Genomic DNA, 288,358 nt, shown 5'->3' with positions numbered 1-288,358 from the left:
CAGCCTTCCATCATCATCATCTTTATTATTACCTTCCACAGTATTTATTGCTTGCCTTCTGTGGTCACAGAATGGCCCACATGTTGTTTAAATTAAACTAAGCGCTCCTAGGGTGCAAAACCCTGTAGGAAGCACTGGGAGACACTGATCAGATACAGTCTGTCCTACTAGAGAGTTCATGATTTATAGGAGAGGAAAGGGGTGAAGACCCTCTGAGGGAGAGGGACAATTAAAATGAGGCAGAGCAGGGAAAAATGATAAAGGAGAATGATAAAACACCTCTAACAGCAGGGCTGCAAAATACTTTACTGTTCAGTCCTCAGGCTCCTCACAGCTTTAGGCAAAGAGGTCTGTGAGGAAAATCCTCCAAATATTTCCAATACTCTATTGGACAGGGCTATTCCCAGGAGGTGGGGGGCAGAGGAGGGAAGAAAACAAGGAAGGGAGGGATTCTATCATCAGTTGCCCCTGCCCAGTCTCCAATGTTTCAATGCTGGGAGAGCTCTGTGTCATATATTTGTTTGGAGTAGTGAGCTATCTGTGGCCTGTCCCTTCCAAATCATGTTTATTTGATTATTACAGTCAATATTTTCTTTTTCTTTTTTTACCTTGTTTTCATTGCCTTGCCATGATGTTCCTCTGAAATGAATTATCCCCCTCCCTTCCCAGTTTAGATTCTGAGCCCCTGGTGAGACAGGGATCATATCTAAATTTGATCTTCCGTTACCCAGTTCTTAGTACATGTAATTAATGTTAATAATATTAGTAGTGATATTCAATAGTCCAAAATACAAGATTAGGGGAAAGTAAATGAACACACGTGTATCATTAAATCAATAACAGTGCTTGACAATAACAATAACAAGTCAAATGCCTAAGTGCTGGACCAACTCTATTTTGTATTTTCCCTAATGTTTTGTACAATGTACTAAGTGGTAGTATATCCTCGTGTACAGAGCATGGGCTTGGGAGTCAGAAGGACCTGGATTCTAAACCTTGCTCTGCCAGTTGTCTGCTGGATGACTTTGGGGTAGTCATTTAAAGTCTCTGTGCCTCAATTACCTTATCTCTAAAATGGGAATTAGAACTGTGAACCCCACATGAGACCAAGACTGTCCAATTTGATTAGCTTGTATCTACCCGAAGACTTAGTACAGCTCCTGGCACATAGTAAGCATTTAAATGCCATTAAAAAATGGTCTGTACATGGTAAGCGCTCAAGAAATACCATTGATTGCTGAAATAGCTAGTGGAATGACAGGGCTGAGGAGATAGGATTATTGAATCAATGAATGAAAATTATAGAAGGCTTACTGTGCACAGAGCACTATACTAAACGTTTGGGAGAGTACAACACAACAGAGTCGGTAGACATGTTCCCTGCCCTCATTAATCAGAGAATGCCTCCTGGAAGAGGTGACAGAGGAAGTTTTTGCAGGCAGCAAGTGGCATGGTTTGGCGATGCTGACCGGGGAAGGTGCTTCAGGTGAAAAAAAGGGATGTGCCATGGGCAGGAGGAAAGAGAGTCGAGACTGAGGAATGGTGAGGAGGTGAGCCTGAAAGAAAATAATAATTGAGCTGGAGGGTAGCACCAGGAAACAGCAGATAGTGGAGAGGGGACTGACTGTCAAATGTGCCCTATATTCCTCATTCCCATGCTAGACAATCGCTAGAAAGTTTTTTTTTTAAAAAAATGGTATTTGTTACACACTATGTGTCGGGTACTGTATTAAACTCTGGGGTAGATAAAAACTAATCAGGTTAGACACAGTCCATGTCCCATATGGGGCTTATGGTCTTACTCCACATTTTACTGATGAGGTAACAGGGCACAGAAACATCGAGTGTCTTGCCCAAGGTCACACAGCAGTCAAGTGAGAAGCAGCGTGGCTCAGTGGAAAGAGCACGGGTTTGAATCCCAGCTCCGCCATTTGTCAGCTGTGTGACTTTGGGTGAGTCACAACTTCTCTGTGCCTCAGTTACCTCATCTGTAAAATGGGGATTAAGACTATGAGCCCCACTTGGGACAACCTGATCACCCTGTAACCTCCCCAGCGCTTAGAACAGTGCTTTGCACATAATAAGCGCTTAATAAATGCCATCATTATTATTATTATTACTATTAAGTGGGGCAGAGGTAGTAGTGTTTTGACTGGGATATTTGCCCTGTGGATTCTTTGAAGCTTGGCTATTTCCCATGTTTCTGCCCTTTCCCCTGTGTCATTTTAAGCATAAAAGCCTCTCTGTTTTTGTGTGGTCTTGACAGCTCTTCCTTTGGTGGCAAATGTCTCCCATTTCCAGTCCGTTGTATAAGGTTCCAACCAGGACAGACTCACAGAAGGTCGAGAGCCCCCCAGGGCCTCAGGTTCATTTTTATCCTCGCAAGGAAAGGTTAGAAGGGTCAGAGGAACGATCCATCCTGCAGCACTCAGGGTCCACGGGTTCAAGGTCCTGAACTATTTTTCCAGCATTTGGGACTGCAGCGAACGAGAGCGGGATTTTGATGAGCACATTTCAAGCCCATGAGTATTTCAGTGGAAATTTAATCCATATGTTTCTGATTCATGTTCACTTAACACATTGACATGTTTTCCAGAAGCTGATTGATGTACAAGAGTGTTATGACCTTTTTGCTTGAACCTTGCAAATCCACCTCCCTTCGAGCTGGAAAACTGCCTCTGACTTGGGGAAAGGCTAGGGGAGGGTTTGCGTATCAAGGCTGGGGTTCAGTGGGAGCAGCAAAATGCAGCCTCCAAAGCCCTGAGGTCAGCTCTGGCATTGGTGGAACCTGGAGCTCGCAGATAATAATGGCATTGGGCGAACATCAGAGGAAGCATCACGGGAAGCGAAAACACCATTAGACCCATTTAAGCTGCGTTGCGCCCACCTGCCCCTGTCTGTTTCTTGAGGTTCTTTAAAAGGGTCTCAAACAAAAGAGCTCCCAGTGCCAGTGTCACAAGGGGGTGAAAGCAGCTGACTCTAAAACCCAGCTTTGGTTCTGATCTGCAACATTTCTGTTGGGATTTAGCTACCTAACAGAGCATATGGATGGCCCTTTGTAATCTTACTCCCAAGAACTCTGTGAGAACATCATCTTGAAACAAAAAAGTGAGATTGAGAGGCCTCCATGCTGGAACTCTTGGGGGTTGGAGGGGACATAGAGAATGGATGTGACCCCAGGCCACTGGTTAACTCAAAGAAGGAGGGAATCAGAATACCGTGGCCCAGTGGAAAGAGCACGGGCTTGGGAGTCAGAGGTCACGGGTTCTAATCCTGCCTCCGCCACTTAGCTGTGTGACTTTGAGCAAGTCATTTAACTTCTCTGTGCCTCAGTTACCTCATCTGTAAAATGGGGATTAAGATTGTGAGCCCCACGTGAGACAACCTGATCACCTTGTATCCCCCCAGTGCTTAGAACAGTGCTTTGCATAGAGTAATCAGTTAAATACCATTGTTATTATTATATTAATGTCTGTCTTCCCCTCTAGACTGTAAGCTTGTGAGCAAGGAACGTATATACCAGCTCTGTTGTATTTAACCCTCCCAAGTGCTTAGTACAGTGCTCTGCACACAGAGTAAGCTCTGAATGATGATGACAGGGTCTAGGCACCTTTGGCTGAAACTGTGTTTATGGGCATTTTAATAATCATGGCATTTACTAGGTGGCTACTACCTGCCTAGCACTTGGGTAGATACAAGATAATCAGACTAGACAAAATCCTTGTCCCCCATAACCCCAAGTCTCCAACAGCCTCTTTCTATAGCTACACAGACTGCATTTCCAGGCTTAGGATCCCCGCAGGCTGATAGCCCAAATCTTAGAGGAAATATCAGCACTCTGGTGAACTCTACCTCATCCACTGTGGGAGCCCCAGAAACAACAATCTGAAGAATGTCATTACCTGCCACCGCTGATTTGGGACAGACATTCAAAGCAAGGGTGCCATGTGACCTAAGAGTTCCAAAGGAACCTCAAGTAGAAACTTAATTGATCATGGACAACTCCTCTCCCACCATATTCCAAAGTCCTCACCTCCTGTCACACCTCTGGGTCAGGTCTTTGGGAGGTGAGGTGTTGATGGATGGATGATGATGATGAAGAAGACATTTCTTAAACTCCTATGTGTCAAGTGCTGTTCTAAGTGCTGGGGTAGATACAAGCTAATCAGGCTGGACACATTCCCTGTCCCACATGGGGCTCACATTCTTAGTCCCCATTTTACAGATGAGGTAACTGAGGCACAGAGAACTGAAGTGACTTGCCCAAGGTCACACAGCAGACAACTGGAGGTGCTGGATTTCCAGACAGGCTCCGTGTTTGTCCCTCACTGAATGGGATCAATCATTGATTATAATGAATTTTGGATCTGGCTGGACTCTTCTCCCTGTTTCACCTGAGCCTCTCACTGTAGCATGGTTGGCTAGCGGCATAGCTGAAAGCTAAGAAACGAAGCCCCGTCCACACATTTATGAGGCAGCTCTACTCTGTGATGGAGTAAATATTCTGTTTGGAGGTCAGGATCCTTACATCTCTGATGCACTTAGATCAAGTCTTAGCAAAAGGCCAGATCAATATTGCAACTAACAGCCAAAACGACAACAAAGAAGATGCATAGGTGACTTGGTTCTAATATGCAGTGTTTTCATTAAGTCCGTTTTATTAAGCAGTTATTCCTCTTGGAGATCATCTCTGAGGCTAGTGTTTGGTTACAGGGCAGTTGGTCCCTAAAGCTAATTCCTGGAATAAACACATCCCTGCAGAGGCTCTGCTATAAGACATCATATTCCTCAATAGTAGTAGAGTACACTTTGCGAAGGGAAAGATCAATGGAAAAATTAGAAAACTGTTATATACTTGCTCACTAACAAGGTCCTTGAATCTATAATAATCACATTGGCAGAAAGACAATAGAAATGAAACTTGTCATAATATTATCTTTTTGTGAAAAAAAATAAACAAATGCTAATAACGCAAGCATAAAAACACTGAAACTAAAATTGCTTGGACACATACAGCCTCCAGGTCAGTTTAACTAAATCAAATCAGATGTGAGGTGAAAACACGGGCTTTGAAAAGTTTCATTTCTTCCTCTATTGTATGACAACCTAAAGGAAGAGGTCTTTAATGTTTTAAAAGCTTCTATGGATAAAGATCAAAGAGAAGGCATCACTTTGCCAAAGAGAAAAAAAAAAAAAAGAAAAAGACTGTGGGTAGATGTCTGCTACTTAACATGGAATTTTTCACCCAACTTTGGATAAGGGAAATGAGAAGAACGCTTTTATTAGATCAACAGACAAATGCTAATTCATTTACTTTCAAGTTAAATGCGACCCTCACAGTAGGGTGACCCAAAGTGATATTTAATCAAAGAATTATCAAGCTGGAAGGGTCATGGGTCATCAGATAGATTCCCCCAGTCTCTAGGCAGGCATCCTAGACAGATAAGTATTTATCTTATTTTTAAAACTCTCCAGGGAAGAAAATTCTATAACCCCTATTAATAACCTGTTGCCCATTTGCAGAGTCTCGGGTGCACCTAATCCTTTAAATAGCACCGAGAAAGCCTATCACCAACACACTTTTCTGTTGTCTCCAAACATGAACAAATTAAGCATAATGACCAGGGCTCCTCTCTCTCAAGAGACTTTGGCCTGACCGATCACAACAGAGGAAACCTCAGGGCAAAAAGGGAACTAACTGCTAAAACACCTAACTGCTCTTTGATTTTGAAGAAGATGCTTCTGAGGTGGTAGGTACTGACACACCGTCTTCCTACAGGGTTTTCTGTCCACCCATCCTGGGAATTTTTCAACAAAAAGTGGAAAGATTTTTGTGTTCTCCCCCCTCCTCTATGGTCTAAGAAGATGTAATATCTGACTCGGATAAGGCAGACACAACTTGGCATCCAGCCAATAATCTCGTGCTTGGGTCATCTTGCTTTCACCATGGCATGCAGAAAAGCAGTCCTAAATTCAATTGAAGTACTCCCTGCCCTGTTCGTATGTACAGCCAGCTTTTTTAAGCTTACCAGCAAGGTTTCACTCCACGGAGGCAGTAATAACAGCAGCCCAGACAGTTTCTTAAGGCCTTTCCTGCTCCTTGGTGCCCTCTATTTGATCATCTGCCAAGGTTTGTGAATAGTGCCAAATCAAACAGCACAGCAGCTCTATAAGGATTCTCCAGAGACTGAAGGAATGCAGCAGTTGGAGGGCAATGTAAGATATAAAAGGCACAATTACAGTGGACTTCCAGGAGTTTAGATGCAGAGTATTTTAATCTTAGCGTTTAGGAATTTCTGGTATTGAACTCCCGACAGAGAATAGCCATTTAACTTTCAGTGGTTTACCTGCAGGATATTTTGTAATGTGAAATTTAAGCATCCCAAAGTGATGGGGAAACACAGCTTCCTGAAAACTGTCGTCTGGTTCTGAGGATGTTTCAGTGAGATCATAGCTTCCATTTGATCTGGGGATAATTTAAAATGGATCTCCCCCTTCTCATTCACAGCCTCTAATGTCTGCCTTCCCCTTGCTCTTTATTTCTGCCTCAGCTTCATTGCTAGGAAGAATATATTAGCATGTGAAGTGTGACGCTATTGATTTTTTAATGGCATTTGATACTAGAAACTGTTTGCCCCATATTTGAATTTTCTCTCTAAAGATTCTTCCTTTCCTTGTGACTTAGCTTACTCGTTTACTAATTGGTATTAGTCAATGAGGTAATCTAGTGGTCTACAGTCTTTTACCCTTGGGAAAATTACAAAAGTGTGTTGTTGCAGGGGTAGAATAACCTTGCTCGAAGACCAATACAATACTGTAGGATAAATTATTCAAACTCAAATCCATAGGCACACAACAAAAAATGTGATAAAAAAGTTTCACCTTATTACCCATCAGTATACGATAACTGTACATTTTTACAATCTAGAACATGTGTTTAAACTTTATCTTCCTAGCCAGGCTATTCAAAAATACAGTGAAACAAGAATACTAACAGAAACTCTAAACTCTGATAACTAGGTTCTTAGAACTGTACTTAAGGCATTCACTTTGAAAGGGATATGTCCTTGAGTATCTTCATTTCATTTTTCTCTGGAATGGTGGTATTGGATTCTTTATTATAATTCATTCTAAATGGTTCCAGCAATTCAACATTTTGTTCTAGGTTTCTCCCCTACACAGAGCTGGCATTCCTCAGAGAGAAAGCACCCCCTCAGGTTAAGTGCTTAGTACAGTGCTCTGCACACAGTGAGAGCTCAATAAATATGATTGAATGAGTGACTCAATGACCCTGCAAGGAAGATGGGGAATTCGCTGGGGAGAAGAAGAACAATGGTAAAGGGCTTCATGTTATCCCTAACCTGGCCATCCTGGAACTCGATGTCACACGAATTCAGGGAGATTTCCTCTGAATGTACTCCAAATCTTGAACCAGCTGAACCCTGGGGTATTTAAAAATTGGCCAGTGGAGAAGCTCAAACTATAGATCTTCCTTTCTCTCAAGAAAGGGAGTTGTCAGCAGAGAGCGATCAATTTAAATAACTAACCAGCATGGTCTGGACAGTTCTATAATTACATCTGGCCTGAAAGCCAGCCACAGACTTGTGCTTGGGCGTACCTGCTTCCTAACTGTGCTTCTGAGAAGTGAGGTATGTTTTGATGTAACCTTCTGTTTCCTCCTCTGGATTCCTGTGTCTAGACTCATTTTCATTTTTCTCTTTGGCTGTTTTATGTTTGCCGATGTATTTTCCTTGTGTCTTTCCGGATGAATCCCTTGTGAGGATCTGTCCTTAATAAATTTTGATTACTCTAGAGGTACTCATGTGTTGAACACAAATGAACCAGAGCAGCTTGATTACCTAGACAAAAAATTGAAGAATGGATTCACACACAGCCTGCAGCAGTAGTATGAGGAAAATGGAGTTACTGAAACTGAAACTAGGGGGTGGCCCCCAGGAGTTGACTACCTCAGTGACTGGGCTTCCTGGAAGAAAGGGGAAGGCTGGAGACAATGATCAAGACCCAAGGAAAATAATAATAACAATAATGATAATTATTAAGCAATAAACTGTTAAGCACTTAATATGTGCAAAGCACTGTACTTAAATGCTGCAGTAGATACAAGGTAGTCAGATCAGACACAGTCTAGGAGGGAAGGAAAAAATAAGAAACTCCCCTACTTGTAATTCATTTTATGTCTCTTCCCATCATTAGACTGTAAACCACTTGAGGGCAAATATTGTGTCTACTTATGCTATTGTACTCTCCTGAACACTTAGTACAGTGCTTTGCACACAGAGGGTGCTCAGTAAGTGCTAGTGATGGTGGCAAGGTGAGGATTACAGTAGTCAAAGGCTAACTGGTGACACCCATCAATCAATGCCTGAATTGCGTGAAAACACTGTACTAAGTGCTTGTGAGAGAAAATCTATCCCCAACGTCTCTGTTCCTCAGTATTGAAGTACTGAACATGCTTCCCTCCAGAGACTTCAAGATGTCTTCAACACATTACCTAACTCCAGTATTACCAAAGAGATTTTCAATTGGTTAAAGTTATTATCTCTATGCAGAAGGACAGAAGGGAAGAATGATTGTGGGGAGTTTTCTACTTCTCTCTCTCCTTCTTTCTGAGTATATTCGTATACATTCATAACAATATATCCTTGGTTCCAAAAATAATGTTGGTAGTGACATTAGTGTGAGCCAAAGTGGGAAAGCTCAAAAGGAGAGGGCAGAAAAAAATATTGTACTTAAAAACAATGAGGTAGTGGCATGGTTGTAGATGGCAGGGAGACAGCACCAAGACGGCCCTAGTCTGGTAAACAGGGAGACTTGGAGAACAAATGCTAAGAGAACATTTGGGAGTTAAATTTGCCTCAAAGTTTTCCCAAAGCACACCTATAATTATGTCTTGCTGCGTGTTGTTGCACATCAATTTAAAAAGAAAATAGAATCTTAAAAGGCTCCAAAATATCTGAATAGAGCAGCCCAGTATATATCCTTGTTTGTTTTTTAATCAATCAATGGTGTTTGAGCACTTACCGTGTGCAGTAAGTACTTACATTGTACTAAGTACTGGGAGAGTGTAATAATAATGATGGCATTTATTAAGCGCTTACTATGTGCAAAGCACTGTTGCATGACATGTTCCGTGCCCTCAAGGATCTTATGGTCTAGACTAACTTTGAAGCCATATGAAATCTTCACATAGTATGAAAGGTAAGATGGATAGAGGTATTTGCCAAATAATTTCCTTTATTCAAGGAATCAGATAAAAATGAACTTTTACAACTCTGATGAATTTGGACTTTTCACTCATACATTCTGGCCTATCTCCCCTTCTACTAGAAATGCACACAAGTGTGCGCCTGTGCACACGTGTGTACACACACGCACACACACACACACACACACACACGCACAGTTTCTTGCAGATCTATACAGAATGGGTTTGCATTTGCCAGGCTTACTTCACACTTGGTGTAGGAGCTTGGCTGTATGCAGAAGTCACAAGCTGGAAATTCTGGAGAAGAATCAAATTCTCTTTACCTTTCCTGGTTACTTCTGGGGATGAGTTCAATGCACAACAATTTCCTCCTTTCTCCCCAGAGAGCAAAGTTTCTTAATTGTGGCCACCATAATTTACCTTTTATTTATGATCTCTGAGAGTCCTCTCAGAGCAACAGGGGTCTTACATTTAACTTTATTTTGGAGCTCACTCAGCCAAAATATGTATCATTTTACTGGCTATTTTTTTTAGGTTTATGGCTATTATAAGAGTACCCTAAGTAAATGAATTCTCAAACACACTCATCTCATTTTTTCCAACTTTCTTTGCTTTCAGTATTGGCTAGCGGCTTGAAAGAGCTCATACTTGCCTGAACATGACATCTTGGATTGGATAAAGTTCACCCACTGGTCAGTTACCCAGCTCATCCTGACATGAAAAACCTCAAAGAGAGACTTAAAGAAATTGTCCCTCTAGTCCTAAAAGGGGAGGCAGTGTGAAGTGATCAGTGATATGTGATTGCTTACTTTGTGCAATGCACTGTATTAAGCCCTTGAAGGGAGTTGCAAAGACAGGAGACACAGTGGTGGGAGAACTGGGTATGTTTGTTTTAGATCAACTGCCCCAGCTCCTGATAGTTTTTCAAAATGAGCCAATAATTGCTTTCTGTGCTCCCCTGCTGTTCATAAGTCTTATCTTGTCAACCTCAACAAGAGACCAGGTCCAGAAACTGAAATTCTATTCCTCTTGAATTTTAGCAATCTGCTTCCCATCAAGGGATTTTAAGTATAAGGAAGAGAATACCAAGATCCCAGCTTACTTTTGGCCTTTGGAAGGGGTGGAAGAACAGTAGGGAATTGAGGTTAAGGAAAATATTGAATGACACATTCTCCTGATGGAGTTTCACCAGGCCTTTCCTTAAGCAAGTTGGTGTGGTGGGAAAAGAAAAATATCTTTTCCTCTGTGGAAACTTACCAAAAATGGAAGGTGCTTTGCCAATTTTTAAATAGTTTAAAAACCACACTTCTGCTGGAGAAATCACTATGGTTGTTTCTGGGAGGGCTTATGTCAGCCTGAGAAGTGTAATCTGCTCTACTTTCTCACAGCCAAATGAGGATATTTTAGACTACTACCTAGGAGAATATTTTGCTTTCCCCTTCTGAATATAATGTTTCCAAAAATCAAAAACAAAATGTTCACATTCAAAATTAATTTCTTATGCCAAAGACATTTTAGGCTTCTAATTTTTCCTCTTGGAGTAGGTTAACACAAGCAAATTGCTTACTGTGTGTCAAGAAGAGCCCTAAGTGCTGATACAATAAGCACTTAGTACAGTGCTCTGCACACAGTAAGCACTCAATAAATGTGATTGAATGAATGAAACAGACAACCCTGGTTCTACAAGGGCCTCACAATCCAAGAGGTTAGGAGAGCCGTTATTTTACCTCCATTTTTCAGATGAGTTAACTGAAATATAGAGAAGTTGAATGACTTGTCAACTCATACAGTGGGTCAGTCATACAGTTGGGGTTAAAACCTGGGTCTCTCCCTTCCAGGCATTCCCCAAATATCCAGATATTCCACAGAAATTAACTGGGGATATTTATTGAACATCTATTGAAGGCATAGCACTGTACAAAGTGTTTGGGAGAGTATTACCCCCTGACCATTATCTTTAAGATGCTCTCTCTCTCTCTCCCCTACTTATCCACTCTCTTATCCTATTACACTTCAGTTCATTCTCTTTGTACTCACTGCGTAAGTACAAATTACCTCAGTGTGTCTCATTCTCTGATTTTTCTTGCTGCTGGCCTCTTGGTCAAAGCTTACCCACTACTTGGAACTTCTTCCCACCTTAAATCCAAGAGACCACAGCTCTCCCCATCTTTTAAACCCTTTTGAGATCATATCTTCTCTGGGAAGTCTTCCTGAATTCATCTTCCCATCCTCTTTAGAGTTTCCGCTCCCCCTGCAGTCTTCTCTTCTCATAGCCTCCAGTAGCACTCCTGTATTTATCCTATGTACCCTGTCACTTAAAGACTAACTCATGTATATATCTCCTTTTCCGTCTTCTTCCTATCTGCAATTTTAGTAACTTTCTCCTCTGTTATATTGTAAACTTTATATTTATTTATACATACACACACACACACACACACACACAGGGATTGTCTCTTTATAGCTGTATTTTACTTTCCAAGAACTTAGTACAGTGCTCTCTCTGCACACAGTAAGCACTGAACAACTATGACTGAGTGAATGAATAAATTACTCGAGATCAGGGATCATGTCTACTAATTCTACTGTACTTTCTCAAGAGCTTAATCCAATATTGTGGTCACGGAAGGTGGTCAAGATGGTCAATTGCTACTTAGATCTAATTCAATCTAGACACATGTTAGTGTAGGCTACTTAAAACATTCAACGATGGAATCTGCTTCCAGGAATGACAGACAATTCTGAGATTTTAGGACTAAAACCGGTGTGGAGACATTGCTAATAGCAGTGGTGCCTTATTCATTTCCATTCACATTCTCTCTTCTCCACCAATTCCCACTGGAGCACAGAGTGCAATGAGTGAGTGAGAGGCAGGATTACAGCACACTGTGAAGTGCGCCTAAAGGTGCTTTATGTGCAATAACCAAAAATGGATAAAGGCATATCTCCACTGCAAAACACATCTAATAAGAGTTATCAATAATTTCCTTATCCAAACCTCATATAAGTTATTATTCCTCAGAATATTTAAATCATTCATTCATGCAGTCTTATTTAATGAACACTTACTGTGTGCAGGGCATTGTACTAAGCTCTTGGGACAATACAACAATAATCCGACACAATTCCTGACCACAAGAAGCTTAAATCACTTTAAATAATAATAATAATAATAATAATGTTGGTATTTGTTAAGCACTATGTGCCAAGCACTTCTAAGTGCTGGGGTAGATACAAGGTCATCAGGTTGTCCCACATGGAGCTCACAATCAATCTCCATTTTACAGATGAGGTAACTGAGGTACAGAGAAGTTAAGTGACTTGCCGAAAGACACACAGCTGACAAGTGGTGGAGCTGGGATTAGAACCCATGACCTCTGACTCCCAAGCCCGTGCTCTTTCCACTAAGCCACGCTGCTTCTAGAGAAGCCCAGATTAAGGCCTCGTTTCCCCTCTCCACCCTCCCCTCTTGTGCATTTGACTGTGTACACTTACGTATTTTGATACTTATCCCAGCTCCCCAGCAGTTATGTAAATACCCTTATACTCTATTTCCGCTCTCTGTAGTTCTCCCCCCTAGACTGTAAGCTCCCTGAGGATAGGGATCACATCTACCAGCCTTATTATATTGGATTTTTCCAAACACTTAGTACAGTGCTCTGCACACAGTAAGTGCTCAATAAATACCACTGTATGATATTTTAGAAGATATGAGACACTGAGCACCACCAAATGGCCACATGCAGTGCCATTAGCCCAAGCAGGTCTTTTTAAGGTTTACTACACCTGGACTTCCAAAATCTGGGCAACCAGAGAAGCAATAGTACGGAGGCACATCTGTAGCATGCCTCTGCATCCAGATGCTCATACTGGGTCATTCTGGGGGCAGTCCAGAACCCAGTGGGATTTGAGACACAGAAGTCACCTAAAAGGCCAGCTGCAGCCTCAGCTTTCCTATATGCTAGGTGGGGAGCACAGGTCCTCAAAATGCATTTCAAGTGCAGCCCTGAATGTTTGCTGAGACAGAGGGATTTCCTGGTTTGGCTTGGCGGCAATCACTTTCTTGAAATCCAAACTCCCCGACCTTGCAAATGCAACCTTTTACCCAGGGTGTGTAAGGTGAACCTGTTAAAAGCCAAATTTATGTAACTGAGAGGCATTTTATGCAAATCAAATTCATGTTAACCTATTAAGCATTCAAAGGTTCAACACATATACAGACAGATACTTAACACCTCTGCATCTTGTATTCACCTTAACAATTAACTTGGTTAATGTGATCTGCATCAGTTTTTAAAATTTGGCATCAATTCAGATAACAAGATTAATATAACACAGAGCAGCTTGCAAAGATACCAACTGAACATGGAAAATGGAATCTGGATTTACTATCCTTTACATTTCTGTAGCAGTGTTAAGTTTTTACTGCTGCTAATGGTTGCATTTGCTATCGAATCTATAACATCTTTTTCACCGTCTTAGGGTTGGTCTGCCCCAAATGATTATCTGGGATGTTCAGGCTCCAGTTAAGCAAAAGTTGCTTTGATGACCTGAACTATATACATATGTACAATAATGATGGTATTTGTTAAGCGCTTACTATGTATGAAGCACTGTTCCAAGCACTGGATAATAATGGTATTCGTTAAGCACTTACTATGTACCAAGCACTGTTCTAAGCTCTGGGGAGATACAAGGTAATTAGGTTGTCCCACCTAGGGCTCACAGTCTTCATCCCCATTTTACAGATGAGGTAATTGAGGCACAGAGAAGTTAAGTGACTTGCCCAAAGTCACACAGCTGACAAGTGGCAGAGCCAGGATTAGAACCTACCACCTCTGACTCCCAAGCCTTGGCTCTTTCCACTAAGCCACACTGCTTCTTCTTCATATATGTATACACACACACACACACATACGTACATTTATTATGTGGATGATTGAAGCCAAAGAGTATTTTAAGGCTTGAATTATCTGGAAATTTGCTAAGGTAAACTATCTTTCATTGCAATGTACAATATCAAATCTATACAAGTAATTTTTAAGCATGTTACAAAATTAGTTGGTTTTACATTTTTAAAGTTTTTTTGCTCTCAATATCAGTACTATTCAGTATGGACTAGTAATAATAATAATGATAATAATACACTAATCAAGCCCGTCCTATGGGTAGTTACAAGATAATCAGATCAGATCCAATCCCTGTCCCACATGGGGCTCACAGTTTAAGTAGGAGGGAGAACAGGTATTTAACTCCCATTTTACAGACGAGGAAACAGACACAGAGACGTTAAGTGATTTGCCCAGGGTTACATAGCAGGTAAACGGTAAAATGGTAATTAGAAACCAGGCCATCTGACTTCCAGGCCCAAGCTTTTTCCACTAAGCTCCAATACTACCCGAAAGATTACAAAATATTACATTAAAATGGAGGCAAAACCCCTCCCCACTCCCAAAAGAGATCCCACTTTTGTACGGTTAGAGATTTAATTCTTCATTGAAAAGAAACAAGATTCACGATTTGTTCAGATCCAAATAATCTTAACCCTAAGAGGCCTCCCCTTCCCCGCCATTCGGCACATCCCAGCGTGGCTCAGCGCAAAAAGCCCGGGCTTTGGAGTCCGAGGTCATGGGTTCAAATCCCAGCTCTGCCAAGTGCCCAGCTGTGTGACTTTGGGCAAGTCACTTCACTTCTCTGGGCCTCAGTTCCCTCATCTGGAAAATGGGGATGAAGAGTGTGAGCCCCCCGTGGGACAATCTGATCACCTTGTAACCTCCCCAGCGCTTAGAACAGTGCTTTGCACATAGTAAGCACTTAATAAATGCCATTATTATTATTATTATTATTATTAAACCCTCTCCCTTATGCATCATTTTTGCACTTGGATTTGTACCCTTTATTCACTCCATGCATGTATCCAGAATTCATTTTAATGTCTGTCTATTCCTCTAGACTGTTATCTCCTTATGGGCAGAGATCAGTTCTAACAACTCTGTTATACTGTACTCTCCCAAGTGCTTAGTACACAGTGCTCTGCAAGCTCAGTAAATATGATTAACTTCATAAATCTCCTTAGGATAGGAATCATGTATGAATAAGTTCTGTCTCTTCTTTTGATCCCTTTTCATCAACTGCTAAGTATAATGCTCTGCACTCGGCACTCAATAAATATAATTGACTGAGTAATTGTTCAATGCCAGAACCTTGAACAATAAAAGCAAAATTAGAATCCGTTTATCAGAAGATTTCAGAACCTCCAAATAAGTTCAGTTCCAAAAAGTGGTAGGGGGTGTGTGTGTGTGCGTGTGTGTGTGTGTGTGTGTGTGTGTGTGGCGGGGGGGGAGGTGTAGTAATAATGATGGTATTTGTTAAGCGCTTACTATGTGCCAAGCACTCTCCTAAGCACTGGGGGGATAAAAGGTGATCAGGTTGTCCCACATGGGGCTCACAGTCTTAATCCCCATTTTACAGATGAGGTAATTAAGGTACAGAGAAGTTAAGTGACTTGCCCAAAGTCACACAGCCAGTAAGTGGCAGAACTAAGATTAGAACCCATGACCTCTGACTCCCAAGCCCATGCTCCTTCCACTGAGCCACACTGCTGCTCGAGTAGTAATAATAGTCTTTATGTGTATGGGTGTATGTGTTGGGGTGAAGGATTCTTTTCTTAAGCTTGCTCAAGATCCATATGCAGTACCAAAAGTATCTGTTACCTCCAATTCTCCTTTACTTATAGGGTTCCTGATCAGAAACTTTTTTGGTTGGGTTTCAGGTTCAGAAAGCAATCTTATTAAACCTGGTGGGTATTCAAGTGCAATTTAAAAATCCCATGACGATTTTCAGAGAGAGGAGGAATGAATCCTCAAGTCTTGGCCAATATCAATAAAACAGTTTCTAATTTCTAAAGCTGTGTGTGTGGTACTGCTGAATGCATAATGGTTGCTCCATTAGTGTACCCAGATCCTGCACTGCCAGTGTTTAAGTCATTACCTTGTAAAGCACTTTGAAATATCCAATGTATGGAAAGTGCTGTTTAAAAAGCAATTCTCTTCCAGTCTGTGCCACATCTGAATAACCCAGTGCACCTGAAACAACAGTAATGCATCCTAAACTCAATGCTGTTTTTCTTCCACATTATTTGCCTAAGCAGTTTTATTTTCCATCTTCTTATTCCCAGGAAACTGCACTGAATTATGCTCACAGAGACTGATTAATCCAATATATGAGTTCCTTTGTGGGACAAGCCACATATTAAAGAAAGGTGAAATGGGTCTACATTTCATCCTAGACTGAATAGACATGAGCATGGTCTCTCAGATGAGAAATTCTGTTTTCAGGATTCTAGGGGCCCCTCACAAGTTGTCTGATTTTGCTTAAAAAGAAAAAAAAAACAAAATAAATTAATAAAAAAGCAGTCCTGGCATGGGGTTTTCAAAGTGCAGTGCTTCATAGAGTTAGGACCCTGGTAAAGCCAGGAGCAGATGATCCTTATTGCTGGAAAAATAAATGAGTTTGAGCCAGGAGTCCTCTCTTTTCCTTGCACAAATTCCTTTTAGTGCCAGTTTATAGCACAATTTGTGGAATATAAAAGTTCTGCTCTATTCCAGAGCCTATAACAACCTTGAATTGAAAAAAAATCCTATTCTTCATTTGAATGAGCCAATTGATTCTGTGTTAGGTTAAGTGTTGACTTCATCTTTCACACCCAGATAAGTTGTCTTCCCAAAAGCGCTTATGCATAATACAAACAGAAAATTCAACAGAAATCCAATTATCCAAATGTCGGGTATCTGAACCAATGGGTTCAGCCTTATTCTAAGGCTCTTTATTTCTTTTTTTAAAAAGCAGATAAACAAAAACACCCAATCCCATTTTGTAAAGTTATTTGAATTTTAGAATATCCAAATTGGTTCATTTGGATAGCTGGCTAACAATACCACTTTTATTACGGGCCAGCTGAAATTTTCTTCATTGACAAAAAGTATCAGGGTTTTCTACTGTAGCAGAAGTAGAAAACCACATTTGTCAGAATGCTGTACAGTTCATATAGCCTACCATTCGGGAAATTTTAAAATCACACGCTTCTTTCTGAAGTCTAAGAAAAATTGTGCAAGTCTGCTCCACTTTGAAATGCTGAGTTGAATGTATCTATGGAGAACAGGTATTTCCCCATAGTCAGTAGAACACCTGGGTTATATGTTATTGAATAAGACCTTACCCCGGAAAATACCATTTTACAGCACAAGAAGAAACCCTGGAAGATAATGGCAAAGTGGATAAGAGAGATGGAATTCTCTCCATATTTCTCTAGAGGGGGACTTACTTTTCTACTTTCCTGAGCTCTTTTTATTAAAAATTTGAAAAGAATATTTGACACTGAAATCTTCACTCCATGATGTGAGGAATTTCTTTAGAAATGGTGATTGACCTGGGCCATTGTGGTTGCTATGGTAAATAAGTACCTTTTTCATCAAAAACGACAATAAAATTCCATATAAGCTGCTGAGTTAGGCCAGGATGCAGTTTGGTCCAACATACAGATTTTGTTTTCTTTACCATGGCTCTTCTGAAGGATGTAATGCTATCCTCAGAAATATGAGCCTCCCTGTTTCCAGCATCCCCCTTCCTGGGGTTTGAAAATTAAAAAAATTCAGATTGGAATTGGGGGAAAGAAAAACAAAACTTGATTTGAACAGAGCTTCCTTTCTATTAAAAAAAAAAAAGGGCAATGAAGGCCAGGGACTTTGGGCCAAGGCTCTGCTGAGAGGGGTAGCGAGGACACTCAAAGTCCTATGTAATCTGCGAAGGTATGACTGTGTGAGGTGGCCTGCAATTAATGCAACACCCTTCCACTGTGTTCCGCTGACAAAGTTCTGGACTTAATAATCCAGAACCGCCAAGTATTTAGTTTATCCAACTTCCCCTGTGAGGGCCAATTAATCAAGCAATAGTATTTATTGAGTGCTTCCTGTGTGCAGAGCACAGTATTAAGTGCTTGGGGGAGTACAATACAGTAGTGTTTATACATGCGACACTGCTCACAAAGAGCTTACAGTCTATAGGGGGAGAGAGAAATTAAAACAGATTAAAACAGATAGAGGAAATAGTAGTTAGTATCAAAGTGCTCAAGGGCTGGCCTGGGAGTAGGAGGATCTTGGTTCTCATCCTAGCTCTGCCATTCGCCTGCTGTGTGACCTTGGCCTAGATATTTAACTTCTCTGTGCCTCAGTTTACTTTTCCATAAAATGGGGATGAAGTAGTTAGCTGTTTTCCCTCCTAGACTGTGAGTCCTGTATGGGCAGGAACTGATTATCTCATCTTTATTCCAATGCTTAATACAGTGCTTGACACTTAGTAAGTTGTTAACAAATAGTTGTGCATATATATACACACACACACACACACACACACACACACATACATGTAGAAGCAGCGTGGCTTAGTGGAGAAAGCACGGGCTTGGGAGTCAGAGGTCGTGGGTTCTAATCCTGGCTCCGCCACTTGTCAGCTGTGTGACTTTGGGCAAGTCACTTCACTTCTCTGTGCCTCAGTTACCTCATCTGTAAAATGGGGATTAAGACTGTGAGTCCCACGTGGGACAACCTGATCACCGTGTTTCTATTCCAGTCCTTAGAAGAGTGCTTGGCATATAGTAAGTGCTTAACAAATGCCATCATTATTATGTATACACACTGAATTGCATAAAACTATATATACACACACGTTTGTGTATGTGTATGTGAACTGCATTTAATTATCCCCCACCTCCTGCAAAAAACAGATTCACCCCTTTTCTACTTCATGTCAACCAAAATCAATTAATGATTGATTAATCATGTGTACACTCATGTGACTGTGTGCAGAGCACTATACTAAGCACCTGGGAGAGTGCAACAGAATTGGTACACACGTTCCCTGCCCACAATAAACTTACATTCCAGAGGGGAGACAGACATGAATATATGTTTGCACAGATTCATTACTCTTTTATTACTCATAGGGGTGAATAAAGGGTGAAAAATCCTTTAAACCCTACCAAGCTCCCTTCTACCTTTCCCAATACTTCCTCAGAAACAACAAAGCTGAGGAAACAAAAAAACTGAATAAACAGGGGTTCAATATATTTTTTAAAGTTGATCCTTTTCCAAAAGTATCTAAGCCTCTTCCTGTCTCCTAGAAAAAAATTCCCTTTCTCAATAATCATTTCAACAGTACAGTTTTATGTTATCATATCTCCGGCCTTTCTGCTAACCTATTGGGATTTAAGGATGGTTTATCTTGGGTTCAGCCTTAACGGTGACTTTCAGATTTTTTCTACACAAACAAAATATAAAGAAGAGTTGAGTGATTTTCTGGTGAAGCCGCTCAACACAGAATCTGTGGAGATGAATAATTTAGGTCCCAAATCTGATTTTTTTCCTCAAGAACAGGGTATATTTTGCCAGACTTATCCAAGTAACTGCTGTGAAGACACAGTTTTAGGCACGGGGTTCAGAACTCCACTACTAAGCTACTCTTTTCCCATTCCTGATGGATACTGATGATGATAATAATAATATCTGTTAAGTGCTTACTATGTGTCAAGCACTGTTCCAAGCACTGGGGTAGATACAAGGTAATCAGGTTGTCCCACGTGGGGCTTACAGTCTGAATCCCCATTTTACAGATGAGGTAACTGAGGCACAGAGAAGCTAAGTGGCTTGCCCAATGTCACACAGCAGACAAGTGGAAGAGCCGGGATAAGAACCCACGTCCTCTGACTCCCAAGTTTGTGCTCTTTCCACTAAGCCAAGCTGCTTCTCTAGTACCCAAACAAATGGGGGTATCCCGGCCAAATCTTCTCCCCTCCAAATCTGGGGCGGCAGCTGTAAAGAATGGCTAATACAAATGGGACATTCAACTCTCTCAGAACCAGTACTAAATTTCAAGATGATATACAAGTTATTACAGAAAGCAAAATAACTTCCTTGTCCAACTAGTTCAGGCAATATCGATCAATATCTAATATGTTTCACGGCTGAAAAGTTTAGCGATCCCTAAAGTGTAAAAGATGCTCTATAAAACCACCTTCTCTTTTATGCTGCTGATTTCTATCACAGCACTTTCTCTTAATAGACTTTCACTTTTCAGAGGAAAATGCCTGCTTTCCTCAGAATCTCTGTGTGATAACTGTATTGCTATGCTGTAAGATGTTTGCTTTCTACTTAATCTACAATACTCTCCCAAACAGTACAGTGCTCTGCCCAAGATAAGTGTTCAATAAATACCACTGATTGACTGAACCCAATGAGTGGTGATAGTTCCTTCCAATTATCACAGCAATGTTGGAAGCAGTATGGTCTAGTGGAAAGAGCACAGGCCTAAGAGCTGGATGATCTGGGTTCCAAGCCTGGCTCCACCACCTTTTTGCAGTGTGACCTTGGGCAAGTTATTCTACTTTTCTGTGCCTCAGTTTCCTCAACAGTAAAACTGGGATTCAATACCTTTCTCCCTCCTACTTAGGCTGTAAGCCCCAGGGGGATAGGGACCGTATCCAACCTAATTCACTGTTTTTTTAATCTACCCAGCATTTAGAACGGCTCTTGACACATAGTAAGCATTGAATAAATATCATAATCACCACCAGTACTTTGTACACTCACAGTCACTGTACTTGAGAGCATATCAGTTTACATTATTAAGGACTTATTTTGATATACATCTTTCCATTCTCTGTTCTAAGTATAAATAATTTTGTATTTGCCTGCTGCTGTATTATGAACTCAGATCTGTTCCCCTTAAACACTTGATATTCACCCCACAGCACTTATATCCATGATCTTGCACTCTGACATTTCCCCTAGCTTTATTTTATTTTGCCTGTCTCCTCCAGTAGATTATAAGCTACCTGTGGCCAGGTATCACATCTGCCAACTCTACTGCATTGAACTTTCCCAAACGCTTAATACTATGCTCTGCACATAGTAAATACTCAATAAATAGCATTTATAGATTGAACCTGATTAGTGGTGATATTTCTTCCAAACACCACCAGTACTCAAACTCACAATCACCTATAGCATTTGCAATACTGATTTACAAATTTAAGTATTTATTTGCCTATCCACCTTTTTATTCTCTTTGGCATTAGTGTAAATACATTTGTATTAGTCTCTTCTGCTACGTTGTAAAAGCCTATCCCAATCACTTCAGTTATGCCTTATTGAAGGCATATCTCCTCCAAGAGGCTTTCCCTGACTAAGCCCTCTTTTCTTTTTCTTCAACCCCCTTCTGCATCATCCTAACTTTCTCTTTTTAGTCATCTCCCCTCCCAGCCCCACAGCACTTATGACCCATCTGTAATTTATTTTATTTAATGTCTGTCTGCCCTTCCAGGCTGTAAGTTCATTGTGGGCAGGAAATGTGTCCATTTTTTGGTACTCTCCCAAGCACTTAATACACTGCTCTGCACCCAATAAAGGCTCAATAAATGCAATTGACTTCAGTATTTGGGAGAAGAATTTCATCCCAATCTACACCCCTTAAGCCCTCTGATTACTCATCCCAGTCCTACAGAACTCATCTACATAACCTAACACTTTTCCATTACCCTATCTCTAATGTATTTTATTGTGTTTCTCCACCTCTTGACTTGTGGGCAGAGATTGGGTCTACCGACTCGGTAGAGTGCTCTTCCCACAGTAGTAACAATAATGATATATGGTATTTGTCAAGCTCTTACTATGAGCCAGGCACTGTTATAAGCACTAGAGTAGATATAAGGTAATCCAGTTGGACAAAGTCCCTATTTTACATAGGGCTCACATTCTTAATCCCCATTTTACAAATGAGGGAACTGAGGCCCAGAGATGTGGCGACTTGCCCAAGGTCATAAAGCAGACAGTTGGCTGATCTGGGTTTAGAACCCAGGTCCTTCTGACTCCCAAGCCCTTGCTCTGTCCACGAGGCTTTGCTGCTTAAGTGCTCAATAAATACCATTAAGAAATTGAGGTGTTCGGCACATAAGATATTCTTAACTGGGATACGGTGATTTTGACTCCTGGAAATCCTAGAGAGAGATTTTGGGGGCTTGGGAGGAGATGGGGAAATTTAGTGACTATGGAGATATATTGGAGAAGACCAGGGCCTTTTTTGGTCAGTCAAGTGATATCCCACCTTTCTGAGTTAGAGCTGCATAACTTTTAATTGGAGCCCTTGGAACAGAACGGCTTGGAAAATGGAGCACATACATTTATCTTTCCTGATGCAATATGTGCTTCCACAGTGGTTTTCAAACCCAGTTCACTGACTTCCCAATTGGCAATGTCTCCAGGATTTTTTCCCCCCACTTATCACATGTAAGATTTCACCTAAGTTAAATCTGGAATGTATTTTTTGAGCTCTACAATTCCATCTGTGATGGTCTACTGAAAGCAATAAGATGTGGTCACTGTAGCTAGAAATGATTAGAATTACAATTCTCTGATCTTCCAACTGACCTCAGCATCTTTCTTAGGAATGTAGCCATTCTGTCTCTTCAAATTATTGTACCAGTTTAGTACCTGTCAACACATTGTGGAAACGGGGATAGGTCACATAAGCAAATATTGGGAAGCATTCCACATAGTTTGGAACACTCATCCTGAGTCTAAAAATGGTGACAGTCTTGGCTGCAGATGGTAATTTAGGGTCAGAAGAGTGGAGACACAGCACAGTCTAATAATAATGTTGGTATCTGTTAAGTGCTCACTAGGTGCCAGGCGCTGTTTTAAGCTCTGGGGTAGGTTCAGGTAATCAGGTTGGTCACAGTTCCCTATCACACACGGGGCTCACGGTCTTGCAGATGAGGTAACTGAGACCCAGAGAAGTGAAGTGACTTTCCCAAGGTCACACAGCAGACTACTGGCAGAGCCGAGAATAGAACCCATGACCTTCAGATTCCTAGGCCCATGCTCTATCCACTATGCCATGCTGCCTCTCTAGCAGAAAGAACATGAACCTGGGATCAGAGGACCTGGGGTTCGAATCCCAGCTCTGACACTTATCTGCTTTGTGACATTGAGTAAGTCTTTTCACTTCTTTATGCCTCAGTTACCTCTTCTGCAAAATGGGGATTCAATGCCCATTTTCCCTCCCACTTAGACTGTGAGCCCCCTATGTGACCTGATTATCTTTAATCTGCCCAGTGCTTAGCCCATAGTAATAATAATACTAATAATGGCATTTATTAAGCACTTACTATGTGCAAAGCACTGTTTGAAGCGCTGGGGAGGTTAGAAGGAGATCAGGTTGTCCTACGGGGGGCTCACAGTCTTAATCCCCATTTTAGAGATGTGGGAACTGAGGCACAGAGAAGTTAAGTGACTTGCCCAAAGTCACACAGCTGACAACTGGCAGAGTCAGGATTCAAACCTATGACCCCTGACTCCAAAGCCCGTGCTCTTTCCACTGAGCCACGCTGCTTCTCTAAGTAAGCACTTAACAAATACCACGGTTATTATTATTATTGGTTCTAGGCTCACCCCTAAGTATGATAATTTACTGCAAAAAAGAGGAGCACATACAAACTAGTAACCTCTCAGCAATGGGTTGAGATTTGAAAAATGGGTCACATTCTGAACAATCTGGTCTTCACTGAGGTATGCTTTTCTAATCTGTTTGCCCAGATCTTGTTTCCTTTCAAGCCTGGTGGGTTTGCTTATTCATTAAATAATGTGGCAGTGTGGCATGGAATGTGCAAAAAACAATGGGAGTCCAAGTCTCCCTGTGCCTAAGTAGTAAATTTTGTGCTCTGTGAGACCCTAAAGGGATTGCAGGAGTCTATGCACAATGTGGACATCAAGGAGGCCTCTACTGTTCTGAAAGAGTTAATGCTCCTCCCACAGGGACTAATTACGACAGGGAAGCAAACTGAGAAACTGGGAGAATTGGGCTCATTTTCCAGATTGCTAGTGTAGATCTTACTTTCAGCAATTTTCACATTCTAGCCACTAAAAAACAAAGGCAGCTCAGATATCAACACATAAATTACAGTGAGTGCTGAGACATCCCACTGTGAATAAAACAATTTAACTATTTCTATAAAAAGGGATTTCCCCCCCACCAAATACTAGATAAATTGTTCATATGTACTCACATGACCAAGAAACCTAAGAAGGTGTCTTTTTTCCCCATTGGTTAGTCTCTTAATCCCTCTTCTGGGACCGGATTCCCTTACCATGTGAAATTAGTACTTTCGTTTCTCCATTATTTCCTTTATACTACCAAAGAGGAATCTGCAGGGATAATGAAGCAAATATATTATATGGAAGAGTAACCAAACAGGAAAGAAATACCTTTGATTTTTGCTGAACAATATTGTTCTTTCTAAAGCCCAAAGTTATCACTAGAGAAGGAAAATATCTAGGAGGCCTGTTAACATGTTTGCTACATTCAACCTCATGATACATTTATATAGTTCTAATCTATTTTTTGTTGCAACCCTTTAAAAATTAAGGGTCTTAGATTGCCAAGGAGAACAATAAATACTAATAGTGATCATCAAATCTCACTTAGAATGAAAGCTTCTGTCAGACTGTCTACAGGTTTTTTGTTTAGTTTTAAGGACAAAACAAGACATGACTAAGTTTTTTGGAATTGGGCCTTGTGAAAATACAAAATGCAAAGGTCCAATCACAAAAAACATGCCAACTCTGACAAAGCAGTAAGTCCTAGTTTTCTTGATATCTCAGCAATGCTGCAGTAATAGAAAATGCCCTTCTCCACTGTGGCTTAGTGGAAGGAGCTTGGACCTGGGAATCATCATCAATTGTATTTATTGAGCGCTTACTGTGTGCAGAGCACTGTACTAAGCGCTTGGGAAGTACAAGTTGGGCTTGGGAAGTACAAAGGGACCTGAGTTCTAATCCCAGCTCGGCCACTTGTCTGCAAGTAGCAAGTCATGACTTCCATGTGACTCAGTTACCTCACCTGTAAAATGAGGATTTAATACCTATTCTCCTTCCTAGACTCGTGAACCCTGTGTGAAACAAGGACTGTGTCTGACTTGATTATCTTGTACCTTCCCCAGTGCTTAGAACAGTATTTATCACACCGTAAGTGCTTAATACAATTTATTACTATTATTATTATTAATAATACAATTTATCATCTCAGAGTCTCATCTGCATGACCACCCAGATACTCTTCTTATTGCGGAGACTCTAAAATGCAGGTCTTGTTAAAATGAGAAAAATTCAGAGGAGAGAGCCACCCAGACAGGAAAAGGTGGACTATTTACCCAGTTAATATCTAGACATATGAAGCTCTTCAAAGAGGGTTAGAGAGATAACATTTACTGCAATACAGAAACACACTCTGTTCCTTTTCAACACTGATGGATAGATAAGACATACTAGTGAAACTTTAACATGCTTAAAGCTCCCTCTAGGCTGTAAGCTCATTGAGGACAGAGAACCTGTCTCCCAACTCTGTTCTACTGTACTTTCCCAAGCACTTAATACAGTGCTCATCACACAGTAAGTGCTAAGTGCTCAATAAACATGGTAGATTGATGTGCAATTCCCACTCTTGTCAGCAGTAACAAAAGAAACAAATAGCAAAAAGTAAATCCTCATTAATTCCATAATCCACTCTGCTGTATTAAGTGCAAAATGCTGCTGAGGCTATGTCTACACAATACAGGGAAACTAGTGGAGGAAAGTCATACTCTAGGAATTGAAATGTCATCTCCTGATGCTCTGAAGACCTGGCAGTCGCACAATAAATAGCATTGATTGAACCACTCAAATATCTGCTGCACTGTCAGTATAAGAAAATTTTTATACTGGTTCCTCAAGCTCCAGTAGAGCAGCTGACAGATATCTATCCTGTATATTCTGTTCATTCACAGCTACTTTATGCTTTGTCTCACAAATGTATACTTTATGATGAGACAAAAATCTGTCACACAATGACTGTGCCAGCACAGAGGAAACTAAAAACAGTTTGAAAAATCTCATGGATTCCATTTGTGCCCTATAAGCACACTGAAGACAATTTTAAGGGATGTTTACTGCTAGTACACTGGATGTAAAGGACTTTTTTTTTTTGTCATGAAATAATGTTCTTATCCTTGAGTGAGTTTGTCTGGTTGACAGCCTCTTTCTGAGGACTCCAGGGGCTCTGCTTCTTCCCTAACCCCAATTCAACTAGTCTGCTTGAAGTCCAAGGTGCCAGAGTGGTGGATTGGAGAAAGAACTGGAAGAGATGTGGAAAAGCCTGAAATGTAGACTATCCATGAGTTGAGGTTTATGTTAGAAGTGAGGCACAACTCCATCATGACTTGCTGCTAAACTAGCAGCAACTTCTATTTATTGACCCAAGGAAAGTCCCATCTATCTTTGTCACTAGGGAAATATACAAAGAATACATTTTTACATTAGGGAGTGCACTCCCCCCAGGCACATAGTAAATGCTTAGCAAATACAATAAAATTCACATGGGTGGAGGGAGGACAGGACACAAAACCCATTAACCCAGGGCCAAAGCCCACAAGAAGCAGTTTGGCCTGCTTAAAACACGGGACTAGAAGTCATAAGAACCTGGGGTCTAATCCCGGCTCTGCCACCTGTCTGCTGTGTGACCCTCGGCATGCTTCTTTAACTTCTTTCTGCCTCAGTTACCTCATCTGTAAAATGGGGATTAAGAATGTGAGCCCCATGTGGGCCAGGGACTGTGTCCAACCGGATTACCTTGGTTCTATGCCAGCGTTTACAACAGTGCCTAGCACATAATAAGCACTTATGAAATACCGTTTTAAAAAATACAAAACAATGATGGGGGTTAACGCGAGCCTGCTGGAGGATGAGTTGGTGGAGAACCTTCAAGTTGAATATGAGGAGTTTGTTCTATGAGGCGGGTGACACTGAAAATCAGGGAAGGGTTTTGAGAAAAGGGGAAAGAAGAAATGTAGAGGGAGGGGAGGCTGGAAGTGGGGAGATGAGTATGAAGGCTGATAGTACAATATAATAATAATAATAATAAAGACATTTATTAAGTACTTACTATGTGCAAAGCACTGTTCTAAGCACTGGGGAGGTGATCAGGTTGTCCCACGGGGGGCTCACGGTCTTAATCCCCATTTTACAGATGAGGGAACTGAGGCACAAAGAAGTTAAGTGACTTGCCCAAAGTCACAGCTGACAATTGGCAGAGCTGGGATTTGAACCCATTCATTCAATCATATTTATTGAGCACTTACTGTGTGCAGAGCACTGTACTAAGTACTTGGGAGGTACAAGTTGGCAACATATAGAGACGATCCCTACCCAACAATGGGCTCACAGTCTAGAAGGGGGAGACAGACAACAAAACGAAACATATTAACAAAATAAAATAGAATAGTAAATACGTACACGTAAAATAAATTGAGTAACAAATCTGTACAAACATATATACAGGTGCTGTGGTAAAGGGAAGGAGGTAGGGCGGGGGGATGGAGAGGGGGAGAGGAAGGAGGGGGCTCAGTCTGGGAAGGCCTCCTGGAGGAGGTGAGCTCTCAGTAGGGCTTTGAAGGGGGAAGAGAGCTAGCTTGGCGGATGTGTGGAGGGAGGGCATTACAGGACAGGGGGAGGACGTGGGCCAGGGGTCGATGGCGGGACAGGCCAGAACGAGGCACAATCAGGAGGTTAACGGCAGAGGAGTGGAGGGTGCGGGCTGGGCTGTAGAAGGAAAGAGGGGAGGTGAGGTAGGAGGGGGCGAGGTGATGGAGAGCCTTGAAGCTGAGAGTTAGGAGTTTTTGCCTGATGCGTAGGTTGACTGGTAGCCACTGGAGATTTTTGAGGAGGGGAGTAACATGCCCAGAGCATTTCTGCTCAGAGATGATCTGTACAGCAGCGTGAAGTATAGACTGAAGTGGGGAGAGACAGGAGGATGGGAGATCAAAGAGAAGGCTGATCAATCAATCAATCAATCAATCGTATTTATTGAGCGCTTACTATGTGCAGAGCACTGTACTAAGCGCTTGGGAAGTACAAATTGGCAACACATAGAGACAGTCCCTACCCAACAGTGGGCTCACAGTCTAAAAGGGGGAGACAGAGAACAGAACCAAACATACCAACAAAATAAAATAAATAGGATAGAAATGTACAAGTAAAATAAATAAATAAATAAATAGAGTAATAAATATGTACAACCATATATACATATATACAGGTGCTGTGGGGAAGGGAAGGAGGTAAGATGGGGGGGATGGAGAGGGGAACGAGGGGGAGAGGAAGGAAGGGGCTCAGTCTGGGAAGGCCTCCTGGAGGAGGTGAGCTCTCAGCAGTAATGCTGATGCAGTAATCCAGTCGGGATAGGATGAGAGATTGAACCAGCAGGGTAACAGTTTGGTTGGAAAGGGCAGATCTTGGCGATGTTGTGGAGGTGAGACCGGCAGTTTTTGGTGACGGACTGGATGTGAGGGGTGAACGAGAGAGCAGAGTCGAGGATGACACCAAGGTTGCAGGCTTGTGAGATGGGAAGGATGGTAGTGCCATCTACAATGATGGGAAAGTCAGGGAGAGGGCAGGCTTTGGGACGGAAGTTAAGGACCTCTGACTCCAAAGCCCGTGCTCTTTCCACTGAGCCATGTAGCCATGATATGACTGGAACTCATAACAGGGTGGTTGTAGTTAGGGTGGAGAGCAACAGGAGAACCTGGGGGATAGCTTGAAGGAAGAACTAGCAATATTCAGCTGTAGAATGATTATCAGAATTAAAAGGCAGTCAAGGATACCAGTGAGGAGGATGGTGGTATAAATGGCTGAGTTGGGTAAAATTAAAGGTGGGGAAAATGAGGAGTTCTGTTAGGTAAAATCATTAGAGCAGGAGCTTCAAGATTCATAAAGCCAAGGCAAATGGCACAACAGAAGCAAGCCAGAGTACAAAGAGGGAAGGCAGAGGACCACTGAGTTATTCTAAATGATTTACAGTGATGGCCACTGAAAAAATAAAGCTGCAAGTAAAATCTCATGAATTTTCCAAAGATTATGGAGAAAACGATCAGTTTCCTGCATCCACTTTACTGTATGAGAGAATGAGAGGTGGCTATTTTACTTTACTGGGAAGTTCAATGTCATTTTTAGGAACCTTGTTCTTAGTTCAGCTAAACACCAGGTCTGGGAGAATGGTATAAACTACAACAGTTCCACTTGTTTCTCCCAGCAGAGTCAATCAACTGACTGTTTCTGCACATCTGGAGTTCCCGTTGAAGTCAAATGTTATAAACAGGCTCAGTGGGCTTCCCAAGCGATTACGATATATGAGGGTTATTAAAAAGGTTCATAGCCTGAGCCTTTTTTTTCCTTTCTTTTTTTACAGATATTGGATATTGCATGATGATGGATGTTGTCCATTTCTTGATGGAGAGCTACTCAGTCACTTTACAGATCAAACAAATGAGTGGTCCCCGTTCAAACGTGATGGGTAAAAACCTAAATAATACAACTTACCTCATTGGAAGTTTTCAAAACATTGTTGAATGTAGGACAAAAATGCAAGATGCCTTAAGAGATCCCATACATGTGATGGACAGTGTTGTCATGGGAGACAGAACTTCATCCAGCATTTTCAAGATATTGCCCCTAAGGTCTCTTCCCTAAGGACTTGAACAGAAGAAATCTTTCTGCCTTTTAGCTTTGGATTTCCCAACTGGAAGGAGCAGTTTCCATTTTTAGAAGCACCCTTACAAGACAAATTTCTTTTTTTTTTTGGGTGGGGGGGGGGGATGGCAACTCTATGTTTCTCTTATCAGCCCATACCACTTGAAGGTTAAGCTACCCAAAGTCAACCCAGACATACAAAAAGCTGGACGCATAAAGGTCCAGTAAAGGAAATAGTAATATTTAACTTCAGTTTTTTTTTTTCCCTCACTCCCAGGAAAATAGAATCTCTTGTTTCCAGAGACATCAGCTGTTGGTAGCAAGAAGCCCACACCAAGACAGAAGGTTTACTGGGGAAGAGATCAGCCAGGTGAGCGGCACTAGTAAAGAGGTCAAAGACAAGGATAATAAAAAAAAGGGATGCTGGCCGAGGGGCATAGTAAAGCTTTCATGCAAGTAACCCCACCACAGTTGTGTCAACTTAGCTGGGTCAATTAGCCTCCTATTCCATCTTCCCCCGTTGTTAATAGTGTGCATTATCCTTTCTCTTTAAAGAATGAAAATGAGGGATCTGTGGTTATAGTAAGCTGTCATTAAAAGCACATGAATCCTTAAAAGCCTCTGAAAATAAATTAGTCTTCACATTACTGTCTGCCACCATCTCACCTCAGCCTGTGATCCCATTAGCCCTGGCAAAAACTAAGTGGAGTACATCTTTGTCATTTCCAAGGGAGCCCCCACTGTTACCTAGCTTCAGAAGGTGGTAGCCCTTGTCCTGAGCCATCACCCAACTAAGTCTAGCTGTGACACGTGGAGTACTAGTCAGATTATCCTTCTTCAAATGAGAAAGCCAACAGGTGTGTCCATTGAAGATTCTGCCAGTCATTGAGCATTCATGGGAGCATAAGATTAGTGGTTCTGATCAACTTTCTTCCTACCAAAATGCTTATGAAAATCTAAACATTCCAACTCCCTGTCATTTTCCTTCCTTTCTAACTTTTTTTTTTTAATGGTATTTGTTAAGTGCTTACTAGTTGCCAGGGACTACACTAAGCCCTGGGGGAAATACAAGCTAATCGGGCTGGACACAGTTCACGTCCCACCTGGGGCTCACAGTCTTACTCCTCATTTTACAGATGAGGTAACAGGCACAGAGAAGCGAAGCGACTTGGCCAAGATCGCACAGAGGACGAGTGGCAGAGCCGGGATTAGAACCCAGGTCCTTCTGGCCCCCAGGCCCGTGCTCTAACCACTAAGCAATGCCGCTTCTCTGATTTGCATGGCAGGCATGCAGTAGGCAGGTTCCAGATCAGAGGACCAATCCACTATAGCTAAGGACACAAATTCAAACATGGCAAGATTTCCATCACACCTGTGTCATCACTTGTGGCGTACTATCATGTTGCAAATGTAAATGTTCAAATAATAATAATAATAATGGCATTTATTAAGTGCTTACTATGTGCAAAGCACTGTTCTAAGCGCTGGGGAGGATACAAGGTGATCAGGTTGTCCTTCGGGGGGCTCACAGTCTTAATCCCCATTTTACAGATGAGGTAACTGAAGACCAGGGAAGTTAAGTGACTTGCCCAAAGTCACACAGCTGACAGTTGGCAGAGCAGGGGTTTGAACCCATGACCTCTGACTCCAAAGCCCGGGCTCTTTTCACTGAGCCATGCTGTTTCTCAAATGTAATCTCCTCCTCTCCAATATTCACTAATTTATTGTGCAAGGGCCTGAAACCATGTCAATATCACTTTTGTAGCATTTAAAAAAAATTGAGTGAATACTGCTCTTCTAAAATATTATTTGAAAGGGCCAAGGTAGAGTAAAAAAAAAAAAAGAAAAAAATTCTAAGGTGATGCCAGGCCAGAGTACAATTATTTCTAAATTTATGGGATAGCCATTTCACTCCAAGTTCAGCAAATCTGTGATTTTGATTAGCTACCCTGATATGGTGATTAAAAGGAAAGTCTCGTGTTCAGCAATGTTACTATAATAATGATGGCATTTGTTAAGCGCTTACTATGTGCATAGCACTGTTCTCAGCACTGGGGAGAATACAAGGTGATCAGGTTGTCCCACGTGGGGCTCACAGTCTTAATCCCCTTTTTACAGATGAGGTAACTGAGGCACAGAGGAGTTAAGTGACTTGCCCAAAGTCATACAGCAGACATGTGGCAGAGCTGGGATTAGAACCCATGACTCTGAATCCCAAGCCCGTGCTCTTTCCACCGAGCCATGCTGCTTCTCTGTATCTTTCGTAGTAGCCTTAGTCTACATTAAGATGGAATAAAATAAATTATGGGTTAATTCATATTTTTGAAACCTTTGGTCCAAAACGCCCCAAGAGTGTTTTGAAGATTGTTTAAAATATTCCCAAACTTTTTGGGGTTTTCCACTTCTAAATTAAGAAAATGGTGACTGTCCAAGTATGGCTTTGATGGTGTACACACCTTTGGAATTAAGTAAAGGTTTGGACAGTTGTGGGGAAAAAACTTATTTTCTTCTTCTAAACCAATTTTTCAATTCCACATGAGGAAAATCTAATGGAAATAAAACACGTTATTTTGTTATCAAAACATTTACGGGTGACATGTATGAGAAGGAACAGCAAAGCAAGATTGAATGCTGAATCCTGGAAATCGATGTGCTGGTTGGACATGGGGACGATCAGGTTATTCTTTTATCCTGATAGAATTAAAATCCACAGTTCTATTGAGTTTCTAGGTTGGAAAATTTTAAATTAGGTTGAAGAGCAGTGACTGCCAAGATACAGAGGCAGTTAGAGACCTACATTGAAGTTCTAATAAACTGTGACACAAACCACCTGTGCAGTCTAGAGACGGAGAGGAGGAGGAGGAGGGGTCAGCGAGACTTCAGCTGACTGATGGATTAATGATCAAGGTCAGTTGATTTCAGGGCAGTCACCAGGGTGGGAGTGATCAAAGCTTTGAATGCTCCTAGCCAGAGCCAAAAATGGTTCTTGCATTAATACAGACCTGGACAAGGAGCACAATTGCTCTGGAGCAAAAAAGGGGGTGATGGGAATCAGAGGCCACTCCAAAAAAACCCTCTTGGTTCAGAGGTTCAAACAGATTTCCATATGACATCATTGCCTCACAGTCATACATAGCATAATTTAACAGCCAACAGAAACTCCTTACCATCCGCTCTAAAGCACTCAATCACCTTGCCCCCTCCTACCTCACCTCACTACTCTTATACTGTAACCCAGCCCCAACACTTTGCTCCACTAATAATAATAATTATGATGGTATTTGTTAAGCACTTACTATGTGCCAAGCACAGTTCTAAGCACTGCGGGGGAGCAGGGGGGAGACAAAGTCATCAGGTTGTCCCACGTGGAGCTCACAGTCTTAATCCCCATTTTCAAGAGGTAACTGAGGCACAGAGAAGTTAAGTGACTTGCCCAAAGTCACACAGCTGACAAGTGTGTCAATAAATACGATTGATAAATACGATTGATGAAGTGGCAGAGCCGGGATTAGAACCCATGACCTCTGACTCCTAAACCCATGCTCTGTCCACTGAGCCATGCTGCTTCTCTGAAAATGAATAATAATAATAATAATAATATTGATGGCATTTACTAAGCGCTTACTATGTGCAAAGCACTGTTCTAAACTCTAGGGAGGTTACAAGGTGATCAGGTTGTCCTACGTGGGGCTCACAGTCTTAATCCCCATTTTACAGATGAGGGAACTGAGGCCCAGAGAAGTTAAGTGACTTGCCCAAAGTCACACAGCTGACAATTGGCAGAGCCGGGATTTGAACCCATGACCTCTGACTGCAAAGCCCGGGCTCTTTCCACTGAGCCATGCTACTTCTCTATAATGATAGCATTTATTAGGCGCTTACTACATGCAAAGCACTGTTCTAAGCGCTGGGGAGGTTACAAGGTGATCAGGTTGTCCCACGGGGGGCTCACAGTCTTAATCCCCATTTTACAGAAGAGGTAACTGAGGCCCAGAGAAATTAAGTGACTTGCCCAAAGTCACATAGCTGGCAATTGGCGGAACTGGGATTTGAACCCTTGACCTCTGACTAAGGCCTCAAGGCCCCAGTGAGGATTGAACTCATGACATCTGGTTTACAAGACCAGTGCTCTAACCACTGTTATGCTAAGCTTCTCACTATACCTCACTCACCAACAACCTCTCTCCATGTCCGGCCTCTGGCTTGGAACACCCTCCCTCCTCAAATCCGACAATTAATCTCCACCACTTCAAAGCCTTAATGAAAGCACATCTCCTCCAAAAGGCCTGACTAAGCCCTCTTTTCCTTTTCCTCCACTCCCTTCTGCATCTCCCTGACTTGCTCCCTTCATTCATCCCCCCTCCCAGCCTCCCAGCATTTACGAGCATATCTGTAATTTTATTTGTATTAATGTCTGTCTCCCCATCTAGAGTCTAAGCTTGTTGTTGGCGGGGAATGTGTCTTATTTTGTACTCTCCAATTCGCTTAGTATGGTGCTCAGGCCAAATCCCTGGGCAAGTCACTTAACTTCTTTGTTAACTTTTCTGTAAAATGGGGATTAAGACTGAGAGCCCCATGTGAAACAGGACCTGTGTACAACTCTATGTGTTTGTATTCACCCCAGGGCTCAGAATAGTGCCTGGAGCATAGTAAGCATTTAACAGACACCAATATTGTTACTATTCATTCATTCAATCGTAATTATTGAGCGCTTACCGTGTGCAGAGCACTGTACTAAGCGCTTGGGAAGTACTAGTCAGCAACATATAGAGACAGTCCCTACCCAACAATCAATCAATCGTATTTATTGAGCGCTTACTGTGTGCAGAGCACTGTACTACGCGCTTGGGAAGTACTAGTTGACAACATATAGAGACGGTGCCTACCCAACAATCAATCGTATTTATTGAGCGCTTACTGTGTGCAGAGCACTGTACTAAGCGCTTGGGAAGTGCAAGTTGGCAACATATAGAGACAGTCCCTACCCAATAGTGGGCTCACAGTCTAGAAGGGAGAGTCTAGAAGGGGGAGACAGACAACAAAACAAAACATGTGGACGGGTGTCAAGTTGTCAGAACAAATAGAATTAAAGCTAAATGCACATCATTAACAAAATAAATAGAATAGTAGATCTGTACAAGTAAAATAGAGTAATAAATCTGTACAAACGTATATACAGGTGCTGTGGGGAGGGGAAGGAGGTAGGGTGTTTCTCTTCACACAGTAAGCACTTAATATGATTGACTGACTGATTTGGAACCTGGAATGGATAGGGAGAGTGAATTTTTCCCGACCTTTGGATGGCCAAATGTCTGAAGTTGGCCCTACAAGAGATCTCTGAACCACACACTAGAACAGTAGCTCCCAGGCGGTGCACCTTTGGAAATCCCCAGCACCCGCCTTGAATTTTTCAGTACCAAACCCTCTCGTTCCAGAAGGCATATGGAAGTCAACTTGCACAGTCTCACACATTCAATCGATTCTCAGCAGGTGATGTGTGCTGCACTGGAGACCTCATCAAACATCAGAAGACATCTCTTATGGTTTGAGTTTCTGCCCACCCAGAAGTTGCTCCTGGAGGGGAAGGCTGAGCCAACAGACTTCTAATGTTTTGATAATGCCCCCAAATTCGATAATTTCTTTAAGTTTTCTAAAACTGAGGTGGATTTGAAGAAACAAAATGGTCTCTTTCTAGCACAGACTATATAATAGTATTTATTGAGCACTTTCTGTGTGCAGAGCACAGCACTAAGCACTTGGGCGAATACAACAATGTAACAGACATTCCCTGCCCACAGAGAGTTTATGCAAAAGCTTTCAGATTTTCCAGAAGCTACAATACTTTAACAGAAAGTAAAAACAGTGAAACTTCATTTTTCCCTTCCTTTTTGTGCATAAACCGTATTTATTTTGCATTTGATCCTCAAGAAGTAATTATTGCTGAAAACCCTTATAGTGAGAGGTTACATGGACACCACAAACAATATGGCCTACCTATGGAGAGTTGGGAAAAAGTAGTGGAAGACAGAACCAGCCTGGCATACGGAAATTAGAAAACGAGATGATGCTTGGAGGAGAGGTTTGGAGAAAGTCGCAACACAGGGAAGAACCAAAATGGTGACAACATGGAATTAAGTGCAGCACCGCTATAAGGGACAATCTTTGTGGGTAGGCAATGTTAAAGGGATAGTTAGTCATGCATCGATTGTATCAGTCACCCTCACACCCACAGATAAAAATCTATTTATCATGAGTGCTATCTGCTAATTCTCAGGACAGTTATAAATCGATCCCATCCAGCAGAGCAAAGATTAGTTCACAGTAATTTGAATGTTTTGATGCTATCGATGCCTGTCTTCTTGTTTTGTTGTCTGTCTCCCCCTTTTAGACTGAGTCCATTGTTGGATAGGGATTGTCTCTATCTGTCGCCGAATTTTACTTTCCAAGAGCTTAGTACAGTGCTCTGCATACTTTAAGTGTTCAATAAATACGATTGAATAAATGAATGAATGAATGGATGTCTACTCTTTTTAATGGCAAAAATTTTGCACTTCTCAGATGGGAAACAGTGGCTTAAATTATGACTTTGGAATATTTGATTTTACTAATAAAGGACAGTTAAAATGATAATTTTATTTTTCAGAACTGTTTGATGCATTATATACTCGGCAGGGTACTTTTCTTTTCTTTTCTTTTTTTTTTTTTTTTTTTTTTACCAGTGTGGGGCAAAGAAATACATTCCAATCTCCTGTTGTTCAAAAATTATTGTTCCCATTTCCAGTAAGTGGGGCTGACTAAACACTTCCTGTATGCACAGCACTGTACTCAACACTTGGAAGAGTAAAATACAGAGTTAATAGACATGTTCGCTGACCACAACGAGCTTAAATATAAACCATCCTGAAAACCTACCCCAACAGACTCAACTTGGTCATGGGCTCTGCCTGTGGCATTTAAGATTCTCATCAGAAAACCAGAATGACTACTTAAAGAAGGAAATCTTTTCTCCCTCTAGTAATACTGATTAACACCTCTGAATGTCAGGAGATATATGTGAATTCTTCTTGGGATTCTGCATAAATGGAATCTACAAGATTAATCAATTTTATGTATTGAATGCTTAGTGTATGCAGAGTGTATTCATACTAATAATAATGGCATTTATTAAGCGCTTACTATGTGCAAAGCACTATTCTAAGCGCTGAAGCAGGATGGTACAGCAAAGGCCTATCCCGGATCTGCCACTTGCCTGCTGTGTGACCTCTGCCAAGTCACTTCACTTACCTGTGCCTCAGTTACCACATCTGTGAAATGGGGATTGAGACTGAGCTCCATGTGGGACAGGGAGACAATTTGCTTGTAGCCATGCCACCGCTTAGTACAGTGCCTGGCACACAGTAAGTGCTTATCAAATATGATATTATTATTATAATTATTATTAATTATTATCAACCCTTTTCCAACTGTTGTATACTAGGAGGGACCTCTCTTCACATTTTAAATAATAATAATAATAATGGCATTTGTTAAGTGCTTACTATGTGCAAAGCACTGTTCTATATTTTTGCCACATCATTTTAAGTTTTGCTTCACTGTGACTTGAGAGCACTTTTTGTCTTCACCAATTCTACAACTTCCCCTTTCAACACCACATTCAGCAGTCACTTGGACATCCACCTGTCCTCCTTTCTTCTCACAGGTCATGCCCAGCGAAGATGTAATAATAATAACAACAGTAATAATAATAATAACACTGGTATTTGTTAAGTGCTTGCTATTTGCCAAGCACCACTCTAAGCTAATCAGGTTGGACACAGTCCCTGTTCCACATGGGCCTTACAGTCTAAATCCCCATTTTACAGATGAGGTAACTGAGGCACAGAGATGTTAAATGACTTACTGTGCTCTTTCCACTAGGCCATGCTGCTTCTCCTGGGATGTGATAAGCATTATTTTGAGGCTGGTGGTCTCACCTCTAAGGCTTCGTTGTTATGTATGAACTTGATGCAAAGTATTTCACATGAGAGAAGCAGTGTGGCTCAGTGGAAAGAGCACGGGCTTGGGAGTCAGGGGTCATGGGTTCTAATCCCGGCTCCACCACTTGTTAAACTGTGTGACTTTGGGCAAGTCACTTCACTTCTCTGTGCCTCAGTTACCTCATCTTTAAAATGGGGATTAAAAGTGTGAGCCCCACGTGGGACAACCTGATTACCTTGTACCCCCCAACGCTTAGAACAGTGCTTGGCACATAGTAAGTGCTTAACAAATGTCATTTAAAAAAAAAAAAGAGTGACCATGGTGGAATTGCTTCAGAAGTCACATGGATCCTTAAAGAAGACTGGGCACTATAAATTCTATCCATCTATCATATTTACTAAAGATTTGTCTTGTGCAGAGAACTGTTCCAAGCACTTGGGAGAGTACAGTACCACAGAGTTGGTAGAACTGTTCTCTGCCCAAAAGAAACTCACAGCCTAGAGGGGGAGACAAACATTAAGATAAATTATGGATATGAAATAAGTGCTGTAGAGCAGAGAGGTGGGACAGAACAGTGCTCTGCACATAGTAAGCGCTTAATAAATGCCATTATTATTATTATTATTATTATTATTATTATCAATGAAGGGTACAAATCCAAGTGCGGGGGGAAATGGAAGGGAGATGGAGTAGGGGAAATGAGGACTTGGTTGGGGAAAGGTTGGTTGTGCTTTTAATAAGGCTTTGAAGGTGGGGAGAATCTGCTTTACTCCATTAGGGGGGAAAGGTTCTGGAAAAGGTCCCTCCAATTCTGGCACAGCCGGCCTTATCATCACAGAATGATCTTAGGATGTGGATAACCTTCTCAGTCAAACTTGTTTAGTGGTTTCCAGAACCCAAAGCACAGCCACACGGCAATGTCTGCCTGACTGACGGAGAGCATTTCACATGCTATCTCCTCTCTACCTACCTCTCTCACTCCCCATGTGGGTTGGGGGACCCCAAAATAATTCCCAGAGCCCAGACAGATTGGCAGCAGGGAGAGGCAGAAACATCAGGCCACTAGCTCCTGTGAAAGCAGCAGTCAGTTTAATACACTTCCCGATCAATCAGGACACAATGAGTCCAATCAGGACTCCATTCTGTTGTAATCCTCATGGATCTCTTGGTCTTCCCTACCTCCTTCTATAACACTATCTAAACTTGGTTTCCTGACTATTCTTTCAGGTTCTCCTCTGATATCCCTGGCTGATCCTTCTCAGTCTTTTTTGCTGGCTTTCATTCATTCAATCATATTTATTGAGCACTTACTGTGTGCAGAGCACTGTACTAAGCACTTGGGAAGTACAAGTTGGCAACATATAGACACGGTCCTTACCCAACAGCAGGCTCACAGTCTAGAAGTGTACCTGGCCGCCTCCTGCTCCCTTTCTGTTCTGAGTCCCTTCTCTTCTCAATTTACCATAACTCACTTGAGAGCTCCAACTAGTACCTCTATACGGATGACTACCAAATCTACCTCACCATCCTCTAGACTGTAAGTGCACTGTGGGCAGGGAATGTGTCTGTTTATTGTTGCCTTGTATTCTTCCAAGCACTTGGTACAGTGCTCTGCACACAGTAAGTGCTCAATGAATATGACTAAATGAATCCCTGACCTCTCTTCTCCTTCACATTTCCTCTCCTGCCTCCGGGACATCTCCACACGGATGCCCCATTGGCACTTCAAGTTCAGTATGTCTAAAACTGAACTTATCTTGTCCTCACAAATCTTCTCTACTTCCCCTTCCTTTCACAAGTAAACAGCATCCCCATTCCTCAAGACCACAATCTCAGCATTATTCCTCTTTTTTAAATACCATACCCAATCCAACCCTAAATCCTGTTGGTTCTTCCTCATTAATTCAATCATATTTATTGAGTGCTTACTGTGTTTTTGGCTCCAAAACATTTCCAGAATTTATCCCTTCCTCTATTTCCAAACAGCCATCATGCTGGTCCAGGCATTTGCCATTTCCCAGCTACTGAGTCCTTCTCATTTCCCAAAGGTCCCAGTCTCTCCCCTCTCTAGTTTATATTTCACTTAACTGCCCCCATCTTTTTCCTTAAAAGCCATTCTCCCCATCACCCCATTCCTCCAAAATGCCTAATGGTTGCCCATTCCTCTTTGCCCCAGCTAGAAACATCGGACCATTGAATTCAAAGCATAATAATAATGATGGTATTTGTTAAGCACTTACTATGTGCAAAGCACTGTTCTAAGCACTGGGGAGGCTATAAGGTGATCAGGTTGTCCCACGGTGGGGGCTCACAGTTTTAATCCCCATTTTACAGATGAGGTAACAGACACAGAGAAGTTAAATGCTTTGCCCAAAGTCACATAGCTGACAGTTGGCGGAGCCGGGATTTGAACCCATGACCTCTGACTCCAAGCCCGTGCTCTTTCCACTGAGCCACGCTGCTTCTGATACTGATTCTGATAAGCATTCAATACTTTCCCTCCTACTTACCCATTCTTCTCTCCCACTTCACCCCAGTGTTCAGTTTTCATTCCTGTCATGGAATGTGCCTCGTTCTCACCTCTTCTGCCAGAGCATCTCTCCCTTCCCCCTGCCTGGAAGTGTCTCCCTTTCCCAAGTGACAGACCACAGCTTTCCCCATTTTCAAAGCCCTTCCAAAATGACAACTCTCCTGGGGGCTTTTCCAGAGTAATTTCTAATATCCCCTTCCTCTAGTCCCGATCTGCTGCCTCACACTTGTGTCAACCAAACCCATAAATGATCCTAGCCCCTTCTGCACCTAAGTCACTTATGTTCCTCAGTTTACTCATCTGCAAAATGGAGGTTAAATACATGTGCTCCCTCCTTTTTAGACTGTGAACCCCATATGGAGCTGACCTGATTATCTGGTGTCTACCCCAGCACTTAGTACAGTGGTTGGCAAGTAATCCACACTTAAATACACTCTTTATTCCATTCATGTTGCCTCAACATTTAGTTCAGGGCTTAGCACCGAGTAAGCACTTAAATACCACAGTTATTATATTCATATCATGTAGTCTAATGCTCCCTGCCCACCCCTGCAATGTGAGCACCTGTCTTCCCCACTTGACTGTAAGTTTCTTGAGGTCAGGTATCTCCTCTTCTAGCTCTTTTACTTTCCCAAGTATGTAGTCCACAGCAGCTACTAAATTAAAACTGGGAATAAGGATGAAGAAACAATCCCAGAACAATTTTACCTTATCTACTCTAGCCTCATGTAATCTTTTCCAGACATCTAGAATTACTTTTAACAAAAAGTTGTCATTACCAATCATTCTTTAATTAGCTTGTTAATGAGTCAATCACATTAAAAATGATTATGATTTTTAATGATACTCGTTAAGCACTTACTATGTGCCAGGCAATGTACTAAGTGCTGGGGCAGGCACAGGCTAATTGGGTTGGACACAGTCCCTGTCCCACATAGGGCTCACAATCTTAGCCCTCATTTTATGGCTGAGGTAACTGAGGCATAGAGAAGTGACTTGCCCAAGGCCACACAGCGGGCTTGTGGTGGAACTGGGATTAGAATCTAGGTCTGTCTGATTCCCAGGCCCACGTTCACTAGGTAACACTGCTTATGTGACAAACTCTGTTCTAAGCTCTGGGGTAAATACAAGTTAGTAACAGGTCAGAAAGAGTGCTTTAAATAGTGCTAAAAATTGAATTTTTTTTCACTCTGGTGTCTGATTCTTTGGGGGTGAACATATATTGAAAGGTTCTGGTATCGACCAGAGATTCTTCTTTGATGGCCCTGATCAACAAATAAAACAGGGCTTTAATTTTTAATGTGCTTTCACTACACAATTTGGATATTAACTGCTGGAAGAATTAGGAAACCTTCTTTCCACAATACAAGTCTGGGCTGACACAATCCTCAAATTGGCTCAAGTAGACTTGGCATAGGGTGAAATGGGTGCGAGCATGTGTGTGGCATAAATTGAGGTAGTTCCCAACCTTAGGTTCAGTCTTACTACAGTGTAATATACAGTACTTTGGGTTTATGCAACTTTTCAGTATTTAATACCATACAATAACGAGTCACAAGGGCATAAAGCATTATTCTATTACCTGACATAATAATATAGAAATTTGTATACCAAAATTTAGGCCATAATGGTAGGAATCTGTATGCAAACATGTCTACTGTAGTTGTATCTTCAAATCATATATTCCCTAATTCATTAATTCTACCTGAATCAATAGTTATTTTAATATGATTTCCCATAATAAAAATTACTACAAAGACACAACCCTTACATTGAGAACTCCCCTAATTAGAACAATTCCCAGTTATATTTTACTGTTAGTTTTTGCATATTGAGATGTTCTCTCTTCACAAATGTTTGCATTTGACAAGTGATGTTTTTTAGTTACCTCAAAAAAGAACCAACAAGAACTACAAAATGGGCAAATGCAATTAGAAGAAATATACCATTCAGGAATGAAACAAGGTTGTCATTCAAATGGTGAAAACAAGGCTTGTTTTTGTGTTTTTAACCACTCTGCCTGTTCTACAAGCAATTTGTGTACATCTGCCTATCTATTTTATCTTTATTAAAGGGGCTGACGTGGTCAATGATGCTCCAAAAATGCATTATGGGCTGAATTAAACATAGTTTTCAGCCAGTCGTATGTACTGATTTTGTCTGGCAATTTTTTTTCTGCCTATCAAAGTCCACCACTTTCTTCATTATTATTAAACTCATACTACTGATTGCTTTTTTCACAGCCTGATACCACATCCTGATTAATGGCCTAGTAGCATGGACTACTTTTTAAAATGAGATTTTGCTTAAAGCAGCTGTTTATGTTTCAACAGAACAAATAAAGTCAGGCATATTAAGGAATACTGTGTTTTTGAAACAAAGAAAACAACCAAGATTAGAGGAAAGTTAACAGCTCCCTCGGGAGAAACCCTAGTGGTTAAACTGTTTCATCAGCAACAATACAGAAATTGTTTTAATGGTTTTAACCATCCTGCTCTTGTCAAAAGAAATCTCACCATCAACAAAAACAACAACAAAAATGGCACACCTATCAGTGCAGACAGAACACAAATTTTGAAATCAAGAGATAATATCTACAGCTGGACATTTCTTCAATGAAAACTTTAACTGGAGTTTGCTGAAAAAATGCAAACTATTTGAGGATGGAGGACAGCTAGGTTTTTGCTGGGAACATTAGGCTGGCTGTATTTTTACATTGGATTAATGATGATTAACATTACAGTGACCCATGGTGACATGGAACAATGAGTGTCATTCTACTGCCCAGGAAGTGTGATTTTAAAGCTCATCGCAAAAAAAAAAAAAAAAAAACAAAAGAAAGCATGCAAATGCTCTCTCTACCGCTTCTCCAAACAGCTTCATGCAGTGGCCGGGTCTCCTTATTCAGGTGAAAACTAGGGCTCGCATTTTCAAGTCCCACAAATCAAATGGTAGAGAATGAACCAAAATGCATCTTTCCTAAGAGTTCCTCCCCCCTCGGAAATCTGCTGAACTGAAATCATTTAAACATGATGCCAAGGAAGTAATGCAGCAGCTCAAATCTGTTCTGTCCATCATTCGGTTTTAGCTTAGGGAGACTCATGTTTAGCATCCTAGCGTACGTAGCCTTTGATTTGCCTCTGCAAGATGTCAGAGCGATGCTCTGAGCTCTCCCGGACACACGGCCCAAGATCCACAAACGAAGCCTATTCGTCACGGCCAATATTTTGGGGGGCAGAAGTTCCCTGGTGAAACTTGTCATTTGTGCATTAAAGCAACAACAACAACAACAAAAACATTGCCCGTTGATTTAATTAGAATTTGATCAGAGGAAACAGAGCACTAAGTAAAAAAAAATCTCAGAAAGGTTCGAAAAAGGGAACTGCATTGTTTGCAGAAAGCCTGCTGTTTCCTTTATGTCTCACTGATCTGTGCCAGAAGCCCTCTTGAATTTCTGCAAGAATACAGCTTCAGATCATCTGCATTCAGTGCCAGAGTCATGGCCCTGGAACCGATAATTGCCTCTGACAGGATTTAATTACCTTCTCTAGGACCTTTTCTCTGTTTGATTGGAGACCACCCCCTGCCTCCGATCAAATCAGACAGTAATAACACACTGAAGCACAGCAGCCAATCACAAGTCAAGTCTGAACAGTGACCTTGCTGAGTAGAAGCTGACTGGTGGTGTCAGTCTTGTCAACTGTGTCACTGAACCATCAGACGAGAAAGAGAGGGGGAGAAAGAGGGAGAGATGGAGAGCGCAGAAGATAAGGGAACAACATTTAACGCTAATGGAGTCTGTCAGCATTCAAGGCTTGATGTCGCATTACTGGTATGGCAATGCACAGAAACAAAAATATTATAAAACTAATAACAAGTCTCAAATATTCATAATGCTACCCTTTCAGGTCTCTAGTTTGGGGAATACAGCCAAGGTGTAATTCATATGCAATTCAGAGAAAGCGACAGGTCCGTGGACATGATGGGACAGAATCATTTTCATGAAGAAAAAAGGCCCCACAAAGTCAACAGGGTAAATTTGGCTTTTGCTAAACCACTACTACATTACTATTTTATTGTAGAATGGAGATTGCTCATAGAGCACTTAGTATGCACCGGAACCCTCAGTTTTAATATCACCCTGACGCCAGCAGTCGCTATATTATTTATGGCATTGTAATATGGAATTTAAGTATTCCCATAATTTTAATAAAGAATAATATATTCATTAAGTGGCCACCATTATTTTTGTAAAAAAAAAAAATCTAAAGGAAATAGTAATGTAATTTGTATAATCTTTTAAAAAATTCCTTCAGCGGAGACACAGAAAAACTTGTGGTAACTACTTTTCAGTTTATATGGCGCTTTTCTCTGGCGGGGGAAAAATGCATTAGGAATGAAGAGTTTGCTGGTAATAGCTATGAAATGAAGAAAAGAATTCTGAAGACTCATCCACCAGTCGATAGTATTAATGAGCATCTGCTGTGTGCAGTATTTGGAAGAGTACAGAGTAAGTGACATGGTCCTGCCCTCCAGGCACTTACAGTCTAATGGGAAAATGAGAGGTTTAAGTTATTTATAAATAGCTGAAGCAGTAGGGAACATATCTCTAGTAGGATTAATACACATGCATTAATGTGTCAACAGAATATTAAATATTGGGGGGGGTGCAAATATAAGTATTAAGGACAGTTGTTGGATTGATACAACCCTGGAAGGTGGCATTTAGTTGGTGAATGTTTTCTGGAGAGATAGATGGGTTTTCAGAAGGCTTTAAAAATGGGGAGACATGAGATCAGGAAGATTTGAATGGGAAGGGAGTTACTGGCAAGAGGAAAGTGTCAGCCAGGAGACCCAGATGGGAGAATTGAGATGAAGCACAATCAATCGTATTTATTGAGCCCTTACTATATGCAGAGCCCTACAGTAAGCACTTGGGAGAGTACACTGTAACAGAGTTGGTAGATACATTCACTTCCCATGTTAGTGAATGAAGAGCATGACCTGGAATATAGGGGGAAAAGAAAGAGTGGAAGAAAGAGGTAGACAGATGATGAAGCATCCTGCAGCCAGTCATTCAACTAAGGGCATCCAGTGAGCCCTTACTATGTGCAGAGCATTATACTAAACTCTTGGGAGAGTACAAATCAACAGAATTAGCAGACACCTTCCCTGCCCATAATGAGCTTAGAGTCTAGGGTCAGTAGTTTCTACCTGGTGTGAAGAGAAATGGTTAGCCATTAGAGGTTTTTGAGGAGTGGTGAGGTGCATGATGATAATAATAATGGCATTTATTAAGCACTTACTATGTGCAAAGCACTGTTCTAAGTGCTGGGATGGTTGCAAGGTGATCAGGTTGTCCCATGGGGGGCTCACAGTCAATCCCCATTTTACAGATGAGGTAACTGAGGCACAGAGAAGTTAAGTGACTTGCCCACAGTCACACAGCTGGCAATTGGCAGAGCAGGGATTTGAACCCATCACCACTGACTCCAAAGCCCGTGCTCTTTCCACTGAGCCACGATACTTCTCATGCTGCTTCTTGTGATGAATAGTATCTTGGATGAATTATGAATTGGGGAGGGGAGAGGTTGGAGTTAAGGATACCTGTGAAGAGATAATAATAATAGTAATAATAATAATAATGATAGTATTTGTTAAGCGCTTACTATGTGCCAGGCACTCTACTAAGCGCTGGGGTGCGTACAAGCAAATCGGTTTAGACACAGTCCCTGTCCCACATGGGGCTCAGAGTCTCAATCGCCATTTTACAGATGAGGTAACTGAGGCCCAGAGAAGTGAAGTGACTTGCCCAAGGTCATACAGCAGCCAAGTGTCAGAACCGGAATTAGAACCCATGCCCTTCTGATTTCCAGGCCTGTGCTCTGTCCACTGCACCATACAATAGTCTACTTGGGATATGAGTAGTGCCCAGACCAGGGTTTTTCCTGTTCAACATCTCCTGGATCCACCCCTTCCTCTCGATACAAACCTACTAGCATCCTAGACTTTCATTTTTTTTTTGTTTTTCTCAAGTGACCTATCTGCTCTCTTCATCATTTCCCAACTCGCTGCCTTCACTCCTCCCGAGTCAACCTTCTAGCTGTACCTTACTCCAGACCCACCCGCCTCTCTCCCCTCACTCATTATTTCAATGGTTTGGAACTCAATCAATGATATTTATTGAGCACTTACTACGTGCAGAGCACTGTACTAGGAAAAATACAGAACTACAAAAATTGGTAGACATGATTCCTGCCCACAAGGAGCCTCCCTCTCCACCTCAGATGACCTCCTCTCACCACGTTCAATTCCCTTCAAGATCCCACCTCCTCCAACAGGTTTTCCCTGATTAATTTCCCAGCACACTAAGTCATAGTCCCTTCAGCTAATTCTAACATCTGTGAACTTATTTACACTCTCTTTAGCACTCACGTGTGTATATGTCCACTCAGTTTGAACACTCTAGTAGTAAATATTTTTACTTTTGTCGCTCCCATTAGAGTGTAATCTCCCTGTGAACGGGATGTCACAGTGTTAAGTTGTAGTCCCCAAATGCCTAGTTCTATGCACTACAGTAAGTGGGGGCTCAATAAATGCTCCTCCTACTTCCAACTTTAGTGGGAGAAAGTGGAAGACAAGCATAGACTACCTTAACTTGGGTCTGTGAGGAAAGGGGTACATAGAGCAGATCACATTCATTTGTAAGAGGGGTTTGTTAATAAAAGGGTGTGATCTTTACTATATAGGGCTCTTCTCTCGATCATATTGTGAGGAAGAACTCTGGTGTGGGTTGTGGGGAGGGGTCAGTGGAATGCTTCATTAAAGAGAGGTCCATTGTGAAGTGCCATCACTGTCTGTGGTCTCTTCAGAAATTGTGGCGTGAGACTCTCGCTTCCAAAGGGCAAAATATTTGCATTAGAGGGCGTTCAGTACTAGAAGTACCAGTTTTAGACAATTTTTGAAACAATAAATTTAAAACATGCTACCACAATATCTGCATTTGCTTTAATAATTATTATTATTATGGTATTTGTTAAGTGCTTACTATATGCCAAGCACTGTTCTAAGTGTTGGGATAGATACAAGGTAATCAGGTTTTCCCACATGGAGTTCACAGTCTTTAATCTCCATTTTACAGATGAAGTAACTGAGGCATAGAGAAGTTAAATGCCTTGCCCAAGGTCACACAACAGACAAGTGGCGGAGCTTTTAACCAAGAATCATGGGGCAGGGAAACCACATTTCCCTCAGAGTCTCCCTATTTTCTTGAGTTAAACCAGTGGGAGGACAGGGAGGCAAAAAACCCCAAGCATTACAAAAAAAAAAAGTGGGGGGCCTATGCTAGAATATTATAAATAGCCTTCTCACTGGTCACTCAGTCTCTGGGCAGAGATCAAGTCTACAGACTTTATTATACTCTTCCAAGCTCTTATTACATTACTCTGTACACAAGAAAAATTCAATAAATACACTGATGGGTTGATTTCATCTTTCCTTCCCTCAGCTGATGCTCCACGCTCCTGTCTGGATCAACTCCACTTTCGTAAGGACTGTAAGCTTCCTGTGCACAGAGAACGTGTCTACCATCTCTTTTTTGTGTGAGCTCTCCCAAGTGCTTTATAGTGCTCTGCCCACAGGAAAAGCTCAATAAATAATGATTGATTGATCCTGAAAAACCCCCCATCACTTCCCATTTCCCTCAGCCTCCAACAGAAATTCCTTTAAAGCTCAAAGGCTTCAACTTCAGAGCTTCAAGGCTCTCCAGAAACTTTCTCCATCTTGCATATCAATTCTTTCACCAGCAAAAACTCTTCACTTCTGCCAAGCTTACCTTGCACTTTAACCTCACTCTCCATGCTACCAATTCCAGCCCCCTTTTAACACTGTTCTTTATGGTTGAAACTCTCTCACCCTAAGTTCACCAAGCTGTAACTCCCTATTTTAAAGCACTTTTAAAGCCACACATCTTCCCAAAAGCCTTCCCTGATTTTTCCAGCATCCCAAATGGCATTGCAACAATCTCTCTTAGGACATATATGTATCTCATCCTCACTTATATACATTATATTTATTCAATTATCTTTTTAGTTACCCCATTCAGACATCCTTGTATTACTGACTCTTTTATCTTTGTTTTTCTTCCAGCTTCTTCTCTCTGTATATATCCCCATCAGGCTGTAAGTCTTCTAAAGACAGAGACCAAATCTTCTGCTTTTGGTAAAGTCTTTTGCATGGTTTGCATAATGATTGGCACCTAGTAGGTGTTTAACAAATAATATTCATTTCTCCACAGCCAGTATTATTTCTGATTCACACCCTCTTTTTAAATAAAACTATCCAGGATGATGATTAAGAGACCACGCATTCACAGAAGCTTGCTGTAGAATTCAGTTACCAAATTCAAAGTTTAGTAGGAATGTAATATTTTCATTATGTACATCTCATGGTGATGTAATCTGTATCCATAAAATCTATATTGCAAGACTAGCAAGGGAAGGCCCCTTTCCCAGCCTCTGAGGAAAAAAAAAGAAATGCACTGATGCTATGATATATTGCTTCTTTTAATACTTGTAGGGTTCACATCTGGGACCCCAACACTGCCATTTCAGATGGTCAGTTTCTAGCTCCATTGAGCCATTTTAGCAAAACATCCACCCCAAAAAATATAGACAACAGTGTCGGTTCGAAGTCTGTTCTGCTATCTCTTTTCCGGGGTAGCGGGGGAGTTTACAGTAGATCTCCAGCTTACCTCAATTGGTCAGTGGATTCACATACAGTGACTTTAGTTCAAGGCTCTAATAAATCATATTTTTCCATCCTGACAGTGGTTTAACTAAAAGCTCATTCAGGTGATAAAGTTATTTCATCTTTTAGATGAACTCCCTAACACCTAGCAACCTCCAGGCACCTAGCATTATGACAAAAAGATGGGTCTGTCTGTGTGCATTTTTACTTCTTTGCTGACATAAAGGTCTGAACACCAACAAAAGCACCCAGGAGAGGTCTGCCCGCGGGGGATTTTCCTCTGTAAACAGCTTGCTTCTTCGACCAAAACTGACAAGCCTGACTTTGATGCTACCTATCCTCAGCTCCTCCTCTCCCCCGACCCCCAAATTACCAAATCAGAGGTAACCCTCCTCAGCTAAACCATGTAAGCAATACAGATGAAAATATAGAATGAGGATCTTTTCTCAGTTCTGCTGGGATGAACAAAATGGGCAACTGTCCTTTAAAGGTTCTTGGGAAATTTAATTTGAAAAAACAAAAGAAGATTATGAGAAGGAGCACTTATAGTATGTGGTGGACAATATATCGCTTTAGAAGTGGATACCTTCAAATTCCAAAGTATGGAAGAGAATAGAGGAGTATACATTTTCTTCTATTTCCATTCTAATTATGTTAATTATAAAAATTGGATCCAGCCTAGTAGAAAGGCAACAAATATAGGTATTGCATTTTCTCATTTCTTTATCCACAATGCTTATTTTTGGTCCCTAAGACCGTGGAATATAAATATGTATGTGGCTCTCTCTACCTGATTATGTGTGCATTTGCTCCTCCTAATCTTTCTCAAATATGTTGGGAAAATGTCCACTTTTGAGAAAATGATTTATGCTGATCTCACAAGTTGGTATTTGTAAAGTAGAATCTTTTAGGACTAAAGAGATTTTATCGGGTGAGAGTTTTATAGAGCCCTTCCTTGTCGATCATGTGCTAAGCTTAAATCCACCTAAATAGAAGACACAATTGCTAGCCAAAGACTGGGGCTTTGAGATTCAGACACAACACGGAATAGTCTTGACAGTGGGCACATTCTTGCCAACAGGAGAAGTGCAAAAAAGAGTCCCGGTCTTTTTCAAAAAGGACAAAATAAATTTCATAGTGTAAACTAATCCCATATTATACTTCCATGGCTTTTCAGAAGAATCATTGCATAATCAGTTACACAACAGACTGACTCTAATTATAATTTCCATCACCACTGACACATTTGGTCATGGGTTCCCAGTAAAATATGGCATGCTGTGATTATAAAATAATGCAAAATTCAATATTTTATCACCAAACAATCCATTAACTACATTTTTAATGGAATTGCATTTTGGCTGCTTCAGGACACCAGTTGATGTTTTTCTCATACAGTGTGTAGTTTTGTGACCATGGAGTCGTTAGAAAGAAAGGGCAAATTTAGGAGACCCAGAAATAGCTCCTCTAAAATACCCAAATCTGAAATACTGACTTTTTGTTTGCTTTTCTTGTTTTCTCTGGTTGATAACTTAGTCAGTTAAGTCTAGACTGACTTAAGAAATAGAAAAAAAGGAGATTCTAGCATTCAGAGCCCCTAAATGAACTTGGAAGGATAAGCAAATGGAAACTGAAATTACAGTTGTGAGGACTGGTATGATCTTTAGAGTGGCCTAGTGTAAAAAGCATAGGATTGGGAATCAGTACTGGTTTTACTGCTTATCTGCTGTGTGACTATGGTTAAGTCACTCTACTTCTCAGTACTTTTAAGTTTTTTCCAATCCATAAAACGGGGATAACATAGTTACTCTCCCTGCTTCTTAGACTGTGATCCATAAGAGGGACAGGGACTATGTCTGATCTGATGATCTTCTATCAGCTCAGGACTTAGGACTTGAGAAGCAACATGGCTTAGTGGATACAGCACGAGTCTGGGAGTTAGAAGTTCATGGGTTCTAATCCTGGCTCCACCATTTATCTGCTGTGTGACCTTGGGCAAGTCACTTCACTTCTCTGTGCCTCGATTACCTCATCTGTAAAACGGGGATTGAAACTGTGAGCCCCATGTGGGACAGGGACTGTGTCCAACCCAATTTACTTGTATCTTCTCAAGTGCTTAGTACAGTGCCTCACGTAGTAAGCACTCAAATACCATAATTATTATTATTATTATTATTACTTAGGACAGTGTGTGACCCAATGAATGCTAGATACCATCATTATATCTAATACACAACACCTAACAGTACTATGTTGTAGAACTGGAAAAATGAAAGTGGGGAACTCCAACAGTGGATGGCTTGTAAAAAATGTCCAAAAATTTTCACTGAGGACAGAATACTTGCTCTCAACAGACTAATGATTCAGAGTTCTGCAAATTACTCATGACTTTCCCCTCCATGGGTGATGACTACAAGTCACTTGGTAGCCACTGCCTCAGTTTCCCTTTCTGGAATCTGGTGCTACTAACCTCTTTCTGGATAATGGGGTTTTCACAAGTGGCTTTATCAATTCTGATTTTTTAAAAAAAAAAACCCTCTCATTTTGGTATAACTAATATGTGTGTTTGGTAAAAGGGTCTGAAAGAAACCTTAAAGTAATATTAGTGCATGGATTGTTTATTTAAAAGCCTTCATAAAAAAAAATCCTGTACAGTGAAAGACCTAAAAATGCACCCAAAATAAGAAACTGTTTGCAATTGATTATTCAGCAGGCAAAATGGAAATTTCAAGTTGCATAGACAGCTAATTGTGGCCTGACTATAGGATGACAGGTCTGTAATTTTTAGTTTAGTGTGCATTGAAAGCTAGTCACCTTGACACTCAGCAGTCCATTATCCACTGGCCACCAAACGTATGATGATGTTCAAGAAGTGACAGGCCTTTTCCATTATGGCATGATGAAACACACCAAGTTTTATTGGATAAAGCTGTCTTCCAAGGCAGAACAGATCCACAGACAGCAGTGATACCAGGCCATCTTTGTCTCATGGGAACCCACTCTTTGTGGTGTTTTCTTTTTTTCCCCCCTTTCCTTTCAGCCGTATCTTTTATCAGTCTTCCTAAACTTCTTCTCAGCTGGAGAAGCCCAGATTTCCGTTAAAAAATATGGAAAAAAAATCCACATATTTTCTCCAGGGTTACTTCAAAGAGTCACTCTCCTGGGGATCGCAGACATCCTTATCCTGTTAAGAAAGGCTTATCTTGAAGTCTTCTCCTTTGCTCTCTCTTCTTGTGATTATGCTGTCCTGCTTATGCTGGAACCCAAAGCTGAGCAACGGTCACATCTGTCTCCAAAGTGCAGTATTGTGGAACTAGGCTAACACCTCCACCGCTCCCTGCCCGTCAACTCTCCCCAGAGGGACCCAAGAGAAAAAAAAAAAAAAACAAACCTCTGTTCCTGACGCCCAAGAGATAAACCACGTTTGTCTTCTCCTCACACTTCCTACTTTCTTAACAATGAAAGCACATTATGATCATACCAATGCGATACTGAACCTGGGCATGGAACCAGCCGTAGCTCAAGGGAATCAGTGGAAACATGAAAGCCAGAAACCTCCTGCTGCCATTCCCTGGTGTCACCCCAGGGCTCTACTCCCTACCCGCCTTGCCTGAGCCGGGAGGAGCAGGAATCCAGAAGTTGCAGCGTGGGCTCCACAAATGTTAGCACCTTCATAATAATAATAATTGTGCTATTGAAGTACTTACTAAGTGCCAGGCTACTAAGTGCAGGGATGGATACAAGCAAGTCAAATTGGACAGAGTTCCTGTTACACAGGGGGAGCATAGTCTTAATCCCCATTTTACAGATAAGGTAGCTGAGGCCACAGAGAAATTAAGTGACTTGCCCAAGGTCACCCAGCAGACAGGTTGTGAAGTCAGGGTTAGAACCCAGGTCCTCGGATTCCCAGCCCGTGCTCTTTCTATTGGGAGAGTACATTAAACAAATGGTAGACATGTTCCCTGCCCACAGTGAGCTTGAAAAATCACTTCTTCAACAACAATGTTCCTGAGCTCTGGTTGTTCTTTAATCTTTATGTAGTCAAACTTTACTTGTGCACCTGGTACCAACATTCTAGCCCCACCCTCTAATAATGATAATAATAATAATGGTATTTGTTAAGCGCTTACTGTGTGCAAAGCACTGTTCTAAGTGCTGGGGAGGTTACAAAGTGATCAGGTTGTCCCATGGGGGGCTCACAGTTTTAATCCCCATTTTCCAGATGAGGTAACTGAGGCCCAGAGAAGTTAAGTGACTTGCCCAAAGTCACACAGCTGACAGTTGGCGGAGTCGGAATTTGAACCCATGACCTCTGACTCCAAAGCCCAGGCTCTTTCCCATGAGCCACGCTGCTCTAAATTGTGAGCCCTCAAAGCCAGAGACCACGTCTCATTTTTTTTTTTGTATTCTTCCACAATGCTTAGTTCCTTGTACTTATTTATTACGGTGTTTGTTGAGCACTTATTACATGTCAAGTGCTGTTCTAGGTGCTGGGGTAGTTACAAGTTAATCAGGTTGGACACAATCCCTCTCCCAAATGGGGCTCACAGTTTAAGAAGAATGGGTAGTAGGGGCTCAATAAATACCACTTAATGAAAAAATCAGTGGTGCTTCCAAGGAGACTTTCAGGAGGGACTCTTTAATCACATTTTACTGAAATGTGTGTTGTGTAGAGCACTCCCTCCTCAGTGCCTGTTATTGATGAATAACTTTCAGAATCAATGGCATTTACTGAGCTCTCACTGTGTGCAGAGCACTGAACTAAACACTTGGGAGAATACAATACAACCGAGTTGGCAGGCACATTCCTGGCCCACAGTGAGTTTACAATGTAGTGGGGGACATTTACACTCTTCAATCACCTGTATATTTGTTGGTAAGGAATTCTAGAATTGTTTGTGGTTTGAAAGTACACTAATGCCAGCACGCAGACATTGCAATTTACTCCAATCAATGGTAGTTATTAAGCACTTGTGTGGAAAGCACTATGCCAAGCATAATACAGTAGAGTTGGTAGATGTGATCCCTGTCCCTGAGGAGCTTACATCTAGTGGGGGAGATATTAAATTACAAATAGGTGAGACAACAGAGTATAATAAGTACTGTGGGGGTGGGATAAGTATCAAAGTGGTTAAGGGGGCAGACCCAAGTGCAAAAGTGAGGTAGGAGAGGTATACTCCAAACTACATAGGAGACAGTAGGTGCAGTAACCACTACTTTACTGAAATATAACAACAATGGAACTAATAATAATGGTAATAATAAAATATAGGAACAGAAAAATGATGAAAGTTATGCAGATTTTTGAGATTGGGGGGATATTTTCTATGTCACAAAGCAATATACTAGCTCCTCATGGACAAGGAATGTGTCTCCAGCAGTTGGGAGTACAAGCTGTACTCTCCAAAGTGCTTAGTACAGTGCTCTGTACACAGTAAGCACACAATACAATTAAATGATTATAGCTCAAACACTGATTTCCAGTGCCACAAAGAGAGAATAACAATACCTCCCGGCATTTTCTCTAGAAAGGAAAGAAAAATCTCACTACAATAGGACTATGTCAGATGTTTCAAAGCTTTGGTTCCAACCAGTAGAATGGAAATATCTAAGAAATTTTTGTCTCAGGATATGCTTCGTGATTTTGATGCAAAAACATGCAAGAAAAAAGCCTAATCTTGAAGTATTGCTTAGCAGTTGGATTGCAATTATTGTTACATTCCCAGACAGAGTGGCCTGGTTGTGTAAAGTATCCTCACCAATTTTTTGTCCACAAAGTCTCCACTTGTTCTTGTATCTTGAATCATACCCATAACTTTCTCATTTTGTAACCAACTTGTAACCTTCAGCCCTAGATCATGTTCTTCGGATATTAGGGAGACATGTTCAGCTGTGCCTTGGAAATAGCCTCAGGGCTCTGCTGATTTTTCTCAGTTTTTGGCTCATTAAAATGACTTTCTTCCCGTCTCTCTGTCCAGCTGTGTGCCAAACAGGAATCGGGCCTCACTAAATGGTAAAATTAGATGGCCTTCTTGAAATGAAGATCCATCCAGGAAGCCCAAGCCAACAGATGAATTTTAGGAATTTAAATGGATTTTGACTTGGGTCTGACAAATTCAAATTAGCAATGGTACTTGCTCAGCATGGAAAATATGGCTGTAAAAATGAACTCAGCTAGCCAGTGTACTTGACTAAGAGGTGACACACTGCTGTTATTTTGGTTTGTCATTGTTAGTAACATTAAACCTTCCAGAATACCAGAGAGAAGGCGAGGCACAACTGCAATTGCCTTTTAAATGGGGATCTTAAGTTTTGAGGTTAAAGAACCATGGCTATATTCCCCAGTTGGTCTTGCTGTCAGCATTGTGGCTGTTAATTTCGCCACTGCAGCACAAACTTTTCTCTTTAAAGTGGTAATTTGTTAAGCACTGGGGTACATGCAAGTTTATCAGGTTGGACACAGTCCCTGTCCCACAAGGGCTCACAGTCTAAGTAAGAACAGGTATTGAATCCCCCATTTTATAGATGAGGAAAGTGAGGTACAGACAAGTTAAGTGATTTGCCCAAGTAATGCAACAAGCAATGGCAGAGTTGGGAATGGCACGCTGATCATCTGACTCTAAAGCCTCTGCTCTTTCCTCTAGGCCTAGCTGTTTCTCCAGGATGGTGACCCCATGGTTATGGAACAGTGAAAGAACTGACAGCAAGGGTTCTAGTGACACCCACCTACCCAAAGTCTGAGGCCCCTTGCTGTTGTCACCTCACCCACAATGTGCCCCCACACTCTGCCACTAGACAAATTGCAATAAATTCCTCACCTCTCCAGCCTTTCCCCCACTAGTTTTATGTATATACAGTACTTTTCAAGGACTTACAACGTGCCAAGGCATGATACTGGGGCAGGTACAAGTTAATCAGGTTGGACACAGTCCATGTCCCACAGGAGGCTCACAGTCTTAATCCCTGTTTTACAGATGAGGTAGATAGAAACTAATCAGGTTGGACACAGTCCCTGTTCCACATGAGACTTACATGTCTTAATCCCCATTTTACAGATGAGGGAATGTGGGGAGCAAGAGTGAATAATTTACTCCCCAAATGTGGGCCTGAGATAGCACCATTAAAACTGATAGAACTTGTTCATTAATTGTAAGAAAATTAACACAGAAGCCATTTTATAAGAAACTGCTCTTTGACCCCGTGAATAACAGCATCAAAGGAGGAATGTGAGGAGGAACTGAATTGTCTTGCTGTTGGGCAGAAGAAAGACTGCTGAAGGTTTGCACCATGTAGGCTATCTTGCCCGCAGGGTGGGCCCAGGGGAAAGGGTAGACCTCCCCCACTGGCTTTACCCAATAATGGGCTGGAGACAGCAGGTAATCGAAACAGTGAATCAGGTACCCACTGCCACCCCCTAAACAACTGCCCTGAGTGGATAAAAGAGGGGAAAAGAACTGGATTCTGCAAGCCAGCAAAAGACCACCTAATACCCATGACAAGATGCCTATGTTATGGCCTCCAGAAATCAGCTAAGACTTAAGCTGGGAAGACATGCTCAAACAGTCAATTTCCTTGAAATCCTTGGATGTGGGACTATCTGCACATATTTGGGGAAGTTGGATGGGTAGCTCTATGTGTGTGTGTGTGTGTGTTTGTGTGTGTGTGTGTGTGTGTGTGTGTGTGTGCATGCACACACATGCATGCACAGGTGTGTGCACATATGCATTTATCCCTTCAATTAGACTAAGAATGGAATAAAACTTTACGCTGTATATACAGGTGGTTTGGTTTCACTTGGAACTTATCACAGAGTTCGCGGTCTAGGAAATTCCTGGTCATTATGTTTGATTAGGATCCGTTTCAGACATATCAGACCAGTAAGGATACTCCCGATCAGAGTCAGTTAGGATAGCGACCTTTTCCCAGCTTGGATGGAGGGGCTGGTTTGGAAACCCAGTACAGAGCAGGGCCTGGGGCTTGTGACAAGGAAACAAAGGCACAGAAAAGTTAAGTGACTTGCCCACAGTCACACAATAGACAAGTGGTGGAGCCAGGATTAGAAACCGGGTTCTGACTCACAGGCCCATGCTTTACCCACTAGGCTATGTTACTTCCTCTATATTCCTCTTTACTCTTATATCCCTTTATATCCCTCTTCACTCTTGCACTGCTTCTACCATCTTTTTCCTATAAAACCTATGCCTGGTGCAGTACATTACACACGCCCACCTTAGTCTATTAGAGAGATTATACCAACTAAGCAATTAAAGCATTCTCATCTATTCCTCCATGCTACAATAGCACTAACACAGCGTTTACTCTGCAGGATAGCTTGCATTTGGGAATTGTGTTTCGTCTAATTTTCTTACAATTAATGAACAAGTTCTATCAGTTTTAATGGTGCTATCTCAGGCCCACATTTTGGGAGTGAATTATTTATCCCACTAATTTAACTGCAAACAGTCACCAAGTGGAAGCTTACTGCAGTAATTTCACATACGTATTGGTTATAGGTTAATTATTTAGGTGCCACAACCAGCTTTGCATATAATGAACACTTTCTGGCAGAAATTACACATAAAATATATTTCAGCCCTGAAAGCAGTTCAATATTTCTAGGTTCCCAAAATCCCAGCTCTTGAAATCACTTGAGTTGTACTGCCACCTTAGGAAAACCCAATGGTGAAAATTCTTGCAGCACAAAAGCACACCAGAAGGAACAAGGGAGAAAAAGGCATAATACTTGCAAAAAGGTAACAATCAATCCCAGGATGGCCAAGCATTCCTGAAAAATAGTGATAACTGATCACTTGGATCAAAGAACTACAAGTGGTTGGGAAACAGTTACCACTAAATGGAGACATTTACAATCCATATTTTATTGAAAAGAAGACCTTATACCTAATGCATTCTTGAGACTGGGGAGGCTAAGTATTTATAGTGTTTTTAACTCTCCATTCAATTGACATTCAATGCAATTTCTGTGGGTAAAATAACAAAAAATATTTTCTTAAATAATTGAAAACATTGATATTCATCACAGGAGATGCAAGAAAGAACCCAGTTCTCAGGAGGAAGAAACAGTGAAGGCAAATTCATAGGGCAAAAATGAACTAAAGGGAAAGACTAAAATAAAGGATCCTGAATTAAGGGTGCTGAAAATGCTGGCTGGAAAAAAAAATTATTCTTTTTCATTATCCTTCCTCAAAGAATAAGATCTTGCAGCTTGAAGATGAACGTGGGGATGTGGTATGATGGGGGGGGGGGGGGAAGAGTGATGGCAAAGAGGAATATTGGTGGTATTTTATTTTATTTATTTTATTTTGTTAGTATGTTTGGTTTTGTTCTCTGTCTCCCCCTTTTAGACTGTGAGCCCACTGTTGGGTAGGGACTGTCTCTATATGTTGCCAACTTGTACTTCCCAAGTGCTTAGTACAGTGCTCTGCACACAGTAAGCACTCAATAAATGCGATTGATGATGATGATGGTATAAACAGAACTTAAAATCTAAGAGCAAATGAGTGCAATTTTATTTTTGGGTCAGCTCGTGTACCCAGGATCCAGCTGTGACAGGAGCTAATGAATGCATGTAGAAACTACAGGAATGTTATGCTCTTTGACACCTATCCTCATGATTCAGGATATACCTTTTAGCATCCCTAACTTTTCTTCTAGTAACCCATTATGGATCACTTGTAATCACATTTCTATTCCCTTCTCACAGAAACCACATGATGCATTAGATTAGTGCCACAACACTTCACCTCTGCACATCAGGATTCAAATTAGCAATGTGTGGAACTCAGATTACTCAACAGTCAGGAAAATATGAAGATTATTATGAATCTCTCAAAGTATCCCTAAGGTTTTTGCCACATTTCTGGGGCTGTTAGTGAGACCCAGGAAGAAACCCCAACCCCACTTTGAGATAATTGCTAAAGAACAGAAGGCAGATAAAATTAATCTTGGTCTTAACATTTTCCAGTTGTGTCTCAAACCTAAATGGTTTCCCCCGCCCTTAAACCTAAATGTGTTTTCTCTTCATGCAGTAAACAACATCTTAGATATAAACAAATTCTTCATGCAATATAACAGGATACATATTGACATTTTCTTTTTATAACAAAAAATTTTTTCAAAAGGATGATTCAATTTTGCCTCAAGTTTGCAGTATATTGTTCCTTGATAACAATTGATTTTCCTTCTATTGAAGGGGAAAGGTGGTCCATTTGGCAGTAGGATCTCTTTTTTGTGGCTTTTAATTCACTGTTCCTTAACTGAATCATAACTTTCTAGGTGTTCTTGTTTAGGGTCCTGACTAATATTGTCTGTAACTTTGCAGCGAGATACTGAAATTAGAAGTCACCTGGGCTTGTGAATTTTTTCCACAGGCTCATCTTCATTTCACAAGAGCTTTGTCTCCTCCTACAATATTGCCAAAACATTCTTTTCTAATATGTTTCCCTAAGGCTTGTCATCAGGATCTACTCTTCAGTGCAATACCTTTTCATTTCTTGATTACCTGTTGGGCTGTAAACCAGACTTTGTCAGTTTTTCTTCTTTTTTCCTTGAGAAAATTGTTGGCTTCTTAAATATATTTTTCATTTGTAAATAAAATGTGTGCATACAAACTATATTATATATACATATAACATTTTTCATTTGTAAATAAAATGTGTGCATACAAACTATATAGATATATATTCCTCATGTGAGGATCAAAGGAGCTCTCCCTGATCTAATCTCAGGCTTCTCTAGAATCCCAGGTTTTTCCTATTTTTACTGGGAGAAATGGTGAGATGCAGGGGGGAAAAAAAAAATCAGCATTGCGTGTGTGTGTGTGTGTGTGTTTTTAAAATCACCCGGCAAAACCATTGTGAAACTCCATTCTGGACCCGGGATTTGGTGGTCAAAGGAAAAGGGGAAATAAGGGATAAAGATTTTGAGTGGAAGCTCCTCTATTCCTCGATGAGCCCAATTCCTGGATTCACCAACTGCCAACTGCAGACCCAAAAGCTCTTGCTTGCGGACCTTTCTGCTGCAGCTCTCAAAAATGTTTTAGGATCCAGGACTCAGTATAGAGGGCAAGGCCTCAAGGGAGATGAATGGGTAACCACTGGAGATACTTGAGAAGTGGAGAGACATACAAAGAACATTCAGAAAAATAATTTGCACAGCAGAGAGAACGTGGACTGGAGAGTGCTCCTTTATCTCCAAGTTGGACTTCTTATTTTTATGTTTCACACCAAGAAACCAAACTTCCCACTTTGAGGGGTGGGTGGGTGTGTGTGTGTGTGTGTGTTTGGTGGGGGACTGGTGTTGATGCTCATATCTACCCATTCCTTTTCACTAATAGAAATGAGGCTCTGTTTCACTAACGAAATATGCACTGTCAGAAGACGATGAGATGAAACACTGGTAATCCCTCATGGTTGCTACCATCAGTCAATTCTATTTATTGAGAGGATACTGTGTGCAGAGGACTGTACTATGCACTTGGGAGAGTACACCACAACAGAGTCAATATCATATTATGTCTGTCAGGGACTGGGGATCCAAAACAGCAATAGTGAGAGGCAGGATAGATTAGAGATCAGGGCAGGAAGAGAGCCACATGAAGTGTGTGTTGGGGAGAAAAATGGATTAAGCCTAGGGGGAGCAGTTGGAAAAAATCAAAGGACAGTAAGAAACGTTAGCATCAATCATAATTATTGAGTGCTGTGTGCAGAGCACTGTACTAAGCACTTGGGAGAGTACTCTAAGCAAAAACTCCTCACTTTTGGCTCCAAAGCGCTCCATCACCTTGCCCCTTCTTACCTCACCTCCCTTCTCTCCTTCTACATCCCAGCCCACACACTCTGCTCCTCTGGTACTAACCTTCTCACTCATTCTGGCCTGACACTTGGCCCACATTCTACCTCTGGTCTGGAATGCCCTCCCCTCCTCAAATTCGCCAAACTAGCACACTTCCCCCCTTCAAAGCCCTACTGTTAGCTCCCCTCCACAAGGAAGCCTTCCCAAACTAAGCCCCCACTTTCCTCTGGTCCCCCTCCCCATTGCCCCAACTTGCTCCCTTTGCTCTATCCCTTCCCCGCCCCACAGTACTTGTATATATGTACATATTTATAATAATTCTATTTATTTTTATTGATATGCATATATCTATAATTCTATTTGTTTATAATGATGCTACTGATGCCTGATTACTTGTTTTGGTGACTGTCTCCCCCCTTTTAGACTGTGAGCCCGTTGTGGGCAGGGACTGTATTTGTTGCTGAATTGTACTTCCCAAGGACTTAGTACAGTGCTCTGCACATAGTAGGCCCTCAATAAATAATTGAATAAAATGAATGAAGGAATAGGCATTCCCTGCCCACAATGACTTACAGTCTAATGGGGAGACAGACATTAATATAAAGAAATAAATTATGGATACACACATAAGTGCTCTGGGGCTGAAAGAAGGGAGAATAGAGTGTTCAAATCTTAGTTTAAAGGCAGCAGAGAAGACAGTGGGAGAAGAGGAAATGAGGGCTTAGTTGGGGAAGATCTCTTGAAAGAGATGAGTTTTTAGTGAGGCTTTAAAGGTGGGGTGAGTGAATACCCATTGGATATGAAGTGGGAGTGAGTTCCAGGGCAGATATGGGAGAGGGGTCAGTGGTGAAATAGATGAGATCAAGGTACAGTGAGTAAGTTGGCACTAGAGGTAGGTTGCCAACTTGTACTTCCCAAGTGCTTAGTACAGTGCTCTGCACACAGTAAGTGCTCAATAAATATGATTGAATGAATGGATTAGAGGAATGAAATGTGTGGCCTGGGTAGGATATCAGGGAGCTAAGGAAGGAGGGGTCAAGGTGACTGAGTGCTTTAAGGCCTATGGATAAAGGACTCCTATTTGATGCAGAAATAAACGGGGAACCACTGAAGGTTCTTGAGGAGTAGGGAAATGTGGACTGAATGGTTTTGTAGAAAAATGATCTGGAAAGCAGAGAGAAGTATGGACTGAAGTGGGGAGAGACAGAAGGCAGGGAGGTCAGCAAGGAGGCAGATGCAGCTACTATACAATAATAATAATAAAAACAACAATAATAACAATTGTGGCATTTGCTAAGTACTTATGTTCTGAGCACTGTATTAAGCACTGGGGCAGATACAAGATAATCAGGGCCCACTGATTTGAATACTCATTTTCCAGATGAGAGAACTGAGGTACAAAGAAATTAAGTAACTTGCCCAAAATCACATTACAGTTAAGTGGCAGGGCTGGGTTTAGAATCCCAGTCTTCTGACTCCCAGGCTTGTGTTCTGACTCCCACAGGAATGTGGCCTAATGGATAGAGCATGAGCTTGGTCATGGGTTCTAATCCCAGCTCTGCCACTTATCAGCTGTGTGACTTTGAGCAAATTACTTAACTTCTCTGTGCTTCAGTTACCTCATCTGGAAAATGGGGATTAAGACTGTGAGCCCCATGTGGGACAACCTGATTACCTGGTATCTCCCCCAGCACTTAGAACAGTGCTTGGCATACAGTAAGCGCTTAACAAATACCAAAATTATTAAAATTAATTTGAACACAAGAGTCAGAAGGACCTAGATTCTAATCCCTACTTTGCCACTTGTGTGCTGTGTGACCTTGAGCAAGTCACTTCACTTCTCTGTGCATCATTTATCTCATCTGTAAAATGGGGATTAAGACTGTGAGCCCCATTTGGGACAAGAACTGTGTCCAATCTAATTCACTTTTATCTACCTCAGTGCTTAAAACAGTGCTTGATGCACAGTAAGCACTTAAATGCCATCATTATTGTGTCTGTTTGTTATACTGTACTCTCCCAAGTGCTTAGTACAGTGCTTTGAACACAGTAAGTGCTCAATAAATGATTGAATGAATTATTATTATTCTTTCCACTAGGCCATGCTGCTTCTAAAGTAATCAGGGTGGGTGTTTGGTTTAACATGGTAGCCATTTTGAATGGAGAGGAAAAGACAGACTTTAGTGATATTGTCATGGTTGAACTGATAGGGTTTGGTGACAGATTGAATATGTGAGTTGAATGAGAGAGATGAATCAAGGATAATGCCAAGTTTACGGGCCTGTGAGACAGAGAGGATGTTGGTGCTGTTTAAAGTGATGAGAAAGTCAAGGGACGGTCAGGGTTTGTGTGGGAATATAAGGAGTTGTCCTTGGACATGTTAAATTTGAGATGTCAAGTAAAGCTATCCTGAAGGCAGGAGGAAATACAAGACTGCAGTGAAGGAGAGAACAGAGCTGGAGATGTAGATTTGGGAATCCTCTGCAAAGAGATGGTATTTGAAGCCATGAGTTCTCCAAGGGAGTGAGTGCAGATGGAGAATAGAAGGGGACCCAGAACTGAGCCTTGAGGGATTCCCAGCGTTAAGATGTGGGTGGAAGAGGAAGAGCCCATGAAAGAGACTGATAATGAGCAGCCAAAGAAGGATGGGAGGAGAACCAACACGAAACAAAAACTCAGGGTGAACAGTTGCTTCCTCCCCTATGCCTAACACAAGCCCTCTCAAAATACCAGATGGAGTGGATAGGTTTGGGGAAAACTGAGGAGCCAACAGTAGAACAACAAATGAACACACATATGAAGAAACAACAGCCAGGAACACATGAAAACAAGCACAAGAAGATAACCAACACAGAAAGATACCCAGCAAAGAAAGAGAGGTTTGGAGGTCAAAAAAAAAAACAAACCACAGGAAACATATGCTGTGGGAATGTCTAGGAAAAGAGGTCATGGAGACAGAGGTCATGGTAAAAGAAGGGTAGAAAGAGATTGAAGAATCACGGGAAAGGAAAGGGTATGTTTAAGAAGGAAAGGGAAAGGCATGAAGGTGATGGGTAGAGAAACAAATAAAAAATTGTGGGAACAATTTATGGATCTCAGCTAGAATATATTCAGGCATATGAAGGCCATTTTATTTAAACGATTGTCCCCCCAGGATATTTCACTGCTTTCATGTTCCCTATGCACTTAAACATTGTTTTATTGGATTTAATAATCTGTTTTCACATTGGTTTTATCATAGGTTACATGCTATTGGTGGCAGGGAAACGGTCAAAAAGCCACATCCTTTGCTAGTTTCCATTTTTAATGCTTGGCACATAGAACATCATACTTTCCTCTGGGGCCTTTATCGTTCCACCCCCAACTGTAAATCTCCCAAAATAAAGTGAATAAAAAAGGTTTCCTACATGGCCTGGTGTGACCAACATGAGGCTGGCACGGAAGTCACCTACATGATCACATAGAAACTGAGGTATGGTGCTGGTGATTTCAATTTCTATGAGATTCTTGGAGGTGCTTTCGTTTAACTGGAACAAATTCATAGAAATCCACCAGGAGATAGCCAGAAGCACCCGATCACTGAACAGTTCATTAGGCAAGTACCCTGAGGTGATGAGCCCAAAGACTGATTCTGTCAACCAGCATTTTTCTGACTCTAGAAACTAAAAATCAAAGAAATGGATGATGAGCCACAGTTGTTGAGTCTATAGAGTTTATACAAGACATGAGGTCTTCCACAGAAAAAATGTATACCATAATATCGAAAACCTTTACCATGTGATCAGTTTGAAAGCTGAGAGGCATTGGGACAACTCAACTGTAGAAAAAAAAAAGGTTTCATCCCCATCCTAATTTTGGCTACCTCTGACCCCATGTCAATCAGTGAATCATATTTATTGAGTGCAGAGGCTGTACTAAGCATTTGGGAGAGTACAGTATAAATTAACAGACACCCTGCCCATAACGAGCTTATAGCCTAGAACACACCCTTTCCCCTGGAAGTACTAACTCAACCTTGGTTTCTCAGACACAGTTCTATTACTACTTCTCCAACTGCTACTCCTCAGTCTCTTCCCCTGCATTTTCAAGACTCTATTCTGGATCCCCTTCTATTTCTTAATCTACATTCACTCTTCGGGTAGCATTATGCCTTCAACTACAATTTGAATGAGTTCCACTAGCCCTGACCTCTCTCCTTCTCTGCAATCTCAGGTGTCTTCCTGCCTCCAAGATCTCTCTCTTCATGGATGTCCCAGTGGCACATCTAATTCTATATCTCCCCAACTAAACTCCTCACTATCCTTCCCAAATCCTCTCCTCTCCACAAGACTAGCATCCCTCTGCCTCTCAAATTCACAACTTTGCTTTTTCTTGGCCTCGCTCTCTATTCCAACCCCCATGTTCAGCCCATCACAAAATCCTGTCAGCTTTTCCTTCAAAACTTCCCCAGAAGAGGCCCATTCCTCTCCATCTTTACCAACACTCTGGTCCCAGCACTTGTCATATACAGATTCAACTACTGCAACACCCTGTTCACAGACCTCCCTACGCCCAGTCCATACTTCACTCGGATTTTTTCTAAAACTTTTTTGCACAAAAACCCCCTCCAATGGTTGTCCATTTTTGTCCTTTTTTGTCAAGCAGAAGCACCTAACTTTAAGGCACCCAATCAGCTTTCTCCTCCCTACTTATCCCAGCAGTTTTTCTCCCATCCCACCCCAGCTCACACGTTTCATTCCTCTCAAGTACTCACTGTACCTTGTTCTCATCTGTCCCACTGCTGACATCCTGCTCATTCTCTCCCTTCTGCCTGGAAATCCCACCCCTCTTTCCATCTTCAAAGACCTTCTGAAATCACATCTCCTCAGGAGGTAGGAGGCCGAGGAAGAGCGGCAAGAAAGAATGAGAATGAGGTACTAGAGGTGTAAGGGGAGAATCAAGGGTGAACCGTACTGTACAACCAAGATTAAAAATGTTTCCAGTCGAAGGGAGTGGTCCAGTATCAAAGGCAGCCAAAAAGTTAAGATGGATTATGGTGGACCCCTTAAGATTTGGAAAAAAGGGGAAAGGGGGAATGCAGAGTGGTCTAGCAGATAAAGCACAGCCCTTGGGAGTCAGAGGACATGGAGTCTAATCTAGGCTCCAACACTTGCTGCTGTGTGACCTTGGCCAAGTCACTTGACTTTGTGTCTCAGTTTCCTCAACTGCAAAATGGAGATGCAATACCTGTTTTCCCTCCGACTTGAGTGTGAGCCTCAGGTGGGACAGGGACTGTATCCAGCCCGACTAACTCATTCAGTCAATAGCATTTACTGAGCACTTACTATGTGCAGAGCACTGTATTAAGCATTTTGGAGAATACAATATAACAATAAATGGACACATTCCCTGCCCACAAGGAGCTTACAGTCTAGTGGGGGAACTTTAATCTACCCCAATGCTTGACACACAGTAAGTGCTTAAATACAATTTAAAAACAAACACACACATACAAAAACAAAAAACAAAAAACAAAAAAAACAACCACACTGGAGGACATAACTGGAGTCTTTGAAAAAGAGGTGTCATTGGAGGCAAGGGAGCAGAAACCAGATAGTGTACTACTATTTTAGGTGGATTGACACCTTTATAACTATAGTTTATGCATCCCAATAGTTTTAGTATTGTACCTTGGTAGATGTTAGGGCAAAGATATATAGATATCTTGAAAATGGGGAAGATAGAGATACCAAAACTGGCACCACAAGACTAATAAGGTAAACAGTTCTGGAAAGAAAATAAGTGATTGAGGGTTTTTATACAGTGGCATATGCTCCTATTTCTTTTCTTTCCTTTTGGGCCTGACATTTAAAATAATCAATGACAATTTCTCTCACCCTCTGACCCAGGTGCTATTTTGAATCCTTTCAAATACAAGACACAGAAAATACATCCAATTTTACAATGCATATATACAATGCTAGGAACTCGAGGGACCTATTCTGTAGTTATATTTCTCCAGAAACTAATTCCTAAGAAGTAGCCTCTGAATGAAAAGCATATGCACAATGGAACCCACTGTATTTATGCAAAACCAAATGCATGAAAGGATGGAGAATTCCACAGGGCTAGCAAAAAATGCAAGTCAGGGGGTAGCCAACTCATTCAGAGCCACGAAGAGCTTTGAAACAAAATACAAGAGTGCAAGTGTATGAAGTGCAGAACCAGCCCAATAGAGCTCGGAAAGCACGTCCCTAAATGAACGGACCTTTCTAAACTTTAATACAACCTCATCCTGCCCAGCTTAATACCAATTTAGATAAAAATGAACAGAAACATACTTTTGTGCAAGTCCTCCAACAGGCTAGTTGACGTTTTCAAATTCATTCTAAATACTTCTGTCTTATTGCTAAGAAATTGGTTGTAGTGCTGTATCAAATCAGCATCTCCTCCCATTTTTTCTGAATTAGAACCCCTGTTCCCAACTCTCTCGACTTTTCTCATTATGCTCTTAACTAGGCAGCCAGAGCGCAAATGATCTGGGCCAGATTTGAGCATATAAAGCTGGCTGTGCTTGACTTGGTTGGGTGTTTGTACTTTGGACTCTGATCAAATAGTTTATTGAGCATGTAGAGCATGAAATAAAGTGCTTGGGATAGTACATTAATAACTGTGCTATTTGTTAAATCCTTACTGTGTGTCAAACACTGTACTAAGTGCTGGGCTCGCTATAGAATCATCAAGTCCCATGTGGGGCTCACAGTCTAAGTAGGAGGGAGAACAGGTATTGAATCCCCATTTTGCGGATGAGGGAACTGAGGCACAGAGAAGTTAAGTGACTTGCCCAAGGACACACAGCAGGTAAATGGCAGAGCCAGGATTAAAAACCAGGTCTTCTGACTCCCAGAACGGGGCTTTTTCTGTTGGGCCATGCTGCTTCTCTAGAAAGAGAAGACTCTAACATTAGAAAGAAAAAAAATTCAGTCCTTGCTCTCAAAGAGCTTGAAATCCAATGGGGAGTTCACACATTTAATGAGCATATAACTAGGACCATTTTTTTTCCTGTTACTTTAATCCTATGCATTTCTAAAATGATTTGAAGGGAGTTTGCGGAATACGACGAACTGGGTAGGGACCATCTCTATATGTTGCTGATTTTGTACTTCCCAAGCGCTTAGTACAGTGCTCTGCAGCCAGTAAGTGCTCAAGAAATATGATTGAATGAATGAACCAAAGAAGAAGGGGAAAGCTGTTTTATTAGAACATTTCTTCAAATGGAAGAGAATCCTTCAGCACCTTCCTTGGATTTTACCAGGCAATAGGGAGACCATTCATTTTCAAACCTGAGATCTTTCTTTAGGATGAACTGTTAAGCTATCATTAAGTCTTCTTGTGTTTAGGAGGAAAAAAAGTCTCAGTCCCTTGGCTACCCATGAATTAAGTCTTACCTGACTGGATTTTTACCCATGCCTGTTAAATCATGGTGGCATGTTTTGTTTTCCAACCTTTCCTCAAGTCTTCCTAGAAGATATTTTATTTGCAAGGACCCTTTTGTAGGGTATCTGAATGTTCTGGAGAACACATTTGTGCAGACTCTCTTTAAACCATGATTTCTCATGAATGATGAAATAAATTCCTCTCTAAATCACTGGGCTGGGACACATGCAAATCCATGTATAATTGCATGAATAGTATCATCCAATCTTTTGTACAATTAGTATCTAGCTCATTATTATTTTGGTCTGCCACCTCTGGTGTGGAAATATCAGAAGAGCTACAAATTAAGGCTAGCTTTTTTATGCATACTTTACCTCTGTGACCTATGAGTTTCTTGAAACCATTTGAACTCATTTTAAGTGGACCTCCTGGTTGTTGGTGGCGATGCCTGTCATGTTTTTGTCAGCTGGATGGAAATCTTGCAGTAGAGGATGAAAGCTCCTGGAGCTGTATTAATCTACTGGGAAACCTACATCTATTGCTTTCATTTTTCCTGAATTAGAGCTTCTGATGACCTCTCACGGGTAAAACAACAATCCACAGAGTTCTCTGACTTTCCAGTTTCAAAAAAGTAGATATTTAAAATTTAGCATGCATCACCCTTGAGTACCAAATCTAGAACATACCACATGGTGCTATACAGCATAGATTATCCTAACTACTTTGGTAAATGTGATTTTAAAATTGGTCTTCTGAATAATTCATAGTCTGGGCTGCTTACTATGGAAAAAATCTTTTTTTTGGGGATGCAACAAAACTATAATAGTCTTTCCCCAGAGAAGCTATTCCCAGGTGATTTGTCCTTGCCACCCACTTTACAGACATGGTACTGTGTCATAATCTTCCAACCACACAGAGCTCCACAGTGGAGGCTCTTGGACCAGTTGTTCCAGAAACCAGAATTCCTTTTCCAGGCAAATCAACTCATGGGCTCCACGTGTCTCTAGGACAGATTCAGCAATTTTGTCCTTGCCTTTGACAATTAAATCAATTGCCTGGAGTTCTAAGAACAGGACTTGAAAAGTACATTGATGAAATAGGGTTTCAGCTGTCATTTCCTTCTTTATTTCCCGAAATTTACAGAGCACTGTTCTTCACTGGCACTGAGCAACGAATGTTCTTCAAAGGACAGATATTACAAATATTTCCTTATTGTCTTGATTAGGTTGTAATTGTTAAAAAGATTCAATGGGAGGAGGCGAGCAGAGGATGTGCGGAGTAGCAAGGATAGAGTAGAGGCAGACACTGGAAGGACAAAAAGAGAAACATGGGAGAGAGAAGCATAGAAGAAAGCAGAATGGAAGAAATAAATAATTGTGGTATTAAGCATTTACGATGTTCCAGGCACTGTACTAATCAGCTTGGACACAGTCCCTGTCCCACATGGGGCTCACAGTCTCAATCCCCATTTTGCAGATGAGATAACTGAGGCACAGAGAAGTGAAGCAACTCACCCAACATCACACAGCAGGCAAGTGGTGGAGTCTGGATGAAAACTCATGACCTTCCGACTCCCAGGGTCATGCTCTATTCACTATTCCATGCTGCTTCTAAAGGAGTCCTTAAGATCCAGATGCGTTATTCGATATATATCAGTGTGCTTAGTCTAAGAGCAACTGTGTCACTGCAGAAGCAGCATGGCCTAGAGGCAAGCTCACAGGCTTGGGAGCCAGAGGGCATGGATTCTAGTTCTGGCTCCACCACTTGTCTGCTGTGTGACCTTGAGCAAGTCACTTCACTTCTCTGTGCTTCAGTTTCCATTCTGTAAAATGGGGATTAAGACTGTGAGCCTCTCATGGGACAGGGACTGTGTCAACCTGATTACCTAGTATCTAACCCAGCGCTTAGAACAGCACTGGCACAGAGAAAATGCTTAGCAAATACCACAATTATTAGATTACCAGTCCCTATGGAATAGGAGAGGGTTGCTGGCTGTGGGATAGTTAGGCCAATAGGCCTGAGGAGACAATCAGTGGTATCAGGAGACAATCAGAGAAGCAGTGTGGCTTAGTGGAAAGAGCCCAGGCTTTGGAGTCAGACATCATGAGTTCAAATCCTGGCTCCACCAATTGTCAGCTGTGTGACTTTGGGTAAGTCATTTAACTTCTCTGTGCCTCAGTTCCCTCATCTGTACAATGGGGATTAAGACTGTGAGCCCCACGTGGGACAACCTGATCACCTTGTATCCCCCCAGCGATTAGAACAGTGCTTTGCACATAGTAAGCACTTAAAAACCATCGTTATTATTATTATTATTATTAAAGTGCAAACCATGTGCAGAGCAATACACTAAGCACAGTACACTTGCTAGACAGGGTTGCTCCCCTCCAGGAGCTTACAGTCCAAAGGGAGAGACATATATAACATTAATTCATTTTAATGTCTAAATGCTGTGGCCCTGAGGTTGGGGTGAATAGCAAGAGCTTAAAGGGTACCGATCCTAGTACATAAGTGATGCAGAAGGGAGGGTGGCTAGGGAAAATGAGGGCTGGGTCAGGGAAGGCCTCTTGGAGGAGATGTGATTTTAGTAGGGCTTGAAAGATGGGGTCTGTCGTATCAAGGGAGAAGGTGGATATGGGCAAGGGACGGTGGCGAGATAGAAGAGATCAAGGTACAGGAACTCACACAAAACTACTCCTTTAACTAAAACCACTCAGAATTGGAAAGGAGCACTGTTGTTTTGACAGGTAACTTTGAAGGTTTAGGTGAATAGTGACTAATAACCAAATGGAAGCTACAACATGTGAGAGGTTACCGACGTAATTATTTTGCTGAGGCAGTGAAAGGAATGATTCCTGCAGTTAAGTCAGAATATTCAACACAGAGCTAATCTTTCTCCTTCTCTGTAGTCTCTCCTTTCCTCCTGCTCTCAGGACATTTCTCCTTGGATAGCCCACCGACACCTCAGAGTTATAATGTTCAAATGAGAACTCGTATTCCCACCCAAACCCTGTCCTCCCCATCACTGTAGACACCACCACCAACCTCCCAGTCTCACAAGCCCTTAACCTTGGTATTATCCTCTACTCATCTCTATCAGTCAGCATCACCAAATCCTATCAGTTCTACCTTCACAACCTCACTAAAATCCATCCTTTCCTTACCATTTATATTACCACATTAATCCAAACACTTATCTATTCCCAAATTGATTACTCTCTCAGCCTCCCTGCTGACCTCCCTGCCTCTCTCCACTTCAGTCCATACTTCACTCTGCTGCCTGGATCACTTTTTCTAAAAGTAATAACAAAAAAGTGCTCAGTCTATTTTTCCCCATTCTAAAGAACCAACAGGGGTTGCCCATTCACCTATGCATCAAAAAGGAACTCCTTACTATAGGCTTTAAAGCACACAATCACCTTGGCCCCCTCCTACCTGACCTTTCTGATTTCCTACCATCACCTAGGCTGCACACTAAGCTCCCCCCAATGCCAAACTGCTTGCTGTACCCTGATCTCATCTATCTGGCCACCAGCTCTAGCCCACAACCTGTCTCTGGCCTAAAACTCCCTCCCCCTTAATAATCCAACTGACAATCACACTCCTAACCTTTAAAGCCTTAATGAAGGCATATCCCCTCCAAGAGGCTTTCTCCAACTAGGCCCTCATTTCCTCTTCTCCCACTTCCTTCTGCGTCACCCTTGCACTTGGATTTGCACCCTTTATTTACCCTTCCCTCAGCCCCACAAGAAGCTGACAGAGTAATCAAACCTTTTTATAGACTCAAAACAGAGGTGCCCGTCATTCCAAATGACCATACTGTGGAAAATCCATTGCACGAAATTGATGAGGTAGCTCCCAAACCCCACCTGACATTACTGTTCAGAGCACAGTACTGCGCGCTTGAGAGTACAATATAACAATAAACACATTCCCTGCCCTATTATTACTACTTTCTCCTCCTCTTTTCAATCCAGCACAGTGTATCCCGACTCCTGCCAAAAACTTTCAGCTGGATCAAGTGTGCTTTCTCCAGCCCTGGGTCCACTATAGTGCAGGTCCCCTCTCACTGTGACTACACCCGGCATGGCGCTCCTCACCATTTCCTCCTTGTAGACCTATCTACCCTTAGCAGCAGTGAGAAAAAAAGACAGAAACAGACTGGGGAAGACGAGCAATTGCGGTGGGTAATATGCTGCCAGGGCCATTGTGTTGCCTTCCCCTTCCCCTTCCTGGCTGGGGCAGCAGAGAAGGGGATGAATTTGGGGTGCAGGGGGCCAGAAAAGCACCTAGAACAGGGGACAAGAGGGAGGTGGGAGAGATTTAAAATATAGTTTTTATATGCCTGCAGTGTCTGACCGCCATGTCAGGGCTGATTCTAAAATAGGATGATAACAATTCCTCCACTTTGCTATAAATTGCTACTGCATCAGCCTCCTCACAGATTTCCTGGCCTCCCATCTCTCCTCTCTCTAGTCCATACTTAATTCTGTTCCTTGGATCCTTTTTCAAAAGCTTCATTCTGTTCACAGCTCCTAACTCTTTGAAAATCTCCAAAGATTGCCCAATCTTCTCTGCATCAAACAGAAACTCTTGGCCATTGATTTTAAGTCAACAAATTGCCTGGAAGCATTGTAGCCTAATGGAAAGAGCACAGGACCAAGAGTCAGGAGACCTGGCTTCTAATCATAGCTCCTCCACTTGCCTTTAGTGACACCTTGGTCAAGTCATTTAACTCCTCAGAAACTCAGTTTCCTCACCTGAAAAATGGGACGAAATTACCTATTCTCCTTACCTTAGATTGTGAGCCCCATATGGGACAGTGACTGTGTCTGATGTGATTGTATTGCTAAGTAAAATGTTTGGCACATAATGTGTTCTTAAATACTACAATTATTATTAATAAAATCTTTCCCATCTTCTCCAACTATATCCCCGTTTGCATTCTTCAATCTGCACTAAGCTATTCACTGTGCCTTGTCCTTGCCTCTTCCACACCTGACGTCTTGTTAATGTTTTCCTTCCTGGAATTCCATCACCCTTTATAGCTGATAAATCACTTCTCTCCCCACCTTTACAAAAAAAAAAAAACATCTCCTCCAGAAGGCCCTCCTCCATTGATTTTTTTTATCTCCCACCTTTAATCCTGCAATTACTATTTCAGCACTCCTGTGCTCCCAACCACTTAAGTATGCACAACTCCCCTCAGCACTTATGACTCTGCCTTTATACACTATTTCTTCCATGAAACTATCTGTAGTTTACTTCAGTATCTGCCAGTCCCACTACATTTTAAAACTCCTTGAGAGCAGGCATCATGTCTACTAATTCTACTGAATACTCCCAAATGTTTAGTACAGTACTCTTCCCACAGACATGCAATAAAAATTATTGATTGAATGAATGAATGTTAGCTTATAGAAAAAACATGCCCCATGACAAAACCATTCTGTCTTTGAGGAATACATCACAGATGCATCTTAGGACAGATCTTCATTACTTTTCCAGTTCTATACTTGGTTTATGCCTTTTTCCCCATTAACTATATTCTGTTTATATTTTGGGTTTAGTATTTTATCTCTCGAGACATACTTCTAGACTGCAAATTCGTTGCAGTCAGGGGAATGTGTCTACCAACTCTGTTGTACTTTATCAAGCACTTAGTACAGTGCTCTGCACACAGTAAGCGCTCAATAAATACGATTGATTGATTAATATGAATACTACAATTTCATGTAAAAAATGAGACCTATCCAAGACATGTTTCTTTGGCCACTTATGTGTTGAATCTATAAAATGCCAACCTACTCACTGTACCTTGATCTCATCTATCTCACCACTGATCTCTTGCCCATATTCTGCCTCCGGTCTGGAATGCTCTCCCTCTTCATATCTGATGGACACTTACTCTTCCCTCTTTCAAAGCCTCACTGAAGGCACATCCCTTCCAAGAGGGCTTCCCTAACTAAACTCTCCTTTCCTCTCCTCCTCTCCTCCCACTCCCACATGGTCGAGAAGTTAGTGGTGAGATAGATGAGATTGAGGCAGAGTGATCAGGCTGGCACTAGAGGAGTGTAGTGTGCAGGCTGGGCTGTAGTAGGATGTTGTTAAAATCCACCCTTCCTTCTCCAAACTACTACCACATTAAATCAAATAATTTATCCTATTCTGCCTTGGTTACTGTATCGGCCTCCTTGCTGAACCTCCCAGCCTCCCGTCTCTCCCTACTCCAGCCCATATTTCACTCTGCTGCTCAGATCATCTTTCTACAAAAACACAGACGTGTTTCCCCACTCCTCAAGAAATTCCAGTTGTTACCCATCCACCTCCACATTAAAAAAAAACCCTCCTCAACATTGGCTTTAAAGCACTCACTCAATCACCTTGTCCCTCCTACTCCTCCTTGCTACTCTCCTACTACAACCCTCCTAGACTGTGAGCCCATTGTTGGGTAGGGACCTTCTCTATATGTTACTGATTTGTACTTCCCAAGTGCTTAGTGCAGTGCTCTCCACACAGTAAGCATTCAATAACTATGATTGAGTGAATAAATGAATGAATGAACCCAGCCCCCACACTTCACTCCTCTAATGCTATCCTTCTCACTGTTACTCAGTTTCATCCACCTCTCCACCAACCTCTCTCCCAGTTCTGGCTTCTGGCCCGTAACACACACCCCCTCCTCACATCCAACAAACTCTCCCCCACTTCAAAGCCTTACTGAAGGCACATATCCTCCAAGAAGCCTTCCCTAAGCCCTCCTTTCCTCTTCTCCCAATCCCTTCTGCATTGCCCGACTTGCTCACTTTATTCATCTCCCCCTCCCAGCCCCACAGAACTCATTAAAATAAATTATAGCTATGTACACGTCTATCTCCCACTCTAGACTTAAGCTTATTATGGGCAAAGAATGTGTCTATTATTATATTGTACTCTCTCAAGTGCTTTAAACAGTGCTCTGCACACAGTAAGCTTTCAATAAATATGACTGAATGAGAGGAAAGCAGTGAGGTAAGGTAGGAGGGGGCAAGGTGACTGACTGTTCTAACAATATGTTAATTTTCTTAGATCTAGAGCTTCTCCACCGAGTACACTAGCCCAAATCCTGTTTCAGCTTGTAAAAGATGTATATAAATATCCAGAAATGAAGGTTGCTTCTTATCCATATTTCTTCATTTAGCTCAGGCTATGAGCACAATTGGGAGTGAGAATGATTCACTCACATAAATTCTCAATTAACTCTGGGCAAACTCCTTCATAAAGGGTTTCTCCACCATCTTCAAAGTACTCCTACCACTGGAGACAGGGAGTAATTTGTTCCACAAACTCCCCCTACATTTTCCTGCCCATGCTAATCTCCCTGCCTTCCAGGAACCCCCTCCTCAAAACACCCATCCTATTCAAAAACATATCCAAGTGCCAAAGCAGGAAATAAGATGCCTGGAGATTGCCCATACTGTTTGAACAAATCACTTTGGGACCTACAAACAACCGGCAGCCCCATTCACCTAGAAGTCAAGTAGGATCTGATGAAAATAGATACAGTTCAACTGTTTTGACAATTTAAAGCCCTCCTTTCCCCTTCTGTCATCTGTGCTTTCGGATCTGTACCCTTTGGGCACTTAGTATTCAACCCACCCTCAGCCCCACATCACTTATGTACATATTCATAATTTATTTTTTATTAATGTTTGTCTCCCCATCTAGACCATAAGCTTGTTGTGGGCAGGGGACATGTCTGCCAACTGTTATAGTGTACACTCCCAAATGCTTAGCATGGTGCTCTGCACACAGCAATAGCTCAGTAAATATCATTTATTGATTGGTTGGTGAGGAACTTCACAACAGGTACAGAAATCCACCTCACTTTCTTCAGGCACTGTGGGGATTTAGGAATGGAGAGTGGTTCTTCGGATGATCCGACATGGTCAATTATTCATGCAAAGATTTTACATTAAGCAAAAACTCTTTTCTTATTATCCATTGGCTATCCATCAGTTTTCCCCAGTTTGTGTATCAGTTCTGTTTCCCCCCTCCTTTCCAGCTCTCATGGTCTCAACATAATACAAAGGTACATCACAAATACCAGTAGTTGACTGATAACATCGCCAAGATCCGCCCTTTCTTCTCCATCCACACTGCTATCACATTAGTACAATCACTCATCATAACCCGACTGGATTACTGCATCACCATCCTTTCTGATGTCCCAATCTCCTGTCTCTCCCTGCTTCAATACATACTTTGCTCTGCTGCCCGGATAATCTTTCTACAGAAATGTTCTGGGCATGTCACCACCCCCTCCTCAAAAATCTCCAGTGGTTGCCTATCAACCTCTATTTCAAGCAAAAACTCCTCACTATTGGCTTCAAAACTCTCCATCACCTTGCCCCTTTTTACCTCACCTCCCTTCTCTCCTTTTACATCCCAGCCTGCACACTCCCCTCCTCTGGTTCTAACCTTCTCACAGTGCCTCCTTCTCACCTGTCCCGCTGTGCCCTCCCTCCTCAAATGCGTCAAACTAGCACACTTCCCCACTTCAAAGCCCTACTGAAAGCTCACCTCCTCCAGGAGGCCTTCCCAGACTAAGCCCCCCTTTTCCTCTGCTCCCTCTTCCCTCCCCATCACCCCAACTCACTCCCTTTGCTCTACCTCCCTCCCTACTCCAAAGCACTAGTGTAAATATGTACATATTTAATTATAATTCTATTTATTTTTGTGATATGAATATACCTATAATTTTATTTATTTATAATGATGCTACTGATGCCTATTTACTAGTTTTGATGTCTGTCCCCCCGTTTCTAGACTGCGAGCCCATTGTGGGTAGGGGTTGTCTCTATCGGTTGCTGAATTGCACTTCCCAAGCACTTAGTACAATGCTCTGCACACAGTGAGTGTTCAATAAATACGATTGAATGAATGAATGATAAAGGTAACATTTCTCCCAGGAGGCCAATTAAGACTTTATGTTTTAGGCCTAGGCACTTTTGTCCTACAGATTTAATTTGGCCAAATCTGTAGGGCAAAAAAAGTTTGAATAAATCCTAAACAATTTAAGTCTGTAAAACTTGTTTGCTTCTCTGATTCATATTTTGGGATACAGCAGGCATTTGTTCCAGAGTATGGAAGCTGAGCATTAATGCCCCCTATTGAACAGTTAAGACTCACAAAACCTACTTAGGTTGATGATGCTAGAAGATTTATTTTCAGCCTAGTTTTCATTCAGTTGTATTTATTGAGCACTTTCTGTGTGCAAAGCACTATACTAAGCACTTGGGAGAGTACAATATAACAATAAACAGTCACATTTCCTGCTCACAACAAGTTTACTGTCTGGAGGAGTTAACTCATGAAAGACTGAGCTTTGAGAAATGTGTCCTTGAGGATGGTAGTCATCCAAGTCCCTGCACTAGAATTAAAACAGGAACTGAGGTTTGATAGGTTGGTACTGATTCCTACTTTAAAAAAAAAAATAATGAAGAGGAGCACATTCTCCATCAGAAAATTTGCCCTGATGTTAAGACTTTCAATGTTTCGGTTGAAACAATAATAGCCTTTTAAAAGTTTTTAGTTTATAACTATGTACGCTGAAAATACAGAAAATTGTTTTAGGAGTGGAAAGAAATAATGTTTGCCACAGTGCTCTAATCAATTAAACTTCCAATAGTTGCCCATCCACCTCTGCATCAAATAAAAAATCCTTATCAGCTTTAAAGGCACTCGATCAGCTAGTCTCTTTCTACTTTACTAGTCTCCTACTACATCCCAGTCCAAACACTTCCCTTCTCCAACGCCTACTACTCATTGTATCTCACCAACCCTTCGCCCACATCCTCCCTCTGGCTTGGAACTACCTCCCCATTTGAGGAGCAGCATGACCTAGTGGAAAGATCATGGGTGTGTGAGTCAAAGGGCCTGGGATCTAATCAATAAACTGTATTTATTGAGCGCATACTGTGTGCAGAGCACTGTACTAAGTGCTTACTGCACTAATCCTGACTCTTCCAGGGGCTGCTGTATGACCTCGCACAAGTAACTTAATTTATTTGTGCCTTAGTTACCGCATCTGTAAAATGGGGATTCAATACCTGTTCCCCACTCCTACTTAGATTGTGAGCCCTGTGTGGGACAGAGACTGTATCTGACCTGATTATCTCACATCTTCCCCATCTTTTAGAATAGTGCTTAAATTGTTAAAAACATCACAATTATTATTCATATCTGTCAGACCACCACTTTCCCCATCTGCAGTTGGATTCGTAACCTTGGGGCAATCAATATTTGCTCCGCCCTCAACCCCACAGCATTTAGTATATATTATTAAATTATTTAAATTAATGTCTTTCTCCTCCTCACTGTAAACTCCTTGTGGGCAGGGAATGTGTCTGCTAACTCTGTTGTACTGCACCCTCCCAAAAGCTTAATACATTGCTCTGCACATAGTAAGCACTCAAATACCACTGATCGAAGGATTCAAAGCCCTAGTCATATCTTCAGGAGGGCTTTCCCAATTAAGCCTTCATTTTTCCAACTTGCCCTACCTCCTGCATCACCTATGTACTTAGACCTATTTCCCTTAAGTACTTCATATTCACCCCTCCTCCAGCAATTATGCACATATCCTTATATTCTCCATTTTCCCTATCTGTAATAAATCATATTTGAGCGCTTACTGTGTGCAGATCACTGTTCTAAGTGCTTGAGAGAGTACAATATAACAGAGTCGGTAGACATGTTCCTTGCCCACAATGCACTTACAGTACAGAAGGGGAAATCTTGTTTTTTTATAGCACTTTAATTCCCAAGGCACTCTTACATTAATTCGTTCATTTCAGCCCTCACAACAGTCTTATGAGGTAGGGAGAGAAGGCAGACAGTATTATCCCCATTTTACAGATGAGGAAACTGAGGTACAGAGAAGTTAAGGGACTCATTCACAGTCACACGGCAACTTAGCGGCACATCTGGGATTGGAACCTGGGTCCTCCAGCTCCTAGACTGGCATTATGCCACTTGGCCACATCTCTGTATGTATATGTTTGTACATATTTATTACTCTATTTATTTTACTTGTACATATCTACTCTATTTTATTTTGTTAGTATGTTTGGTTTTGTCTCCCCCTTTTAGACTGTGAGCCCACTGTTGGGTAGGGACTGTCTCTATATGTTGCAAATTTGTACTTCCCAAGTGCTTAGTACAGTGCTCTGCACACAGTAAGCGCTCAATAAATACGACTGATGATGATGATCTCTTCCCCTACTGAATCCATAAAGGATTTTCCTGTCTGTCTTCCTCTCTAGACTGTAAGCTCTTTGAAGAATTGTGTCTACCAATTCTATTGTAATTGTATTCTCCCAAACCCACGGCACAATGATCTACACAAGGTAAACACTCCACAAATACCACTGATTGATAAGTGCTTTACAAGAACCACAGTAGTGATAGTATTAAAACGCAAAATGTTTTGGTCTTCATGCTTTTGAAATATCCACTCTACCATCACAGAAATATAGTTTTTAGTAACAGAAACACTTGGGCCTGTTATCTGAAGTCATGGGTGAGGAGGTATGAGCCCCCTTGAATAGCTCTCACTACTCTCATCCCTCTCCTCTTCAGGAGCACTCCCCAGTAGTCTTTCTCCTGTTATTCCCATGCCTCAGTCCCTACATCAAACAAGACCCTGAGAGTCATTTGATTAATAGTAGAAGGATCAAACCACCTGCTAATGTCAGAATTATGGTTTACAAAAGTATGGTAAAACTTGAAAGTGCCTTAAATGGAAGAGCAAAGTGGATGTTACTTCATAATGATAACTGAGGCAGAAAAAAGGTTATTTGGCTTGTCTTATAGGACACAATGGGTTGGTGGTGATTCCAGGAATATACCTATAACTATTAATTCCCAGGGCCATGTTGTAACTATTAAATCACCCAGAATGACTAGGAAGAGATAAAATACATATGAATTAATGATAGTCAAAGCTAGTGTGCTCAGGTGAAGCCCTCAGGGACCATTAGCCATGTTGAAAAATCAACAGTGAGTATAAGCAGAGTAAGCCAGGACAAAGGCCTAGCTACATATTAGCCTACGATTTTATCTTAACTAATGTTGTGTTTGGAGTATTTACTTATTCACTGTTTTTTTAAGCCACAATTGCTTAAAAGCCTCTGGGCACTGGAACACAATTTAAATAAAAATGCACATTTAAATACATTCCAGCAGTCAATAATCAACATGCTCCATTAAAAAAAAATAGTAATGTATCCAAGAGGTTCCTATAAAATAAAAATTTAAACAAAAAAAAGGACAGGTTGGAAATATGCCCACCAGTTTTGTAAGAAGGTGAAAATATCAACAGAATGTTTGCTAAAAATACATGGTCAAGGAAACAAAGGAAAAACTGGAATTAAAGAGCTATTCATTGTGCTTCCTAGAAAACCCTAACACCCCCACTCTCTTCCCTCAAAATCTCATCTACTGATTTTTATTAGAGGGCAGATGCAGTGGTCAAAGTCACATGAAACTGTTTGGAAAAAAAATACTACAGAAATTAAACTTTCTTAATGCTGAAAACATTTACAGCCTTGTGTCGCGAACAAAAGGAGGATTTTTGGTGCAAGTCATCAAGGAATGGTTGAAATGCTAGCACTAGTTCCTAGAGATTTTTTTTTTTCTGTGCAATTCCATTCTCAAATGTGACTACTGATTGGCCTAGTCATCTCCTCGGTTGACAGACGCTGTCTGGAGTTGCCAAACCATCTACCAATCAGTGGAATTTATTGAACACTTACTGTGTTTAGAGCACTGTATTAAGCACAATACAACTGGTAAGCATGATTCCTGTCCACAAGAGCCTTCCAATCTAGGGCCAGGGGAGATAAACATAATATAAATTACAGATAAGGGAAGCAACAGAGCATAAGTACATAAGTTCTCTGGGGGTGGGTAGTATCAAAGCGTTTGGGAACTTGAATACAAGTGCATAGGTGACAGGAGGAAGAACAGGTTGGAGGAGTGAGTGGTTAGTCAGAGAAAGCTTCCTGGAGGAGATACGATTGTAGTAGGTCATTGAAGATGGGGAAAATGGAGGTCTGTTGAATATGAAGTGGGGAGGGAGTTCCAGAAAGGAGAGAGGGAGTGAGTAGGGGGTCAATGGTGAGAGAGAAATGAGATTTAGATATAATTAAGTAGGTGGCATTAAAGAATTGAAGTGCAAGGGCTGGGCTGAAGTGAGAAAGAGAGAGAGAGAGAGAGAGAGAGAGAGAGAGAGAGAGAGAAAGAGAGAGAGAGAGAGAGAGAGATAAGGAAAGGTAGAAGGAAGAGAGCTGATTGAGAAGTTTCTGTTTGATGTGGATTGGTGTTTTAATAATAATAATAATAATAATAATTGTGGTATTTGTTAAGCACTTACTATGTTCCAGACACTGTACTAACCGCTGGGGTAGATACAAAGTAACTGGGTCAGACACAGTCCCTGTCCCACACTGGGCTCACAGTCTTAATCCCCATTTTACCGATGAGGGAACTGAGGCCCAGAGAAGTGAAGTGACTTGCCCAGGGTGACACAATAGACAAGTGGTGGATCCAGGATTAGAACCCAGGTCCTTCTGACTCCAAGCCCGTGCTCTATCCACTAGGCCACGCTGCTTCTCTAGACTTTTGGTCTCTGTAATAGCCTCCTCTTGATAACAACTGAAACCTTTGCTTTGTTAAAACAGCCCTTGCCAGGAGAAGGATCAAAATAGTAGCTTCAGCTGTAGACACCTTTCCCATTTTGCCTAATCAAATTTTAGTTAGGCAGCTAGGCACAAAGGTCTCCTCCATCCTCAATTGTCCTCCAGGCCCCAGGCCCAACAAAGTCTGAAATGCAGCCTGTCGGTGAGATGGGCACTTGTGGGACTGATACTATTATGATTCAGTATCGGAGATGGTTTTGGTAGGAATCAACTCAGAGTCAGAGTTTGAAAACAGCATCTTTCAATGCCACCCCCTCCTGGGATGGCTCCAACATGCCAGGGAGATTCTGCCTGTGAAGAGAACCCTGTTCTCTAGTTAGTTTTTGGCTTATACTCTCTACCTGCTCAAATGCGGCAGTCCCCTGTCTCAGTTCCATCCCTTCATCCCCTCAGGATTCTCCCTGCTTTTCTACCCATTATTCCGCAGTATTTATTAAGCCCTTGATGTGTGTAAGGGACTGTACTAAGTGCTGGGAAAAAATAAACAGGTGGCAATTTGATACGATCCCTGTCCCTCGAGGGGCTCAAATCTACAAAAGGGGCTCACGATCTCTGCTCAGTCTTGCAAGAGCTATTAATTATTGATAGCGGGATAATAATTAGTTTTTGCCCCATCAATATGGTCAGAGCTGTAGTGTCCATGGTTACAGCAATTACTAGTATGTGGCTGTAACAATGCGTCTTCTGCCTTCAGGAAGAAAATCTGCGCTAATCTTGTTTCGTTCCAAGTTCACAGTGGTCAATCCTAATCTCTGGTTTCAAGACAAAACAAATTTTTCCAAATAAAAATCTTTTTTCAAGAGCGCTTTTGCCCCACACAGACATGACCACTGGAGCTCTGTAGGCTACATCCTGCAAAGGTGACCCTTTCTACACAATAAGCCCTTTTTGGCTGTAAGAGTTGAAATCAATTGTATTGAGCGCTTACTGTGTGCAGAACACTGTGCTAAGCCCTCCGGAGAGTACAATATAACATAGTTGGTAAACACGTTTCCTGACCACAACGAGTTGAAAGAGTATTCCATCAAAACATGATAGGACGTTGATTCTGGGGCCACTGGTATTCCTTCGGAAATGGATTTCCCTCTAATTTTTGAATAACTCCACTTTTTATTCTCCCTGCTGCTCTGCTCCATAGGGTAGGTTATAGCCTTTACAAACCACTAGGTTATAGCCTTTACAAACCACTATTGCCAATGATAGGCATCTCTAAGGACACTTCAGTGTGATACTATGATGTTCTGGTCACGCTCTTCCCGCCATCACTGTCAATTGCCATGGCACGTAAGTCTCAAAACAGAATGAACGTCAACAGTGGCTTACTAAAGCTGCAATCTTCATTACCTATGCTCGTGTCCATTACCCATAAGAGCTAAAATACCTGATTCCAGGTTAGGTTTGAAAATTCCTCAAAATTATATTGACTACAAGCTCCTTGTGTGCAGGTATATCATGTCTGCCAACTCTATTGTAGTGTACTCTCCCCCTTGCTTAGAACAGCGCTGCTTAGTACAGTACTATGTACACAGTAAGCACTCAGTAAATATCATTGACTGAAAGGCATCTGAATGGAGACTGACCTGAGCAATCAAACTACGGCAAAAAAATGCTATCACCAACGTCACTTATAGCCTCTGATTGGAATAAAATTAATATCGAGATGCTAAAAAAATAAGTACCAATGTCTATGTAAAAACTTGATGGGGTGAAATGCTTTCCAATTAATCATCTAGGAGGTTATTTACAGAAATTCACTATGTTTTCTAGTACTTTATTTATTTGTATATTTTCAAAACCCCATAAATAATGGACTTGTTTAGGGTACTGATGTATTAGTCGTTAATCTGCTTCAGCAAGTTTTCTTTATGGTTCATATTATGCTGTTATTTTCTAAATCCTTTCCATTCAAGTTCCGACTGCTGCTGAACTGAATAGCATACATAACTCACAATCTATCATCCACATTCCCTTTGCATTAGGTGTAACGCTGGCATGAAAATCAGAGCCCCAGCTCCAATTTTTCCAGCTGTCTCTGTCTCCCTGTGATCTTTTGGTACGAATTTTCAAGCATGTCTTTGAAAATGCAGGCTTACACCCCTTCCCTGATTGTGCTTAGGTCTGCTGCCAGCTCAAGACATGAATTAATCCAAACAGGATCACAGACTTTTCTGAACATAAGTCATTTAAGTGTGTTTAGTGGCATATAGGCGCATTAAGAAGGCAGAACGCCATGCCTGCTTTGTGTACCGTTTAGATCGGTTTTGATTTTACTCAGAGTCAAGAACAAAGCAAAGCAACCTTCTCAAATGCAGCCTGTATGGAGCAACTTTTAACGACTTCACAGGCTGCTAACGTCCTGATGATCTGATCATTCTTCTTCAGCCTTCTCTTCTGCGATGCTTTATGTTTATACCTAGTAGTAAATGTTCTATTTCGGTTCCTTTATGTTGTCCTCAGTCCTTGAGTTCTGGACAGGGATTGACTTTGGTTGCTGCAAAGTGTGTTGGAGTTATATGTAGATAGGTTTTTTAAATATGCCAACAACAAGACATGGCATTCACTGTGCCAATTCCAGCCCTTAAGTCGGAATACTTTTGAGGAGACATGATGTCATTGTCTACTTAGAGATAAACGGAGAAAAGTATGATGGTAGAAGAACCAGGAGTAGTTTCAGAAGTTTAACCACATACATTGTGTTCTCAACATTTTTTTTTTGCTCCCTCTCATGCATATAGCTTGTATTTCTGTTTCATTATTTTCAAGCACTGTTTGATAACAGATTTAACAGTTTCTCCTATAGTTCACTGCTTCAGCTTTCATCAGATTATCTTTCTAGTTACACTAGACACTTTCATCATCAATTTCCATATGCCTCCAAGACATGCAGGAGCCAGTTTGCCAACACTGCTCCAGAAGCTAGATAACTAAGTAGAATGGTTCTAACCTGGGAAGCTCAGAACACACCAGACTAGCTCTTCCCCTGTCTTCCCTGCCCTCAACCTACACACAGTTTATTCTGTTAAATTCTATCCTGTCTCTGTGCTAAATGCAGATAATTGCCAAAGAATATTCATTTTAATGTTCAGTATAACTTTTAAGTTTTAACCCAAGATTTGAACAGCAGCCAAGTATTGTACCAGGCTCTCTAACCCAGATGGTAAGGAAAGCAAGATATCCAGGTTTTCAGGATGTAATTTTAAACACACACACACATTTTCAGATTCTACAAATTAAAATGTCCACTTGGCTTTCCCAGATATCCCACACCTGAACTCTTTTGCCACAGATTTGGTGCTGTGAAAACAGCTGCGCTGTGTTTTCTGGATAATACTGAAGCATGAAAATGTGCAATGCACCGAATACAGTGACAGGATTATATTTTTTCTCTTGATAACTGAGTTTAAATGTCAATTAGTCACACACTGCACATCAACTTCCAACTCAGTCATTTTATTGATGAAGTTTAGCAACATCGATGGCCAAAACTGAATTTTCTTTCCATTATCATTTAGAACCTTGCCCTGGGATAAAATGAGGACTGAAGCCAGTGCTATAACTGACTGTTTTGAAAGCCAGAATTTAAGATCTTCAGTTATGAAATCTAATCGTTTTTAGCATTAAATCCAAAAACATTCCCTCAAAAAAGTCAAAGTCCTTTATATTTGTTTAGAAAGCCAGAATTTAAGATCTTCAATTATGAAATCTAATCGTTTTTAGCATTAAATCCAAAAACATTCCCTCACAAAAGTCAGTCCTTTATATTTGTTCAAATATTCTAGAATCAACGGCAGAATATTGTTGAATATTCCAAATTTATTTTCAGATTCGCTTTGAATGGAAGTTCTTTCTATGAAGCCTGAAAACTTGATAGAATTTTTTTTGTAGAACAGAGTTGATTTTATAGGTTTTGTACATTTTATTTTCATTTGCTACCCATAACAACGTGCTATTTATTCATGGCCTGGAATTCTTTGACACTTTTTTATAGAGAGTGGCCACTGGGGAGAAACTCCCCAAAATCCAGAGCAAGTGATGGCATCTGTGAAATATTAAAGTATAAAACATATTTTGGAATATATAATTTCTACTGTGAGAGATAAAACAAAAAGCTTCTCCAGCATTCCCAGACTGCTTGTTTCTAAAACATTGAGATGATTTTGTTTTTCCTTGATATGTGCTGAGGAATCCAAGGACTGGGGCCTATTCCCTATTTTGGGGGTTTGACTTTTACTCATTTGAAAAGGGGGGTTCTTAAGGCAAAGGAGGATACGACTCCAAAGGGCAGGTTCCCTTTACACTTCTGTCGGCCAGGTCTTGTGAGATGCCATTTCCTTTTTGCTCTATGACAGATTCTTTCTCCCTCTATTTGCACCCTTCCAGCTAATGCTTTCCTCTAAAGTCTCTGTGTGCCATCTTTTAAAGTATTAAACATTAGAATTACCATAAAAGTAGATTTGAAATTCCCTTCATTCCCATTCAAATTGCAACTTTCCTTGTACTTCAAAACTGATTTCTTGTCATTTAGAATTGAATCTTTGACATGTATTCTATAAATCCATTACACCTTGCTATTTTGCCAATTGTGTCATGAGGCCAGAAGAAACTAGAAGTCTAAATGTGACTTTGGCAGTTCAGGAAAATCCCTAATGACCCTACTCAGTTTGAGAAAGTGGATTACTTTGGTTTTTGTCACAAAGGAAAAGTTCTCCTTGATCATGACTAAGGACACCCACCTGCTGCATAGTGTCATTTCTTGACACAAAACCATGGTTCCCAACACTTTACTGTACTAAGGGCTAGGGTAGGTCCAACCTCTTCAGGTTGGACATGGTGCATGTCCCATGTGGGGCTCACAATACTAATCCCCATTTTACAGATGAGGTAACAAGCACAGAGAAGTTAAGTGATTTGCCCAAAGGCACACAGCAGATGAGTGGCAGCGCTGAGATTAGGACCTAGGTCCTCTGATTCTCAAGCCCATGATTTTTGCATTGGGCCATAATTCTTCTCTTTGACTATACAGTTATTTATTTAGGATGATGCCATCAAATAAGAATGTTAATGAAAATTGAAAATGCACCACTCTGGGCATCTTTAAGTAAATCCATCCTGTTCACTGACTGGATTGCTATTGCATGGGTGATTATGAGAAAGCTTGGGAAAATGTTTTTGTAACTGATGGCAGAACTGGATTTAAACTCAAGGGTTCTGAGATAATGCCTGAGGCTATAACACAAAGTTTCAAGCTTTTCTTAGTGTTTCTTTAAAAAAAAAAAGTACTTCTTGGTTCAAAAGCAATAGTAGTGATAGTATTTTATTAGGCACTTAGTGCATGCACAGCAGTGTACTAAGTGGTGGTGGATAATACACAGATGAGAATTTGATAGGGTTCCTGTAAATATTTTAATTACACAATGTTGTTTTAGTCATGTACTAAGTTAGGCATTAGTTAAACCTATTTCTGAATTTCTAGGTATCTTTAAGAAAAAGGGATTTTTCAAATCATTTAATGTCACACAAGTTTCTTCCTAGGACTTAGTTTTTTCCCCTATAAAGACTCACAGGGATGGAACGAGGCAGCATGGCCTAAAGAATAGAGCACAGGCCTAGAAGTCAAAAGGACCTGAGTTCTAAATCCTGGCTCCGCCACTTGTCTGCTGTATGACCTTGGGCAGTCACTTTCCTTCTCTGTGCCTCAGTTACCTCATTTGTAAATTGGGGATTAACAATGTGAGCCCTAAGTGGGACAGGGACTATGTCCAACCACGGTAACTTGTGTCTACTCCAGTGGCACACAGTAAGCATTTAATACAAAAAAAAAAATTATCCTCACTTCTGTTTATTAATGCTGAATAAATGTTTCTCACATCAGGTGACCCAACACCTAATCTAGGGAAAAATAAGTAGGAGGGTTTTGTCATTTTTTTATAATGAGCTACTCTGCTACCAACAATGCTGTTTTCAGTCTATCAGCTCCAGTTTCTGAGTCAAGCATTACTGTAATGTTCTCCCTGCAGTCTCACAAATACACTCAAACCTGTACAACAGCTCAGACATCCTTATTTTTTGGGGTGGGAGGATTGGATCAGTAAGCTAACCCTTCATATTTTTAAAAATGATTCATTTTTGTATAATTGGGGTGGCTGCCTATTTTTAATTTTTTTTCCAGATGTGATTGGAAGATTTTTAAAAAAGAGGATTTCCTCTAAAGAGCTAAAATAAAAACCTTTCTACTCCTTAGCTTATGCAAACAATACTTTTCTCCATTACCATTTGTCAAGAGCAACAAAGGAAACTTTAAAATTAGACAATGTTACAGAGAGGGAATAGTTAGCTGTTATCCTGTGACAGTATTCTTCTACCTCTGGAACACAATAATACAAAAGATCTAAAGCATTTTTGCTCTAGGAGCTTATTTGGCTATATTTTTATATCATTACTTTGCATCCTTTCCCAATTTGGGCCCCTGATTGTGTTGCATATAACCCTTAATTTATTAATATTCGAAGGAGGAACCAAGAAAGAGACAGAAAGCAGTCTGTGGTTAGAGTTCAATTCTGCAGGTATGGTCATTTCAGTGGAAACTTTGCCCCAATAAGAACGGCAGACCTGGCCCAATTCTGAACAGACGTATGCTACAGTAGAACACAGAAAACTCATTTTGGGGAAAAAAAACTAAAAGGACAAAATATGTGATAAAGAACTTGACAGAAAACATCCTTGATGTCTCACACTTCCATTGCTCTGGCACAAAATTTGATTGTCATGAGAAAACTTAAGGATTCAATTATGTTCTTCCTCCATTGAATTTATTAGTGAAGGTGGTTTTGCTATCATTCTCCAGAAGATGAAGTCAGAGTGAGATAACCAGTCTACTTTTTTCTTTTCATAAATTACACTTGCTACTGAAACACTTGGCTTCACCTCAAAAAATCGCACTTGTAGCATTTAGAACAAATGTATTTTTCATATTTAATAATGAAATCAAGTCAATCCAGAAAAAAATTGCAACAAACTTACCCCTTACGACAGACACAATTAAACTGGAAACTAGACAATAGGATCTTAACTTATCCACTGTAATGTATATTTCAATTATATAAAAATGGGGGAAATCTCTCACTCTATGCATGATTGTCTAGTGTCTCAAAGTGTCACTTAACTGCTTAAAGTATTTTAGGACATTTAGAAGAAATTACCCTTGCCATATTTCTAATTATGCTTATACCTCCAGAGATACTTGTAAAAACTCATCCCCACAGAGAAAAATAAACACTGTAGCACTCCAAAACTTTATCTTATAGTTTACCTTAACTAGGAAAAGTTTGCCAGAGGAAAATAAAATAACAGTATCTTACCTAGTTCTACTGCCATCCTGACTCGTGCCAGCCGAGGAAATCAGCACCTTCTAACCTAAAAGCAAAAAGTTGAAGATTCAGAGACTCTGACCTTCTACTTCAGATAAAATTTTCAGGTCCTTATGTTCAGGGGCACGGAGCAATACAGTACCTGAACTACGGCTAGTTAGTGCTCACTTTAGCACAGGTGTACTTTAGCACAGGTGTAAGAGATTCTTATCGTTAAGGTAGGAGGGCTGGAAGGACTCTTGTTATAAATACTTTTCAACTAATACAGGGCAGGTCAGCTCATTTTAGCAAGTGTCCACCATGGATACAAAATTCTCAAAAACCCACCCTAATTTCCTTAAGAGAACGTGCTGATCTGCAAATAAATTAACTCTGGTCAGCTGTGAGAAAAGCAGCCACACCCCAGTCTCACCACTCAGATTATCCCCTCCTCCATGAACCCAGGTAACAAAGTTTTAGTGGCTGGCTTGGTTTTCTCTGCTGTCTCCCAGGTTATCAGGATTTGTTTTTCATTAATCAGAAACCCGCAAGCCTGCCAGCGCTTAGAACAATGCTTGGCACATAGTAAGCGCTTAACAAATACCATTGTTATTATTATTATTTCTCACCTCAAAGTTATAGAACTAGCAGCTCTAACATTAGTATTAAGCCATTGTAAATAGGGATAAGGCAGATAATGGGGGTGATCTTAGTTTCTCATTACCTCCTATGTAATGAACCTTCACGAGGGTATTCGGCCTAGAGGTTTGGGGGCTTAGGGGGGCAGGAGAAGACAGTTTTCCACCAGCCAGATGGGGTAATAATAATACTGGCATTTGTTAAGCGCTTACTATGTGCAAAGCACTGGGGGGATACAATGTGATGATGATGCTGATGATGGCATTTATTAAGCGCTTACTATGTGCAAAGCACTGTTCTAAGTGCTGGGGAGGTTATAAGGCGATCAAGCTGTCCCACGTGGGGCTCACAGCTTTAATCCCCACTTTTACAGATGAGGCAACTGAGGCTCTGGGAAGTTAAGTGGCTTGCCCAAGAACACGTGACGGAGTCGGGATTCGAACCCAGCCCTCCGCCTCCAAAACCCGTGCTCTTTCCCCTGAGCCACGCTGCTTCCCCGCAGCACGGGCACAAGCGACCCGCCACAGGGTCGCTTTTTTCAGGACCAGGACTGCAGCCCCTGACAGCTCCAGGCAGGAGATCCTTTCCCTTCGGGAAAAACCTCTAGCTGGGGGAACTCTGATTTTTTTTTTTTATTTTTTGGTGCCCTTTTCTGCCAGCACTCCAAAGACGTCTACTGACCTGGCGGCCCAGCTTGCCTCCTGGTTGACCCCGGCTTCTCCCAGATGGCGGATCCCGGGGGGATCCTCCCCTTTTTCATCTCCCACGTTTGCCCTGGGCCTGGGAGGGAAGGGAGAGGAGTGTGAATGGGAGTGTGCGTGCATGATGGCCCGCCCTGTTTCCTGGTGTTCTGCTCCCTGACCCCAGTGGCTGAACCCGTCACTGCATACTCCTCTCTCTTTTCAGCCTAGCTCTGTCTCTCTCTCCTCTCTCTTCTCCTCCCCTCTTTCTCCCTCTTTCTCCCCAGATCGAGGCTGCTCTCCCTCCCTTCCTCCCTCCCTCCCCTTGGCTCCCATTTTCCCCCCAAGCCAGCCAGGGGGGGGACCTTCAGGGTCGAAGGTTCTGCCCTGCTTTGGCCCCCCCAAACCCACCTCTGTGCCCCCCTGGAGCTCGCCACCCACCCGGACACTGAAGGCATTTCCCCCGGACCCCCATCCCAGCCGGAGAAAGGTAATCTGCCCCGGGGAGGGGAAGGAGGAGGAGGGCGACCATCAGATGGGGAAGGAGGAAGGGGGAGGGAAAAAAAAAAGAATAATAATAAAATAAAGAAAGCCGCACAAAGCCTCGGGTTAGAGGTGCCTTGTCATAATCAAAGGGATCCAACTGGAGCAGAGGCGGCGGCAATAGCGGCGTCTGCTCCTGGCTGCCCTTTAAAATAATAACAATAAAGCGACTTTCATGCGTTGGTCTTGGAAGGCGCATTTTGGAGAGGTTTTGTTTTTCAGGGGGAAAGCGACTGATTTTTTTTTTTAAAGGTGCCCCCCACCCTTCATTTCTCCCCCTTTGGGGGGTTGAAGGGAAGTGATTTGGCAGCGGGGAGGGGGCGATGAAGCCGAGGGCTGTTTACTAGAAAGTCTCCGGGGTTATAATGTTAGAGCAGGACCGGGCTAGGCCAGGGTGCATTGTGTGCCGGAGACCAAGGCGACAGCAGCAGGGAGAGAGGATCAAGGGGGCGAAAGGCGAAGTGCAGTTACGAGGAAGCCGCAAATGTTGGAAGCGTTGCAGGGAAGGGGGATTGGGGGCTGTGCGAAGCCCTGTGTGTGTCTGTGCGCCCCCCTTTTCCTCCCCCCATCCCAACCTCTCTCCCTCCTTGGGCAGATGCAGCGAGGACTGAGAAAGAGAAGGTGGGGGGGAAAAGTAGCGATTGCAAATCCTTTCCTTTTATTGGGAATCCCGAGATATTCCTCGGCACCGAATTGCATTTGAAAGAAAAGCCTTGGAACCCCAGTACTTCGAGGCCTAAGCAGTGGAGGAAGGTTTTATTATTACCTTTTTTTTTTGGGGGGGGGGGGAAGAAGGAAGGGATGTAGGGAGAGATCCCCCAAGCGTCAATGGGGGAAGCAAGTGAGGATTTTTATTTATTTTTTTTTGGGGGGGGTGGCAATTTCTTAGAGCACCCCCCCCCCAAGTGAGTACACATTTTGACGAAGGAAAGCGTGCAGTGATTGAAAAGAGCAGCACCAAAATGTAAAGAGGAAGAGAAACTTTAGGCGGAAAAAAACCCAACCAAACCCACGCAAGCCCCAAACCTAAACAAATTGAGGCCCTTTCCCTCCCCCAGGACCTGCGAGGCCCGAGAAAAAGCGCATTTGGTCCCAGGGATGCGGCCGGGACCGCTCGGAATGCGTGACGCGTGGGAGCGGGGAGGGATTCATTCATTCCATCGTATTTATTGAGCGCTTACTGTGTGCAGGGCACTGGACTAAGCGCTTGGGAAATACAAATCGGCAACAGAGACGGCCCCTACCCAACAACGGGCTCCCGGTCTAAAAGAATAGTATTTGTTGAGCGCTTACTATGTGCCAAACACTGTTCTAAGCGCTGGGGAAGATGCAAGGTCATCAGGTTGCCCCGCGTGGGGCTCACAATCTTCATCCCCATTTTGCAGATGAGGACACTGAGGCACAGATAAGTTTAGACTGTGAGCCCACTGTTGGGTAGGGACTGTCTCTATATGTTGTACTTCCCAAGCGCTTAGTACAGTGCTCTGCACACAGTAAGCGCTCAATAAATACGATTGATTGATTAAATCATTTGCTCCGTTGTTGGGTAGGGACCGTCTCTGTATGTTGCCGACTTGTACTTCCCAAGCGCTTAGTACAGTGCCCTGCACACAGTAAGCGCTCAATAAATACGATTGAATGAATGAAGGAATTTGCCCAAAGTCACACAGCTGATAAGTGGCGAAGACGGGATCCCCTTGTTGGGTAGGGACAGTCTCTGTATGTTGCCGATTTGTACTTCCCAAGCGCCCAGTCCAGTGCTCTGCACACAGTAGGCGTTCAATAAATAGGATTGAATGGATGATTAGAACCCACGACCTTTGACTCCCACGGCATCCTTGGAGGCAGAATAGCCTGCCTCCACCCTCCGAGCCATCAATCTCGGATGGAGGGGTGGGGAAAGGGGGGAGGAGGGGGGAGAGGGAGAGAAAAGCAAGGGCAGCCCCCAGAGGAGCTCAGTGAGCAGAAGGGGCTGCGGCCTTGCCAGAAGAGGAGCCCGACCTTCCAGTGGGCAAGGGGGAGGTGTAGACGGGAGGAGCCGGACATGCCCTGCAGGATAAGGTTTGCTGGGATGTGGGGGTGTGAGTGTGAGTCTGCCCATGGGCAATTCCACCTCCGCACCCTTCAGTTGGAGAGCGGGTTCCCTCTGTTTGGGCAGTGCCTCAGTTCCCTCAGCTGTAAAATGGGGATTAAGACCCTGAGCCCCACGTGGGACAACCTGCTTACCTTGTAGTGACTGTGAGCCCACTGTTGGGTAGGGACTGTCTCTATATGTTGTCAGCTTGTACTTCCCCAGCGCTTAGTACAGTGCTCTGCACACAGTAAGCGCTCAATAAATACGATTGATTGTAGTAGTAGTAGTAGTACTAACCCCTTCCTAGTACTAGTACCAGACTGAGCCCCTTCCTTCCTCTTCCCTTCGTCCCCCCTCCATCCCCCCATCTTACCTCCTTCCCTTCCCCACGGCACCTGTATATATGTATATATGTTTGTACATATTTATTACTCTATTTTACTTGTACATATCTATTCTATTTTATTTTGTTCTATGTTTGGTTTTGTTCTGTCTCCCCCTTTTAGACTGTGAGCCCACTGTTGGGTAGGGACTGTCTCTATGTGTTGCCAACTTGTACTTCCCAAGCGCTTAGTCCAGTGCTCTGCACACAGTAAGCGCTCAATAAATACGATTGATTGACAGTAATAATAATAATGATGGCATTTGTTAAACGCTTGCTATGTGCCAAGCACTGTTGTAAGCGCCGGGGAAGATACAAGGTGATCAGATTGTCCCACGTGGGGCTCACCTCCCCATTTTACAGATGAGGTAACTGCGGCACAGAGAAGTTAAGTGGCTGGCCCAAAGTCACACAGCGGACAGTTGGCGGAGCTGGGATTTGAACCCATGGCCTCTGACTCCAAAGCCCGGGCTCTTTCCATTGAGCCACAATGCTTCTCTGTTTACCCCAGTGCTTGGCACATAGTAAGCGCTTGACAAATGCCAATATTATTATTATTATTATTGTTCAAAGGGAGTTGTGCCCTGCGGGGGGCATGGATAGGGACCAATCTGGGGAAAAAAAAGGACTGGCAGAGCCCAGTGTCTAGCCGTGTCTCTAGCTTGTCTGCACATTTAGGGGGAAGGGGACGGAGCAGACATATAACTTTTTTTTTTTTTTGGTCCCCCAAATCTGGAGGCCGCTGCGGGGTGTGTCTATTTGCCACCGCCCCCTCAATCATTCATTCAGTCGTATTTATTGAGCGCTTACTGTGGGCAGAGCACTGGACTAAGCGCTTAGCATACGCGTCCCCGAATCTGGAATAGCTGGGGGGGAAAAAAGATCTTTAACGTGGCTGGGCTTGCATCCTTCGACAAGCTTTTTTCAAATGTAACATTGGCAGCAGAAAGGGAAGAGACCGCCCGGTTTCTCACTGGCCGAGAGGGGTTGAGAACAGGTACTGTACTTCAGATTTGCCGCTTTTTAAACGTAGGAACGGTCAGTCTATAGGCAGGCTTCTCTGTAAAATGCGAAACCGCGGTGCTAACACCTATTTTCGCCTCATTACTGCTAGGCGTTCAGATCTTTTTTTAACGGGACATCGGGGAAGTGGGTGCTTTTGGCAGCAAGAAGCGACTGCCCGAAAAATGTTAGCTGATTTGGGGGGCGGCGGGAAATGGGGAGGGAGGGGAATTCCAAGCCTCAGGTTGAGTGTTTCAATGATGTTGGACACATGTAGGGTTTTTCACTCACCTTTCCAACTTGCAGTGAAGTTTTCATTGTGTGACGGAACAGATGGGGTTTATAGTGCAAAAAAAGAATGTTACAATCTTTGAACAAGAAGAAACATTAAATGGGAATGCATTTGATAGGAGGAAGCCTAATCATTCTCCTTAAGGACGCTGTGCCACATGAACATATTGTGTGCGGGATGATGATTTTGATTCTAGTATTACCTCAGATCAAGTGTGAGGAAAAGGCAACCCCAGAAACCTGTTCTAAAGCTCTGTTGCTGCCAGGTCACCTAAGATCACAAATTCAGCTTTAAGGAGACTGAGTAGGTTAGTAGTGATGACTCCTGTCTACCCGATTGCCCTTGACAGCTAAGGGAAAACATGCAGCTCTTTTTTTTCCTTTTGGGAGCTCATTACCTCTGGGTTTAATCTTCTCAGGGAACATTGATTGTGAGTGTGCAAAACTGGAGTTTTGGAAGAATCTTTATTTCTTTATTTTCTTGCCTTCCTGATGAGGAAGGGATGCTTGTGAAAGCTCCCTGCCATCGTTCTCTTCAAAGGGCACCTCATTATAGAACTGTCAGAGACCTCAGGCATAGTGTACAGCTAAACAACACATTATGAAAGGATCCAGGAAAGCAAAACTTAGGTCTTGGAGTCCCTATTTCTGGTCAGATGGCTTTGTCTTTTGTGTTCTTCTAGTTCCACGTCTTACGTGAGAGCAACAGTACCGTCAAGTACAACTGCTCATGTTCTGGGAAGCGATCGCTGTAATGACTTGTTTGAAAATATCCCTGAAACCCGAAGTGTGTGAGTGCAAATGATTTCCACCGAGGTTACGGTTAAGCCTTTCAGATGCTGAAATCCTAACCAAAGTAGTGAGAGCTATTCCAGGTGGCATCCTAAATATCGGACTGAGCCATGTTCAATTCACTTTAATTAGTGAATTACCTCCAGGGCAAATGTATGAAACATTTCGACTCTCTCTTGGACTTGGCTAATGAAGCTGCCATTACACAGGAGGTGTCTCTTAATGTTCCCTTTATGTTCTGGGTTTGACACAATGGATTTGTTGGCAAGAAATAAGAAAATTGTCATGTAATTTTCACACCACACTCATTTATGCAAACACTGAGTTCTTGCAGTATAAAAATGTATAGTTTTTCCCCTTTGAGCTTTGATGGCTAGCGTGCTTTTTAATGACAGTCATTTCTGTAACATGAAGATCTCTTCATTTGTATTTACTTTTTTCAGTGCAGTGCAATTATGCAGTTTTGCGCCGCATAGTGTCTTCATAGTTTGTATCTCAAAAGAGAATTACAGTACTTAGGACAGGACTGCAATTTGAAGCAGGTGTTGTGTTTTACTGTTATGCAAAATAACAGTAAAATACAATTGTGATGGAAATTGAGAAACAGCTGCAAACTTGGTATGAAGACTGTTATATTACAATTTGTAAGCCATCCTGTACACCTTCTAGTACATCACTCTTAGAGAGAAAAAAATGATTTAGTGAGTCCTCCTGATTCTAGCTTTTTATTACTGCCCCTTAAAAAGACTCATTACTCCCGCTAAGTCAGAAAACCAAATAGAGATCCAAAATGGCACCTCCTCAAACGTGGTAAATCACAAGTGGCTCATCTCTCGGTGGGGATGGTGCAGTTTACGCCTTTCCATTTAGCCAATGTAAAAGGTATGAAAAAGGTAAATGTCTGGAGTAGAATGCTGTGGAATTTCCTACCCATATAACATATGGAGGGATACACGGGCCTGAGGTTGTAAAATAATAAAATAAATGGCCTATGGCAGACCATCTGCCTTCTGCAGGGAATTTGGGGGGTGACGGGGGGTTCATGCCAAATTTAAATATAATTTTAGCATTTTAAATATTCATTTTAAAAAGCATCCAAGACTGCAGGAGTTTAAGGTGGGGGTACAAGGCTTTCATACCTTAATTTGGGGTGCCGGGTCAGGGAAAGCGAGACTCTTGCAAGGGACATGCTTCTCTTGCCTACTGCTCTGATCAGTCCCCCTCTTTGATCACTCTTGGGCAGGCAGCATGAAAATATCCTTCTTTGTTACCAAGGCTGGAATGAAGATGCCCCTGGAGCATACTCTGGTCAGGTCTTTAATGAAAAAAGTGAGAGAGTTTTGAAGAAAAGAAAGTACAAACCAAGTTATTTAGAGTGGTATAGTGGCAATAGACGAAACTGTGTAACAAAGCCGGGAGCATGTATGCGGAAGGAACTGTGTGAGTGTTTAAGTAGTGTTTGCTACTCGGAAGCCAACTTTGTTCTGAAAAATATGAATGACCTGAAGCTAGATGTTTAACTTGACAATTTATATCGTGTTGAAGCTGAGCTGTTTTTGGGTTCAGCCGTCAAAAGCTCTGTCGAAGTGTAAAATGAATCCGACTTGGTAAGGACAAAGTATTCAGTTAGCACTGAGCACTTACCATATGATTTTGTACAGTTGGCTAACTGCAGTTGTGTCCATTTTCATCTCTGTGATGAGTACAAGGAGTGTATTATGGGAAATATTAATGCCCCAGGATTTATCTGGGGCTCTATGTTGACGTAATGTTATTGTGGTCAGCAGGATCGTATTTAAGAGAGCATCATTTCTCAAACAAGGAAATGCTTTTTCTGTAGAATTGCTGCAGATTTCCGTGGATGCTTTCCCTCTGGTCATTAGAACTGCAGTGAAGAGCTTTGGAATTCTGTCTTTTCACTGACATGTCTGTGTTTCATTTTCTTCCTGCTATAGAAACCCACCTTGTTGATGAGCTGTTGGTCCCGAGGCTCAGAAGTTTGCAGAAACACAATGCCTGCTCCTATTCTTGGCTCCGGAAAGTGGTAGATTGCTCATGTCTATAAGGAGGAAGGATGGCACATGGGATTCCTTCTCAAGGCAAAGTTACCATAACAGTGGATGAATACAGCTCAAATCCCACCCAGGCATTTACTCACTACAACATTAACCAAAGCAGATTCCAGCCTCCACATGTACATATGTAAGTATTCTTGTGTATTAAAGTAGAACAAAAAAAAAATGGAAACTCCAAGTACTCTTGAATTCTCAAAAGTTCCCATGGCGAATCAATGCTATATCTTCCCAGGTGTTTAGCCTAGCTAGGTAAATTTATCCATCAGTAGTACTTATTGAACACTTACTGGGTGCAGAGCACTGTACTAAGCACTTGGGAGTGCACAATATAGTACAGTATAACAGAGTTGGTAGATGTGTTCCCTGTCCACAATACGCTTACGGTCCCCCTCTCCCCCTCGTCCCCCTCTCCATCCTCCCGTCTTACCTCCTTCCCTTCCCCACAGCACCTGTATATATGTATATATGGTTGTACATATTTATTACTCTATTTATCTATTTATTTATTTATTTTACTTGTACATTTCTATCCTACTTATTTTATTTTGTTGGTATGTTTGGTTCTGTTCTCTGTCTCCCCCTTTTAGACTGTGAGCCCACTGTTGGGTAGGGACTGTCTCTATGTGATGCCAATTTGTACTTCCCAAGCGCTTAGTACAGTGCTCTGCACATAGTAAGCGCTCAATAAATACGATTGATTGATTGATTGATTGATTAGAGGGGTAGAATGGTGTCCTATACCACTCCTTGTGCAAACATGGTGTGACGTTAAGAAGCTGGCATGCATTTGGGAAAGTCAAGGTAAACTTGACCCCAGTGACATATTCCTTTAAAATTTTAGTCTTTCTCCCCACCCCATGCCCTTCTACCTCTTTATATTCAGCTGCGAAATCTGCCTAATTGGGACTAATTGTCTATCAGTGAATCCTTTGTTCTGGTGGTTGTATGTGGCTTGCAGCATTCCACTTACAATAAAAAAGACAAAGGACAGAGAGATTGGGGATCACTCAGTACTGAGAAATATCATACCTTCCTCCCCAAACAGGAGAAAATGCCCAATCAAAAATCAGCATCTCCTGAAAGTAAAATTGAAGATCTGACCCTAAACTAAGAACGGCATGGGGCATTTCTATAGAGGAACGTTTCACTTACCTTGGTGTTTCCTGCCAATTGATCAAAATCCCTTTTTGTCATCCATCGCAAAGTTTAGGTGTTGGTTCTGAATGGGAACCCACATGTGAAGCATAGGCAGAGAATGTCTAGAGTATTTAAGTGGAAAGGGGCTTAAGAAATCAGTGACATTGTTATGATGTTACTTGTGAGTGAAGTTTCTGGGACCTCTTTCTTTTTCCGTTTACCTCAGACTATGGGAATTAAATGAGACAAGTCATGGAAGAACCTGGGCCAGATTCCTACTAGGAAAAATAGCCTAATTCAAGTTACTTTGAGTTAGTTACCCTTTTTTTCTGTATTTCTGTAATATAATCCACTGACAGGATACAAAAAGGAATTTTGATCAATTGGCAGGAAACACTGTGGTAAGTGAACACTAGTCCCTAGGAGTCTACACAGCCAGAGAATTATAAATTAATTGTAAGAAAGCCCAGTATCCTGTAACCTTTTTGTATCCATTCCCACCTTCCTCCAAGGCAGCCAGTTGACTGTCTAACCTGAAAGTTTAAAAGAGGTCCAGACTTCTTTGAAAATTAATTTTGCGGATGCAAAGTAGGGTAGAATCTCTGGCCTGTTTTCGCCATCTCCCTGTGGAAGCCCAAAGTTATTTCTTTAATAATTGTTTAATTTTAACAAACAGTACCACAGAGGAAACTAAAATATCCCAAAATAAAAGCAAGTCCAAGAAAGGGTCTTTTTTTGACTTCATGTGAGTCACTGCAAACCAGTCCTCACGGTCACCCTTGACATCAGGTAGGATGGCAGCAAAGTTAGGGCACTAAAGAAGCATGACCTTGCAAATAATTATACTGACACGTTAATCCGCATTCTCTTAGTATGTTCATTTCAAGATATTTTTACAAGATTATGAGTGCTGTTCTAGGGAATGTGATCCCCTCAATACATTAAAGCAAGCAATACATGAATCTCCTTAAAAATACATTTTGCCTAATTTCACTTTTCAAAATGGATTCATTTTACCTCTTCAATGGAAAATTAATTTTTAATCCACAGCATTGCGTGAGTAGCTGTGACTCCACTTCACATGTAAAGGCATCTTTTAAGAAAAAATTTTTTTGTTAAAACCAAAGGGTGAACCTCAGTTTTGAGGCCATGACACAGGGATGTGGGATGGAACAGCTGGTCCGTTTGCATAGAAAACAGGCTGGGCCCCTAAATCAGAACCTGGGCCCAGGATCCTTCTCATTTGCTGCAACCACTAGACTGTGCTGGTGATCTGCTGAAGCAAGAAAAGTGTATTCAGACATGCACAAGAGCCAGAAATTGCAGAGTTTGCTTAGTTGCTGCTTAATGTAAATTTCAATGCCAGAGTTATAAACTGCTTTAAAAACAGGGAGTATAATAGTGACATTAACAGTCGCTTAACTATTATCATGTGACTTTGATTTTAAGAGTTGAGGAAAAAAAGATGTCAGGGAGATTTTCATTCTAAATGATGTGTTTTCCATGGCCTTTAGTAGATATATTTCTTGTGGTGTTTTTTTTTAATCACAAGTGCACTCTGTTATTGGGCAATGTTTCATTTTTTCCCTTTTGAATATACTTTCATTCTGTGCCTCCTGTCAGTTCCTTAGTTTCATACTTGTAAATTACTGAGATGAAAAATACTCAAAATCCCCCCCCCCAAAATTAATAATGAAATCCTAATAATAGTCCATCCTAAGCACTTTTCCCATTTACCTTTTTACTTTGAGAATGATTGTTGCCATACCATCCAAAGGCACCTGAGAATGCAAATTGGTTAGTTATAATATTTATTAAGCACTTTATGTGGAGTACTGTACTAAACACTGAGAGAGAATTCACGGGAGGGAATTCAGTTTGGTTCCTGATCCTTGGGTACTCACTGTCTAAGAGTATAATTGGGGAGAGAGAACTGGAGACAGATTCATCAGGAATGATGAAAACTATAGACACAACATAGACAAATAGTCAAGTTAAAAACAAAATCAGTTGGGAACTGTGGCTAGAAGAGCAGGGTTTCTGGCTCTTTGGGGCTCAGAATTAAAGGCACCCTCATGGCCATCAGTTTTCCTGGGTTTTTGCAAAGGGGCAGACAGCTTCTGGGATCAGTGTATGGGGCTGGGTCTTAAGGGGCCTGGCTCTACAGATGATCAACTGCTCAGTTGATCAATCAATGAGTGGTATTTGAGTGTTTACTATATGCAGAGGACTGTACCAAGTGCTTGCCACTCACTGGGGAACTCTATCCTCTTGGAGCCTCTGCTCTCGGAGTTTTAAAATGCGAATGAAGATTCTTGGCCCTTTCCTTCCCAGGACGATGTGAAGCATAGGCGGAGAATGTCTAGAGTATTTAAGAGGAAAGGGGTTTAAGAAATCAGTGACATTGTTATGATGTTACTTTTGAGTGAAGTTTCTGGGACCTCTTTCTTTTTCCGTTTACCTCAGACTATGGGAATTAAATGAGGCAAGTCATGGAAGAACCTGGGCCAGATTCCTACTAGGAAAAATAGCCTAATTCAAGTTACTTTGTTACCCTTTTTTTCTGTATTTCTGTAATATAATCCACTGACAGGATACTGGGCTTTCTTACAATTAATGTATAATTCTCTGGCTGTGTAGACTCCTAGGGACTAGAGTGTTCGGCCCCCTCTCCTGAACAGAGATAACTTCACAGAGATAACTTTAGTATCTTTGGCTGCCCTTGCTTACACCTTTCAGTAGTGTTGTAAAGAAAGCTGGGCCTGAATTTAGGAATGGGAGCAGTTGGGAAAAAAATGTCCCCAACTGGAGGAGGAAAATTTGAAAGGTAGCAAAGAAGAAACTTCTAAAGAGTGTGTGTGTGTGTTCACACATACTGCCTTCACTCACCCTGTTATGTGAGCCCTTCAATCTCTCAACTTTAAGCAAGTTGACTTTTTTTCAGGGCTTGTGTCCTCCTACAGCGTAATGTTCCTTATAAAAATGATTTGAGGAGGTCTGCTTATTGATGGAAAAAGGCACAATGCAGACTAAGTAGGAATTACATCAGTGATTTTTTTCAACGACATTGAAAATCATTTTCCATCAGCTGTGGCAAGACTTGATCTATTTATAAAGTTTTGTGGTGTCCTAAAAGACTCTTTAAAGATTAGCCTATAGATAGTATCCCCAAAATAATTTACATGTTCTTTCCCTCTTCTCCTCTCTCTCTCCCCTGCTCGTTTCCTTTCCTTCTCTCCTCCTCTATTTCTCCCCATTACCACCTCCATTGTCCTCCCATATGCATCTTCTTTCTTCCCCTCTCCCCACTCCCGTGTTTCTCTCTTCTTACTCCCACTCCTTGTTTCTTCTCTCTCCTCACTCCCATGACTTTGACTTTCTCCCCCTACCCCCACCCATGTCTCCTCCCTCTCTTCCTTTGGCTCCCCTCAGTCTCCCACTCTGCCCCCTTCTTCCCACCTCTTCGTGTCTCTCCTGCTCTCTCTCCTTCTCATTGGGTGTTCTGATTGGATAAGGTGAACAGGTTGTTTTTGAGTGTCCAGTTTTTGATTTCCCAAGCTTGGAGATCTTTCCTTGTGAAAATAGTGGAGAACTGAAGCAGTAGCATGAAAGGCTTGCCAGAACTCAGAGCCTCATTAGTGATGTGAGAGTTGATTTCCTCCTATATTTTTCCTTATCCTAAAAAGCATGGAAACACCGTCCATCTCGCCTTGCCTTTCCATCCCCCAACTGTCATCTTTCCTCTCCTTTTGCCTCCCAGAAGACCTTTTGTTTTGTATTATGCCCAGGCTGGAGAAGTGACAGAGTCATCTTGGTGGGAGGGGGAGAGGGGAGGAGGGAGTCCCTGTGCTGAGCAGAGAAGAATGAAGGAAGCAGTGACCCATATTCAGTGCAGGTTGGAAGAGTAATATCAGCAGGCCGTTCTTGGGAGTATCCGGTAGCCTTGATCTACTGTCTATAGCTCTGGGAAATTACATTTTACTAACAAACTGGAAATTCATCCTTTCATATGTGGTTCCAGGCTGCATTGCTCCTTTCAAAGAGTTCTATGTCCACCTGTCTGCAGTTGGTAAGCAACTGCAATAGGCTTTTATCATTAGAAATTTATCACCATACTGCGCATTAGTGGGGCCATAATTAAAAAAAAATGTTTTCAATCTACTTTGGGAGACACTGTGTGTCCCTGTTCATTTGTATTCTTACATAAACACTGAATGTTTTTCTTCTTTTATTCATTTCTTCTTTTAGATAAGTTTTTTTTCAGCATGCTCCCTGAGGGCACTGTCTTGTGGTATGTGACAATGAGACCCTATCTCAGTGCTGACTTTGTACTTACACTGTAGATTTCTTTGTTTGTACTCAGGCATCATAAAGTCAAACTAAAATTAGATTTTTTTTTTATGGGCTCTTCAGATTTATTCTTGAAATCCTGGTTGTGTTATATAACTGGGCTGCACTTATATTCTTATTTATTGCTTGGCTGTCTGAAAAATGTCAGGATTGTGATGAATTTGAATAGATTTTTGTATTTTACAGTTGAATTTGAGACAGGGTTTTGACTCCTGAGTCCCCATGAGTTTTCAGGTTATAGTAAGGTGGCTCATGACTGAAGTAGTTTGGGGATGACGGTAGAGGTGGCGTGCCAAGATGTGTTCTGGTTACATTGCGGAATTCAGCAGGACTCATCCAGTATCTTCCTCTAGATAGCTTTCAGTGTTCTTCTGATCAAAATTTTTAAAAAGCATTTCAGCTAACATTTAAAAACAGAAATAAAAACTCTAGGCTAATTAGACAAGCTTTAAAATGAAAAGATAATTTCAAGGTGCTCTACATCTTATATGTGCCTCTTTTGGACACAGGGCTGCAGGACTGGGCAGAGAGGGAGTTGTCACGTTCCCTTCCAATTTGGGGATAGGGGGGCGAAGAGGGTGGAAGAGGAAGATCCAAAATAAAATTCCCACAGGATCTGCTTGTGGGTGTGTGACACAGAGTTCTAGTTAAAGAATCTTGCACTCTTTCCGTGAAAGTAGAAAATTCTACTGAGTCTCCTAAGATCAAATATTTCTCACCTGAAATAGCTTCCTTCCCTCACCGCCTCCTCCAGTTTCCTTGGCAAATTTCAAATGAGATTTATCTACCATTTCATGGATGTGGTGCAGCACATTATTTTCAGTACCAGAAAAACAACCTGCGACTCTTATAAAGAAAGCACATTTGCCAGTGTTTGTAAATAATATGGTAGCCTGTGCCAGTATGGAACCAGTGAGTCTGAGGGAAGAACAGCTGTATTTACTAGCCTTTTCAGAAGTGGCTGGGTAGGTTTGTTTGGAGAAAAATCCACTTTTTTGTTTTTGAAGTTTTCTATTCATGTTTGTTCTGTTAGAGCAGAAAAATGCTGGTTATTTGCAGTCTACTTTTTTTAAAGTTAAACATCGTACAACAAGAAAGACCCCTCTTTCTGGTATTTTCTTGTTGAGTTTTGAACTAGAGAAAATAGAGCAAAGTGGTTTTTTGTGGGTTTTTTTCCCATCCTGGGGTTTGCAGTGTCAGTTTTCACATCATTGAGTGGAAGAAAATGTATTTAGATTATCCACAGACAAGAACAAATTTTCAGCTCTGTTTTTATTTCATGACTAGAAAATACATTTAAAAAGCAGCCACCGCAAGCAACCTCTGGAATGATTTCTAGTTTCCCTAAAGATTAAATTGAACCTTTTTATTATTACACTGAAGCATTTCATGAGATTGGGTTTTGTCCTAGATTTTGGATTCTTTTCCCACGGGTTGATTTTTAAGCTACTTAACATTATGGTTCCAGAGACACTCGTAGGTACCGATGTGATGAGACCGCCCTGCAAGCCTTTTGCAAAACAAAACCACTTCTTGTGATTCTGGGTGTACTCTTATATCCCACACATTCAGGTTAAAAAGGGGAAAAAAACCTGACTTCTAGATTTCTCTGCCTTCCCAGAGGGAGCAGTTTTAGTTTAGGTACTGGAGACAGGGAGAGAGGGACAGAAATAGGGAGAGACGGGGAGAGCTAGGCACCTTATCAATTTGTATTTGGGAGCTAGAAACTTGTTATTTCCTACAGTGTCTGTGACACTGGAATTGGCTGTAGTGATGGAGAGCAGTAAGGTCAGTAGATTACTCCTAAGTATGTTTAGACACTATATCAATTTGAAAGAAGGGGAAATGCCTTGTAACTCTCTGTTCCTTCCTCCTACTAGTTTTAAGGGACTACCAAATCAAATAGTCCAGTTTTTAAAAAGATTATGCTATCTTTCTTTTACATTCACGTTCACCTTTGAGCTATAGACGGAAGTCCCTTTACTCACCTCAGAAAAGCTCCCTTCAGCGATTCTCTAAGTGCAGATTTTTCATCCAGTAAATTGTGAAGCACTGTCTAGTTTGTGGGATGAGATAAGTGGGTTTGAAGTTTTGATTTCCCAGAGTTTACCATCTGTAAATAGGAACAAATTGAACCATATGTTTCACTTGAAATCCTGGCCTTTTTAGGTTCTCACCTTCATTTCCACTTTTTCAGTTTTTACATTTTAGGAAGTGTCAGGCTTTAAAATGGAAACTTTCTAAATTTGTATTTTATTCAGAGTTCTGTGAAAAAAGTGCTTCAAAAATAAAATTTCAGAAAAAAATGAGAGAGATTAAGTCGTGTCATTTAGATATCCTAAAATTTCTACTATTTTGTCCGATAAAAGTGGTGCCATTCTAATGAGGCGGCACACCTGAGAAATAAGAAAGAAAATTGGTTCACTTCAGGAAGTTATTCTCTTCTGCCATCACCTTTGGTGCTGTTTTGCTAGCCTGCTTTCCTTCTGTCTCACTCTCTCGCTCTCCCTCTCAACACTGTCACAGTGTTAATCGAAGTCGGCACACTCTTTTGTTTACCTCAGAATTTGATACCATCATGTTGGCAACAAAACCGGGACCTTTATGGCAAAGAGTGTTTGTCATTTGTGGTTAATTATCTGTTACCATAAATTCTGCCTATTGAGAAAAAGGGATGTTTTGAAATTTTCCCTCACTGGTAAGTAGAACATTCATTTTCTGGGGACAAAGGGGAAAAGGGAATCATCGTATTGTAAATGCATTTCAGGAAAATGTCTCCTGGTTTTCCAGTTTCTTATTCAGTTTGACCATTAATTCAGAAGGTGGTCTTTTTTTGGGTTTGTTTATTTTTTTTTTTTTTAACCAAGAAAGCCTTCCCAATTCAGGCCGTCTGCAATTAACAAGATGCATCCCATTTTAAGGAAAAAATTAACTTTCCAGAAGCGGTGCTCTCATGATGATTTCTTCATGCCATAATTATGTATTGCGTGAGCAAGAGCTGTTCCTTTTAGCCACCCTTTCTTTTAAAAGGGTTGTTAAGACAACATAGTGCAGAATGGAAAGTAGCTTTCGCTACCTGCCTTTATGAGGTGTTTATTTTGTCAAGTGTAGAATTAAAATGAGGTTTCTAGCTATTGGTGGATTTTACTCAAGCTCCTACACTCTGCAGGGAAGATTTTTTACCTTATGCCACAGTATAAACAAACACAGTTTTGTTAGGGGCAGTATAAAGGGCAGCAGAAACAACTGCATAGGTTTCTTAATAAAGCTCAGAAGAATTGCATTAAAAGGGAGTGAAGTGGATGTGTTGAAAACTGAGAAGCAATTGAAAGTAACCAAAAATTTACTGAGTGGAGGCATGATTAATTGAGGTTTTTTTCTTCCTTCCCCCTTACTGCACTAATGTATACTGTTATAGATTTGTTCTAGGGGATATAATTCTTTTCTATTCAGGTCACGAGAGAGTGTAAATGCAGTTCTAGTTTGCAATGAGGTTTTAGTACCTTCCTGTAATGTACTGTCAATGAAGCTTTGTTTTTCAAATATTCTGGTAAATTTGATGTGGGTGTGTGAGTCTCTCCTCCCGGAAACTTGTCCCTTAATGTGTTGAGCTCTCATTTAAGGAAATCAAATCCCACAGTTCTGGATTATGCCTGAATTTACTGAGGGTTAACAGCACATAATTTTAAATACCTCTGTGTCATACCTTGCATCTTAAATGGTGTCTACACTTAACCTTTCAGTAATTCAACATTTCCCTTGACCTATTGAAAGTGTTTCAGTAGGTGTCTTCATTTTCAGTGTCTCATTTTCATTTCCTTTCGAGACGTGCCTTTGGGGAAGATGACACTGCAATGGTGGAATTTTGTTTGGTCAAATGTATTTTATCTATCCAACCTTTTTGACTCCTATCAGGAATTTTCTCTCTCTCTTTTATTTTTGTCACTTAGGACTAGTGTTTAGGGCCAGGTTAGGGTATTAAAGAGTGTTTGGGGTGTACTGAATTGATCTTTTGGGTGATCAGTGAGCTGTCGGGGCAGAAAAGGGTCTGAATGTCAGCCATAGCTCAGAGAGGAGGAAGAAATCTAACCCCTATTTTGTTCTGAAACCTCCTAGATGGCAGTGGTACCTGATTAACCCAGTAAGTCAAATAGCAACAGCATTGTGGTTCCCTCACCTCTTCCTTTGCCTCAACAGCCCTTTGAGACTCTCAATAATTATTCAATCAATCATACTTTTTGAGCACTTACTGTGCGGAGAGCACTATAGTAAGCACATGGGAGAGTACAGTATAACAGACACATTCCCTGCCCACAACATCCTTACAGTCTGGAGGGGAGCTCATATCCTAGAAGTGTTTAGACTGTATGGTCTACTGTTCAAACACTTCTTTAGGGGAGCTGGCGAGCAACGCCATTCCAATGACCAACTTATTCTTGGCCAAGGATGCCAGTGGAGAGATCAGTCTCCCATAATACATTACATTAATACAAGCACTTATCCTATCCCACCTTGATTGTTGTATCAGCCTCCTTGCTGACCTCCCTGCCTCTTGTCTCTCCCCACTCCAGTTCGTACTCCACTCTGCTGCCCGGATCAGTTTCCTTCAAAAACGTTCAGACCATGTTTCCCCACCCCTCAGTTCCAGTGGTATCCGACCCCCTCCATAGCAAACAAAACTCCTCACTGTTGGCTTTAAAGCGCTCAGTCACTTCACCCTCTCCGGTCTCACCTCATCACTCTCCTACTACAACCCAGCCCAAACACTTCATTCCTCTAATGCTAGCCTTTTCACTGTACCTCGGTCTCATCCATCTCAGTGCCAGTCTCTCACCCACAGCCTGCCTCTGGCCTGAAATGCTTTCCCTCTTCATATCAGACAGATAATTGTTCTCCCCCATTTCAGGCACATCTCATCCAAGAAGCCTTCCCGGACTAAGCCCTCCTCTCCTCTTCTACATCCTTCTGCACCGCCCTGACTTGCTCCCTTTATTCATCTTCCCTCCCAGCCCCACAGCACATATGTATATAGCTGTAATTTGTTTATTTATGAATATCAATGTCTCCCCCCCACCCCCGGCCAAGATCGTGAGCTCACTTTGGGCAGGGAATGTGCTGGTTATTTGTATTCTCCCAAGTGCTTAGTACAGTGCTTTGCACACAGTAAGTGCTCAATAAATACAATTGAATTGAATTAAGTGTATTTTTTTAATTTGTACTGTGTGCAGGAGACTATACTAAGTATTTGGGAGAGTACAATATAAGAAAGTTGGTAGATATGCTCCCTGTCCAAAAGGAACTTACAGTATAGAGGAGACAAACATTAAAATAAATTTTGGATATGTCAGTCATTTGTATTGAGTGCTGACTGGGTGCAGGGCACTGTACAAAGCACTTGGGAGAGGACACTATAATAGTAAACAGACACATTCCCTGCTCACAGTGAGCTTACAGTCTAAAGAAGCAGCATGGCTTAGTGGCAAGAGCACAGGCTTGGGAGTCAGAGGTCATGGGTTCTGACTGCGCCATTTGTCTGCTGTGAGTTTGGGCAAGTCACTTAAATGATCTGTGACTCAGTTACCTCATCTGGAAATGGGGATTAAGACTGTGAGCCCCACGTGGGACAACCTGATTAGCTTGTATCTACCCCAGTGCTTAGAACAATGTTTGGCATATAGTAAGTGCATAACAAATACCATCATTATTATTATTATTAGAGGACTGTACACAAGTACTGCATACATACACGTAGGTGGTGAAATTAGCATTGCTTGGGTTAAGGTACCTTTCATTCATTCATTCAATTGTATTTATTGAGCACTGATTGTGTGCAGAGCACTGTACTAAGCGCTTGAGGCAGTCCCTGCTTACAGTAAAAATTCTTGAGACTTTAACCTGGGGACAAATAGAGGAGAACGCCAAAGATCTTAGGGACTGGATTGCTAATGGTGGTATTGATTAAGCACTTCCTATGTGGCACGCACTAGGCTAAATCCTGGGATAGATTACCAGCTATTTATTACAGCATATGCTTCTCTTTAAGAGAGGCTGCAGTACTGCAAGTAATGCAGCTAAATCTCCCATGATGGACTATTCCAGAAAGGAACTGAAGTAAGGATCCAGACACTCCCCCAAACTATCACAGTCAGGAAGCAGAATATCTCTTGTGTGGAACCAAGTTACGGCCCACAGGACATTGGCTCTGGTACACCTCAGACCCAGTTTATCATTGCCTAAAGTAGCCACAACCCTATATTCCGTTTGCAGGGTGAGGTTTTTGAACAGCACAACAAGGGCATTGTGCTTAAATTGTTGCCAACTTGTACTTCCCAAGCGCTTAGTACAGTGTTCTGCACACAGTAAGCGCTCAATAAATATGATTGATTGAATTCCCCTCCATCTGTGGCTGTGAAAGTATTTAGCTTTAAACCAATTTCTTATTTTTCCTCTTGAAATCTGGTTCGGTTCTTTGGTCTTGGCTAATGAAATTGAAAATGTTGATGGCAGAGTGAGTTTAACTGCATGTGGGTTTTAACTCACTTAATACGGTTGGAGGTTGCTTTCAGCTGCTCTCTGCAATTGAGAGAACATGGAGTGACCCATTCCATGCTGTGTTGGGAGTAATGTACCCTTTGTTTAAGGATGGCTCATCTATCCAATGATCCTGTTCAGTGAACAATTGGCTTGCTTTTACAAATCTTCAGTACTGTCTAAAGTCATCCTATATGATTTGGGTTAATTACTTCATTGGCCATTTCCCATTTGGGGCCAGTTTCTAGGCAGGTAAGAAAAACCTGGCATTACTGGATAATAGGCAAACATGAACTTTTAATGTAGCTGAGTAAAATAAACCACTGTGAGACCCAATGATGAAAACAAGGCTCATGAGTCTATCTATACTGAAGACAGGGCCTTAGTGAAGAGTTAGCGTATGAGTGCGTATGTGGTGGAAAAAGCTAATTTGAGATTGTTCCATAGTCCCGGCAGTGTTATGCAATATTGTTGAGGTGTTACATTTAATATTTTCATTATCTAGCAGTGTTTTCTTCTTTGGCCTCCTTGTCTTGTTTCTTTCGATGTTTTTCTTCGAAAAGAGCCATTCCTTTCTTGATAGCAGTACTCCGTGCTGATCTGTCCTCTGCAGTCGACTCCCAGTTTTTGGCTAGGATGCAGCATTTTCCCAGGCTTTGTTTTCTGTGTCCTTAAAACGCTTCCTTTCCTTTCCTTGCTTTCATACCTTCAGGCACTAGAAGTTGCCATAATTAGACCTTGAGTCAGAGACTATGTGATCCGATTGACAGAGTATCTGATGGGTATATCTGTGAATCAAAGGACCTTTCCCCTATGCATACAATGGCTAATTCTGGTAGTGTTCTGGTTTTAAACTCCATGTAGGCCCCCAGTCAGGGTTCCACATTTATATAGTTCCCTCCTTAAAACAGGGTAGACACAAATCCACATGTGCAGTTTAAATGAGTCCGTATCGTGCATTATAAATATGCGCTGGACGCAAGGAGAAAACCGGAACACTCTCTCAGGATGCTGTTAGGGCCAAGCAGAATCTCATTAGGGACAACTTCAAAGATCAGTTCCTCATGTCCATAAAAACAAGTGTAAATTATCTTGTGTGTGCCTGCTGTTAGCAGTTGCGGTGTTACATTATGCATGATTCTAGACTGCACATAGTATGAACAAGCCACACTGTATTCCAATGTGTGGAGTGTTTTCTTTTTTTAATTCCCTTCCTGTTCTTATGCTGAGCCCAGCATTTCAGAATATTACTGGGGAGATTTCAGGAAACATAAGGTCTCCCTCAGATTCTACTCCTGCATTTTCCTTCAGGGGAGGATGCTATGTTAAGAGAGAGGCAATGTGGTTTTGCATTAGGTACATCCATAAGAAACCAATTTCCAGATTTACCAGGGAATTCGACTGCAAACTCCTCCACAGATGGTAAGTTCCTTGCGGGTAGAGATCTGTGTCTACCAACATGTTCTATTGTACTCCCTCAAATGCTTAATACAGTGCTCTGTACACAGTAAATGTTCAGTACCATGGATTAACTGATTGAATAGATACCCTTAAAGTATTTAAACTTCACCTTTTGGGTTTGTCCTGGGAAAATTGAACAGGATTAGCCACCAGAGTGACTTTAGTCCAAGGGATGCTGTCAACTAGTCCGAGTAGGAGATGAGAAATAGGAAGGAGAGCTTCTCTAACCCTTCTAAGTCATCTCTCACCAGTTAGAGAAGCAGCATGGTCTAGTGGAATGAGCACTTTCCTGGGATTCAGACCTGGGTTCCAATTCCATTTCTACCAAGTGCTTGCTGTGTGATCTTGGTCAAGTCACTTAATTTCTCTCTGCTTCAGGTCCCTCAGCTGCACAATGGGGATTCAGTACCTGTTCTCCCTCTTACTTTGACTGTGAGCCCCATGGGAGACATCTTTTTTTTATGGTATTTAAGTGCTTACTATAGGCTGGGCAGTGTTCTAAGCTCTGGGATAGATACAAAGTAATCAGGTTAGACACAGCCCACCTAGGGCTCATAGCCTTACTCCCCATTTTGCAGATGAGGTAACTGAAACATAGAGAAGTTGAGTGACTTGCCCAAGGTCACACAGAAGACAGGTGGCAGAGCCAGGATTAGAACCCAGGTCCTCTGACTCTTAGGCCTGTGCTCCATTCACTAGGCATGTTGCTTCTCTATTATCTTTGTATCTATACCTATTCTCTATTATCTCGTATCTACCTTTTGATGATCTTGTATCTACCCCAGCATGTTGTGAAGCTCTTGTCACATAGAAAGTGCTTAATGAATACACAATTATTATTGTAATTTGTTTTTCAGCTGAGTTTCAGCCTTCCAGAGAGTAGATGATCTTGATCTTTGTATGATTCTTGGGGAAAGGAGTAACAAGAAGGAGTATAACCATACCATCAATTCTGCTGTAACACATGTTTTCATGACAAATTGGAAAGACTACAGTGAGAGAATTAGATAACGTTCTTACCATAAAATGTCAGTTCTAGTTATAACATGATCCACTGGTAGATTTGGTGTAGGACGAAATGCTCGTGTGCATCCATGTGATATTGGTCAAGGAATGATGCTGCTACACTTCTCAGGCTTAACCAAAGTCCTTCCACACAGTATTTGGTTTTTCTTTGTGTTTTTGTAACTTTAGGATCTTTAGTATAGTAAAATAACATTAGGTTGCCAAGGTTTAAAGCATTCTACCTAAGGATGAATATTAAAATCTTGATGAATTTGTATTGAAAATTGTCAGTCCAATCTTTAAAACCTCCCCACCTTAACCCATGAATTCCCTCTGAATCAATGGCTACCATATTAGTTTTCCCATAACATGAAGTTCTTAAAGAACAAGCCTACCATGTTATAGCAGAAATGATTGTAATTCTTTCCTTGCCATATTGGAGTCAAGTCACATCTGCTGGCTTCCAATCCAAATCCAGGTCTGAAACTATTTGTTTTTTCTGCAAAAAAAAAAAAAAAGGTGGGTAAGTAAATCTCTAGATGTAAAGTGACCTATTATTCATAGTGGCAGGTAGTATGGTTATTTAGTCTGTGTTTGGGACTGGAAGCTGAATATGCTGGGATTAGAAAGATATGGTTTTGTTTGGAGTTGCGGGTGTGGGAAAGACGCAGGGAAATATTCAGTAGGGTGGAAGGAGAAGAGTCTGGAAACTATAGGAAATTGTAGCAAGCAGGGTGAGGATTTTAGAGGCAAGAATGGACTTCACAAATGTAAGGAAGGAATGATAGAATTAGTGGCAGTTTTCATGTTGGGGGAAGAGAGAGAGAGCAGAAATTAAATGAAAAGAAAGTTGTTTGGGAGGTGCCTGGGGAAGAAAAATATTGGAGTCAATTTTAAGTTAACTTTGCATTGGAAATGAGATTTTGATCTGGAGAGGAAAATGAGAAACTCGGAAAAACACGATTGCTTCCTCTCTGTAGATTTACCCAGGAGTAGATTTCCATCCTCCAAACAGAGAAATTTTGCATTCCTGTTTTTAACGGTGCCCTGTGCTCTTTCATAGCTCGAGCCCTGGCTAATCAATCAATCGTATTTATTGAGTGCTTACTATATGTAGAACACTGTACTAAGCACTTGGGAGAGTATAACGGAGTTGTTTAGAAACATTCCCTGCCCACGAGAAGCTAGTGTAGAGTCTGGAGGGGGAGACTGATGATAATATAAATTGGGGATATTTAAATTAGAGCTTTGGGACTGAGGGAAGGATGAATAAAGGGTGCAAATCCAAGTGCAAAGGGAGTGGGAGAAGAGGAAATGAGGGCTTAGCTGGGGAAAGCCTCTGGGAGGAGATGTGCTTTTTATAAGGTTTTGAGGGTGGGGAGAGCGATTGTCTAGGTAAATTTCACAAAAACCCCACTAATTTCCCCCCCTTCTGTTTTTTCTTTGCCAATAAACCCTACTGAGAGCTCACCTCCTCCAGGAGGCCTTCCCAGACTGAGCCCCCTCTTTCCTTTCCCCACAGCACCTGTATATATATGTATACTCTATTTTACTTGTACATATTTACTATTCTGTTTATTTTATTTCATTAATGCTGTGCATCTAGCTTTACTTCTATTTATTCTGATGACTTGACACCTGTTCACATGTTTTGTTTGGTTGTCTGTCTCCCCCTTCTAGACTAGACCCGTTGTTGGGTAGGTACCATCTTTATATGTTGCCAACTTGTACTTCCCAAGCACTTAGTACAGTGCTCTGCACACAGTAAGTGCTCAATAAATACGATTGAATGAATGAATGAATACTTTAGTACTCACTATATACCGAGTACTCAGGTGGGTACATTAAAATCAATCAATCATATTTATTGAGTGCTTACTCTGTGCAGAGCACTGTACCAAGTGCTTGGGAGAGTACAGTATAACAGAGTTGGTAGACACATTCCCTGTCCACAGTGAGGTTACAGTCTAGTATAATTCATTCAATCGTATTTATTGAGCACTTACTGTGTGCAGAGCATTGTATTAAGCACTTAGTATAAGCAGATTAGACTCAGTCAGTCTGGACATGGGGCTCCTAGTTGAGAGAGTGAACAGTTTTTTGTCCCCATTTTGCAGATGAGGCAGTAGAGGCACAGAAAAGTTCAGTGACTTGCCCAGTGTCACACAACAGGCAAGGGGCTTAATCGGTATTGGAACCTAGATGCTCCTTGTGGGCGGGTAATGTGTCTGTTTATTGTTGTATTGTACTTTCTCAAGTGCTTAGTACAGTGCTCTGCACACAGTAAGCGCTCAAATACAATTGAATGAATTCAGTCAATCGTATTGAGCGCTTACAGTGTGCAGAGCACTGTACTAAGCACTTGGGAAGTACAAGTCGGCAACATAGAGACGGTCCCTACCCAACAACGAGCTCACAGTCTAGAAGGGGGAGACAGACAACAAAACAAAACATGAGGGGATCTCGGACTCTCTCCACTAGGCATTCGGCTTCTCCCTTGTTCTGCTGTATTTATGCAATACTTTCATGACTTCCTCTACTTCCCACCTCCAGATATTCTGGCAACCCATAACATTTATGTAGCACTCACAGTGCCCTGAGCCCTGGAATTATCTCTGGTGCGGGTTGGCAAAGGAGAATAAAATCATAGTTCTGGGTATCGGAGAGTTCCCACTCTTCAAAGTATATTATCAATCCCTTCCATGTATCTGAATCTGATTCCTCTTTAAGCTGCTAGCATCTCATGGTCCTGAGGATTCCTTTATTGACCCAGTGCAATTTGCTATTCAAAGACCATCCGCATTTGGACTATAATTGCATTTTTACTCTGCGTTGTAGTTGAGAAGTGTGGGGACACTTGCCATGAACTTGGATGTTAGTTTCCTGAGAGTGAGTTGCTTTCTGGCTTGCTGGTCAGAATGCACTCTGGAAATGAACAAACCTCGGTTCTTTCAGGTCATCTTTTCTGAAGGGGATAGGGGAGATGGGAGTCAACACAATCAATCTCTTTGGGTTATAGAAAATCTAGATTGCAAGTGCACATGCATAACCTGGCTGGGCTGGGGTATCAGAGATCAACAGAGACTTCAAAGGCATCTCCATTTCTGAGAAGTTCACCGAGGTCGCCAATTGGTAATGATGTCTGGGGCCCAAAAGAAGCCATCTGTACTGCACAGAAAATTGCTTCTGTTATTCAGAATTTGGTATTGCAAGCAGTGCAGGAAATTATCAAAGGATGTATTCTTCATGAGCTCCCAGAAACTCTGCCAAGTTGCCCCATCAGGAGCATTTCTAGTCATGTGTGAAATCCTTCTTGGACTGTGCTCACTAGCAGGTGTTCAACATAATAATAATAATAATAATAATAATAATGACATTTATTAAGCGCTTACTATGTGCAAAGCACTGGTCTAAGCTCTGGGGAAATTACAAGGTGATCAGGTTGTCCCACGTGGGGCTCACAGTCTTAATCCCCATTTTACAGATGAGGTAACTGAGGCCCAGAGAAGTGAAGTGACTTGCCCAAAGTCACACGGCTGACAAGTGGCAGAGCCGGGATTTGAACCCATGACCTCTGACTCCAAACCCGTGCTCTTTTCCACTGAGCCACGCTGCTTCTCTGTGGGGAAATGGCGAAGGAGAAAGTGGCTTCAGGTTTGTTCCCTGTTCCGTAGTGGGTGAGAGATTGATTCCAGGGTCACTGTTGCACATTGCTGGAGCCGATTGTAATAGCACCATAAGGTTTGCAAGGTGAGCAGTATCTAATAAAAATAGTTATCATTGTAGTATTTAAGTGCTTCCTATATGCCAGGCACTGTGCTAAGCACTGGGGTTCGTACATGATAGAACAAATACAGTCCCTGCCCCATATGGGACTCACACATCAAGCACCCAAGGAAGTGAGGGGTTCTACCTAGTACGGTGGGCAGTCTTGCCCAGTGATCAGCATTGATCCTTTATCAACAAAACCCTTCATTCCTTCCTTCATTCAATCTTATTTATTGAGCACTCACTGTGTGCGCAGCACTGTACTAAGTGCTTGGGAAGTACAAGTCGGTAACATATAGAGACGGTCCCTACCCAACAACGGGCTCAAGTTCAGTCCATGTCTCCCTCAGGAACCTCCAGTGGCTGCCCATCAATCAAGCAGTGGTATTTATTGAGCATTTACTATGTGCAGAGCACTGGACTAAGCCCTCGGGGGAATACAATACATCCACTTCCACATCAAACAGAAGCTTCTTACAATTGGCTTTAAAGCACTCGATCAGCTTGCCCCTCCTACCTCAGGATACTGATCTCCTACCACAGCCCAGCCCGCATACTCCTCTCTTGTAGTGCCAGCTTATCATCAATCGTATTTATTGAGTGCTTACTGTGTGCAGAGCACTGTACTAAGCGCTTGTACTAAGCTTACTCACTGTGCCCTGATGTTGTCTATTTTGCTGCCGAGCCCTTTCCCACATCCTCATCCCCCTAGCCTGGATTTCCCTCCCTTTCCATGTACGCCAGACCACCACTCTCTCTACCTTCCAGGCAATGTTAAGGTTACATCTCCTCCAAGCTTGCTGTGGGCAGGGAATGTGTTTGTTATATTATTATGTTGTACTCTCCCTAGCACTTAGTACTGCGTTCAGCACCCAGCAAGAGCTCAATAAATATGATTGATTGATTGATGAGGCCTTCCCTGATTAAGCCCCCTTTTCCCCAGCTCACTCTCCCTTAGGCATCATCTGTGATCTTGGATCTGTGACCTTTGGACATTTGATATTTACCCCATCCCCAACCCTGCACTCTTACGTACATATATTTATATATTTTAAATTGTTTATTCATGTTAATGTCCATCACCCCCTCAAGATGGTAAGGTTTGTTATGAGCAGGGATCGTATCTGCTAATTCTGTTGTACTCCCCCAAGTGCTGAGTACAGTACTCTGCTCAGTGAATACCACTGATTGATTGATTGAATACTTTGTTTTGCCAAGTGCATGGTTTTGGATGCCGGGGACTAGCATTTGACACCAGATTTGCAGTTCGCGTTAAGTTCTTGGTTTGACCTGATCATGTCAGCGTAATGTAATTGAAGCCATTGCTCATGACAGAGAAGCAGCCTAGCCTAGTGAAAAGAGCCGAGGCTTGGGAGTCCAAGGTCGTGAGTTCTAATCCCAGCTCTGTCACATATCTGCTGTGTGACCTTGGGGAAGTCACTTAACTTCTCTGTGCCTCAGTTCCCTCATCTGTGAAATGGGGATTGAGACGATGAGCTCCATGTGGGACAGGGACTGTGTTCAACCTGATTACCTTGTATCTACCCAGCTCTTGGCACATAGTAAGTGGTTAACAAATGCCATAATTATTATTATGATAACTATTGAAATTAGCACAGGGATACCCGACTCCGCCTTTGCATCGAGATTAATATAGTATTCATTATTCCATCCATTCTTGAGGAGGGAGGCTATGTTAGTTGCTATCCTGGTCTTACAAAAGCATGATACCTCCTGAAACAGGTTTAGAATTAATAATAAATGGATGAAAATGTGGGATAATCTTATTAATGTCTACAAAAAGAGGGGAAAAAAAACCCAAAGATCACAGAAAATGTTTGCGTGAGGATTCCCCACGAGACGGCTGCTATTACTCACACAGTTGACCACGTTGCATGTTCAGGTTTCGAAGTGTGTCGCATTTTTAAGCATATTGGGTCAAGCTTGGGTTTGCGCTAACATTTTTCTTTCTGTGAAGACGAAAAGGTCTTCAGCCAGATTGTTTTCTTTTTTCTTGCTGTGGATAGAGGGTGTCTTGATTTTTGCATGTCTATGGCTCTGCTCTATAAATAAGCAGATTCAGTCTTTTGTTTTAAAATGTAATCAGTGAGATTTCATTTGCATTGCTGGTAAGTGAATCACATAAGTGAAATTACATTGCCTGCATCTCATTTCGTATCATAAAATGTTATGGGATCCAGGCTGTTTTCCTCCTCCTAAAGCTTCGTCTGTCGATACTGGGTTTCTTTTTATTTTCTCCTCTTTTTCTTGGCCAAATTTATTTCACACTTCAAAGCTAGGAACTGTGCACTTTGTTTTAATAGGTGGAAAAAAAGTTTTTTCTCCATTGCTTGAAAACATCTGCTAAACAGCAAAGATTTGGGTTCAGCAAAGGAGTGTGAATTTGGATAGCAGACGGGTGTCGGCATTGAGACTGCCTTACGTTGTAGAACAAGTGATCATGTTCTGCCATTAGTGGCAACTTCTGCTTACCAAGTAGAAATGCCTATCAGTGTTGGGATAGAGAAACACATAAAGTAATTATAAGAGGCTTTTCTGGGCATTTGGCTATAGAAGCAGTTTATGTAATAAAACTAGAAACATTAATCTACCACAGTAGGGTTTTTTGTTGTTCCTAGGATGAAATGCACTTTTAAATTGGCTTTTCTAAAAGTATCCTTAAGGCAGATTTTTATCTTAACTATAATTCATGTTGGGATATTTTTCCCATTTGGTTCCTTGAAAATAAATGATTTAACACAGCAATGGTAATTGTCGACTTCAGAAGTCGGTAGCATTTGTGATAAATGTGAATGTCCCTGTTTCTCCCACTGAGGCTTTCTTAATTCATTAATTTTTAAGATGGACATATAAGCAAAAGTAAATGTTCTGAGAAACCTATAACTGAGTGTGGTTGCCCACAAAACCTCTGTCTATTAACTACATTATTGATAAAACCTCGTGTTGCAGTGAAAAGCAGTGTTGATGATTATCTTGTTTGCCCAAATGTGACGCTGGATGAAATAAATGCTAACACTCAATTACAATAATGAAGCATCAGAATGGGGATTTGAAATGATTGGAATTTTTTTTTGTCTGGTAATGGTGGGGGGGCTTTATAGAAAAAAATTAAAGATAAAAAGCTACAGATTATGTGAAGCCCGCATAGATATCTAGACTGTGGGTATACTCAGCAAATCGGTCTTTCCACTGGGAGAGGCTTAAAAAATAAATTTATCAAAAAACGGTAACTGTAGTATTCTAGATATTCTAATGTTTTTGAAGAGGATGTGTAGTCTGAAGGCTTCAATTCAAAAGAAAACTGTTTGAAAAACAAATTGATCAGCAGAGACTAATTTTGCAGAGCTTGGAAAAAAGAAATATGAAATGGAGATGATGAAAAATAAAATTGGTAGCTTTTCTAGCCTGGAAAGTAAGTGTAAAAAGTCCACATCTATGAGAATTTAAATATATTGCATTTTGTTTTAATCTAGGGCTTGCAGGAAAAGAGGGTTAAGAATAACTAGCTTATTTTGATTTTATATACTTTTAAAAATAAGGGAGTATGTGTTTAGGAAAACATTGCTGTTCAGCTCAGTGCCCTAGCAGGACTCTCTCTAAAGTCTATGTATTGCACAGTTTTAACACTGTAGAAAGGCTTATTGCTTTAGTTTCAAAAAAAGAATCTTTGAGGAACTCTTCATTTTCAGTCACTTGAAGATTTCTGAAAAATGCCCTTGAGGGCTGAGTCTCTCTGGTTAATCTTTCCTGAAAGAAGACTATTTTTTTTCTAAAGAAAACTGGAAATTATTATATTTTTCTGGTTCACTCATTACCGTTTTCTCATTGCGACTTAGCAGACTTTTCCACATGGAAACCTCACCCGCAACTCACAATTTCACATTTCAGGAGACAAAAAGCATTGCCCATGGATAGTACTAGCTTTGCCAAATTTCTGAAAATGAAGTAATAATTTGGAATTGAATAGATTTATTAATGTTTTTGAAGGCAGTTGTGAATGTATCCAGCCAAAACTAAGACAATTTTTGAGTCTTGGGTGATTAGGCTATTGGACAGACTTAATAATTGTACTTTAAGTGATTTGTTTTAGAAATGCCCTCAGCCTCCCTTCTAATTTAAAAAAAAAAAAGAAACGTGTTTTTTTTTAAATAAACAGAATTTATGTATTTGTAAAAACAGTGACGTGATCATTTTATGTGGTAAAGAATACATTTCTGAAAAGTGAAAAATTAAAATCGATTGCCATAAAACTAGAAAAATTAGTAAAGAAGGATGGATGGTTAAAGGCTGTAGTCAGGTCTGCCATTTTACGAAGTGAAAGTTCTCACACTATAGGTTTAAATACTCGGACTAAAGGAAAGTTAACAGTTATCTACAAAATCCCCATGCTTCCATACTAGTAATAACTCACACTTCGCTGCCATTAGGAGGATTTTTGAAGTTATTCTGCACAGTCGGACTCAGAGGTTACTGAGTTCCTGTGGTCCCTCTGATTAGCTCCAGGAATCCGCCTAATTGACAGTAGCCGAGTGGGCATGCTGGAATCATTTCTGCCCCTGCTCCCCACAACTTCCCGGGGCCAAGCTGTCTGCCTTCTGGGGACTCCCTTGAGGGGAAGTTGGGGGATGGAGAGGGAAAAGATAATTAGAAAACCCCAAAATGTCATCTGTCCGTTAGCTTGGCATACTAGAGCCAGGGAAACTTGGGTTGGCTGGGAGTTGAGAGCAGTTCTCTAGCAGAAAAAAATAATTCATTTTATTTCTTCTTGGTGTAGTTCCCCTCTAACAGTGCCTTGTTGTCTAGCATTAAGCTACTCCATGTAGATTTGGTCAAAAACCAGAATTTTCACATAGAAAATTCCTTCCCCAAAGCTCACCTGCTTCCGTAGAGTCAGTAAATGTTGTATTCGGGAATTTTACTAGAGCCCTAGAATGAATATATCCCATTGACATACAGTGGGAGCATAAAATTCAGTCAACTCTTGGGTTGGTATTCTCTGACTTGAACACCGAGGCTTTTGTGTTGAAGCCGCACTTTATTGCAACACCTTTGCCACCCTTATCCTCTTTCGCTGGAAGAGAATAAAATAAAACCAGGAATACTATCTTAAACATAGATTTTTATGGAGTGGTTGATAGTAGATTGTGTTTAGTGGTGATGGAACAGTGATTTCTTGAAGTAAGCTATGGAGGTTGGGGGAGTTTGAAAAGAAAACAAATGTCTGGTGTGCCCTTTGATTTGAACGCTTGTTTACCAGGTGAGAGGTTCTGCCATGAAGGGCAGAAGTCCTTGGGCTTTACTGTGACTGTTATCATTCCTTTTCTTTTAAAGGAGTTACTGTAATAGCCCACATTAGTGACACTTTTATATCTACAACTATGCCATACTCAGAGCCTTCTGTGGCTATACAGAAGATCAGAGGCACTGACCTATTTGGGGTCTTCCATTGTTCATGTAAAGTGAATGGCTTCATATGCCTCTCTATTAATGGGGCCATGAGGACTTCATCAACACTTCAGATCTCTGGATTTGGAGGTTATGCCATAGGCCAGAGTGATGTAGGGACTTTAGGGGATGCAGCCCAGGGCCATGGGGGGAAGAGAGAGCCCCATTTAAAAAAAAAATCCATGACTATGTACATATATATAGTTATATGTGTGTGTGGATGTTCATTCATTCATTCAATCGTATTTATTGAGCGCTTACTGTGTGCAGAGCACTGGACTAAGCGCTTGGGAAGTACATGTAGGGACGGTCCCTACCCAACAACGGGCTCACAGTCTAGAAGGGGGAGACAGACGACAAAACAAAACATGTAGACAGGTGTCAAGTCATCAGAACAAATAGAATTAAAGCTATATGCACATCATAAGCACTGTACTGAGCACTTGGGAGAGTACAATATAACAGACACATTCCCTGCTCACAACGAACTTACAGTCTAGAGGGAGAGACAGACATTAATATAAATAAAATTACAGCTATGTATAAGTGCCACATATATAGATGTATAATTATGGATTTACTTTTATTTCTATATAATGATGTATAGCTTTGGGGGATATATAACAGCTGTGGTGAGAAGTACAGATTTTTTTGTTTGTACAGATTTATTACCCTATTTATTTTACTTGTACATATTTACTATTCTATTTATTTTATTTTGTTAATATATTTTATTTTGTTGTCTGTCTCCCCCTTCTAGACTGTGAGCCCGTTGTTGGGTAGGGACCGTCTCTATATGTTGCCAACTTGTACTTCCCAAGCGCTTAGTACAGTGCTTTGCACACAGTAAGCGCTCAATAAATACGATTGAATGAATGAATGAAAGTAGGCCAATTTGAATTAAAACTATATTCTACATATTTTAAGATGGACGTGTAACCAGTGGATAGGTTTATGTTAATTAACAGGGAAAAGCAACATGACGTAGTGGATACAGCATGGGGCTGGGAGTGAGAAGGAGTGGGTTCTAATCCTGCCTTGCCACTTATCTGATACGTGATGTTGGGCAAGTCTCTTAACTTCTCCGTGCCTCAGTTACCTCATCTGTAAAATGGGGATTGATTGAGAGCCCCATATGGGACATAGAATGATCCAAGCTGATCAGCTTTAGAAATTTTAGTTCAGTGTTGAGATCAGAATGGTAATTTGGTTTAATATTAGGAAAAAGACTTGTACTGGGGCCTCACAAAATTTATCAGCCTTGATCCCAAAAGAGTGTTACTGTGGCCCTGACCCTTCCAAAGTCTGCAGCTGATGGAGGATGGAGTTTGTGGGCAGAGGAGTTGTGTACATGACTCAGTCCACTGCCTTCCCAGTATATACAAGATTTTTGAAAGCTGGGAAGTCACCCATCTTCATATGGTTCTTATTACTGGTCCAGAGGGGACCACTACTCTTATCAGCACACTGAAATATATTTTTAACACTTTTACCTGATGTCAGTATACAAAAATTAATTTTTCTAATACTATGAGATGACTGTTTGGGCTCTCACATTGGCCATCTTGGTTCTTTTCTAAATTAAACAGAAACTCATATACTTTAATTTGGACTGGACAGGCTGCCTTTTTGAGCATCTCCATTACAATATGTAACTACAAAGCACATGCTACATTTTTGCCACACAAAAGACAATACAGTGTTGGCTCAGAGAAATATCATGGTGAACTTGTCCGAAATTGAGCATTTAACCTGGTAAAATTCATTCATTCAATTGTATTTATTGTGCACTTAACTGTGTGCAGAGCACTATACTAAGCACTTGGGAAGTACAAGTCGGCAACATATAGAGATGGTCCCTACCCAACAACGGACTCGCAGTCTAGAAGGGGGAGACAGACAACAAAACAAAACAAGTAGACAGGTGTCAAAACTGTCAGAATAAATAGAAAATCAAATCAAATAAATATATAAAATAATAAAATAAAATCAAAGCAAATCAAAATAAAATCAAAGCAATCCACAGAAATTGATGGGAAAATAGAGCTTCCGCCAAATGCATAGGGATAAAATTGTGGGAAGGAGCCTGAATGATCAATTCCGTTGCTGTGTCTAAGCTACCGTGCTTAACATTTTGTAGTCTGAATCTTTGAAATGTTAGAATATAGGGGGAAGTATTGCATTCCCTCAGCCATTACAGCAAGATGTTATATGCTCTGTGACTAGGATAAAGGATTTTTTTTTATAACTTTGTTATAGCTTTAATTGAGGAAGATTGAATCTACTAGAAAAACTGCAACTGCTTTATAAGTGAAAGTACGTTCAGAAACTCTCAACTTAGGGAAATTGTCTTGTAGTAGCCATTTTAACCATTATTCATTCATTCATTGTCGTATTTATTGAGTGCTTACTGTGTGCAGAGCACTGTACTAAGCGCTTGGGAAGTACAAATTGGCAGCATACAGAGATGGTTCCTACCCAACAATGGGCTCACAGTCTAGAAGGGGGAGACAGACAACAAAACAAAACAAAAGGGGAAAGGCAATTGAAGATAACAAGGTGGGAAGAAGGGGAAGGGGCAAACATTATGATAAGGTGAGAAGGAATGGGGTTGGATACACAGGTGGAGGGGATGGATTTTGAGACAAAGGGGGCATTGCCTTAATGGAACTCTCCAGAGGGGTGCCACATACCCAAATTCCCAGGAAACTCACAATGCTGGGCTCCTGTTTGTCAGTGTGAGTTGTGTCAGCGTAGTGATTTTATTCAGCCAAAGTGATGATGTGGGACTTTCCCAACATGACACAGGTTTGCTTTGAACAAGTTTACTGGGATAGTCACTATCTCCTTTGAAAAGGTAGGTTAAGATAAGGCTTTACAGAACTTATTCCTATGATTAGACTGTGAGCCCACTATTGGGTAGGGACTGTCTCTATATGTTGCCAACTTGTAATTTCCAAGCGCTTAGTACAGTGCACACAGTAAGCGCTCAATAAATACGATTGATGATGACGATTGATGATTAGCATTCTCTATTCAGGAGCAGGCCGGCCTCTGGCTTGACCAGAGATCGAATTGCATCTTATTCCAAGAGAGGGTGATGCTGTCTGGGCAAGAGAGTAGCATGCAGCGTGCCTCAGTGGAAAGAGCACAGGCTTTGGAGTCAGAGGTCATGGGTTCAAATCCCAACTCTGCCAATTGTCAGCTTTGTGACTTTGGGCAAGGCTCTTACCTCATTTGTAAAATGGGGATTAAGACTGTGAGCCCCCCGTGGGACAACCTGATCACCTTGTAACCTCCTCAGTGCTTAGGACAGTGCTTTGCATATAGTAAGTGCTTAATAAATGCCATCAAAAGAAAAAGAGCACTGAAAAGATATCCTGAGGTTTACTTTCACTGTGGGCTGAGCTTGTGAAGTAGTAAAGTAGTAAATCCTTACTATTCCTTCACAATGAGAGTGATCTTGCAGTTTTGTCTGGAATTACTATTGTAAATTCTGCTTTTTAAATTGTAAGCTTCTTGAAGGCTGGAATCTTGTCTACCAACTGTACTGTATTGCATTCTTCCCAAAACTTAGTACAGTGCTTTGCTCAATCAAGGGTGTTTATTAAGCACTTTATAGATTGAGTGATAGAGATCACAATGTTTGCCTTTTACAGTCTCACTGACCAGAAACTAGGTTCATGAATTGTTGGCCTAATTGCATATTTAACAAGTCAATTAACAGATCAAAATTGATTGAAAAATGAGCAAAGAATATAATTTTAAAGTCTGTTTCTGATTTTAAGTGAAGAAAAACCACAAGATCTACTTCATAAAAGTCAGTGGCCCATTTCAGAGTTCATTTGAAGGACCAAAGCTTTGGTAAAAGCTAAAAGTAAGGAATCTACAACTGCATTTACAATTAAAGACAGTGGGACTCCACAAAAATATTTAGAATGTAAAAAGTACAGTGTTGACCACATAGTAAGTGCTAAACAAATACTATTACTAATAATTTCATCATCATCATTGTTATTAGGTCAATTTTGGGACCCCATGATCTTCTATTTGGTTAGTCATTCACCACACTCTCAGCTAAAATTGTCCAAAACTATGCTCAATATTTATACAGAAGACACAATGTAGTCCAATCACTTCAATAATATATACTTGTGTTATAACCACAGTAAGCAATACATCTCCACGTAACATCTACAGGCAAATATCTCATCACAGTATGGGATATAATGGAGACAGGATAGGTTATCTAAACATTCTTCAATATTAAGTGCCTATGTCTGCTGAGCACTTTATTAACTGCTTTGGAGCATTCAATGCAAAGAGACAACATGATTCCTGCCTTTGAGGCAATAACAATCCAATAGGGTGGTGATTACTTCTTAGGTGATGTCTTTGACAGTGTTTTTACTGCTTCTCCATCTTTGTCTCTATCTTTGAGAATTTTTAAGTACTGATCTTTTATCATATTCAGGTGCTTAGGTAATTCATCTGACAATTATTAGTTCATACAAATTAGACTTACAGGAGATACCTGGGTGGCCCAGATAAGTCCTTGCGTGGGCCCAGGCTGGAACTGGCTAAGGCAGAGGCGTTAGATTGTCTTCCAGCCAATCAAACAATTATAATTATTGAGCACTTTCTGAGTGCAGAGCACTGAATTAAGCACATGGGTGAGTACAATGCCACAGAGTTGATAGACTCATTCCCTACTCCCACAGAGCTTACAGTGTAGGCAGGGAGACAAGTCATGGGTAGGGAACATGTATATTAACTCTATAATATTCTACTTTTCCAAGAGCCTAGTACTGTGCTCAGTACACTGTAAGTGCTCAAAAACCATTGATTGATGGATTGCCGAACCAAGAAGCTGATCTGAAGTGGAAATGTCAGAACTCTGTCCCACAGAGTGCTACAGCACATATGAGATCCTGGAACCTGAAATCTTTAGGGCAGCTTTGAAAGTGAGCTCAGTTCACTTTTGATGGAACTGCTTTATTGTCCTCTACTTAAAGTGGGGGCTGTGAGGAGCCAGAGGCACCCAAATCTGACCAGTCTTATCCCTAGGAGTATGTTTCTCTCCTGGCCTTTGAGCTTTCCCATGCAAAGCTCTCTCCTTTGGTACCATAATCACTCCTTGCCAATAAACCCAATGTGATGCCAGTACAATCTTTTCTGTCCTGTATAATTACACATGTGTAATGGGAGAGTCTTGTACTGATAACAGTTTGCACATTAAATCAGACTGGTCTCCATTCCCAGGGCATGTCTCATACACTTGAGTCCTCTAATGATTTTCTCAGATTGCCTCTTGTCCTCTGATAAATGGATATATTGGTCAACCAATCAATAAAATTTCTTGATTATGTACTAGGTGCTGAACACTATACTAAGCAGTTGAAAGCTGAGTGAGTAGAAGACATGATCCTTTTATGTATCTGCAACTGTCTGTGTGCTTAGAGAAGATGGCTTCTAAATCCCTGTAGAAACTGGAACACTGCTTCAGCATCTGTTCATCAAAGTGGTTTATTTAAAAACTTCACTTAGTTCTTCAATAATGTGTGTTTTCACTATGTATTTGGGTTAGAATTATGTTTGAGCAATAGGGATAATTCTGACATTGTCTATCTGTATAGAACCTGTTCATTCAATCGTATTTATGGAGTGCTTGTTGCGGTGCTAAGAGCCGCAGATGTGCACATGTGTGTGTGTGTGTGTGTGTGTGTGTGTAGTCAACAGATCAAGGCTGATGTACACTATAGTACGTGATGAATCCCTCATTAAGAAAAATGCACATGTAACCGATGCATTATAGGGGAACTCAGTGTACTAGCAAAATATAGAGAATAACAACTTCTTGCTAGAGAGAACGTATGGAGAGAGGAATTCTGGGATTATTAATTGAGGCAAGGTGACTTTCTTTAGCAGATTATTCAGAAAAATATACTAATTAAATAGTTAATAAGTCCCAGACAGAATTCTTGGCTCAAAACAGAATGTTCTTTCATTTTGAGGGCTTGAAAAAATGTTTATTTTTCCCAACACCTGAAGAGCTACATGTAAAACTTTAGTGTATCCTCTAAAATGGAGTTGTTTTCCTATTCATCAAGCCTGAAGGTCTAATACTGAGGTGAGGTAGACCGTATGACTGATCGATTCTCAGAGTAATTTGTAAATGCAGCCACCATTATCTTACACGTTGCACTTACTCCAGGAGAGCACTAACCATCTTCAAGATGTGCTCTATGCACTAATAAGGTTGGTGTGGTGGATTATTAGATCTGCCGTTTGAGAAGGACTCCTTGGTTGTGGTAGTATGGAACTCCTGCCTTAACCTATTCTATCCCTCTGCTGTGCTTCCACCCCCGTGCACAAAGATAATGCAAAAGTAATTTCCCTAATACAAACAAAAGTCATTTTTCCAATAAATGTACAAAAGTAGTTCCCTCTACTATTCTGCTGTCGGGCAGAAGATATAGCAATTACCTTTTACCCTGGGAGAATTATTGCTTTAAGGAGCCACATATCAGCATTTCAGTGGAGGGAGAAATAGACAAAATCAGATCATCTTTTATTTCCACCTATTTCATGTTTGGCTGCAGAAATCATAAACATTGTCCTAAAAAGTTCATATGTATTCATATTACTTTAATAAATACGCGAACAAGTGTATTTTGGTGTTGGGTTTTTTTTTTTGTTTTTTTAGTATAACATGGTTTGGCCTTGCAATTTAGGGTTTTGCTAAACCCTGAATCGTTATATAGCTGCAATGGTGACTGCTGTTCAAAATATACTAGCTCGCTTTATTGCCAATGTGCTTTTAATATGTTTATAGGCAGTGATGACCTTTTCATACCTTGAATGGATGATGGTGGCCAGCACATCCGGATTAAGAATTAGATCACTGTTTGTCTGCATTGCACTTTGTAGTCCAAAAGACGGAAAGAAGACGGAGTGCAGTTAGCCTAGTCAGATAGAGTTAGCTGATAATAGAACAGTGTTGGTACAGCTGGTCAGCAGTGAAAAGACTCAGTGTTTTCAGGACGTTTGTTGGTATAATAGTGTGGGGGGGAAACACCCACATTATATACTTTGTGAAGGTCACCCATGTTAAAATTTCAGAATTTCCTATATGTTTAAACCAAACTTTACTACTAACTCAGATAAGTAAAGGAACAGGATAAAAATCAGCCCTGGATAGGTGAAGAGTTCATTTTTGCAGAGACACGGGATTGGATGTAAAATCTTTTTCAATTTTTTTTAAGGTATTTGTTAAAGCACTTACTATGTGCCAAGCACTGAACTGCGTGCTGAGACAGAGAATAATAATAATAATGGCATTTATTAAGCGCTTACTATGTGCAAAGCACTGTTCTAAGCTCTGGGGAGGCTACAAGGTGATCAGGTTGTCCCACATGGGGCTCACAGTCTTCATCCCCATTTTACAGATGAGGCCCAGAGAAGTGAAGTGACTTGCCCAAAGTCACACAGCTGACAATTGGCAGAGCTGGGATTTGAACCCATGACCTCTGACTCCCAAGCCCCTGCTCGTTCCACTGAGCCACGCTGCTTCTCTGGCATGCTGCTTATCTTGCAGATGCAAGATAATTAGACTGTACACAATCCCTGTCTCACATAGGACTGACGGTCTGTCAGAGAGAGGAGGTTTTAATCTCCATTTTCCAGATGAGGTAACTGAGGCACAGAGAAGTTACATGATTTGCCCAAGGTCACACAGCAGACAAATGGCAAAGCCAATATTAGAACCCAAGTTCTCTGGCGCCCAGGCTTTTTTCTCTAGGCAACATTACCTTCTAGTTTTTTAATGTCCCACAACCTTCCTCTCCAAAACCCATTGGAGTCCTCTCATCCATAGATTTATCTGACCCTCCAAAACCTTTCAATATTTTCTACGTCCTCAACAAATGTTTATTGATTATCCATGTGTTGCACTATATCAGGGACTTGGCATCCATATTAAGAGGAAAAAGGGTACAAATAAATTAATTGATCAGTCATTCATTCATTCAATCTTATTTACTGAGCACTTACTGTGTGCAGAGCACTTGGGAAGTTCAAGTTGGCAACATATAGAGACGGTCCCTACCCAACAGTGGGCTCACAGTCTAGAAGGGGGAGACATAGAACAAAACAAAACATATTAATAAAATAGAATAAATATGTACAAATAAAACAGAGTAATAAATGTGTACAAACATATACATGTATACAGGTGCTGTAGGGAGGGGAAGGAGGTAAGGCGGGGGGATGGGGAGAGGGAGGAGGGGGAGAGGAAGGAGGGGGCTCAATCAATGGTACTGAGCATGTACTTTGTGCAGAGTACTGTACTAAGCACTCGAGTCCCTCGAGAAGCTTACAACTTAATAGGAAGAGGCAAATTAGAAAAGGCAAAGTTGGCATGACAATTACAAGAATGAGTTGAGAGGAGTTTCTGGGTCATGGAGTGTGCTGGCAGGCTGAGGAAGGAGGGGGCTCAATCAGTGGGACTGAGCGCGTACTTTGTGCAGAGTACTGTACTAAACACTCGAGTCCCTTGAGAAGCTTACAATTTAATGAGACAAATTAGAAAAGGCACAGTTGGCTTGACAGTTACAAGAATAAGTTAAGAGGATGTTCTGGGTCATGGAGTGTGCTGGCCGGCTGGAGAATGGGAGTGGGTAATCAGGGAAAGTTTCCTGGAGGAGGTGAGGGTTAAGCCATGAAAGAGAGGAGAGGCTAAAGTGGCTTCTTAGGCAAAACTTTGGTGACAAAAGATGAGGACCGACAGGTGTTCAGGTACGCTTGGCTGAAATGGGAAGTTTTGATCCAGGCAAATCATAATTCTACTTAGAGAAGAATTCGACTTTCACAGTTCTTGACAGTCCTTCTAGTATTGCTAACTTGTCCCTGTTCAAATATAGAGTATTTTTGATGGTTGCTGTTCTAAATATAATAATAAAAATGATGATGATGATGACATTAATTAAGTGCTATGTGCAAAGCACTGTTCTAAGCACTGGGGAGGTTACAAGGTGATCAGGTTGTCCCATGGGGGGCTCTCAGCCTTAATCCCCATTTTCCAGATGAGGTAACTGAGGCACAGAGAAGTTAAGTGACTTGCCCAAAGTCACACAGCTGACAATTGGCAGAGCGGGGATTTGAACCCATGACCTCGGAGTCCAAAGCCCATGCTCTTTCCACTGAGCCACGCTGCTTCTCTAAATATGCTTTTATGGCACCATCTGTGCAGTTTAGAGATGTTAAAATTGCTGGAAGAATCTGCTCCTTATGGTCAGAAAACATTTTCTACCTCCCAAATGTTTAGTACAATGCATTGTACCCAGTGGATGCTCAATATTATTACTGCTACAATTACTAGGGCTCAACATTAAAGATTGTTCTGACAGGTTTTCGCAGGTTTGACACTTTAAAGGTGCAATTCTCTCTTTCTAGAGCATTCTGTTTTGACCTGTCCAAATTCTCTGTTGCAAAAATAACAGAGAGTTTAGACAGATTCATTAAATCATATTTATTGAGCGCTTACTGTGTGCAGAGCACTGTACTAAGTTCTTGGAAAGTACAGTCACAATGGAATGCTCAAGAATTATATTATACTATATATTATATACAGAGCAATTCATAATGTGAGCAGTGATACTATCTTTGCCAAGTCCAAGATAGAAAAGATGTCAGAATCAAGTATATTATAATTAAATCATTAAATTAATATATCTTTTAAAATTAAATTAAGTGCCCAGTTAGTTATTCCTTCAAACTTCTTGAATAAGAGGCACATTTAGTAGAAAGTGTGGTTTTAAAGGGAAGGTTGAGAAGGCGTATATGACAGGAAATCTCATGATCACATCGTTTTATCTCCCTTTGGTCATATTTTTTAACAATTCATTAATGAAACTGCCTACATAACCTCCTTTTTCTGGCATGCCAAAAGTGTTTTAGCCAAATTTGTCTATAAAACAATTCTGAGAAATATGATGTTGCTAGACACTTGAAATTACACTAGTCAAGTTGTTAGTTTTTTTAAAAAAATCCTTTGTGCAGAGTTTAGCTGTTCCCAAAACTGGACTTTAGAAATATTAAATCACCCTGGAAATGAGCAATTTGGGCAGGGCACCGAGGAGCATTTGTTTAGGAATGAGAAAAACGTTGTGGTATGAAATGGTCACCTGTGAGCAGAGCCGGTGGATTTGGTTGCACAGAACATTGCACCCAGATTTACTTTTCTCATGGGCCTAGGATACCTGTGGTTGTGACCCCAGACCTTCCTCAAGCAGCAACTTGCAGCTGCACCCTATTCAACACCTATGGGGCCCTTCTGGCTCCTTAAGGCTATTTGGGCATCTTCAAAGGATGAGGGGTAGCATTCTTCCAGCAGCATAGCAGTAAAGGGGAGGGAGACAACCCTCTCTTGGCTTAGAACAGCCCATGCTCCCTCTCTCTTGGGAACAGAATTGGTTCACCATATCTTGTGTACCCCAAGGATTTAAGAACAATTTTTCCAGTCCTTTTCCTTCCATTAATGAAAAAAAACAAAAACTGTGGATTGAGTTCCTGCTGAAGCTGTCTGATATCAAACCAGCACTTAGAACGGTGCTTTGCACATAGTAAGCGCTTAATAAATGCCATTATTATTATAAAGACCTGCATTGTTTTCCATTTAGTGGAAAACAGTAGCCTACTTTCTATCTATTATTGTTTGTGCTTTATCATGGCTGGTATTCACTCCAAAACTTTCGTTAGTTTTACGGTGCTTTGTCAAGTTTTTTCTAGGACTGTGCAGTCATGCTTGACTAGAACAGATCGCTTCCCTCCAACCATGATGTTATAGTCCCGTAGAATCTGGACTGGTTCATGCCGGCTGGGACCCAGGGGGAATAGGCTGGGCTTGAATCAGTCAATCAGTCATTTATTGAGCATCTACTGTGTGCAGAGCACTGTACTAAGAGTTTGGGAGTGCACAATGTAAAGGAGTTGGTAGATATTTTCGCTTTCCAAAAGGAGATTATAATCTAGAGGACTGAACAATGGGAAGCAGCATGGTGTAGTGGATAGAGCAAGGGCCAAGGAATCAGAAGATCATGGGTTTCAATCCTGGCTTCACCACTTGTCTGCTTTGTGGCTTTTGGCAAGTCACTTCACTTCTCTTTGCCTCTGTTACTTCATCTGTAAAATGGGGATAAAGACTGTGAGCCCATGTGGGACAGGGACTGCTTCCAACCCAATTTGCTTGTATCCACCCAGCATTTAGTACAGCACCTGCCACAGACTAAGCACTTTACAAGTACCATAATTATTACTATTATTACATCTTTGAAAAACTTTCTTTTCCGTCATTTAGCACTCTTTTATCATCCTCTGCCCCCACCCCACCCCCCCCATCTCCCTCTTACAGATAGAACTATGGAGAAGGAGGAAAATGGTGGTGGTGAGGATGGGAGGGCCACTGAGGGCACGGGGGCTAGAGACAGCAGCTGAGGTGCTAGTGAATTGACTCCCCATGTCTCGGAAGTCAGTAAGAATAATTTCATGTTAATTTCTCTGTCTCTCCTTAACCCTGCTAAAATGGAAGTCTGGGCCCTTTATTGTCCTCATTAGGATCTGGGCAAGCCTGGGAAACTATAGCCCTGTGGCCTCCATGATGTTGGGCTGGGTTCAGTGTCTTAGGCCTGGGTAGGCCTGTCCCTTGTAAAGCTGCTCCAATCAATCAATCAATCAATTGTATTTATTGAGTGCTTACGGTGTGCAGAGCACTTTCTGACATCCAATCTGACATCCTGTGTCCTCTGGCTCTACTGAACCTCATCTCTTCCTCTCTAAATGATTGGCAGGTACCCCTTGCTCCTCTAGACTGAAAACTCATTGTGGGTGAGGAATGTGTTTGTTGCATTGCTATACTGTTCTATCCCAAGCACTTAGTGATGCTGATGATGGTATTTGTTAAGCGCTTACTATGTGCGAAGCACTGATCTAAGCGCTGGGGGGGGGAATACAAGGTGATCAGGTTGTTCCATGTGGGGCTTACAGTCTTAATCCCCATTTTACAGATGAGGTAACTGAGGCCCAGGGAAGTTAAGTGACTTGCCCAAAGTCACACAGCTGACAAGTGGCAGAGACAGGATTAGAACCCATGATCTCTGGCTCCCAAGCCCGTGCTTTTTCCACTGAGCCACACTGTGTAACTTAGTGCTTACTGGAGTACTGTGCACACAGTAGGCACTCAATAAACATGATTGACTGACTGACTTCCTTTTCCACCAACATCCCACTGCCCCAGATTTTTCTTCAAATGTAGTTTGGGGTGTTTAGATATGTGTATCAGCTTCTTCCAAGCCACTCTGTATTGTACTCTCCCAAGTACAGTGCTCTGCACATATTAAGTGACTGATGGATTGATTGTCCCAGTGTCTATCCTTCTTGCTGTTCTACTCCTTCTACCCCCTTTCTTTAGGATGATTGATCTCCTTGATGCTCAGTCTCCCTTCTCCACTTCTGGTGGAAAATATCCTTTTATCTATGTTCATTCATTCATTCAATCATATTTATTGAGCGCTTACTGTGTGCAGAGCACTGTACTAAGCGCTTGGGAAGTACAAGTCGGCCAACAAGTTGGCAACAAGTCGGCCAACAGTTGGTCCCTACCCAACAACAGGCTTAGAGTCTAGAAGGGGAAGACAGACAAAACAAAACATGTAGACAGGTGTCAAAACCATCAGAATAAATGGAATTATAGCTATATGTGCATCATTAACAAAATAAATATAATGGTAAATATGTACAAGTCAAATAGAGTAATAAATCTGTACAAATATACACAAGTGCTGTGGGGAGGGGAAGGTGGTAGGGTGATGGGGATGGGGAGGAGGAGAGGAAAAAGGGGGCTCAGTCTGGGAAGGCCTTCTGGAGTGAAACTGAGCATTGCTCTCATTTCCCCCTTGCTTGACCATTATGTAATTTTTTTTATGGATATTTGTAAAGCACTTACTATGTCCCAGGCATTGTTCTAAGCATTGCAGGAGGTAGTAATCATCATAATAATAATAATTGTTGTGGTTGTTAAGTGCTTACTATGTGCCAGGCACTGTATTGCGCACCGGGGTGGATACAAGTAAGTGAAGTTGGACACAGTTCCTCTCTCACCTGGGGCTCACAATCTCAATTCCCATTTTTCAGATGAGGTAACTGAGGCACAGGGAAGTGAAGTGGATTGCCCAGGGTCACACAGCAGACACGTGGCAGAGCCAGCATTAGAACCCATGACCTTCTGATACTAAGGAATCACATCGGACACGGTCCACGTCCTGCATGGGGCTCACGGTCTTAATCACCATTTTACAGATGAGGTCCCCGAGGCACAGATAAGTTTTTTGACTTGCCGAAGGTCACACAGCAGCCAAGTGGTGGAGTTGGGATTAGAACCCAGGTCCTTCTGACCCCCAGTTCCATGCTCTATCCACTAGACCAAATTGCTTCTCTTCACTTTTTCACCCCAAGTGTTTCTCAGAGAGGGTGTCATAGAAAATTTGAGATGAAGTCAGATGTCTGTGAAGTTGTAATGTTCAGATAGAGAAGGAAAGGAGCAGGAGGCAGTGATGAAGTAAAAACTGCTAGCTCTAAATGGTGTGAATACAGAGGGGAGGGAGTCACCACAGCCCAGTCGGGCCTTGAGGTGAGGCTGTTAGATTAGTTAGAGCTACATTCTGGATGGTTAATAATTTTAAATGATAATCACAATGATGTCCCTGAGACAGATTGTGATGGGCTCCCGAGGGAAGTTGCCCACAGTGAGGATGAAGTTGCTCTTGATTCAGGAGAAGCATTTGAGAATTAACTGAGATGGGGAGGGCGGTAATCCAGTGGGGGAAAAGGGTATGCATTCCCATGTCCTAGCATGGGAAGGTTATCCAGTCTTTTGGGGAAGGAGACGGGGAGGAGGTGAAGGAGAAAGGGTAGGGGGAAGAGAGAGAGAGAAAGAGAGACTTGAGCACAATGTGGTCTATTCCTGCAGTGCAAGCAATTTTCATTTTTCTTACTGTCTAGGGAAAGCAAAGCATTCTTAGGCTAGCGTAGACACTGATAAGATTGTAGCCGCTGAGACTATATGTTTGCTTTGTAATATATTTCACAAAAATTTCAATTTGCCCGCAGTAATGGGAAGGAAGATGCCAAATAAGAAAGCTCTGCTGCATAGAATCACAATTCTGCCCTGGTTGTTGGTGAGATCTCAGTGGATTAGTGAATTTTCTCTGTGGTAACTGCATTATTAATTTCTAACCCTTGAGGGGACAATCCATTAATTGTAGGTTGAAGCTAAAATTTCTTTTCCAGTTTCCAATTAGACCCAATAGTGACAGACAGTCTGGGTGCCTTGTAATCATATGATCTGTTCTTTGTTTTGGTAACAAGGGGTCAAAGATTAGCTAAAATGAAGTGAAGGAAAAGTAGAAACATTTGTAGGTTGTACCTCAGAATCCTTTCTTCTCTCCCTGAGCAAAATGGCATTTACAAAACTGTTTCTATAATTTGAAAGCACAATTAAGCAACAGTGAGACTTGCACTACCAGACAACATTTTATTTTTATTGTTGGTAATATTTGCAGTCTTGTATATTGGATCACACATTCGTTGAGCATCTCTGGCTGGAGATAATACTTGCATCTCATAACTCATTTCCCACTGAAGTTCCACCGGGGGTCTAGTGGGACATATAGTCAGGGCTGGCTTCAGATCATCAATCGTATTTATTGAGCGCTTACTGTGTGTAGAGCACTGTACTAAGCGCTTCACATGACAGGAAGGTGAGCAACCTTGTTGGAGAGCCAGTGAGTGGGAGTGGCGGTTCCTCCCAAAGAAAGCCGAGGCCAGACCTTTGCCTCCCCCTGCCCCACTCTGATTATTGCAGCAGGCTTGTTGGTTGACTGATATGGACGTGGGGAAGCAGCATGGCCTAGTGATCAAAGCAGGGTTCTAATCCCAGCTCTGCCACTTGTCTGCTGTGTGACCTTGGACAAGTCACTTAACTCCTCTGGACTTCAGTTACCTCATCTACAAAATGGGGATTAAGATGGTGAGCCCTAAGTAGGGTAGGGACTGTGTCCAAACTGACTAGTTTATGTCTTCCTCAGCACTTAGTGCTTGACACAGAGTAAGTGCGTGACAAATACAGTTGTTATTATTCAACCGCGGGTCCAGGTCAGGATCTTGGGGCTCAGCAGGCCAGGAAAGGGGGAGACAGTGATGTGGTGGAGGTGTCAGTGGAAAGATTTCCCCAAAGTGTTACGGGTGACATTGTTAACGTTATTCTGTGTGCCCATGCAGCATAAGATAATGACATCACATAATAATAATAATGATATTTGTTAAGCGCTTACTATGTGTCAAGCACTGTACCAAGTGGTTCTAATCCTGGCTCCACTACTTCTCTGCTATGGGTGAGTCAACTTCACTTCTCTGGGCCTCAGTTACCTCAACTGTAAAATGGGAATTAAGCATGGATTGTGTCTAATATGGTTATTTTGTATCTACCCCAGTGCTGAATACAGTGCCTGGCACAGAGTAAGCGCTTAATACCAGAAAAAAATAATGGAAAGAGAGGGGGCAGTTAACTTTTCCCTGCCCCAGGGAGGCTAGATATTTGAAGCTTGCCCTACACTGGGTTCTGACACAGTGAGGGGTTTTCACTATATATTTTGGCTAGAAAGATGAGGGAATTTCAGATGTGTCTGGATGTGACTCACCCAGGTGTTTTGGTTTTTTTAAAATTGTATTTGTTAAGCTTTTACTGTGTGCCAGGCACAGAACAAAGCATGAGGGTAGATATATTCTAATAAATTTGGACACAGTCCATGTCCCACATGGGGCTCACAATTTTAATCCCCATTTTACAGATGCGGTAACTGAGGCACGGAGAGGTTAAGGACTTGCCCAAGGCCACACAGCAGACAAGTGGTAACACCAGGATTAGCACCTAGGTCCTTCTAATTCCTGGGCCCATACTCTATGCACTAGGCTACGTTGCTTTGTTTGGAAAAAAAATAATTGGAAAAAATAATTTGTACCCATGCACGCGGCATCCAAATGAGTGAGGACTACAGTGTGAGTTATTTCTAACATGGAGTTCTGTGAGAATGAAGTACCTATATTATAGGAAAACTGGGTGTATATCTACACTTATGGCAATTCCTTACGCTGCAAGGCCTTATCTGATATATAGACATTCTTGCTACCTTAGATAATTAAAATTGAATGTCTGACCAGTCATATCCACATTTCAACACTTAGCTTGCCTGATGCCTTTTTTCCCCTTGGTTGCAATTACGTGATTGGTTCTGTCTTCTAGCTTTCTGACTCTCAAATCCTAGTACAATGCAAATGCCCAGAAACGTTTAAACACACCCCAGGCAAACTATGCCTTTTTGTTGTAGGTGATGCTATGTCATTTCATTCTTGAAAAGTTGATTTAGTCTCAGTGACTTGATAGATAGGACTAGTTTATTGAAATAAAGAATTACTGTATCAGCACCAGTTCTAGACAGTTAAGATTCTTTTTTACTCTATTTCTTGCATTGTTCAGCAGCCTGTGCAATCTCCTCTAATTTTCTGACTGTCTTAAGAGAAGCTAATTGGCTGTGAAAAATGAGGAAAGAATGTCACTGCCTCTATCAACAAATCTGCTCCAGCAACTTGAGTGACAGTGCATACTCCAACCTGCTTTGTAAATTAGTTCATTGGCTGAGTTGATCATTAATACGCAGGAAAGAATTAGCTATTAATCGCATCATATGTCTGGCACCATCAATTAGAGCAAACAAGATTGGCAAAATCTTAGTTCCTAAAATTGGGTGTCAGGGCCTTGAAGGTTTACGATAATTTTGGTATCAGGATTTGGGGCCGAGCCTCACCTGACAAAGAAAGCGGTGCCATGTAGAACTTTATGAATTTTTCCCTTTTTTTCCCCCCCGATCAGGTAAGTCTTTGTGAATTATGCTGCCTGCCTGAGGATAATGATTGGCAAAGCCTCTTTTTCACCAAGAGGTTTCCCCTGTTCCATCAGGCGCACCTGCTATTTAATCACAATGTGTGTGTGTTTGTGTGTTTGTGCGCGTGTGCGGGTCCCCATGCATGCTGCTATTGCTTTGTATTTATTTGAAGTAATACATGTGAGGGGTAAAATGCATTTAACTGTTATGGGATCTGTTATGTCTGCTTTAGGGTCGACCCTATCCCATATGACACTCCAAAACCAGCGGGCCACACGCGGTTTGTCTGCGTCTCAGACACACACTCCAGAACAGATGGCATCCAGATGCCTTATGGGGACATCCTTCTCCACACAGGCGATTTCACCGAGCTGGGACTGCCCTCAGAGGTTAAGAAGTTTAATGACTGGTTAGGTAAGGAATTATTGCGTTTTGGTGACCCCAATTAACCTTTTCTGTCCAAGTGTCAGTCAGTGACTTCTAATTGAATTAGAACACTTGGTAGCTAGCTCATCCGTTCTCCTATGATGTGTGGTGTCTAGCCCTAATATAATTCTGTTAATTAAATATGAATTTTAGCCGGTTAACATCAGTGTGCCTCACTTTAGTGCCCGGACCTCTGAGATCTGTGGCAGAGAGGAAAAAAAAAAAAAAAAAAAAGCTGTGCGGAAAATCTCACGGCAGGCAGTTTTAAGTAAAGTGTTTACATAAGCTCATATGCACGCACAAGGCGAAAACCAATGAAGTTTTATAGACTGTAGGAAGTTCAGTGGCCCTGTGGCCTTTGCCGTACTGTGACCTGACCGTGATGTACAGGATTAAACAGTTTTGGAAAATGAGAACGGTGGTATAGAAATGTGTAACCGGGAAAGACGGAGAACAGCTCCCAGGCGGAGTATCAGGGTAACAGCATATGGTTGGGAGTTTTTCCAAATGAATTTAAAGACTGTCGTGGAAACTTCACACAGCCCCCATAGTCTCTCTGAATGAGTCAGGTAAAATGTGCCTACCTTCTCCCTGAAAACCCCAGGTACTGTCAAACTGTCCATTGACGTTAGTGTGACCATTAATAGGATAATAGCAGCACAGTGGGTGTCTTGAAAGACCAACAGAAAAGGGTTAAGCCCTAGATGTTGGATTTTTCAGTCAGGCAGGTGTCAGACATTAGCATTACAAGGGAAATCATGCTGTCTGCCTTGTATTACCATTTCCCCTTGGGGCACTAGAAGGAAGAGCAATCTAAGAGATGGGGGGGGGGGGGGGGTAGGGGAGGTAGCAACTCTTCTGAGACATTGGCAAGGTATTTTGTGGTTTTGTTTTTAAAGCTTCCAGAAGACTATTCAGAAGCCTTTTTTTTTTTCAAGGTTAATTCTTTCATTCCTTTTGATGACTGAATTGAGACAGACAGCGGTGCAGTGTCCTGGGTAATCTTGCCTCTGCCGCTGACCTTGTGGCAAACCCACTTAATCTCCCTTTCCCTTAGTGTCCCCCTCCGGGGCAAAGGATTAAACCACCTGCCTCTCAGGATGGCTATGCAGATTAATCAGGAACCAATTGTGACTAATATATTCTTGTCTTCCATTAATTAGTAATATTAGTACTAGCAGGAGAGTGACATGAATGAACTATTTATCCATTAACATTTGCAAGATAATCCAAAACTGGGTAGACAAATATTTAATAACTTTAAAATGGGTAGGTGAGCACTGTGAACTTTAGAAGAAAGAATGCTATGGAAATATGAGGAATAACAATATTCAGTGATCTAAGGCTAGGGCAACACAGGGTGAAGCATCAAACACATTTTCTTAATTTGTCCATCTCGTTAGCCAAACTGCCTATAGAAGATTTTTTTTTTTGTCTTGCATGTCTCCTTCATGGACCAGATTATTATTACAGGTAGTAATTGCAGTAACAGAATTAAGCATTTTGGTATAGAGCAATGTATTTTATTTTGGTAAATCAATCGTATTTATTGAGCACTTACTGTGTGCAGAGCACTGTACTAAGCACTTGATTAAAGTATATATATATATTTGGTAAAGTATATACAGGTGGATTTAGACATGGTCCTTGTCCCCTGGGGAGATGTGCAGAGCCTAAGAATATAAATAGGGGAATGGATGAGATGGAGACAGACACATCAGGAATGATGAAATGATAAATCATTAAAACACAAAGATAAAAGCAAAAATCAGAAGGGGGGTTGTGGCTAGAGAAGCAGAATGTCGGGCTCCTTGGGAAATTAGTCCATGGTTCACCCATATTGCTATACTGTACTCTCCCAAGCAGTTAGTACAGTGTTTTGCACACAGTAAGGGCTTAATAAATACGATTGAATAGATGAATGACCACTCTAGCAGCCACTGGTCTTCCAGGGGTTTTATAGAAGCCTCAGGCAGTGAGTGTTTTTCTCATTCCTGTTGGGGTGGAGGAAGGCAGGAGGGGATGGAGCCTCCCTCCCGGTGGTCCAGAGGAGAGCCCATGAGAGGCATCTTGGCGGTCGCACAGCAGCAGCTCTTATCCTCCTGGCCCAGTTGCTTTGCTCAGGTGCAGCAGAGCAGGAGGAGCCTTTATCCCTGCTGCCCGGCATCCAAGGGCAAATTAACCAGACAGATGCTAAATCTCCACTCCCTTTCCATGGGTGGACATGTCATAAGACAGGCATGAAAATCAAATGCTGATGCTTCCAAACAGAACTCTTAAATATGCCCCCTCCCAACTTCTAACATGGAGCAGAAATGGAGGAACCCAATTGGCAGAGGGTGCAAGGAGTAGAAAATCCAAGGGTCCTTTGGGAACTGTGAGTCCCATGTGGGAATGTGCTCATCCTGACAATCTTATATCTGCCCCAGCACACAGAACATTGTTTGACAGATAGTAAACGTGTCATAGCATTAAGAAAAAAGCATCTTCCTCTAGCCATGGCATAAATGTATGGCCTCCTATTTCCCTCAGCTGGATGTTTGCTTGCATCATGCCCCCTTAGCAAGCAGCATCACTTGGCAATCACTCTCCTGTTGCAGTCACTAGTACTTCAAGGAAAGACTCTGGGCTTTCTCCATGGGACCTTCTCAGTGACAAAGCAGATACTTTGTCTAGCTCTCTTCCTCCCTTCAAAGCCCTACTGAGAGCTCACCTCCTCTAGGAGGCCTTCCCAGACTGAGCCCCCTTTTTCCTCTCCTCCTCCCCATCCCCCTGCCCTCCTTCCTTCCCCTCCCCACAGCACCTGTATATATGTTTGTACAGATTTATTACTCTATTTATTTTACTTGTACATATTTACTATTCTATTTATTTTGTTAATGATGTGCACCTAGCTTTATCTCTCTTTATTCTGATGACTTGACACCTGTCTACATGTTTTCTTTTGTTCTCTGTCTCCCCCTTCTAGACTGTGAGCCCATTGTTGGATAGGGACCATCTTTATATGTTGCCAACTTGTACTTCCCAAGTGCTTAGTACAGTGCTGTGCACACAGTAAGCACTCAATAAATACGATTGAATGAATGAATGAATACTTTGGAAGCACATATTCATATAACGTTTGGCCTAGTGGTCTTTATCTGATTTATGTGTGGGTGGTGATTGGCACCCCTGAAATATTGTTGCCTGAACCAAGGGTTATTTAGATGAATATTGGGAGAGTTTAATATTAGTAAAAAAAATGAGTCATAGGTTTTTCCGTCACAAAAATAGATAAGATTAATTTGGGATTAACGACCACTGATATATAAATTACTAGCGAGAAGTTTAAGGTGCCCTATAAATGCTAAACTGTTATGGAAGCAACACACCCCAGAGAGATTTATTGCTTAGCAGGAGAGCCAGTTCTCATTCTTTTTGTGGTTTCTGTTTACATTCTTTCTGTATCCGGCTCTAATTGTTTTACAATGCCCGTCCACATCTCCAGCTTCCCACACTTCTTTGCACAGGTAACCCCAGTTTTTCCAGGGTTCCTTTTTCTGCAGAAATTCTTTTTGTCTGGAAAGCAGTCTCTATGGTTGCCATAATAGCTTTTCCCCTTCCCTTTGCTTCTGGTATGGATCTGGCCTGAGTCTCCTCCACTCACTGTCTTAGAGAGTTTATAATAAAATAAATAATTGTATTTGTTAAGCAGTTGCTATGCTCAAGCACTGTACTAACGGCAGGGAAAAAATACAATACAATTTGCTCTTCTCCACTTACATGACTTTACCATCTTTGCACAGATGACTCCCAAATCTCTCCTTCCCTCCATCTCTACAATTTTCTCCTGCCTCCAGGACATGACCATTCTCATGTCCAGTCAACTTCATATCCCCAGAACCCATCCTCTTCCTAACTTTTCTAGATCTTTCAATAGACATTTTCCCTGTCTCAAAAGCCTCCAAGCATGACTTCATCTTTGATTTGTCAGTGACTTTCACCACTTATATCGGGTCAACTGCATAAATATTGTCAATTTTTCCTTCATAGCATCTCAAGGTCTACCTCCTCCACTCCAGTAAAACAGCTTCTAGTTCTGATCATCACCAATCATCATCATCAATCGTATTTATTGAGCGTTTACTATGTGCAGAGCACTGTACTAAGCGCTTGGGAAGTACAAATTGGCAACATATAGAGACAGTCCCTACCCAACAGTGGGCTCACAGTCTAAAAGAAGACAGGGGCACACTGTCAGGGCCAGGGATGCAGGGGCAGGGGAATACGGTCAGGACCAGGGAGGGAGAGGCAGGGGAAGACGGTCAGGGCCAGGGAGGCAGGGGCAGACGGTCAGGGCCAGCCTGGCAGAGGGGCAGGGGCAGACGGTCAGTGCCAGGGAGGCAGGGGTAGGGGCAGATGGTCAGGGCCAGGGAGGCAGGAGCAGATGGTCAGTGCCAGGGAGGCAGAGGGGCACGGGCAGACGGTCAGGGGCAGAGAGGCAGAGGAAGGGGAATACGATCAAGGCCAGGGAAGCAGGGGCAGACGGTCAGGGCCAGGGAGGCAGAGGGGCAGGGGAAGACGGTCAGGGCCAGGGAGGCAGGGGCAGAAGCAGATGGTCAGGGCAAGGGGGGCAGACGGACAGGGGCAGGGAGGCAGACGGGCAGGGCCAGGGAGGCAGAGGCAGAGGCAGACGGTCAGGGCCAGGGAGGCAGGGGCAGACGGTCAGGGCCAGGGCAGCAGAAGGGCAGGGACAGAGGGTCAGGGAGGCAGGGGCAGACGGTCAGGGCCAGGGGGGCAGAAGGGCAGGGGCAGACGGTCAGGGCCAGGGAGGCAGAGGGGCAGGGGAAGACGGTCAGGGCCAGGGAGGCAGAGGCAGAAGGTCAGGGCCAGGGAGGCTGAGGGGCTCGGGCATACGGTCAGGGCCAGGGAGGCAAAGGAAGGAGACGATGATCAAGGCCAGGAAGGCAAAGGAAGGAGACAACGATCAAGGCCAGGGAGGCAGGGGCAGGTGAAGACGGTCAGGGCCAGGGAGGCAGAGGCAGACGGTCAGGGCCAGGGAGGCAGAGGGGCACGGGCATACGGTCAGGGCCAGGGAGGCAAAGGAAGGAGACGACGATCAAGGCCAGGGAGGCAAAGGAAGGAGACGACGATCAAGGCCAGGGAGGCAGGGGCAGGGGCAGACGGTCAGGGCAAGGGAGGCAGGGGCAGACGGTCAGGGCAAGGGAGGCAGGGGCAGACGGTCAGGGCCAGGGAGGCAGGGGCAGATGGTCAGGGCCAGGGAGGCGGGGGCAGACGGTCAGGGCCAGGGAGCCAGGGGCAGACGGTCAGGGCCAGGGAGGCAAAGGAAGGAGAAGACGATCAGGGCCAGGGAGGCGGGGGCAGACGGTCAGGGCCAGGGAGCCAGGGGCAGACGGTCAGGGCCAGGGAGGCAAAGGAAGGAGAAGACGATCAAGGCCAGGGAGGCAGGGGCAGACGGTCAGGGCCAGGGAGGCATGGGCAGACGGTCAGGGCCAGGGAGCCAGGGGCAGACGGTCAGGGCCAGGGAGGCAGGCGCAGATGGTCAGGGCCAGGGAGGCAGGGGCAGACAGTCAGGGCCAGGGAGCCAGGGGCAGATGGTCAGAGCCAGGGAGGCAGGGGCAGACGGTCAGGGCCAGGGAGGCAGAGGGGTACAGGCATACGGTCAGGGCCAGGGAAGCAAAGGAAGGAGAAGACGATCAAGGCCAGGGAGGCAGGGGCAGACGGTCAGGGCCAGGGAGGCAGAGGCAGGGGCAGACCGTCAGGGCCAGGGGGGCGGGGGCAGACGGTCAGGGCCAGGGAGGCAGGGGCAGACGGTCAGGGCCAGGGCGGCAGAGGGGCACACGCAGATGGTCAGGGCCAGGGAGGCAGAGGGGCAGGGGCAGACGGTCAGGGCCAGGGAGGCAGGGGCAGAGGCAGACGGTCAGGGCCAGGGAGGCAGAGGGGCAGGGGCAGACGGTCAGGGCCAGGGAGGCAGGGGCAGAGGCAGACGGTCAGGGCCAGGGAGGCAGAGGCAGACAGTCAGGGCCACGGAGGCAGACGGGCAGGGGCAGACGGTCAGGGCCAGGGAGGCAGGGGCAGAGGCAGACGGTCAGGGCCAGGGAGGCAGGGGCAGAGGCAGACGGTCAGGGCCAGGGAGGCAGGGGCAGATGGTCAGAGCCAGGGAGGCAGGGGCAGACGGTCAGGGCCAGGGAGGCAGGGGCAGACGGTCAGGGCCAGGGCGGCAGAGGGGCATACGCAGATGGTCAGGGCCAGGGAGGCAAAGGGGCAGGGGCAGATGGTCAATGCCAGGGAGGCAGAGGAAAGGGAAGACGGGTCAGGCCCAGGGGGGCAGGGGCAGACGGTCAGGGCCAGGGAGGCAGGGGCAGACGGTCAGGGCCAGGGCGGCAGAGGGGCACGTGCAGATGGTCAGGGCCAGGGAGGCATAGGGGCAGGGGCAGACGGTCAATGCCAGGGAGGCAGAGGAAAGGGAAGACGGGTCAGGGCCAGGGAGGCAGGGGCAGAGGCACAGGGGAAGATTGTCAGGGCCAGAGAGGCAGGGACAGGGGAAAACGGTCAGGGCCAGGGAGGCAGAGGCAGGGGCCGACGGTCAAGGCCAGGGAGGCAGAGGCAGGGGCCGACGGTCAAGGCCAGGGAGGCAGAGGCAGGGGCCGACGGTCAGGGCCAGGGAGGCAGAGGCAGGGGCCGACCGTCAGGGCCAGGGAGGCAGAGGCAGACAGTCAGGGCCACGGAGGCAGACGGGCAGGGGCAGACGGTCAGGGCCAGGGAGGCAGGGGCAGAGGCAGACGGTCAGGGCCAGGGAGGCAGGGGCAGAAGCAGACGGTCAGGGCAAGGGGGGCAGACGGACAGGGGCAGGGAGGCAGACGGGCAGGGCCAGGGAGGCAGAGGCAGAGGCAGACGGTCAGGGCCAGGGAGGCAGGGGCAGACGGTCAGGGCCAGGGCAGCAGAAGGGCAGGGACAGAGGGTCAGGGAGGCAGGGGCAGACGGTCAGGGCCAGGGGGGCAGAAGGGCAGGGGCAGACGGTCAGGGCCAGGGAGGCAGAGGGGCAGGGGAAGACGGTCAGGGCCAGGGAGGCAGAGGCAGAAGGTCAGGGCCAGGGAGGCTGAGGGGCTCGGGCATACGGTCAGGGCCAGGGAGGCAAAGGAAGGAGACGATGATCAAGGCCAGGAAGGCAAAGGAAGGAGACAACGATCAAGGCCAGGGAGGCAGGGGCAGGGGCAGATGGTCAGGGCCAAGGAGGCGGGGGCAGATGGTCAGGGCCAGGGAGGCAGAGGGGCACGGGCATACGGTCAGGGCCAGGGAGGCAAAGGAAGGAGAAGACGATCAAGGCCCGGGAGGCAGGGGCAGACGGGCAGGGCCAGGGAGGCAGAGGCAGGGGCAGACCGTCAGAGCCAGGGAGGCAGGGGTAGGGGCAGACGGTCAGGGCCAGGGACGCAGAGGCAGGGGAAGACGGTCAGGGCCAGGGCGGCAGAGGGGCACGCGCAGATGGTCAGGGCCAGGGAGGCAGAGGGGCAGGGGCAGATAGTCAATGCCAGGGAGGCAGAGGAAAGGGAAGACGGGTCAGGGCCAGGGAGGCAGGGCCAGACGGTCAGGGCCAGGGCGGCAGAGGGGCACGCGCAGATGGTCAGGGCCAGGGAGGCAGAGGGGCAGACGGTCAATGCCAGGGAGGCAGAGGAAAGGGAAGACGGGCCAGGGAGGCAGGGGCAGAGGCACAGGGGAAGATTGTCAGGGCCAGAGAGGCAGGGACAGGGGAAAACGGTCAGGGCCAGGGAGGCAGAGGCAGGGGCCGACGGTCAAGGCCAGGGAGGCAGAGGCAGGGGCCGACGGTCAAGGCCATGGAGGCAGAGGCAGGGGCCGACGGTCAAGGCCAGGGAGGCAGAGGCAGGGGCTGACGGTCAAGGCCAGGGAGGCAGAGGCAGGGGCAGACGGTCAGGGCCAGGGAGGCAGAGGCAGGGGCAGGCGGTCAGGGCCAGGGAGGCAGAGGCAGACAGTCAGGGCCAGGGAGGCAGATGGGCAGGGGCAGACGGTCAGGGCCAGGGAGGCAGGGGCAGAGGCAGACGGTCAGGGCCAGGGAGGCAGGGGCAGAAGCAGACGGTCAGGGCAAGGGGGGCAGACGGACAGGGGCAGGGAGGCAGACGGGCAGGGCCAGGGAGGTAGAGGCAGAGACAGACGGTCAGGGCCAGGGAGGCAGGGGCAGACGGTCAGGGCCAGGGAGGCAGGGGCAGACGGTCAGGGCCAGGGCGGCAGAGGGGCACGCGCAGATGGTCAGGGCCAGGGAGGCAGAGGGGCAGGGGCAGACGGTCAATGCCAGGGAGGCAGAGGAAAGGGAAGATGGGCCAGGGAGGCAGGGGCAGAGGCACAGGGGAAGATTGTCAGGGCCAGAGAGGCAGGGACAGGGGAAAACGGTCAGGGCCAGGGAGGCAGAGGCAGGGGCCGACGGTCAAGGCCAGGGAGGTAGAGGCAGGGGCCGACGGTCAAGGCCAGGGAGGCAGAGGCAGGGGCAGACGGTCAGGGCCAGGGAGGCAGAGGCAGGGGCAGGCGGTCAGGGCCAGGGAGGCAGAGGCAGACAGTCAGGGCCAGGGAGGCAGACGGGCAGGGGCAGACGGTCAGGGCCAGGGAGGCAGGGGCAGAGGCAGACGGTCAGGGCCAGGGAGGCAGGGGCAGAAGCAGACGGTCAGGGCAAGGGGGGCAGACGGACAGGGGCAGGGAGGCAGACAGTCAGGGCCAGGGAGGCAGGGGCAGACGGTCAGGGCCAGGGAGGCAGGGGCAGACAGTCAGGGCCAGGGAGGCAGGGGCAGACGGTCAGGGCCAGGGCGGTAGAGGGGCACGCGCAGACGGTCAGGGCCAGGGAGGCAGAGGCAAGGGAAGACTGTCAAAGACAGGGAGGCAGGGGCAGACGGTCAGGGCCAGGGAGGCAAGGACAGGGGCAGACGGTCAGGGCCAGGGGCAGACGGTCAGGGCCAGGGAGGCAGAGGAAGGGGCAGACGGTCAGGGCCACAGAGGCAGAGGCAGACGGTCAGGGCCAGGGAGGCAGGGGCAGACAGTCAGGGCCAGGGAGGCAGGGGCAGACAGTCAGGGCCAGGGAGGCAGGGGCAGACGGTCAGGGCCAGGGCGGCAGAGGCAGGGGAAGATGGTCAGTGCCAGGGAGGCAGGGGCAGAGGCGGATTGTCAGTTCCAGAGAGGCAGGGGCAGGGGAAGATGGCCAGGGCCAGGGAGGCAGAGGCAGGGGAAGGCGGTCAGGGCCAGGGAGGCAGGGGCAGACGGTCAGGGCCAGGGCAGCAGAAAGGCAGGGACAGAGGGTCAGGGAGGCAGAGGCAGGGGCAGACTATCAGGGCCGGGGGGCAGAAGGGCAGGGGCAGACGGTCAGGGCCAGGGAGGCAGAGGGGCAGGGGAAGACGGTCAGGGCCAGGGAGGCAGAGGCAGGCGGTCAGGGCCAGGGGGGCAGAGGGGCAGGGGAAGACGGTCAGGGCCAGGGAGGCAGGGGCAGGGGAAGAAGGTCAGGGCCAGTGAGGCAGAGGCAGGGGAAGAAGGTCAGGGCCAGGGAGGCAGAGGGGCAGGGGCAGATGGTCAGGGCCAGGGAGGCAGGGGCGGACGGTCAGGGCCAGGGGGGCAGAAAGGCAGGGGCAGACAGTCAGGGACAGGTAGGCAGGGGCAGGGGCTGACCGTCAGGGTCAGGGGGGTAGAGGCAGTCGGTCAGGGCCAGGGAGGCAGGGGCAGGGGCAGATGGTCAGGGTCAGGGAGGCAGGGGCAGGGGCAGCCGGTAAGGGCCAGGGAGGCAGGGGCAGACAGTCAGGGCCAGGGAGGCAAGGGCAGATAGTCAGGGCCAGGGAAGATGGTCAGGGCCAGGGAGGCAGGGGCAGGGGCAAATGGTCAGGACCAGGGAGGCAGGGGCAGGGGCAGATGGTCAGGGCCAGGGAGGCAGGGGCAGGGGCAGACGGTCAGGGTCAGGGAGGCAGGGGCAGGGGCAGACGGTCAGGGTCAGGGAGGCAGGGGCAGGGGCAGACGGTCAGGACCAGGGAGGCAGGGGCAGGGGCAGACGGTCAGGGTCAGGGAGGCAGGGGCAGATGGTCAGGGCCAGGGGGGCCGGGGCAGAAGCAGGTGGTCCGGGCCAGGGGGGCAGAGGGACAGGGGTAGACTGTCAGGGCCAGGGAGGCAGGGGCAGACGGTCAGGGCCACGGAGGCAGGGGGGCACGGGCAGACGGTCAGAGCCAGGGGGGCAGAGGGGCAGGGGCAGACGGTTAGGGTGAGGGAGGCAGGGGCAAGAGCAGACGGTCAGGGCCAGGGAGGCAGAGGGGGCAGGGGCAGATTGTCAGGGCCAGTGGGGCAGAGAGGCAGGGGCAGACGGTCCGGGCCAGAGAGGCAGGGGCAGACGGTCCAGGCCAGAGAGGCAGGGGCAGACGGTCTGGGCCAGAGAGGCAGAGGAAGGGGACAACGATCAAGGCTAGGGAGGCAGGGGCAGGGGCAGATGGTCAGGGCAAGGGAGGCAGGGGCAGATGGTCAGGGCCAGGGAGGCAGAGGGGCAGGGGCAGACGGTCAGGGCCTGGGGGGCAGAGGAGCAGGGGCAGACGGTCAGGGCCAGGGAAGTCGGTCAGGGCCAGGGAGGCAGGGGCATAGGGTCAGGGCCAGGGGCAGATGATCAGGGCCAGGGAGGCTTGGGCAGAGGCAGACGATCAGGGCCAGGGATGCAGAGGCATAGGGTCAGAGCCAGGGCGGCAGAGGGGCGGGGGCAGACGTTCAGGGCCAGGGAGGTAGAAGCAGGGGCAGACGGTCAGGGCCAGGGAGGCAGGGGCAGGGGCAGACGGTCAGGGCCAGGGAGGCAGAGGCAATGGAAGACTGTCAAAGACAGGGAGGCAGGGGCAGACGGTCAGGGCCAGAGGGGCAGGGGCAAATGGTCAGGTCCAGGGAGGCAGGGGCAGGGGCAGACGGTCAGGGCCAGGGAGGCAGAGGAAGGGGCAGATGGTCAGGGCCGCAGAGGCAGACAGTCAGGGCCAGGGAGGCAGGGGCAGACGGTCAGGGCCAGGGAGGCAGGGGCAGGGGGAGACGGTCAGGGCCAGGGAGGCAGGGGCAGATGGTCAGGGCCAGGGCGGCAGAGGCAGGGGCAGATGGTCAGGGCCAGGGCGGCAGAGGCAATGGAAGACTGTCAAAGACAGGGAGGCAGGGGCAGACGGTCAGGGCCAGGGAGGCAGGGGCAGGGGCAGACGGTCAGGGCCAGGGAGACAGGGGCAGGGGCAGATGGTCAGGGCCAGGGAGTCAAGGGCAGGGGCAGACGGTCAGGGCCAGGGAGGCAGGGGCAGGGGCAGACGGTCAGGGCCAGGGAGGCAGGGGCAGGGGCAGACGGTCAGGGCCAGGGAGGCAGGGGCAGGGGCAGACGGTCAGGGCCAGGGAGGCAGGGGCAGGGGCAGATGGTCAGGGCCAGGGAGGCAGGGGCAGGGGCAGACGGTCAGGGCCAGGGAGGCAGGGGCAGGGGCAGACGGTCAGGGCCAGGGAGACGGAGGCAGGGGCAGACGGTCAGGGCCAGGGAGGCAGGGGCAGGGGCAGGTGGTCAGGGCCAGGGAGGCAGGGGCAGGGGCAAGCGGTCAGGGCCAGGGAGGCAGGGGCAGGGGCAGACGGTCAGGGCCAGGGAGGCAGGGGCAGGGGCAGACGGTCAGGACCAGGGAGGCAGGGGCAGGGGCAGACGGTCAGGGCCAGGGAGGCAGGGGCAGATGGTCAGGGCCAGGGCGGCAGAGGCAGGGGCAGATGGTCAGGGCCAGGGCGGCAGAGGCACGGGCAGATGGTCAGGGCCAGGGCGGCAGAGGCAGGGGAAGACGGTCAAGGCCAGGGAGGCAGGGGCAGACAGTCAGGGCCAGGGAGGCAGAGGCAAGGGAAGACTCAGGGCCAGGGTGGCAAGGGCAGAGGCTGGCGGTCACGGCCAGGGGGCAGAGGGCCAGGGGCCGACTGTCCGGGCCAGAGAGGCACGGGCAGGGGAAGACGGTCAGGGCCAGGGAGGCAGAGGCATAGGGTCAGGGCCAGGGAGGTAGAGGCAGGGGCAGACGTTCAAAGCCAGGGAGGCAGAGGCAGGGGCAGACGGTCAGGGCCAGCCCAGCAGAGGGGCAGGGGCAGGTGGTCAGTGCCAGGGAGGCAGGGGTAGGGGCAGACGGTCAGGGCCCGGGAGGCAGGGGTAGGGGCAGAGGCTACTGCATCAGTCTCTTCACTGGTCTCTCTGCCCCAAGCCTCTTCCCCTTTTAGTCCATACTCCACGCTGCTGCAAGAATCACCTTTGTTCTGGTCACACAGCACATATCTCTCCACCCCTCAAAACCCCTTGGTGGCTATCATCTCCCTCTTCATCAAACAGTCGGTCAGTCAAATGAACTTATTGAGCACTTACCATGTGGTGAGCACTGTACTGTTTGGAAGAGGACAATAGGACAATAAACAGACACATTCCCTGCCCACAATAAGCTTACAGTCTAGAGGGTGAGACAGACATTAATATAACTAAATACATTACAGAGATGTACAAAAGTGCCGAGGGGAATGAATAAAGGGAGCAAGTCAGGGTGATGCAGAAGGGAGTGGGAGAAGAGGAAAGGAGGGCTTAGTCAGGGAAGGCCTCTTGGAGGAGATGTGCCAATCCCTTACCATTGGCTTTCAGGCTCTCCATCTGCTGGCTCCAACTTGCATGTCAATTCTATTTCCCCGCTACTCCCCAGGTCACACTCGGTTTCCCCTCAAGTTCTCTGCCTGTTCAGCCTTTCTTGAATCTCCCACCTGCAACCTCTAGCTCATCAATCAACCAATATAATTTATCGCACATTAACTCAGTACTGAATACTATATTATGCACTTGGGAGAATTCAGTGGAGTTAGACGACATGATCCCTGTCCTTGATGAGTTTATAATCTAGCAGGGGAGACAAGTACTAAAACAAAATTACAGGTAGGGGGAAGCAACAGAATTTAGAGATATGAGCATAGGTGCTACCAGGACAGTATAAGTGCTAAGGGGATTAGTAGTGCGTAGGTGATGCGGAAGGGCTGAAGTGGCTGGATAAAATGGGGGCATGTGAGCTAATTAGGGAAGGCTTCTTGGAGATGATGTGATTTTAGAGGGACCTGAAGATGGGGGTGAGTAGTGCTCTGCTGCATGTGAAGGGTAGGTAGTCCGAGGCATTCATTCATTCAATCGTATTGATTGCGCGCTTACTGTGTGCAGAGCACTGTACTAAGCACTTGGGAAACTTATGTTTACAACCATAAACAGACACATTCCCTGCCCACAATGAGCGTACAGTCAGGAGGGAGGGTGTGGACAAGGGATCAATGGTGAGAGAGATGACAAAGAGACATAGTGAGCAAGTTGGCTTGGGAGGCGCAAAGTGTGTGAGCTCGGTTATACTGGGAGAGGAGCAAAGATAAGTAGGGGAGAGACCTGGCTGAATGCCCTGAAGCTGATATTTGGCATTTTCTGCTTGATGCAGAGATTGCTGGGCAACTGTTGAAGAAGTTTTAGGAGTCGAGTGAGGTGTTCAGAATGATGCTTTTAAAAATGAGTCCAACAGAAAAGTGAAGTTTGGGCTGGCGCCAGAAAGGTCTGTGAGACTGCTAATGTAGTAGTTTAAGTGGGCGATGATGAGTGCTTGGACCGGTGTGGTGGCTGTTTGGATAGCGGGGTGGGGAGAGGGGTTCTGGAGATGTTGAGAAGTGACTGACAGGAGTTGGTGACTGGCTGAAGAGCTCATGCTGTCCTCCTAGCCTCAAAACCCCCTTCCTCCCCCCAAAATCTACCCTACCACATCTCTCCCCATTTAAAGATGCTCTTAAAAATCTAAATCTACCCTACCACAGCTCTCCTCATCTTTAAGATGCTCTTAAAAATCCAAATCTACCCTCCCATGGCTCTCCCCATGTTTAAGATGCTCCTAAAAATCTCATCACCTCCAAGAAGCCTTTCCAGTTAATTGACAAATGTTTCAGGTGCATCAGACCAGACTTGGCACTTAAATATTGTAATTGTATTCTCAGCTCCCAGGTTCATTTGTATATGTTTTATATATTTCTCCATATGCTAATTTTTTCATCTATTTCCTCCTGCTATGTTATGACGTTTCCTTTTTATGCTTATTCTTTTTTGGGTTTCACTGTCTGTAAATAATTTTTGTCTGCCCCATTAGATTGTAAGCTTAGGGACAAGAAACAAAAGCAGCGTGGCTCAGTGGAAAGAGCATGGGCTTTGGAGTCAGAGGTCATGAGTTTGAATCCCAGCTCTGCCACATGTCTGCTGTGTGACCTTGGGCAAGTCACTTAACTTCTCTGAGCCTCAGTTCCCTCATCTGTAAAATGGGGATTAAGACTGTGAGTCCCACGTGGGACAATCTGATCACCTTGTATCCCCCCAATGCTTAGAAGAGTGCTTTGTACATAGTAAGCGCTTAACAAATGCCATTATTATTATTATTATTATTATTATTATTATTATTCCAAGTGCTTAGTGTGTTCCTCAGCACTCAGGTGCTCAATAAATACCATTGATTGATTTATTGACTTAGTGGTTAAGAATAAGCCCCTTGAATCGCTTCTGAACCCTATATTATGGCTTCTTGCCACTCCCCAAAAGAGCCACTTTGGGTGAGAAGATTAAAATCAGTGGAATCTATTGAGCATGAAATGAATGTGGCACACTGTACTAAGTGCCTGGAAGAGTAAAGCAGAAGCAAAATACACATTACCTGCCCTCTTGGCGTTTGCATTCTGGAGAAAATAAGCACTCAGTGAATGTTAGTACTACCACCGCTTTGTCCGTTTACCATTCCCAGATATGATTGGAAACTTGATAGGGATATCTAATTGAGGGAGGAGAGAGAAAAGGTGGAAGTAATTAGTTGGAATTAGTTCTTTTCCCTAAGCACATGGTATGGGGAACTGCACCCAGTGGAGTGCTCCATAACTGCTTCTGCTTCTCCTACCACTTCTTTTCCTTGTGTCTTTCCATAAATTTCACTTGGAGTGATGCTTCTTGCATATCCTTTTTTCCTCATGTCATCCATGCCTAATCATGGATTTGTGGCTGTCAACCCTACTTTCTTGGACCCTGTGATAGGGCAGTCATTTAATTCTGGGCTTCCCATTAGGTTGTGGTTCTTTTTCACACCTGATGCATTGTTTTGCACTCAGGAGATGCTTCATAAATACTTGGTGGGCTGTTCAGCTGCTGGGCCTTTTTCTAGGACCTACCTTTCATCCTAGTGGAAAGTTCAGATAACTCCAGGCTTAGGAAATATCAAAAGGCAACCAGAACACAGGGCCCAGGAGAGCTAACACATAAGATAGGAAAAATAAGTTGGGAGGAACAGGTTGTCGTTCTTCTTTAAAAAAAATTTTAAAAAAATTTCCAAGTGCCTCTGCCAAACATTTCTGGCCTTTGGAATCAATGTTACTGAGGAAAATTATTTCACAGGACTCTGCCATCCTCTGACATCGCTAGTTCTGGGTCGTTTTTCTTTCTCTTAAGAGGATTTCAATTATCCTTCCTTTGCTTTTGGTCTCTAGGATCCAGTTACTTCTGGAGTTCCTCTCTGACCTCTGAATGTCAGAGCCTTCTGCCCTCTTTAGCTCCCTAACCTTCACCTGACTTTCTCATTCTCATAGCTTCTTCCATTGACTGATAAATTTTCATTACTGGTTTTGCGTGAAAGTCGGCAGGGTTCCACTCCTGAATGACCCTTGTAGTCACTTAGTGATTACATGCTCTAGGCTGAGGTAATTTATTCACTTTGTTTTGGTGTGAACATGTCCCTCGGGCCTTGTAGCGGCTGTAATCACTTGACCCTCATGCCTGTGAAATGCTTTAAATACAGTTATTTTAAATTTATAATTGTTTTCATTAAAAATCCCTTCTAGTAATTCAACTGACCTTGCAGTCAACATGGAACTGTGCTGGGGAAGAATTTAAAATATTATTATATGAATAATTTACTGCTCATCAGATGTGCTCAGTGTATCATTATATCGCCACCCACATTTTTACTTGCCAGTTGTGCAGGGAAGATGAAGGAGAATAATACGTAATTATAGCATGATTGACGCAATACAGCATGCACATTCCTGTGTGCCAGAGAAAAACTTCGTAACTTGCGCTTGTGAAAATAAAGCCCAGCGGGACCCAGGATGTATGTAGAGGTGTTTTCTATACTAGATGAGTAGTGGTCAGCCTATCTGCTCCAGCTGCTAAAACCTTAAAGCAGCGATTCACCGATTTGCATGTAGTTTTCAGAAAATGTGCTTGCTCCCATGATTCATTGCCATCCTTCAGGCATGCAGACTGAAGATTGGGTCTTTCTTTAATTTAAATAAAAGGAGGCATTGGGTAGCTGGAAAGGTAATGGCACTCCAGAATCTAGCAGATTTGAGGACGTGTTGAATGCATGTCCTTCTCTGTATTCTATTTCTAGTTTTTCTCAGGGTCCAAGTGGTAAATGATGACATCCAGCATAACCTCAGTCATCCATCTTTCAAAATGTCTTCAAAATGTCTTTCAAAATGTCAAAAACTCAGTATGTCCAAGACTGAACTCTTATCTTCCCTCTCAAACCCTGCCCTCTCCCTGACTTTCCCGTCACTGTGGATGGCACTACCATCCTTCCCATCTCACAAGCCCGCAACCTTGGTGTCATCCTAGACTCTCTTCTCTTGTTCACCCCTCACATCCAATCCATCACCAAAACCTGCCGGTCTCACCTCCGCAACATTGCCAAGATCTGCCCTTTCCTCTCCATCCAAACTGCTACCCTACTGGTTCAATCTCTCATCCTATCCCGACTGGATGACTCTGATCTCCCATCCTCCTGTCTCTCCCCACTTCAGTCTATACTTCACGCTGCTGCCCGGATCATCTTTGTGCAGAAACGCTCTGGGCATGTCACTCCCCTCCTCAAAAATCTCCAGTGGCTACCAGTCAACCTACGCATCAAGCAAAAACTCCTCACTCTCGGCTTCAAGGCTGTCCATCACCTTGCCCCCTCCTACCTCACCTCCCTCCTCTTCTTCTCCAGCCCAGCCCACACCCTCCGCTCTTCTGCCGCTAATCTCCTCACCGTGCCTCGTTCTCACCTGTCCTGCCGTCAACCCCCGACCCACGTCATCCCCCTGGCCTGGAATGCCCTCCCTCTGCACATCCGCCAAACTAGTGCTCTTCCTCCCTTCAAAGCCCTACTGAGAGCTCACCTCCTCCAGGAGGCCTTCCCAGACTGAGCCCCCATTTTTCTCTCCCCCTCCCCATCCCCCCGCCCTACCTCCTTCCCCACACAGCACCTGTATATATGTTTGTACAGATTTATTACTCTATTTATTTTACTTGTACATATTTACTGTTCTATTTATTTTGTTAATGATGTCCATTTAGCTTTACTTCTGTTTATTCTGATGACTTGACACCTCACCACATGTTTTGTTTTGTTCTCTGTCTCCCCCTTCTAGACTGTGAGCCCGTTGTTGGGTAGGGACCGTGTCTATATGTTGCCAACTTATACTTCCCAAGTGCCTGGTACAGTGCTGTGCACACAGTAAGCGCTCAATAAATACGATTGAATGACTGAATGAAAATCTCAGCAGTCTCTAAAACCAGACACTTGAAAGAAAAAGCAGCACTGTGTTTAAAATTAAAATTTATCAGAGAGATGGCTTTTCTCCAACTGTCATTATTTTTGTTTGTCAGCACAGTCCTGTGTTTACCTTTTAAGTTGGTTTTGTGTACTTTGGGTAATAACACTGAGCGATGGGGTGTGAATAGAAAATCATTTGTCAGATTAAAATATCTTTAGTTTGAAAGCAAATACATTTATCACCCCTTAAAACATAGGCTCATTGTAAGTGTTGACAGATGATTTAAGGTCCAAAGTATAATATATCTAGGAAGATAGCAAATAAAATTGACCCATTATTAAGTGTGAAATAAGCTATGCTCTTGTGTTTCCAAAAAAAAAATCACAATTTTAAAATGTCCAACAGGTGCTAGGTCCCAAGGATTCAGATTCATGAGATTACTCTGTGCTCATATTTTAATATGGGAATATTAAATTAATATTTTAATATTAACATTTTAATAGAATATTACTCTTCAAGAACCTCATAGAGTTTTTCTTACTAAAAAAAAGAATGAAATTAGTAATTGTCAGAAGAGTAGCTACCTGAGTTTATTTAATTGGGTTGACAGAAATACCAGTTCCTGGGTTAGGCTTTTGACCTCAATATACAGTTAATGACCATGCCAGAGAAGCCAGAATGACATGGTTATGATATAGGAGGCATGAACTGGCCAACGTTTTAATCTGCTTCCGTAACTGCCTGAATTGGTCCTTGTGGAAATTGGAAAGCATATCCCAAGGCTGAGGGATGGATGCCTCCATCATGCACTGCTCATAATTTTCTCTAGCAATGATAAATTAGAATATGATGAGACTAGGGACGTTTTCTCACTGCTGCCCTAAAATTCTTACTTCCTAAATATTTTTTGATTTTTTTTGTGACTTTTTTAATTGAGGAAAAGGGTAGGCACATTTGTGACTTTGTGTGTCGCCATTTGATCTTTTTTTCCTGAAGTATTTTGGTTGTTTTTTTTGTGCTCTTTTATTGACCCGTCCAAATTTCCTTTAGTAACCATTGTTCTCCTGGTGGGGAGGACCAAATTCATTGAATAGAAGACATTTAGAACTGTTATTCTTTTCACCAAGTGGATGGTGAACTCAGAATTACCAAAGATATTTGATTTTTCAGCATATAATAGTGGGCTAAAAATATTTATAGATGAAACTGTTAAGCCTTGTAAATTAAAATGTTCATGTCTAAACACATGTATCAAAGTTATGGTAATAGAAAACAATGTTTTTACTTATTACCTCACCTTAATGCTTAGTTTAATCTATTTTTATTTTATTTTAATGGTATTTGTTAAGCGCTTACCATATGCCAGGCACTGAACTAAGCCCTAGGATAGACAAAAGGTAATCAGGTTGAACATATGCCCTGTCCCACATAGTGTTACTGCCCATTTTACGGAGGAGTTAGTTCTTTCTTTGGCTACCTTATTACTCCATTTCTTACATCCAGAATAAATAATCAATGTAAAAGACCGTATTATTAAACCAAATTTTCAGCTCACTGAAGCACGTTTTGTAGACACTCAACTGTTGAAATTTACAAAAACCATTTCTCTGATTTAAATCTCCTTTGTATATATTTGAATTTTTTATTCCTGTTTGGGAAATGGGGAAGGATCCACTGGCATATTCTATCTATCTAACTTTAGGAAACTTTCTCCTTTTTATTGTTTCTTTTCCATTATCTAACTTTGGCTTCACTGACACTGTCCTCTCCTGGTTCTCCTTGTAGCTCTGTGGCTACTTGGAGAAGCAGTGTGGCTCAGTGGAAAGAACCCGGGCTTTGGAGTCAGAGGTCATAGGTTCAAATCCTGGCTCTGTCACTTGTCAGCTGTGTGACTTTGGGCAAGTCACTTAGCTTCTCTGTGCCTCAGTTACCTCTTCTGTAAAATGGGGATTAAGACTGTGAGCCCCCTGTGGGACAACCTGATCACCATGTAACCTCCCCAGCACTTAGAACAGTGCTTTGCACATAGTAAGCGCTTAATAAATGCTATCATTATTATTATTATTACTTCTCAGGCTCTTTCACAGGCTTCTCTGCTGCATTTCACCCGCTTTCTGAGAGAGTTCCTCAAGGCTCAGTTCAGGGCCCTCGTCTAATCTTCCTCTGTACCCTCTAGACTGTATGCTTGTTGTGGGCAAGGAATCTGTCTGTTATATTGTACTCTCCCACATGCTTAGTACACTGTTCTGCATACAGTAAGCACCCAATAAATAGGATTGACCGACCCACTCCCTTGGAGAACTCATTCGCTCCTACAGCTTCAACTACCATCTCTACATGGATGATTTCCTTCTACTTAGTTTCCTTCTACTTAGACTGTGAGCCTCAGGTGAGGCAGGGACTATGTCTGATCTGATTAACCTGTATCTGTCCCAGTACTTAGATAGTGCTTGACATATAGTAAGTACTTAATAACAAATACAATGAAAAACATTCCCAAATCTACCTGTCCAGCCCTGACTTCTCTCCTTCCCTGAGTCTCACATTTCTTCCTGCCTTCAAGGCATCTCCAATTGAATGTCCCACTGACACTTCAAACTTCACCATTTCCAAAACAGAACATTTCATCTTCACACCCAATCCCAGTCCTCCCCATGTTTTTCCATCAGTCTAGATGATATCACTGTACTTCCTGTCTCACAAGCCTGTATAACCTTGGCATTATCCCCGACTCAACTCAGCATGGCTCAGTGGAAAGAGCCCAGGCCTGTGAGTCAATGGTAATGGGTTCAAATCCCAGCTCCGCCACTTGTTGGCTGTGTGACTTCGGGCAAATCACTTAACTTCCCTGTGCTTCAGTGACCCCATCTGTAAAATAGGGATGAAGACTGTGAGCCCCATGTGGGACAACCTGATCACCAAGAGACCTTCCCAGACTGAGGCCCCTTTTTCCTCTCCTCCCCATTCCCTCTACCCTACCTCCTTCCCCTCCCCACAGCACCTGTATATATATGTTTGTACAGATTTATTTATTTATTTTATTTGTACATATTTACTATTCTATTTATTTTATTAATGATGTGTATATAGCTATAATTCTATTTATTCTGATGGTATTGACACTTGTCTACTTGTTTCATTTTGTTGTCTCCCCCTTCTAGACTGTGAGCCCGTTGTTGGGTAGGGACCGACTCTATCTGTTGCCAACTTGTACTTCCCAAGTGCTTAGTACAGTGCTCTGCACACAGTAAGCGCTCAATAAATACAGTTGAATGAATGAATCAGCTTGTATCCTCCCCAGCGCCTAGAACACATAGTAAGAGTTTAACAAATGCCATCATTATTATTTAACCCACATAATCTGCCACCAATCCTGTCAGTTCTATGTTCACAACGTTGCTAAAATCATTTCCTTTCCTCTGTATCCAAACTGTGCTATGCTGATCCAAACATTTAGCCTCTCCCTCCGTAACAACTGCATCAACCTCCTTGCTGACCTCCCTGCCTCCTGCTTCTCCCCAATCCAGTCCTTACTTCAATCCGCTGTCCAGATACTTTTTTCCATAAAATACTAAGTCCACATCTCCCAGCTCTTCAAAAACATCCAAGGGTTTCCTACCCACCTCCGCATCAAATATCTAACCGTTGGTTTTAAAGACCCCAGTCAGCTCACCCCTTCCTACCTTTCCTCCCTACTGCAGTTCAGCCCACACACTCATTCTGCTAATGCCATTCTACTCATTGTACCTCATTCTCATCTCTCTCACCAATGAACGCTTGTGGATGTCCTCGCAATCAATCAGTGGTATTTTTTCAGCACTTAGTATGCGCAGAACTCTTAGGCCTTGAACCCCCTCCCGCTTTATATATGACAGACCACCACTCTCCCCACCTTCAAAGCTTTATTAAAGCACCAAGAGGCCTTCCCCAATTAAGCCCCTTTTTCCCCTACTTCCTCTTCCTTCTGTATCTTCCATGAACTTGGATTTGTACCTTTTAAGCACTTGATATTCACCCCATCCTCAGCCCCACAGCACTTACGTGTACCTCTGCAACTAATTTTATTGTCAGTCTCCCCCTCTTGACTTTAATCTCCTTGTGGTCAGGGAAGTTTGTAATAACAACCCTGTTATGGTTCTCTCCCAAGGGCTTACTTCAGTGTTCTGCATATGGTAAGTGCTCAGTAAATGCCATTGATTTATTTTTTTCCCTTTTTTTTCCCTCCCTCCTTCCTTTCCCCCTAATTCTCTTGTGAATTTCCCTTTTCTAGGTTGGGATGCACATAGTGTGGGAGCCACCCCCCCTCAGCTTTTTTGTGGTGAGGAGGCATAGGGTGATGGAGAATGAACAAGCCTATGGTCAGGAGTTTGGCTGTGAAAACACACAGGTCCTTAACCATAATTGGCTCTCAATAGTGGCATTCAAATACTGCTGGCTATGGCACAAGCAAATGGCAGACTGGAGTAATAAAACCTCTAAGTAAGTAGCTTGGCATAGTGGAAAGAGCACGAGCTTGGGAGTCAGGGGTTGCAGGTTCAAATCCCAACTCGGCCACTGATCAGCTGTGTGACTTTGGGCAAGTCACTTAACTTCTCTGTGCCTGTTACCTCATCTGTGAAACGGGGATTAAGACTGTGAGCCCCACATGGGACAACCTGATTACCTTGTATCTACACCAGAGCTTAGAACAGTGCTTGGCACATAGTAAATGCTTAACAAATTCCATTATTATTATTATTAATAAATATGATCCATCAGTGGTATTTGAGTGCTTACTGGGTGCAGAACAGTGTACTAGTTCTTGGGAAAGTACAGTAGAACAGATTTGGTAGGCATGTTCCCTGCCCACCCAAAACTTATGCTCTAGATATGGAAGCAGACATTAAACTAAATCATAGCTAGGGGAAATAGCAGGATCTAAGGATATGCATGTAAGTGCCAGGGATGAGGTGAGTTTCAAAGTGGTTAAGGGGTTCAGATCCAGGTGTGTTGGTGGCATAGAAGGGAGGACAAATAGGGGAAGTTAGGGCTTAGTGAGGGAAGGCCTCTTGGAGATGTGGTTTAAGTAAGGCTAGTGGTCTGCCAAATATAAAGACTGAGGGATTTCCAGGCCAGAGGGAGGACAAGAGCAAGAGGTTAGTAGAGAGACAGACAAGGAGTGAGTGGGTTTTTAGAGTGAACTCTCTCTAACTTCCCCTCCCCCAAGAATTTATAGGAGGAAAACCTAAATCATATCATTTAATTTCCTTTCATTCTGACACTAAAATACCTAGGACAAGACACACCATTCAAGTGTCTATTTTATGGGATTGTACAAATAGCACAACATGTGGCTGTTTATCGTTTCATTACAAATTCCTGCATTCAACACTAAATATTTCAACAGTTTTGTGATCTTCTGACTGGGTTTTATCTTTTCTGGTACTCCAACTCACTGGGCCTATCTAAGAGGTGTTCTTTGAATGAAAAGGTATGCATGTGATTCCCGGGTGGGAATGTTTAGTGCACTGTCTTTCATTTACTCCAACAGCTAGCTCATAATTCAGCACCCAGCACTCCTGCTGAAAGAAGAGAGGGCAAAAAAAATTTGAAGAGTCATTTTCTGTTCACACCTGTGCTGGAATACTTATGCATGTGTCCTAACCAAGCCATGCCACATCCAAGATGACTCCAACTTTGAGGAATCAGGCATATATTGAGTAGCCTAGGGAACACAGTGCTCTGTTTCTCCACAAGACAGCAGTGAATCAGTCAATCATTTTGGGAGCACTTATTGTATGCAGAGAACTGTACTAAGTGCTTGGGAGAGTACAGGATAACAAAGTTGGAGGACATGTTCTCTGGCTACAGCAAGCTTTTATAGTATAGAGGGGGAGACGGATATTATTATAAATAAATTATGGATATATAGATAATATCTGTGGGGCTGAGGGAAGGGTGAATAAAGGGTTCAAGGGTAATGGAGAAGGGAGTGGGAAAAGAGAAAATGAGGGCCTAGCCAGGGAAGGCCTCTTGGAGAAGATGTGACTTCAATAAGGCTTTGAAGGTGGGGAGAGTGATCATCTGTCAGATATGAAGAGGGAGGGCATCCCAGGCCAGATGCAGGATGTGCACAAGAGGACAGCAGTGAAATAGACGAGACTGAGGTACAGTGACAAGATTGGCATTAGAGGAGCAAATTGTGTGAGCTGGGTTGTAATAGGAAAGTAGGAAGGGTCAACGTGATTGAGTTCTTTAAAGTTGATGGTAAGGAGTTTCTGTTTGATGCGGAGGTGGATGGGCAACTATTGGCAACCACTGAAGATAAAATCCTTTGTTGTCTTTCTCTCTACACAGTGGTAGGCAGGGCAACTCCAGATATAAGCTGCCTACGTATGTCCTCTTTCCCAAAAGACTTTCCCATGTCATCTCACTCAGTTCTTACTGGAATAGGGATGAGACCCATGCTGCAGTGGGAGAGATGTCCCTCACCCTGGAAAGTATGAACGTGAAGTCACCAGACCCTCATTTTGTCCAGACCCTCATTTTGTCATGTGCTGTCAGTGTGGGCTGAGAGAGGGACAGAGCTGTGCCCTGAGGAAGTGCATGTGTGTCCCGTTCTGCATTCTAATGCCTACCTTTGCACTGATGAAAGGGAGAAGATTGAATTTACTGAGGCATGGAAGGAGAGGGAGGTGAGAGGGAAAAGAGAGCATGAGAGGCAGAGAGGTGAAATAAAAGGAGGGAGAAAGGATGGAAAGGAGAGGAACAGCTGAAAAAGGAAAATAGGCAAAAAAGCAAACAAATTGGAAGGAAAAACAATGCAAGCTTGGAGAAAAAGTTCAAGGGACACCAAAAGTGGGAAGAGGTTGCAAGGCAATGGAAAAATAGGAGTGGAAACAAAGGATTACTCTGGTAGGGAGGGGGAAAAGAAGGGGGAGAGGGGTAAAGAAGGGGGAGAGGAAGAGGCAGGATGAAGATGAGGCTTGAGAGAGAGAAACAGGTGGTGGAGGGGAAAAGGAGAAGTGGGAATGAGGAAGTCACTAAGAAGTGTAGAGCTACGAGAGACATGAGAGCAGAGACAGGTAAATGGAAAGAAAAAGAATCAGACTAATGGATGAGTAATGGGGAAATTTGCAGGAAAGGGGGAAAAATAGATACAGGGAGAGAGGGGAGGAATACTACAGCAATTATTCAACTCAGGCAAAGACCAGGATTTTCTACTAGGAAGTAGTAGAATTCATTTTAAATAAGGCGTGCGGCAAACCCGACCTGTGTCTAATTTAGTTAAAGGCTTTGTTAAAGGCAGTCGTAGAGGATAGTCTATAATAAAATATTCCCCAAAATATCTAGGACATGACTCCCAAATTTTAATTTGGAAATTCCCATTCAAGTGACAGAAGGAATAAGGGTTTGGAAAACATGTCAAGACAATGTTTTCTGTCGTTTCTTGGCTCTGTTCACAGGGGCTGGTCATATTTAGGTCTGGGATTGCAAACAGACCGACTACAGCCAACAAATGCCCAGGCAAGTGACATGTTGCTCCAAAAAAAAAAAATCACTTTCAGAAGGGGAGAGTAACAGTAGTTCAGGAAATAACCACATGAATGGGCCCTTTGGGTGTCTGACAGGTGACTGGTTTTTGGATTGCTATGAGGTTTTCAAGAAGTTGCAGCACCCCAGCAGAGGCTCAGTGGAATTATATTCCTAGAAGAGATACAACCAGGAAGATTTTTTTTATTTATACCCACCTAAGTCTTTTGTTTTTCTGTGTGTGTGTTAGAGAGAGAGAAGTCTTGGAGACAGATGAGTTTTATATCCTCACTGTGCCTTGCTCTCGCCTTTCCAACCGTCGACCCCAAAGGGCTTTCAGAAAGGGAGACGGCTGACAGTCCTTCTCATTTGAGACAATGGTTTCGGAGCAGAGGAGTCACTTTGAACAGCATCAGGGGGTCCGGAAGAGGGGCTGGAGGAAAAGCACTGCAAATTTTAGTATAATGTGTAGTGTTCAAATAAATTTTATCTCATCATAAAGATTAGCAGGCTGTGTAATTCAATTTAAAATTGGTCGGCAGCATCCTGTCTATTACAGAACCTTTTCTGTTTTTATCACCACGCTGTTATTTTATGTCCCACATCACTCTAGGATGGAGTCCTGCCACTCTACCGGCAAACAGTGCAAGGTCCCTTTCTGCAGTTTTGCCTGCAGAAGAAATTGTTGGCGAAAGCAAGAGATTATCTTAAAATGAGTTAAGAAAATGCTTGCTCAATTGAATGCCTCCTTGATTTTTTTTTTTTGTTAACATAAAATAAATTTCTTCTGGGCAAGCAACCATTGAGAGTGAAATTCTTTTCAAAGTGTTTGTTGGATACAGGGTTTGGTTTTGGAAACTCCAACGTTAGCACTTATCCACAGTATTGTGGGCTTTACTGTGCCATTGAAAACCAACATGCAGCAGCTTATGTTAATGTAAGACTGCCAGAGCCACATCTGATGGTAATTACCCATACTGGGGGGTTAATAAATGTTCCTAGAATTACTGTCTTTATTTTCTTTATTTCAAGAAAAATGGGCAGCTTTCTGAGCTCTGCCTCCTGCTTCTTACTACCAGCCGGGGTGACTTGTTAATTAACTCTTTGAGTCCTAGTGGACTGGGGCTGTGACTAAGTTTAATATTGATGTTGGGAAATTCTGGATCCTGACACTAAAGGGTTAGCAAAGAAAATCTATGTAAATAAGGCTTTGGTCTCCTCACAAGACTGCTTAGAAGATTGATGCACAGTATTTATTTGGATTTTTTTTTAACTAGGAAGAGCATGAGATGTAAAACCTAATTTCCAGTAATATCCTAGGGGAAATAGTTTATAACCTGCAGTTTGGTATCATTCATCCGTGGTTACAGTGGTTTTTGATGCCTTTGGCATATCAAGAAACTGCCGCATTGAACTTTGGAAAAAATATAAGCTTTGCTTTATTTTGAGATGTTAAAGTCCAAAACTGCCTTTTTAGCCTGTGGGCCAGATCTTCTAGGAAGCTAGGGTCAGTCAACTACTTTCTGGGAGTAAACATCCCACCTAGAAGAAGTGAAAGAATTAAATATAGGTATTAGGCTGCCGTTGTTTAAATGAACACAAGCCAGCCATGAACAGAAGCCCTGGGTTACATGCCTACGGCTGACATTGAAATCATTGTGAACCTAATGAGGATCAGGCAGTGGTCCCGAAAGAAACTGGAGAGACTCTGTCCCTCATGTCTGTTGCTTTATTGTGGTTTTCCTGGGAAGCTGAACTTGCAGGAGAACTCTAGAAAAGGTTGCTGTAAGATGCCTTCATTCTCTAGCCAGGGAGAGGGAAGGGGGCCTAGGAGAGGGAAGGGGCAAACAGGAAGGAAAGGGGTTGAATTAACTAACTGTGGGCAAGGCTAGTGCAAATTTAGCAGGCAGACATTTTTGTGGAGTCGGTGACTTTAAAAAATCATTCTTATGGTTGCTTTAAATGGTACCTTTCAGCTCTCTGGGGGATAGATTTACTCATTCTATCCTGCTGCAAGGTCAAAAATAGCCATTTTGGAAGATACAGCGTTGGGGATTAAGTAACATTCAATTCTGTTCATAATATTAGTTCTCAGACATTTAATCCCAGAGTTTCTCTGTCCAAGCTTTACTGCTAACCACACTAAAAACCTCGGGCCTGAAGCTGCATAACCCAATTGCATAGATTGGGTCATTCATGCAGTGGGGTGGGTGTATGCAGTTAATTTTGTGAGCTGTTGGGACAGTGCGGGATTGCTTTTGGGGGTCTTAATTCCTGACTTACATGTCCTATTTTTCCAGACACCGAAATGTAAAGTTATGTAGGAAGGATACATCTGCTCGAGATCGTTCTGCTCTTTTTTTGGCATGTTCTGCTGAGCTTTTTTGCCATATGCCTGGTGAAGATTGATCAGTTGGTACCATTTTTGAGCACCCTCTGTGAGCAGAACACTTGTATTAAGCACTGAGAGAATACAATAAGAGTAGTAGAAATGATATCCAACCTCAAATAGCTTACAATCTAGCTGGGGGAGACAGACAAGAACATACATTTCAGGTATGAGATAAAGTATAAAGCTAGGTCTAGAAGTTTTACAAGGGGGTGGGGCAGTATTGGCTCAGTGGAAAGAGCACGGGCTTTGGAGTCAGAGGTCATGGGTTCAAACCCCAGCTCCGCCAATTGTTAGCTGTGTGACTTTGGGCAAGTCACTTAACTTCTCTGTGCCTCAGTTACCTCATCTGTAAAATGGGGATTAAGACTGAGCCCCCCGTGGGACAACCTGATCACCTTGTATCCTCCCCAGTGATTAGAACAGTGCTTTGCACATAGTAAGCACTTAACAAATGCCAGTATTATTATTATTATTATTATTGTGAGTGCTGAATTACTTAGGTGGTGCAGAAGTGCTGAAATGACAGTTGCAAGATAGTAGGTGGAAAAACTAGGAATTAATGGGGAAAGGCCTCCTGGAGGAAATGGGATGTCAGAAGAGCTTTGAAAGTGGGAAGAACAGGAAGTGGGAGGTAGTTCCATGCAAAAGAGGTGGTGTGAGCAAGACACGAATGAGACACAGTGAGCATGACCTGAGGTGCAGTAGGAGAAGAGAGTGTAGAAGTTGCAAGGAAAGAGCTAAGTTAGTGCTTGGAAGCCAATGGTCTGGAATTTTTGCTTAATGTAAGAGGAAATGGTTACCGCTGGAGGTTGTGGAGACATGAACAAAAGTAATGCAGGCAGTAGAGTGAAATGTGGATTAGAGAGGGAAGAGACTGAAGGCCAGGATATGAGTAAGGAGGCTGATGCAATAGCCAAGCTGGGATATGGCAAGTGTGTGGGTCGGTCTGATGGACATTTAAATAAGTTACGGAGAAGGAAAGGATGGATTCTGGAAATGTTGTGCAAGAACTTTAATGACAGACTGGATTTGGGGGTTTAGAGAGGGATGTGCTATGATTAAGGGTATGAGACATGAGCAGAAGGGTGGTTTGCCAACTCGTAGCAATCTTGGGTGAAGGAGAGAATTTGGGTGAGATGAGTAGTTTGGTTTTGGACATATTGAGCTTGAGGTGCTGGCAGGACATCCATTTATAGAGCTTTTGGAGTCAGGAGGAAATGTGAGTTGGCAGAGAAGGTGAAAGGTTGCAGTAGAGGTAAGATCTAAGAGGTAGATTTGGGAGTCATCCCCATAGAGATGATAGTTGAAGTTACTGGAATGTAGGAGCTCCCCAGTGGAGTTGAATGTAGATTGAGAAGAGGATTCAGAAATGAGCCTTGAGGCCCAACCTTAGGGAGTGGGAGGCAGAGGAAGCACTGGCAAAATAAACTAAAATGGATTGGCAGGGAGGTCAGAGGAGAACCAATAAAGAAGTATGTCAAAAAGACCACAGTCACTTTTTCCAGGAGAAGGCAGTGGTCCAAAGAATTGAAGAAAGTTTAGTGGTTGAGGAGGGTGAGGACAAAGTACAGTGCGTTAGATTTACCAAGAAATGAGGTCATTGGTGACCTTGGAAAGAGAAGGAGAATGAGCAAATTAAAAACAAAAAAGAGAACAGAACACCAAAACCCATTACTAGATCAGACTAATAATCTCTCCAGTCCAACACTACCAACAGCCCAAGCAGGGTGATTGTTGCTCTCCTAATGAGTCATACTAAGTATTTGGGATGTACTTTCTAACATTCTTAACTATCCCTCTAATTCATAAACTCATTATAAACCGCTCATCTGTGAAGTTATACCAAACCTTTCTGAATTAGCTGACATTTTGGGCTGCATAAGAAAAAAAAGAAGCTTTTCTCAAGAGTGAGGGAAGAGAATTTTGGAAGAAGAACTGAGAACAAAGCCTTGAAGAAAAATACGTCAAAAATGGATGAAATGAAATGCCCACCTGACAATGTTACTTGCTTGTCATTAATGGCATTATAAAGTGTCTACTTTTTCCATATCACTGCACCAGGTGATTGGGATTTTGCAACAGATGCAGAAGCCTCACTCCCCCCCCCCCCCCCCCCCCCCCAAGTCACTTAACAGTCAGCTGGGGGAGGCAAGCAGGCATAAATTGCCAAATCTAAGAAAAAAGATATGATAAAAAGCAATAGTAGTAAATCATGTAATGAACACTACGGTGGTTGATGTGGTGACAAAATTCTATTGATTCCAAGAATGAAGACCTCCTGTTCAGGTTTTTATGATAACTTTTTTATGGGCGTCTGCAAAAGCATCACATTGACTCCTGGTCAGAACTATGCTACCTTAAGCCACTAGTGGAAGAATAAATAAGGGAAGTAAAACTGATAGAGGAGCCAGTTCTCTCCTGCCTGCCTTCCAGGTGGGATTTGGGGACAAAGCTGTAATTTTGATTGCCAGCAATTTTGCTCAAATAAATTGAATTAAATTCTTGCATTTGAACCAGTAACTACAGACAGCCTTATGAGGAGGAATACATGGTTTAAAGAGAAGCAGTAATCCATATAAAAGCACTTGCACATTGCCATTGCTAAAATCCACCTTTTCCTCTCCATCCAAACTGCTACCATGTTAATCCAATCATTTATCCTAGTCCACCTTGATTACTGTACCAGCCTTCTTGTTGACTTCCCTGCCTCCTGTCTCTCCCCACTCGTCTATCCTTCACTCCACTGCCCAGATCATTTTTCTTCAGAAACATTCAGGCCATGTTTCCCCACTCCTCAAGCACCTCCAGTGGTTGCCCATTCACATCCTCGTCAAACAGAAACTCTTAAATCAACTCTTGCTCCCTCCTACCTGACCTCATTAATCTCCTACTACAGCCCAGCCCTCACACTTTGTTCCTTCAGTGCCAACCTTTTCATTGTAGAACAGTGCTTGACACATAGTAAGCACTTAACAAATACCATCATTATTATTTTACCTTGATTTCATATATCTAGCCACTGACTTCTCTTTCACATCTTGCCTCTGGCCTGAAGCACCCTCCCTCTTCATATCTGACAGACATTTACCCTCTCCAAATTCAAAGCCCATTGAAGGCACATCTCCTCCAAGAGGCCTTCCCTGACTAAGCCTTCCTTTCCTCTTTTCCTGCTACTTTTTGCATTGCCCTGACTTTCTACCTTTATTCATCCCCCTTCCCAGCCCCACAGCACTTATGTACATATCCATAATTTATTCATTTACAATAATGTTTGTCTCACCCTCTCTGTGGGCAGGCAAAGTTTGTTATATGGTAATCTCCCAATCACTTAATATAGTGCTCTGCACACAGTAAGTGCTATGTAAATACAGTTGACTAACCATCTGTCAAAACATGAGGAATTGCCTGAGACATGATGGGGTGAGAACTTTAGGAAGGGAGGTAAATAAGAAAAAAAGCCTGCTACTTAAAGCATGAAGTGAGAAATAAATTCTTGTTAATTATTACCCCTTATTAAGCCCTCTTTTCCCCTAATCCCTATCCCTTCTGCATTGCCTATGCACTTGGATATGCACCTTTTAAGCACTTCATATTCACCACATCCTAAGTCCTACAACCCTTATATACCATATTTTTTATTTTACTGTGTCTCCCCCTGCAGAATGTAAGCTCCTTGTGTGCAGGGAATCTGTCTACTGAGTCTGCATTGTTCTGTCCCAAGCACTTAGTTGAGTGCTTTGCACAAGTAAGCTTCCAATAAATCCCACTGATTGATACATTTCTCCTCAGTGTTCTTGACTTGTCATTAGGACAGTTGGTTAGTAGACATTTTCACTCAATACCGGCACTGGAAGCTTGCAAAAAAAAATCTCACTTAAACTGAGTCCATCATAACATAATGATAAAAATAGTGATCGTGCTATCTGTAAAGCACCTTCTGTATGGCAAGAACTGTAGTAGATTCAAGATTACTAGGGAGGACTTAGTCCCAGACGCACATTACCTCAGAAGGTTGACTATGTCTCCCATTTGTACTCCAAAGATCCAGTTTGTCAGCCACCATTTATCAAGAGATTGCTGCGCTGGTGCTATATTAAAGCACCTGGAGGAGGGAGAGGTGGGAAGAAGGAGAGAGCAGGAGAGGAGAAAGAAGACAATGGACCTAGATGTGAAAGGAGGTTAAAAATAGGTTTTTCCCTCATCATCCACTGCAAAATAGTGAGATGGTGAGCAACATAGTGCTAAGAGCACAACATAACACAATTCAGGCCCTTGCCCTCATGGGTCATTCCAGAATGAGACAGTTGAGGAGTTAACTTGCCTTCTCCCTCTCCCAAGAACTTCCGTCCTCTTCCCTACAAGAATGGACCACTCCATTCCATAGAGTCTCAGGATTGTTCTCAGAATTAGATGCCCTCAGTGCTTGTCTGAGTAATAGTTTCTCAGTGTGCTCACCGGAGAGCCCTAGGGTGGACTCACCTGGCCTCAGCCTTACCCACACCGGCATACCAGGGATGTAAATTGGCCACTGCCTCTCTCGAGTCAGAGCTGCCCCCGACTTTTCAAACACTGGCTTTAAAAATGTAATTCTTGCCTGATGACTGGACCTTCATACTTATTCATTAGGACTGAGATGACTTCTCTTTATTTCATGAAAGATTGGCTTAATTTGCCAAACTAGTGGGTTTGGCCTCTTCATTATTACTACTGTACTATTACTAACATTTATTAAGTTCTTGAAATGAGCAACGAATTGTACTGAATGCTGGGATAATTACTCCCAAGTCCATTCAGGCACAGTTCCCGGCTCACCAGAATATCAGTCTAAAAGGGGAGGAGAGAGCCAAATAGCAATAAAAATCTATTCTAATCAACAATGGAAAGAAGTTGAAATTCAGCAAAAATCTATGTGAAACTAGTTGGAGAGGCAGGAATGTCACTGCTTCAGATATTGCCACCTAATTATGAAAGCGCAATAGGAATTATTGCTGCTTTTTAAGGCAACATTTGGTATGTCCAAAACTGAGCTTCTCATCTTCCCTCCCAAATCCTCTCCTCAGCCTAATTCTTCCGTACCACAATCCTTCCCTTCCCTTCTCTGAAACCTGCAACCTTAGCTTTATTCAATTTTTTTTTTTAATAGTATTTAAGTGCTTGTGTACCAGGCACTGTACTAAGTCTTGGGGTAGATATAAGCGAATTAGGTTAGACACAATCCATGTCCTACATGGGGTTTATAGTCTTAATCTTCATTTTACAGATGAGGTAACTGAGGCACAGAGAAGTTAAGTCACACAGCAGACAAGTGGCAGAGCCAGGAATAGAAACCTTCTCACTGTGCCTCAATCTCACCTGTCTTTCCGCTGACCCCTAGCCCACATCACTGCCTCTGGGCTGAACGCCCTCCCTCCTCAAATCTGACAGACAATTACTCTCCCCACCTTCAAAGCCTTGTTGAAGGCACATCTCATCCAAGAGGACTTCCCAGACTATGCCCCATTTTTCTTCATCTTCCACTCCCTTCTACATTGCCCTAACTTGCTCCCTTTTTTATTCCCCCTCCCAGCCCCACAGCACTTATGTACATATCTGTAATTTTATTTACTTGTATTGTTGTCTGTCTCCCCCATTCTAGACTGTAAACCCATTGTGGGCAGGGAATGTGACTGCTTATTGCTGTATTGTACTCTCCCAAGTGCTTAGTACAGTGCTCAGTAAATAGAATGAATGAATGAATCCTTTTGATTCCTAGGCCCACGTTTAATCTACTAGGTCACACTGCTTCTCTTGACTCTTCCTTCTTTTCCAACCCTTGAATGTGCGGTTCAAGCATAACATTTAGTCAGTTTCCAAATTCAGTTGGTTTTGCCTCCACATTTCCAGGAGCCACTCCTTCTCCTTTTAAACTCACTACCACCAGCGTGGCTCAGAGGAAAGACCACGGGCTTTGGAGTCAGAGGTCAGGAGTTCAAATCCCAGCTCTGCCACTTGTCAACTGTGTGACTTTGAGCAAGTCACTTAACTTCTCTGGGCTTCAGTGACCTCATCTGTAAAATGGGGATGAAGACTGTGAGCCCCTCGTGGTCCAACCTGATCACCTTGTAACCTCCCCAGAGCTTAGAACAGTGCTTTGCACATAGTAAGCGCTTAATAAATGCCATCATTATTATTACTACCACCACTAAGTTGGTCCAGGAGCTTGTCGTATCATGGCTTGACTACAGTACCAGCCTCCTCACTGGTTTCCCTGCCTCCAGTCTTATTCCTCTTCTATCCATAACATCAGCCTGCTGCCCAGATTATTTTTTCTAAAAGGTCATTAGCCACACATCACCACAACTCCTCAAAAACTCTAATGATTAATAAACATCCCTTTCTGGATCAAGCCGATATTCCTGCCGATGGTTTTAAAGCACTCGATTACCTCTTCTTCATACATATCCACTCTCTTCTTTCACTCTACCCCAGCTCACATGTTTGTTCTTCTCAAGCTAATTTACCTGCTCTGCCTCTTTTTTCTTACCAGCTGCCCACCACTTCCTCACACCCTTCCCCAGGCCTGAAACTCCCTCCCCTTCCAAATTTGACAGACTACATTTCTCCCCATTTTCAAAGCTTTTCTTTAATCACATCTCCTGCAGGAGACCTGCCCTTACTAATTTCTACTCCACTCTGTTTATATTCCCCTTCATGCCTGTTCAGCACTTATGTGCCTCCTAACCACTTAACTAATCACAACCTCTTTTAGCAGTTTTGTACATATCTTACCCTGTTATATAAGCACTAGCTCACATATATAGCCCCTTTTCCTTCATCCTCCTCTCTAATTTATTTTAATGTCCAACTCCATCACTAGATTGTAAGTTCCTTTAGGGCATCGTGTCCATTAATTCTATTTTACTCTCCCACCCGCTTAGGACAATGGCCTGTGCAGAGGCCCTGAGTTAATATTCTTGATGGATTGATTGACTGTAGGTTCTGAATTTAACAAGTAGCTTCTTTCGTTTTGACATTTGAGATGGCTTCAGACAAGCCTGGACCAAGCACGAGAGGCCCTAGTAAAAAGAATTAAAAAAAAATAAGGTTAGTATTAAGCACTGGGGTAGATAAAAGACAATCAGGTTGAACACAGTCCCTGTCCCACCTGGAACTCACAGTCACATAGGAGAGAATAGAATTTAAACCCCATTTTACAGATGAGGAAACTGAGTTGTGCAAGGTCACTCAGGAGACTACTGATGGAGCTGGGATTTGATCCCAGGTCGTCTGACTCTCACGCCCATGCTCTTTCCGTTAGACCATGCTGCACACCCACAACAGCAAATACAAAAAGCCCGTGAGGTGAATATGTAACAGATGTCAGGCTTCTTCCTCTAGCTCTAAAATGGATCCATAAGAAGTACCCTTCACCAAACCCAGGCCAGAGTGGAGAACTATTTTCATCCTGAAATAGACAACTGTTTCCCCAGCAACAGTTGAAGAAAGGCCAAAACAGGCTAAAAGAGGAAAGGAAGGGTCTTTGGGGATGGTGGCAGGAACACCGCACTGTTTCATAAAGGAAAGGCCCATCAGATCTAGTTGAGGTTAAATCTCCTCTGAGGAGTTTAGGATAATAGATTAGTCCATTGATCCACTGCTTGCTCCTATGTTGGGGTCAAATTTTATTATTGGCCTATTGAAGGGTAGAATATATATGATGATAATAATGATGGCATTTATTAAGCACTTACTATGTGCAAAGCACAGTTCTAAGCGCTGAGGAGGTTGCAAGGTGATCAGGTTGTCCCAAGGAGGGGCTCACGGTCTTAATCCCCATTTTACAGATGAGGTAACTGAGGCCCAGAGAAGTTAAGTGACTTACCCAAAGTCACACAGCTGACAGTTGTCGGAGCTGGGATTTGAACCCATGACCTCTGACTCCAAAGCGCGTGCTCTTTCCTGAACCACGCTGCTTCTCTAAGTATATATATATACACATAACTGAAGAATGAAAAATATCACTTTCAGTGTCACCTTGGATCAAAATAACTTTTTCTAAGACATTCCATTTCTTTTTTATTCTTAACAGGCTTAATTAGAGATCTGAACTGTAGGCTAGGTGAAACTGTGGTTTATTGGACCCTGAATATTGCTTTATGTATTTTGCCACCCATAGTGCAAATCATTAAAATTGACATTAGATCAGTGTGCTAGGTAATACCACTTTCATAGAATCTGCTGAAAATCTGGAGGTTTTCTGTAGGGTGGATTAGATTATACAGTGAGTAGGGACTCTGAAAATAAAATAGAATTGTGTATTGATGCCTTGAGAAATATTATTTGATGGCAATAAAATATTCCCTCAAATTCCCTTCAGAGTGGAGAAAATGGAGTTTGTTTGGAGTAATTGCATTTTCTAGCATTTGCTCTCACACTTTCCAATATAAGCCAGTTGGAACCTGTGATTTGGTTTTGCTTATTGGCAAAAGTACCATGTAAATTGATCTGTGTTGCACTTACAGAAGATGCTTTGAAAGTTTGGAAATTGAGATGACTTTTTCTTATTAGATTTGAACAGTATTAGGGTTCATTGCTATATTTTAGCCTAATGCAATATTAACCAAATATGTTCTTTTTCAATTTGGTTTTAATCAAGTTCTAGAAGAACATTTCCATTTAGCCCCAGTGGCACTGTTAAAAGTGAGATTGTGTTTCCCTGGATTCGAGTTTGATTTCCTAGCTTTCTGGAGTCCCTGTAAACTGAAACCTCGGATAGTCTGTTAGAATGCTTTCTTTTTGAATCCCCAAAATATTAATGTTGATGAAAAGGGGGGTTGCAAAGCCATACTGGAAATATACATTTATATACATATCATGCCCTTATAATGTGCTACTTCATTTAAAGAATAGGGTTCCCACACCTAACTGGACTTTTATTTAATTTACTCTTCACTATTCTTAATAGTTTAAAATGCAAACACCAAGTGCTTTCATTAAGTTTCCTAATTGTGCAGTGGAATAATTGCCAATTCTTTTATCATTATTGCTCCAAGGAATACCTTTTTAAGTGTAAAGTTATATTGCACAGAAGCACACTTTCCACTTTTACTGAGTGTGGACCTCAACCTACAAATCTTGATAAGATCGTCACAAATTCATTTTAGGAAAGTGTCTTCCAGCCAACTGCACCCTTTCAGGATAGAAGGGAAATAAAAGTGTCAGTTATTCAGGACAAAATTCCACGGGTTTGTAAATCTCAATTGTTAAGCCCCTGAATTGCAGTAAGGTACCTTATGCTTTCTAAAACAAGGTATTAGGTTTTGCCTGTGCATATTAAAAGGCTAATAGGGGACGACTTTTGCAAACTTGTCTGTTGTGGTCCAGCCCCAAACTCTGTATCCGAGTGATGTTGGAGAGGAATTTCAGTAGGATTGGTATCACAGCAGCTTCTGAGGCAAACAATGATGATTCAGGGTCATCCAACAACCAGGCAGGATAAAATATGAATGTTCTCTATCATTCAGTCCTTTGTTTCTGAACACTTTTCTTTCTTTAAAAAAATATATATTTTTATGTTATTTAAGCACTTACTATGTGCCGGGTATTGCTCTAGGTAAAGTTAATCAATTTGGACACAATTCATGTCCCACATGGAGCTCACAGTCTTAATCCCCATTTTATAGATGAGGTAACTGAGGCCCAGAGAAGTTAGGTGGCATGCCCAGGGTCACACAGCAGAAAAGTGGCAGTCAGGATTTGTTTTTTTAAGTCACGAGTATTTCCATTAGAATAATGTTATGCTGTTGCTGAGGGACTTGTGCAATTATAAAACATCCTTGTGACTCCTAGGTGCTTTGCTTCCCAAAGGCCCCTTTCTTAGGGTCCTGCGCTTTCAACACTGTTACCCTTCCTCCACACACTTCACTGAGGTGGGCTACGGATATGAAGGGGGTTACTGCAGTGGGTGGCCAATGACTCGGGTTGTGCAGCCTTCCATGGATGCACTGAGGCATGTAAAATCTCTGGAGGCTGTAATAATAATAATAATAATAATGGCATTTGTTAAGCACTTACTATGTGCAAAGGACTGTTCTAAGCACTGGGGGGATACAAGGTGATCAGGGTGTCCCACATGGGGCTCACAGTCTTCATCCCCATTTTACAGATGAGGGAACTGAGGCTCAGAGAAGTGAAGTGACTTGCCCAAAGTCACACAGCTGACAGTTGGTGGAGCCGGAATTTGAACCCATGACCTCTGACTCCCAAGCCCAGGCTCTTGCCACTGAGCCACGCTGCTTCTCTAGGATGTAGAGGCTGTAGGCTGTAGAAGGCTGTAGGACTTCTCACTTCTAAAAGAAGAAGAATTTCACTGCTGTTTTCCTTTTACAAACCACAGAACCGAGATTCCCCAGCAGGCTCCAGTTCAGCTTTTCCTTGCTCTCCTGGGATTCTGGATCAGCCCCGGCATTATTGTAATAGAGTTTTCTGTGTTTAATATTTCTTAGACTTGGTTTCCCATTGCAAGCATGGAAGAAACCCTAATGCATGAGTTTCAGAGGCGAAGGTAGCAGTCTGAAGCTGCTGGGTGGCTCCATCAGCAAGTGTGAGTATTAACGCTAGAGCTGACAGGCCTTGTAAAAAAAATTAATGGAGCCTAGCAAGACCGAGTGAAAGGTCAGAAGCAGGGCTCACACTCGTGGAATATTTCTGCCAGGCTTTCAGCTAAAGCGGCTAGTGAAGTATAAGCTCAAGACTTTTCATTGTCCGAGAGCGTGAAGGAACCTTTTGGAGGTCAGCTACTCCAACGCCCTGCCTCCAGGCACTTGATCGGTTCCATTCAGATGGATGTCTGTCTAGTGTTCCAAGTTGTCATAGGCATGAGGTGTAATAACTCTTTTTAACCCACTCTCGGGCTAACACCCCTTTAGTTTTTTCCGGTGTTCAACTCAATTTACCCTTCGTACAAGTAAACCTGGCTGGCCTTGAGTCAGCCTTTCATGGACTAGAGAACAAAGAGACGACAAGGGTTGCAACATGGTCATCCCCTAAACCATCTTTTTCATGATCCTAATTGGAAAATCATTCCTCTCCCATCTACAGTTCCTACATGTGTTTTTGATTGGTGTATACCCGATTTGTGTTTTTGAACCACAGTTTGTTTTTGGGCATGTTGCTCTTTAGCCTGTTGTTGGTTAGGGACCATCTCTATATGTTGCCAACATGTACTTCCCAAGGGCTTAGTACAGTGCTCTGCACACAGTATGCACTCAATAAATACAATTGAATGAATGAATGGAGTGGAAAACCTTTCTGCACCATTCGATTTAAGAAACAGTCATTCCTTAAAGTGGATGCCCAAGAAATCATCATCATCAATCATCAATCGTATTTATTGAGCGCTTACTGTGTGCAGAGCACTGTTCTAAGCACTTGGGAAGTACAAATTGGCAACATATAGAGACAGTCCCTACCCAACAGTGGGCTCACAGTCTAAAAGGGGACAGTCTAAAAGGGGGACTAAAACTCTAAAAGTCTAAAAGTCTAAAAGAAATAGGTGGGATATTTTTCATTTAGGGTAGATAATAAGGTCAGCTCAGAATCTAAGCTTTTTTAAAAAAATGGTATTTGTTAAGCACTTACTATGTGCCAGGCATTCTTTTAAGTACTGGAGCAGATACCAGGTAATCAGATTGGACATAGTCCATGTCCCACATGAGGCTCACAGTCTTAATTTCCATTTTACAGATGAGGTAACTGAGGCACAGAGAAATTAAGGGACTCTCTCAAGGTCACAGCAGACAAGTAGAAGAGCTGGGATTAGAACCCAGGTCCTTCTGACTCCAAGGCCTGTGCTTTAACCATTAACGACGCTGCCTCTCATCCTGTTATGGTCCAGCCCCAAACTTTGTATTCGAGTGAAGTTGGGGTGGAATTTCTTGAATTTGATGCCAGTTGGTGGATGTCTGAATAGGGATTTCATGCCACTGAATTAAGAGATTCCTTTGCAAAATATACTGCCTGAAAAAAGAACTGAGATTTGTCGCCTTAATTCAGCTGGAAGGTTTTCTCCCATCTCTGAAATCCAAGGGGAGAGCATGAAAGTGTCTCATTCCTGCAGAAGTCTGGAGTTTTCATCTTTGTTCTGGCAAAAGTAAATAGGAGGTGGCAATCATTTAGCCAAGTGTGGGAACTCTGCTAAGAAGGTTCCTAATTAGAGGACTTGGTGGCGAAGTTTCCGTTGCCACACCGGTTGTTATATGCATTAGTCATCTTCAACCAGGTGGGCCATTATTCTGACTTCCTCTTGTCCCCTGATGTATTTTCAAAATCAAGAAGCATCCAGAAATGGCAGGATTTGAAAACAATTGCCCCTTGAAAGTAGTCTTGGGATTCTATGTTGGATCCCACTTAACCTATTAAGATCTGGTCTCACAAGCTGCACACCATCTGTCTAAAGCTTCAAAAAACCTTGAGGTTTGAATTTTCAGAATGGCTAATGTGGTATGAGGGGAATTCTTCTCCTCTAAGTACACTGATAACCCTATTTTGCAGCTGGAAAAAAACTGAGAGCCGATTAACCTAAATCACAGTGTAACCTTCCGATCTGATCCAGAGAGAGGATCAGAATTTAGGATCCCAATTTCCTAAAATGGATACCTTCCATGTTGAGAACCTGGGCTACAGAAAACTGACTGCTTAACTCACAAAAGTACCCGTGATGCTGTTATACACAACGAGTGGAGACCAAGTCTTCCACAGTGTCAGAGACCTTTTCAAAACTTTCAGTAGCTTTATGCATGGTCACATAAAAATGTCACTACCTCCTGAAACTACCAAGTGATGTGGCCATCCTACATGAGGAGTAATGTTCTTCTTCATTATACTCTAGGTGAAATTACAGCCTTACCCTTCAGAATATCAAAATGAAACTTATTTGCTTTTTATGTGAGAATAGTATTGGGCGATGCTTGTTTTAAAATAATCTACTGTTGTTGCTTCTATTTGCCCTTTCAAGAAAGAAAGAAAGACAGGAAAAAGAACATATGAACTCCACTCATGTCTTTTTGTTACTCCTTTGCAGGGAATAATGCTTGCACTAATGCAACAGGAATGCAGAATCTGACTCACACCATGTATCTGCAGAAGTGACTACTTGGCCAAGAAACACCATTAATTTCTATCCAACAAATCAGGAAGTTTAATTGGCTTCAGCAGTATTTTTGTTTAGATGAAGGCCAAATTCTGTCTTGAAATTATTTCAATTGACTTGAAGACATAAATTGGCACTAAACTATTATTCGACTATCTTTCAGAGGCATTTATGTGGCTTCTGGAAATTTGTCTGTCACTAGAGAGAGGTTTCTTGTGTTTGGCTGTATCTCCAACTACTCCAGAGGGGTGGAAAGTTATCTCACCCGGAGTGTTTGAACAGACACTAAGAAAAGGTTAAGATCGGTTTTCTTCCTCTTGCTAATCTAACTGTGTCCTCTCACACAAAGCCTTGGAATTGAGAGATGAGAAATTCTGTCCCAAGCCGAATGGCCTAGTGGTTAGAGCTTGAGTGTGGGAGTCAGAGGACCTGGGTTTTAATCTTGGCTTCCCCATTTGCTGTGTGAGCTTGGTCAATCACTTCATTTATCTATGCCTCAGTTACCGCAACTGCAAAATGGGTGTTAAGACTGTGAGCCCCATGAGGGACATGGACTGTGTCCAACCTGAACAGCTTGTCTACCCCAGTGCTTAGTACAGTGCCTGTCATATAGTAAGTGCTTAACAAAAAAAGCAGGTTCTTGACTGAGGCACCTAGTAGACCCCTTAAAATAATGAAAACTGTAGTATTTATTAAGTGTTTACTATACACTAAGCACTGGGATAGATACAGAGTTGTCAGGTCGGACAACATCCTGTCCCTCATGGGGCTCACAGTCTAAGAAGGAGAACAGCAGCACGGCCTAAGAGAAAGACTGTGGGCCTGGGAATCAGATGACCTGAGTTCTATTCCTAGCCCCTCCACTTGTCTCCTGTGTGACCTTGGGGAAGTCACGTAACTTCTCTGTACCTGTTAACTCATTTGTAAAATGAGGATTGAGACTGTGAGGCCCGTGTGGGACAAGCACTGTATCCAAAGTGATTATTTTGTATCTAGCTTAGTGCATAGTATATTCCCTGGCACGTGGTAAGCTCTTAACAAATACCATTTATTTAAAAATAAAAAACCCAAACAGGTATAAAATCCCCATTTTGCAGGTGAGGAAACTTCTCACAGAAGTTAGGTGACTTGCCGAGATCACTTAGTAGACAAGAGGCAGAGCCAGGATTTGAACCCAGGTTCTCCGGCTCCCGGGCTTGCCCTCTTTCCACTAGGCGGCACGACTACTCCCAAGTCTTCTCCCAATTCAGAGGTTGGAATTCTGGATTTTAACTGCTGAATTTAGGCACAGCCGTGTTTAGAATGATTTATACAGTCTTTGTTTTTATTATGGCAAATCGCCAAGGAGAATGTGATTTGAGTACAGTGGCAAAAGACACAACCGTCTCTTCCAGCCAGTTAAAAAATCATGCCATTTCAAGACCGACAAGTTCTTAATTTGACTGCCGAGGGCCTAAATTTCATCTGGTCCAGAAGAAAAGTGAAATACCAGCGAGTGACAAGAGATTTGTGTGCCGCCTTGCTCACATTTTTTTATAGAAAATATAAAGGTCAGCGGATTCTAGACAGAAGGTCATCATAGGAAAAAAGAAAACATGTCAGAGGGTTTCATAATTCAGATGGCAGAGTGAACTTCAGGGGGCTACCCTGGGCCCCACTGAAAGCAAATTGAGCCTGCTGGTGAGGTACCTTCATTTCGTCGAGGAAATTTTTGAGTTTATTTGTTCATCCTGCATTGGCAGAAATAATAGGAAAGGAGGTGAAAAAGCTAGCCAAATTGATTTCTTCCTCTTTTATTAGTGGTGGGTGGAATCTGTGTTTTCTCAATGCAAATATTAAAGGTGGTTTTTACCTTCAATTCTGATGACTTTTTTCCCTAATTTCACTCCCCGTCTTTTCACTCTAGCCCTTCTCTGAACCTCCTTTATTAAGAAGAACAAAAAAAGATTTGAAAGATTCTGTAAGGTCATATCTTTCTGCCCAGCCCATGGTGGGTAATGAAGGCATTACAGAAAGTACATTCCCATAAATGATTAAAGAGGGAAGGAAGCCCACAGATTATGATTTATAAAAATGCAGCCACTCAAGGATTGCAAGCCAATAGGTCCCTCCCCGTAACAGCTCACCCCCACTCTGTGTGATCCCCGTGCAATGTACTTGCAAGGAGGGAAGGGAAAAGAGAAAATCAAGGTGAATGGCATTCAAAGGCCAGAGGTCACATGGCCATGCTGTTACAGCTTTCTTGCATCATATTCATTCACAGTATATTGCTAGAATTTGTGGTCCTGTTTGTACTTTGTAAATGCATTCTTCATCCACCCTGTGAGAGCAGTGAGAGGCTTGAAATATCACCAGCCTTCTCCTCCGGTAGCTGGAAACACATTTCACACCCCACATGGCCTCACACTAGTGCAGATTTATTCTAAATGGCTTTGCTGGTCATGAACGAGCATAAACACTGTTTTGAAGGAATGTTCCATTTTCCATGAGCTATTTACTGCAGCCTTGCAGATAGGGCTGATAGTAAAGATGGAGAGTCCTGTTTAATTTATTCCATTTGTAGGACAGGCAAGAAGGTGGGCTAGAATTTTTAAATTTGCTATCAGTAAGGTGGCTTTCTACTAAATGTATGCCAGTCTTCTCTCCCTCTCTCTCTACAAATATGTAATTTCACTTTATTCATGTATAGGAAATGGGTTGCATACTCCTGGTAACTGCTGCCCCAATATTTGAAGTGAATTGACTATGTGTGGCTGAGTTAGTGAGGCTGAATGATTCTTGGACACATATAAAGAACCAATTCAAGATTTTCCCCACTGGTATCTGAGCGAGCTGTGTGGGGCGGTGGGGGTGTTGGAGGTGGCGGGGGTGGAAGGAGTGGGGTCGGGAAACCTTACCAAAAGTCTTATGTCACCTCCACATTTAAGCTTCATTATCCAAAACACTGTGATTCTGATTTCCACATAGAGACTGACTCTTAAAAAATGTATCTAATTTCCTGCCAGCAATAAGTTTAATACTTCCTGAAATAGAAGAAATAATCAATTTTACATTGTGACCAGAAGTTGCGGGGAGCTGGAATTTGGATGGAGCATTTGCTGCTTTTTAAGTAAAAATGAACTGCAAAACTGCAGAGGGGAATGGGGTGTGTGTATGTACGTGTGTGTATGGGGAGGTAAAAGGGAGAGAAGAATTTAAGCTTCAGGAGTGACAAATGCCCACTCACCTCTCCCTCACTTTTTCATTTAGTATAGCACCGTGGCACACTATTAATAAATATGATCTGTATTTTTTTCTGAACATTATAAATCTATGCAGAAGTCTTATGTTTGGGTTTTCCTTTATAGCTTTCATTCTTCTGCCTGGAATTATCTCATTTTGATCAGGAAACTTTTGCATAAAAATCACACCAGCCCCCATTTCCATCCCATAAATATTAAAAAGAGGCTCTGGACTTGAGGACCTATAGGAAAGAAAGTTCGCTTTTTAATCAGGAGTCTTGAGTTCCGCTCCTTTTATTTGCAAGCCAAAAGGTAAATTGAAAATTGCCCTTTTAGTATGCAGTGATAATGCTGGAGGGATTCAACTGTCATTGTAGAATACATAGGTGCTCTTAATGTTTTATGTAAGGAATATTCCCAAACTGTTACACTGCACTGGCTGTCTGCATATAAAGAGAGGATATTTTATTTGTTTTTAAAAAAAGCAAAACCCAAAATCCCACCTCCAAATTTCCCCATGAAAGGATCCTGACTAAAATGTTTTGTTTTGTTTTACCAGCTAATGATAAAATGTGACTTCATCAGAGTACATTTGGGTCATGCAGAACAAAACAAGGTTCTGGGAATTAAAACACACACACACACACAGGCACGTGCGCACACACTCCCCCCCGCAAACCCCAATGCATTTGTTGGGACCTGTTCATTTGCTCTTTGTTATTTTTTTGTTCATTCTGTCGGCACGAAGAAGCAGCAATCATTTTTTTTTGTTCACATGGAAATGTGAAAGAGCTTGTGTGTTGACTCTGTGTTGGCTGTCTGCTCATTGTCCTGGTGCTGCTGTATTTCACCACAGGCAAGCAAATGCACCAATTAAGTGCTCTCTTTCTTGTTTCAGGAAGCCTACCGTACGAATATAAAATCGTGATTGCTGGAAATCATGAACTGACATTCGATAAGGAATTCATGGCAGATCTTGTTAAACAGGACTACTACCGTTTCCCCTCTGTGTCCAAATTGAAACCAGAGGACTTTGACAATGTTCAGTCACTCCTGACAAACAGTATTTACTTACAAGATTCGGAGGTTACGGTTAAAGGATTCCGAATATATGGGGCTCCATGGTAAGTCTTAATTTCAACTTGCTATTCCTTTGTTTATTGGCTTAGTGGAGGCAAGCTGCTACCAGGGACTTTGGGGGTTTAGGTGAGATGGGGCCTGGTTTATTGGTCCCCAGAACAGGACTATGTGGAACCTTACTGTATCTTTCAATAAAACCTGTGTCGTGGCACTCCAGTGAAACACAGACTCCATTGTTTTAATTGTTACTAGTAAAGTAGTAGAGATTTTATGTGTAAAGATCAACATGATTGGGTTGTACTACTTTGTGTGGGGTGTGTGTGTGTGTGTGTGTGTGTGTGTGCATGTGGAGGGAGGGAGAGGGAGAGAGAGAGAAAGAAAGCATGCATGCGAGAGCATGTGTGCACGCCCAGGTGAGTGAAGGGTTGGGTGAGGGGGTGAAATATGCACAGAGAAGGGACCCTGATAAATTGATGTGATCCATATCCATTAAGTCTGTTGTTTGGTGTGGTGGATGGCCATTACCCTTTCATGTGGATCCTGCCACAATCCTGTGTGATTAATTTTAGCTATAGATAGCTTTTGCTAGAACATCTTTAAGGGAATTTTGAAAGTATAATATGCCGTGCTTCCTCGGAGTCATATATTATGTCACCTGAGGACTGATGCTGAAATGAATCCCTTGTGGAAGCATTTCCCCCACCCTGTTAGGCACGGCTATGGTTGCATTGTAAGGAGGCTCTGAAAGGGGTAGAGAAAGGTTCAGTGTGAACACAGATTCCCTAGGCTCAGGAGTTCTCCTGGGTCATTCTAGGGCCTGGTCTTGGGCTTGGGAATCTTCACTATCTTCCCGGAACTAGCCAATCCAAGGTCACCATCTGGAATTGTCTGAAACTGTATTGCCCTGGAGGGGAAATGGAAGGAGGTTGGAGAAGATGGGTCATTTGTTCCATCAGTCATTCATCAGTGTTCAGTGCTGTTGACATTACTTAGCCCTAGAGCATGGCAAGTTCCATGAATTCTGGTTTCACGGCAACATCCTCAGTGGGGGAGGTTGGCCTGGTAGTGGGTAGGAGGGAGAGCACTAACTCAAACAGTGTCAGCACTCCACAACCTCACCTGGGCTGTAACATGAGCCAAAAATAACTCTGGAAGGGGTGGGATGGAAGCATTTAGTCAGTCATGTAACTGCAGCACTGAGGCCCTTTCTGGACTGTGCCCCAGACAACTCACCCCCATTATGCTTTTGATTTTGTGTTCCCGGTTGTCTTTACTCTGGGAAGGAGCTAGCTGGAGCTCAGGGACGTTAGTGGTCCTTAAAGATTCATGAGCCACTGCAGTGCTTGTGTTTTGGTTTCTATTCTGTTTGGGTGCATTTTGTGAAACAGAAATGCCCGTCTTTCCCTGGTCTCACAATGTCTGTGGATGGGGACTGATGGCAGTCACCGTTCCCCTCTGGTGAAGAAAGATATCACCTCTTCCTGTCTCTTGGTAGCATCATCCTTGTGCTTCCTCTTTCTCTTCTTAGTTTCCATTGAAAATCATATTAATGTTTGATTTAACAGCCCGAAAGCAGTAATGGTTTTAATTCAGTTCAAGAAAGCCTCCTGAAGAAATTTCAGAGAGAGTGTTTGGTGGATTGTTTTAAGTTGCCACACATAATTTATTGTAATGGATGTGGGCTGAGAAGGCTAGGGTAATGTCGACTTGGACAGGAGGGGCTCTGAGAGCCCAGGATTGCCAGCTGTAGGGATTACGAAGGGGAACGGTTTCTTCCGTTGTCTGTGAGCCTGGGAGCGGATTCTGACGCTTCCAATTTGCAGGCACCCTCTCCAATTAATTTAGGGCCGACAGCTAAACCAGATTAAGGTCAATTACCATTGGAAAAATGACCAAGGAAAGTTTGCAGGATTATTATAATTACTGTTCCTAGGGAGCCAGACATCATGTCATGTTTGTAATACTCGAGACATTATTGTTCTGATTTTTTTTTATTATTAGGATTCTGCTTGGAACCCATGAAATCACTCGAGTCCCCTTCCTGCACATCATTTACACTTTACATTGCATTGTAAGGTATGAGAAGACGCACAGGTTGGAATAGGATATTATAGAGAGAGGAATTGAGGTGGGAGTCAGAAAGAACAGATGTCCCCAGGTAAACCTTTCTCATAAACCGTACCTTGGCTCTTTAACCCTTTGGAGCCAGTGATGGTGATTTCTTGGCATTTTCACACGACCAAGAACCCATGATTTGGGAGGGAGGAAATTTGAGTCCCATCTCAACTTGACTAATATGAGCCCCAGTGGGTGGTATTTGGAAACATCTGTATTCTCAGGACTATTTATTACCCAGACAAACTGATTCTGGAATACGGGAGACCATGACAGTATTAGCACTTTTAAGTAGAGTCTCCTGGAATTTGAGTTTGCATTACAATTAGCAAAGTGCACGATTAACAGCCCTCCTCCGTCAATTGGAGAGTGTGCTGTAATCATTAGAACAAAGTCCCTCATGGCTGCTCTTATTTTCATTGAATCTGCCTAGAAAAATGCGAACATTAAAGTCTAAGTTGGCAGTATTACATGAAAATCTTCAGATGATCAAAAAAAAGGACTGTGGCGAGAACGTCACTGGAGGAAATCGAGGGTTTGGGGGATTTGATAATTACTCTTTGGTGTAATGCAGACATCCTTAGAGTCTTTATCTCTCCTTCACCATTCTGTCTGCTCCTATCCAGCTGAAACAGATGGAGAAAAGTTGGGGTGATAACTTGAGGGCCCCCTTCCTCCAGACAAATGTCTAAGCAAGTCGAGCCAGGTGTCCTGTGATTACTCCTTCTCTTAGAGATCTCATGCCTACCTTGGTAGATTATTCTTATTCTCATCCATCTCCCCTGAAATTCTTTCCCAGGTAAGTGAAAGTGGAGGAATCCAAGCCTCAAATGAGTTAAGCTGATGAGTTTGATTTATGTTCATTTCTGAGACCATTTCCAGAGGGAAAGTCTCCATTTGCTGATACAGCTAGTGGCTTTAATTTAAAAAGAGAGATCAACCTAAAAATAACAGCTGTGATACTGAGGTTTCAAGCCTGTCAGAGGTTTGTAGGAAATAATTGCTATCAGACTGGGAAAATAGCTGTAACTCATGTATTTAGAAAATGTAAATTGCAACTCAGTGTAGCTACAGGAAAGAAATATCAGTCCGTATTCATTACACGTTTATTACTCATAGTACATCTGAAAGCTTTCTAAAGACCTGGGAGAATTCAAGGAGGGCTTACTTACTTCAAATTTAGTAGACTTTCTATATAGAAAATAACTTACAACACACAAGAGCGTTCATGTGTATTTGCAATTGGAGTGCGCAATGGTGCATATCAGTGGTCTCTGAGGTACAAAAGATTTGAATTTTGTCTGATGAGTCTGGGAGCATTAAATGGTTTGAACCGTGGCGAAGTTGTAAGTGGAATGTCAACCCCTTGAAAGGTGAAAATATTATCCTCCAAACAAACTAGCCATGTTGAATGTTTCCTGCTGAACTTCTCTCTCTCAGAGGTTGGCACACTGGAGTAGTGATTGCCATGTACACCATAAAATTTGCTTTGGAGTTTATAATCAAAAACAGATCACTTTTCTGTCTTCCCTTTACCCGGCCTCTTTAACTGCTTTGGGAAAAATAAGGAAGGATTCTGGTAGTTGAGCATCCAAACCACTTGCATCTCCTGCTTCTTCCAGATGACTGTTTTAGGATCCATCAATCAATGGTATTTATTGAGCACTTACTGTGTGCAGAGCACTGTACTAAGTACTCGGGAGAGTTCAATACAACACATTTGTAGATGCAATCCCTGCCCACAAGAAGCTTACAGTCTACAGGGGGAGACAGACATTAAAGTAAATTAGGGAAAGGGGAAATGGTAGAGCATAAAAATATTTACATAAGGATTGTGGGGCTGGGATGAATATCGAAGTGTTTGTGTCTTTTTTTCATTAGCTTCAGCACCAAAAATAGGAAAGGAGAAACAGAGAGGATAACTGAAATCAGTCAAATGCTCTGACTTGTTACTTGCTTTTGGGATGAAAGGAGTTTACATTATATGTTGAATTGTTGTCTAACGGTTGATCAGTGAATCAATGGTGTTTACTGAGCACTAAATGTATGCGCAGAGCACTGTACTAAGCACATGGAAGAGTGCAATACGAGAGTTGATAGACCCATTCCCTGCCCACAATAAGCTTATATTCCAGAGAGGGAGGCAGACATCTATATAAATGAATAAATTATGGATATATACACCATGGCGTAGTGGGAAGCAGCATGGCTTAGAGGATAGATCATGGGCTTGGGAGTCAGAAGGTCATGGGTTCTAATCCTGCCTCTGCCACTTGCCTGCTCTGTGACCTTGGGCAAGTCACTTCACTGCTCTTTGCCTCAGTTATTTCATTTGTAAAATGGGGATTGAGACTGTGAGTCCCATGTGGGACATTGACTGCATCCCACCTTATTTGCTTGTGTCCACCCCAACACTTAGAATAGTGCCTGCTACATAGTCAGTGGTTAACAAATACCATAATTATTATTATCATTATTATCATGTGCTTTGGGGCTGAGATAGGGAGGATAGTGGTAGTGTCCACAGTGATGGGAAGGACAGGGTTTGGGTAGGAAGATAAGGAGCTCTGTTTTTAACGGGATTTCCAGATAGAGATATCCTGAAGTTAGAAGGAAATGTGAGACTATAGGCCAGGAGAGAGATCAGGGTTGGTGTTGAAGATTTGTGAATCATCATCATCATAATAATAATGGCATTTATTAAGTGCTTACTATGTGCAAAGCACTGTTCTAAGCACTGGGGAGGTTACAAGGTGATCAGGTTGTCCCATGGGGGGACTCACAGTCTTCATCCCCATTTTACAGATGAGATAACTGAGGCACAGAGAAGTTAAGTGACTTGCCCAAAGTCACACAGCTGACAACTGGTGGAGCCGGGATTTTAACCCCTGACCTCTGACTCCAAAGCCCATGCTCTTTCCCCTGAGCCTCTTTCTACCCTCCTAGATAGGAAAAGTGGTATTGTTCATCAATACCCTGAGTCTCGTTCTTTGAACAGATACAAAAAGAACACTCCCCGTTCTGTTGTTAAATATTAGTGGATTTTTCCAGTTCTCTACTGGTTTACAGTGTTTAAGGCAGCTGAGAGGTCTATAATGATTAGGTGACCGTAGAGGCTGTCAGGTTAGTCGAGAAGAAGGTCACTGGAGAGGCTTTAGAGATGGCTGTTTCCATCACTTCCTTCACTGTTTCCAAGTGAAGGGGATGGAAACCAGAATGGAGGTTAGCATGAGTAAATGGGAGGAGAGAAAGTGGAGACAGCAGGTGTAAACAACTCTCCCAAGAAGTTTGGAGAGGAATGCTACAAGTCAAAACTCACCCATGCTGCACAGCAGCAGCATAAGAGAGAGTCGAGGGTGGAGACTCAAGTTTACTGTGTGGAACGTGGCAGTGATAATCCACTTCCTTATTTTTGCCAAGAAAACTCTATGGGTACAGTACCAACATGATTGCAGATGGTGAACGGGACGTTCAGGGAGAGATGTGTCCGTGGTGTCGCTATGGGTCGGAAATGACTCGACGGCATACAAGTAGGACAGAGATGGGTTGAAAATTGAAGGGAGCCGTGGGGTCAAAGGAGAGGGTTTTTTTTAGGATAGAGGATACTTGAGCATTTTTGAGAATGGTAGGAAAGAAGCCTTTGGAAATTAAGTGATTGAAAATGGTGGTGAGGGAGAAAAGAAGGAGCAAGTGTTTTTAATAAGGTGTGAAGGGATGGGATCAGAAACACAGGTGGAGGGATTAGATTTTGAGAGAAGATGAGAGCACTCTTCAGACACTACAGGGACTATAGGAAAAGTTGGGAGAGGGGAACTGGAGAGGAACAGGGGAGATTCAATTTATTGATGAAGCATGTGGCTGGGTCATTAGGAGAAAGATGCTGGGGGTTAGGGGAAAGGAGGTTTGAGGAGGGAATTAAATGTCTGGAACAGCTGGTGGAGGCAGTGGGTATGGGAGTGAATTAGGAAGGGGAAGTATTATTGTTGGGCAGAGGATAGGGCTGAATTGAAGCAGGTAAGAATTGATATAAGGTGGACAAGGTCAGACAGATGTCTGGGTTTCTGCCAACAGTTCTCTACAGCTCAAGAACAGAAGCAGAGGAAGCATACTGTGGACGGGATCCAGAGTTGTGGGTTAGTGGTATGAGATTGATTGGAGGGATAGGGGAGCAAGTGAGTTGAGTTCAGGGGTGATGGTGGTGTTGAGGGTGTCAGGAAGATAGTTTAGGAAAACCAATACCCTCCTAGATAGGAAAAGTGGTATTGTTCATCAATACCCTGAGTCTCGTTCTTTGAACAGATACAAAAAGAACACTCCCTGTTCTGTTGTTAAACATTAGTGGATTTTTCCAGTGTCCAAGAATTGGATCTAGAGGTTGAGATAAAGGTTGGAAACAACTGGATCCCCTTTTCACATCACCTATATTAATCCTATATTAACCATGAAATGGCTGAAAGAAGTGGTTAAGACCAATATAAAATTCAGAGGCTTCATTTCAAAGAGAAACAGAGATTTTTCTTCTTCCCTGTCCCCTGCCCTGTCTTTTATTTTTATGGAATGTTATTTTGTTGGGTTCACTCACTTAGCATTCATTTGTATGCATTTTTTCTTACTAGGATATTGCCTTCGCTGCATTTATAATTATGTTTTAGTACAAATAGCTGTAAGGTTGTTAGTGCTTCCTTGTTCTGATCAGTGCTTTCATACTTTGTTTACCCTGTCAAAAGAACATCAGATGTTTTTTTTTTCTAATTATAAGTTTTGTAATGCATCATGGATTTTGCTGACAGTCTTCAAGTTCTTGAAGTAGCAAGCAAATTAACAGCAGATATTGAGTGTGAGGATTAGAAAACCAATTGGAACTCAGATGACGGGATTCAGATATCGTGATGGGGGACAGGCTCATTACTTTTCATAGTTTCACTTTGTAATTAATTTGGGCCCAAACAAATCTAAAAAAAACACCACCCAATTTTCCATGTACAGCAAAAAAAAATCCTTCCTAGCTATTAGCACTAAAGAGAATAGAAGGGAGAGGAAAATAAACATGGGTTCCCTATCACATTTTCAGAAACTCAGCATTTATCCAGTAAGAGGAGTCAGCAGTTCAGAAGGTGCTGGCAGGAGTAAGGTCTTCTGTCTCCACATTAATCCAATGCACGCTTTGCTATCACATTGTTGTGTTTAAAGGCCCAGGCTCCCATTTCATCTGTCTGGAACTCTCTTCCTAGGAAAACCAGGCTTTATTCCCCAGGTCTAGAGTTGCACAGTTGTGTTTACATTATTGCTCCTTCAAGATGTCACATACTCCTTGAAATCCCTACTCCTTCTGACCCAACAATTGGCCTCTGAGTTTAAGAAAGGGGAAGCATCCCAGCTTTTCAGTTTCATATTCATTGTTTCCTCCCTTCTGTCGATATTGTACCAGTCCCTGCAATTTTAGAAACTCGCCTGCTGCAGCGAAACAGAAGACTAAATCTTAACCCAGGGGCCATAATTCTGCTATTCATCGTCTTTGGAAGTAGCAGTCGCTCTGAGGGGGAATGAGAAGGAGATTTTTAAGCAGGTCCTGTCATTTCCAATAATAATTATCTGTTTTATTGTAAAATATGCTTGTACAACTCAAGGTCTGACAGAAAAGAACACAATTGGAAATCAGATAAATGTTAATCAAAGGTCCTCAGGCATCCCAGTGGCATGGGAATACTTGTAGCTGTGAGGGGCCAATCGCCTCATCTCTTGATTCTTGGCAACTGAGGAGGAAACAAATTAAGAAATTTGTGGCTTCTGACGGCACTCCAGCTATGATAGCTGAAGAGTTTATCTGATGAAGGCAGAGTTTATGTTGGTGGGCTGGGAGCATTGGAAATCAAAGAGCAGGGGAACAATTCCACAGTTCACAAAGACAGGCTGAATCGTCTCCAATGTCTGTTGCTTTTAAAGTGGAAGTTCTGCTTAACATGCCTTAAAAATTGGGTCTATTCTTTTTCCTTCTATTGTCATAGGAGATATAAATTCCTTTTTCATTTTGCATGCAACCTGTTGGTGCGTAGTAGGAGGTGACTTAACTGTAGTAGTATTCATTATAGTTCATTATACTAGACACCCAGAAAATACAGAATAAAGAAGTGATAAGTCCCCTGTCCAAAAGGATGTTACATACTCCTGGGGAAGACAAAAATAACAGTATTTCAAGGAGTAGTCAAAAGAAACATTTACATGGATGTTTTTGATGCCCTTCCCCCACCATCACGCACATCCCAACCTGACTGCTTCCTCTCACACCTCAACTCCACTGATTTCCTGCTCTACCCCACCTCACCCATTCACCAACTTGAGCATGCGTTTGACCTCAGCATCTCTAGTCACTGTAAAATCTCAAATCACACCAACTCTGAAATTCCATGCTCTACCACATCCTCTTCACCTGCCTTCTCTCCTACATCTCCCATCCCACAAGTCTGCCCTGTTCCCCACAGGGACCTCTGATTCCTTGACACCCTCCAGTTATCCCATCATCAGATCCCATTTGGTACGCCCAGCCTCCCTTCTCTTAAAGCATAAGTCCACACTCTGACTGTCCTTTCCACTGAACTCAACTCCTTTGCACTCCTGTCCCTCCATTGATCTCGCATCACCAACCCACAGCCCGGGATCACCTCTATAGAACACATCCTCTGCTCTTGTGCTTGAGCTGTGGACTGTTGCTGGTACAAACCCAGACACCAGACTGACTCTGTTCACCTCAAATCTATTTTCACCTGCTCTCACTTTGCCCTTCACTCCACCCAGCAAAACTTCTCCCCTGCTATCCCATGCCCATTGCTTGCTCCAGTTGTTTCTGACTTTTAACTCCCTAAACCCTCTGCTCATCAGCCTCCACTATCTCTTGCCATCTATTTTATTGACAAAATTGAAACCATGGCGTAAATTCCCTAAATCTCCTGTATACTTCTCCAGTCCCACCCACCTCCTTCCACCTCTTTCAGAAATCAATCCCCACCACGTGCACCTCCTACCCTATCCCTTCTCATCTTGGATTATGCTATTGAGTCATCTCTGACCCATAGCGACTCCAAGGACACATCTCTCCCAGAATGCCCCTCCTCTATCTGCAATCATTCAGGTAGTGTATCCATAGAGTTTTCTCGGTAAAAGTACAGAAGTGGTTTACCATGGCCTCCTTCTGTGCAGTAAATTATCCCTTCACACCTTTTAAAAACTCTCAGCTCCTCCTTTCTCCCTGATCACTATTGTCAACTATTCACTCTTCAATTTCTCCTTCTTGATTCTTCCAAATACGCCAATATGTCCACAATTCTTAAACAAAAACCCTCCTTTGACCCTTCTGCCCCCTCTATTAATCTCTTCATCTTCTTCATACTAATCCTTTTCAAGCTCCGCAAATGAGCTGTTCACAATTTCCAACTCCACTTCCTCTCCAGTAGACAACCTGCTCCAGGAAACAGTCTTACTTTGGCTTCCCTGACACTGTCCTCTCCTGGTTCTCCCCCTATATCTTTCATTCTTTCATTCAATCGTATTTATTGAGCACTTACTGTGTGCAGAGCACTGTACTAAGCACTTGCACTATACTAAGCGCTCTGGCTGCTCCACCTAGTCTCTCTTGTTGGTTCTTTCTCTGCTTCCCACCTGCTAATTTTGGGTGTCTCTCAAGGTTGAGTTCTGAATCCTCTTCTATTCTTCACCTACACACACTTCCTTGGAGAGTTTAGTACAGTGTTCTGCACACAGTAAGTACTCAATAAATATGATTGAATGAATTGAATGAACTCAATTGCTTCCACATCTTCAACTATCACTTCCATGCAGATAACTCCCAAATCTATCTCTCCAGCCCCCAACTCTCTCCTTCTCTACAGACTTGCATTTCCTCCTACCTCCAGGACAGCTTTAGGATGTCTCTCTGACACCTCAAACTTATCATGTCAAAAACAAAACTTCCTCTTGTGCCCTCCCAAACTCCCTCCTCCCCCCAAGAGTTTCCTATCACTGTCGACACTACCACCATTCTCCCTGTGTGATAATCCCGAAACCTTGGTATTATCCTTGCCTCATCTCTCATTCAAACTACATATTCAGTTAGTCACCAAATCCAATCAGTTTTACATTCACAACATTGCTAAAATCCATTCCTTCCTCCTTATCCAAACTGCTATGATGCTGGAACAAGCATCTATTTCTGGCCTCGTTTACTGTATCAGCCTCTTCACTGACCTCCCTACTTCCAATCAATCAATCAATCAATCATATTTATTGAGTGCTTATTGTGTGCAGAGCACTGTACTAAGCGCTTGGGAAGTACAAGTTGGCAGCATATAGAGACAGTCCCTACCCAACAGTGGGCTCACTGTCTAAAAGGGGGAGACAGAGAACAAAACCAAACATACTAACAAAATAAAATAAATAGAATAGATATGTACAAGTTAAATAAATTAATAGAGTAATAAATATGTACAAACATATATACATATATACAGGTGCCCTCTCCAGTCCATTGCTTCACTCTGCTGTCCAGATCATTTTCTTTACAAAACTTCTACGCATATATCCCTCTCCTCAAAAACCTCTAGTGGTTGCCCAACCATTTCCACCCAGAAATTATTTACCATTCTTTGGCTTTGAGGCACTCAATCAGATTCCTCCTTCTTACCTAACCTCATGCTTCTCCCACTATTCATTCATTCATTCATTCATTCAATCAATCATATTTATTGAGCACTTACTGTGTGCAGAGCACTGTACTAAGCACTTGGGAAGTACAAGTTGGCAACATATAAAGACGGTCCCTACCCAACAGCGGGCTCACAGTCTAGAAGGGGGAGCCAGACAACCAAACATATTAACAAAATAAAATAAATAGAATAGTAAATATGTACAAGGAAAATAGAGTAATAAATATGTACAAACATATATACAGGTGCTTTGGGGAGAGGAAGGAGGTAAGGCGGGGGGATGGGAAGGAGGGGAAGGGGGAAAGGAAGGAGGGGGCTCAGTCTGGGAAGGCTTCCTGGAGGAGGTGAGCTCTCAGTAGGGCTTTGAAGGGTGGAAGAGAGCTAGCTTGGCGGATGTGCGGAGTACTGTACTACAATCCAGCCCCCACACTTTGCTACTCTAACTTCAACCTACATATCTTGCCTCAATCTCATTCTCTTACCATTAACCCCTTACTAATAGCCTCCCTTCTACCTGGAACTCTCCTCTTTTCAAAGCTCTACTAATATCATATTTCCTCCAGGAAGTCTTTCTTGACTAACCTCTCATCTCCCCATCCTAATCGCCTAGACTTCTGTGTCACTTGTGGACTTGGTCCCTACTCCCTAATCACTTTGATATTTGCTCCATCCCCACCTACATAGCTTTTTTTCTTCCCCAATCTATAATTTATTCTAATATCTGTCTCACCTTGAGGGCAGGGATCATGTCTACTAACTCTCATACTCTCCCAAGCGCTTAGAGCAGAGCTCTGCACAGAGTAAGAACTCAGTAAATGTCATTGATCCATTAAAAATAATTGCATGAACTTATGTAGGCGGAGCTGTGGTCTGTCAAATTTGGGATATCAAATATCAAGAGAGGGATATCAAGCTGGGGAAGTTGAATCCTATAACCAGCTATAACCTATAAGTCAGCTCAAGCAGTAGCTTCAGGTGATTGCAGCCCCGTAGGAAGTGCAGGTACGATACACATCACTACACTGGATTCCCGTGCAATCTTGGCGATTAAGTTGAAGTTAGTTCTTTCTTCAAAATAGCCAGCCAGACTGACTGTTTCCTTTTCAATTTCTTATCTCCCATGAGAAACCTCTATTTCCTGTTGTTCAAACCATGGCTCCCTGTGCGTGGATGTCAAAGAGCTAAGGGTGGAATTTATGAATGCTCCAATTGCAGCATGTGAAATCCTCATTTCCACCGTGCAGACCAATTGGGTAGCAAAATGCATCTTAAAGGGAGAACAATGACTTATCTGCTGAGTGTTCTTGGGCAAGTCACTTCACTTCTCTCTGCCTCAGTTACCTCATCTGTAAAATGGGTTTCAAATCCTCCTCTCTCTAATTTACTGTGAACCTCATGTGGGATAGGAACTGTATCCAAACTAGTTATCTTGTGTCTAACTGAGTGCTTAGTATAGTGTTTGGCACATAGGTACTTAGTAAGTACCACAAACAAACAAAAAAATGGACTGCTTGCAGTCGAACTCTGGAGGGACTCAATCTATTCTGCTGAAGACTCTAGGAAAGTTAAGGAGTCCAGGAAAAAACATTCACCTGGATAACTAACTAAAAAGCTCATAGGTCCTCAAAAATGGGACCAGGTTTAAACTAAATCAGATTATTCCCAGATGAGAATTTTAAGAGGAAATTCCTGCTACTCTATCAATCAGTCAACCAGTGCTATGTACAAGTGCTTACTATGCATAGAGCACTGTTCTAAGCAGTTGGGAGAGTATAATATGAGTTGGTGGACATTATCCCATCAGGCAATGAGTTTACAGTCTAGAGGAGGGGCTTATACTCCTTGAGGCTAATGATGCTAATGACTGTTAGCCAAATTTTAATTGCTTGAATGCTGGCAAGTTTTGGGGTGGCAAATATAGTCCTTGTCAGTTAGATTTTGAGATGGCTATTTTCAAGACAGTAGTAATAATGTTCTTTGTGGAACACAGGCAGTAATAGGTGCAGAGGTTTTGTATGCTTTGTGTAGTTTAGTAGTAGTGTAGTAGTAGTAGTAGTAGTAGTAGTATCATTATCATTATTATTGTACTTCTTAAGTGTGTACTCTATGTCAAGCACTGTTCTAAGCACTAGAATAAACACAAATTAAGCAGGTTGACAGTCTAAATAGGAGGCAGTTTTGGTTGCTTTGTCCAGGATTTACTGATCAAATAATTAATGGTACTTTTTAACTACAGTGTGCAGAGCACTGAACTTTGTGATTGGGAGAGAATAATAGATTAGGCAGAGATGATTTCTTCCCTCAAGGAGCTTACAATCTCATCTTCAAGATGGTCCTCTGCTTAGTAATGTGATTAAGTATAACTAAGTGCTGAATTAATAATAATAATAATAATGTTGGTATTTGTTAAGCGCTTACTATGTGCCAAGCACTGTTCTAAGCGCTGGGGTAGATAGAGGGTAATCAGGTTGTCCCACATGGGGCTCACAGTCTTCATCCCCGTTTTACAGATGAGGGAACTGAGGCCCAGAGAAGTTAAGTGACTCAACTTACAGTCACTTAAAGCCTAAAGTCACACAGCTGACAAGCGGCGGAGCTAGGATTAGAACCCATTACCTCTGGCTCCCCAGCCTGTGCTCTTTCAACTGAGCCACGCTGCTTCTGAAAATGTCTATAAACAGAATAAACCTAAATCAACACAACAAGGACAGTTACCTACAGCATTCCTAAAATCAGAAACTTCACAGTAATAAGAAAGCTGTGTGATTAACATTTTTCACAGGCCCTTTAACAGTCCTAATAGAAGGATCACATCCAAACTGGACTGAAAAAGTTTTCTCCATCCCTTGCAAAACAATCCCTACCGAGAAGGAAGAAAAGAGAAAGTTACATTCTTATGTTTTGAAAAGAGTTCTGAGATCAGTTTGTTCACAGATTCCATTTTTTGGGAAAACAGAACCTTCAGGAACTGCCATGTTGTCCTTTCTGTCGTGAGCACATGCTCTGTATCTCTCTCACTCTTCCTCTTCCTCCACTCTCTCTATTTTCCTCTCTCCCCCCTCCTCCCACAAACAAGGGCCCCCAAGTTGTGTCAAAGGTGAGTTTCCATGGAGTTCTCTGCTCCTTCCCAAAATCCATTAAAAGTCCAGAAAGGACTTGCTTTCAATCCATTCTAGAGGAAAGGGATTTCTACTTCATAAGGAAGCCCAAAAGAAAACCTACAGTTTTGTGGCCTAATGTCATGTAATTATCATTCCTTCTTGTTCTTTTCTGAACTTGCCATAATTACTTTGCCTCAGTGATCTTTTGTTGGATTATTGCACTGCTGAAGGAAAGTCAGTGGAGTACTCCTAATTTAACCAAAATCAGTCTTTATTTTGGAGCCGATTAACTCTATGACTAAGGTTAGAAGGGAAAACTGATCAGAGGAAGAATAGGAATTGCCTTAATAATAATAATAATGGTATTTGTTAAGCGCTTACTATGTGCAAAGCACAGTTCTAAGCGCTTAATGGGAATCTTTGTAAACTGGCTCTTCTCATCAGGTTCATTAGGGGAATAAAGGATTTTTACTAGACTGAAGGCTAGAGTGAAAGAGTTAGAACTCTTCAGTTCGGAAAGATGTAGATTGGAAAGATGAGATGACAGGATTGAAATTTACACAATTCTGAAGGGAGTGCTCAAGGCAAAATTGGTATGGTTCACCAGATAATAATAATAATGATGGTATTTGTTAAGTGCTCACCCTGTGCCAAGCACTGTTATAAACGCTGAGCACTGTTCTAAGCCAGCACCAGAGCAAAGGGGAGACCCAGTGAAGCTTGGGAGTGGTAGGTTTTGAATAAACAAGGCTAAAGAAAGCTTTTTTCATTCAGTGGGTGGTTGTGGTATTTGTTCACACAGGAAGTGTAGAAACAAATATCAGTAGATACAAAAGGAGTTTGGATCAGCTCTTAAATGAGTGGTCCAAAATGACTTGCTAGAGTGACAGCTAGGGATGCAAAATGGACAGGTTAGGGATGTTAAATGGCACATTCCTGAACATTAAGATGGGTATCAAGGAGAGTAACTGCCAGGCCTCTTCTTCAGTAACCCGGATCCCCGTGATAATGGAAATATACAAGTATAAAAAAGATAGAGGCTGTGAAATTACCATTAAATCCACCACCTGATTTCCATTAGGCTTGACTTGGTTTCTTTAAAAGACGGGTCTAATCCCTTCCCCATTGTTTGCCTTCTGTTTGACCCTGGGTAAGTGTGTTTCCTTATCCATCACATGTGCATTAAATACCTGAATTTCCTCCTCCTTCAACCGAGAGCAATAGATGAGAAGCAGAGAGGTCTAGTGGAAAGAGCATGGGCTTGGGGGTCAGAGGACCTGGGTTCTAATCCCGGCTCTGCCACATGTCAGATGTGTGAACTTGGGCAAGTCACTTATCTTTTCTGCGCCTCAGTTATCTCATCTGTAAAATGGGGATTAAATCCTATTCCCTCCTACCTGATTAACTTGTATCTAAGCCAGGGCTTATGGCGGTGCTTGGCACACAGTATGATAGTATTACAATAATAATAATCATTATTATGCATAGGAACTCTATCTGATTTGATTACACTGTAACTACCCCAATAGTTAGTATAGTGCTTGGTACATAGGGTGTGCTTAACAAATGTCACAATCTTCATTATTTTTAACCTGGGAACGTGGATTTCTTTAAGTAAGAGAATCCATCCACCCTAGAAAGCTGGAAGCTGATCTCCGAAAGGGGATTTATTTAAATAGAACCGTATAGCAGGCAAGGAAGTGCAGATAGATGTACCAGTTAAGAGAAAGCAAATGAGCACTTCTAAGGGGATTTATGGGTAAAATTGGGTTTTAACGTATAGGTGAGCCTGGTGAATCTAAATTGAATGTGGACCATTGAGCAGGAAGCCAGTGCAGATGTAAAAGGTTTTAAGATACTATAATGAATCAGGCTAGAAGAACTAGTGCTTGCTGTTCTGAATATGTTTTATGGGAAACTGGAGGGGGGAATTTATAAATCTGTGTTAATTTAGCAGATAATTTTGACCAAGTAGCCGGAAAGACCAGTTTAGTATGACTTCAAACACAAATTCTATATCTGATAAGCTCTAAATTCAAATGCACTGGATTGTTTTGGATGAGAAATAAGTAGAACAGTATAAATGGCCTAATTAGAGGAAGTAATTATGAACTCTAAATAAATATCTTCCCAGGGTGATATTTCCCAAGAGAGGATATGCATATTTGTGATATTTATCCATTGATCTAGATACTTTCTGCCTTGCCACCTTTCTGCTGTGTATTTAGTATGGCTCAAAGCTGAGTTGAAATTACATTGGAGACCAAAATAAGTCAACATTGAAAATAAATAAAATGGAAGCTTAGCTGAAATAGGAAAGAAAGGTTAAAGTTGATGCACATTTTAGATATACGGGTTCCCTTCTATATTGAATACAACGTGATTCCACATAAAACTAAGTGACTGTGATGCCTGACTTTTAATAAATGGGACTGGTTGTTTTCTTCACTAGGTTTCAAATTACAATGTGGTTTTGAATTCTGAAACATCACAACCTCAGTGCTGGATTCAATAATGTCTGCCATTCTCTATGCAGTTCAAAGTCTTCTCAGGTCCCTACCCACTCCAACTGGGAAGGAGAAATGGTTTGGTAGATAGATGTCAGACACACAAAAACTAGATGACAATTTCATTTTCTCTGGCCCTTAGTGATTCCAGAGTCTGATATTCGAAGAACCCCAGCAGAAATAAGGGCTTCAGTTTCTACCCTGGAATTGCCCACGGACTAAGGGGAAATTTTTGTTGAATTTTTATAACACTTTAAATAAATGGAGAAAAAAGCCTGGACAGTATACTTAGATTTAACATTTACTTATGGATTTTTATCGGAAATTGCACTTCTATTTTAACAATTTGTGGTGGTTTTAGAAATAAACGAGCTGTTTTCCGGTATCTCCTGTCCTTTTATATTAAGCTAATTTGATGGAATCCGTGGTTAAAAAAAAAAAAGGAAGTTTTAAAGGACCTTTGGAGGTGTTTAGTGAATGTCTAGTTCAGAGACTGAGCTTTTAAACTCTCTTTAAATTCCATTAAGAGTCAGTAGAAATAGGAAGTCTTCAATTTCACCTAGCTATATGTTCTTTATCCATTAGAATGAAGGTCCAAATGAGGGTTTTTGTCAATCCCATTCTCCTGGCTGCACAGGAAGGGGAAGGGCAGCCCTCCCAGGAATGATGCCTCTCTGTGAGATCCTGGGATAGAGAAGGATATTTCTGGTGCTTTTGTTTGTCGACACGCTAATGCATTGCCTAAGTACAGCAAGGCACCTTTTCTCCCCCTGGTAATTCACGCAGGGCCAGTTTGGGGTAAGGCAGGGCTACTGGTCTCCCGAGGACTCAAGATAAACCCTAGGGTGCTGTGTGGAGAGATTTGGGAGTGGGTGCCTATTCGTAGTCACTCTTTATCCATTTACTGATTGGCCTATAAATGAGTGTTTTGAGTTAGTAAAGAAAAACAGAAGTCCATTAAGGAAAACCAATTCTCCAATTCTCATTCTAAAAACACTAAACCAAATATGAACACATTGCCTTTTTTTGTGTCAGACATAAACAAAGCTTATGTCTTTCTGGGCTTCTATAAACATGATAGAAACACAGAAAGTATAGAAATGAGTTTGGCCAGATTTGACAAATCTTGAAACAATGTAAAACGTAGATATTTAAATTCCAACTAAATTATGCTTCTTGAGCTGGGTTCTTTCTTCAGTTAAATAAATCCTTTGGTTGACTGAGATTTTATATTTCCCATGAAGCTCATTCACTGTTTAGAATTTCAACACGTTAGACATTCATCAAAAGCTGGCAAATTTCAAGGAAAACATTTCTTTTTAAAGACATCTTTTCAAGAAGCATAATGAAGTGAACTAAACATTCAGCAACTGCTTTGTTTGGAAGGGGATCACAAACTATCTAACACCAACTCTCTTCTTCCTGTGAATTAGAACATCTCTGCTCCTGTAAGTCAGTTGTCTGACCTGCTACTTGCTGTTTGAAATGGGGTGATTCCAGGAAACACCTTGATGAATCAGTCATATTTATTGAGCACATACTGTGTGCTGAGCTCTCTAGTGAGCGCTTGGGAGAGTACAGTATAACAGAGTTGGAAAAACACATTCCCTGCCCACATTGAGCTTGCGGTCTAGAAGGGGAGATATGCATCACTCTGCTGAGAGATTACACTTGTCTTTTTAAGTCAGATTCTGGTGGGAACCCAAGTATAGATAGATTGTGCTCTGATAGACTTACTACTGATCCACCCTTAGAAACAAGCCTTTTAGGTGCTGAATTTTGATACATTGCTAGACTCAGGCACAAGAGGTTGAAGGCCACAGTCAAGCTAAGCTTCAGGCCTAGCTTGGTGTATTTGTATTCCATTGCTGCTGCTTGCCCTACTCTCTGGCATATTTATTCTATTAATCAGGAAAACAGAGCCCGACTTGTGATTAAGCCTTAGCGCTCATTTTTATTGATCAGTCTTCAAAACAGGTCCATATGGTTGGTTTTGTGGTATGATAGTAATGTGCCTTCTTGCTCAGTACCTCTCAGTTTGTCTTGGGACAGATCCACCAAAGAAATGTTGTTGGTATAGGCTGACTGTGATAACTGAAGAGAAACTGCTAATTTAAAAGCCTGAGGAATTTTATAAAGCAATCAGGAAGCTTCATCAGTGACACAGAATTGAATCCCATCATTCACCAGTGGTGTAAGGATTTTCACAGAGGTAGAGAACTGAATCAGAAACACGGATGGTTCCTTTGGGAGATTGGCAGTGCCATTAGCATTGCAATCAACCTGAAGTTAGGAAAGGGCAGTTGTTTTGTCCGTCCTTCTTTATGGCTGCGAGACCCAGACCTATTAAAATTCCTCAACCGACTGTTAGAACAGATCCACCAAAGCCACTTAAATGTTTTATTTCTCAAACAGTGGAGTCTTGGAGAACCGTTATACATACCATCAAAGAATCAATGGTATTTGAGTGCTTACTGTATGCCGAGCGTTGTACTAAGCACTTGGGAAAGTAAACGCGATTCCTACCCACAGTCAATCAATGAATGGTATTTATAGAGTGCTTACTGTGTACAGAGCACTGTACTAAGCACTCGGAGCAGTACAGTACAGAGCTGGTAGGTGAGTTCCCTGCCCACACACAGGTAGGAGAACACAGCAGGAGGCAGAGTTCAAATAATTTAGAGATAGGGGAAATAATAGAGTATAAGACTAAGTATATGAGTGCTGTGGGGCTGGGGTGAGTATCAGAGGTACACAGCCAAGCAAATAGTCACAACAGAGGGAAGGGCAGATAGGGGAAATGAAGGGAAATAATCAGAAAAGTCCTTTTGGGTTGTGGAGGTGGGGGGTGATTTCTGAGGGGGGTTTGAAAGTGGAGAGAGTGGTAGACTGTCAGATATGAAGGGGGAGAGATTTCCAGGCCATAGGAAGGATGTGGCAGGGGGTTGGAGTCAGGACAGGCGAAATCGAAGTACAGAGAAAGAGTTGGTTGGCATTAGAAGAGCAGAGAGTGCAGAATCCTTGTCCTATACCTAAACTGGGCATGATGTGAGAAGATGAAGAGCGGGAGTGCCAAACAGCTGCTCTGTGGCCAGTTGAAATATGGTAGCTGAAACTGGGTAAACGAGAAATACTTCAAAGCTACAGTGAAGCAAGCACCAGATGATGTGAGCAAGCAGTGTGGAGTTGGAAGACAGCATATTCATTCAATCGTTTTTATTGAGTGCTTACTGTGTGCAGAGCACTGTACTAAGCGCTTGGGAAGTACAAGTTGGCAACATATAGAGACGGTCCCTACCCAACAGTGGGCTCACAGTCTAGAAGCATTTATGTACAAATAAATTTATTTAGGCTATTCTAGTTATGAATACTTTTGTGATCTTGATCAGAAAATGGTACTTTCATTACTGTTTAAAATTTCACTTATGATAGCTTCGTAGGGTAATTTCAATATACATTTTTTCTAATGTCCGTGGCACACTAAGAAATCACTTTTGGATGGAAGAAATGTATTTTTCATATATTTTAGTTCTAAAATTTGTCTCTTTAAATCCCACGTTCATTCTCTGCAAAATAAAAACTACTTTATTAAAATATGAGAGGCAAACTGTCAAATTCCTAAATTAAATTTATCATTAGCAATAAATTTACTATTTCAAGAGGCTTTAATAAATTGTAGTTTGATTTATTGTTTGTGTTAACAAGAGCTTTGTACGGAACTGAATAGGCAGTCTGCCTTTTTTTTTTTAAAAAAAGGAAAAGAAATTCCCGCTTTTGTTTTGTGGTTAATTATGTCTTTGAAACTAAATCAGTGAATAGATAGACCGCTGGCCTAACTGCCTGTTATTTCCCAAAGCCAAAAAATGGGGAAGGGAGATTTTGTCAGATTTTCTCTTTCCGTTTTTCCTTTACTTCCTTGCTGTGTGTGCAGGATTTCCAAGCTGTTTTCACTGGTACACATACTTAAATTGCACATCATATCAATAATGAATGTCACGACTCAACTGCTAATTTGCGAGGCTTTGTGGCTCCCGTACACTAGATACGAGCAGCTTCATTAGGCCTCGTTTTGTCTGGCTTGACCTTGCATGGCCTCTGGATCGAAGTTAAATACCAACATTACACCAGGAATCTCCAGTTGAAACAGTCCAGAAGTAATTCCTTTGGTGCATATCTTATCAGAATCTGCTACTGACACAGGCTTGGCTGAACTGGTAGCAGGCTTCCCAGTAATTAAGTACGCTTTCTCCAAATCCTCTCTATTTGCTCACATTTCTGCTGCTGTTTGGTTGGTTGGATACCCACATTCATGAACAGTTGGTATGCTTCTTGGTCTGATTTGTTTGGGGGCCTCCAGTTATTTGTAAAGTGGCATACATTTGAAAATGTGTCAAGATCCCTGTGGTAACTGGAGCAGTTTTACAGGAAGGTTATTCTTTATGGGCTTCAGAGGATAAAGTAATTAATTATTAATGATACAAATAAGAAAACATTGAAAAGCCATTTATAATAGTATTTATTACTTTGGGGTTTATTCTTGTAGCATGCACTCACCTTAAAATCAAACTGCTTAACAAGCAGGTGGTGAAGAGATTTCCATTTTTAGAATTTAATAAACATGTTGAAGAACAAAACAGCCAACCTGGTTTTTGATTTCCTTGTTTTTAAGTTGTTTTATAAACAAAGCTGGGTCTTTTCCTTTCTTTTTCCTTTTGATTGCAGGTAACACACACAGCAGAAATTAAATACACTAGCTTATTTTTGCGTGTGATTAATACCCATGTTCCAATGCAATCAAGTGTCTACAGTGAGAATCTGTCTTTCAATTTCTTCTTCTACTTGCTTCTCCAAAACTCAGGTTTATGCCAGTATATCAATCCTCCCCTTCTCCCCCACGTGGTATTTGCTGAGTGCTTACTATTGCCAGGTGCTGTATTAAGTGCTGGGATAGATACAAGATAATCAGGTTAGACACATTCCCTGTCCCACTCAGGGGTTACAGTCTTAATCCCCATTTTACAGATGAGCTAACAAAGGAACAGAGAGGTTAAGTGACTTGCCCAAAGTCACACAGCAGACAAGTGGTGGAGCTGGGAATAGGACCCAGATCCTCTGACTTTCAAGCCTGTGCTCTTTCCCCTGGGCCTTGCTGCTTCTCTTTTGGACAATCATAATAATTAGCAGTGGAATGCAGTGACTGTAGCAGTAAGGCCGTTGTGGGCAGGGATTGTCTCTCTTTATTGCCGAACTGTATTTTCCAAGCATTTAGTATAGTGCGCTTACACACAGTTAGTGCTCAGTAAATACGATTGAATGAATGAATGTTGCATCATCTTTTCTAACATTTACACTAATACAATCTCACTGCCCCCAGTGCCACCCAATCACCTTGGAGACCAAAATAATCTACTCATTTTGTTTTGTCTCGCCCTTCTAGACGGTGAGCCCATTGTTGGGTAGGGATTGTCTCTGTTACAAAATTGTATTTTCCAAGCACTTAATACAGTGCTCTGCACACAGTAAGCGCTCAGTAAATGCAATTGAATGAATGAATGAATAATCATATGCCAGATCATCACGGCGTCAGATGGCTAACTCTTCCCCCGTGAAGAGATTGTTGGCTTAATGCTTTGATGACACAGGTGAAAAAGCTTCCAAAAGGAAAACGCTTGATTGAGAAGGAATAATTGGGTCACCCCAAATCATCTTCAGAAGGAGGTATTACTGATAATGGTGGTGTGTCGTTAATCTCAGAGTGAAGGGCACTAGGGATGATAATATTTTTCTGGTTTCTGAGTCACCCTCTCCTGCAGCCTGTCCTACTCTAGCCCTCATCTCCTGTGTGCCCCGCTCAGGACACGCTAGACATTGCTGTAGGAGTTGTGGCCTCATCAGCAGATATTGGTCCAGGTGGTCTGGGAAATGTATAAACCAGCAGTTGGGGTGGTGGAGGTAGTGATGAAAACAGCCACATGTACCTGGCCGTCGAGATGAAGATGGACATGCAGTGAGAAGCCCAAACTCTGGCTTATCCAATAAAGGAATATGCTCCAGACAGAGCCATCGCCTAATGTATTTGGGTTAACTCAATTCCAGTCCACGTTCAGTGCCTGGTGCATTGCTCTGAATGCAAACTAGAGATATAATGTGTTTAGAAACGAGCGGTAAACATAATTCACACTCTTTCCTTTTTGGATCCCCGAGGCGATTTCATCAGGCACTTTTGAATTATGTCGCCACCCAACTGTATAGTTTCTTTGGTCATTAGCAGTCCCATGCTTTGGGACTTTTGTTAGGGTACTGTGAACTGAAGTAAACGCTAGCCAAGCTAGTTAGAACCTTCTTTAACCTGATTCCAAATAGAGGCCACGTATTTGTTTCCGTTACTATTCAGCAGTTTTCACTTGGCTTTGGGATGGGCATTATTTTCTGTATTACAATAGTTTTAGCACCAGGCCACACTAATATCTTGAATAGGACTTACATCTGCAAAACGATTCTTTCTTTTATTTCAGTGATAGACTCATTCCAAAACCAATAATATTTTCAGAACTCTTCAGCAAGGTTTTGTCATTTCTTCTAGGACTTAATCTGTGGTATTTATTGAGCGATTACTTTGTGCAGAGCACAGTTCTATAGAAATGGTAGATACATTACCTGACCACAAAGAATAATTGAGTTTAGGAATGCAAAAATGTAGGTCAGAAGCAATGGAAAGCATGCTCAATTTTTTTTTAATGTCAGAAATTGTAGACCCTTTGGAAAAAAAGGGGATAAATTTTGGGGGAAAGACATACATATCTGCAACCAAAATTTCTCAGATGCTTAGCTCATCTGATTTTAAGATCTTTGAGGGCACAGATCATGTCTTACACCTCTGTTGTATTATACTCTCCCAAGTGCTTAATACAATGCTCTGCTCAGAGTATGGATTTAGGAAATGCCTTGGATTTGGAGTGACTGAATGATTCTCTTTTTTCTAACTGGAATGATTATGCAACCTTAGTTAAAATGTAGATAAGCAATTAAATAGGATCATTTAAATACTTTTAGTGGTTCCATTCCTCAACAGGCAACAAATCCACAATCAATAGGGTTGAAAGGTAATGAGAGGTAATAATTCATTCTGTTAGATATTTATAAGAAATATAATTTTAATTGTGTTAACTCATATGGCTAAAATAAATCTACAAATCTATTTTGGGTAACCCAAGAGCAAAAATATGTTGGCATATTTTTTATTGCCTGATCCCAGAGAATGGTTTCAAGAAGAGGCTTTTTCTGGATTCCTTTTCTCTGGGATCAAATCCTAAGAGGAGGAAAAATAAGACATTTTGTCCCAAATACAAAGTGTATGGCTGAGTTGGAGAAACAATCAATCAATGGTATTTATTGAGTACTTACTACATGAAGAACACTATACTAAGCACTTGGGAGAGTACAATACAGTTGATAGGAACAGCACAAATAAGGCAGTAACTTCTGCCGTTGAATTCTTTCTGGAAGCTTTTTTATAGATTCATTTTTAAAAGATGGAAAAAGAATGCTGCAGCCTGTGTGGTATAAACTTCACTCCTTCCTCCCACCTCTATCAAAAGCTGTTGAAATGAAGGGCCTACTATTGTATATTTATTCAGACATCAATCACAATCAAGCTCCTCGCTATTTTGTCTGTAAGGGCATTGTAATCCTATTTTTATCGTTTCCTTCCTGTCCACCAGACATTTAAAATAGCATGAGTAGGGGTCAAAAATATCTTAATGGATTTGGTTCCCAGAGATATCAATGACCGGAGGAAGAGTTTTTTGGCTGAAATTTCTTCCTGAGCTGATAAGGTGGATAAGCTCAGGGAAGATGTGGGGTGAGGGCAGGGCATTGAGCTTCAGAGCCTTGAGTGAAACAGAAAATACTGTGGAGGAAGCACAGGCAAAGAGCCGTCCCGCATCAGCCCTAGAAAAAACACTGAAAGCTCCAGATAAATAAATACTTGGTTACCATTTTCAGGTTACCGCTTATCACCAGCATTCTTTGGTTGTCTGAAGGAACTCATTTTCTGCTCACTGTTTTTGATCAGCCACTTCCCGTCACATGCCTACATACTGTTTCTCTGCCTTTTTTGCACTCTCCCCCTTACCTGCTCTTCTGTTGGGGATTTTGCTAAGAATATCATAGGCATTTCGCGTTTGAGCTGGGTTGTCTCAAAGGTGTTAATGTCCGAAATGGAAGGAGAGCAAGAGCAGAAACTGTATGAGATGGATATTGTTCTCACCCACTAATGACTCCCATGATGAATTGACTTAGCTGCATTACACCAAAGTTGCACTAAACCCAGCACAACCCCCTGGGGAAGAGGCTACATGCCTGTAATTTAAAGATTTCTTATTTGTTCCACTCTGGGATATTTGGTTATGAAAACATCAATATCTGAAAGGAAACACCAGAGTTTAAGACCTTTTAATGAGTTTTTTTTTTTTTTTTTTAATTCTAGGGCTAAATTTCTCCTTCCTCTTCATCAGCCTTCCAGGATATTCATTCATTCAGTCAGTCATATTTATAATCTAAATGTTACATCTCTTCTGAATTCAATAGGGGTTCTGAATTTAGATCAACTCTGATTGTGTAGATCAGTTTGGAACATGATCCCATCACCAGTGCCAAAAGAAGAAATAATTATTTTAGGAGCAAAACAGTACATGTAGATTGGTTAAGATAAATGTAATTAGCTCTGTTCCTGAATAGGGATTACTTATCAGATTCCCAGCACTTTGTTGTGTACTGATACATTCTCTGGGGCAGCTTTCAAGTAAAGAGGGTATTTTTTGTTGTTTTTTTTGTTTTCAATTCTGAAGTTTCGGGGTTGGGCAACAGAAGGAAATTTCAGAGATTAAAGAAGTTTGGTCTCCACATTATTTCAGGTTAAAATTGCCAAATTAATCCGATGATTTGTCTTCAAAATAATTTGTTTTCCAGTCACATAGGCTTATAAACTTAAGTGTTGGAACACCTTTTCCCCTTCAGTAGCTCCTGTGGGCTCAACTGATGTCAGTTTCAGAATGTAAGAAGTGAAACGTAGCTTCTAGAAACGAGCACAGTCCAGGAAATCTGGACACTAGAGTTCTAATCCCAGTTCCACCTCAATCAGTCAATTAATCAAAGGTATTTATTGACTGCTTATTGTGTGCAGAATACTTCACCGTGTGCTGGAGGAGACACAAGGTAATCGATTAGGTTGAATATAGTCTCTGTCCCACACAGGGCTTCCAGTCTAAGGGACTTGCTTGATGTTGCCCTTGGGTGAATCAAAGACCTCAATTTCCTCATCTTTAAAATGGGGATTAAATACCTGCTCTCCCTCCCTCCTAGACTATGAGCCCTATGCGGGACAGTAACTATGTCCAATCTGATTATCTAGGCAGGGTGCTTGGCATATAATAAATGCCATCACCCTTCGTAATACACCCTCTTGAATACAGCAGCATGTCATTGATCTGGGAATAGCAGGAATCTGTTTATGGAGGACGGAAAGACTCTAGGAAACAAATTCTGATAACATGGATTAAAGAACTTTGAAACACATCAGGGAAAAAAAAAGTTATGGAACTGGAAAGGAGCCGCTTTGGGTTGTCACAATCCAGAGGATTTTTAGGGAAGTAGTTTCTTCTGTCCTTAGATTCTGTGGTTGGGATACTCTACTAGAATATGACCCAATCCTGGGGCCTTTTTGAAAGTTTAAGGAAGTTAGAGGAATTAAGTTAAGAAGATATCCTAAGAGGCATGTATGTCTTGTTATAACAAAATAGTAATTAGAAAGATATTTTCTGTCGTGCTCCCTTTATGGGTTTAATGTTTGAGCCAAAATTGGCAGTTTAATTGAAAACTTTTCCAAGGAATCCTAACTATTTAATTTTCTCTTTTCTCAGACCAAATTCTAACCAGACTTGTGAAGGAAACTCAGTCCCTTATTATATCTCAACCCAAACATTGAGACTTTTTTCAGCCTGTTCATTCTCTTCTTTCAAACGTTTCAGGTTTAGCTTCTTTTTAAATGAGCCTATAGTAAATGATCCCTTAGAAGCTTTAATACACCTGGCTTTTTAAATGATTTTTTTAAAGCGCTTATTAAGTGCCATACCCTTTATTAAGTGCTGGGGTAGATAATAATTGTGGTATTTGTTAAGTGCTTACTGTGTGCCAGGCACTGTTCTAAGCACTATGAGCCAGTCAGTTTGGACACAGTCCCTGTCCCACATGGGGCTCACACTCTTAATCCACATTTTACACATGAGGTGACTGAGGCATAGAGAAGTTAAATGACTTTCCCAAGGTCACACAGCAGACAAGTGGCAGAGCCGGGATTAGAACCCACATCATTCAGTCTCCCAGGCCTGTGCTGTATCCACTAGGCAACACTGCTTCTCAGGTGAAAGCCAAGAAAAAGAATTGGCAAAAATTCCAGAACATCTTAAAGATATAAAAATGATACACTACATAGAGGTCTACAAAAGTGGAAGTCAATTTCAAGCTCCCTTCTGTGGACTTTGCTGGCAGCACCTCGGTTCACTCAATTCATTGAATTTATCAAGAAAAGGGAAGGGAAAGTTATGCTGAAAATCATCCCAATAGGTATTACACTTTAAGCAGATTTATACATGGAAAAGAACAGCCAAAAGTTTCACTAAAACAGAAAATACAAAATGTGCATTTCAGAAGATTTAAGTGCTGAAAGGAGAGAGCTGAGATTGCTCTAGGGTCCGAAGAACTTCTATTTCAATGAAAGATATGAATAATATAGTCATAGGAAACCATGCTTTTATCCAGTAACCACACTATTCCTGTAAATTAAGGTACACTAATAAGCTCTGACACGTATTGTATGTGTTACATGATGTCTTACATGACATATTGCAGTCCAAGTAGCCTGAGGTGGAAGCCCCATTTCTACTTGTGCAAGAGAAGGCCTTCTTGGCTATCAATTCCCTGCAGCACAAATGGAATTTAAAAAGGCTAATTCTCACTGACAGCTCTGGCCTCACATCACTAGAATAATTTCAACAGGCCTACAAAAATACAGTCCTAATAATGTCAGTATTCACCGAGTGTTTCTTCTCAACAAGGCTGTATTTACCCGTCAAAGGGGAAAAAAGTACACGTCAACACAGAGGAAGGAAGTGAAAGAAGGAAGGTGGAAATGAGGAGGGATAAAGACGGAATACAAAACCATCTGCTGCATACAAATAGAAAAATTTAAAAAAGCCCCCCTTGCTGTTAGGAGCTGGGAAGGTACTTTTTAATTGAAATGCCAAGTAGTAACAGTCACTTGAAATGTTTGGTTAGTACATCTTGACTTCAGTTGCTATGTGTACTTGGATTTCTTGCCCACCTGAAGCCCAAGATCAGTTTTGTGTTAAAACTGTGGCAAAACCCAAGAGATGCTGTGGAATGTAAGGAAGCCCAAACAGGTGCCAAATTAAAGGATTCTCTCGCTGCCTCCCTTTGAATATTTGGGTAGGCTCTGTAAGGGTGGAGGGCACTTTTTTTGTTTCCATTTTGTTTGCATTTAAAAACAACTGCCATCTTAGAGCAGGATTAATTAGAAAATGAACACGACTCCAACTGAAAGTTTCTGAAAGGAAGGGCATGTGCCTGACATATACTGACCGTGAGGTGAGGAGGCAACATCAGAATAGTGGGAAAGAGGTAAAAAGAAACTTCAGCTATAACTCATAGCACATCAAGGCCTGAGAGCTTTTAAGGTTGAACTTTGTTGAGCATTGGATGTTGCTTTGCCGAGTGTCATGAGTTTTCTTGTCGAAGCATCGTACTGAAAATGCCACCGAAAATCATGAAAGCGTGCATGTTTCTTTGGTTTCCATAAACACCTCAAGGGTCTGCAGAGTTTCGTGAACTCATTCCTGTTTTCATTTTCAAAGCCCTATTTCTATTTAATTTCAAATTTCACAGTTTCAAACATGACCTGTGATTTATTTTCAAACCAAATGTTTAGCCTAGAAGAGGCATAATGATAGTGTAATTAACTGGCAGAGGTCTTGCAGTCCAATTTACTTTCACATTTGTATTTATGCCACCATTTTGTCTTCACTATCATCATGGGAGTTTATTAATCAATCAATGGTATTATTTATTGAGTGCTTAGTGCATGCAAAACACTGTACTAAGTGCTTGTGAGAGTACAACATACAGACTTGGTAGACACTTCACTGCCTGCAGTGAGCTGACTGTCTAAATTCATTCATTCAATTGTATTTATTGAAGGCTTACTGTATGCAGAGCACTGTACTAAGCACTTGGGAAGTACAGTTCAACAACCAAATAGAGACAATCCCTTCCCACAATGGGCTTATATTCTAGAAGAGAGGAGACAGACATTAAAACAAGTAAACAGGCATCGGTAGCTTTATTATAAATAAAAACTAGAGATATATATAGAATCATAAACATCAATTATGTTTATAGACTCTGCTCTGAGGATTTCAGAGCCCATTCCATGAGAACAGAAACTAATCAATAGTATTTACTGAGCACTTACTACGGGCTGAGCACTATACTTAGCACTTGGGAGAGTACAGTACAACAGAGTTGGTAGACACATTCCTGCCCACAAAGAGCCTACCGCCTAGAGGGAGCTTTACAGTTTATAATAATTAATAATTATGGTACTTGTTAAGCGCTTACTATGTGCCAAGCACTGTTCTAAGCACTGGGGTAGGTGCAAGTTAGGTTGGATACAGTCCCTGTCCCACAAAGGGTTCACGCTCTTAATCCCCATGTTACAGATGAAGCCCAGAGAAGTGAAGTGACTTGCCCAAGGTCACACACCAGACACGTAGCAGAGCCAGGATTAGAACCCATGACCTTCTAACTCACAGGCCCGTGCTCTATCCACTATGCCACGCTGCTTTTCTGAGGGGACTAGACTGGGAGCCCACTGTTGGGTAGGGACCGTCTCTATATGTTGCCAACTTGTACTTCCCAAGCGCTTAGTACAGTGCTCTGCACACAGTAAGTGCTCAATAAATATGATTGATTGATTGACCATGTCTTGTACTTCGATTGTACTCTCCTTAGTGCTTAGTACAGTATCTGTTCATAGTAGGGGCTCGGCAGTCCCTTTGATTGAAGTGCACTGGGTCTTGGTTTCCTTTCAACTCACGCAGTCTCAGAGACACCGCAATAGGTATTGCAGTGGGATATGGAAACCCATTACATAATCCAAATGCATCCTCATTAAAGAAGGAAAATAGTTGGGAGTTGCAGTGCCAGAGTAAAGGAAATATCTTTTGTCCCTCAACCCAAACAGTTTAATCCTTTAATGTCCCAGAAACAAACACTTCAGTTTCACTTTGGTTATCACTTTAGTTGCAGGGTAATGTCCATTGTGGCCTCCAGCCTATTCCTCAGAACAGCCTTTGAAAAAATCCTTTTGGGCTTAAACTGCTGCAGTGACAATAATAATGGTAATAATCATAACAATAATCATAATCATACTAGTCGTACTTGGTAAGCACTAACTTTGTTCCAGGCACTGCACTAAGAGCTGGGGTAAATACAAGAAAATCAGGTCAGACACAGTTCCGGTCCTAAATGGGGCTCAGAGTCTAAGGAGAAGGTATTTAACCTCCATTTTACAGATGAGGAAGTGGAGGCACAGAGAAGTGACTTGCCAAGGGTCACACAGTGGACAAGTGGCAGAGCTGAGATTAGGAAACAGTTCCCCTGACTCCCGGGCTCGTGTTCTCTCCACTAGGCCACACTTGCTTTCTCTTCTTCTTAGCTCAAAATACCTGAAAATTATACTCTTCATTTGACATTACTCATCAAGGTGACGGTTCTGTAGGCTAAATATAGATGTAAGTGGTAAAAGAAAAAAAGCCCACCAAAACCAGCTTGCAACAGACTGAGAAATCCTTCCACCTTTTCTCAGAGTAAATATAAAGCCATCACAAGGTCAGACCAGTGGACCTTGCACTCTAGTGCTCTTTCTCTGCCAAAGGTGACTGGATGCATGGAGGGCATATAATACTATTAATTATTCTGCTCCCACAGGGCTGGCATCACAGGTTGAGACAAATTGAAGGCAGGACAGGCAAGGGTTGTAAATGTCTCATCCATCCCATTCCAGCATTAAAGCATTGTTTTAAGATGTGGTAGATCATCAATGCCCATGTTTTCAAAGTAAATTGGGGTTTGATATGAAAAGGCTTTCCTTTTTCCAAGTAGTCTTTGAAACCATACGAACTCACATGGAGCGTCATTTGTTTTCATTCTGAATTTTCTGTGTTTTTTTAAAGTTGAAATAAAATTGACTCCAGCTACAGCAGAACATTGGTCCCCAATTTAATTAGTTGAAAAGGTTTATCCCTTTAAAATCAATTGAAGGCATAGGAAGCAGTTCTCGTGAGGAAAAATGTAAGGATTGAGGACTGTTTAACCTAGAGAAGAGAAGACAAAAGGGAGATTTAATAACTGTTTTCAGGTATGTGAAGATTTTCTTTGTTTTCTCTTGTCAGTAACAAAAGACACTGAACAGTCACCTTCCATTTTCCACAGTGGTCCAAACAAGAGGAAATTTGTTCAGGAAGTAATTTATTGAGTATGAAACAAGAACATCTTGTTTGTGAAAACATCAGTCAACTAATCAGTAGACTATATGGCTCCTACTCTTTGCAGGGCACTGTACTAAGCATATGAGAGAGTAGAATGGATGTAGAAGACACAGCCCCTGCCCTCAAAGAGTGTACCGATGACTGGAGAGGAAACTGGAACAAGGTCTGAAGGGAGGCTGTGGAGGCTCTATTCCAGAGATTAAAAGATTAAATAGAATAAAAAGAGTATGCAAACTATCCTGGATGTTGATGAGTTGGTCATCTTGATGAAAGCTGGGTTCTGGAAAAAGTGACCTCTTCCAGCTCTGTAATTCTATTCTTGAACTTTAAGAATAATTTTAAACAACACAACACATCACTTTTCAGCAGAGGAGAAATTATTTCTGCTCAATACTTTGCATTTTCCTTTTGACATTCTATTTCTATTTATAGTTTACCTAATAAATACTATGTAGCCATTTATGGACCTGGCCCTACGGTGAAGGGGTATATTTTGAATGGCGTGTTACCTCTTTATGACCCCTTGTGTACTATTTATTGAACACACTAGAAATGATTTCTAGCTAGGCAGGAGAGACCTAAAATAGTCGTCCCACTAACAGCATCAATAGTATTTATTCAGTGCTTTCTGGGTGCAGAATGCTGTAATTGGTACCAATTTCTCCCTGCCTTTCATTTTACTTCTCCCCTTCCTATTTACTGTTTTACAGTGCTTTCAATTGTGTATTTTTATTCATCTGGATCTTCTGTAAATAATGCATGGTTCCCAAAAAAGAAAAAGTAAGAGCAAGTCTGGAAAGTATTGCATGCTTCTTAGAAGGTAGATGACACCCGTAAGTAAAGCAGAAACTGTTTGATCCTTGATGCTCAAACGCCTGTACAAATAAGTACTCTTTCCATTATTCAAATGGGGTGACTAAGGCACAGTGACACAAAGGTGGGAAACAGAGACCCCCCCACCCCCCAAATGAAATTCTAACTGGGATTTCCCTTTAAACTTGGGCTGAGGTCATTGAAAACCATACTGGAAAATCATCAGTGGCTTTTCCCCGTGCAGAGAAGGACGGAAGGGTGAATGTTGGGAGAGTAGACCATGGGACCAGGAAAACTGGACTTGCCAGGGGCTGATCTCTGGCATTCCTGTTCTAGTTTTTCTGGAACCATCCAAGTGAGCATTAAGCATTAATTCTGAGAGTCATCATCATCATAATAATGGTGATGATGGTATTTGCTAAGCGCTTACTATGTGTCGAGCACTATTCTAAGTGTTTGGATAGATACAAGGTAATCAGTTTGGACATAGTCTCTGTCCTATTTGGGGCTCACAGACTTAATCCCCATTTTACTGATGAGGTAACTGAGGCCCAGAGAAGTGAAGTTACTTGCCTGAGGTCGCACAGCAGACAAATGTTGGAGCTGGGATTAGAACCCAGGTCCTTCTGACTCCCAAGCCCATGCTCTTTCCAATAAGCCACCTGCTTTCCTGCTTTCCCATCACAGAAGATACAGTTTCTCTGCAGTATGATGTGATATTCCAGGGGAAGTGTGGCTTAGGTGATTTACACTACTAGAGAAGCAGCATGGCTCAATGGAAAGAGCAAGAGCTTGGGAATCAGAGGTCAGAGGTCATGGGTTTTAATCCTGGCTCCACCACTTGTCAGCTTACTTTGGTCAAGTCACTTAACTTCTCTGTGCCTCAGTTACCTCATTTGTAAAATGGGGATTAAGACTGTGAGCCCAATATGGGACGTGGGACAACCAAATTACCTCATATTCCCCCCCCCCCCCCCAGCACTTAGAACAGTGCTTGGCACATAGTAAGCACTTAACAAATACTATTATTATAATTATTATTGTTATTATTAAAACCCCACCACGGTTCAGGATTCACATCCTAACTACAGATAGTCAATGTGGAAGCAGTGTGATATTACCCCCAGAATGGCACTGGGGATAGCCTTGAATCTGTTGGGTCTGGAAAGAAAAACTAAGAAAGAAAAAAAATATTTTTCTATTCCAAACACACCTTTTATGAAAGAGGGAAAGAAACTTTTAGAGAAGGAAGAAAAAATTGAACAAAGATGTTTCTATTCTTTGCATTTGGCCCTATCCAAGTTCAGTTGTATTTGAAGAGACGGTTTCCAAAGACCTTCTTAACTTGCAGTTTGGGGGCACCTACTGGTTTGGGATTTGGGATCTTTCAGGATAGAGAGTGACCCAGCAGAGGGAAGTACCACTCCCTTTCCGGGGCCTGATTACTGGAAGAGAGGGAGAAGTTGCCTTTTGCTTTTGATTGTCTGTCCCTGCGGCAATATATAGTGACATTTCCAACCGCTTGCATGGAAACGAGATAAAAACCACTTGGGACACCTGGGAAATTTCATTTAGACAGAATGTCAGACCCTAGTCTCCAGTGTAAATACCGTAGAAGGTGCCGCATCCAGCTTTCCGATGACGCTTTACACAGAATTAAATCACAGGCCACCTTGGGACAGTGAAGGACTTAAGCAAGTCACATAAACCTGAGTTCTGACTCTAACTTTGGGACCGCTCAGGTCTTTCCACCCCTCTGCTATGAGAACGCCACACATATTCAACAAAAGGCATCCAGTGGGCTTTGGGCGCTGCATCCGCAATGGAAAGACCGTTTAATCATTCGCTGCCAGACAGCGCAGGGTTTGAAAGTTTGCTGACCCTCTAGAAAAGAGTCTTGTTCTGGTCCTCATTGTTCAAGTGGATCATGTTCTTGCTGGCTAACGGGTTATTTTGATTTGCACGGTAACCTGACACTGATATTCCCGGATAAGTAGGCACCACTGAGCTGCTGGAATGGGTGAGTTACATGTATACATAAGCCCTTCTATTCATTTCTTTGACATGGAAAAAATAAGGGGGTGGGGGGGGGAGAGGGAGCAGAGTTGCTTTCATCTCACTGCCAACTCTTTTATCTTTGAAGAATCAAATTTCAGGAAACCTTTATGCCTGTGTCAGGCTTTCAAAGGCCTCCTCTGCTCTCCTAGGCAGAAACTTTTAACTTTTTTAATTGTCATTTTTTTTTTCTCCATTGGCTATTTCTTTTCCCACACACACAAAAAGGCCAGTGAAAATGTTTGTGTTCGGTGTTACTTCACTTCCTGCTATTCAGGACTGTGCATTGTTAAAACTGATGCAGTGTTTATACACATTGTGGTTATGGCGCTAGCTGTGGCTATTGTTGAAGGATGTTATACAGCCATTTATCACCGTAAGTCAGTAAACCCATTGTAAAAATGTCCTACTAGTTAAATGAGGCTTAGATTTAATGAGGCCGTAAGAATGGAATGTTTTTTTTTTATCATACTGTAAATAAGGTTCCTATAGCAATGTCATTGGTATTAAGGTGCAGATTCCTTTTGTCTAAAAGCAACCATAGTCTCCTTGCCAAGGTAAGGAGTCATTCTTATGAATCTTTTGAAGAAATTGTTGCCCGCTCATGCTGCCCTGAGAGAAATGCATTGAACAGAGGTGTGTGGCATCTAAATATAAGGTCATGAATGGCATCTTCAGGAGAGGAATGAAGTTCTCTTGACCTTTTCGGTACATGACGTCTCCAAGCAGGCGGGCAACTCCCCGTAGCCTCATGCTGCACGCAAATGCAAATGCCATTCAGATGTATCCTGGCAGCACAGTTCAGGAAGAGAGAAAATGGAGTCGGGTAATGCACGGAAAGAGAGGGAAGAAAAGAGAGATTCTCAGTTCACCTCCCTAATCAAAGTGGGCATATTGCCAGTAGCATAGAGAGACAGTGAGACCTAGTGGAAAGAGCACAAGCCTGAGAGTTAGAAGTCCGGGGTTCTAATCCTGTTCACCCACTTGCTTGGTGGGTGTGACCATGGGCAAGTCACTTCACTTCTCTGGACCTCAGTTTCCTTATCTATAAAATGGGGATTAAAGACCTGTTCTCCCTCCTATTTACCATGTGAGCCCTATGCAGGCCTTGATGATCTTGTATCTACCCCAACATTTAGTTCAGTGATTGGCACATAGTAAGTGCTAACAAATACCACGATTACTATTAATATGTCAGAAATCAGCACTTTGGGAGATGTTGGGGGCAGAGGGTGAAAATATGATTTCTTCCTCTGTCTCCAAACACCAGTCATTCTATTTAATAGGCAATTCCATTCACTTATCCTAATATCTGTGTAAAGGATTCAATATTCCCTTCTTACCTCACCTCGCTACTCTCCTACAACAACCCAGCCAGCACACTTCGTTCCTCTAATGCTAACCATCTCACCATTCCTCTGTCTCGTCCATCTAGCCACCTACCTCTCACCCTTCATATAAGAATGCCCTCCCTTCTTATATCAGAAAGGCAGTTCCTCTTCCCCCTTCAAAGCCTTATTGAAGGCACATCTCTCCAAGAAGCTCTCCCTGACTAAGCCTTCCTCTCCTCTTCTCCCATTCCCTTCTGCATTGCCCTGACTTGCTCCCTTCATTCATCCTCCCACCCAGCCCCACGACACTTATCTTTTCAATTTATTTATTTATTTAGTTCATTAATTTATGTATATTAATGTCTGTTTCCCCCTCTAGATATGAGCTTGTTGTGGCAGGGAATGTGCCTGTTTATTGTTATACTTTCCCAAATGCATAGTACAGTGCTTTGCATGCAGTAAGTGCTCAAATATGACTGAATGAAGAATGAATATCCCTTTAAACAAGAATATGGGTATTTGCAGTTTGTAATAAGGAATCAGTTCATTGATGTCATCAGAAACAATTGGGGCTTCAGAGCGTTCCTCTCAGAAATAGCTGGAAATGGAGTTTCCCTCATGGTAGAAAATAAATCTGATCATCTCAAAAATAATAATAAATGGGACACCATCTGCCTACACTTTCCTATTCACCTACAAATTTCTGAATTAGAAGTGATTTGGTTTAAGGAAGCCTTCATTAAAAGAGGTGCTAAACCTTCCTCTCAGTTGGATGGTAAAAAGGAGAAATTTTTAGAAAGCATTTACTGGGTATGAAAAGAGGTTGGTGCAGTTAAGGAAGGACAGGCTAAGTGCCTGGATAAGTGTAATACAGTTTAGATGTAGAGGAAAGGGCAGATTTTAACAATATTGTGGAGCTAGAACTGACAGGATATGGTGACAGATTAAATATGTGGGTTGAATGAGAGAGTTGAGTTGAGGATAATGCCAAGGTTATGGGCTTGTGAGACAGGGAAGATAGTGGTGTTGTCTAGAGTGATGGGAAAGGCATTGGAGGTCAGGGTTCATGTGAGAAGATGAGGAGTCCTGTTTTGGACATGTTAAGCTTCTGATGTCAGCAGGATATCCAAGTAGAGATTGCTTGAAGGCAGTAAGAAATGCGAGACTTCAGAGGAGGAGAGAGATAAGGAGTGGAGAGGAAGATTTGGGAATCATTCATGTAGAGATGGTAGTTGAAGCATGAGAAGCAAATGTGTTCTCCAAGGGAGTGAGTGTAGATGGACAATAGGAGGGGACCCAGAACTGAGCCTTGAGGGACTTGATTGATTGAACCGGTGAAAGAAACTGAGAATGAGTGGCTAGAGAAATAGGAGAGGGGACACTTTCAGTAAAGCCAAGATTCATCCCCTTATAAGTGGGATGAACAGTAAGCACTTAATAAATTCCATCATTATTATTATTATTATTATTATTATTATTCAAGTGGAGATGATGATGGCATTTATTAAGCACTTACTATGTTCAAAGCACTGTTCTAAGCACTGGGGAGATTACAAAGTGATCAGGTTGTCCCAAGTGGGGCTCACAGTCTTAATCCCCATTTTGCAGATGAGGTATAACTGAGGCCCAGAGAAGTTAAGTGACTTGCCCAAAGTCACACAGCTGACAATTGGTGGAGCAGGGATTTGAACCCATGACCTCCGACTCCAAAGCCCGTGCTCTTTCCACTGAGCCACGCTGCTTCTCAAGGGCAAATTCAGGCTTGTAGATTAGATGAGAGGTAGGAGCTGAAGAGACTTATTTGGGAGTCACTCAGAAGTGGTAGCTTAAAATCACATGAGCAGATGAGGCTTGGCTTTCCTGAATCCAGAATCTCCCTGCTCCCTGAATAAGTCCAAATGCAGCTTTGGGAAATTCTAGGCATGCCATTATTGCTTTTTATTTGAGTGAGTGGCTTACTTCAGCAGGGAATAACCCTTAAAATATAGTCTAGCTCATTGTGATTTTAGAGCTGGTTCACATTTTTTAATATGTTCTGCAAAGTATCTGATGGTGTTTCCATTCACTGGCTGAGAGAGAACTAGTGGAAAGAGTGTGGGCCTGGGGGTGAGAGGACCTGGGTTCTGATCCTGGCTTCATCAGTTTTTTCTTATGGTATTTAAGCACTTTTTTATGGTATTTAAGAACTTATTACGTGTCAAACACAGTTCTAACCATTGATGTAGATACAAGTTAATTAGGTTGGATACAGTCCTGAGAAGCAGCGTGGCTCAGTGGAAAGAGCCCAGGCTTTGGAGTCAGATGTCATGGGTTCGAATCCCAGCTCTGCCACATGTCTGCTGTGTGACCTTGGGCAAGTCACTTAACTTCTCTGAGCCTCAGTTACCTCATCTGTAAAATGGGGATTAAGACTGTGAGCCCCACGTGGGACAACCTGATCACCTTGTATCCCCCCAGCACTTAGAACAGTGCTTTGCACATAGTAAGTGCTTAACAAATGCCATTATTATTATTATTATTATTATTGTGAGCTTGGGAAAATCACAACTCAAGTCAATTAACTTCTCTGTGCCTTGGTTTTATCCTCTGTAAAATGGGGATTCAGTACCTGTTCTCCCTTCCCCTGCTGTGATCCCAATGTTGGGACAGGGATTGCGTCTGAACTGATTATCTTCTATCTACTCCAGTACTAGGTACAGTGCTTGGCATATAGTAGGCATTTAACAAGTACCACAGTTATTACTATTATCATTATTATCATTACCGATAATTATCGCAGCCAAAACCTAATTCTCTCCCTCCCAGATAGAAAGATCAAGAATCCTTCCTGATGAAAGGCTTGCCCCTGGTCGTTCGTGCTTTTGTAGACACATCTGCTCCTCTCCTCCTATTTATCAACTATCAATATTCTGAGAGTCTTGGTTCTTGTCAGCCTAATTTCTAGCTGCTACTGGTTCTTGACATCCAGCACTTTATCAAACGTCCGCTACTTGGCTCCTATTACCGCTGGCTTCAGCATCGCTAATAAACAGCAGCACCAAGGCCATATTTTCCAGGTCCTGTCAGACCACTGCTTTCCTGGGTGAAATAAAAGTCCTATTAACATGCTCCTCCTCATTGGCTCTGACAGCTTGATTAATTAGGCCCCCTCTTTAGATGACCTCTGCACTGACACGGCAAAGAGGTGAATATAAAATGAATAGTTTGCCCATATAATGGGCTACTGTGGGTTTCCGATTTTTATCCAATCAGGCTGTCACAAGTTTGGGGAATTGTATTAAATTCCATGGAGGTTGGCAGAACGTGAAGGTGGGTTATGAACTGAGGAGATCAGCAGTGTAGTTAAAACATTAAAGGCAGAGAAGAAAAAATGGCAGCTTGTGCCTTCTACATCCTATTCCTTGCCGTGCCTATGGAGGACAGATACATCCTTATACTTTTTTCAAGCCAAATCACCTGTAGTTTTCAACAGATTTTTTTCAGTGGAAGAAAATGTAATATGTTCTTGTTTATTCTGCCTCTTGTCAAATGCTAATGTAAGGCTATTATTATCACACCACTTGAGAGAAACGTCTGTCCAGATTTCCATTATAAGTCTGCTTGCGGGGATTCTGTAACTTGAACATAAAGTTCACTCCAGGATGAAACTACTCTCCGTGGAGGCACTCGTGATCATAGTAAACAAATTCGGCAGCGTGTTTTAAGTGATAGAACTGCAGCATCAGAACGGATGTTCATTGGTTTCCTTTGCTTTTGATGTGCTAGCTATCACTGTGAAACGGCTCTGGAAGCCATTAGCCAGATTAAAATATGCAAGGGGCCCTCTAATTGCCTTCGTGAGTGGGATCTGTGTATATTTCAAATCCTGCCCGCAAGCGGGCAGATTTGCCTGTGGATTTACCAGGAAGAATTGCAGCAGGCTAACGGAGATGGACAGAGCATCCAACAGATGGAGTGCTGTTTGTTCACTCACCTGTGGGCTGCTCTGGTGCCTCAGGTTAAAATGCTGAGGCACTTGGAAAAGCGTGCCATCTCCACCTCGTACCTTGAGCTGTGTGTGGAGACGAACTCTTCCTTTGGCACATTGTTACAGCTGCTCTGTGATCAGGCCAAAGAGGGGCACTCTGCATTGCTCTAGGCAAAGAGAGAGGCGAGCTCTCACATCTTCTCATTAAAATTCCCAACAACTGAGCTCTGCTGGAGTATTCGGGCCAGGGAGTCCCAAACCTGGAACTCTAGAATGGGAAAGTTTTTAATTTCAGCTGGATGAAAGCCGGGCAGGGCCAGATGCTGAGAGACGGATGAACAATCCAAAGAAAGGTTGGAAAGCCAATAGTTTCATTGGCCGTAGCTGCAAGAGGATCGCTTGAACAAAAATTCCTGAACCACTTACTCTGTACTGGTGGACATGGAAGTGGGCTCATTTCAGTCAAACAAAAAGAGATGTGCAACTAATCTTTTTAATCCACTGAATGCCATTTGAGGATGTTTTGGAATGTGGTTTACTGGAGGATTGCATCTCCTGGGTATTTTGTGATTTACCTCGTAGCTTATCTGATTAACTGCCCGAGGAAGCTGGTGGCCCTCTTACTCCATTGCCAGTCGGCTATATCTCTGGGTAATGCCCCCTGGAAGGGAAGTAGAGTGAGAGCTAGAGCCAGGGACTAGAAATCCCCAATATTCCCTCTATTGAGCAAGCAGATGGGCTGACATGGTCATGGCTGGTGACAATAACTCCAACCTATCTAATAAGAATGGTATGATGCTCTTCCCCTGTGGAGAGTCATATCCAAAATTATTTTTTACATCGCCAAAATCCTTCTACCAAAACGCCTGCCTGTGCAGATGTGATAAATCAATTAATTGCATTTGAGTGCCAATGTGCAGAACACTATACTAAACGTAGAGTCTACCTCCCTATAGGACAGCCACAAAGTAATTTTCAGATTAAAGGAAAAATGAAAGTAGATAGGTTGCTGAGGAGGGTATTTTGTTGATGTGTACAGAAGTGTCATGGTGCTTAGTGCATAATTGGGCACAAAAATTGTTAAGGTGGAGTTTGGAAGTATATGACCTAGGAAGAAGAAAAGTAATCAGGGAAGACCTCTTGAAGGAGGTGTGATTTTTGGAAGGGCTTTGAAGATGAGAAGAGATGTGGTCTGGTGAGGGGTTCCAGGGAGGAGGAAGGCTGTGAAGATTTGGGGCAGGGGCGATGAGAATGAGGCACAGTGGATAGGTTTAGATTTAGGCTAAAATGAAGCATGTGATCTGGGGTATAGTGAGAGAAGAGAGTGGATAGTTAAGGTAGAGAGAGATGGAGAGTCATGAAGGCAATGGTCATAAATTTTTGCTTGAATGGAAAAGGGACTGGGTTACTATTGAAGGCTTTGGAGGAGTAGGAAAACCTGTGCAGATTGACATGTTAGAAAAATGACCTGGGAAACAGGTCTGGACTGAAGAAGGAGAGATTTGAGCCCGGTGACCATTGAAGAGGTTTATACATAGTCAAGCCGGGGTATGACAAGTGCCTGGACCTGGGTAGTGGCCATTTGGATGGAGAGGAAGAAACGAATCTGGGAAGGATTGTGGAGGGAAAAACGATTGAGTAAGCAACAGATAGAATATGGGTTTGATAGGGAAGAATTGAGGCTAATGCCAAGACTGTGAGCCTCAGAGATAGGAAAGCAAGTGGTGGTGTCAACTGTAATGGAAAAGTTATGTAGAGGAGGGGATCTGGGAGAGGAGATGAATTCAATTTTAGCCATATTGAGCATAAGGTGCTTAAGGATAGCCATGTGGAGATTTTTAGAGGCAAGAGGAAATGTGGGGTTGACATAATTTTGTCAGTCGTCTGCTTAGAAAAGGTAGTGGATGAACTCCTTCAAGGGAGTGAGTGAGCCCTTTGGGAAGTGGAATGGTCTAGTGGAAAAAGCATGGGCTTTGGAGTCAGAGAACCTGAGTTCTAATCCTGCCTCCACCACTTGTATGCTGTGTGACTTTGGGCAAGTTACATAAGGTATCTGTGCCTCCCTTACCTCATCTGTAAAAATGGGGATTAATACTGTTAGCCCCGTGTGGGACATGGATCGTGTCCAACCTGATCGCTTGTATCTACTCCAGAACTTAGTTCAGTGTCTGGAACATAGTAAACACTTGATGAATACCATTAAAAAAGTGAAAATACAGGGGGACCCAAAACAGAGTTTTGAGGGCCACTGACAGTGGGTGGATGGGAGGTCGAGAAAGAGAGGGGCAAAAGAAACTGAGGTGTCAACAGAGAGGTAAGAAAAGAAACTAGGGGAAGAAAACTAAACTAGTAAAACAAGGTAAGGTAGTATTTCCCTGAATAGCCTGTAATCTACATTGTCAAAGGCAGCTGAGAGTTTGAGGAAGATTAGGATAGAATAAAGTGCGTTAGATTTGGCAAGCAGGCTGTTGGTGACCTTGGAGAATGAATAATATCCACTGGGTTATTCTGGGAAATTCACTTAGTGGAACATTTAGAAATGAAGCTTTTTCTCATTAGGATTTGCCAAAAGCTTTTTTTAAATAAAAGAGACATTTCCAAATCTACTCTGGTATTAAAACTACCTGGATTGATATACCACACTTCCTCAGTAAGAGCGCACATTGCCCAGTATATGTGAGAAAGTTAAGTCCATTTTTACCCTCTTCATTTTACAGCTGTAAGAATTCAGACCTTTGCCCAAGTTCACCCGTGCAGTAGTTGACTGGATCCAGAACCAGTTCTGTTTGTCTAGTACTCTATCCAACAGTGGGGCTTCATGTCCCCTTAAAGAAGTCCAAAAGCCACAGAACCAATATCCTGACTTCAGTCCACACAGCTCTGCTCACTAGGCTCCTCCTCTAAATGCATGTTCAAGCAGATCATTTTCTAAATTTAGGGGCTAAAGAGGGAAATTATGAAGAAACTATTAAACACCCTCAAACTTGGTTTTAAAATTCCCAAGGAGGTAAAACCAATAAGATTGCAGTTGTTAAAATATTACGGTAATACTAGAGTTTATCACAATTGGAAGTAATTGTTAACTCTCTCATAGGGGAATCTGAACTGTAGAAATCCCATTTTGAGTGACAGAAATGATATTGCAGCCCTTGAACACACACTGGTAGAGCTCATTTTAATCTAATCCCCCAATTTAAGTCTTTTGTATCATTTCAACTTTTTTTTTTTTTAAGAAAGTTTTATTCAATTCCAAAGGGTATTTACTTATGAAAATGCCAACAGTAGTTGAAGTCAGGCTTTACACACCACTGGAAATTAGAGAAGTAGACGATTAAATAAAATAGCTATTTGGGTGAACTCTTGAATAATGTTAGCATATTATTCTAAAATAATTAAATCATAATAAATAATGAGATGGTGAGATAACCTAAAACAACCAAGAATATCTCCTCTTAGACAAAGAAGAAAGCTTGAATTTGTATAGCACTTTTATTTTTCTAGTGTACTTTCATATCAATCATCTCATTTTATCCTTGATGCATTCCTGTTGGTGGAGGGTCAGGCATTATTATCATTATCACCATTTTACAGAGGAAGAAATTGAGGCACAGAGAGGTTAAGTAATTTGCTCAGTCACACAGCAGGCCATTGACAGAGCAAGGGTTAGAATCTGGGTTTCCTGATTCATTCATTCAATTATATTTATTGAGCGCTTACTGTGTGCAGAGCACTGTACTATTCCCATCCTTATGCATTTTCTACTAGACTACACTGATTTGAGACCCCAAATTTCACCTCTTGAATCTCTGCTGTCAACTCATTGTTAAAAGGTTAACAAAACCCCGTCAGGTGGTAATGCGGTTACCTCAGGACAGAGAAAGCAGGTCCTCTTAAAATCGCTAACACGGTTTCTCGCACTGGGATAACCCAGAAAACCTTTTTTAATATCAGCCTTGGGGTCTTAATCCTTAGAGGACACAAGTACCTCTGACATGTTGGAAGCAATTTGCAAGACAAACACAACAATTCTCAGCAATTGAAAACGACACCATTGCCGTGCCCGTTACTTCATTTTCATTAAGGTGTTTGTGCATGCACAGAATGCAGATCAGCAGAGATGGACACACTCGAACCTTTGCGTCTCCAGAGACTCAGACTCGCTCTATGTTCAGTTATTTTGAAAGGGCAGACTTTTCAGCTAGTCCTTAAGCTCCCAGAGGAAGCCTGCCTGATTTCTTCTGAACAGGGTAGCAGCTTGTTTGTTTACAAAACTAACTTCAGAAAGCCATAATTAAATTTCCTCTTAATGAAACAGTTCCTCTGTAGATCACGTGAGTTACAAGTAGCACAAAACCTCATTTATTCTTAGTTCTGCTTAGGAACCAGGGCATTTCTACAGAACCATAGGACTCCTTAGCTGGGAATAAAATTTAATATCTGGGCCCCCCCCCTAAACAAATCCCAACATGTGACCTTTAGAAGGGGAAGGATGATATCCAGATATAGTTGTTGGTATTCCCTACAGCTGCTATGGGAAGGAAAGGTGGGAAAGGGAGGAGGGGAATGGGCAGAGAGTGGAAGTATCAGCATCAGGATACGGTACAAGATCAGCATTCCCTGCCGAGTGGACCTGGTTCGTAGGTAAACAATAGCTTTCATCTTTGAGGAGGGCCAGGTTTATTTAAATTTATTCAAGTGAAGGAATTAAACATTTTATAACTTTGGGTTTCCAACTTGGGGCAGCCAGCTTTCCCTAAGGCACACATTATCTACAGTGCTACTATTACCTACACTGTACTATGTACAGTGCTCTGCACATAGTAAGCGCTCAATAAATACGATTGATGATGATGATTATCTATCAAGCAATGGTGTTTATTGAGCGCTTACTGTGTGCAGAGCACTACACTAAGTGGTTGGGAGAGTACAGTGCACCAGAGGTCTGTTCTCTGTCTCCAGTGAGCTTACAGTTTAGTCAGGGAGACAGATGTTAATATAAAAAATACTTTTTAGATACGTACATAGGTGCCCCGGGGCTGAGGGTGGGGCGAATACCAAATTTCCAAAGGGAACAGATACAAGTATATAGATGATGCAGAGGGAGAATAACTCCAGTTATCCTCATGGGAAGAAGCATCAAGTCTTTGAGGGTATCATGAAAAGCAAGCTATGAAGCAGTGATGGAAAGGTGGTTGATTTTTCAATCACATTTATTGAGTGCTTACTGTGTGCAGAGCACTGTTCTAAGCACTTGGGAACAGAGTTACTAAACACATTCACTGCCTATAGTGAATTTATAATCTAGAGGGGGAGACAGACATTACTGTAATTAAATATGTTCATGAGTGCTGAGGGAGGAGTGAATGAAGGGAGCAAATCCAAGTGCAAGGGCAACAGAGAAGGGAGTGGGGGAAGAGAAATAAGGGCTCATTCAAGGATGGCCTCTTGGAGATGTGCCTTCAAAAGGTTTTGAAGGTGCAGGGAGTATGGAGAGGAAGTGTGTTGACCCGTTTTCTGGTTAATTGGTTCACGGTGAATGTCACTGGGTGACCACGTGTGAAGGATCAAACACAGTCATTTTATGAGGAGCTGAGCTAGAGAATATATGTGTTCATATATGTAATTTATTTTATTTTAATGGGTTTTCTGAAATAGGTTGAAATTTCACAGTCATATAGAAATTTAGGGCCCACTTATGTTTTAGAGAACTAGAACTTGGCGTGAAGCTTGATGCCCTGTTGTCACCAAACTCTGTCAATCTGCATAAAATCTTGCTGCTGTTTTTAATTGCTTTCTATTTTGCAAGATTGTAAGTGCCCTTGAGATTAGGGCACATGTTTACTAACTCTCTTGTGCTCTCTCTCCAAAGTGCCTAGTACAGTGTTCTGCATTGAGTGCTTTGCTCACAGTAAGTGCTCAGTAAATTCGATTGAATGATTGAATAAGCATTCGATAAAAAGTATTGATTGGTATCCCTATACTCTCCCCAATTTGTTATTTTATTTTTATTATGGTATTTGTAAAGTGCTTACTATGTCAAACACTGTTCTCAGTGCTGGGATAGGTACAAGTTAATTGGGTCAGAGCAGTCTCATCAGTATTTTATTTTCATGTCTGTCTCCAACTCTAGACTGTGAGCTCCTTGTGGGCAGGGAACATGAGTACCAACTCTGCTGTATTGTTATCTCCCAAAGCCTTAGTACAGTGCTCAGCACAAAGTAAGCACTCAGTAAGTACAATTGATCAGTAGATTCTCTAAATAGGCACATGCCATTGTATTGTTAATTGGTCAGGTAGTAAAATTGGGGGTCAGTTTCCAGGAGGATCAGAAGGGTACAATACTCTTCTAGACTGTGAGCCCACTGTTGGGTAGGGACCGTCTCTCTATGTTGCCAACTTGTACTTCCCAAGCACTTAGTACAATGTTCTGCACACAGTAAGCGCTCAATAAATACGATTGATTGATTGATTGTCAGCTTTGTATTCTCAATTAACAAGGCACAGAGTAAGTTGGATAGGCCTGCTTTACTCCAGTGGTGATGGGCAAAAGGCCATATAGGGCACCAGCAACTCTGACTTGACTGATCCTTCTATCATCAAGGCTGCTTATTCTAGGAGTACAAAATCTTGCTGGCCAAGGTGAAAGATATTTCCTCTCTGCTGCCTCACCTTTCTTCTGGGAAGACAGTGATTATATTGGCATCTTGGATACCCTGTGGCATTTCTTCCATGTTTGATATATTGAAGAAGAGTGAAACCTGGAGGATTAGATCCTCTCTTTGCTTGCAGGTTTGTGCTGGAAGGTCATGAATTTAAATTATTTGGATCTGGTAAACCTCTTTCCTTTGTAGTCCTCAGCCCTCCTGGGCAAGGTTATCAGTTGTCTGTAAATTCACAGGCAACTTATAAAAACAGGATGAAATTGGAAGAGTGCATGAAAATATGTTGGTATCTGTAAATGTGGGAGGCCCCCGCACTGGGGTAGTGGACAGAGGAATCATGTTCACTCTGTGGCTCAGAGATTGCTCCCCTTGGGTCCTCCATCTGTAGATCTTGGTCCCTGAGGTGAATGGGCCGGTCACAGTTCCAGAGAAAGGGAGAAACGATCGTTCCTGTGAGCCCCATGTGTGACAATCTGATTACCTTGTATCTACCCAAGCGCTTAGAACAGTGTTTGGCACATAGTAAGTGCTTAACAAATACCATAATTATTATTATTATTATGGGGCTCATAGACTTAATCCCCACTTAATAGATGAGGGAATTGATGCCCAGAGAAGTGAAGTGACATGTCTGAAGTCACACAGCAGACAAGTGGAGGAGCCGGGATTAGAACCCAGGCCCTTCTGACTCCCGGGTCTTTTCTCTGTCCACTAGGCCATGCTGCTCTCCGTGGCCAATCATCTAAAGTGTCAGTATGAGCCACAAAGTGAGAATTCCCAAGCTTCCTCCCTGAGCCCCTGGTGCCCCCTCTTTCTGCTTCCTTGAGAAGCAGCGTGGCTCAGTGGAAATAGCATGGGCTTTGGAGTCAGAGGTCATGGGTTCAAATCCCAGCTCTGCCAGTTGTCAGCTGTGAGACTTTGGGCAAGTCACTTCACTTCTCTGGGCCTCAGTGACCTCATCTGGAAAATGGGGATTAAGACTGTGAGCCCCCAGTGGGACAACCTGAGCACCTTGTAACCTCCCCAGTGCTTAGAACAATCAATCAATCAATCAATCGTATTTATTGAGCACTTATTGTGTGGAGAGCACTGTACTAAGTGCTTGGGAAGTACAAGTTGGAAACATATAGAGACGGTCCCTACCCAACAGTGGGCTCACAGTCTAGAAGAGTGCTTTGCACATAGTAAGCACTTAATAAATGCTATTATTATTATTATTATTATTATTATTATTATTATTATTTTGAGAGGTTCTGGCTCCTCCCTCCCCCAGCCTCATTTGTCAAATTCATTCATTCATTCAATTGTATTTATTGAGAGCCTACTGTGTGCAGAGCACTGTATTAAGTGCTTGGAAAGTACTGTTGGGCAAATGATGCACCTGCTCACTGTGGAGAGGGGGTGGAAAGGGAGATCCTCTACAACATTCCCCTTTCCTTCCTACTTTCCTCTACCCCAATTCTCTTTTCTTTTCTTTAGTCATTTTTCTTCCATCTCCTCTTTTTCTCCTTCCTCTTCTCCCTCTCTTTCCAATCTTTTCCTTTATATCTCTCTCTTCCCTCCCTCCACTTCTTTCTCTCCGATAGACTTTCTGTTCTTTCCCTCTCCTCATTTCCCATGCTGCTCTTAGCTGTCCATCCAGCTAACCCTCAGGGTTTAGAAGAATTTTTTTGGCCCAGAAAACTCAGAACCCCCGAGATGAGAACTTATCCATGGGGCTGAAATCCTCTGGAGGCCGTATTGGCCTGCAGACCTATAAGATCTGGGGAGTACAACATTTGAGAAGCAGTGAGATCTAGTGGAAGGAGCATAGTCTGGAAGTCAGAAGTGTTGGGTTCTAATCCCAGCTCTGCCACTTGTCTGCTGGGTGACCATAGAAAATTCACTTAACTTTTGTGGGCCTCAGTTACCTCATCTGGAAAAGAGGGATCAAGGCTGTGGGACGGAGACTGGGTCCAACCTGACTAACTTGTATCTTTGCCAGCACTTAGTACTGTGCCTTTCACATAGTAAGCGCTTAAAAAATACCATGATTTGTTAAAATGGTCATTTATTAAAATGATAATAATAATTATATATTAATGATAAGCACCCCCCCCAAAAAATAAGAAAAAACAGTGGTAGTTGTGACATTTTGGAGTGGACAGACTGGTGGGGAAAAATCTGGGTTTTGTTGTTACTTAAGAGCGAGAGAAAGACACCATTTGGAGAAATACTGTCAGAACAACAGAGCGTTAACTGTGGGATGTGAAAAAAAAATGAAAAGTGCAAATAAACAGGGCTTGGATAATTCAGACATAGCAGAGGGATCCTTATTGAAAATAATTTAGGAACCACTGACTTGGGAATTTGTTCCAGGGAAAATAGTCGGGAGTGACTTGAAAAGTACAGGGTAATGCTGGGGGATGATTTTTTAAAAATAGAGGTTCAGTTGGTATAAAACCACAAGACATACTTTGTTGCTAGGATCCTGGTATCAGAAAAGGGCTCTTAGAGAAATAATTAAGTAATTTCTTTGGGAGAATAGTCAGCCTACATGTTGAAGTATTAAATTACCATTGCCGTTATGAGTGGATGTTCTCTTATATGTGAAGTGCTCGTGATGACTGTTGTACAAAAATATATAAACCTAGACCAGATTTTGTCTGTGACCTTCACCTGGAATAAATGATTCCATTGCCTCCTGGCCCACCCAGCCTTATGAAAGAATGGGGGAGATTAGAGAGAGCCTAAACTGAGCAGTACCATGGGAGTCAGAATATCTGGCTCCACCACTTTCCTGCTGGGTGACCTTGGGCAGGTCACTCACCTTCTGTGTGTCTGAGTTTCCTCATCTATAAAATGGGGATTCAATCCCTGTTCTCCATCTCCCTTATACTGTGAGGCCCGTGTGGTACGGGGATCGTATCTGATCTAATTATATTGCATCTACTCAAGTGCTTAGTACAGTGCTAGACTCATAGTACAAATATCACAATTATAATAATAGCTATTATTAGTATTATCAACTGTTTTGTAGGAAATCTGAAAGTATGTGTTTTGAGAGGTATAGTTTGAGGGCATTTGATTAATACCTCTTTGCTAGCTACTGCCACAGTTCTCATTTTCATATTTCTATATTCTAAAACACGGTACAATATTGTTTGTTGTTTGAGTTCCTTCTTAGAAACGGGATTTTCTCCACTTATGAATGCTGCTTTCATTTTCCAGGCACTTCCCTCCCCCCACCCCAATCCATCCAGCCAATGCTAGTGGAATTTTTCCCCAGATTTCCCTGGTTTTCCCAGACCTCTCAATAGGCTGAATGAGACATTGAGAAATAGGGTGCCTGGAAAATAGCAGTTCCAGGCAAACACACGTGTCTCTGTAGGTCAGATGTAAAAGTAGGGGTTTATGCTTGTGCATTGCTTTGGCTAGACACCAACAAGCGTTCCATCGACACGTGAGGCTGAGGTTATAATAATGATAATAATAATAATTGTATTTGTTAAGACCTTGCTATGTGCCAAGCACTGTACTAAACACTGGAGTAGGTACAAGATAATCAGATCCCACGTGAGGCTAACATTCTAAGTAGGAGGGAGCACAGGTGTTGAATCCCCATTTTTCAGAGAAGGGAACTGAGGCACAGAGAAATTGTGGTTTACTATAAGTCACAAAGCAGATAAGTGGTGAAGCCAGAATTAGCACCCTGGCCTCTGACTCCCAGCCCCTGCTCTCTCCACTGGGCAACACTGCTTCCCAGGTGTAGAAAACAGGTTAGGACGTAGGAATAAAATTCCACCCCAACCTCTCCTCTACAGGAGGATTGAGCCTGTCTTTCTGTCCTTCTTACTTTGGACTTCAGGATGGATTCTTTGCATCCTCGGAGACTCTATTTCATTGTACCGGAAGGGAGACCATATCATTGGCCTAACTCTTGGAGAATCAGGATTAAGTCACTGAATTTAGTCCCTGCATCAAACCCAGCAAACAACCTTGCTGACCAAGCATTGGGATTTCAAAGTAACTGTATGTGAAACAGTCTACCTGTGTTAGCTCCGTGTGATATGAAATTCCCAAGATAGAGATTTAGTCTCTGCAAATTTGGGCTTTTGCTGAAAATATGAATGCCGCTATAAATATAGCATCATTAGGATGCTGTGAGCATTGGCACACAAATCAGAAAAATCATATTCCGGAGTCCCCGGAAATGCTGACTGCTTCTTAATAAAAAATAACCCCATGTACAGTCATTTATATTTTTCTTCTTAAGTGGAGTAAAATTAGCCCTAGAGTCAAGTTTGAAATTATTTTCATAATTTTGGTTCCCAGATCTCATTAGTGACAGCTCAAAATAGAATAATTGCCATATAATTAGTGATTGGCAGATCTCTAAAGGTTTGGAGGATTTATTCTTTTCAAATAGGAATCTAGAAGTTCAGATGTTTAACCAAAGCTTATCTGAGTCACTGAAACTTCTCAGGTTAGCTCTGCCTTTCTTCTCTCTATCAATCTTGATTATTGAGTGCTTACTGTGTGCAGAGCACTGTACTAAGCACTTGGGAGAGTACAGTATGACAGAGTTGGTAATAATAATGATTGTGACATTTAAGTGCTTAGTGCTTTGCACATAGTAAGCGCTTAATAAATGCCATCATTATTGTTATTATTATTACCAAGTGCCAGGCACTGTACTAAGAACTGGATTGCTTATATGCAAATCGGTTTGGACGCAGTCCTTGTCCCGCATGACGTCACAGTCTTAATCCCCATTTAACAGATAAGGTAACTGAGGCACAGAGACGCTATGTGACTTGCCCAGGGTCACACAGCAGACAACTGTAGATCTGGGATTAGAATCCAGATTCTTCTGGCTCCCAGACCCACGCTCTTTCCAATAATAATAATAATAATAATAATAATAATAATAATAATAATAATAGCATTTGTTAAGCATTTGCTAAGCACTTACTAAGCACTCATGCTGCTGCTTCTCACTGGGTCACACTAATAGACACTTTCCCTGCCCGCAGTGAGTTTAGAAGGATCCATGAGGAGTCTGAAATCCTTCTGCTCTTTTCATGTTTATCGTTATCCTTTTTCATGTTATCATTATCGTTATCGTCATTATGTTTATCATGCTTATATTTTTGTTGCTCCCATAATAATGATAATAATAACATTTGTTAAGTGCTTACTATGTGCAAAGCACTGTTCTAAGCGCTGGGGAGGTTACAAGGAGATCAGGTTGTCCCACGGGGGGCTCACAGTCTTAATCCCCATTTTCCAGATGAGGGAACTGAGGCACAGAGAAGTTAAGTGACCTGCTGACAATTGGCAGAGCTGGGATTCGAACCCATGACCCCTGACTCCAAAGCCCGTGCTCTTTCCACTGAGCCACGGTCCCATCTCACATATGTCAGCAACCCCTTCTCTCCCTTATTCTTATATTATGGGCTCCTTGGGGGCCAGGAACCATGTCTGTTATCTCCTCCTTTTGCAGTGCTTAGTGAGAGCTTTGCACATGGTAAATACTTCATAAGTGTGATCAATACTACTGTCATTCCTCTGACTCTTCCTCCATGAAACCATTATGGTCGGCTAACTTCCCCAAACTCCTCTGGAACTTCCTAATGTTTTTGGCCAGCACGATTCCCTGTGGTAACACATTCCACGTGCTCACCATCCCCTTCGGTAAGAAATGGTTTGTTTTTTTATTGATTTGGAGTCTTCAGGTTCGATATGTTAACCACCCTCCCCGACTCCCACCCCCGATCACCTGGTGCTATAGGATTTGGGGAGCAGCAGTCTGGGCTCACCAAAGCCATACCCCACCTTCTCGTTATTTTCTGCCTGCCATCCACTTGTTTCCCTAATCTCTTTGGAGCTGCTCTCCTGCATGTCTCCTGTTCCTTCCATTGACCTCGTAGGCCCTTCTGAAGACTGATCCTGGGGTTACGGATCCCCTCTGACCCCTGTCTGCTCAATGCAGCCTGACCCAGTGCCCTGTGGGAGGATTCTCACTCAGCCTAGTCTAGACAAGAACGTTTAATAATAATAATAATGATGGGATTTCCTAAGTGCTTACTATGTGCCAAGCACTGTTCTAAGCACTGGGGTAGACGCACGGTGATTAGGTTGTCCCACGTAGGGCTCACGGTCTTAATCCCCATTTTACAGAGGAGGTAACTGAGGCACAGAGAAGTTAAGTGCTTGCCCAGAGTCACACAGCTGACAAGTGGTGCAGCTGGGATTAGAACCCATGACCTCTGACTCCCAAGCCCATGCTCTTTCCACCATGTCTCGCTGCTTCTCAGTTAAAATTTAGCATGGAGCATTTCTGCTAACTCTGTTGAATGTTCTAAGCACTTAGAACAGTGCTTGACCCATAGTAAGTACTTAGCAAATATCACATTTATCATTTTTTAGAAATCATATTTGTTAAGGCACTTATTATGTGCTAGACACTGTTCTCAGCTAATTGTTGGACACAGTTTATGTCCAGCATGGGGCTCACAGTCTTAATCCCCATTTTACAGATAAGGTAACTGAGGCACAGAGAAGTGATGTGACTTCTCCAGGGTCACACATCAGATGAGTTGTGGAGACGGGATTAGAACCCAAGACCTTCTGACTCCATTATTATTGCCTGTAAAGCACTGGTGTTCACAATCGAAGAATAGTTTCTAGGGAAGCAGCATGGCCTCGTGGAAAGAACATGGGCCTAGGAATCAGAGGACCTGGGCTCTAATACCACCTCTGCCACTTGTCTGCTGTGTGACCTTGGGAAAGTCACTTCTCTATGCCTCAGTTACCTCATTTGTAAAATGGGGACCAAGACTGTGAGCCTCATAATAACAGTAATGGTGATTATTTTAAGTGCTCACTAGGTGTCAGCTACTGTTCTAAGCTCACTGGAAAGAGCATGGGCTTTGGAGTCAGAGGTCATGGGTTCAAATCCCAGCTCCGCCAATTGTCAGCTGTGTGACTTTAGGCAAGTCACTTCATGTCTCTGTGCCTCAGTTACCTCATCTGTAAAATGGGGATTAAGACTGTGAGCCCCCCATGGGACAACCTGATCACCTTGTAACCTCCCCAGAGCTTAGAACAGTGCTTTGCACATAGTAAATGCTTATTAAATGCCATTATTATTATTATTATTATTACTATTATTATTAGTCAGTTGTGTGACTTTGGGCAAGTCACTTCACTTCTCTGTGCCTCAGTTCCCTCACCTGTAAAATGGGGATTAAGACTGTGATCCCCCCATGGGACAACCTGATCACCTTGTAACCTCCCCAGCACTTAGAACAGCGCTTTGCACATAGTAAATGCTTAATAAATGCCATTATCATTATTATTATTATTATTATTATTATTATTATTATTAAGCACTGGGGTGGATACAGCTAATCAGGTTGGAAACAGTCCCTGTCTCACTTGGGGCTCATGTGGGAACATGAACTGTGTCCAACTTGATTAGCTTGTATCTACCCCAGTGCTTAGCATAATGCCTGGCACATAGAACTTAACAAATACCACTTAAAAAAAAAAGAATAAGGGAGGAAGGGGGCTAGTGATGGACATATAAGGGGAAAATAAAATAATAAAAGTATAAAAACATAAAAGATTGGTACAGGGTAATTACCAAATAAAATAGAAGCTGTAGGGTCCTGTGGCTAGCTAGAAGAACAGAGTTTCGGGATTTTCACGTCTTGGAGTCTAACAGTTGTAGTCACAGTGTTTGCCACACCTGTGGTCTACCAAGTGCTTTGTCCTTTCCGTGGAGGTAGCAGCATATTGACACTGCTTCTGTTTTTCCCACCAAGGTGAAGCAAGGCAGGTGGGAAGAGGTCCCCGGGGTGACGTGGTGCGGGGGGCAGCATGGGTTACCAGCAAAGCAGCTCGGTTATCGAGTGGTTTGGGAAGCTGGAGCTCCTGCTGCCACAGAACCAGACTAGTGTGTGGCGAGAAGGTATGAGAAAGCTGAGAAGTTGGAGCAGGGACTCCACAAAGGATATAAAGAGGCCATTTCTAAGCAGACAATAATTGTGGCATTTGTTAAGCAACTGTAGCGTGCCAAGAACTGTACTAAGTAATCAATCAATTGCATTTATTGAGACCTTACTGTGTGCAGAGCACTGTACTGTTTGGGAGAGTACAATATAATAGAGTTGGTAGACACATTCCCTGAAACAAGCTGATAGTCTAATAATAATAATGATGATATTTGTTAAGCACTTACTATGCACTGGGCACTGTTCAAAGCGCTTCGGTAGCTATAAGATAATTGGGTTAGACACAGTCCCTGTCCCACATGGGACTCACTGTCTAAATCTCCATTTTACAGATGAGGGAACTGAGGCACAGAGAAGTGAAGTGACTTTGCCCAGGTCACGCGGCAGACAAGTGGTGGAGCTGGAATTAGAACCCAGGTCCTTCCAACTCCCAGGCCCATGCTCTATCCACTAGGCCCTGCTTGCTTCTGAAGACGAGACATGAGCTTACAAGATAATCAGGTCAAACACAGCCCCAATCCTACATGGGACTCAGTTTAAGGGATGGGAGAACAGGTATAATATCCACGTTTTATAAATGAGAAACCTGATGTACAGTGAAGTAACAAGGTGGTAGACCTGGCCTGGAAATTTACGAAGCTCTTACCTTGTACCCAGCACCATGCCTAAAACTGGGGTAGATATAATTCCAAGTCTGGTTTGCCATCAAAATGTTTTAAAAGAGCATTTTCTCTTTCCTTGTTGGGGTATCAGACAATAAAAAAAAATCTCATTACCGAATTCCAATTAGATCTCCTCTTGCAGCTAGGACTGAGTTGAGAGAATTTGCAAAGGCATGTAATAGCTTAATCTAGCAGCAGAGAGATAGAACAGACAGCAAAGGGAGTCTTTCAAAATGATGTTGAGGCTTTTGGAAAAAAATAAATTCAGACACTATGTCTAAATGAAAGGAGTAGATGTTTTGGAAGGATATAACCTTAAGTGGCTGTGGTCAAAAGTGCTTAAGGATCCAACCCCTTTCTGGTTTTGTTTCTAAGTATTTAGTCCTGCCTTAGGAGAATTTTCCAGCCAAAAGCCTCCACATAGACTATCAGAAGGTCAGCCCTATGTTGCTTTACTTTTAGCATGTTCTCTGGTGCTATGTAGTGAAACAAAATGGTAGAGGATAGAGTGGGACATTTTGAGCCTTACAGCAAAATAGTTTGGAAATAGCCTTGTATCCACCTGACCAGAGTTTGTGAGCATGATTCCACCATTAACTTCAATTTCTGCCTGATACTGTGGCGACCGTTTTTGACTAGAACTCAGCTTTTGTGAGTCCTGGAATGCCTAGAATGATTAAATGACACATGGGTGATGGCCATAATATATGTGGAGGATTTTGAACCTTTGTTGTCATTTTCTGGGCTGTTGATATCCTTTAATACTCTTCAACACTAGAATGATACCCTCAGACTCTTGGTATATTCAAAGAGAAATATCCCTTTCCTGCTTTTGTAAATCAATCAGTTGTATTGCTTGAGCACTAACTATGAGCAGAGCACTGTACTAAGCATTTGGGAAAGAGCAATGCAGCAGAATTAGCAGACATGTTCCCTGCCCACAGTGAGCTTACAGTCTAGAGGTGGAGACAGACATTACTATGAATAAAAACATAAAGTAAATCTGGAAATAGGTGATGCTTATGTTATGATTTATTACTTGAATGCCACAGACATCTTAACTATATTGCTGAGCTCTTGTTTGTCCAGAGCACTGAACTGGGCACTTGGGAAGTTTCAAAATGAGTAAAATAATAGTAATAATGGTAGTTGATAAGTGCTTTCTATGTGCAAGCGCTGTACCTGAAACAGTGCAATCAGGTCAGACACAGTCCCTGTCCCACATGATGCTCACGGTCTAAGTAGGAGGGAGAATGGGTATTGAATACCCATTTTATAGGTGATGAAACTAAGGGACAGAGAAGTTAAATGCCTTGCCCAAGGCAGGCGACATAGCTGACATTTAATCCAGGTTTCCTGACTCCGAGGCTTGTGTTTTTTCCACTAGGCCACGCTGCGGGTATGGTCCCTGACTCAAAAAGGATTTTGAATCCAAGACGGGTGAAGGCAAAGATGAGGAAATCAACCGCAGAAGAAAACCCAAAGTTAAATGATAACAAATAGGGAAAGTAAAAAATGAAAGTGCTCATTAAGAGAAAAGGCTTTCTGGATGATTTGAAGTCTCCTGTAGTGTTCTATGAAAATTTTCAGGTGTTTTCTAAACACAGTTCTACAGGGATAAGGGCTTTTGCCTACTCCTGGAAGGACAAAAGACATTCTTTTGGGGAGCTGGAGAGAGGCAGGGGGTTCTGGCTTGTAACAGAGGAACTTGCTTCAAATGGGAATGGAGAGCATGATGAAGTGCATCTCTCTTTCTATCCATTTTGGCCCAACAGGTGTCTGAATCATGTGCTTTGACCTGAAGGGAAACATACACAGCCCATAAATATGAGCAGCATGTTCGTTCTTCCTAAAATTGAAAAAACAAATTCAGTGATTCTTGAATTGATAATGTTTTGCTCCTAGAACTCTGTCGGATGCACATTCAAGACTTGAAGCACCAACAAAATTTTCTGGGGACAGAGGTTTGACTGATTAGGAGGTTGTGATTGAAATGAGACATTTGTGTGACTTTAGGGCAGAAAAGGAACCTTAGTGCTGTGGTTGCAGTAGGTTATTTCACATAGAGATTGCCTATTTGCTCCACAAATAATAATAATAATACTAATGATGACATTTATTAAACATTTATTATGTGCAAATCACTGTTCTAAGCGCTGAGGAGGTTACAAGGTGATCAGGTTGTCCCACAGGAAATTTACAGTCTTAATCCCCATTTTACAGATGAGGTAACTGAGGCACAGAGAAGTTAAGTGACCTGCCCAGAGTCACACAGCTGACAATTGGCGGAGCCAGGATTTGAACCCATGAACTCTGACTCCAAAGCCTGGGCTCTTTCCACTGAGCCACACTGAATCCAGTGTTAATTTTTTCAACATTTTAAGAATTGGACTTTAGAAAGAACAAACAGTTAAGAGGGCGTGTGGAAAACCGGAGAGCAAGAATCCTCAACATGGGCAACATCTGGAACTGAGATAAGCGTTGGTTTGTGGAAGGCAAATTTGCTTTTGTACCATGCATCCCTGAGGCTAGTTTTTTGGGTGCTTCCCCTAAATAAAGACATGAAACTGGGGTTCTGAAGTGAAAGCACTAGAGTAGACCAAGTCTGCCCCATGGTATGGTGACTGCTTTTCAAAAAAAGAGGTCTTTTTAGGTTCAGAATGAAATAGATGCTTTATATGTGTGCAAATCCATCCAAAGCACCCAAACCCTTTATTTATTTTCAGCAGGCCATTCTAGACAACGTTGAATCAGGTTCTATTTATAAAACAGAGATTTTTTGTGCAAACCGATATAGTAAAAAAAAAAAGGGGGAAAGACATACTAAAATCTGTAACACATTGGCAAGCTGAATGTTTTCCAAAGTTTTCCTGGAGGCGTCAGCAGCTCTTTAAGAAACAACAACAGAATAGCCGACCTGGTTTATGTTTGGTCTTGCCTAAGAGAAGTTCACCTGGAGATTGATAGATTGAGCTCGAAATTTCAGCCTCTTGTGTATTAGAACCAGATGACTTGCACTCTGAAAAAGGATTTATAAGGTGATTTGCAATTCTGCCTTTATAAGAGCTACCCTGCTAGGTGTTTTTTAAAACATACACGAACAAAGTTAGGTGAATGCATGTATCACCTTAAGATCTTTATGTACTTCATACTTCCCAAGATTTCCAAAAATTGGGCCAAGTGAATTCAGTTCTTGACAGGCCCTGGGACAAGATCAGGGAGTATGGAGGTTGCCATCAGCAGGTGTGATGGGAATACAAACAACTCAGTATTATAAACAGCTCTAGAGACAAAGGTCCACACCTTTGCCTGCTTCTTTAACCTGCTTCTTTAACCTTCTTTTACCAATTTTTCTGAGAGGAGCCAAGTCAGAATGCTATATAACCTCAGACAGAGTGTTGTGGAGTTTTCCACATGCACCTCTCTGGGGAAATCCCATACAGCAGAGTCCTTTCATTCATTCAGTCATATGTATTGAGTGCTTACTGTGTGCAGAGCACTGTACTTAGTGATTGAGAGAGTACAATATAACAATGAACAAACACATTCCCTGCCTACAGTGAGCTGACAGTCTAGTTTAATGTACTGGCACACATTGATCAGGAAACCTGGATTAAATTTCAGCTATGTCACCTGCCTTGGGCAAGTCATTTAACTTCTCAGTCCCTCAGTTTCATCACCAACATTAAGGCCAACATCCAAGATAACACGGCCCAGAGGATTTCTGGGGGCTTTGAACCAAGTTTCATATTTTTTGCTCTGGGATAATCCACCTCTCTTGCACAGAGTTGTCAACAGCTTCAAGCTCTCAGGTCAGTCGTCAGTTAATCGTATTTTCTGAGCACTTACTGTTTGCAGAGCATTCATTCACTCAATCGCATTTATTAAGTGCTTACTGTGCACCGAGCTCTTTACTAAGCACTTGGAAAGCACAGTTCAGCAGACAGAGACAATCCACTGTACTAAGTGCTTGGGAGAGTACTATAGAACAATTTAACAGACACATTCCCTGCCTAAATTGAGATTACAGTCTAGAGATTGGTTTAGGCTCACAGGAGAGGTAGAGGAGAGAAGATAGTGAACCCTACAGACCTCTGTAGGAATCCCAAGGTTAGAAGAGGTTGGGAAGAACTAAATGAAGTCTTCAGGGTGTCGACAATCATTGCTGTCTTTCCTGAAGCTGCCCATGTCCTGCGGCAAGTGCTTAGTACGGTGCTCTGCACACAGTAAGCGCTCAATAAATACGATTGAATGAATAAGGTGGAGGGATAGTGTTTGCACATTAGTTGAGGTTCCTGAGCTGGTTCTTTACAGTTTGGGCTTTAGGATTCAAACTTTTTGGTGAATGACTAGGTGAGAGGATAGGACATATTCATTCAGTGAGTGTGTAGACAGGGTGCCATTTACTTCTTCACTTTTCAGAATAAACTGCTGTAGCTCACCAATTCAGAGTCACATATAGGCAGCCTTGTGTCCAGATGGCACAGGGTTTCTGTCTTAGTTAAAATAAGCTGGATTTGAGTAGGTGTTTTAGAGCTCTCAGGCATGTGAGGTCAGTGCCAATGCCTAGAGGCTATCCATGACCCAGGCTGTCCCTTGTTCTGACAGTTTCTGGGTGAGGCACTGCAAGGATGCCTCTGAGTTGCCAAGTCCTGGATTAGAAGTTAGAAAGATATCCAGTGCTGGGTTTCTGGAGACTTTTGTGTGAGTCCCTTAGATTTTAGATTCCTTGTCTAGCCAACAGAATATCTGACCTCACAGGAATGCTGGGAGGGGGTCAGATAATGCCCAATGTGGTGGAGTAAGTCATTCCCTGAAATGTGCTGGAAAAATCTTGGGGAGTAGGTAGGGAAGGACCATTTTGTCAAAAGATCAATCTCTTCATTAGGTGGGTAGACTGTGCTCTTACTTGTAGAGCAAGAACTGTCCCCTGCACAGCAGAAAGTAGCTCAGTCCGTAGCAGCAGCCCAGTGATGCTTGGGCCAACGGACATCCTTTTCAATCAATCAATCAATCAATCAATCAATCGTATTTATTGAGCGCTTACTGTGTGCAGAGCACTGTACTAAGCACTTGGGAAGTACAAGTTGGCAACATATAGAGACAGTCCCTACCCAACAGTGGGCTCACAGTCGAAAAGGGGGAGAAAGAAAACCAAAAACCAAATCCTTATTGAATCCCATGTAGTTAGGCTCACCTTCCCCCCACTATTCATCAGCTCAGAGACTGTAAACTCACTTGATTGCGAGATCCTTGAGGACTGGGATCACTGTACTAACTTGATTGTGCTCTCCCAAGCCCTTAGCAGAGCTCCGTGCAAGGAGTAAGCAATTAGTAAATGCTATCGATTGATTGAAAGGAGCTAACAGGGTGTGGAGTGAGGTTGAGGGGTATTTTGCAAAGGCTCAGCCACACTAGGTTGTCAAGGTAGACCATAATATACTCCTCTTCCCTCTAGACTGCAAACTCCTTGTGGGCAGGGAACATGTCAACCAACTCTGCTATATTGTACTCTCCCATTCAGTGCTCTGCACACAGTAAGCACTCAGTCAATCAGTGGTGTTTATTGAGTCTTAACTATGTGCAGAGCACTGTACTAAGCGTGGCTCAGTGGAACGAGCACGGGCTTGGGAGTGAGAGGTCATGGGTTCTAACCCCGGCTCCACCACTTATCAACTGTGTGACTTTGGGCGAGTCACTTAACTTCTCTGTGCCTCAGTTACCTCATCTGGAAAATGGGGATTAAGACTCTGAGCCCCATGTGGGACAGCCTGATTACCTTGTAAATTCCCCAGCGCTTAGAACAGTGCTCTGCACATAGTAAGCGCTTAATAAATGCCATTATTATTATTATTATTATTGTGTCTCCCCCAGCGCTTAGAACAGTGCTTGGCACATAGCGCTTAACAAATACCAAAATTATTATTATTATTATTATTACTAAGTGCTTGGGAGAGTAAAATACAACAGAGCAGGCATTGCCACAATGACCTAATCAATATCATTGATTGACTGATTGATTCTCTCCAGTATCTACATATCTATAATTTATTTTAATGTCTTTCTCCTCATATATTCTGTAAGCTCCTTGTGGGCTGGGATCACATCTCCCATCTCTGTTGTATTGTCCTTTCCCAAGCTCTTATTATAATGCTTTGCATACAGTAATGCTCAATAAATGGCATTAATTTTTGATGACGATGTAAGATGCAGTTGTGGGGATCCCAATTATACAGTGGGGCCCTCAGATCAGAGTAAGAGAGTAAACCCACCTGACTATAGTTTACTAATTTAAAGTTTCTTTATGAAATATAGATTACCAAGACTTTACAAATACCATACAGAAGGTCTTCAAGAACAGAGACCATTTTTTCTACTCTTATTTCCTACTCCTGACCATTGAGTACAGTGCTCTGCACACAGTAGGTGTTTATGAATCAATTAACCAATCAATCATATTTCTTGAGCAGTTACTGCATTAAGCACATGGGAGAGTACGGTATAATAGAGTTGGTATACATATTCCATTTCCACAGTGAGCATATAGTCTAGAGTTTTATAATTAATCAATGGAATTTATTGAGTGCTTTCTCTGTGTAGAGCACTACCCGAAGCACTTGGGGGAGTGTTTATTATCATTAGCATTATTATTATTATAAATTATACTGAATTGAATCATAGGAACTTTATAGTCACCAAAAAGAGACCCAATTAAATGGGGTTTAAAGTGTTTTCCTGGAACCCATTTTCATTATCTTGTGCTGTCCATGCTTTTTTTTGTCTTGTTGTCTGTCTCCCCCTTCTAGACTGTGAGCCCATTGTTGGGTAGGGACCATCTCTACATGTTGCCGACTTGTACTTCCCAAGCTCTTAGTACAGCACTCTGCACACAGTAAGCGCTCAATAAATATGATTGAATGAATGAATGAATGAATTCCCCTTCTGAGTCTTCCTCATCTCAATGGAGGGTCATTCAATAGGGAGGGTTCACACCTGTTTTCTTTCTCTTTTTTTTTTGAAATAGTATTTTTTAAGTGCTTACCATGTGCCAGGCACTGTACTAAGTGCTGGGGTAGATACAAGCTAATCAGGTTGGACACAGTCCCTGTCCCACATGGGGCTCACAGTAGTAATTCCCATTTTACAGATGAGGTAACTGAGACCCAGAGAAGCAAAGCAACAGACACGTGGAGGAGAACCCAGGTCCTTCTAACTCCCAATCCCACGCTCTATCCACTAGACCACGCTGTTTTGGTTGCAACGTAGTATGCAGTGTGTTGTACTGAAAGCACATCTCCTCCTGCTGCCACTTGCTTGGTTAATTTAATTTAATTTAATGATGGTATTTGTTAAGCACTTACTATGTGCCACTGTTCTAAGCACTGGGGGGGGGGGGGGAATACAAGGTAATCAGGTTGTCCCACGTGGGGCTCACAGTCTTAATCCCCATTTTACACATGAGGGAACTGAGGCACAGAGAAGTGATTTGCCCAAAGTCACACAGCTGACAAATGGCGGAGCCGAGTTAGAACCCATGACCTCTGACTCCCAAGCCTGTGCTTTCTCCACTGAGCCATGCTGCTTAGTTAGCCTTAGTGTCAGATGGAGAGAAATGCTTGAAAACCCCATTTATGGGGCTTTCTCACAATCTACAACCTTGTATGTTTCCCACCTTTGCCCTGTGATGATGTCCAAAACCCAAATTCAATCAATCAATCAATCATTTTTATTGAGTGCTTACTGAGTGCAGGGCACAGTACTAAGTGCTTGGGATTGTAAAATATAACAATATAACAGACACATCCCCTGACCACAAAGAGCTTGCAGTCTAGCGGGGGAGACAAATATATAAATAAATAAACATTTACAGGTGAATACCTCCTCAAGTGATAGGTGTCAACCAATTCCCTTATTGCTGCTCTGTGGAAAGGAAAATGATAGTGTGATTTCCTCTTCTGGTTATTCTTTATAGGAGTGAAGATAGGAGTGCTACTCTTAGAGGCCTGAGTTAGCTACCTTAAATGTTATCTTTAGTAATTCATGACACATCAGGTTCAAAAATAGGTCATAGTTTGTGTTTCCTCAGTTTTCCTGATTGTGGGCCATTTCAGGAGCTGTCTATCCCAGCCTTCCTCTCAAATAAGGGAAAAGAAAAGAATGGTAACTGTAGTAATGGTAATGGTAAGTCTTTACTTTGTGCCACTCATAATAAGTGTTGAGCTCAATACAAGATATGTAGAACCTACAAATTCCCGGGTCCCATATGGGATATGCAGTCAGAGGGAGAACGGGTATATAGTTCCCACTTTACAAATGAGGAAACTGGAGTGCAGAGAAGCTGACTTGCAACAAAGTCATAGGGGATGCAAGTGGTGGAACTGAGATTATCCTGATAATGGATAAAATAAGAAATCGGTTGGTGAAGCCTCAATTAATGGAAGTGATTGAATGCTTACTTTTGCAGAGCACTGTACTCAGCACTTGTGAGAGTGCAGTACAATGGAGTCGGGAGGACACGTTCCCTGCCCACAACGACCTTGCAGTCTAGTACACTGGTGTATTTGGGAACAAAAATCTAGGTTCTAATCCCAACTCTGGCACTTGTCTGTGGTGGGACCTTGAGCAAGTCACTTCACTTTGTGCCTCAGTTCCCTCATCATTAAAATAGAGATTACATCCTACTCCCCTCCTATGCCTTGACTATTTCAATCAATCAATCAATCAATCAATCGTATTTATTGAATGCTTACTGTGTGCAGAGCACTGTACTAAGTGCTTGGGAAGTACAAGTTGGCAACATATAGAGACGGTCCCTACCCTGCAGTGGGCTCACAGTCTAAAAGGGGGAGACAGAGAACAAAACCAAACATACTAACAAAATAAAATAAATAGAATAGATAGGTACAAGTAAAATAAATAAATAAATAAATAAATAGAGTAATAAATATGTACAAACATATATACATATATACAGGTGCTGTGGGGAAGGGAAGGAGGTAAGATGGGGGCATGGAGAGGGGGACGAGGGGGAGAGGAAGGAAGGGGCTCAGTCTGGGAAGGCCTCCTGGAGGAGGTGAGCTCTCAGTAGGGCCTTGAAGGGAGGAAGAGAGCTAGCTTGGCAGATGGGCAGAGGGAGGGCATTCCAGGCCCCGGGGGATGACGTGGGCCGGGGGTATTTCACTGCTTACCTCTCTCCCAAATCTTGCCTCTGGCCTGGAAAGCCCTCCCTCCTCATATCTGACAGACAATTACTCTCCCCGACCTCAAACCCTTATTGAAGGCACATTTCCTCCAAGAGGCTTTTTTGTCCAAGCCCTCCTTTCCTCTTCTCTCACTCCCTTCTGTGTTAGTCTGACTTGCTTCTTTTATTCATCCCCCCTTCCAGCCCCACAACACTTACGTACCTGTCTGTAATTTATTTATTTATCAATCAATCAATCAATCAATCAATCGTATTTATTGAGTGCTTACTGTGTGCAGAGCACTGTACTAAGCGCTTGGGAAGTACAAGTTGGCAACATATAGAGACAGTCCCTACGCAACAGTGGGCTCACAGTCTAAATGTCTGTCTCCCTGACAAGACTGTAAGCTCATTGTGGGCAGGGAATGTGTCTGATAGTTATTGTATCATGCTCGCCCAAATGGTTAGTACAGTGCTCTGCACATGATGATGTTATTTATTAAGCGCTTACTATGTGCAAAGCACTGTTCTAAGCGCTGGAAAGGTTACAATAATAATAATAATAATGATGGCATTTATTAAGCACTTACTATGTGCAGAGCACTGTTCCAAGCACTGGGGGGATACAAGGTGATCAAGTTGTCCCACGTGGGGCTCACAGTCTTAATCTCCATTTTACAGATGAGGTCACTGAGGCTCAGAGAAGTTAAGTGGCTTGCCCAAGGTCACGCAGCAGACATGTGGTGGAGTGGGATTCGAACCCAGGACCTCTGACTCCAAAGCCCGTGGTCTTTTCCACTGAGCCACGCTGCTATCCCTATGCAGCAGACAAATGGCAGCAAACCTTGTGACTCCCAGGCCCGTGTCCCAACCCCATGCAGCAGACAAATGGCAGCAAACCTTGTGACTCCCAGGCCCGTGCCCTATAATAATAATAATAATGATGGCATTTATGAAGTGCTTACTATGTGCAGAGCACTGTCCCAAGCGCTGGGGGGATACAAGGTGATAAAGTTGTCCCACGTGGGGCTCACAGTCTTAATCCCCATTCTACAGATGAGGGAACTGAGGCTCAGAGAAGTTAAGTGGCTTGCCCGAGGTCACACAGCAGACATGTGGTGGAGTCGGGATTCGAACCCAGGACCTCTGACTCCAAAGCCTGTGGTCTTTTCCACTGAGCCACGCTGCTATCCCTATGCGGCAGACAAATGGCAGCAAACCTTGTGACTCCCAGGCCCGTGCCCTATAATAATAATAATAATGATGGCATTTATGAAGCGCTTACTATGTGCAGAGCACTGTTCCAAGCGCTGGGGGGATACAACGTGATCAAGTTGTCCCATGTGGGGCTCACAGTCTTAATCCCCATTTTACAGATGAGGTCACTGAGGCTCAGAGAAGTTAAGTGGCTTGCCCAAGGTCACACAGCAGACATGTGGTGGAGTCGGAATTCGAACCCAGGACCTCTGACTCCAAAGCCTGTGGTCTTTTCCACTGAGCCACGCTGCTATCCCTATGCGGCAGGCAAATGGCAGCAAACCTTGTGACTCCCAGGCCCGTGCCCCCAACCCATGCAGCAGACAAATGGCAGCAAACCTTGTGACTCCCAGGCCCGTGCCCTATAATAATAATAATAATGATGGCATTTATGAAGCGCTTACTATGTGCAGAGCACTGTTCCAAGCGCTGGGGGGATACAAGGTGATCAAGTTGTACCACATGGGGCTCACAGTCTTAATCCCCATTCTACAGATGAGGGAACTGAGGCTCAGAGAAGTTAAGTGGCTTGCCCAAGGTCACACAGCAGACATGTGGTGGAGTCGGGAATCAAATTCAGGACCTCTGACTCCAAAGCCCGTGGTCTTTTCCACTGAGCCACACTGCTATCCCTATGCAGCAGACAAATGGCAGCAAACCTTGTGACTCCCAGGCCCGTGCCCTATAATAATAATAATAATGATGGCATTTATGAAGCGCTTACTATGTGCAGAGCACTGTTCCAAGCGCTGGGGGGATACAACGTGATCAAGTTGTCCCATGTGGAGCTCACAGTCTTAATCCCCATTTTACAGATGAGGTCACTGAGGCTCAGAGAAGTTAAGTGGCTTGCCCAAGGTCACACAGCAGACATGTGGTGGAGCAGGATTCGAACCCAGGACCTCTGACTCCAAAACCCGTGGTCTTTTCCACTGAGCCACGCTGCTATCCCTATGCAGCAGACAAATGGCAGCAAACCTTGTGACTCCCAGGCCCGTGCCCCCACCCCATGCAGCAGACAAATGGCAGCAAACCTTGTGACTCCCAGGCCCGTGCCCCCACCCCATGCAGCAGACAAATGGCAGCAAACCTTGTGACTCCCAGGCCCGTGCCCTATAATAATAATAATAATGATGGCATTTATGAAGCGCTTACTATGTGCAGAGCACTGTTCCAAGCGCTGGGGGGATACAAGGTGATCAAGTTGTATCACGTGGGGCTCACAGTCTTAATCCCCATTCTACAGATGAGGGAACTGAGGCTCAGAGAAGTTAAGTGGCTTGCCCAAGGTCACACAGCAGACATGTGGTGGAGTCGGGATTCAAATTCAGGACCTGTGACTCCAAAGCCCGTGGTCTTTTCCAGTGAGCCACACTGCTATCCCTATGCAGCAGACAAATGGCAGCAAACCTTGTGACTCCCAGGCCCGTGCCCCAACCCCATGCAGCAGACAAATGGCAGCAAACCTTGTGACTCCCAGGCCCATGCCCTATAATAATAATAATAATGATGGCATTTATGAAGCGCTTACTATGTGCAGAGCACTGTTCTAAGCGCTGGGGGGATACAAGGTGATCAAGTTGTCCCATGTGGGGCCCACAGTCTTAATCCCCATTTTACAGATGAGGGAACTGAGGCTCAGAGAAGTTAAGTAGCTTGCCCAAGGTCACACAGCAGACATGTGGTGGAGTGGGATTCGAACCCAGGACCTCTGACTCCAAAGCCCGTGCTCTTTTCCACTGAGCCACGCTGCTATCCCTATGCGGCAGACAAATGGCAGCAAACCTTTTGACTCCCAGGCCCGTGCCCTATAATAATAATAATAATGATGGCATTTATTAAGCACTTACTATGTGCAGAGCACTGTTCCAAGCGCTGGGGGGATACAAGGTGATCAAGTTGTCCCACGTGGGGCGCACAGTCTTAATCCCCATTCTACAGATGAGGGAACTGAGGCTCAGAGAAGTTAAGTGGCTTGCCCAAAGTCACACAGCAGACATGTGGTGGAGCAGGATTCGAACCCAGGACCTCTGACTCCAAAACCCGTGGTCTTTTCCACTGAGCCACGCTGCTATCCCTATGCAGCAGACAAATGACAGCAAACCTTGTGACTCCCAGGCCCGTGCCCCCACCCCATGCAGCAGACAAATGGCAGCAAACCTTGTTACTCCCAGGCCCGTGCCCTATACTCATAATAATAATAATGATGGCATTTATGAAGCGCTTACTATGTGCAGAGCACTGTTCTAAGCGCTGGGGGGATACAAGGTGATCACGTTGTCCCACGTGGGGCTCACAGTCTTAATCCCCATTCTACAGATGAGGGAACTGAGGCTCAGAGAAGTAAAGTGGCTTGCCCAAGGTCACACAGCAGACATGTGGTGGAGTCGGGATTCGAACCCAGGACCTCTGACACCAAAGCCTGTGCTCTTTTCCACTGAGCCACGCTGCTATCCCTATGCAGCAGACAAATGGCAGCAAACCTTGTGACTCCCAGGCCCATGCCCCAACCCCATGCAGCAGACAAATGGCAGCAAACCTTTTGACTCCCAGGCCCGTGCCCTATAAGAATAATAATAATAATGATGGCATTTATGAAGCGCTTACTATGTGCAGAGCACTCTTCCAAGCGCTGGGGGGATACAAGGTGATAAAGTTGTCCCACGTGGGGCTCGCAGTCTTAATCCCCATTCTGCAGATGAGGGAACTGAGGCTCAGAGAAGTTAAGTGGCTTGCCCAAGGTCACACAGCAGACGTGGTGGAGTGGAATTCGAACCCAGGACCTCTGACTCCAAAGCCCGTGCTCTTTTCCACTGAGCCACGCTGCTATCCCTATGCAGCAGACAAATGGCAGCAAACCTTGTGACTCCCAGGCCCGTGCCCTATAATAATAATAATAATGATGACATTTATGAAGTGCTTACTATGTGCAGAGCACTGTCCCAAGCGCTGGGGGGATACAGGGTGATCAAGTTGTCCCACATGGGGCTCACAGTCTTAATCCCCATTCTACAGATGAGGGAACTGAGGCTCAGAGAAGTTAAGTGGCTTGCCCAAGGTCACACAGCAGACATGTGGTGGAGTCGGGATTCGAACCCAGGACCTCTGACTCCAAAGCCCGTGGTCTTTTCCACTGAGCCACGCTGCTATCCCTATGCGGCAGGCAAATGGCAGCAAACCTTGTGACTCCCAGGCCCGTGCCCTATAATAATAATAATAATGATGGCATTTATGAAGCGCTTACTATGTGCAGAGCACTGTTCTAAGCGCTGGGGGGATACAAGGTGATCAAGTTGTCCCACGTGGGGCTCACAGTCTTAATCCCCATTCTACAGATGAGGGAACTGAGGCTCAGAGAAGTAAAGTGGCTTGCCCAAGGTCACACAGCAGACATGTGGTGGAGTCGGGATTCGAACCCAGGACCTCTGACTCCAAAGCCCGTGGTCTTTTCCACTGAGCCATGCTGCTATCCCTATGCGGGAGACAAATGGCAGCAAACCTTGTGACTCCCAGGCCCGTGCCCCCACCCCATGCAGCAGACAAATGGCAGCAAACCTTGTGACTCCCAGGCCCGTGCCCTATAATAATAATAATAATGATGGCATTTATGAAGCGCTTACTATGTGCAGAGCACTGTCCCAAGCGCTGGGGTTATACAAGGTGATCAAGTTGTCCCACGTGGGGCTCACAGTCTTAATCCCCATTTTACAGATGAGGTCACTGAGGCTCAGAGAAGTTAAGTGGCTTGCCCAAGGTCACACAGCAGACATGTGGTGGTGAGGGATTCGAACCCAGGACCTCTGACTCCAAAGCCCGTGGTCTTTTCCACTGAGCCACACTGCTATCCCTATACGGCAGACAAATGGCAGCAGACCTTATGACTCCCAGGCCCGTGCCCCAACCCCATGCAGCAGACAAATGGCAGCAAACCTTGTGACTCCCAGGCCCATGCCCTATAATAATAATAATAATAATGATGACATTTATGAAGCGCTTACTATGTGCAGAGCACTGTTCTAAGCGCTGGGGGGATACAAGGTGATCAAGCTGTCCCACATGGGGCTCACAGTCTTAATCCCCATTTTACAGATGAGGTCACTGAGGCTCAGAGAAGTTAAGTGGCTTGCCCAAGGTCACACAGCAGACATGTGGTGGAGTCGGCATTCAAACCCAGGACCTCTGACTCCAAAGCCCGTGGTCTTTTCCACTGAGCCACGCTGCTATCCCTATGCAGCAAATGGCAGCAAACCTTGTGACTCCCAGGCCCGTGCCCTATAGTAATAATAATAATGATGGCATTTATTAAGCGCTTACTATGTGCAGAGCACTGTTCTAAGCACTGGGGGGATACAAGGTGATCACGTTGTCCCATGTGGGGCTCACAATCTTAATCCCCATTTTACAGATGAGGTCACTGAGGCTCAGAGAAGTTAAGTGGCTTGCCCAAGGTCACACAGCAGACATGTGGTGGAGTCGAGATTCAAACCCAGGACCTCTGACTCCAAAGCCCGTGGTCTTTTCCACTGAGCCACGCTGCTATCCCTATGCGGCAGACAAATAGCAGCAAACCTTGTGACTCCCAGGCCCGTGCCCCCACCCCATGCAGCAGACAAATGGCAGCAAACCTTGTGACTCCCAGGCCCGTGCCCTATAATAATAATAATAATGATGATGGCATTTATGAAGCGCTTACTATGTGCAGAGCACTGTTCCAAGCACTGGGGGGATACAAGGTGATAATAATAAAAATAATAATAATAATAATGTCATTTATTAAGCGCTTACTATGTGCAAAGCACTGTTCTAAGCGCTGGGGAGATTACAAGGTGATCAGGTTGTCCCACGGGGGGCTCACAGTCTTCATCCCCATTTTACAGATGAGGTAACTGAGGCCCAGAGAAGTGAAGTGACGTGCCCAAAGTCACACAGCTGACAATTGGCGGAGCAGGGATTCGAACCCATGACCTCTGACTCCAAAGCCCAGGCTCTTTCCACTGAGCCACGCTGCTTCAAGTTGATCAAGGTGATCAACTTGCTTCAAGGTGATCAAGTTGCTTCAAGGTGATCAAGGTGATCAAGTTGTCCCACGTGGGGCTCACAGTCTTAATCCCCATTTTACAGATGAGGTCACTGAGGCTCAGAGAAGTTAAGTGGCTTGCCCAAGGTCCCACAGCAGACATGTGGTGGAGTCGGGATTCGAACCCAGAACCTCTGACTCCAAAGCCCGTGCTCTTTTCCATTGAGCCACGCTGCTATCCCTATGCAGCAGACAAGTGGCAGCAAACCTTGTGACTCCCAGGCCCGTGCCCTAACCCCATGCCATACTGCTTATCTGTCGATGGTTATCGATTGATCTCTGCTATGTACTGAGCGCTTGCGTGCTTTGTGGGGAGCCCCATACAAAACGCTCGGGAGGGTCCACTCCAACAGGGTTGTCGGATGGGACCCCTGCCCACAAGGAGTTTAGAGGAGGAGTTGGGCGTTCAAAACAGATTATTGGATTGGCTTCATCACACCCCACAGACAAACGTTTTCAGTCAATGCCTGCCGATGACAAAGGAAGAAATCATCTTTAGGAGGTGTGAAGATAATAATAATAATAATGGCATTTATTAAGCGCTTACTATGTGCAGAGCACTGTTCTAAGCACCGGGGGGGATACAAGGTGATCAAGTTGCCCCACGGGGGGCTCACAGTCTTAATCTCCATTTTACAGATGAGGTAACTGAGGCCCAGAGAAGTTAAGTGACTTGCCCAAGTCACACAGCTGACAATTGGCGGAGCTGGGATTTGAACCCATGATCTGACTCCAAAGCCCGGACTCTTTCCACTGAGCCATGCTGCTTCTCCCATAGTGAGCATACTTCTCACATAGTAAGCACTCAATAAATATGATTGACTTACTGACTAGACTGAGAGCGCTATGTGGCTCATGTGACACAAACTGTGACACAGTTTGGACTGTGTCTAAACTAATAACCTTTTATTTACCCCGGTGCTTTGAACAGTTTTTGACATGTAATAAGTGTTTAACCAGTACCATAGTTATTAAAAACCTCCCCAAGGCATTGAGAGGCCAGAATGGCGTGCACCAGGAATGGGTCGATTTCTTGGCTGTTCCCTGTACATCCCACAATGGGGAACAAATGCGTCACCTTCTTACATACAGTGTAGAAGCAGTATGGCCTAGTGGAGAGAGCCCAGACATGGGAATCAGAAGGACATGTGTTCTAATCCTGGCTCTGCCACTTGCCTGCTGTCTATCTTTGGGCAAATCACTTAACTTCTCTGTGCCTGTCACCTCATCTATAAAATAGGGATACCCGTTATCCCTCCTACCTAGAACGTGAGCCCCACGTGGGACAGAGACTGTTTCCGACCATTTTTGATGCATAGTAAGCACTTAACAAATCATCATCAATCGTATTTATTGAGCGCTTCCTGTGTGCAGAACACTGTACTAAGCGCTTGACCGTCAAATAAAAGATGTGTCCAAAGGTTAACTCATAGTCATTGGTTCGAGAAGGAGCTGGACTCCTGGGGAGAGGGAAACCCATGCTAGGCCTCTCAGCTCTTCCTGGGCAGTTAATAGTAATGGTAATAGTATGTACTATGCGCTTACTGTGTGAAGAGCACTGTACTAAGTGCTGGGAAAGCATGTCCATGTGGAAAATAGACATGGTTCCCATCCCTCATAGGGGGCTCATGGAATTTTGTTCCTTGTAAGGCCAACTTCATAGGCAGGGGATCATCATCATCAATCGCATTTATTGAGCGCTTACTATGTGCAGAGCACTGTATTAAGCGCTTACGCTTAAGCGCTTAAGGGGACGCAAGTCTTGCTGGGAAAAGTAAGATTCCTTCCTTCTTGTAGGAATCAATCAATCATATTTATTGAGCACCTACTGTGTGCAGAGCACTGTACTAAATGCTTGGGGGAGTACAATAAAACAGAATTGGTAGATACTTTCCCTGCGTACAGGGAGTTTACAGTCTTAAGGAGGAAAGAACACCCACGTGGGAAGTAGACTTTGTTCCTCTTTCTTGAGGGGTGCTCATTTTTTATTATTATCATTATCATTATTATTATTATCGATATTATTATTAGTCAGTTGTGTTTATTGAGCACTTACCATTTGCAGAGCACTGAAATAAGCACTTGGGAGAGTACGCTATAACAATGAACAGGGACATTCCCTTTCCACAATGAGCTTACAGTCTAGAGGGGTATTATCATTATTATTGTTATTATTATTATTATATTTGTCAAACACTTAGTGCAAAGCACTGTTCTAAGCGCTTGGGTAGGTGCACACTGACCAGGTTGGTCACCGTCCCTGTAACTATATGGGCTCACATTTTAAAAAGTGGGGAGAACAGGCATTTTAGAGATGAGGTTCCTGGAACCTCCGTTCTGTATTAAGCCGACTTCACAAGCAGCCACTAGCACATGTAACTCTTGTTGTAAAACTTAAGATTCCCCTCCCTCTCCCAGGGCTACCCATCGAAACTGTGTCTTTTGCCGCACGGGGTGCGGAGATGCTTTGCGGGCTAATGTAAGACATATTTGTAATTGTGTGAAATGTAACTTTCAAACTGGCCTTTGGAGGAATCTGGAAAGAGAGTGCTAGGCTTCTGAAGTGATATCAAGGGCTCGGGAGAAAGGTTTGGCAGGGGGTGGGCAGGTGTCTGCCTGCTTTTCATCTGGATCCTCGGTATGACTCATCTGGTGCCGGGGTAGCTGCTGTTCTAACTGATGAGGACGTTTTGCAGTCATGGGAGGGGAGAGCTGTCAGGTGAGCCAGAGATCAAGAATCATCATGACAGTTTCATGGCAGGTGAAAGACGCCGGGAAGTGCGGTGTGATCTGAAGCAGCAGTAGTTAAATTGGGACTCTTGGATGTAGTGTTAGAAGCAGGATTTGAAAGACCTTCGTGCATTCTGGCTGGTGGGTGTTTGAGCTCTCAGAGGCATGTAATAATAACAATAATAATAATAATGGCATTTATTAAGCACTTACTATGTGCAAAGCATGGTTCTAAGTGCTGGGGAGGCTACAAGGTGATCAGGTTGTCCCACGGGGGGCTCACAGTCTTAATCCCCATTTTACAGATGAGGTAACTGAGGCACAGAGAAGTGAAGTGACTTGCCCAAAGTCACACAGCTGACAATTGGCAGAGCCGGGATTTGAACCCATGACCCCCGACTCCAAAGCCCGTGCTCTTTCCACGGAGCCACGCTGCCTCTCTGTAGAAAATGTCGAAAATAAAAAGTCTGGTGAAACCTTGGTTTCTCCCATCAGGTGTCCATATCACCAGCCACTGCTGTAGGAAGTGGAGATGTCGTTAATTAGCAGTTTTTTCTCTTAGAGACTTAACATTGCTCCAAATGACACAGAGTCCCAAGAAATCCATTCCAAAATCTAACCTTTGGGACTGCTGAGATAAGCAATTCTGACCAAGGCTTGCAGGGCACTTGAGAAATCACCAAATTACCTAAGAAGGGGCTGATCGAGCAGTTAGTAGAATGCTCTGCACAGAGTAAGCACTCAATAAATGCCATCGATGATTGATGATGATTGAGGCCTACAAAAAATGGCCCACTCTCTAGGGCGAAAGTTTCTCTCAGTAAGTAAATCAGGGCAAGGAAATCATGCCTAGCCCACCTTAGCTAGTTAAAAATATAATTTTCCTTTGTTTTCCAAGAAGATACCACAGATGGTGAATTCCACCTATGAATGTGTGTGGCTGAAAAGTCAATACAGGATCCACACTCCTGCCTATATTGTACACAAAAAAGTTTGTCCCTTGTTGTGCGGTGGTACTTACGTTTGTAACGTCTGGTGCTATTTTCCTGTTTTCTTCCTTGTCTCTCTTTCCATACGAACTAGTTATGGTTGCTTGTTATTTTTTCTTCCACAGTGGAATTTTGGAGTTAATGAAAATGCTTTGGTCAAAAAAACCGCCCGCAAAAAACAAAAACAAAATCTTGCTACTGTGGGTGGAAATTCTACATCAAGGGGACATGTATTATTACTGAACTGGGATCATAGCAAGTCACTACTTCATATTCATTCAGTTGTATTTATTGAGCTCTCACTGTGTGTAGAGCACTGTACAGTAGAGTATAACAAGAATAATAAATACACATTCCCTGCCCGCAGTGACTTTAAAGTCTCAAGGTGACACTAGTCCAGCTCCTCTTTTTGTCTCCTTTTGGGCCTACCAACCCTCTTATATTATGCTCTCCCAAATGTTTAGTACAGTTCTCTGCACACAGTCAGCACTTAATAAATACCACTGATTGACTGAAGATCTAAACTGTTATTTGGTCACATTCTCTGGAATTATAATGCATCAGTTCCATTTTTTTTCCAGCATCGTAGCACAGTGTACTGCAAACGTGGTTGACTTTTTCTTATGGATCCCTCAAAACCTGACTCTTCTTGGAAACAAGATCTTGTAGTTAACTCTTTCTCCCCGTCCCCAAAATATGAGCCTCCGAAGAAGACAAGACCTTTATTCTAGGCAGTTGTAGACAGTGTGTGTGTGTGGAATCAGCAAATTTCAATTAGAATGCTTACCATACTGTCTAATCAGTTAATTATGTTACTTGTTAATTGCTTACTATATGTCAAGCACCATTCTAAATGGTGAGGTAGATATGAGGTAATCAAGTTGAACACGGTCCCTTTCCCACATGGGGCTCACAGTCTAAGTAAGAGGGAATAGGATTTTACATTACCCCATTGTACAGATCACAGAGAAGTTAAGTGATTTGCCCAAGGTCACACAGCAGACACATGGCAGAGACGGGATTAGAACCCAGGTCCTCTGACTCTCAGGTCTGTTCTCTTTCCACTAGGCCACACTGCTTCTCTGTGGCCTAGAACAGTTAAACCACCATCTTCGCCTGAGGGCTTGGTGCCACTAAAACCTTCATGAAAACACTTGTCGTCAATAGTCGGCTAGCCCTACCTTAGTAATGAAGAGGTTTGTGAGAAGTTGTCTTACAAGTTGGATTCCCATGTGGTGCGCGTTAGTCACAGCTAATTACAAAATCTTTGGCGAATGCAGCCTCCATTGTTAGCTTGGATTCCTTTCCCTTTCTCCCCATCCCCCACTTCTAGGGAACAAAAACTATTGGAGCTCCATCTCGGTCTGTTGTCTATATATTCACCAACGAGCCACGGTGAGATCACCGCCGGGGTTTCACATTTCAAGTTGAAACCGTGATAGCATTACTACAGCACACCCTGCTTGAGAAACTCAACCAAGTGAAGAATCATTAATCAATGGTGACATAGTCAATCTATGCAGTTGATGCCTATTTTCCATCGTTCTACAGCTTTCCTCGCTTGGAATTTGAGTAATCCATTGAGAACCTGTCCAAGAGTTTATCCGAAATATTGTTTTCATTTCCAGTTTGGAACCTGCTAAGCTTCAGGCACAGTGAATATTCCTGTGGCCCACTACGTATTTCCTCCATATGCAAACCCCATGTTGCTCTTAGTGAAGGCTGTCCCAGAGAGGATAAAGAGCTCTGTTCAGATGATGAGAAAGTATATTAGAAACATTGCTGATATACTAATAAAAGGCTTTTTCCCCCAACTTCTGAGACTCGCCTCTGAAAACTATAATCAAGACCAAACTAGATTGCAGCTAAGATTGTGACTACAATAAATCAAACACACATACCCCCCCAACACACATATATTTAGGTGATAATAGAAGCCAGAAAGTTCAGAATTCTGGGCTTAACTGAGAAACGTCTGGATTGTGTCACAAGCTTAATATTAGCCAAGTAAAATTGTGGTGTACAGAGCCCCTCGTCTTGATTTCATCTCTTCTGGAAAGCTTATAATGGAGAGCATCTAGTCAGGGGAGCAGTTTTGGTTTTAGGAATAAAATTGTATTAGTGAACAAAGACGAAAGAACTTGAAGACCAAGTTTGGGCCTGCCAACCACTGACTCTCCCTGAGATATGGAGAGGGCTCAAGGAGAAAACTGGGCCCCAAACAGTCTGTTGGGCTGAGGAAATTGGGCCCCACATTTGTATCTGCCACTTGAGAGTGCTGGCAAATAGTGTCTTGAAAAGGATTTCAAAATCGTCTTCTTGGACCTTCCAAGCAGGAATGCTAGACCCCAAGGGTTTTCTCCAAATTCAAGATCTCATTTCTTTAGACTCACTTTTCTTGCCCTTTTTCCAAACACTGATGAACTTGGATTGATTTCTAGACTAATCAGTTGCCAGGTTTTCTTTTCTTCTAAGTCAAGGCAACAAGCATGGGCACCTCAGACAGACAACTGCCTTGATTCATTGGGTGCAGGGTCCAGATATTGGCAGCTAAATAAATAATAATCATGATTTTTGTTATGGTATTTCAGTGCTTACACTGTGCCAAGCACTGTTCGAAGCACAGGAGTAGATACAAGGTTAACAAGTTGGACACAGTCTCTGTTCTGCATGGGGCTCCCAGTTTAGGTAGGAGGAAGTAGGATTTAATCCCCATTTTATAGATTAGGAAACTGAGACACCGAGAAGTTAAGCAATTTGCCCAAGGTCACACAGGGAACAAGTGGCGGAGCCGGAATTAGAACCCAAGTCCTTCTGATTCCCAGGCCCATGCTACTTCACAGGTTGTGTCCACACAGGCAGTTAAAGGGAAGTAGAATAAAATAATCTACATCTGAACAATAGTCCCGACTCTGCTGGAGCATGCTATCGTAGAACAAGATTTGGATGCAAAACCTTTCGTCGCAATTGTCAGAATGGAGATCAAAGAGTTTGTATCTGAATCCGATCGTTGGGCATTTGAGGAACATATCAGTCTTCTGGGATCTATTTTTGAGTGAAAAATCTAGTTCCATAAAATGTCTCCCTATTATACAACAAGAAGTTCCATACCATCCTAATCTATCTTCCCCACAAGCACTTATTGGGACATTCTCCTTATCTTCCTCAGCATCCTGAAGGCAGAAGAGAACAGCAATTCATCTAGTCTTTCAATTTAATAGGAAAAAAATAGTCAAATTTACTCAGAGCTTATAACAGTGTTTGGCACATAGTAAGCGTTTAACAAATACCGTCATTATTATTATTATTATTATTACTCCACTGGCATTTGAGTGTTTGAGAGAGATTGTGTGTGTGTATGTGTCTGTGTGTGTATGCATGTACCTTGAGGAAGGATCTGCTTGGGTTCTGTGGGCTGTTAAAGGGTGAGGAGGCTAGTAAATTTTGACATGGTGACATGTGGACATAGTGTTGAAAAAGAGGCAGGTAGCTTTTCACATTAACACATCCAAGTATAACAAAGAACCTCCAAATAATGAAATACCCCAAATCGTTCCTCTCCAGTTTGTTAATATATATTTTTCGGTATTACCAAAAGCGTTAGGCTTTAATGTAAAAAGCTAGCCAATCACCCGGATAGCCACCAAATGATTTGAAATATTTGTGTTGTACTGATGCATTTTAGAAGTTTGCATGTAAGTGCCGGAGAGTAGATTCAGTCCTTCACTGGGACAGATAAAACTCTCTCTAGCCCTAAGAACTTCCAAGAGTTGTTAACGCCTCCTGAAAGTAGAGCTTCAGTTGCAGTTAGGGAAAAACCTTTTTACAGCATTTTGGGGAGTAGTAGCAAGGGTGTTCAGAATACCACATTGAATCCTGGGTAATGAATCTTGGTTAAAAGTAAAATCATTACACCATTTCCCAGGAAAATCACTAAAGAATATCCAACACAAATGTTCCATTTTGGGAGCTTATAAAATGATCGTCCTATCTCTCTGTCACTCGAAGTCAACAAACCAGTGTTTCTTCCTTGTGTAAGTCTTCAAATATGTCATTTTCCATTCAAGGTTTTAGAGGTGTAAAATTGAATGGATTTATAATTTAGCGAAAGAGAGCCAAGAATTCTAAGGCTTTAATTTACTCAGTGTCTTGGATGGCCTAACCTGACTAGTTTTTGCAATGGTAGAAATTTACTGGGACTCTCAGAAACCACATATTTAAGTCACTTTCCTTCAGTAGTTTGAAAGATGAAAGCCCAGCTCAGTAATGTGAGTAATTGGGTTCTATGACCTTTACCAAAGAGCTGGCCAGAATGTGGATAATATGTTTTCGCTGTTCCGTACTGATGGAAATTTGACTGATCCTAATACTTTTACAGAAAAACTTGGTAAGGAAAGCCTAGAACCTCTTTTCATGGGGGCAGAGGGGAAGAGAAGACTGTGAACCCCAAATAGCTGTTCAGAGCCCCATGGACCAACATCCCTGGGAAACTTTAAAATTTGTTGAATTTAGATCTAGAGGAACTGGGGGTATATAGACTGAAGAAAAGTGCTCTTGTACTGTCACTGTTGCCTAATAAGTCAAGTACAGATTCCTCTCCCCTGAACTCCATCAACTTAATTTTAAGATAGTTGGAGCTGCAACCTCATGGACTTCTTCCTAAGTAGCATGGGAAAGCAGCATGGTCTAGTAGAAAGAGCATGGCCTGAGACTCAGAGAACCTGGGTTCTTTTACTGACTCTGCCACTTGCCTGCTGTGTGACCTTGACGAAGTTGCTTAACATCTCTCTGCCTCAGTTTTCTCAACTCTAAAATGGGGACTCAATACCTGTTCTTCTTACTGAGACTGTAAGCCCCATGTGGGATGTGGACTGTGTCCCACCTAATTAATTTGTATCTACCCCAGCGCTTAGAATCGTGCTTGACCCAAAATAAGCACTTAACAAATACTATTTTTCAAAAAGCAATGTTTAGATTTTGAAAAGATGCCTTCATAACAGAACAATGGCTTCTTCAAAGATGGTCTTTTCCCAGAAACAGGTCATCTGGGGCCAACTTCTTTTTTTCATCCTTATGAATTTGAATTTCTCCTTGGCCAAATCTTCAGAGGGCTGACATATCAAGTCAAATTAATTTTACAGATGAAAATAATCAGTTCTTATCCAAATCCGCACAAGACTAATCCTGACTTTGGAATCAGGACTATTGGCAGGAATAGCTCCACACAGACTGAGGCGAAAGCTCTATAGGTGTGTCCCATAGAAATCCCACCTCAGAGTCCATTAAAGGGATCACTATCAGGCTGTCTGCCTGACTGACAGAACGACTTTCAGCTTTTCCACCCTTCTGCCCTCGCCCAGGTTCTCCTCCCCTATTTGGACTCCTGTAACTTCCTGTAACTCCTGCAACTAAATCCCAAGGAGATAAAAGTTCAACAACACCTATGCCCACTTTTCTGACCAAAATAACACAGCCAACATTGACCCTTAATGCTCTATATTTTTTTTACATTTGAGTTGGTCTTTGACTATCGCAAGTTCCTCAAGCACATACTGGCAGTTGCTTAGCCCATCAAGAGCCCATGTTCAAGGTATACCAACTCCCTGGAAAAATTCCTTATGTTTTCAGACCTCAGCCGAATGGATTTCAGCTGATCCGCATAAAGTGCAACTAAGATTTTCCTTAGCAAATTTCCCATTCTGAATGTGAAAAGACAAAACCGCCAGAAACGTTTGCACCGTTATCCTGTGGTTTGGAAAGACTTGCCAATCACTTCATTTCCAATGGGTAGGGCCAAATTCTCCCCTGCACATCTGCTTGGTCTCTGGAGAAATGGGGTTCAGAATACCCAGTTCTCCATCTGTCCGGGGTGCAAGTAGCCCACTCCCCTTCCACTTGAATGGATCCAGCCTGGATGATCACCTGATTTTGAGAAAGACCATGAAAAGCTACCCGTGGCCAGCAGAAAGAGGACCTCAAGCAGGGCCATCGGTGGGGGAATTTAACATAATTCTGGAAAGTGAAAGATTGCTTTAGTAGACTAACCTCTTTTACCTTGTTTTCCCCAAAGGACACCGTGGTTTAATGGATGGGGCTTTAATCTACCCAGAGGCCAGTCTTTGTTGGACAAATGGAACCTTATCCCTGAGGGGATTGATATTCTAATGACGCACGGCCCTCCTCTTGGTAAGTGAAGCGAGCACTGTGATTTTGTTGGGGTTTTGATTTTTCGAAGGAGAGAAATGAATATTGCTTCCGGGAACACACTCATTTTCCTCTGACACACACAAAAGAAAACACTGTGAGTAAAAAACAACCACCCCCAAACCAATGTCTTAGAGAATCTCAGTGTGATAATTAAAGTTAGCCATTCTGCTGGGCTTCCAGGGGTTCTTTAAATTAAATTTTCTGATTTAGTGGAGTCAAAGAAAATCAAGTGGGTATGGAGCGCCACAGTCTTTGAGCTTGAACATTTATTTTAAGAACGGTGTTCACCTCCAAGGAGGAAAGAAAAAACCTCTCCAATCCCAGAGGCTTTTGCATGGCCATGAAATGACTAAAACTTTTTTTCAAAGAGCTGATTTCTCTCTTTGTTCACTGCTGGAACCTAGACTCTGGTTCACAATATGATCTGGTTACTTGAAAAGGGGAAAAGAATCCATCCATTCCTCCCCTCACCTTTTTTTCACAGAAATTAACTAAAACTGAGCATTTCCAGTAAATAGTTATGATGAAAAGTGACCTGCAGATACTTTTCCTGCCGAGCTGCTTGGTTTGATTCTGGGACTGTCTTGTCATAGCGTCAATGCAGTAACAAATGAACAGGGGAACCTACTTTTGCTGAGGAGTTTAGCTGATGTGAATGAGAATCAGTTAATGGTATTTATTGAGTGCTCACTCTGTGCGAGCACTGTACTAAGCCCACGGAAGAGAATGATAGCAAATACAACTGGCTCAGTGGAAAGAGCAGGGCTTTGGAGTCAGAGGTCATGGGTTCAAATCCCAGCTCTGCCAACTGTCAGCTGTGTGACTTTGGGCAAGTCAGTTAACTTCTCTGTGCCTCAGTGACCTCATCTGTAAAATGGGGATTAAAACTGTGAGCCCCCCGTGGGACAACCTGATCACCTTGTAGCCACCCCAGAGCTTAGAACATTGCTTCGCACATAGTAATCGCTTAACAAATACCATCATCATTATTATTATTATTACAATGCTGCGGTCAATTATCTTGTGGTTTAGAGGGAAGAAGATGCCTTGGTTCAGATGTAATGTAACTCTCCACTGTGAGCTTCTCTTCCCCCACCACTTTATCTTCACTTTAGAGTGAAGATCATAGGGTGTTGGGATAAAATGGAAAGCTGTTTCTTAAACCCAGCACCTGCTGGGTGGTGCCATTTCATATACACTGCCGTCATCCAAGGAAATCAGGGACAACTCATTAATGGTTACCTTTAAATTCCTCATTGCAGCTGATGGATTCCATAGATTAGGGCATCCTGTTTCTTCTATCAAAGGCAACTTCCCAATTACTATGTAGTAGATCTGTGGTTGGACTCTTTTTAACCTAAAAAGCTAAATCACAAGGGAATCTATTCTCATCTCCAGTCCCCCCCACCCCGTCCCCTCCTTATTCCTCCTCCCACATTTCACAGAGCCTTCAAGTCTTCTCTTGAAAGCATGGTTACTGTTTGATACTTGATTCCCAAGGTTTGCCCACATTTCTCTTGGGTGGGTTTTTTAGGGTTATTGTTTCGAGCTGCCATTAAAACCATCCAGTCTTCCCATGATGAAATTTGAGTGCATTACCAAGCCAAGTTAATTGTTGGTGCTTTGCACACAGCGCTTAACAAATACCATCATTATTATTATTATTATACCAACTTCAGTTTATGCCCCACTATCCTTAAACAGAGAGAAATCCCCTATCCATGCCCTGAAACAGATTCCCTAAGATAATTATTGAGCCTCTATGTCCCCCCAACCCCACACAGACACTCTTCCCACCCACCAAACACCCCAGTCCAATCTTTATGTATTCTTCTTCAGACTGTAATCATCCAGACAGCTGACTTCTGTGATAATTGATGTCCGCTTTTATGGATTTTCCACATTAAGCGTAGAACTAAGTGGCTTTTACTTTAAAAGTAGTCAATTAGCCCCCACTGGCCGGATGCTGGTTTGGTGCTACACTGTTTCCTCGGGCTGGTGATAAGGAGAGAGAAAAAACTGAATTTTCCCCAACCCCGATCATTTGGAAGCCACAGAGGCCAAGGCATTGACGTCTCTTGGGAAGCTGCAGCGTGGGGAGTCAGGCTGCATAGTAGCCTCAAACTGCCCTTCTTAACCTGAGGGGCTTGGAAAGAAGATACTCTTATAGCAGACAGAGGCAGGATGGGAGAAAAAGAGAACAGAAGAGCAACTGAATTAAAAAATGGGGGGTGGGGGGAAGAATTAGATTACAGTATTGCCGGGAATAAATGTCATCCTACTTCAGCTCATGAAGAAGATTTGAAACCTGTAGCTGAATAAATCAAATCACTAACAGAAAAAAAAATGTTAATTAAAGGGGAATAAAACTCAAACCTAAAAAAAAATTCAAGAATCTAAGGAAGACAAAGTGACAAGTGAAAAGTTTCTTAAAAGCCATTGTAAGCTTTAATGGAGAGGTTAGGATTACAGATAATGTAATAAACCTTCAGTGAATTATGGCTTCCTGAAAGTCTAAATGAAACCTTACCTGAAAAGAGAAAATTAAGAGTATTGATTGCATTTTGCCCTCAGGTTTTCGAGACTGGGTTCCAAAGGAGCTTCAAAGAGTTGGCTGTGTGGAACTGTTAAACACAGTGCAAAGGCGAGTCAGACCTAAACTCCATGTCTTCGGGGGCATTCATGAAGGTAAGAAGCAGAGAGGAGAGAAATCCAGGCTCAAGAAACCAATATGGTGCAAGTAGAAAAGAATTTACAAAGACCTGAGAGAGAAAGAACCCTTGTGGATGAATATCAGAACAAAATCAGCCCCACCACCTATTAAAACATATGCTCTGTCTAGCCTTGTCATCTTGCTCACTGGTTTCTACAATCCCTCCCCTGCAATGAACAAATGAATCCAGTTTTCACTCTTTGCCTTCTGGAAGTAATCACTTCCTTCAGGAAGCCATAACTCCAGAAGGTGAAGGCTAAATATAGTGGATGGGGGCCACCAGTGGGGCTTTTATAATGAATTTAGAGACTACACAGTACAGTAGGAGTTTGGATTCCTGTGAATGTAGTCACTGTTCAGTGTCTGCTGCTCCTTTCCATTCAGAAACACTGTGGCCAAGAGGTAAACATGAAGAAAACATTAACCATCTTCAATTTGTAAGTGCAACCTCATGTAGAGTAAGTGTGTGTGTTGGGAGGGATCAGTTAGAAATCATTTCACATTTATTTCTCCTATGTGTCTCTGAAATATTTCACTTTTTCACAGTAGAGCTGGCCAAACCAGGTCAAAAAATTCCCCAGCAAAATCCCCTCCTATTTAGCTATATAAGAAATAGCATATTGAAAATCACCTCGAAGAGTGTGAGAAAAATGAGTGCCCCACTCAACAGAAGGAGAGAGTGGGATTGGGTCCTTCCTGATCTGAATTTGAGTGCATGTACTCTTTCTCTTCCCCTCTCAAGGGGTCAAAACAATTAACCATAATTACGTGGGAAGACTGGAGAGAGTGATCATGTATTTTCCAATCTGTTGAAACAACATTCCTGGGAAACAGCTCTAGCTCAGAAACAGCTTTGAAATATTCTAATTTTCTACTGAACTTCTTCCTGTCTCCTTTCACTCTCCATTCCTCTTCTTCATCTCTCCCCCGTCTATCCCTCTCCTCTTTCCTTTTCCCTCCTCTCTCCCTTTCTCTCCCTCTCTCCCTTTTTCTCTACTTCTTTCTCCTCCCTCTCCCTTTCTCCCCCTTCATCTCCCTTCCTATTTTCCTTTAGATTAGCTTTAGACTAACCAGGCACAGAATCAAAACTTGATTATAGCCCTGAAACAATAAACTTACTTAAAGGGGAGGAGATCATATTAAAATAAACTTGCCTCACTTTTATTCCTTCAAGACAGCTGAGGAGGGCAGAAAAAGGGCAAATACCAAGCATCTTGATGAGGGAGAGATAACAAGACTTTATGACCTTAGAGCTAAACACTGCACATTGAAACACTTGCTTTTTTTTTTCCCTCCTGGAGTTTTCCACTGACCTTCATTAAGTTCTCCACAGGCCCACACACTTGCACGACATTTAGTAAAGAAGAATGGCTTAGTCACCTGGTTGCGTGAGGAGTTTCAAAGCTCTTGATAGTTTCTGGAGTAGTTTTCTAATGTTACGTGAAGGCAGAATCTGTAATGAAATGTATATTTGTAGCAGCACAAGGAGCAATTCTGTAAAGTATCAGGAACAAAGGGGGCTTTGGGGTAATTATTAATGTGGAGATCTAAAATATTCAAATAAAGCAGTAGGAAATAGGTCCAGTCGATGAAATGCGATTAAGGCTATGCACACACTAACACACACACACACACACACACACATTATTAATCTCTTACTAGATGAAAGCTAGGAACATTTCCGGCTCCTTATAATTCAAGACCAATTTTTATTTGACCTGAATATAAAGCCATCCTAAGAAGAACAAAGTTCTGCAAACTCAAAAGAATGAGAGAGAGAGAGAGTCCCTAAATTAAATTCTCACAATTCACAGCTTATTTGAGACGTTACTTCTTTTTTCTCTCAAATAATCTAAATCAATGCACTTACAATAAAGTATGAAAGGAGAGGCCACATCTTGCCATTCATTCATTCTCAGGGTGCTTTCCCAGGCTACAATTTTAGCTTTAAGCAAGGAAAAAAAAAGAAAAACCCAGAACTGAATTTGTTCCTATTTGATCCGCTAGTCTATAAGCTCCTTATGGGCAGAGAGAAGTCTATACACACTCTTGTGTATTGTATTCTCCCAAGCGCTTAATAAAGTGCCCGGCACACAGTAAGAGTTAATAAACATCATGGATTGATTTTCTTTATCAAAGTTAGAAGGTGGCTTTTCAACGTCTAAACCATTTGGATGGGTTAATTTAAACTCCATCCAAGAGTCCCACTTCGACATAACTTTATTTCAGTTACTCATGGGAGCTGCATGAGGTCAACATCATTTCTCTGAATTACAGTAAATGTGAGACTTTCTCCCTACAGGTTACGGCATCATGACGGACGGTTACACAACCTACATCAATGCCTCAACGTGTACAGTCAGCTTTCAACCAACCAATCCTCCAATTATATTTGACCTTCCAAATCCTCAAGGATCATGAAGCACTAATGCACAGTTGCAGTGGGGAAGGTCTATAAACTGCCATTTTTTCTAATGATAAATTTACATTCTCTTCTGTGTTTATTTCCAAATTCTGTAGGTTTTTTGTAACTTGCTGGTACAAAAACAATGATGGAGGGTGTGCTTTTTTGGAAATGCGACGTCCATTTTAAACTGATCAAGCATTGTGGATTTGTCAAATGACTTCTGTTTTCTCAATGAACTTGCCATTGTAAATTGTTAGTGTTTTCAGAAGGACAGCCAAGCTTTCTTTTACGATGGGAGAAATGTTCTTTTAATATTATATAAGCTGAAAAAGATAAGCAGTGTTTTTAAAACCACCCAAATTTGCACAACTACTACTAGTATTGTTTGATTTTTTTTGTACTATTTCTTTTTTTAAGCGGTTGCCGCGATGTAGGGCAAACTTTTTGAAGGAAGTAAACTTTGAAAGATTTCCTTGCACCTAAAGATGAACATGTTGCGCGCTCTCCATCCAGAGAACCGTGTATATGCAACGAGTGATATGGCCCTGAGAGTTGCAGGACTCTGCCTACTTTAAAGAATGATTTAGGTAGCGCCATCCATTCTGTGGTTACCTAAGATCTTATTGTTCTGTTTTTTTATTTTTAAATTATTTTAGCTTTAAAACTATGGGGATGAAAGCTGTAAAGAGCAGGTGTTTCATGCAGTAGAAACGTGTAAGTTCAGGCTCCTTTTAAATATGGATTTATATATATAAGTATTTTTTGTGCATTATAACTAAGCTAGGAATTTAATATTGCTAGTGTAGCACCTACAGAGTTACGCTGCACAGCACATCTAAATTATGAAGGATGTGGTACATTTTCCCAGTGCTCAAGACCTTCAAGAGCTTGAGTTAAATCTTGTGCAGTTTCAGGCATGTATAGAATCAAATGGATACAATCAAGCCTAACTAAAATAAGGCTTAGTTGTCCTTTATATTTAAATATTCTGGAATTGTCTTTTTATTTTCTCTTTTTCTTATTTTGCACTGTGTGTAAATGCAATCTTGCTAGCACAAACTATTGTTGCAGATAGTTATTTCTGTTCTACCCCTGTGAATGCTATTGAGCTTTATTCTGTTTTATGTTACCTTGTTAATGGAATTTAGGAAAGCAGCTGTTTCTTTAAATTTATTGTGATATTATATATCTAGCGGCCTTTATATGCAAATAAAATTGCAAGATTTTTAAATATTTGCCATTTGGGGGTTTTTGTGGGGCGGGTTGAGGAGTTTCTTTTCATTGGTATGCAGAGTCACTAATCTCTTGCCAGAAGATTAGAGTAAGTGACATTTTTTTCTAATTTTCAATACATTTTTATTACCCACTATTCATGGGTTGGCAGGAAGGTCGATAAAGCACTCAGTGGACTTTTCCTTCCGTCAGTCTGCCATCCATCTTGCCATAGATTTCAGGGAGAAAAGATTTCATCTTTGGATACTGTAATTCAAGATGAACTGAGATGATGTTCCGCTAGGAAGTACAGTACATTATTGTAATCCGGGATGTGGGGGTGGGAATTGATTGTTTGATAACCTTTGAATGTCCTCATCTGTCCCCAAGCACAGTCACTGCCCTGCCCTGCTTAGTGATGAGCCACGAAAGCCTTGCTATGGAAAAAGAAAATGTTGCTACATGTTATGGTTTGAATTATATTTGGGAAAGCAGTGGTATTTGAAACCTTCATCCATGTACACTAAAAGGTGGTTTCCCTTATCTAAGCTTTTATGGCCTTTACGCTTGAAACGTCTCCTTTCTTCTCCAGGAACAAATGTTGGTTAGTTAATAATAATGGTAATTATTATTATTAAGGTATTTGTTTAGCATTTACTATGTGCCAGGCACTGTATTAAACTCTGGGGTAGACAGAAGATAATCAGGTTAGACCCAGTCCCTGTCCCATATAGGGTTCACAGTCTTAATCCTCATTTTACAGATGAGATAACTGAGGCACAGAGAAGTGAAGAGACCTGCCCAAGTTCACACAGAAGACAAGTGGCAGAGTTGGGATTAGAACCCAGGCCCTACTGATTCCCAGGCCCAACCTCTATCCACTAGGCCACAGTTGCTTGCTGAGATGTGGTTTGCCTACAGACTAGGAGCGAAGTCTAGCCCTCACGCACACAAATCACCCCCCCCCTCCTTTATTCTGGCCCACCAGGTGCAGCCCTAACTAAGCACTTAGGAAGTCCCTGTCTGATCCAAATCCTGGAGGAATTAGCATCCTGGGATCGTGTTTCCCATCCGAGTTCTCAAATAGACACATTTTAGGGAATTTACGTATCTGAGGAACTTGAGAAGTTCTGTATTCTACCCCTCTCATGTTGAATTACATAGGACTTGCCCTTCTCAAACCCGACACTTGTGCAGATTTTACCCTCCCCATTGCCTCCTTCTCCCTGGAATTCTGCCCCATCAGGAAGGTGAGGAGTCCGTTCCTACATCACTCTTCCCCCGTGATGCCCCAGAAGAAGAGAGGCAGAATCACTCAATCAATCAATCGTATTTATTGAGCGCTTACTGTGTGCAGAGCACTGTACTAAGCGCTTGGGAAGTACAAGTTGGCAACAAGAAGAAGACTGATGGTGTGTGCGGTGTCACGGAAGACTAAACTTCCTCACCCCTTCCCTCCTCTGCTGAATGCCCCACCCTACCTTCTCCAACCTTCTCCCTCTCCACTGCTGCTGCTTCCATCTGTTCTCCTCCTGTCTCACGCCCCTCTCACCCCCAGTAGATTTAGAATAGGAGAGGGAGGAGAAACTGAGGAGATGGCGGGGGGTAGGCTGCAGGGACAGGGTCCAGGAAACAAGCAGGAATGGAGAAGACTGAGCTAGAAAGGGCATGATGGAGTGGGATGACTCCACTGTGACTGTGAGCCCACTGTTGGGTAGGGACTGTCTCTATATGTTGCCAACTTGTACTTCCCAAGCGCTTAGTACAGTGCTCTGCACACAGTAAACGCTCAATAAATACGATTGATTGATTGAAGACCTAAACTTCCTTCACTCTAAGAAGAAACAATTTCCTCCTGGCTGACATGGAAACCTCAGAGATCCTAGAATTTCCAATCTGATGATTTGTGCCACGTGGAATGGACAAATCTCCCGTGACATTCAGCATTAACAGAAGCTGTGCTTCTCTCTCCCCTGCCCTAAAAAGTAGCAGTGGCAAGGCTTGGAGATTTACACTGCGATTTAAACCCAAATAGTGTGAGACTCGTGCTGTCTGAGTGCCACAGTGCATGGAGCGAAATGTTAATTGAGCCATGAGAGTTGGTAGGTGAACCTAAAGCCAGTAAGTGCCTACTGAAATTTCTTTCTCCCATTTGGATGAGAAACAACAGGAGGGAAAACCAAAAAGTATATGGGAAATGGTTTCCTTGTAAATGTAATAGTAGTAGTACCATTTATTGAGTGTCCACTGGGTACAATAGGAGCTAGGATGATAGGGTATAAGCTTCTTGTGAGCTCAGCACATATCTCATGCTTCTGATGTACTTTCCCAGGTCAGTCAGTATTTACTGAGCACTTTTTGGGTGCAGAACACTGTATTTAAGCACTTGGGAGTATACAACATAAGTGCTTAGTATTATATTTTGCGTCTGCTGAGTCTCCAATAAATACTGTTGCTACTGTGCTAATTAATGATGACTATTATGACTGCTCTTAGGACTTGTACTTGTTGGTCCCCGAGGAGGAAGAAACTCACTGTTTCTAGTTGCCAAATCACTCTGGGGATAATAACGTTAGCGGTGTATTGTTCATTCGTTCATTCAGTAGTATTTATTGAGCGCTTACTGTGTGCAAAGCACTGTACTAAGCACTTGGGAGAGTACAATACAAAAACAAACAGACACATTCCCTAGCCGCAATGAGCTCACAGTCTAGAGGGCAGACAGGCATTAATAAACATAAATAAATAAATTACAGATACGAAGTACTTGCTATGTCTCAAGTACTGTACTAAGTGCCAAGGTCTGGTCTTGTGCCGTCGAGTCACCTCCGACCCATAGCGACGCCATGGACAAATCTCTCCCACCTCCCTCTGCAATCATTCTGGTAGTGTATCCATAGAGTTTTCTTGGTGAAAATACAGAAGTAGCTTACCATTGCCTCCTTCTGTGCCGTAAAATTGAGTCGCCACCCTCGACTCTCTGCTACACAGCACGGGTGAGTTCTGACTTGAGCAGATTGCCTTCCACACGCTAGCCACTGGCCAAGCTAGGCATGAAATGGATAATGCTTCTGCTTGACTCTCTCTCCTGTAGTCAGCACTGGCAGAGTACTGTAAACTCTGTGTGACTTTAGGCAAGTCACTTCACTTCTCTGTGCCTCAGCAGCGTGGCTCAGTGGAAAGAGCGCGGGCTTGGGAGTCAGAGGTCATGGGTTCTAATCCTGCCTCTGCCACATGTCTGCTGTGTGACCTTGGGCAGGTCACTTCACTTCTCTGAGCCTCAGTCACCTCATCTGTAAAATGGGGATTAAGACTGTGAGCCCCATGTGGGACAACCTGATCACCTTGTATCAGGTGCTTAGAACAGTGCCTTGCACATAGTAAGCACTTAACAAATGCCATCATTATTATTATTATTATTACCCCAGCACTTAGAACAGTCCTTGGCACATAGTAAGCACTTATTAAATACCATAATTATTATTATTATCATTATTATTATTATTATTATTATTATTATTGTTATTATTAACCCTGAGAGGAGAATGCCAGGCTAGATACAAGATAATCAGGTCAGACACAGTGCCTGTCCCACAGTCTAAGGGGAAGAACGGGTATTGAATCTCCATTTGACAGAGGAAATTGTGGCACAGAGAAGTTGTTGCTTGCCCAAGGTCACACAGCAGGCAAGTGTTAGAACTGGGATTAGAACCCAGGTCCTCTGATTCCCAGGCTCATGCTCTTTCTACTAGGCCAGGCTGCTTCCCATGGGATTTTAACTAGCTAGAGAGAACTGACCCCGCTGAATCATTCCCCCAGTTCACTTAGCCAATTCTGTTTGTTCATATTCAAATGGTTTAAATGTTCCCTTGTTTTCTAAGACAGCTCACACTCTCTACCTTCCGCCTGGCCATATCCCCATGCGCTAGAGTTCTGGTGGCCTTGTTAATCCTTCAGTCCTTCTTCTGAGAAGCAAATAAACACTGCAAACCTTGCCTATGCTGGGGGGGTGGCAGCCACAGAGAGGATTAGTGGCTTGGAAGTCCCACATCAGGCATTATATTTTCAGGCTTAATGAGGCCAGACTGGAAACTCTTACAGGGATGGCAACCACTAGCAGATGGCTGGGGGAGCGGCTTTCCAAGCACAGTTTAAAGTTTCAGCCTGTAAAAGAGATGATTTTACTCTCATTGAATATTTGGACGTTCCTTTTCTTTTATTCAGAGCTTCTGAAAAAAGACTCTACCAGTACCTGCATTGAAACACTTGAATTCCCACTGCCTTTTGGAGGATTTTTTTAAAAAAATGATATTTAAGCTTTTACTGTGTGCCAAGCATTGTACTAAATGCTGGGGTAGTTATAAGGTAATCAGGGCTCACAGTCTTAATCGGCATTTCACAGATGAGGTAACTGAGAGATAAGTTAAGTGACTTGCTCAAGGTCACACAGGAGACAGCCCAGACAAATGGTAGTCCAGCAGGAGCACTGCCCGTACCTTGGCTCTAGACCAGCATTATTCAAACTGGGAACTAGAATGAGGAGTTTCCCAGGGAGCTCCAAGGGTAGGAACAGTCAGATCTGTCTGGCTGTTGGGAGCTAAACACAGCACTCTGGCTCTCTGCCTGGAGCAAACAGATCAGCCTTTGCACCGATAATTCCCCCCCGAATCACTCCCTTCCAGCTTTGAAGATTTACTACAATACTAAGGGGAAGACACATCCCAAGGCTGTTCGTAGGAGAAGAATGTGATGTGGGGCATGGGTTGGTCATGGATGAAAACATTTGTGAACCTCTGGCCCAGCTAGATTCCCAGTCAGTAGTGCTCGCCCCTGACACCCATGATTTTCCCACTCCACCTACTGTAGATTACAACAGAAAGGCACACTTGTCTCTGCGGATAAAAACCTCTTCCTCATTCTCCATAGGGTTCTGTTTGCCAGTGGGAAAACCACCTTTCTGGATATATTTGGAGAAATTCCACTTGGGATTCAGAAAGGGCAAGATATTATTCGGTGGCCACACAGCAGAAAAAGGAGATAGGTTCCAAAGTCATCCCAACCCTATTTGGACTGCTTTCCTTGAGGTGCCGGATATTTCAGGGAAAGGAACGGACAGATGTATCGTTGCCTGTTATGGTGTTGCTGCAATGATGAAGAATGACAGCTTTTACTGTGGGGATAAAAACCAGGTTGTTTTCTGCTTTCCTGCCTTAGAATTTGGCATCGACACTGTGGATGTGGCTTACAGCAATTTTACAGCAGACTCATGTCTGCCTAATAGCGATTTCTTTAGCATTCACCTGCTCTCCAAGGTTTCTGTTCTCTTCTTTTGCGGCTAGGAAGTGCATAGCTATTGCTGGAAGCCCCCTCTTTGAGTACAGATGGCTTCTGGCTACACAGCTACAACAACTTTTCTCTAGTAGTTTTGTTTATTTTATTCGCACTTAAAATTCAGAAAACGCCGAAAGGCGCGGTTCTCCCGAGAATGACGCTTTTTAAAAATGACAATTAAAACAAAACATTTACCACAATTTCTATGTTAGACACAACCCAATGAAGCGTTCCTTCAAGGAAGTTAATTCAGTGAACTGAACTGAGCCAGAAAAAAATGAAACTGCGAACTCGCTGGAGGAAACAAGATTCCCCATACCCCTAAATTTACGTTTCTCTCAATTCCTAAATTTCTGACAAAAGCATTCTCTCCCTGCTTTTCATTCTCTCCTCCTCAGCTCCAGCTTGATTTAAGGAAACCTTCTAAGACAAAATCTTGAAGTGAAAGATCCCGACCGTCTCTTTGAGCCTCTGAATCTTGGTAATGGTGATGGAAATGCATTTCCATTAGGAAGCATGGCCACAGTGGTACTAAAAGCCTTTGTAGACTAAACATCTTCCTCCTCAGTTCTGATTTTTACGATGCCACAGCCACCACGAGGTGCATTTGAAATCTCCAGTTTGCACATTAAGGCTCTCTGAGACTAACTTAGCCAGGCAGAAGGATGGGAATGCAATACTCATCATTTTTAGTCTTGACCTTCCAGGTTGACCTTGGGTGAATGATGAGATTTCCAATAGGAAATCCAAGGCCATTGAACTTTACTGAATTACACTTGGCTTTTGCTTTGTGGGGACCCTAGAAAAGCCAGGGGACGATGTCACCTAGAGGATAGATCACAAGGACTGGGATCAGGAGACCTGGGTTCTAGTCCCAGCTCTGACGTGCCTAAGATCTTGTTTTCTCATCTTAGATTGTCTTGTCTATGGGATCAATCAGTGGTATTTATTTAGCACTGATGGTGTGCAGAGCACTGTATTCAGTTCTTGGGAGAGTACAATGCAACAGAGATAGTAGACATGTTCCCTGCCCATAATGAGCTTACAGTTTAGAGCAGGAGACCCAATATAAATAAATAAATTACAAAATAATAAATAATTGTTGTGGGGCTGAAGATATAAAGGGCACAGAATCACATGCATGGACAATGCAGAAGAGATCTGATTACCAATTAGTTACTCCAGAACTTAGCATTATTTTGGCACCAAATAAGCGATCAATAAACATGATTGATATATGTGGTGTAGTTGTGCCATCTACTTTTCAAATTCAACACTTAGTTTTCTAACTTCCTTTACCCTATGTGCTCTCACTAGCAAGAGATGATGGAGCAAAATCATGTTATTTGTTATGAGTGATTCATCCTAAATACTTCTGAGCACTTTCCTGCTTTGGAGATGGCTTTATTCCTGGAGGGGAGCTGTCCCCAGTCGGATAGCCAACGGTGTCAGGCTGACAGTTTGTTTTCCTAATTTACTTTACGAAACAGATTTCTCTAATGGCCCAGGCTTGTCATCTACTAAATGCACTGTAATGCCATCATCCATCACCTCATAATGCTCTCGTGTACATTGGTGGTGGTTTTTTTTTTTTTTACCCTTTCAACACAAGGATGAAGGGCACAATTTATCTGAGGCTACCAATCACTTGCTTGGCTTCCTAAATTGCACTCCAGGGAAAGACTCCACTCAACAGCAGCCATCCAGTGAGGAAAAGGCTCCCTAGGTTCTTCTCCCTGTCCAGCTTGGCCTTGGTGTGAGGGAGGCTTTGGAGAAGCCAACACCAAAGCTGGGTTAATTTCTTCCTAGGTCTCAGGCTAATTAATTTTGTGGGACACCTCTGTCTGTCTCCTCCATTTCACCATAAACTCCTTGAGGGCAGGGATCATGCCTACCAATTCTATTGTTATTGTGCTCTCATTCATTCATTCATTCAATCGTATTCATTGAGCGCTTACTGTGTGCAGAGCACTGTACTAAGCATTTGGGAAGTACAAGTTGGCAACATACAGAGATGGTCCCTACCCAACAATGGGCTCACAGTCTAGAAGGGGGAGACAGACAACAAAACATGTAGACAGGTGTTAATCCGTCAGAATAAATAGAATTATAGCTAGATGCACATCATTAATAAAATATAGTACATATGTACAAGTAAAACAGAGTAATAAATATGTGCAAATGTATACAAGTGCTGCCACTAGGTTAAGCTGAGCATGGCACAATGCGATGTTGTCATTGCATTGCATGATATATTTCATGTAACATCATGTATCTCACTCCCACTTTGGTCAGACTGCCCATCTGTGTATACATTGACACCTGAGGCCATGGCTCCTTTAATAACCTCCACTGAAAGTCTTTCTGTCCAAGCAGTGTTTTCTGACTTGATTGGAGCAAGGATCCCTGCCGCTTCTCCATCTTCACCAACCTTTCCTCCTCCCACACAGCCAAGCCACTGTAGCACCAGTTCTCCCCATAATAATAGTAATAACAATAATGACATTTATTAAGCACTTACTATGTTCAAAGCACTGTTCTAAGTGCTGGGGAGGTTACAAGGTGATCAGGTTGTCCCACGGGAGGGCTCACAGTCTTAATCCCCATTTTTACAGATGAGGTAACTGAGGCACAGGGAAGGGAAGTGACTTGCCCAAAGTCACACAGCTGACAATTGGTGGAGCCGGGATTTGAACCCATGGACCTCTGACTCCAAAGCCTGTGCTATTTCCACCGAGCCATGCGGCTTCCACTGACAGAGGTCAGGAAACTGTAGGGAACCCCACTCTCAACCCACCAGGAAAGACCCCCTTGGGCACCAAGAAGACAAAACAGAAGAAAACAACCCAGATCACAACCCATCTAGGCAAAATGGCATTTCCCCAGCCTCTCCGGAACCTCCCCAACCGTGACAGATTTTACCAGGACCCCACAGCTCTCCCTGATCCCCAGCAGCTCCTGAGGAGCCCCTGGCTTCTCTTGTGTAATACTCAGCTCCTCTCCTTCCTCCCTTCCCCAATCTGCAGGGCTTCTAAAAATCCTTCAATGGCACGTGGCTAGTGTGGGGCTTATTTTCACTGTTACCGTCAAATCACTTTTTTCCAGGCTCTAGAGTACCACAGCTACCTTCCCATTCTTGGCCTCCAAGCCTTGTGAAAATGGACTTTGGAATGTTTCACCAGAGAGAACTTATCCAAATCAACTCTAGATATGAGGAAAGGAATTCTAATGGTCACACTCAATTTCCCACCCCTAAAGGTCTATGGGCCATATATCTGTCCCTGTGTCAGCTCAAGGACAGTAGGCAACCTAACCTGCCAATGTTTCTGCTTGAATTTGAGAAAGGCAGCATGAGCTAAACACAGAAAAGATAAACACAAAAAGGCAGGCATCAAGGGGAAGCTTTGTGTTGTTTTTTTTTTAAAAAATTGTTCTCCAAAGGGCTCAGCAACCAGAACTAAAAGTTGAGACCTAATAATAAGACAGATAGATGCCACAGGAATAGCTCGACAGCTTTCACATCCCACAAATGGAATGTTTGCTGTAGGGTGATCTGGGTAGAATGAGGATGGGGGATGGTTTTCAGAGAATCTTCCTGTAGAATTTATTTTTCACTGTAAATAGATCTTCTTCAGCTAGTGCCCCGATGTCTTTGGGTGGGTGCCCAGAATAGCAGATATTGAGGATAATGCAATTTATGGGCCTGATGGTGTTTGCAGAAGAGGTTGCTCAGTCATATTTCTTTTGGGAATGGAAGTATTTTGTGCTGAAAGCTTAATCCGACTTTTAATTTTTCAGACCGGTCAGTATGGCTTTTATATATCGGGCCATAAATTTCTTTCTTAAACCAGGGGGTTGATGGATTTAGTTCTGTGATGTAAAGGCATGCTCCAGTGACAAGGGCAGGTAAGGAGGCAGGTTGCGTGGGTGATTTAGGGTTTTCTGGCTTTTATATGGGCAAAGGGGAAACCTGGACCGATCTCAACAGTCATTACTGTCTGCCTGGGATTCCAACACAGGACACTTGAGAGATGGCTCTGTAAGTCGGTTGCCATTAAAGCTGACTTTTCCCAAGGAATGAATTATGCATCTCCAGTGTAGCGACAATATGCAGGCTATTATGACTGGAGTTGTGGATTCAGCAGTATCATATTTACAGATATGAATATTTATATCCAGGCCAGTTCAACTGTGGTGATGGTTCTTATGTTGAAAAGCTTAGCAAGAAGGCAGGGGACTTCTCCTACCGCTTTTAATGTTTAGTCCTCATGGTGATCCTTAAAGCCGCTTTTTAAAGTCTGTTCTTCTTAACGAAAATGGAAAACAACATTCGCTACAGCAAGTTATTTATTCTCAAATCCCCAAATAATGATTACTTTTCCAGAGGTGAGTCTCTGTGTGGCTCCCGCTCATATTTTCCATTTATACAATGTCCTGGTCCGGAAGTTACACCACAAGAATTATGATATTCATTCAATTGGTGAAACAGTCCAGGATTGAATTCAGAAAAACTGAGGAAAGAGAAAGAAGTTGACCACAATAGGGGATACTCCCTAAGGAAATGCAGATAACAATAATAATAATGACAATGAGTGATAATCGTTAACCACTTACTGTGTGTGAAGCACTGTACTAAGTGCTGGGGTAGATATATGATAATCAGTTTCCACATGGCGCTCACAGTCTAAGTAGAAGGGTGGACAGGTATCATTACCAGGTATCATAATATTAATAATGATTGAATTTTTTTAAGCACTTACTATGTGCAAAGCACTGGTACAAGGCACATGGTAAGCACTGGGGGTAGATACAAGGTGATCAGGTTGTTCCACGAGCGGCTCACAGTCTTAATCCCCATTTTACAGATGAGGTAACTGAGGTCCAGAGAAGTTAAGTGACTTGGCCAAAGTCACACAGCTGATAAGTGGCGGAGTCGGGATTAGAACCCATGACCTCTGACTCCCAAGCCCAGGCTCTTTGCACTGAGCCATGCTGCTTCTCACAGTAGAGTAGTTAAGTGACTTGCCCAAAGTCACACAGCAGGTAAGTGGCAGTGACAGGATTAGAACACAAGTCCTCTAACTCCCAGAGTGTGGCTTCTTGTAAGTTCTGGCCCCATATTAGACTAACCACTAGGTCTGCCCTTAATAATAATTGCAGTACTGGTTAAGTGCTTACTGTGTGCCAAGCACTAGGATAGATATAAGATAACTAGGTTGTAAGATACCCACTTCTTGCCTTACATAGGGCTCACAGGTATCTTACTGCCCTGTTGTGGAAACTGAGGCACAAAGAAGTTAAATGATTTCCACAAGGTCACATACCAGGAAAGAGGTGAAGCCAGGATTAGAACCCAGGTCCTCTGGCCTCCAGGCCCAAGCTCTTTCCACAAGGCTATGCACAGTCCTCCTCCAAAAGGTTGATTTAATGACCATAATTTGGCCTATCGACAGTTTCTAATCTTTCACCTAGTAGCTCAACCATTTCTTTTTTCTACCGAGTATAATAGGTCTTCACAGCAAATGGAGCCTCTCTAATCTTTCCCATTGTCCATTTACACTTGAGCAAATATGTTAAACTGTTCATAAAATGATAAAATAATACTGAAGATGAATGCAAAATGACTTTAGAAAGGACACGAAACAGTACATTATATCCTACTCTGGATGGTGTCTGCCAATATTCCAAAGGCCAAGAATTTGATAAAGTACCAATTTCAGGGTTAGGAAGAAATGGTATCTTGATCGAAAAAGTCCAACTCCACATGGTCTGAAACTAATTTCGTGGTGGAAGCGGGGACTGTTTAATTTTTTTTTTAATTTATATTCCAGCTATTCTGATGTTAAATTACAGTGAGTGGTTTTCCTGAGACACAGAGAAAATCGCATATGAAAGAAGAATTAACAAAGGCAATAATGAGAAAGTAGTCAGCTTGTAATTCCTGCACTTGAGTTTAGAATACCGGACAATAAATGCTCCATATAGTTGTTTACTTTAAAAATGATGATGATCATTTTTTAAAATGTTTCCAGATTCTGCCAAGTTCATAAAAGACAATATTGTTTGGTTACATCAGTCTGTCGTGCATGGCTTGATGTTTTAATGAAACAGTGAGAGAACAGCAAGTCACCACTATTTGTAATACCCGTGGTGGGGCAGCTTTCACAAATTTTCAAACCTTTATGAGACATGGGGTGGGTCTTATACCTATTGGATTTGCATTTATAACTAAAATAGTCTTATTCCTACTGGAAGCGCATTGGGTCTCCTACAAGTTATTATTACACTTGATGATGTAATGGGAATCAAGAGACCAAAAGGCGTCAATGCAGCCCCTTTCTTTCCTCTGGGATGTTCCATTCTTGCCAGCAGCCATTTTACATGCTGCCATGACACCCAGAGGAAAAGCTATGTTTGATATTTTTCTGTCCTACTCGAGAAATGGCATCATCCTGTGTGACCTAGGGCAAGTCACTTAACTTCTCTGTACCATGGTTCCCTCATTGCCAAAATGGGATTCAAAACCTGTTCTCTCTTAGATTGTGAGACCTGATTATATTAATCAGGGCTTAATACAATTCATCGCATATAGTAGGAGCTTAACAAATATTATTATTGTTATTAATGTTGTGCTTTACAATTCTCTCCTCTTCCATTAACTCTCAAGAAGCTGCCTTGGGGTAAGTAAGGGATAATTCTCACCTTAGGGGCTTACATACTCCCATTAAATCTGAGGCTGTCATAGTGCTAACTGAAAGGGCAGTAGGAAGAAAAATCTCTTATCTTCATTTAAGCAGGAGATAACAGTCTTGACCTGCCCTTAAGAGTGATAATTTTCAGCCCCAAACCCAGAAACCTGGAGATGAAATGCTGGAAAATCCTGTCTACTATTTTATGTTGCTTTACTGTTTTAATATTTCATTATTCCTGATGTGTATGTCTTCAGTTCCTTTTTTTTTCCCTCTTGCATCCTTAAGCTGTAAACCTTCTGAGAGCCAGGGAACATGTTCAATTTCTATTTCCCAATGACTCTTTGCCCATGTTCTCTCACAGACCTGAAACGCCGTTCCCTTTCATATCTGAAAGGCCACCACTCTTTCCACCTTTAAAGCCTTATTTAAACCACAGCTCGTTGTGGGCAGGGAATGTGTCTGTTTATTTTTGTGATATACTCTCCCAAGAGCTTAGTACAGTGCTCTGCACACAGTAAGCGCTCAGTAAATATGATTGAATGAATCTCTTCTATGAGGTCTTCCTGACTAAGCCCTCATTCTGTCTACTCCCTCTCCCTTCTGTGTCACCTGTGCATTTGGATCTGTACCCTGGAAGGCCTGGTATTTCTTAAGTGCTTAGTATGTGCCAAGCACTGTACTAAGTGCTGGGGTTGATGCAAGCTAATCAGTTTGGACATAGTCCGTGTCCCACATGGAGGTCACAGTCTTGGGTTCGAATCCCGGCTCCGCCACTTGTCAGCTGTGTGACCTTGGGCAAGCCACTTAACTACTCTGTGCCTGTTACCTTATCTGTAAAATGGGGATTAAGACTGTGACACCCAAGTGGGACAACCTGATCACCTTGTAGCCTCCCCCCAGCGCATAGAACAGTGCTTTGCACATAGTAAGTGCTCAACAAATACCATCATCATTATTATTATTATTATTAATCCTCATTTTACAGATGAGGTAACAAGCACAGAGAAGTTAGTGACTTGTCCAAGGTCACACAACAGACAAGTGGTGGATCCAGGATTAGAACCCAGGTCCCTCTGTCTCCCACGCTCGGACACCGTCTACCAAGTCACGCTGCCCTTCATAGTCACCCTACCCTCAGTACTTCTGTATTCATTTTAAAGTCTGACTCCCCATCTAGACTGAAAGGTCATTTTTGGCAATGAACATGTTACCAACGCTGTTGAATTGTACTCTCCCAAGTGCTTACTCTATTCCTCTGCACAGAGTAAGCACTCAGTAAATGCCATTGATTGCTTAATTGAGAAGAAGCAGACAGAATGGAAATCATCAGGAACTTCCACACACATATTGAACTCCCCAAGGATCGGAGGAGGGATAGAGAAAGAGAAGCACCATTAAGATGGTGACGTAGTACGCCTGTGTAGATACAACCATTGTAAATTTGCTATTGAAGCTTGAGGCTGCAGACCACTTGAGTACAGATGAAAATGATGATTCGAGGGCTCTAGTCCTAGGAGAAGGAAACTTGAGAAATGCACATGGTTACTGTTCGGGCTATTGGAGAATGATATTAGTTACATGCAGCCCAGGACTTTCAGATTTGGAGAGTGTCATTAAGATCTGAGAGTATGTCATTGAGAAATGATGGATTGTAGAAACGGGCTCCCTGGAAAGACAAGCAATGAATTGGCATTTAATTAATAAGAATGAGTGATATTAAAGATTTATAAGCCCTGATTAGATTGTTTATCTTTCTGCAGTACTTAATGACAGTCGACTCTTAGCTGGAGTTTATTAAGAGTGCACCAAATTTTCCAAGGATCTCAATCAACCCTCCACTTCAGACAACTAGAAATACTTAGGGGTATATCTGTGACGCTCCCAAGAGGTCAAAGCATCCTCCGGAAATTGGCAGCGGATTTTGAAAATGAGCTGATGAGCTGAATAAATAACTTCAGTTGTGTTGCATACGGAGGGACCCGGCCTAGTTCCCACCTCAGTATTTGCTCCTAGAGCTTAGTACACAGGAAATGCATCACTACTACTACTCTGACACACCTGTAGAGTCTAGTATATCATTATTTACTGATATTAATGTTGGTCTCACCCTCTAATAATAATAATAACGATGATGATGGTATTTGTTAAGCGCTTACCATGTGCCAAGCACTGTCCTAAGTGCTGGGGTAGATACAAGGTAATCAGGTTGTCCCTCGTGGAGCTCATAGTCTTAATCCCCATTTTACAGCTGAGGTAACTGAGGCATAGAGAAATTAAGTGACTTGCCCAAAGTCACACAGCTGATAAATGGCAGAGCCAGGATTAGAACCACAGCCTCTGACTCCCAAGCCTGTGCTCTTTCCACTAAGCCACGCTGCTGCTCTAGACTCACTGTGGGCAGGGAATGTGTCTACCTACTCTGTTATATAGTGCTGTGCACTCAATAAACGGTCAATAAATATGATTGACTGATTGATCAGAACCTTTTGCCTTATCGTGATGCCGTTGTATTGCCCAGTGAGACGACAGGTCCGAGAACCAGCCTTTCCCTTTGCCCCAAATGAAGAGGTTTATAAACATGCAGGGACATGCAAGGACCCTCATCTAAAAGCATTTACTGGATATGGAAAATGAGTGTGAAAAAGGAAACCTGGATGGGTTGGAGAATGAATCCTCAAATCCTCGTCTGTACTTCATTGTGTAGTCAGGTAATTCTGGATGGACTGTCTCTCCCACTCTTCATAGTCTTACTGGAGGCACATCTCCTCCAAGAGGTCTTCACTGACTAAGCCTTCATTTCCTTTTCTCCCATTCCCTCTGCATTGCTCTGATTTGCTCCCTTTATTCATTGCCCCTTCAGCCGCATAGCATTTATGTACATATCCGTTAATTTATTTATTTTATCAATGTCCCTTCTTGACTGTAAGCTTATTGTGGGTGGGAAATGTGTGCTTTACATTTTTGTACTGTCCTCTCCAAAGCACTTAATACAGTGTTCCACACACAGAAAATGCTCAATAAATATGATTGATTTCATCTTTCTGCAGTGCAATACGATAGACACAAGGTCAGCTCCTTCCAAGCCATAAAAATAGATGAACATTTGTTTCGTATTCTCCCAAGCGCTTAGGATAGGGTTCCACACACAGTGAGCGCTCAATAAATTCCATTGATTGAAAAATTCCCTTCCCACAGCCGATGCCACAAGGGCCTCACTATTGATCTGAAGCGGCCTGGGCCCATTTATTTCCCGGTTTGGAAATAGAGTAACAGCAAAATGGTTCGGATTTCCTCCTCAGCTTTTGCAGACCTGCATCCTTTCATTTCCCCACCCTGTTCTGGAGGAGGGTCTTTGTGCTGGAGGAGGAGGTGGGGAAACCTTGCCTGAAAACCATCTGATGAGAAGAAAGAAAACGCCTTTTTCTGCCCTGCTCGCTGTCATGTTCCTCTTTCTGAAGGAAAGCATTTAAAGCCAAGGAAGGTCTGTTCCTTTTAAGAACAAACCACTTGTGGTGACTGGCCTCCTGCCAGTGGAGAAAGTAGAGCATGAGACATTTTAAAACCCCCTTTAAAAGCTGTCATTTCTCCAACTGCCTTAGATGGGGTGATTAATCAAGAAAGATGCTGGAGGTGCATTTTCTCCTTTACCTGCTGAAATCTCCGATTGAAATGCATTTTAAGCCTGGGCTTATTTTTAGACAGGTTTGTTGTTTTTGTCAACCCCTATGCTAAAGCAATTACTGTCCGCAAGGGTCACGTAGAGTTCAGTATTGCTGAAAACTCTTAGGACTTGGCATTAATGGCATGAACCACTGCACTGTCTGGACAGGGTCTTTAACTTAAAAAGACAGAACTGTCTGTCAGTAGAAGGGTATATTAGACATCTCAAGTGAGGAATTGGAAGTGGGGAGAGGGAGGGAAGAAAGGATGGGGGAGGGGATTTTTAACTTGGGAATCTTTTCTGCCAAGACCTTTAAATTTCCAGAGTCCAGTTTTTCTTATAGCTCAAAAAGTCCACTTTGAATGCACAGTAATTTTGAATGCAAGTCCGTATTGTCCTCTGTTCAACGCCCTTCCAGAGAAATGGTGAAAATAAATTCCAGGCGTTGTGGATATTTCTTCTTTCTTATAAACACTGGCTTATTCAACGGTGTTATAAAGTCTTCATTTTAGGTTCCTGCACTTTGGTTTTTGCTTTCAAGCACGTTAAACGCGAGGCTTATTTCATTTTTCCCGGACCTTGAAACAGAAACTTTAAGTGAGTGATTAAACTGGTTGGCTTTCCCACGGGGTGGCCTGGGTTTCGATACTGCAGGAGTAGATTACACAGACTTCCTGACGGGTAATATAGGGATAGGAAGCCAGGAAACAACAAATTAAGTCAAACGCGGTCTGCTCTCCTCCCTCTCTTTCCCCTACCTGTCCTCTCCCTGCCCCTTAAGGAAGGCCTTTAGAGAAAAGATGAAGAGTCTGGGTCTCAAATCAGCATTTCCAACTTGTTGGGAGTCCAGTGACCCTCTCCTCACTCTAAAGTTGGGCCCCAACTCAGCTCCCCTCAACACCAGGCTAGCAGGTGGAGGGATACGACTGCATACTTTCCGCTCAAATTCAGAGAGACGTGGAGGAAAACAACATAATAACCGTGCTATTTTTTCAGTGCTTTCTATTTTTTCAGCTAGGCAGGCCCTGAGCCCCCCTAAACCCCCACTCCCACCCCCCTCCATAGACCAGCTGGTCTCGCCTCCTCTATCAACATCTGGCAGGGAATGTGCCTGTTATATTGCTGTGTTTCACTCTCCCAAATGCTTATTATAGTGCTCTGCACACAGTATGCATTCAATAAACATGATTAATTGAAGCAGTATGGCCCCGTGGAAAGAGTTTCAGCCTGGGAGTCATAAAAACTGGGTTCTAATCCCAGCTCTGCCACGGGCCTGCTGTGTGTCCTTGAGGAAGTCGGCTCGTTTCGCTGGATCTCAGTTACCTCATCTGTAAAAGCAGCGTGGCTCAGTGAGAAGCAGCATGGCTCAGTGGAAAAGAGCCAGGGGCTTTGGAGTCAGAGGTCTTGGGTTCAAATGCCGGCTCTGCCAATTGTCAGCTGTGTGACTTTGGGCAAGTCACTTCACTTCTCTGGGCCTCAGTTACCTCATCTGTAAAACGGGGATTAAGACTGTGAGCACCCCCATGGGACAACCTGATCACCTTGTAACCTCCCCAGTGCTTAGAACAGTGCTTTGCACATAGTAAGTGCTTAATAAATGCCATTATTATTATTAAAATTGGTATTCAATACCTATTCTCCTTGCTACTTAGATTGTGAGCCGTATGTGGGGTAGGGACTGTGTCTGACCTGATTATCTTGTATCTATATTCTCCAGTGTTTAGAACAGTGCCTGACATGTAATAATAATAGTAATAATGGCATTCATTAAGCACTTACTATGTGCAAAGCACTGTTCTAAGCGCTGGGGAGGTTACAAGGTGATCAGGTTGTCCCACGTGGGGCTCACAGTCTTAATCCCCATTTTACAGATGAGGTAACTGAAGCACAGAGAAGTTAAGTGACTTGCCCAAAGTCACACAGCTAAGTGGCAGAGCCAGAATTTAATAATGATAATAATAATAATAATGGTATTAGTTATGTAGTAACCACTTAACAAATATTATTATTGTTATCATTATTACAATTGATATTATTATTATTATTATCATTATTACTATATGTCGAGTACTGTACTAACCTCTGCATTAGAGAGATGCTAACCAGGTCAAACACAGATTAATCAATTTTTTTAATGGCATTTAAGCATTTATTTGTTAAGCAGTTACTCTGTGCCAGGCATTGTAATAAGCACTGGAATAGATACAAGCTAATTAAGTTGGACAAAGTCCCTGTCTCACCTGGGGCTCACATTCAAGCTCCATTTTACAAATGAGGACTTGAGGCACAGAGAAGTTAAATTACACAGCAAAGAAGTAGCAGAACTGGGATTAGAACCCAGGTCCTTCTGACGCCCAGGCCCGTGCTCTATTAGTTGATGGGCTTTCTCTGAGTTCTTACTGTGTGCATATCACTGTACTAAGTACTCAAGAGAGT

At 42.7% G+C, this 288,358-nt stretch overlaps 1 protein-coding gene across 2 annotated transcripts; it reads left to right on the top strand.

Annotated features, from left to right (window-relative positions):
- The first annotated feature begins 91,029 nt into the window (after positions 1-91,029).
- MPPED2 (metallophosphoesterase domain containing 2) lies at positions 91,030-270,250 on the top strand. Of its 2 annotated transcripts, none has more exons than XM_038765084.1 (7): positions 91,030-91,214; positions 97,764-98,010; positions 138,828-139,009; positions 183,751-183,976; positions 263,770-263,885; positions 266,481-266,594; positions 268,922-270,250. In XM_038765084.1, exons 2-7 carry the CDS (start codon positions 97,883-97,885, stop codon positions 269,038-269,040), a joined length of 885 nt encoding a protein of 294 aa, XP_038621012.1. In that variant the 5' UTR covers positions 91,030-91,214; positions 97,764-97,882; the 3' UTR covers positions 269,041-270,250. The 2 variants fall into 2 exon arrangements, with proteins under 2 accessions (XP_038621012.1, XP_038621013.1); XM_038765085.1 differs by lacking the exon at positions 91,030-91,214 and adding an exon at positions 93,262-93,328.
- Positions 270,251-288,358: the final 18,108 nt, after the last annotated feature.

Source organism: Tachyglossus aculeatus, chromosome 22 (genome assembly GCF_015852505.1).
Source record: "Tachyglossus aculeatus isolate mTacAcu1 chromosome 22, mTacAcu1.pri, whole genome shotgun sequence".
Lineage (NCBI taxonomy): Eukaryota > Metazoa > Chordata > Mammalia > Monotremata > Tachyglossidae > Tachyglossus > Tachyglossus aculeatus.
The sequence above is the reverse complement of the archived record's forward strand: the minus strand, read 5'-3'. Positions and strand labels throughout refer to the sequence as shown.

Coding starts and splice junctions, on each gene's coding strand:
- MPPED2 (XM_038765084.1), top strand. CDS start 97,883: ATGGCACATGGGATTCCTTCTCAAGGCAAAGTTACCATAACAGTGGAT. Junction 183,977..263,769: donor CGAATATATGGGGCTCCATG/GTAAGTCTTAAT, acceptor TTTTCCCCAAAG/GACACCGTGGTTTAATGGAT. Junction 266,595..268,921: donor CTTCGGGGGCATTCATGAAG/GTAAGAAGCAGA, acceptor TTCTCCCTACAG/GTTACGGCATCATGACGGAC.